Source organism: Cordyceps fumosorosea, assembly GCF_001636725.1.
Source record: "Cordyceps fumosorosea ARSEF 2679 chromosome Unknown scaffold_32, whole genome shotgun sequence".
Classification (NCBI taxonomy): Eukaryota; Fungi; Ascomycota; class Sordariomycetes; order Hypocreales; family Cordycipitaceae; genus Cordyceps; species Cordyceps fumosorosea.
The window spans coordinates 5,743-213,393 of record NW_017387332.1 but is presented as its reverse complement, the minus strand read 5'-3'; the positions used below and the strand labels follow the sequence as shown (position 1 = coordinate 213,393).

Below are 207,651 nucleotides of genomic sequence, written 5' to 3'. Positions count from 1 at the left end.
TTTATAGAATTAGCACTTCTTTACCTCCACTAGTAACTTATTATCTTATAGAGTTTTTAACACCTCATAGACATACTTCTTATATTCTTTAAGTGTGTTTAAGTAGATAAGGATATTATTAAGGTATATAACTATAAAGTTATTAAGCTATTTTTATAAAACGTGATCCATTATTATCTAGAACGTTACTAGTGTATTAGTGAGCCTAAAAGGCATCACTAGATACTTATAGTGTCCTCTAGTAGTTTAGACTGCTGTTATCTATTCGTAGCCCTCTTTAACTCGTATTAAGTTATAGGCTCCTTTTAGATTAAGGGTTATAAACTATTTAGCTTTACTAACTTTATCTTGGATTTTAGTAATTAATAGTAATGGATACTAGTTCTTAATCGTGATCTTATTTAGTTACTAATAGTTAACATATAGTTGTAGTTTTCTATTCTTCTTTAGTACCCACAGGATTAAGTATCCTGCTAGGGACTTAGATAGTCTTATGTATCCCTTTTATAACATTTCCTCTAGATATTCTTTAAGCGCTTTATCTTACTCTAGGTTCTAGGGATAAACTTTATAGAACTTAGGTTCCTTACTAGGCTAGAGTTTAATCTTATAGTCCTAGTGTGAATACTCTAGTAGTCCTGTTTCTAGCTTGTCACTGAATAGCTTACTGTACTATAAGTATTCCTTAGGAATCTCTATTGTCTTAGCTTTTAGCTCTCTAGCGATCATATATAGTCCTAGAGGCCTATCTTAATTTAATGAAGGTGCCTTCCGTCGGCCGCTCTTCTTCTTATAATCACATCCTAGGCCGCTCTTCTTCTTATAATCGCATCCTAGTGGATCCTACTAAAGTTAGTCTATTCTCTAGTTAACTCTAGGATTACTCGCCTATAACTAGGGTATCCTTAATATAACGTTGTGTTTTAAGATCTCTATAATATCTAAGGAGAGAGTGTGGTTTGTGCCTTAGATAGACATAGGAAGTTGTGTGGTTTCCTAATCCACCACTCTATGGCTATACTTAATGGCTTCTCCTTCTATGTTCGTGAGTCGGTAGGGCTCGTTTTTCTTTTTCTAAGGCAATTATAATTTATTAATAAGATTTAGCGAGATAAAATTTCCTTATACTCTACTATCGATCATTACCTAGATTAGTCTTCCTTTAATAAGGATGTTAACCGTAAGGTGACTTATACTACTAATGTCTATAGTATATAGAGACTAATTAGATCTCCGTTGAAGTATCGGTCCTAGTTATAACGACGGTTGTCGTTTCCTGAACTTCCTTCCTCTTATGCGTTAGTAGTCTCTTTATTAGACTTATTATTAGAGCTTTAGCGACGGTTGGTTTATCTGCCTACTGTGTTAATTAGATTTAGACTTAGTGAATCGTTCACTTATACACAGTTTCTATTATATTCTTATTACGTTAGACGTGCATAGATAGTGTAGGTATTTTCTATAACACGTTTGTTTTCTTTAGGTCTTCGTAGGAGGATGCTATTAGACTCCTTTTAATTTATTATAACCCACCCTTAAAGTTCCTCTTTATAGTAGGGTTCTTCTCCTATATTCGGGTCTAGGCACTACTTATACTTAATCTTTTCTAAGAGGTGTTTTTTATAGTAACTGTATACGTATAATACCTATAAGATTTAGTAGTGTGATAAGTGCGTTATAATAGTTTCTAGATATTCTAGGTCCTCTAGAATGTCATTAGGCTGGTCTTAATCCATTTAGATTGCTTCCTATAGTATTTCTAGATTAACGATTTTATAGTCTTTAATTAACACGATTTCTCATTATCCGTTCTTCTAGAGCGTGAAACGGTTCTTTAACTTAGTATATCCTATCTCCTTAGAGCGCGTCCTAATAAGGGATGCTGTAGGAGGTTCTATTGGATTTTCTCTATTATAGAGTTCTTCCTCTTTGTCTAGTAGTGGTTAGGTTCTAAAGTCCTAATCTTCGCCTAGGTACGTATCGTAGTCCGCCTAATGGTTAGTGTCTAAGAAATATTCTTCACTATTAACTATACTAACATTACGAGTTAGTAGGTCGCTATAGTTTATTGTATTTAATCCGTGATTCTCTTTAACTGGTTTCTATTGCTTCTTAGGTGCTCTGCACTTATTTATAAAGTGTCCTAGCTTTCTATAGTTATAGTATATTTTATTAGGTTTAGTTTAACTCTTATGTGCAGCGTTAAGTTCTATAGGGCCTAAGTGTGTTCTATAAGCCGTGGATCCTCTGTAACGTCTGCCGGTATTAGCCTATGGTGGCAACGGGTGGTTTCGTCGTCTAGTACCTTGTCCTCCACGTTCGAGTCGCCTAGTGTATAACCGATTATTAATCTTAATGATCTTTTTAACGAATGTGTTAAAGTCATTAGGTCAGTCTTCCTTAGCGATCTCATCCTTCATATCCTCCCTTAGTCCATTATAAAAGAGTTCTATTTAGCTGTCGTTATCCTAATTAATATAGTTAGCGATGCGCCTGAACTCTCGTGTGTAGTGCTGGGTAGATCCAGTCTGCCTTAGCGACTTAAGTTTGTGCGTTGTGGTTTGAATCTCGTCTAGGTCGCTAAATGCGGTTCGTAGCGCTTCTTTAAAATTCTTATATTTCGTAAAGATACGTGTAGTGTCGTTATTAGGTTTCTTATTATTGAGGTAGTCCCTAAGAGTCGGCTCCCACTATTCTATGGCTTTGCTAGTGAGAAGGTTTCCCATATAAAGGATCTTTATAGATTCCTTAGTGATAGAGTTATTAACTCTAAGATAGGCTTTAGCTTGTGTTAAGAAGGTGCGAACGTCTCCTCTGATTCTATTAAACGTGTTAGGTTTAGGAAACTTTAGTATTATTGCTTTTAGTTTAGGTAGTGTGGTAGCCTTAAGTTTTATTTCCTCTAGTTGTGTATAAAGGTACTTAACCTTAGTGTTAAGGTTAGTAATCTTAGCTACTAGGTTAGTAACTGTGGTTACTGGATCGGCATCTATAGCCGTTGGGTTGGTGGCCACTGCCGCCGTGTTAGTGTTCTTGCCGCTAGTAGTGGACATTGTGAAGGTTGACTGCTCGTGATCTTAAAGGTAACTCACTGAATAGGACTGATTAAAATGTAATAGTGGCTTAACCCTAATCCACAGTTAGTCTGTTTCTTAGGTAGAGAGTTGGTTTAAGTGCATAAGTGCACACGAGCAGTTATTATAGTGTAAGTCACATTAGGAGATGTCTCCTAATAGTAGAGCTATTACTTAGATTGATTAGTAGAGATCTAGCTGTCTATCTAGGAAATCCCCTTCCTTATATATCCCTCTATCCTCTACTGTACTCTTAGATCATACTGATCCCATCTGATCCTCACTTAGGCTGGATTAGACTAAGCCCGTCCGACGAGTCCACTTGGATCAGTTCGATCCCTCCTAATCCAATCACGTGATCTCGTGTCCTTGTACCTTCGTACCCAGGGAGCCTCACAGCTGCTCCCTCAGGTGTCACAGGCTTCCCTGCGGCTGCATAACGGGCCGCTCCTTCCGTCTTCCTATTCGTTTGTCACAGAAGGATGGTCTGACAAGATGACACTGGCATCCATGAATACGAATGGGCCACAACCCCTGGTAGAAATCTTGAGTGGGGAATGATGATTCTGAAATGTCTCTCTTGCTGAGCGTGGGATCAGACGCTAGTGATGACGCTGTTCAACCCCATTGGTTTATGCTATCCATCTCCAGAAGATGGCATGCTCCTCCATCATCGGCACCATATCTACCCCTCAAGGATACCACAGCCTCTCCGAGGTACGGGTGGAGATGGGCCAAGTTCCAGGTATTATTAACCAATCCCCGAGGATTTGACCTGCCTTGCTTGCTGAAAATGCTACGTCGCCCCGAACCCCACCAATCGTACTCCAGACGACCAAGGTAGTTGGGTTGGCAGCCAATGCTACGTATAAAATCCAAGCCTGGTGACTGCCCTGTGTCACAGTCATTCGATATGTTTCACGTTTGTCTTGTTTCCCAATCGTCATTATGCAATCTGCCCTACCTTCTGAGCACCGCGCCCTCGTGCTGGAAAGTCGCGAGTCTGGCTTTCAAGTCAAGGTGGTCACAACACCAAGGGCTACTCTTGGCAGTGCCATTGTCCGCGTCGCCGCCGCCGGCATTCTACCTTACCACCGAGAAGTCTACAGTGGCAATCGTCCCCTCGCGTTTCCCACACCCTTGGTAGCCGGTTTTGGCGCAATCGGCCATGTCGCCGCAGTCGGATCTGACGCAACAGCGTTGATGCCTGGACAACTTGTTTACGTCGACTGCGTTATACGAGCACGCGATGATCCGGATTGCCTCTTCCTAACAGCACATTACGAGGGATCTAGCGATGGCAGCAAGAAACTAATGCGCGACGTGTGGCGCAATGGGACGTTTGCAGAGTACGCCATGATGCCGCTAGAAAACTGCATCCCGCTGGATGAAGCAAGGCTATGCAGTGAGTTGGGATACTCACTCCAGGACCTGGTCTACATGGCGTACCTACTCGTGCCCTATGGTGGGCTAAGAGATATTAGCCTTCAGCCCGGCGAGACGATCATCGTGTGCCCAGCAACAGGGTTCTACAGCAGCTTAGGTGTCCAAGTCGCGATAGTGATGGGCGCGAGAGTGATTGCAATGGGCCGAAATGAGGAGAAGCTGGCAAAATTGAAAGAAGATGTCACAAGATATTCGCAAGCAGCGAACATCGAGACGGTAAAGATAACAGGGGATGAAACTAATGATACAGCTGCCTTGCTAGCATTTGGTGCCATTGATGCTGTTTTGGACATCACGCCTTCATCAGCATCCATGTCAACACATACAAAGAGTGCTATCAGGGCGCTACGTCAGGGTGGGAGGGTCAGCCTGATGGGATCTACCAAGAACATCGCGGTTCCGGAGATCATGACAAACAGCATAATGCTTCGAGGCAAATTAATGTATGATCGAGAGAGTGTCACAAAATTCGTCAAGATGCTAGAGAGGGGTTTGTTCCCAAAGGGCCATGGTTTCGCGGAGACGAAGACGTTCAAGTTGAATGACTGGAAGACAGCTTTCGATGCCGGCGCGGAACACAATGGTATCGGCAAATGTGTCGTCTTTACCCCATGATACTACGCATAGCTAGATTAAGCACAAATTATACCAGCCTAAAGCCCCTAGCCTACATGCCCTGTTGACTGCACACAGCCCTTAGAATCTATCCATACTTATCTCATTGTCCTCTTTGGTGGGCTGTTGCGATTATGTACGCATAAACAGAATGATTTTAATAAGCTTACTAGAAGATTTCACTATGCCTCATGACGCCATGGCGGGTTCTGTTTAGAACACGTTGCAGGCAAATAACTGGCTAGATAAAACTGCGCATATCCAGCTTCAAGAGACGCGGCAACAACCGAATTCTGGTTTCAAACTCAAATACATGAACTATGATCCCATTTGCGGATTAGGACAACTCCATCATATCTAACACTATGTCAGTGGATTGTCTTAGTGGGTGGGCGGTATCCATGACGTGATCTGCGCTGTCGGTGTATCGTGGGGTTGCTGGATAATCCCGAGATAGTCCACGCCGACAGAGGCGCCACTACACTCCAGCTGGATGGGGCGTTCCTGATGGGCCTGCCTCTTTTGTCGGCCCGTTCTGAAACTGTTGATACGATGAGACAAACAGTATCCATATGACCGGATTTGTAGCCAGGGCGATCTAGTAAATGAGACCGGCGTAAGACCCTGTATCCATTCTTTGTCCCCTTACTTTCGTCCCGTAGCATCTATTAAGAGAGGCAGACTTACCTAACGTCAGATGACAATATAGCTGTAGTACTTGCCACTTGCTACTCTGGTAGTAAGAGTGCTTTGGTAATTACTGCTGTAGATATGGTCAACCTTGATCACTAGTCTGGCACTTTTGACTAGATCCTACTGCGTTGTTGCTTGCACAGCTCTACGAATCAGTCTTTCAACGACGTAGGAATACTGTGGTAACTTAATGTATTGGACTTGGTGCTGTCAAAGTGGTTCGTATTGTGCGTCTTGACTTGGGCCCAATGCTAGAATGGGGTCCTCTCATACTTCCCCTCGGTTCCTCATCTCCAAGTATTCGGCGAATGATCTGAGCGATTGAGGTGCATCATCCACTCCCATCTTTACTTCGACCATATTGAGTCCATTGCCCTTTTTCAATCCTGCGTTGTTGATAATCTTTTGCAGCTCGCCCCAGTTTTGGGCAGCAAACGTCCTCACAGGATACGACGGCTCATCCTTTGGTGCTCCAAAATAACTGGGTGCCTCCAGGTTTCGCCATGGTTGGACATCGTTGTATGTTGCGTTAGGGCCATGGATGAGACGTTCGATTGTGTAGCCATTGTTGTTCAGAATAAAAATGGTGACATTGAGCCTATTCCGAATCATGTCGCTGACAGCTTGGGCTGACATTTGAAGGCTTCCGTCTCCCACAAATAAAATAGTCCTCCCCGGGCGTCGGGTGCCAGCCTCGCACATTTCCTTCTGAGCAAGTGAAGCTCCTTGACATGCGGCAAGCATGTAGCCAATAGAAAGCCAAATTGTAGAGTTTATGGCAACTGTCTCCCCTGGGAGAATGAGACTATGGCTGCCATATGAAGCAGTCCCAGTTTCGGTCAAGACGATATCGCCTGACTTGATGTAAGTGGAGATGAGAAGCCAGAATGAATACTGATCAACCGCGGACTCGTCTCTTGGCTTGGGGAGCTTGCGGAGAGCCTCCCTGGGAGTCTGGCACTCGTTTGGGTATGGGTCGGGCGCTGAGCGCCGCAAAGTCCTCAATCGAGCCAAAAGCTTGTTGAGGGTAGCCTTAATAGATATAGAACAGCCGCCAGTAAGTATTTCATCCGTGCCTCCTATTTGCACAGAATGCCTCTCAAAGGCGACGGTGACTTGAGGGTTGGGTATCGCAGTAAAGCCAAAGGTGTTGGTGTCCGAGTTCAGGGGGCCAAAATGGAGGACCAGGTCACGAGCTCCAGCCCATGCCTGGTGGGCTGAGGTTCCCGCTGATCCTAGGTGGACGCCATGGAAATTGGGCAAGTGTTCATCGACAACACCCTTGCCGCCCGGAGTTGCTAGTGTAGGGAAGTCAGTCTCCCTGACCAGGTCATTGATTTCCGCGTTGACGCAAAAGCCCGCGGCAAATGCATCAATCAATATCATAGGTCTCTTGCTGTCTTGGATCCGACCAACAAGTTTATGCACCAGTTGATCCTCAAAAGCTTCGTTGTAGCCGGGAATGGAGAGATCGAGTGGGGTGGAAGGTTCTGCCACTTTGGTCTTGACCATGTCAGAAGGCAGTTCAATATAAACAGGCCGGCTGTGTCGGACGCAATTTTGAAGAGTTGTGTCAATCAAAAGGGAAGCTGTTGACGGGTTTGAGAGATTTGCTTGGGAGACTGTAACAGATTTGAACATCTCTGCGAAAACCCTAAAGTTTCCGTCACCCAGGGAATGATGTAGGCATGCGCCAGCCTTTTGGGCTGCCACTGGAGGTGTTCCAACAATGTGCACTACCGGCACCTTCTCGGAATAGGCTCCTCCAATAGCATTGATGGCAGAGAGTTCGCCGACCCCAAATGAGGTGACGAGGGCTCCTATGCCTTTGATCCTGGCATACCCGTCAGCGGCATAGCCAGAATTCAGCTCGTTAGCATTCCCGACCCAGTGGATGCCTGCTGAATCGAGATAGTCCAGCACAGTCAGGTTATAATCTCCTGGAACACCATGAACTGACTGAATACCTATTTCAGCAAGTCGTCTCCATAGATACTCTGCCAGATCAATCTGAAGTGCCATTCTTTAAGTTGCGGGTAGTATGGCTACAAGCCACTCATAAGCTGGTGTCGCGAGAAGTTGGAGAATTGCTTGCGAGTCTTTGGACTAGACATGGATGGAACTTCACCCTGAAAGTGATTGCCGTGTTGGGCCCTTATAAGTGCGAAGTAAACAGGCCAGCCCAAGTTGTACTTGATATTCCACGGAGCAAAATTGCGAAGTATGTATTCGGGTGGAATCTTCTCCCCGTTCGCCGTATCCACATCACACCAGATTCACGGCATTGACGACCACAGTGAACTTGGCGTGTGGTGATAAACATTCATCCGGATGACCCCCGTCTACAGCGACTGGGTCTAGGAGAATGTCGGAATGGCCTCCGAACATTGTATAGACCTGCCGGTGCTATCTTGAGTCACAGTGCAAGTTTGGAAGTTGCCTATCGGCATAGTGTGGATCATAGAGAAAACGTGGAACGCCTTGCACTTGGGTGCCACGCGGAGTTACCGGGAACCGCGTCTCTTCGATCAGAACTTGTCAGACTCTGGAAATACCTGATACGGAGAAGTCAAGCCACATAGCCAACTTTTCTTAGCGTTTTGTTGCTACGCCAATAGAGGGTATCTCCGGGACCCAAACATTCTAGTGACCTGTGCCGACAGCACCTCTTAACCTTAAAAGCCCATGTCGCCCCATCTTGCCATTCCAATAATGGACCTATCAACCTACACACCTTTCACACACCTTTGGCCGAGACAAAGCCAGCCAGCATCCTTACAAATTTGCAATTTGATTTACGTACTGTATGACGTCGACATGTCGGGCCGGAAGGTTTCTTATGGTAATTACCTTCAGCATCGCCATCTCATTTCACGGGCAGCTATACTAACTATAGTGCTAGTAACACTTGACGTTTTCACGCCAGTCAGGTTAGTGCTGCCCCCGCAGACGGATCCTGAGAAAGAGTAATGTAGACTCTAACCACTTGACTCAGATACAAAGGAAACCAGCTTGCCGTCGTATTGGTCGATGAAGATGCGATCGCCCATGATCAGATGCAAATGATTGCAAGAGAATTCAACTTTTCCGAGACGGTCTTTTTGCATGCGAATAAGAGAAATGGTTCGATTCGAATCAAAATCTTCACCCCAGCCAATGAGATGGACTTTGCTGGACACCCAGTCATCGGAACTGGGCATGTCTTATTCCACAAGCTGCTCCCTGGACTGGTTCTTCAAGATCACACACCGGAAACTGCTAGTCTTCAAACAAATGCAGGGACCGTTGCGCTCCATTACGATCCTGTCCACAACTTGGTTTCCGCCGAGATACCCCATAACGTTCATATTCACAGTCGGGGCACACATGGAAACAGGCTCGCTGATACGCAACCTTGCCTAAATATGGAGGAGTCCTTCCAGTTGCAAAAGACCTACCCCACCATCTCCATCGTCAACGGAGTCACTTACATACTTGTCGATTTGACTGGGCAAAGCCATGTTTTTTCTGCAATACGACCAGGTGCGAGCCCGGTAGCGGAATTAGACGACAGTTGGTCACCTTCATTTACCGGTACCATGTACTATCAAGCACTCGGCAGAAGCACCAAGCAGGGGCGAAACGTCCAGGAGCTTAGGGTGCGTATGATTGCGATCAATCTCGAAGATCCTGCGTGTGGTAGTGGGTGTTGTGCACTTGGTGCGTACCTTGCGTTGCAGGATGGTGTTGCAGATGGGCAGTACACGTTTTACGTCGACCAAGGTCACGAGATTGGGAGAGACAGTGCTATCGTTGTAAACATTTCTCTGAATCACCGTGGAGACGGAATATCTTCTATATTTCTCTCTGGAGCCGCCGCCGTTGTAACCGAGGGTACTCTCTCATTACCAGAATAATTAGACAGTAGTTGGTGGAAGGTTTCATTAGCCTCTCGCGAGAATAGAAAATTCTTTAGCTCCTGAATTTGCTCCAGCTGTAGTAACACTATATGATCTTGGCTGTAGACAATAGTCCTCCTTGGAACCTCAACAGCTGACAAGGCCAGCATCAAGTAGTTGGTCATTGACGGTAGCTAGAGTATGAAGATAGAACAACACTCATCCTTCCTCCTAGGTACCAATGAGCCGTGGTAGTCTCATCAACGTCTCCTACTACCCTTCAGTGACGTTGAAGACCGCACATCACATCACCTTCTGCCCACCATGAGAAAAGGGGCATTTATCCAACCCGCGAGCTTTTAAAAACTCCACAGTTGATTTCATATCATTGATACGTTTGCCTTGTTGCGGGTTGGGACCTATTGTCCACAGATTATACCCCTCTGGATGAAATCGTTCACTGCCAACTGACCCTGGGGATTTACCGCCAAAAGCCCGTGCAAGGAAGGATCTGGGAAAAGCTAAAGAAATGTAGACTTACTTCAAGCTTATTCGCATCGTATAATCAAGTTCCGATCCAAGATATTTCCGGGAGGAGTAATGTAACGACCTGAGGCAATTTGGAGGCTGCCGAGTCTACATATACCCTAACATATTGGTCGTTTGTTGCCATTGGAATTGCGACAGATTTCTCATGCTATATCGTCCAGTCTACCAGCTCCATTGCGAAGTGCAAGGCGTCTCTCCAGTCACTGTTAAATGACGGCAGTTTCGTGTGAGGTATCCCCATATCTTCGCCTAGGTTTTTGTGAAATATGCCGACTGCACATTTCTCCACATGTGTCAGTTGTCGCCATTCATCCTGCTGTACGACTCGAAATATCTCAACGACACTGGAACCTAGAGTGTGCAGCAAATCGTCATCCGAGATCTTCCCAGCCTTTCGATACCTTGAATGAAGGTAATTCATGCGAGCAACGGCAAGCATATACCGTTCAGACTCGGGATGTTGCGACTGAACCTCTCACAGAAGAACTTCCGTCTCTAGCGACGGTTTGCCCGCATTCCTTCTGTTATTCTGTCCGGTTACAGAGAACAGCTTTGACATTGTAGGAATAGCACCCGCCTAGTACAGCGTCAGCGATCAGAAACTCACGCACGTTCGAAAAAAAAAAGGAAAGGAAAGGAAAAGAAAAGGGAGGCGGGGGCAAAGTGAGTGCAAACCTTGAGTAGAGCAATCTGCCTTGCTTTGTTGAATGAAAAGGGAAATTCTAGCTCTTGGAGATGAGAGATGATCTCGTGCGCTTCTTGGGTTGTCATGCTAGATATTTCCCGCCCTGTCGCACGGAATATCGAGCTAATTCTAGCTGCACGTCTGTAGCGAAAATACCGGACAATGATTAAATAGAAAAGTAGGAGACAAGATAGGATATATCCTGACATTTGGGGAAACATGGTGGCACAGTCTTCGAGGTTGATGAAGATTTCTATGATGCCGATTCTAACATGCGGATTGCGATGGACGAACAATTGAGTCTAATAAATACCATAAGACTCGGCATCATAGGAGTGGTATTTTTAACGCTATTGACCACATTGTTGACGAAACCCCAACCGTTGAATGAAGCTGCCACGGACAAATGTGGGCAGGTATCCCCAGCTGGATCTCATGGGACGAAGGCCTGCCGAGGTTAGATTTCTACCGCCCTGTTGTTGGGACGCCCTGTTGTTGGGACGGATAATTTCACGATACCTCGGGCATTTGGTCACGCTTTGAGACTCAGTGTTAATTAAGCTTCTTCGTAAAACCATTGTCCTTGTTCCGAGTGCTGCAGTCTCCATCTGCAGCTAGTGGATGCAAGTTTCCCGTTGTTGCCCTGCCCCTGACCAGCCTAGCCGTACCTCGAGTAGCGAAATAATTATGGTATCGGGTATTTTCTGCCTGTTTTCCGCAGAAAGGGGTTTTGAGGCCTGCTGAGCTTAGTTGCATTATCTCGTGCCGTGCATAGACGGATACCAAGGAATGGGAGTCATGAGTTATGGTTGCCGCCAATCGGACTAATGTAGATCTCGGAGCTTTCAGCTAGTCGGGGTCTTTCCCAATTCGTGACCAAAAAGCCCAATAAAGCTGGCAAGGACAACTGGTCAGATAAGAGTGCGTCCATTAGTTGAATGAGCAGATTTGGCGTAATTACTGTAACGGCTGGGGTTCCCAAGGGATAAAACAGCCAGGGTGTATCTCCTTCTAACTTAATAATAATGGTACCGATACCAACTGTATTGCTAATAATATCTTATATCCCGTAGTATACCCAACCTAGGCTATTTCATTAAGTAATGTTGGGTGTTCTGCCAGACTGGCCCAAAAGTTCATCTCAAACTCCCAATGCTGAGAGTTTATATATGCATCCCATTCGCCGGCCAGGTCAGTGCTCACGCTCTGATGGGTGGCAGGGGCGGCGGACGATTTCCACGCCGTTAGCGAGTCCAGCAAGCTTTGGATTGTGCCCGTGGCGCGCGTGAAGAGTGCAAAGTTAGGCTCTCCTGCCTGTATCCAAGCGCCAATCGTTATCTCCGCCACAAGAATGCTGAGACCTTGTACTACTTTCGACGGCGAAAAGTTTCTGCTACTCGCTGACATGGGATTAAGTAGTGCCAAAGAGATAATCCCCGCCGCAGGAAGGCCATACTGCGCAACCTAAACAAAGTCAGTTACTAAAGATGTGATTTGCGGATAGGCTGCTTACTTTCCAGATAAGACTCGTTCCAGAGTTCACTAAGCGGTCGCGAAGGATGATCACCTCTATAGTAATCGAGAGCATTTCACAAGCTACGGCCAACAGAGAGTCGTCGGGTTCGGACATTCTCCTTTGTGACACCAACCCGAGGAGAAAGTGGATGTGTAAATAATCGAGTCTCGTTCCGGCAAGGAAATCTCGTTCAAAAGGACTGCCATGACAATCCCTCACGTGAGTGGAAAGCTTAAAGTGATCCGGCAGGTCCTCCCACTGCCTTTCCACTCGCAAACGTAGATCACTACAACATTCATTAGCTTTCTACTTGAGGTAAACGACTAAATGAATTCGAGCTTGCGAACCTTAGACTGCCAGGCTCAATATGGCGACGTTTCCGAAGCAGTTGGAGCACTTCCTCTTTCAGACACCCAAACAAAGCTGAGCAACGCGTGTCTGCGGTGTAGTTGATTGGTTCCCTCGCATCCGGCTCCTTGCTGCCACCCTGCCGCCTTGGATCTGGGGTTGAAGGCTCAGCATTCTCCCCTACACCATCACCATCTTGTCTAACCACGTGGTTTGTCGGGAGTTGGAAAATGCAGTAGTCCTTGACGATACGAGGTGGCCGCCCAAGAAAAACGGCCAGGCTCTTGTCAGCCGCATAAATGCGGGCAAAGCAGGCCTTGCGTATTTCAGCCATGAAAGTTGGGACACTTATGCTGTCGTCGATCTTTTCATGATAGCCCAGGGCAAACAACGAACTTGCGACATCTCCCATTCTCCTCCAGGAGTGGTAGCCTGTGTGAGGCATCAGCTTATGATATGTCACAGGTTGTGCTCGCTGGATGTGATACAACTTACTTTGATCCCCATCGACTTGAGAATGTACTATAAAGTTTTCGTACTGCAAAACAAGCTGCAAGTCATTCAGGCAATCCAGCGCGAGACATATTTCTAAGCAAAAGTCACCAACATTTGTCAAGGCTTTAATCAGCCTACGGCGCGTTTCGTCACCCGTGAACAGCGGTGTAAACGATGTGGTGTCCAGCGCAGCCCTCGTCGCCGCAGCGAGAAAGATTCCCAGGGTCTCCCATCTCAGATTCGTGCCTGTGATCTGGGAAATGAAACCACTGATCGTCGAGTTTGGCTGTACGATAATGGGCTTGTGTGTATTTCGCAGAAGCGTTTCAATACGCTGCATTGTCTGCTCGCCAGACCTCGCATCAGACAGGCGGTAGTGCCCATGCCATTCCGCCACAGCCTCCGAGCAATGGACGACAAATGGCTCTGCCAAGGGAAGGTTCACCCCTTTCCCGAGCCAGGATTGCACCAGGGACACGAGGTTTGGCACGTTCAATTGGTCTAAGTGGTGCAGGGCATGGGCAGCTTTGGCCGAGATACTCCAGTCGCCTGGCTCATCCAGGAGAGGTAGGGGGGTTGATATCGTAGTACTGTGTTGTACCGAACAGTGCATAGGGTCATCATTTGATGCTGCCAGAGGAAGCATCTGGTTGAATATAGTGGAGTGGCTGGACATTCCGAGGAAGCCAGGGTTTGGGTAGCGGCGTGGGGGTCTTGGAGAGTTTGAGCCACCTCCTTGACTTTCTGGGACAACATTTTCTGAGTTCGAGGGAGATTTCCTAAATATATTGTGACTTGGTCTTGAAGGCCTAGACGGTACGAGTACTGTGTCAGCAGCTGCATATGAGGAGCCACTGGGAGGGTATCTCACTCGTGTTCGGAAGCGTCGCGAGGCCTTCTTCTAAAAGGGCGAGCTCTATATACACAAAGCACATTTCGCCCCTGTGCATGGCATCGGGAACAAGTCGGTTGCTCATGTCCACACGCTACCTTTGCCTGTCGGCAAGGCTCACAAGCGGCGAGTCTTACATTCATCTTGTGTATATGGTCGTTTCTCCGTCATGTCGGGGACAACTAATGGGATATGGAGAATGGTAAACGGCGGATGCGACCTGGGAGCACAGAGCCCTTATCGTACTCGCCGTAACTCTCCGACGACTCCGGTCCGACGACTCCGGTAACTCCGTGTCACGACCCATAAATAGTCACGTGCGAATAAGTAGCTATAAAAGGGCGAGAACGTAGCGAAGAACCACTGGAGAAAGACTACTCTTTCTCCAGTAATCAGCAAAGTCATTATTAGGAATTATCTACTATCCTCCAGCTACATTCTAGCGATCTCCTTGCGATCTCTCCTTCCACCTTCTTCGTGCTAGCCGCATTCTTTGACACTCCGGTGACTCCGGTCCGTGAGTCTAACGTCCCACTCTTGGCTTCGCTATGACCCACTTTAATTGGCGCAATGCCACCTTGTCAAGTACCGCTTCCCTGTTTCTAGGATGATGGAGGTTAGAATATGTTTTGTTGCAGGACCGAACAGTGTGATTGCGTGCGCCAGGAGATCTATTGGAAGACGCAGAGTCATTCTTCAGGGGCGCAGGTTTCTCAATCTTAGAGCTACCCTTGTCAACAAATCTACCGATAGACACAAGCCTAATCAGGCATACAATGATAAAATGCAGCAGGAATATGCTAACCCTGTTTCACCGGCGTACCGGCCAAGGCCCACAAGATGGCGAAGCGGCCCGAGATCCGAGGGGTCGTTCGCAGCATGAGAACCGTGATACACTACAGAGCCGCCTTTCCCAAAGCACATGGATGCTGATTGGATTTGTCAGCTGTAGTGGTTGGATTGGCGAACCGTTTAGGTTTCTGGTCGTGGAGTCACATCATCGGTACTTTGTGGGACGTGGAGAGTTGGACGGGAGCAGCCTATACTTGGGGCCGCCCACGATATTCATTTGGTACGCTGCTAATATGTCCACGTGCGCATTGTATGGGTTTTGCCTCGGATTGGAAGGAATCACTGCTCTATGGGCCCTTTGCAATGAGTTTGCATATATGCCAAGGCTGTTGAGAGTCAACACTCGATCCGATGGTTGTCCTAGGACAAGTCTTTTGCAATAACGTCGGCCACCCCATCCTCGGCCACACCCCGCCTTTGGCCACCTCGACGCGCCCACTCCGTCACTCTAATCTCCTCACAATAACCGCGTTTTTTTAAGCTATAATAATTATTTTACCGTAAAATTAATAGACACTATTAATAAAAATATAACTACAATAGACTACTTTAAAAATACTATTTCTAATATATTAAGTAGTATTAGCTACTAGAAAGCCTTAGAACACTAGGGAATTCTATAGTTAACCTTATAGGATTAAATTTAAAGAAAACTAATACTTTAGGAGGTAAAAGAACTATACTAACGCCTCTTTAAAGTATTAAAAGAGAGCTTTTATTATTAGATCCGTATATAAAACACTACTAGTAACCCTCCTACTTATAATTAAGTCTAATAACTAATAACTAGAAGTAGTACTTTAATTAATAACCTTTAACTAATTAAGAAGAACTAGATATAAGGCTTTTTCAAGTATAACCTATATATTGACTCACCTGTCAATTTCTCCTTAGAAATCGACAACTTGGCAATACCTCCCGGGCCAATAGCCTTGAACAGCATCGATTGTTGGCAGTCAGTCCGCCGTCAGTTCTCCGTCCGCTTTAACACATGCCGGTTTCACACCCTCTTCGTCGCGGACCAGAACTGAGTAACTGTCTGTCCCATCAGCAACAAGGCCTCACGTCTTGAAAGAAAGCGGCAAGCACTCACCGTAAGTGAACTTCAGCAAAGTCTCTGGCTGCTCGGCATATAGACTGTCGATGTTCTTCCTTGATGCATGGTCCACGTCGAACCCGAGAAGATCTGCTAGTTGGAGCACTTCCTCCGCCGAGAGCTGCAGAGCGGCGTAGGTGCCCCATTTCAGCGCTATGTGTGGCACGTCAGCTCGAGTTCGGCAGCCAACGGAACTAGAGCAAGTGTGTAAACGTAACTGCTCACGGACGGGAGGCCAGTAACGTACGCCCAAGGTTGATCCACACCCCGCCAGGCTTCAGCAGCCGATGTATGCTGCTCAGGAAGTCAATCACGTTCTCGGACATATCGATGAAGAACAGCGTCACGACGGCGTCGAACTCGGCGTCCTGGGGGAACATGTCTAAAAAGTCGCCCTCGACGAGCTTGACGGCTGTGTTTGGCCAGTGATCCGGCACTGTGAGGGCGGAGTAGCGCGAGGAGGGGTTGGCCTGATGCGTCCATTTGGTCACGAAGGGCTGAAGGGTGTGCTGGTGCAGCGAGATCGTGTGGTTTGTCAATACACGGTAGGTCAGTATAGAGCCGTAGTCTAGCTCGTTGGCCGTTACATCGTACCCTGCGTCGATGTGAGGCCATATCTTCCACTCAATGAATGAAGGGGAACGCACCGAGATCAGCGATATCGCTTGCCAACCTGCCCGTGCCGCTTCCAGGTACAAGCACCTTGTTCCCTCTCCCGTTTCCGCCAAAATGTCTGTCAAGCCCATCTATAATAGGCGGAAACACGGCCTGCCTCTCTTTTGCCCCTTGCGTGCTCCAGTCTCGCGAGAGATGTCCAAATGCCAGGTCTGCAACTCCAAACTCGGCGTCTTCTCTGGCCTCCAGCGGCCCCTGGTTGGTGTGGTAATCCTCCCTCGCAATCTGCGCGATTTTTGCCGCAAGTCGAGAGTTGACCTCGATTCCTTTCCTAGCCTTGTCAAAATGGGCAGGATAGCCAAGCTTGTCGCTCATCGCCTTCTGTACGGGCGCCTGCCTGGAATACCGCGCATGTTTTCTCTGGAGCACTTGCTCGGCGAGGAACGGATATTGCTCGAAGGAGTTAATGCAGTGCGCCAATCCATCTGGAAGTGAGCAGTCTTCTTCCTTCTTCCTTCTCCCGCCTCCGGGTACGTGCACGGATTTGGCGGGGTCGGCAGAAGCCGTGAAGGCTTCTGTCGAGATCGACGCCGGAGGGGCGTCAGGCGGGGAGGCGAGCTTGATGTGAAGGGCTGAGGCGCGCTCGGAGAGGGAGAAAAGGAGAATTGTTATGTCAGACAGCAATGCGGAGCCACGGATGGCGAGGTAGAGAGGGAATACGATGCAGAAGAGGAGAGCAAGGAAGCGGAAGCGGTAGATCGAGGTAAGCATCGTGGTACTTCAAGATGGACGTTGAGGAGGGAGCGTGAGAGAGGGAAGATTGGTTCCTGCTGTTAACAGTACAAGGGAAGCGCACAGATGAGAAAGAAAGGCACCGCCGCGAGCGGATGATACCTTAATCTACTTGTGCAAGGCGGTGGGGTCTGTTCTGCATCAATGGTAGTGGCGGATTGTAAGCATGCCAGCCAAGAGCCTTCTTTAATCATGCACAGTCGGCTGGCTACTTAACCTTTCATTTCATAGTGTGATCGTTGCAACCTATTCTCTGTTTCTGTCTTGTTCGAATGCTAGCCATGCGCTTCTCGATAATGTTTCTTTATGTAGCCGCCGTCTTTGTCCTCGCCGTCCTCGCCGTCACCCCCAGCACCCACCTCTCATATGCGCGCAAAGAACACGCGGCACAGCCACAAGCGTGCAGAAAGATACTTACGCGCAAGGAATGGCGGACTTTGTCGCATGGCGAGAAATCTGAGTGGGTGGGAGCTGTCAAGGTGTGTGCCGTCCTCTTTACTCTGTACCCAGCTCGTTCGTTGGCTGACAAGCAGGATGCCGTTAACTCAGTGCTTGGCAAGTATACGACACGAACGGCTGTCCTTGACCAGGGACCAAAGAGTGCTGGAGGGGAAAAGGAGCCTGTACGATGATTTCTCTTACTCACACGCATCGTTGGAGCACAGAGCGCATAGGAATGCCTACTTCTTGCCGCGGCGTGCGTTCCGTCTCTCCTCGCCTTCCCTCCTCCGAAGCACGTACTCACTGATAAATGAGCGCAGACCGCTGGTTCACCTACCTATTCGACACCTCCCTCCGGAACACCTGCGGGTACAGAGGGCCAACACCATACTGGGACTGGTCGCTCGACCACGCGGACCTGTTCGGCTCGCCAGTGCTGGAGGACTCACCCAAGTACGGGCTGGGCGGGACGGGGGACTGCGGTTCCTCCTCCGAGGCGGACTGTACCGTCATCGCTGGCGCTTTTGCTCCCTCTAACGGGAACTTCACGCTCGCCTGGCCGATCCCGCACCATCTGCGGAGGAACCTGACGCTCATCACCGGCTGGTTCCCAAACGAGAAGCCTCAAAACAGCACCCTCGGCCCGGACTTTGTGCGCAACGCGATAGAGCAGAACACAGGCGACTTCTTTAAGTTTCAGCACGCAATGGAGCTACTGCACAACCACATACACAACTTCGTTGGGGGCGACTTAGCGGGAGGCTGCCCTAAGGCCCTGCCGGAGGAGGACTGCAAGGGCATGGCCATCACCTTCACGCCCAATGACCCTCTCTTCTGGCTTCATCATGCACAGCTTGACCGCTTGTGGAATAAGGTGCATATGCCCCCCGGAACCCCCATGCTACCCTCCCGCTTCATGTGTCTGATGTGCAACGGAGTACGAAGTTGCTGACTGAGTTGAAACAGTGGCAGCACCGACACTCAGCCAACTTCGCCGCCTTTTCCGGCATGCCCCTAACCCCACACAATATGAGCGACTCACGCTATGACCCTGACGCACATGCAGATCATCGGATGCCATTTGACGTTCAGAGTGTGCCTGTGACGCCGAGGAGCGTTCTTGATACGGAGGCCTGGCCGTTGTGTTATCGGTATACAGACGAAGACTGATGTGGTACTGGGGGTGCTACATCTGTAGACGCTCGCTCACGTTGGAGTCACATTCTCTCGAGTTGGAGTTGTGCTGTACCTTGACTTCTCGAGGCCACTCCCCTAGCTTCTCGTTCTTACCAAAGGGAAAAACTAGACGCGAAGTGGATTGCTGGAGTGGTTCGGTTCTGTGCACATAGTTACGTACTCCGCTACACAAAGCCCAAAGAATAGTCATCTAGTTCCATACCAACGCGGCAATGTTTCTATGTTCATCTTCTGCTCCATACAGAGCACCCGCCGACTTACATTGTTAGCTACTCTCCTTGAACCTTTCATACATGTCCGGTGTCCAATCCTCCTTCTTGCTCTTCATCCAGTCATACACCTGCTTCCAGTCCCGGCAGGTATGCACGACTCCTGCGCCCGGAGCGACTCTGTCCCCGTTAGCCAGTTTCATGCTCGTGCCGCCCGACTCCAAGGTTGTGTCGGCGGCGCAAAGAATGCCCTGCCGCAGGTAATGGAAGCAGTGCGAGGTATGGTCCGACCCGTCATCCCCGTTGACGAGAACCGCGCGTATGTGGTTCAGGCAGTGCATCTGATGCCACATCGACACATCAAATGCGAGGCGCTCTTCCCCTAGAAAGACGAAACCCTTGCCTGGTGGGCGGATCGCGTTCCATTCAGCCGTGGAATTGATGCCTTCCATCCCGTAGTGAGAGGGGTCGTCGTGGAAGGCGGCCTGGATAGTGCGGACCTTGATAGGTAGCTCGCGAGGTCGGTCACCGGCGAGATATGCTGCTTGTGCGTCAGCCAACACCAGTCGGGTGAGGAGAAGCCTGGATGGGGGAGATGGGACGTACTGTATTGCCGCGTGCCGCCCGTTACAATACGGAGGGAGAAGACGAAGGCGCCCAGATTCAGGACCAGGCATACGCTGAGCGCTGCGAGCAGGGCGAGGGAGGAACCGCGCAGTGCGGCTGCTGGGGACTCGGGAGACATTTTGGTGTGATTTGGTAGCTAGGCGGGCACGATGACGGTAGTAGAGGGAGATGGGATTTTGTTCAGCATCAGGATCGTCTTGACAGTGCTAACCTGTTCGTAGACCGTATCTGCTCTCGCCTGCATGGCCACGCCACGATGCTCCTGTCACGAGGAGTGGCAATGCAGAAAACGCAACTGCCGAGATGCTCTATTTGTCAGCACCCGTATCCGAAGAATATCGGCAGATGCCAGCTAATATGGACACGATCCAGCGTTGTGTAAACTGCAACTTGCGTCAGAATCCGAGAATCGACAGGCATTTGACGATTCTGTACAGATTAACCGTGTCCCCACCACCGTGGCAACACTCAAAGGAAACTCCAGCAGTTCCAGCAAGCAGAGAAGCACATGTGCCGTGGCCCCATAAACAATACCATCCCGACCATACCGATCCGTGACAAAGTGGATAGACATCGAGATCACCCTGCGCCTTATCTTTACCCGGCTGCGGAGTTCGGGATAATCATCCAGCAGATCGCACTATGCTGTACAACGAATACAACATGCATTGTGCCGCTCTTTCAAGGACTTGCAGATAGAACATGCATTGCTCCTCTTTACAGGGTTTACAAACAACTTACATGAAGTACAACAAATCAGACATACATTACTCCTCTCTTACAGTACATGAAGTAATATGCGTTACTCCCTCTTTCTAGTATATGCAGATGAAACATGCGTTCCTCGTCACATTTTAGCATAGACAGTATAGCCAATAAAACATGAAGCACGACAGATATCCCATGCATTACTTCTCTCTTTGTCCATGCATTACAACAAACGAATCATGAATTACAACAAGTTGCAGCACTCCTCTTCCTCTAGTACCGATGGTCGACGCGGCGAACAGAGGATTGAGTCGGCATTCTAACTCGGCATGTAAACCCACTCCTAAAATAAGTAGCAGAACTTGTTCTGCTTCAGATCTCGTAATATATAAATGCTTGAGTGCCGGACAACCAGGAACAATGCTTCATCAACAAGCCACTTCTTTACTTTGCTCAACACAACTATCTACTTCTCACTAAATCCTAACAATGCATTTCACCACCACCCTGGTTGGCCTCGCCAGCCTCGGCCTGAACATCTTCCCTGTCCAGTCTGCAGCGGTTCCCGCCGTTGATTTGTCTCGCCGCGCTGATGAGCCAATTGCCAATGTCCATCGCTCCGACGCAGCCGAGAAGCGCCACTTTTATCGCCTTGATCAAGACGAGGCCACGGTCGAGAATCGCCACTTTTATCGCCTTGATCAAGACGAGGCCACGGTCGAGAATCGCCACTTTTATCGCCCTGATCAAGACGAGGCCACGGTCGAGAAGCGTGACTTGTCTGGTCAGGATCTCAACGCGGCCGCAGTCGAGAATCGCCACTTTTATCGCCTTGATCAAGACGAGGCCACGGTCGAGAATCGCCACTTTTATCGCCCTGATCAAGACGAGGCCACGGTCGAGAAGCGTGACTTGTCTGGTCAGGATCTCAACGCGGCCGCAGTCGAGAATCGCCACTTTTATCGCCTTGATCAAGACGAGGCCACGGTCGAGAATCGCCACTTTTATCGCCCTGATCAAGACGAGGCCACGGTCGAGAAGCGTGACTTGTCTGGTCAGGATCTCAACGCGGCCGCAGTCGAGAATCGCCACTTTTATCGCCTTGATCAAGACGAGGCCACGGTCGAGAATCGCCACTTTTATCGCCCTGATCAAGACGAGGCCACGGTCGAGAAGCGTGACTTGTCTGGTCAGGATCTCAACGCGGCCGCAGTCGAGAATCGCCACTTTTATCGCCTTGATCGAGATGAGGCCTAAAATCGAGATCCTGCATGTGTCTCGATGCCATTTGCCGCGAATGACTGAAGTCTAGTGTGGAAGGAGCTTTTCAAACGTCTACAACGTGTTCTATAGGCGAGCGCCGCAACTCAACCAACTTTGCGCCGTCTTTTAGCGTATTCCTCTATCGCGTTTACTAGATAGCAGTACAGATCTCTATATAAGTAGAGCAAACTACTTTGTATTTCGAGCGTCTTTCTACATGTGTGAATTATGCCCAGTCTCTTTATAACTTGTGAGGCGTGCCAGAACATGGCGACTAAGACCCCATTGCTGTCTTCCTTGGCGCTTTTCATAAAGTAACCTAATTTTTCCAACGCTACTTTCGCGTTAAAGCCATCTTATTGGCTTTAAGGCTGTCCATCTGAAAAAAACTATGCTGATCCAGGTTCAGTGTATATCTGATACATACCTTGCCATCTTGTTAGGTAAGCTTCATACGGATCCACCGGCAAGCCAAAGGGGATCATAGTCGAGCATGCGGCGTTTGTCAGCTGGGGTACACTGCTGAGACAATCACTCTGCTTGGATGCCCAGTCTCGTGTGCTCCAGTTTTCGAGCTTCGCCTTCCTTATAGCTCACCGGGACATTCTTCTCACACTCATGTTCGGAGGGTGTGTCTGTATGCCGTCTGAGCTGCAGCGGCTCAACCACCTCGAGACATTCATTGCCGAGTACCAAGTCAATTGGGCCAACCTTACCCCGTCTGTGGCAGCCCTCCTCGATCCAGGCATGACCCCCGAGCTCAAGACGCTGCTCCTGACTAGTGAGCCCATGTCGCTCAAAGGTCTTGCAACATGGGAGGGTAAAGTGAATCTCTTGTTCGCGTATGGTCAGGCTGAGAGTGTCAGCCTCTGCTGCGTGAGGAGGAGCCCGACGGTCGCGTCTGACCGAAAGAACGTTGGCCACAGAGTCGGGAGATCCATCTGGCTCGTCGACACCGGCGACCATAACAAGCTGGTGCCTGTGGGAGCTGTTGGTGAGTTAGTTATTCAAGGTCCCGTGCTGGCTCGCGGATACCTTGATGCTGAGAGAACCGCGCTTGCATTTCTTCACGATGTAGCCTGGCTGCGAAAACTACAGCCTGGATACGATGGGGAGCTCTACAAAACAGGAGACTTGGCACAATTTGCTGACGATGGATCCGTCCGATACCTTGGCCGAAAAGACAACTCAGTCAAGCTATACGGACAGCGGCTTGACCTGGACGACGTGCTCCAGCAGGTTCAGCGCTGTCTGATAGACATTTCAGACACGGAAGTCTGCGATGTGATTATGGACGTGTGCCGCACGTCAATATCTGAGGATGTCAAGTTGACAGCGTTTCTCGGAATGAACCCTACGTCACTTGATACGGGAGGTACTGTTCTCCTCGGCCCCTTGGACCGAGCCACTGTCTACCTGCAGATATTTCGGACTCGTTTGGCCAGCGTCGTTCCCCGGTACATGATTCCAACCGTCGTCGTCATAGTGTCCCATATACCACTCAATCTCTCCGGCAAAACTGATCGCAGAAAGCTGCGCGAAATTCTCTTCCAGATGACGGCTTCGGAGGAAGCTGCATGTCTGGGATCCGTTGCCAGCCACGAGGCCCCGTGCACACCCCAAGAACTGCAGCTCCGTTCGCTCTGGTCGCAGGTGCTAAACACTGCTGAATCGAGCATCGGAAGATTCGAGGACTTTTTCCGACGGGGAGGCGACTCGCTGGCGGCGATGAGGCTGGCCTCAGCCGCGCATGGCCTCGGTCTTAGTCTGACCTTTGGGGACATTTTTGCGAATCCAGTACTGTCAAGTCAGGCAAAGCTGATTGGCTCCACGGAGGGAAACACGCAACAGAGTTACACATGCTCGGCGTTTGAATTGATTACAGAGAGCCAAAAGCAAGCTGTTCTCGCAACAGCAGCTAAGGAGTACGCTTTACCGGCGACTCAGATTGAGGACATCTATCCAACTACACCAATGCAACAGGGCCTTGTCGCTCTCAACTCCCTACGGCCAGGCTCGTATGTGTCACGACGTGTCTACAAGCTTAGAGAGGGCGTTAGCTTTCGAAAGCTCGAAGCAGCTTGGAAAGCCACCTTGGACGCGAACCCCGCCTTGAGAACCCGTGTCATACGATCTGTTGGTGACGGCCCAACGTATCAAGTCGTGGTTCGCGACGAGGCGGTTGTTGACATGGCCTATGACTTGACCAAATATCTGGCGGACGACGAGGCAAAGCCGGTAAATCTGGGTACGCCGCTCGTACGAATGGCGATCATATCCAACGCCAGCGGAGAGCCAAACTTTTGCGTCGTTACCATGCATCACTGCATATACGATGCCTGGTCAGCGGCTATCCTGAAGACCCAAGTGAGCGACACGTATCATGGCCACGTTCCAGTCCTTCAAACATTTAGGGAGTTTGTCAAATATGTACTCCAATCTAATAAAAATTCATCCGATCATTGGAGAAGTGAGTTTGCTGGGATACGCGCCGAACAGTTTCCAGCTCTGCCAACGCCCACACATTCCCCAAATACCACGGAATCCGAAAGCCAGCATATATGCCTCCCTCCAAGTGTTGCAACGGCAGCAAATATAACACTCACCACGCGCATACAGCTAGCGTGGGCAATGACTCTAATGGCTTACACCAGCGTGAATGATGTAGTGTTTGGCTTGACGGTTTCTGGCAGGGCAGCGCCCGTGCCGGGGATTGACAAGATTGCTGGTCCCACGATTGCAACATTTCCCTTGAGGGTTCAGTTGAGGTCCTCTTCATCAATTCACGAGGAGCTGGAGACGCTGCAGAAACGTATCATAGAGATGATACAATTTGAACAGTTTGGGGTACAGAACATCAGTCGCCTTGGAGACGACGCGGCCAAGGCGTGCAAGTTCCAAAGCCTCCTCGTCATTCAACAGCGTCAATCATCAGCCGAAAAATCTGGCATCTTCGGTGATACTGGTGCTTTTACGCCCCAGCCAATGTGGAATACATACGCATTGACGATTCTGTCAACCCCCGGCGCCGATAGATGCGTCCGTTTCGAGGCTGTTTACGATGCCACGGTGGTGCCCAAGGCCCAAATGAGACGGATTCTACAAGTTTTTGGCAATGTCTTGAAGCAGACAGTACTGTCGCCGGATAAATTGGTGGGCGACATGGACAGTATCAGCACAGATGACTTGCAGCAAATCGAGTGCTGGAACTCTTCAGCGCCTCCAGCCGTTCCGAGGTGCATCCATGACATGATTCACGACCATTGCGTAGCGCAGCCAGAAGCTAGCGCGATTGACGCATGGGATGGTCAGTTTACCTACAAGCAGCTCGACGATCAGTCGTCACTGTTTTCAGCCGTTCTTAGAGAGAAACGACTGGGTCCAGACATGATGGTTCCTCTTTGCTTTGAAAAGTCGAAATGGGTCGCTGTTGCCATCTTGGCAGTCGCCAAAGCCGGTAGCGCGTTCATACTGTTGGACCCTTCACACCCAACCGAACGGCTGGCGTGGATTTGCAAGAATGCGCAAGCATCAGTGTTGCTATGTTCCAAGGATATGGCTGCGTTGGCGGCGAAGCTCGGCTGTCAACACGTCGTCCAGGTCGATGAGAACAGCAGTCGAGAAAACCAAGCCTCGCTAACTACTCAAGTGCATCATCCCATCCAAGCACTCCCTAGTAATGCCCTATGTGCGCTGTATACCTCGGGGTCAACGGGAACGCCGAAAGGCGTCGTTATCGAGCATTCAGCCTTCGCCACCCAAGTTACCGCGCTTGGACTGCACTTCCATCTGGGTCGCCAGTCACGTATTTTTCAGTTTGCATCCCATGCATTCGACGTCACCGCTGCCGATTATGTGTTTGGACTGGCCCTTGGCGGCTGCGTATGCGTCCCGAATGAAGCGGACAGCCGGGACAACCTAGCCAAAGCCATACGAGATCGTAGAGCAAACTGGACTTTTCTGACACCTTCGGTCGCCCGAACTCTAACACCCTCCGCTGTACCAGATCTCAACACCTTGGTGATTGGTGGCGAGTCTGCAAAGGGAATAGACTTTACGGTTTGGTCAGGCGCCGTGCGGCTCGTCTACGTATATGGTCCTGCTGAGGGGACGGTCTACTGCACTGTGCAGCCCAAGACTCAACCGGGTGCCAATCCGGTGAATATCGGATCGGCAGCTTCTTCCGCATGCTGGCTGGTAGAGCCTGCCAACCCAGAGAAGCTGGTTGCCATTGGGGCGGTTGGCGAGTTGGTGATTGAGGGCCCGATTGTCGGCCGCGGGTACATGGGAGAGGATCTGGGCGGCTCGCCTTTCATTCCGCCGCCAAAGTGGTTGCGTGCCATGCCACGAAGTGAGTCACCAGGCAGGCTATACAGAACTGGAGACTTGATGCGGTACAGTCCAGACGGCGACGGATCGCTAGAGTTTGTTGGTCGGAAGGACAGGCAGGTCAAACTTCGCGGGCAGAGAATGGAGCTTGCGGAGATTGAACATCAAGTTGCGCGGCATTTTCCTGCCACAACGGATGCCATTGTGGAAATCATTGCCCCCGAGAACTCAGACAGTCAGAGGTTACTTGCTGCTTTTATCTGGGATGCCAGCAATGTTGCAGGGAAACGCTCCAGTAACAACCAAGGCACGCTGTCCACGTCTGCCATGTTCGCCGTCCCAGATGAAGAGTTTCAATCTCGGGCATCGATCGCGGAAGTGGCGCTACGGAAGAGCCTACCTCCTTTCATGATCCCTTCGTTATTTGTTCCCCTCAAGCAATTCCCCCTCGGTCCTACCGGCAAAGTAGACCGGCGTCTTATCAAGGACAAGGCGTGCTCACTTTTGCGACGGGAGCTCAACATCTACCGTGGCTTCTGTTCATCTAGAATGAGGCCCCCTTCCAATACGTCAGAAAGTAAAATACACCAGCTGGTTGCAGATGTGCTTGGTCGGGATCGCGGCGACATTGGGATGAACGACGACTTTTTCCAGCTTGGTGGTGACTCGATTAGTGCCATGGTTCTGTCGGCACGGGCTATGGACATGGATCTGAAGTTGTCGGCCGCAGATATTCTAGGCCATCCTCGTCTTTGTGATATGGCCGACCTGGCTATTCAGAAGAGCACGGAGAGATGCTTGCCCACAGAGCAGCTATCGCTACCAGAGCCGTTCTCGTTGCTTCCCGCAAACTATCATCATAACACCTTGATGCAAGAAGTTGTGAAAGGCCGCTAGTAAGTTGATTCAACTATCTAGTTCCTATGCTGTTTTCTATCAAGATGAAGAGGAAAGAAAGTGAATCAACTTTATGAGAGCATAACAGCACTTCTATAGCTTCGATCAATGGAAGGTTCTAGAAGCTCGGCGGCACAGCCGCCGCTCAAGCGGCTTGCCCGTTACACGTTGGGCTTACAATATTTTAGTGTAAGCATACCGGTGCACCGGTGGCGGATGTTGCAGTTAGATACACTATAGATAGCGGTAGCACTGTGGTGATAATCCTGTATTTGATAGAAAGTGTCGTTATTTGCACCTTGAAATAGGGTCAAGCAAATTTCAGTGTCAACTTAGTATCATTGCCTGAGGTCACTACGTTGAGATAAGAAAGAGGCGTAAAGTTGCACATTTAGAAGCAAACGACACATGCAAATACCAGGAATGGCAGCTTTACAGCCTGAACCTACAGGAACTCATCCGGCATCGGGATAAGCGTCTCGTTGTTAGCCGCACACATAGCCGGATGCTCCTCCGGAAGAGCCTCTATATCAGCCATCTCGACATCGGAGCACTGTCTTTGCGTAAGCATCAGCTCTACTATTTGCGATCCGGGAGCAACTGACATAGTGTTCGACATTTTCCGTCTTCGGGTCCTTCGCCTCGAAGTACATGACCCCCATCTCGTTGGCCTTGGTCTGAAATGGTATTGTGACGTTGACACACAGCTGGCCCGAAGGCTGGATGGGCACATCCCGCAGAATCATGTAGGGGAAGTCATCTCTCTGCCTAGGCACTCTATTTGTGGTATAGAGGACCGTCACTAGGTCACCGGGATGGCCGGAGAAGGAGAGGAAACTGCGAGAGCGGCGGGGGTATACTTGGGGGTTGCGCACGATCTTCCCTTCTCTATGTCAGCCTGCGCCGCAGCTAGATGCCATAGATGCGAAGGGGAACATACTGCAGAAAGGATTGTACCCATCCAACTCAGGCCGGATCCTGGGGTTTGGACCGCGTGTCATCCATGGGAACTGGACGTGGAAGCCGGCGTGCGCGGCGGATGTGAGGTCGACGCTGATGCTGACGGGAAGTAGCAATGCGGTTGCCGCGAGGACGAAGAGGAAGGGCATGGTTGACAGTGGTAAAGTTTAGCAGAGCACAAAACGAGGGGAAGACGAAGTACTAGGTATGCTCAGCCAGTTGAACTACCTTGCCAGATGGAGTCGTCGGGATCACACACACACCCCAAAATGGCTGGTCTCAGAGTTGGCTGGTGTTAGCCGGTACACGTGTAGATAAAGTGATCTACGGTCCCCACGGTGATCGGCATAGCGTAGCATGCATTCATCAATCCCACTCTTTCGGGCGACCACCCGGCACGGGCCGCAATTGCCGCGCTGGGATACTTCCGTGGCCCCTGCACCATATATGCCACTGTGCCCAACAGCAGAAACCATGCCACGAAGTATATTGGCATGGGGGTCTTGCCATTCCGCTGCACAATCCCAGCTTAGCAACTTCAATAGCGTTACCTGCTTCCACTCACGGCGGCCTCTCCTCTCACTCCGCTCCCTCTTCTCTCTCTCCCTCTCTCTCTTTCTCTGCCCTTTTCGAGCGTTCTCACCATGTCCTCTTCCAAAGCAAAGCCCAGCTCTTCCCAATACGAGCCCCTTCCGCTATGCGACGATGGCGAGGGCTCTAGTGCAAATGCTGAAAAGCGCCTTTCCTCCGAGGACGACTACTCTGCGCCTTTGCTGGAAGCCTCAGGCGACCTGCCCGCCTTCGCGGCATCCAATCCTTCCCCGCTGCCCAAGCTCATTCTCTGTTTCTCCTTCGCTCTGGCGCTGCTGTCAGCTGCGAATATTGCTCTCCTTCCTGCCACACTATCAAAATACCAGGCTCACCCCCCCTCTGACTCGGAACTCGAGGCCCTCCCCTACGGCGACGCTAGGCTGGGATTGGACCGAGTTTCGGAGTTCATGCCCCCCCGACCAATCTATCACCACTCTTGGCCGGATAGAATTGCACGGGTGAGCCGGAAGTTGAAGAATGCCGTGTGGGGTCAGGGGGTACAGGTCTACATCACTGTCGAGGTTCGTATTCCATACCTTGTTCCGTCTCAGTCCTTTGCCCAATAAGCCATCTACGTGTCCTCTGCGTCCACCTCTGCGTGTCCAGCTGCTGACCCAGAATAAGGACTCGACAATCATGCGCTTCCCCGTCCCGTCCACCAGCGTCAACACCTGTGCGCTCTCCTGGCGGCCACCTCCCGAGCTCTCCGCGCGCACCAAGGACCTCACAACCAAGGGGGATATAACGGAAATTGAAGTCTGGCAGCTTATCGCACCCTCGGCCACCAGCTTTTCGAGCATGGACGAGCTCGACTACGACACTGTGTCGTATTCGACTCTCCCCGTGCGCGGAGAGCTGCTGGGCATGCTTGACCTCACACACAGGCCGAACAGCACAACACGGGAGTTTGCGTGTCCGAGCGGGGGGGAAAGTCTTGTGGTGGAGATGAGGTGCCAGCGCGTGGCTTGTCATGTAGATTTCATGCAGATTGATATGGCGCCAATGTTTGGCTTTGAGTTGGTGAGAATGAAGGCGTGAGTGGGGCAGGATTGGCGGTAGATCGGCGGTAGATCGGCGGTGGATCGGCGCCGTCTCTCTCTTTTCGAAGCCAAGTACACAAGTACCTAGGTACCCCTTTGACAGTGGGAGGAGAAACAAGCACGTGACCCGCAGGGATATTAGCTTAGCTAATTAAACGTCACTAGATTAGCAGGTACGTGGGTTTACTGGCGAATTAGGCATTAATTGAAGTACTTTTTTTTGGTGAGGGGGGGGAGCAGCTGTATGTACCAGTAGCTGGCGGCTGAATTCCACGGCAAGAGCTTTTCTTTGTGCTTCGTCTTTTGGAACCAAGCAGAGCATACAATGTACATTCAGGTTTCACACGTATTCATCGTACAGATGTACAGGTACACGCTAAGTCGACAGCGGTGCGCCCCCTCACCTGCTTGCTCCTCCTTCACCGTCAAGGAGATAAAAGGCCATCTCTACTCCATGGTTCCAACTGGTGGCATCCAACTTGTTAGCTAGCCCGATCCCTCTCAGTCGTCTCATACTCGCACACAGCCCTCCTCGATCCCATCATGTCTACTCAGCTCGACGCCGCCTCCATCGCCCGTCTCTCTCTACACGACGAAGCCCACTTCGACATTCAGTACTCCCAAACCCTTCACCGCCTGGTGCTCCTGCAGCACTGGAACATCCCCGCTGGCTCCAAGGTACTGGAGCTGGGATGCGGGCAGGGAGACTGCACGATTGTCCTCGCCAGTGCCGTGGGCGAGCAGGGAACGGTGGTGGCTGTAGATCCGGCCGACTTGGAATATGGTAAGTGAAGTGCTCTCTCGCTTTTTCTTGCCATACTGCCTCCCGGGGTGATACAAATACAAAGCAGCCATCTAATAGCTCCTGCAGGTGCACCGTATACTCTCTGCCAAGCACAGGGCCACATCTCGCAAGGCCCGTTGGGTAGGCAGATTACTTGGGTCCAACAGGCGCCTTTGGAGTACCTCTCCTCCCTCCACCCCTCTTCCGGCTCCTCAAAGCCGATCAATGAAAGCAAGACCTTTGATGCAGCAGTGCTTGCCCACAGCCTATGGTACTTTGCCTCCCCCTCGCTCATTCTTGCCACCTTGCGTGCTATTAAGCAGCATAGCAAGCGACTCCTCCTTGCTGAGTGGTCGTTGATGGCGACGCACCCTTCTGCCCAGCCTCACGTACTAGCTGCGCTTGCCCAGGCGGCGCTGGAGCGCCATGAGCCCAGGGAAAGCGTCTCCAACGTCCGCACGATGTTGGGGCCAAAGCGGCTTATCGAGCTGGCCGTGGCGGCCGGGTGGCAGCTGGAGAGTGACACACACAGGGTGAGGAATCAATCCACGAAATCCACTGGTTGACCAATATATTGACCTCAACACGCGTCAACGTCAACCCACGACTTGAATTGTTACATAATCAACCAATCCACGGTGCTGCGCATTTTGATGGACGATATGGATGGATTGACCAGTCGTCCAGCATCGCGAGAAACGGAAGCTCTGCTGCAGGGTAAGAGGCCAACCTAAGTCGCTCGCTGGGGCCGACGTAACACTAGTTGTCGGCACTATCCACCCACTACAGTACGGCGGGCGCGCCTTGTCGCGTCCTGCGACGCGTCGCCATTTTAGGCCACCTGCAACACGAGGCGACTGGCAGCTGAAACATGGCCGAGCCAGTAACTACCAACATCGAACCTAAAACACCAGCTAGCGATGATACCCCGCACGATGCTTTACTGCTCCCGAGGCTTGCCCTTCTAGACGCGGGAAAAATTCCTTTGACATCCTGGACGCCATCCTCAGATGAGGAGCAGCGCATATTCCGCGTCTGGAAGGGCTTCACACTAGCCGAACGAACCAAGGATACGGTGTCTTGGATATGGGACTACGGCGTTGAGATTCAATCAGAAGCGTCCAGGCGATGGATCTGCATGCCGTGCGTGCGCCAAAAAGCATCATCACCACAGTCATACGAATCAAGAGGCACACAGAATGCCGAGCACCACCTCTGGAAGTCTCACGGCTACTGGGATCCGTCAGGACGACGACGAACGCCACTGCAGACGAAAGAGGGAAGGAAAGCCTTCGCATCGATCACAGACCTCATGGGCCTCAAACGTTTGGAGCCTAACGACCAGGCCCTGGCGAACAACCTAATCCGACGATTCGATCAAGCCGAGTTCCAGAAGCTGGTGGTGAACTGGATAGTAGAGAGCCAGCAGTCATTCAGGCAGGTCGAACATCCACGTCTGCGACAAATATTCGAATACCTGAATCCTGCGGTGCGTATCAAGGATGCGCATGTTACTGCTAAGACTATCCAGAGCTTGGCTATTCAGCAGTTCGAGCGCCATCGCGATGCCGTTCAGCATGCATTGAGGAGGTCTCCGGGCCAGATACATATCGCTTTCGATGGCGCGAGGACCAGAAACCGTCACGCATTATACGGCGTGACGGCTGTCTTCCGAGATGAGGACAACCAACTCCGAAAGCTTGTCCTGGGCATTCCGGAGCTGGTGGAACGACACTCCGGCGAGAATATCGCTGCTGAGATCCTTGACATTATTCGCTCCTTCGGCATCGAGGACAAAGTGGGTTACTTCACCCTCGACAATGCAGCGAACAACGACACGGCGATGCGCGAGATCGCGCAAGAGTTGCACTTCGATCCGGTGCGACGGCGCGTTCGATGCGTTGGCCACATTCTCAATCTCGTCGTCAAGTCCCTTCTGTTTGGAAAAGATGTCGAGGCGTTTGAGGACACCGTCGCGAAGGGCGAAGCACTGGCAAGGGCAGCGCACGACACGTGGATGCGGAGAGGCCCCGTCGGCAAAGCTCACAACTTTGCCATTTGGGTCCATCGGTCGGATGTTCTGACGCAGTTGCTTCGCCAAATCCAACAAGACTCGTATGCGGCAGCTGACGACGCCGAAGTTGGGAAGCAACGGCCAGTCGACGTGGTTATTGACAACGATACCAGATGGCTATCCCAATACTACATGATCAAGCGGCTGTTGCGACTGCAGCCTTTCTATGAAGAGTTCATTGCTAAAGCAAAGAGAATCTTCCGAGATGGCCGGAGAGGAGAGGTAGGCCGGAGGTTTCCTCCTTGTCTTGAGGAGTCAAGCTTCCTCACCGAGAACGATTGGGCGGTGCTCAGGACTTTTGACGAGATCCTCTCGGACTTCCACGTGGTTGTACAAGCGCTCCAGGGCGATGGGCAGCCGCGTTGTCGCGCCTCCGGCATACGAGAGACCTTCGGTTCGATGACTGACGTGCTAGAGGCATTTGAGTTCCTTCTGAGCAAGCTGGAAGACGCAAAGTCGCAGATCGAGACGCATCCCGAGCCGGAGCATTTTGGCATTAACGTCAATCTTGGCTGGATGAAGCTGGACAAGTACTATAATACCTTGAGAGACACGCCGGTCTACTACGCTGCCGCTGCTTTGCATCCTGGGCTGCGATGGACTTATTTTGACGAGATTTGGGGCCGGCACCACCCGGAATGGGTTGAAGAAGCGAAGCAGATTGTGCAGCAGCTCTGGAGCAATGAATATAGTAACCTGCAAATCACAGTCGCATCCACTGCCGATGGGCCAGCGCTAAAAAAGCAGAAGACTGTGCTGTCCTCATTTGATAGGTACCGTAATAGACACCGGCAAAGCAATGCACCCACTGCCGGAGCAGATGAATACGCACGCTGGCAAGCTAGCATGTCGGAGCTGGACAGAGATGTGGCTGACCCGGTGGAGTATTGGCACCTGAAGAGATTCGAGTATCCTAAGCTGTCTCGAATGGCACTTGATGTGATGACAGTGCCGGCCATGAGCGCAGAGTGCGAGAGGCTGTTCTCGGCAGCAGGGCTAATGGTTACTCCGCTGCGGAACAGGATGGATGCAGGAACAATTGGACTTATCCAAACCTTACGCTCGTGGCTACGCGCGGGAATAATCAAGGATGTTGACAATATACTGCTGGACAGGGCTGTATCAATGGGGCTTGGGGAGGATTGCTCAACGGAGGAGTTTCGAGGATGAGGCGGGGTAAGGGGGTTTCACGATAGCTTCAAAATTACTCAATTAGGAAATCGATGTGGAGACGACATGGGTCCTCAATATTGTGGCCATCAACCCACGAGAAGGCTTCGTGGACTCAACCCACGACAGCGCTGCTGAGTAAGCTGTCAATTCCATCCACGACAAGCACTCGTGGACGTGGGTGGATTGATTCCTCACCCTGGACACACATGTTCAATGTGGAGAGGGGCTGCTGGATGGTCAGTGGGAAGTCTCTGCTTGTCTTTCTTCCTCGTTCGAAAAGACAGTAGAGGAGGAAGTGAGTGATCAGAGGGAACGGGCGGTTGTTCTTGCGTTACGGGATGCGTGTGAGGCGAACTTGGAGGGCATACCAGGAGGTCGGAAAGGAGTCAGGTCCATGGATGTTTGGGTCGCTAATTTTATTTAACTGGGTGACATGAGTGTGTCGTAGCCCTCTTCGAGTCCCAATCACTGACTCTACTTCTACAAGCCGAATCATTTCAAGTCCGCCAGAACGACCTTACTGTTTGATATAGTGAATCGACCCATAGCATTTTAGTGATGCTCAAATAAGGCCCTTTCAGATTAGCTGGATCACTTCATCGCGGGTGTTGTTTTAATAGAGAGGCCTTGGGTCCACTGTATTATTCGTATTAAACCGTTGAAATGCTGGCTCGACCAGCTAAAGGCAGGATGATCGGGAAAGCTATTCTAGTGCAGCTGAGTTCTTCTAAAACGGGGGAGGGCCCACAGTACATCGCGAAATTTACTTCACCCAGTGGCACAAAATATCTCTTAAAGCAGCGGTACAAAGCGTCCATGAGCCAGCAAGTACAGCTGCAGTGTGGCGCGGCTACGTATTGACAGCAAAATCGTAGCACAGAGACAATACCTACGAGCAATATCCTGTTGCTGCTTCTGTAGAGCTACTAGGCAAGGAGCACGCCAAGACAGCGTGTAAGCGACAGAAAGTATGAGACAGCAAGTATGAGACTGCATATACGAGACTGCATATACGAGACTGCAAATACGAGACAGCATATACCAGACTGCGAGTGCGAGACTGCGTGTGACATTTTGAGGTCTTATCAAATATCCAGAGGAGCGGGGTATACGAAACTTGGTTCTACCGTGGTTCCCCACGCAAGCAGTGGTGAGAAGTAGAGGAAGCCAATATATGGCAGACGGTTTGACAATCTGTCTATCGAATGTAGGATGGCCTGTTGCATCCGCGGTGGCTCTAGATAGTCCGGAACCACTAGGATACTATGCGTTACTATACTCCAAACGTCGCTGCCTATCTAGCAAGAAAAGTGTCACTATAGCTAAATAAGCTTATAGTAAACCCTATATATATGCTAAACTGAAAGTTTATTAGGCCTAGTGACTAGACAGCTAATAGGGCTCACTAGCTAAGCTACTTTACATATCTAAAAAAAAAACAATGACGTCTCTGCCTCCTGTAAGCCTATAAGCGTTCGACCTCCTATTTCTGCTCTTGTTCCTGTTTCCCCCGTAGCACGGATTCTCGTGCGGTGCTTTTATTAACTAGCTGGCTTAAAGACTATTCTTCAAGTGTTTATATTAACTTTATTAAAAAGTAGTATGTAGTATATAGTATATAGTATATAGTATATTTATAGTACTATTTCGTAACTAGTTAAAAGCAGTAAAGTGTACTAGGATGTATGTAGCATCTTTAGCTCTATTTACTAGTTAGTCTACAGTGGACAGACAGTACGCGCGTGAAGCCCTGTGCCACACTAACCTCCCTGGCTGACACCTGCTCGGCAAGGCGGCCTCACGACTATAACGGGCGCCTATTTTCTCCGCGAAATAACCTATATTTGCCATACAGATTCCTACATGGGTCAATTTTCCATATTCTCCGCTCGTGTGACGCCAGCGACGCTTTGATGATTCAATCCGCCGATGGCCGCACCGCATTCAGGACAGCGCGCTTGCTCCATGGGCATTCCGCATTCACCAATCGCAAACTGTGCTCTTGTCAGCTCTCATTATGCATGTGGCATTTGCTCTGTGAGACGTACTGGATGTCCATTGATGCAGTTGTACCAGTGACCAGAGTGGGTGGCCAAGCCGGACCGCCCCGCGACCATGGCTTCCTTGATGGCAGCGATTTCTTCGGGGCTGACGGTCTCGTACCATTCTCGCTGCAGTAACCGAATGGTATCCTCGACCGCCTCCTTTAATCTCTCGGCATGTTGAAACGGCTGCTCGCATAAGAGAGACGCCTTTTCCAGGTTATGCTTCGCATCTTCCACGAAACCAATCGCTTTGGCTTTGTCGGCGTCCTCCAGTGAAGAACAGGACTGATACATGCGCGCCATCCTGGCATGGTAGAGGGTGGCCTCTACGGCAATCTTGGGTAGGGCTTCGGCGCGGCAGCTGGAGATTAAGGACGCGCACAATTCTAGAAATGGCTTAACGCGCGGCAACGGAGGACCGCCGGGCCATTTAGGCGGCTGTACGAGCGTGAGCTGCTGGATCGCCCGCATGAGACCTAGCATATCCTCGAGTGTGAGGAACTCCAGCTTCAGCAGCGCCATCTCGCCTGCCACAGCCACACGGCGATCCCTTTCGACGGGGTGCGGTGAGCTGTCCAGAGTCAGGCCTGCGAGCCCGTCGCAGAGGTCGTCGGATGTTCGTCTCCGAAGCGCGTGGACCGTTGCCTCGTAGAGCTTGTGCGAGGGCTGATACCGGTCAGAGGATCTCTTGCAGAAACTGCTCATCTTTCTGCGCAGCTCTTGCCCACTCTCGTAACGGGTTTTAAATTGCGGGCCAAAACGACACGGACGGCCCTCGGGGATGTTCTGGATGGATTGCAAAACGTCCGCGTGCGATGCGGCAAGCTCTTGTTGCAACTTGTTCAGCTCCCCGTCCAAGGCCATGAGCTCACTTTTGCCCGCGACCAGAAACCTCCTGGCCGACTCGTCCGCGACAGCCCTGTTGATGATGCGATTATACCGCCGCGTCGCGTACTGCCTCACCGGGCGCTTGCAGTCTGGACACTGCGGCATCCTGGCAAAGGCACCGGAGACGTCGGCCAGCGCGGTGAAGCGGCCCTCGCGGGACGTCACGTACGCAGCGTTGATGCCCACGAGGCCGTCGAGTGTCTCGGCCGTGAAGAAGTGACCGCACGCGAGGACGACGATGGGGGTCAGGTCGACGTCGATCTCGGCATACGTCTTCATTTCGAGCAGGTCGACGCGCGCGTCGGGTGCGATCCCGCAGTCCTTGCACAGGCCGGCCGGGCAAGCCTCGCCGCAGAGACTCGGGCAGCGATGACCGCACGGGAGCAGCTCGGCGCATCGCTCGTCGCACGGCAGCCGACTGCACGGGGCCGCGCACGGCATCGCGCAGGCGCCCTGGTGCTCGCACGCCCATTCGCACTTCTCCACGCAGGGGACGCAGCCCTCGCTGCAGGTCGCGGCGCACTTGGAATGGGGGCATCGTACCTCGCACGGCGCTACGCAGAGGCCGCAGTCGGTGCCGTCGTGGCAGGGCCTGCGACAGTGGTGGTTGCACGTTCCAAACGGTCGCATGCAGATCTTGCGGCAGCTCTGATGCGACGACCTTGCCGCCGCGTCGCGATCCTGCTCGCGGCAGCCGCCGCACGTACCCGGGCAGGTGTGGCCGCACGGGAGCGGCGCTGTACAAGGCACCGGGCAAGCGTACCCGGCGGCTTCTGTCACGGGCTGGAAGCATGCCACCTCGACGGCGTGGTTGCATCCAGGGACCGTCTTCTCAACCACGACTGGGCAGCGGATTGTTGCGGGCTTCTGCGCAGCGTGGCAGGCCACGGCGTCCTTGAAGTGACCGCACGGAAGCTCGACGCCGTTGAGCGGCACAAGACACTTGCCGCAGTCCTCTCCGCAGGTCGGCTTCTGGCAACCGTGTCCGCACGGCTCGTGCAGCCGCTGGCAGGGCTGCGGACACGGGAAGATGCTGTGCATGCTCTCCGAGTGGCACCGCGCCAGGCACATGTGGCCGCAGTCCGGGAGGCGCCAGGCGCAGGCCTGCGAGCACCCCCCTTCGGGGCTGAGCCGGGTAAAGTCGTCGGGCTCGGACACCTTGATCGGCGTCTCCTCGTGTCGCGGGCAGCACAGCTCCAGAGCGCTGCCCACCGAGTCGGACCCGCGCAGCAGCCCGATGACGGTCTGCCACATCTCCACGTTCGCATACGTCTCCGAGTTGCCGATGAGGTACATGCCATGCTGGGCCCGGCTCAGAAGGACGTTGATCCTGTTGGTCGTCTTGAGGAAGCCCACCTTGCGCGCCCCGTTGCTCCTGACCAGTGAGACGATGACGACCTTGGCCTCCTCGCCCTGAAAGTTGTCCACCGTGGCCACGCGCAGCAGCTCGCTCATCCTCTTCTTGGTCAGCGCGCCGCCTTTCCTCTGCATCGGAGCGGCTTTTGGCGAATCGTCGTCGGGACCGAGCGACGCGGCGTCGAACCCGTCCTTGTCCAGCGCATCCTGGTCCCTGTCGCTCAGTACGATCTCAAAGTCGCTGCGCATCGCCGCCCGAAGCTTCTGCAGCTGTCCCGTGTAGGGCGTCAGCACCGCAATGTCGGTGCTGCCGTACACGCCCTGGCGGACAATGTGGCGGACGAGCGCGTGCACCATGCTCGCCTCCCACGCGTTGGAATGGGACTTGTGCTGCATTTCCAAGCACGCTCCGTCCTCCAAGTGGTCGTGGTCAAGCCAGAATACATTCTTGCGCATTCCCACCACGTCGGGAAGGCTGCGGGTGCTCGGATGGTCTTGGATGCTGGGATACAGCGTCTCGCGGATCAGCCTGGATATGTCGGGGCGCATGCGTCGCTGCACGTCCAGCTGCGCCACGGGAATCTTGGGCCGCCCCGGAATCCCGACTGAAAGTCGTTCAAACTGGCTACGGTCCAGCTGGTACAGCTTGCCTTGCTTGCTCTCCAGTGACAGGCCAAAGTTGTTGATCTGAGGTCGCAGCTGCTCATGATCGCCAATCTGGATAATGTGCTCCACGGCCGGGAGCAGTGCCGTGAGCATGTGCGGCTCCATCACCTCGCCGGCCTCTTCGCAAATAACAACTTTGCACCGCAGCCTCTGCAAGGTGGATATTCGCTTTGCCAGTCCCGTCGTCGTGATGCCAATGACATCTGCTTCCTGCAACACCCTCCGGTCGACTTCGTCGTGAATGTTTGACACCTGTCGCTGCTTTGAAGAGCTATACTCGATGTCCTCGTACAAATTATCCACTGCCTGCTTGTAGTTCTCCGTGGTCCAGAAACCCACAAGGCGTCCCCGTTCCAATGGGGAGAGAGAATGGACGTTCTGAGATGCTTTGCCGAGAAGAGCTTCGCGATCAACCTCTGTCTCGATGCCAACATCATCGACCAAGTCCTTCTTGAACGATGCCCAAATGTCAAAGGGGTGTCGACCGGCAGTTTTGTATCCATCCGCGTCTACCTCCCTGAATTGAATGAATATGCGTGGATAGTGTCGAAGGAGGTATCTTTGGATGTTGTCCCACTTCATCTGCCGCACTACCCCATGGGCCTTGCCGAGTGCCCTCTTGATGCTGTCTGCTTTACTCTCCAGCTCTTCGTACGACTTGGCAAGATTGTACCTCTCCCAGCCGCTCCTTGATTCCGACTGTGCCACTGTCCGGAGATTATATCCCTCCAGCAGACGTGACTGACTTTGTCCTCCAATACGAATAATTTTTTGGGTGCCTTCGTGCAGCAGATGCTCGAGGAACTGATCTAGCGCATGGTTTGTATAGCATCTGGTGTCACTACGGTCAGCGGGTATTACACTTTCCAGCGGATACTTATTTACTTACACAACAACTATAGGCCCGAGGGCCGCTTTCGCTTGGCAGTTTAGCAGAACTTTCATCAATTTGATGCCGAGATACGATTTCCCCGTCCCTGGAGGTCCTTGAATTAGTGCAAACTCACGACCAAGTGCCGCGATCAGGGCTCGGCACTGTCCGCGATCCAGATCCGTTTCTGCCTCCACTCGGCTGAGAAGGTCTTCGTCGACCGAGTTTGAGCACGGCTCGACGGAGAGGTTGGCAGCTTCGAGAGAACTGTTTCTCAGAATAGGCTTTAGAGAAAAGGCGAAGCCCGGTTTGCGTGCGTACCGAGGTGGCGGGATGTCTGCAGCCGTGTCCCCGTGCCCCTGTTCGATCCTGTCGGGGAGGATCCAGTCTTGGAACGGCAGTGAGCCAAGACGTTGCATGTTCTGTAAATTCTCAAGAATAGGTACAAAAGTGGCGGGTATTACCCCCGGGAACTCGAAAAGGACGCCCTGCGCTTTGGAACTGCTGAGGCCAACGAGAGTCTCAATGTTGGCTTGGTCATGGCTGCTGAGTCTCGACTTCACCGTCGCGCGGTTGTTGTTCTTCGCCAGGCTTTCGTCTTTACCGTCGTCGATGGTTCTGTTGCTGATGATGAGAAACAGGTGCTGTGCGCGGCCTTGATCGATCGCTATGAACGACACGAGCACACCCTCGGCAAGTCGTCGAGAGTCCTCCCACCATCGTCGTCTCTCGGAGACAGACTTGCCTCGGAGAACTGAGGGTTGAGAAAACGAAATATCCACCTCCAATCCACGGCGTCCGCTAAAGGAAAGGTAGCTAATGACGGCCTTGGGATATCGATTCGCCCTAAGGTTGCCGAAGCTGAGCTTGGGGCTGTCAAGGTGGGTTCGGTCCATCTCGGAAGCACGCAGGGTGCTTGCCAGGACGTCTTTGAGCTCCCCGAACGTATCCTGCCGGAGGAGGCGGAATAGCGTGTCGACGTGGCGCTGGGACTTGTCGGCGAAGAAATGGGGCTGCTCGGGGTCGGTGGACGGGAGGAACTCGACCACATCACTGAGGATCTCGGCCCGCGTGGGGAAGATTTTCATGGCCGCAATGTCCATCTTGTCATTGTCGTGGCGGTCGTTGGGCATGTGCAGACCGCGAGGGTAGGCTGGTAGTGGCGCGTCTGCAAACTCGGCGGCGTCGGCGTCGGCATCGGCTACGCTGAGGAGCCCTCTGGCTCGGCCCACGACAGCTCGAATCTCGCAGACATGGTGTGCCAGTAGGGCTGAGGTGTTGAGCAGGCCCCGTCGGGTAAGAGTTCTCGACAGACCTTCTACCGAGTCGATGAGGGGCGGCAGGTCGTCGTGCAGTCGGGCGCGCTGCTCCCGCTTGAGAAGCTCTCGCAGGGCGGTAGAAAGGGCAACGGCAGCGGACTCTGCATCTGCACAGCACCCGTCCGGCACATCACAAATTCCCTCGAGCACCCCTTCACAGAACGCCAGCAGCGCTGGGATGGCACGGTTCCCGTTTGGGCCGCTGAAGAAGTTGTACAGGCTACCAACACAGGTATCGATGGAAAGGCAGTCCAGGATTGACGCATGTGTCATTGTCTGGAGGAAGCAGCTCATGGCATGGAAGCTGGTCGTATTATACCCTGCCCGCGCTGCACAGCTTACCGTCGCTTGGATGTGTCTTCGCCCGTGGAGAGCTTCGTCGTCGAGATCTCTGGCCAGCCCGTGCTTCCATTCTCTCTCGCTGCCGTTGAGAATGTCAAGAGCACCGCGCCATAGACTCTCAGCGTTCTGCGCATTGTTTTTTGCAGGCCAGTCTTTTATGATCCTCTTCCACGAATTGTAATCTGCCCTGGCTTGCAACTGCTCGGTTGTTTCCTCCGCAATAGGACTGCGATTCCTACCTGGGCGTTTGCCAGCATCCACCGACGAAAGTTCATGGGAAAATCGACACGATGAACCATATCGACAGCTTTGTGTCCGTTGGAAGAATGTACATGGCTTTTTGGCTTCGCCGTGGTTGGTCTCCCCTCGGCGTCGCCATCCACGCCTACCGCTCCCATTGCCATTTGTGTTTCGGGACAAAGGCCGCATGTTGTGATAGGGTGAATACTGAAGCTAAGGCGTAAATATTGATAGAACGGAGACTGAGCTCTCAGCTTTCTCTGAAGTGCCGTTACTAAAGAGGTTCTGCTAATCTATAGCACGTTTGCGTCTTTGTTGGTAGGCGAATACCACTCCTCTGCCAACCACTTCTACTTGAGAGCACTCTACCGACCGCATTCGAAGTCAAAGGGGTGTGACTTAGACCCTGTTGTCGTGTTAGGCTCTGACTGGAGTTGGGCTGCATCCCGCATGTAAATGTACGTCGCCACAAAGAGAATAGTGGTAGGCCTTCCCCAACTGCCGTTGGTGGCTGAAGTCTTGATGCCCGCCTGCCCTTCTCCTCTCGATACCACAATCATGACACACGTGGCAAGGCACCGCCTTGGCCGTTCACAATGCTCCTTCTATAATGTGTAAACTGGTGTGGCAAATTTCGAAACTCCGATGAGTACCTTAGGTTTGCTGAATGCTGGGACATGTTCCCTTAATGCTCCCCGCCGTAGCCATGGAACAAATCGACCATACACAATATTTCCTGAAACATGCATATGCGTGTCTGGCAAGGGTTCTCGAAAGATAGCGCCTTGCTTGCTCGGAAGTCGGACTCTGAAGCGGGCCAGATACTATGAGTTATTTACGGATTATGAGGCGTGAGTGTCCAAATAGGGTATTGTCATCAGTTGGGCTCCGGTCCGGTCGAGTTGGGATTTACTACATGCCCGGGTCAAGCAGCCTCCAGGTTTGTCTGCAGTTGGCTTGCTACCTAATATGCGGCAACTCAGAAAGTCAGGCAGCTCAGATATCAGAAAAAAAATTTCGAATGGGTTAATGTACAATGGCCTTTTTCATCTAATGTACAACGGCCTTTTTCACCTACATGCTACTAAGAAATGTCAACAACCCAGCGCCAAAATGCCGAAACTCAAATTCTCCCCAACACGCCCTTGGTTGAGCGTTTTTCTCTGCAACGCTTCAAGCCTGCTGCTGCTGCTCACGCTGGCGCTTCACGATGTAATAGGTGATCAGGCTCTTGGGGTCGTCCTTGATCCCGCTCAGCGCGTCCCAGAACGTAGCCTCGCCGACACGCGCGTGCAGGGCCACGCAGAACTTGACCGCGTCCATGCGCACGCCCGAGTTGGCCGACTCCAGGCAGTGACCCGCCAGGCCCGTCAGCTGCTCCAGCTCGCCCGACGTGGGCTGGAATTCGGCCCGCCTGTTGAGCATCTCCTTGAGCACGTGGAGGCCCATGCTCAGGCTTCGGCAGCCCTCAGTCGTGGCGTCGGTGATGTCGTGCAGCTGCCGCGTCAGGACGACCACAATCTCGGACCCGTCACCGATGCCCACCAACTCGTCGGCGAGAAGCTCCAGACCGCTGACAACGTGGGCTCGCGAGTCGTATGCACTGCGCGTCTGCAGCAGAGCCTCGAGACCCTTGGACACGTGAGGTTGAAAGTTTTCCCTCTCCTTCCTTAGCAGAAGCTTGATGGTGGCAAGAATCTGAGCCTTGATGTCTTGGCCCTTGTCTGATGGCAGGTTGCTAAGCGGGTTTTCGAGATACTTGAACAGGCCAAGCAAGAGCGCCTCGAACTTGTCGTCGGTAAACATGGTCCTGCTGTCCCGGATAAGGGACTGCAGCTTGCGGAACCCGTGGACTTCCAGCGACATGGCCTTGATTTTCGCGATGCCACTGTCCAGAAGACGAGAGTTCTGGCGCATCTTTTCAGGCGACTCGGGTTCCACCGGTGCCGCGGTGATCTCAGCAGCCTTTTGGAGTTTGGCAGCATCCTCGTTGACGGGCCTATCCTCGAGAACGGGGCCCGACACTTCCGGTTTTGGCGTGGCTTGTATTTCGGCATCAGGGTCTTCATACACCTTCAACGGCTCAGCATCTTGCGGTGGTTCGGAATGCCGAGCAATATGCGCCATCACGGGTGTCGGCGTAGTAGGAACATCCATAGTCGCAAATTCCTCGTCATCGGCAACAATGGTTGAGGCAGACTCGAGGCTGGCCATGCTGGGCACAACAAGGCTGATATCCTCGTGCACCTTTGTGGGCGAGTAGCGCTCTACGCTCTGCTTACCAGGACCGTGGCGGGTTGGGCTCGATCCAAGCAGGTCTTCATGCGGCATCCTAGGCTTTGCAGGACTGACCCGAGGCGAAACGACTCTGAGCTTGGCTCCTGTCCTAGATGTAGGCGATGGAATACTAGACTCACTGCCGTGGGAGACATGGCCAGGCCGGGTTCGGGAAACCGACTTCTTAGGCGTCGTATCCTTCATGACTCTTGGTGTCTGGCTCCTGGACTTCAAAGATTCCGGGCTATGGATCTCCAAGCCAGGTTGGTCACGAACCGAGTACGGGCCTGCAGTGGCAGGTCGGGTAATCTCGGGACGTCTCCTGGACGGCCTCATAGGTGCAACCGACATGCCACCAGCATTCACAGAAATGGTCGATTCTGTTTTGGTACGCGAGGTGAGCTTCGGAGGGGCCGCGTGGCCAGACTGTGGAGCGTTAGTGGACGCATTTGATGTTGCGCGTACTGGCGATAGCTGTGCCATGGCTGAACCAGGGCGGGGTGGCAGCTTCTGAGCGGCCATGGCCCTCTTCTGTGCCATCATAGCTTCACGTATGTTGGGTCTGCTAGCCGTCTTCCCAGTTCTGGATAGGCTGCTGCCGGGTCTAGCGGGTTCAGTCTTCTTGGGAGAATTGGGGTTGCTCGGATCCTTGTTGAGGAGCTTCTGCGCGGTAGCATCCAGGTCCTCCATGATAGCATCTGCTCTAGAGGGCCAGACAGCCCAAAATGCCCAAAACGTGGGCCTCATCTTCTCTCGGACGCCGGGGTTGGCATCAGCAAGGCCCTTTTTCAGGCACTTTTCGATGAGATCAACTCCACCAGTATGTTCAATGTGATGCTTGTTCCCCGACGTCTTCTTAATGAGCGTCTTGAGCCAGATAGTCGTATAGAGACGGGGCTGGACATTCTTGTCCTGGCAAGCGCTCCAGATATGTTGCATGATGCGAGGTGTGTAGGAGATGCGGCTAATGATGGTGTCAATTGTCGTGCTAGTCATCTGTGAGGTAATTTTCTTTGTTGAAGCAGTCATCTTGAGCAGAGTTTGCATCAGCAGCTCAACCATGGGCTCCATAGCAGGGCCGAGGGTCAGAGCAACATCTTCAATCAGGGCGCAGGCCTCCTTGGAAAGACTCGTTCGCAGCGAGGTCAAAGACTTGATGATGCCGTCGAGCATGCCGCGGAGGCCATTGACAAATGTGTCGTGAAAGTCGGAAGGAGCATTGCCGGCATTGAGTCGACGGAGAGTAGTCATGCCCTGCTCTCGCTTTTGCCAATTCTGCTCGGTTTCGCGGCCCTCATACTGCCAGGCCATGCCCTTGATCACCTCGTCTAGTTCGCGGTTGGTGTTAACGTATTGTGGCTCAACTGGATCCGCCTGGGACTCTGGTACAGCTGGTGTAACGGGACGCTCGCTCGACATGGACGATACGCTGCCGGCAAAATGCGGACGGCTACTCGGTGCGGGTGCAGATGGTGTTTCGGAGCGTGCGCCAGCTGGTGCTAGTTCTTTGATGATGGCTTGTTCGATCGCCGGCCTGACCTTGTAATTCTTGAGCTGTCGCTTAAGATCCGACTTGGCAGTGTTGGGCGCATTTCTACAGACAGTAAGTTTAGCTTGGTCAAGCCCGGGTAGGGCACATTACGAACCGAAACAGCTCAATGACAGTGTGTTTGGCGGCATCTCGGACCATGCCGTCCGCGTCCTCGAGTAGCTCCATAAGCAACGGGACGTAGCTTCGGAATTGCAAGCCGTGATCTTGGTGCATCTGCTCGTGCGATTAGCGAGGGTCAACAAGCTATGGAGCGGCGTGTCGTACCAGGAGAAGCCAGTGTAAGGAGGCTTCTTTGGCGCGTGGGTTCTTGCCCGACATGGCTGTGGTGCGAACCATGCGCTCGACTTCACCGGGGTTTACAGCGTAGATGGTGACAAGGGCTTGCGAGGCGAGCGTGCGGTACTTGTCCTTCTGATCGCCAAGCTTTTCGATGACGACGGGGAGCGTGCGGACGGCCTCCTTTCCGATGTGCTTGGGCTCCTGGCGGGAAAGGCGGGTCAGGAGGTGTCCGAGGGCAGTGAAGCCGGCGTTTACGAGAACAGCATGCTGGGCGGTGGAAGCGGTGCGCAGCGCCTCGAAAAGCAGGGCAATGCTGCCCTCGGGGACGTTGTGCTGCTTGATGGCCGACTTGGCGTTGGTGACGGCGGTGACCTTGTGGTCGAGGGCGGCATTGCTGCGCAGGATGTCGAGCAAGTCGGTGACCTGCTTGTCCGTGAGGCGCTCTGCCATGGTGAAGGGGAGAAGGCGTATCGTTCGCGATAAGGGCTAGGTATGGTTCTATTGATCGAGCAATGGCGTGGCCTCGTAGTGCAGCCAGCTAGCTGCGGCGCAAACGGGTTAGCGAGACAGGCAGGCGAACGGTGTAACGGCGGCTAGGCAGTGATGCTATTTCTGACGGAACAAACCAGCCGCTGGTAGATAGGTAGTCACGGAAGCGGGACGGCCAAGCGGCCATCAGGGGGAGATTGCGGATAGGACAGGTGCTCACCGAAAAAGCAGGAGGGGTCGGTTCCTGGGCTATCAAGGGTACCTTGGTGGGAATTTGGGGTGCACGCGAGATGACTGCGCGGGCAGCGGGTTCGCTACGCGACGAGGGCTAAATGTCAGGGATTGAAGCAAGGAAAATGAGAGTTTGGATGGAATGACGCTGTCATTGGGAAGCGATCAGAATATTGAGAGTCGAGGTTGAGTTGGCGAAGCCAGGCGGAGGTTGTTGCTGGCAAAAGCGGACGGCCGATGAAGGTGGGCAGCCATTATTTACCTGCTGGACGTTATGGAGCTGCTGGGTTGTCCAGTCGTTGGACAGCTTGTACCTGGCGCGACTTGCGCGTCCAGCCAAGGGAGGGGCAGTTCTCAGCGCGGGGGTGTGCTAGGCAGGTACCGGGCAGGTACTAGGCGGCCGCCGACCCGACAACCCAACAGCGCGTTTCGCTTGCTACCCCTCGTCGCCGTGCCAATGCCCGCCTTTGTGTACTCGCATACCCTAAACAGTGTCGAAAAAAACACCGCTGTTGATGACGTGACACCGACTTGGTTTTGATAGTCTTTCACAGAAGAGTTTCCAACGGACTTTCACTTGGCTACCAAGTGCTTTATGACTCCTGTAGCAAAGAATTGCATTGTCGCCATGTTGATCCCAAACACTCACATTCATGCGACTACAAAGGAGCCGAGGTAGGTAGAGGATAGTGCAAGGAATAATATTCTTCCCATATTGGGTACATATTATAGATACACATATCACACCTAGATTTTCTCATTCAATGAAACGCAGGCTAGTTCTCTAGCCAGCAAACCCGAAGAATTCTATAGTTATGCTGATGCCGTCTTGAAACCGCGCCATAGTCATTCCATGCTACATATGCTACTTTCTTCCCGGAGACCTTATTCTCGTTAACTTAACGAAGCAGCGTACGTCTCCCACAGTTCCCCGATTGTAGACCCAAACAAGTCCGGCCAGAACTTGTCCTCCTCGTACTTTTCCGCGTGCAGCTTCGCGTTAATCCTCCTCACCGTGCCCTCGCCGCATTGCCTCTCCAGGTAATCAAGGAAATACCCCGTGGTTTCGTAGCCCGCGTCCCACGAGCAGCCCTCCGCGCGGGGGCGCCAATGCGGCGGCACCAGCCCGCACCGCAGCCTCACCCAGTCCGCCACGCCCTCCACCAGGCCCCCCGGGCACGTCCCGAGGCCGTTACACTGGAAGCAGTGGACGAGCTCGTGCGTGACCACGCCGCAGAGCTCGTCGCGGATGCGCTCCGGCGTCTGGTTGTCGACGTGCCGCGTGGAGAGGTGGATCTCCTTGTGGTCGTTGTCGAGCTCGCTGCCGGTGGTGTAGGCGACGCCGTCCATGTCGCGCAGGACGAGTGTGACGGAGCGCGTGGTCGGCAGCGGGCACGGCGCGTGTCGGTAGAGGTGTCGCAGGACCGCGAGGGCGCTGTCGCGCACGCACTCGCCGAGGTTGACGGCGGCGAGGGCGCGCAGGGAGCCGCGCGAGGAGAGGTCGCGGATCTCGAGGCGCAGCTTGGGGAGGGGGAAGGTCTCATGGTGGTGGTGGTGGTGGTCGGCGGGGGTGACGGGCGGCGGCCGCAGGTGCTCGGGGATAGCGGAGGATGTGGGCGGCGGCGCGCTCATGGTGAAGACGAGACGGCGGGCGTGGTTTAACGAGGCTCGACGGGTACAGATGGTGGTGATGAAGTTGCGCCGTTTGGATGGTGGCGGTGTTTGTCGAAGAGGTTGAATGCGCCAAGGTGGGGTGAGACGCTATCGAGAGGACGTGCGACGCGGGGTCTACTAGAGGAGGCCAGCTGGTGACTCTTTATTAATGCCGGGTGGATTTATTCGCGGGTTTTTCTTCTTGTACAGTCCCAAGGTAAACAAGGCTTAGAGAAGAGGCGATTGGGGAGTTGTCTTGTCGCTGCAGCACGAGTAGGTTGCGAGGACTGGTGATGGCTGTGTACCGATTCGCTGGCCAGAACTGAAATTAGCATCAAGTGGGATTCTCTTCAATAAAGGTGAGTATATGCGTAGTAGTTTGTTTTACTTGAAAGATTTGGTTTACATCTAGGACGCAAATTCACCATCAATCCTGTGCCAATTTTCCAAAAACCCCTTATAAAACAGCACCCCCAGCCCTGGGTCCAGCGCGCCGGTCGTCGCCCGCACCGAGTGCACGCCGAGCTGCACGATGCCCGCCTCCGCCGCGCGGCAGCCCATCACGCTCGACAGCACCGGGCCGACGCCGACGCGCGCCTGGTACGGCTGCACCCGAGCGCCGACCAGCTCCGCCACGCGCGTGAGCACCGCCGCGTCCGTGCCGCCGTCGGGATCGTGCTTGACGGCCACGCCCGTGTTGAGCCTCGGCGCGCAGCCCTCGGAGTCGACAAGGTCGGGGTGGCCAGCGTACGCGACCTCGCCGGCTACCAGAAACGACCGCGCGTATGTCCGGCCTAGCAGGCCCGGCGTCTGGCCGGCGTCTCCGGCGAGCGATTCCACCATGCGCTCGACGGCGGTTGGGAGGAACGCGCTGCCGTTGCCTCCAATCTCCACGTCGTCGAGGAGGCCGACCATTCGCACGTAGCCGCCGCCGTCGACGTCGTCGTCGTCGTGCTCCTCCGCCGCCAGCAGCCCCATCATGGCCGCCCACGAGCACAGTCTACCTTCGAGACCGCCCGCGGTGATGAGCTCCCTGCGCAGGCCGAGAGCCCTTGCCGGCTGGAAGTCGTACAGCTCGAGGTCCCAGCGGACGATCTGCGCGTACGACACGCCCAGCTCGCCCGCCACCAGCTGCACCAGCTCCGGCGGCTGGCCGTGCACGAACTCGCCTGGGCTGCCGAGCGGCCGCTGCTCGCCCGCCGAGTAGGCACTTGAGAGGCCAATGATGGGTGTCGTCGTCTCCGAGCGCCCCCCGGGAGACAGGTGCGTGGCGATCGGCCAACCGAGACGGACGAGCCGCGCGGTCGTGCCGCCCGTGTCCGGGTCGCGCACGACGACGCGCCCGGCGAGGCCTAGATCGCGGTCCCACCACGTCGGGTCAAGGCCGTTGGCGTGCGGTGCGACGCCGAGCTGCAGACAGGCAGTCGCGTTGGCCGGCTTGGCGCTCACGGGTTTGAGCTTGACCGTCTTGGCGTCGATGTGGCCGGCGATCATGGCCACGCCGTCGCCGGGCTTGTAGGCGCGGCCGATGGCGAAGGCGATGATGGCGCTGCCGTTGCGAGACGTCCAGTACTTGCCGCCGGGACGAATCTTACCAGTCCATAACTCCCCAGAGGGCAACTGCGGTCATCAGCCCCGAGGCCGAGGTTTATATAAGTAGGAAAGGTCCACTTACCTCCTGGAAGCCAGCATTGTGAAGCCTGGACTTGCAATAGTCGACAACGTGGAAAGACGTCGGATTCTCCGTCATGAAGTCGCAAAACGGCTGTGTGAATTGCTCCGGTGTGTATTCCTGGCGCTGCTGCCGCGCGGCCGTGGCTGCCGCTTCCGCTGTCGGCTGCCGGGAAGCAGCGGCGTGCATGTACAAGCCGACGGGAGAGGATGATGGCTCACGACGAGTCATTTTGCTCAAATTGAGTCTCGGTCCATGCTTTAAGGGATGCTTGGAGATGATTTCCGTCGACGAACTCACGGCCAGAGGACGAATTCCCAGTATTGCGGGGTTGTTGAGGGACGATAAGCATCCATCTTCCGTTCCGCTTCGTTGGGGGGAAAGTTATTTATCATGGAAGCGCCACGCCAGCCTGAGAGTTAGTCTGCCACCTGAACTTGCACCGGTGGAAACCGCACCTTCCTTTTCAGGAACAAATGGCTTACTTCTTTGTAAAGGATTGACAGGCTTGGAAAATCCTGTGGCTAGTGACAGTTGAGGCTTGATAATTACTTGCAGCCTTGGCGGCGTTTTTCATGACTTGGATTATCTACGGTTTAAGCTGTATACATGTATGGCTGGTGCTTACCCGGACTATCAGACTATCAAACTATCTACGAAATCATGACACAATGAACAACGTGATACCATAATATTTGGCCAACGCCTTGGCTTTTACCTAGTAACATTGTGATTAGTTCAAGTAGCCTTCTCTTGAGGTCGTTGGTCCTGGGCGTCTCATGGCACGAAATTCGTCGCCGGCCTTGTCTAGGGTAGGTATATGTTGAGGGCGGGAGAGTAAGACTTAGCGGGCTATCTTGGGTCATGTTTGGGAGGCCAAGACGCTATCTACAAGTCATTGGATAATACTAGGGGAAAAAGCGATTTCGGCAACTACCAAGACATGTCTGTTCCACAGGGTGCGTCGGCGTGGGTTGAACACTAATATTGAGTAGGTGATGTTTGTCAGTTGAGGGATCAGCGAGCTGGGCGGGGAAACGTGGGGGTGGAGACTGCTAATAATTTAGAAGTGATACTATTGATGTAAAATATGTGAAGGAAGCAATAACTGTTTATACTTCTAGAAGCACTCAGTGCTCACACCAAGTGGCAAGACTTGTCACTGGGTTTGTATTAGCGAGAATTCATCTAGGGCATAAAGAGAATGTCAAGCTGAGACGCGATCTATCTTTTAGGTTTACATGACACGCTCTAATGACACGCTCTAGGTGTTGTAGCCATATCGGTAAGCCTATTCGAACTTACAGTGGGTGTTCGTGTGACGGCACTCACCCACCAATTGCGGTGGTATAAGGACACGTTGACCAACAGGTTTGGCCCAGTCAAGGTATCAGAGGCGCTTCTAAAAACTTTTTTTTGAATCTAGATGTATTTTGAGGGCGTTACATGAACTGCTCTGAGGATGGCCAGCAGCTGCCTACCAAGTACCCGTCAACGTCAACTTGCCGTGTACAGGCATTTCGATGCGTCAAATAACGAGGAGGCATCGCCGTTGATTATTTAACAAGAAATGATAAAAAAAAAAAAAAAAAAAAAAAACTCGAAAGCAAATACACTATATTAAATCCCCATGTTAAACTCCAAGCTGTACCGTCCGGGTGGTGGCGGCCTCTCCTCCAGCCCTGCACCGCCCTAGGACTTTGGAGGTCTTCAGTGGCGAATGACGAGGCGCGGCGCCGCGACAAGGCATACGCAATCATTCAACTCCTCCGTCCCTCCTCTCTGGCCACCCTCAACACTTTTTTGTTCCTGCAAAGTCTGCCATGTGAAGCCGACGCAGGCTTCCTTGTCCTTTTCGGTCCCCTATTTCACCTCGACTTGATAGAATCATCCCCCGATTTTTCTGTTTCGTGTCCTCGTCCGTCTCAGTCTCATCCCTAGACACAAGACACGCTGCATCATCACTTGCTACTTACATAGCCCCGCCACCTTTCGTCACGCCACCACCCCTCCTCCCATCACCAAGCAAACGGCCGACGAGCCCATCAGAATCCCATCGTCGGATCCCTCCACGATGCCCGCCAACCACGTCCTCCTGGCCTCCGGCGCCGTCGTCGCCGTCTCCGCCGTCGTCGCCGCCGCCATCGCCATCTACGAGTCCCCCGAGTTGCGCCGCTACACCGACGACGTCCGCCGCCGCATCGCCGTCGCCCTGCAGGCCCTCGGCGACAACATCCAGCCCCCCGTCCGCGAGCCCCTCTTCAACCGGCCCGAGGACGCCGACGGCTTCCTCCAGTCCCGCCGCGGACCGGGCGCCGAGCCTGGCGTCGACGCCGACGACGCCACCCGCCGCAGCCAGCGAGAGGAGCTCATGTACTGGAACTCGGTCCGCTTGCAGCGCCAGCTCGAGCAGGAGCTCGCCAAGCACGCCGATACCGAGGCCGCCGCCCCCGCCCCTGCGGCTATCGAGGGTCGTCCGCCAGCAGGGCCTAGGGGCACCTCGTTTGATGATTTCTTGAAGCCGGCGACGCATGGCGGGGAGTCCGGCGCGTACGTCGTCAGCAGCGGCGCGCAGACGACAGCACACGAACACGGTACCGGCCAGCAGCAGCTCCGACACCGCGGCGAGGGTGCTGGCACCCGCGGCTTCTCCGCCGCCGCCGTCTACTCCAACCCCTTCAGCGACGAGCACCACATCGACCCGGAGGAGTTTGCCAACATGGGCCTCGGCACCGGCCGGCTGGTGCCTGAGAGTCCGAGCGACATCTACAGCGCCACCACCCGCGAAGAGGACCGCCAGACGACGACGACGACGACGACCGCCACCATGGAGGCGGAGACACCCTCGCTCATCGACTTTGGCACCACCGAGACTGTGCCTGACGCTGACGTCCCGGAGGAGGCGTACGCCTCGATCCAGGCCTGGGCGCGCGACTCGGGCCTGTACTCCCCGCTGCCCGTCACCCCCGGCGCGCCCGTCTCCGAGGCCGAGATCCTCAGCGACGGCGAGCTCACGCCCACCGACTCCGTGTCCGTCGTAGACGTCGCCGACGAGGCGCACTCTTCGCACGCGGGCGACGCTAGTAGGCCGTACGACGTGCTGAGCGAGACGGACGGCATGCTGACGCCGGCCAGCTGGTCCGAGGTGGGCAGCCAGGTCAGCGAGAGCGAGCATCCGCACGCCCAGCACGCATAGCGCCTCGGGTCTAGTGTACGTTATATAAAGGTCCGTGTTTTTTATCATCTCGTGTTTTGCTCCTTGGTCTTCTTTTCGAAAGCCTCTCTCGGCCGGCGTTGGTGGGAATACATCGCGGCGATTTCGCTGCCCAGTTTTATCAATCTCAATACAATGCATCATTGTTTCACCGCCTCCTTGCGCCACAAAATTCTATGCATCGCTCGTGTTGCTTCAATCTAATCGTACAGATCCCCCCCCCCCTCCACCCTACATCCTCCTGCTCTTGAGGTACTCGTAGTCGGGCATGTAGCTCTCCGTCAGCCTCTCCATAAACTCCCCCGTCTCCTCGCCGTACGTCTCGCGCCACCCCTTGTACTTGGCCCGTACGTCCAGCCTCCGTGCGCTCTTCGACTTGTCCACCCCCGTCGACTCCCATATGCCCTGCACGTAGCTCTTGTGGATCGGCAACAGCCCGTCCGTCGACTTCGCCTCCCAGCTCTGCAGCACCTGCTTCGGGTCCATCCCCACCGTGCTCGCCAGCCTGTGCACCGCGTCGCCCTCCAGCACGTCATCCGCGTCCACCACGATCGGCACCCCCGTACCCCCCGCCCCGCCGGGACAGTGCCGCGCGTCGTACCAGTCGTGGAGCTGCCGCGCGAGGCCGAGGCCGTGGGCCAGCACGCGCGTGCTCAGCGAAGTGTCGGGCGGCATGCCGGCGCGCGTCTCCGTGCGCCACCACGAGTCCACCATCAGCGCCGGGTGGCGGATCAGGAACACCGGCACGAAGGAGAGCAGGTACGCGTCGGGGAGCATGGTCGGGTTGGTCCGCAGCGGGCGCGCAAACGCCGGGTCCTCGTCGGACAGGGTGAACTCGGCGGCGTACTCGCCGCCCTTGGTCGCCTCGTACAGCGCCGACGGCTCCCAGATCTGCGCGCAGTGGCTCTTGAGGAACATTGCGTTTCCCTGGGTACGTTCTAGTGTTAGCGAGCAGAAAGGGAGGAAGGGGGAAGAAGATCAGGGGACGCACGTTTCGGTGGGCGGCGGCTCGGGCGGCCTCCATCTCGGCGAAGCTGGCGCGGAGCCGCCGCACGTACTCGCGGCGCTTGTCCGGCGGCGCTTCGGCGTCGACGCGCGTGCTGAAATTCTCGAGGGCGTAGAGGTAGGCGAGGTGCAGGTGGTAGCCCGAGTCCTCCCAGCCGCGCTGCTGCGAGAGCAGCTTGACGAGCAGGTTGGACAGCGTCCGGGGGCAGCTGAGGAAGAAGACGTCCGTGGGGCGGAGGCTTGGTCATTGTGTATGGTGTGTGTGTGTGTGTGTGTGTGTGTGTGAAGAGAGAAACGAGCAAGCTGAAAATCCTTTTGCCTGAGTGGTACTTGCTTTATGTAGTTCTGCCTCGTTCAAGGCTTGACCGACAATTTGCGTCGAGCTTCGTGTGGCACATGCCCTACCTCGCGGCGGGCCGCTTATATATCCAACCTTGCATCTCTCTCGGGATCCTCCACCCGGCGCGGGGGTTCACAGACCATTCTCCCTTCAACGACTTTCCTGTTCCATGATTAGTGTCGTAGCGATCCCGCTCAGCATGGACTGTTGGAGGGGCAAGGTGGACCGGATCGCACTCCGGCATATGGAGTTGTCCGGCGGACGACACGTACAAGGTGAACTTATAGCGCCGACTTGCGCCGACAGGCCGAAGCGCGACGTCCCGACTCTTCCGCGCTGTGTCGTCGTACCCCAGGTTCGAGGTTTTAGGGCTGTTTGTGGTAAATGCCGAGTACCAGGATGAATTTCACAGCATCCTCCGCCCCCACACACCATCTCCGTAGAATCAACCCGGTAGGGCCGCAAGCCTCGTGAGGCCCTGCCCCCCCGGGCACTTCGGTCCCGAATCAATGGCCGAAGGCTCTGGCAGCCATTGTATCCGTACACCAGCTGTCGTCAAGCCCTTCGTCAACCGTTGGTGTCTCAGTGATGCAGGCTGTTGAAATGCATAGGTACGTAATCCGCACATAAGCGCTAATAAGAGGAAGTGCGGTGCTTGCTGTACAACGCCGCTGACGTATCAGTTCGCTGGTATTTCTTTTTCCAAATAAGCCCTTCGCAACCGCAACACAGGTGGCCAGTTAAGCAGAGCCTCGCACGAAAGCTAACGGTTGCAGCCGCTGCTAGAAACTTTACAATTAGTCAATAGGAGAAAATGAGTAAAATTATATATATTAGGAGGGAAGGCCAATTGCCAAACCCTGCACTTATTTCAACTCATCTGGGGCCTTTCCATGGTCCCCACGTATCCAATAACCATCTTTGGTAATCCAATCCAAACAAGCCAAGTGGCGCCGAAAATCCGACACTATTCTATGCTAGAAACGAAAAGAAACGTAATGCCGTCTGGCGAGAGCTAGGTAGAACGAGGTACAAATGCTGAGACAGAGAAAGAGAGCAGGCTCGTGCCATGCGTCGCAGAAAAGTGAGTGATTCGAGCGATTGTGTAGGGTGTATGGTGCACCCCAAAGCAAAATGATATGCATCATTACGTCGTCATCAGTGAGTGTATTACAGGCCAAAGGTAGATGCCGGGCGCGATCCCGACGACCACCTCAAGTGCTTGCGGCGACCATCGCCTTGAGATCGCGCTGGTTCGTGTTCAAGGTGCGGAAGCAAGCCTCGCAGATGCGCAAGTGGCAAAAGGTGCAGGCCCAGCGGTCCTCTGCATCGGCGATGCTACACGTCTGGCACGTCAGCGGGTAGTGCCGGTTCGCGCGGCGGTTCATTGTAGCATGCTTCTGGAAGCATGAGTAGTGTGACTCCTTGAGGTCACCCGCGGCATAGACGCCATCAACTGACACCGTCGTCGAATCCTTGCCCTTCCACGCAGGAAAGCGGAACGCGCGGGCATCGGGTTCGTGGGTGTATTTCATTTCTGGGTACAAAGTGCCATCCCGGCCACGGTACATTGGCCCCTGCTCAGTCTGGACGATGCGCTGGTCGCTCGCCGGCCGGCGTTGCTGGCGCGGCGTCTGGTCCGGGTCGCGGCGCATCAGGCGCCTCGGGCTGAGGCTAGACCCACGAGACTGGTCTGACGGCGTGGATGCTACTAGCGGTGAGCGGGCGCGGATCGGGGACGCGGCTGGGGGCAGCCGCGGTCTCTTGGCGAAGACATCTCCCCTGGACGGCGAGTTTTCCGCGGCAGCTACGGGTGCCGTGACCGCCGGTGTGATCGCTGGTGCGGGGGGCGGTGTTGTCGCTGAGGCGGTAGCCGGTATTGTCGCTGGGGCGGTAGCCGGCGTTGTCGCTGGGGCGGTAGTCGGTGTTGTCGCTGGTTTGCGGCGCGGCATCTCAGTAAGAACAGAGGACGGCATGCCCCACGCAGGCTTCCGCATAGTACTCCCAGATGCGTTTCCGGCGAGGTTTTGAGGCGGAGGCGGAGGCAGGGTCTTGGCATGGACAGGAGAGAATCTGCTGGGAGACTCGGGCGATGCGGGGGAGATGAATGTGGCGGCGGCGGGAGCACGAGACTCTCCAGGCTGATACTCAGGCGTTGGCGGGCGATTGGTAGGCGGAGTGACAGCGGTTTTGCGGAGAGAAGGCAGTGACTTCTTGGATTGGACGGCGGCAATTACTGGCTTGCTAGGCGTGGTAGAAGGCGGAAGATCGTCTTTGGAGGCTGCGGGGGGCCGAACATTGCGACCCGGGAGGCCGCCAACAGACCGAGGTATCCTTGGCTTAGGGGGCGGGGAGTTCGAGGGCTCGTCTTGAACAGCCGTGGGTGGGCGCTGGGTTGAGGCGGTTGAGGTGGACACGATGGATATGGTGCTGGAAACGGTTGAACCGTGGCTGTGGTCGAGTTTGAGCCCAGAGATTTCGCGACTGTCGTTTTGAGGGCGGCGGCGCCAGAGTTCTGATTTTGAGGGATGCGTGGGTGGGACGTCGTTGTCGTCGGGAGATACTTTTCGGATTTGGGCGGGCGGGAGATTCTTTCGATTGGTAGGACGATCAGAGTTCTTTTCCGGGACATCCGGGGGAGGGGGCGAAGTCTCGCGACTCGAGGCGAGCGGTGTATCGGGATAGGTGCCCGTGTGAGGGGTCGTGGTGGGAGAATCATATGGACGGGTATAGGCGGAGATGAGACTCGAGATGGAGGCTGTAGGCGAGGGCTCAGGAAAGGGCGAGAGCATAGCATTGTTGCTAGCGGCGGCAACGGGGCGTCTTGGTATGTCCATTTTACGAGAGGGCTCAGTCGGCGTGGCTGAGTGATTCGAGAGAAAGGCGCTCAGTACAGGAAGGGAAGGAGACTTGTCGGGCAGGCGAGGCAACTGAGGCGGCGCGGAGCCGTGAGCTGGGCCGTCGTCGCGCGGCGGCGGCGGAGGCGGCGGCGGCAAGTCGGGAAGGTCCTTGGGCAGATCCGGTAATGAGTCGGGGAGGTTCTTGGGTAGAGATGGCAGTTGGTATGAGGCGGGGGGCGGCGAGGAAGAGGATGAGGGAGAGTTGGAAGAGGACGACTTGAGCAACTGAGGGACAGCAGGTAGGGCTTTTGAGAAGCGAGAGAAGCCGGATCTGGGTTTGGGGGCGGCGGTGGGCTGTGCCATGTTTAAAGGGAGGAGGAGGGAGTGAGGGCGCCGGGAGTTGGGAAGTGATATGAGAGGGGTGCGGCGCGCAATGCGAGCACAATGAAGCGTGGACGGCAGTCCGGGAGGACAAGCCTTTCCGGTTCTGGAAGAGTATTGACCCGGGGATAGAAGCTTATTGGGGTTATGTGACTGGGCAGAGAGGGAGAGGGGCGAGAAGTTGTTCAGATCAGACGTGTCGCGAGATGTTGCAAGCCAGGTGAGGGCCAAGAGGGCCTGTCGTTGTCGTTGGTGTGGCAGGGCAGGATCGTCTTTGCAGGGGTGTGGCGTGGACGGAGGGTTGATGGTGAGACGCGAGGAACATTCGTATGGGAGGGCTGCTCGAATGGTGCGATGCGGTGTGGACCCGTGTTCGCTCTGTAACTTTTTTCTTTTCTTTTTTTCGGTTGGTGCTTCTTTTTTTCCCTTTGCTGGCTGGGGTACTTCAAACAGCCGACGTCGAGGATCAGTTGAGGTGTGGCAGTAGGTGCGCGGTGAGCAGCTGCAGGAGAGTACTGGTAAAGGTGCAGGTAGGCCGGCGGTGAGAGAATGTATGTCGTGGAATTAGGGCGCGGGTTGCAGATGGTGGCGATGAGGGCGTCGCAGACGCATCAGGTTGGGCTGACAATGGCGGGGAGTGCGGTCGAGGGCGTGTGGCGATGCTCGAGGTGTGAGGGCGTGCGTGAACGAGGTTGGCAAGGGGAACACGGGAACGAGTATTGAGGTAGAAATGCGGGGGAGAATGAAGCGACAAGCGAGAAGAAAGGAGAGAATGGAAAACGAGAATGAAAGAACGGCAGATAGATGGTAGGAATGGAGATGGAGGATAAGCGAGTAGGAAGAGTTTAGTCCGTACTGGTAATGTAAGAGGGAGGTATGGAGGTGTGGGTTATGATGGATGCTGGATGACTGATCAGTGATGATGATGTATGAGGCTGGCAGGAAACAGGCTGGGCAGAGCGTTTGCAGAGAACCGGGAACGGCGGAGGTACTGGTACATGGCGTTCCAGTGCCTTGGTAAAAATAATAAAAAAATGAAAAAATAAAAGAGCGACCGGATAGCCGGAGTTTTCTTGAATTTTCTGTCAACCAAGTTGGCCCGTGTTTTATTTCCTATTTTATTCACTAGTCATCAAACTTGGCATAAATATTGCTCGTGCTACGGAGAACAAGGTAATGAAATTACGTCGGTTTGGTAAGTCGGTTCCTGGAAAAGAGGGCCCCTTGTCCACCGGCTCAGCCCTTTTTTTGTGCAGCCCAGCAGCAGCCACGGCCTGTCACTGGGTGAACCTTGCAGGGCTTGGGCGGGCTTGGGCGGACTGGGCGGGATTGAGTGGGCTGCTGGTGGGCCTGAAGCTGGAAGCGACGACAATGCTAATAATAATTTTGGTAAGGATACGGACAACTAATGAATACTTGAATAAATAATGATGCAAAAGTCAGCAAGTCGGACTCCAAGGTCTGATGCCTGCAAAGCGCAGCCCAAGCGTTGCAGTAGTTGAAAATACTAAAGGGGATGGCAGTTGCAGTCAGGCAACTAGGCCATCAGGCACCAAGGCACCCACCCGCCTCTTCACTTGAGCCTCTCCTCTCCGCTCCACTGTCCACTGCCACGACAATCCCTTTTTGCCCTCGGACTCACCAATTACCACAAAGCCGACCTGTAAATGCCGAGTCCGCGTATCCTTTTTCAAATCCCCGTTCCATTACAACAATGCGAGCTAGCCTCTACTCGTCCAGTCGCCAGGTGGCAGCCTACATACATGGACAAGTCAACCGCCCTGAGACATTAACTTCGCCTAATCCGGCCGGTTACACAATGTCTTCAACAAGCCCTGGATATGGGATGGCATACTAGCACCGATAAGATTTATTACATGGTCGCCAATATTCGAGAATACAACTCATCACAACTATGCAGAGGCAATCCGTCTCACTCAGTGTGCTGTACGGTTTCCCTTCCCTTCTTTCCCCAATCATCCCCTGCAGCCTGCCTGGCTCAACCCCACGAGCCCCCGCTACCACTGTGAGGCGCCGCTGCCTTGGCTTCTCCCCTGTCATGCTGAATCGCGGGTCTCAGCTGCTCATGCCCAGCAGGGCAGCAATCTCTCTCTCATCTTTCACCCCTCACTTCAAGTCTCCATCGACCAGTTTTCTCTCTTCTCAACCAAAACATTGTACGGAGTACTATTTTCTCGGTCTTCTTAATGCCCTCGTTCTTTCCCTACCTTTCTCATATTTAATATTGCGGCAATCCGTCTCGCTCATGTCTTACTTGCCTGCCCATCTTCATGCCGCTTCTCGGCCAACTGCATTCCTCTTACCCGTTGGCGCCACAACCAACCCTTTATTTTTCCGCATTAACACTGAATATTGCCCATTGATGGATGAACCCGTCTCGCCGTCCCGCCGTCCCGTTCTGCCATCCCAAAGCGGCGCCTGCTCCATGAGCAACTCCTCCAGATACATACACCCTCGGTTTGATCGCCCTAGGGTCTGTCTGCACATGTAGATTTGCTCTTGTTCATGCGCTTGATGCGCCCGATTTCATGCTCTCCTTTTCACAATTGCCCAAGACGAGCACTAATCACTAACCCTCATAGGATAAGTAACTCATATCAGGATGCGTGCAGAGCTTCGGCCACGGAAAGAGGGAAAGGAAACCAAGGAGAGGGATGATACTTTCCGTTTCGGGCAGGCAAGGCTCAGCGCCACTGCAGGCCGTTGTGTTGGTCAGACGCTTGCTTGTCTTGTCGCAAGTAAGCAAAAAAGCCTGCATCCGCCATTGAAGATTGGATGACAGTTAGACAGGGGGACTTTCTATCAGCCAGGGCGAGATGACAGAAGAGATAGCTCCTACGTTGCACATACGTGGTAAATCTCGACGATCCTGTCACCAAGCCACCCATGCCCAAGACTCCGACACCCACAATCAGCCACCGCAACGCCATGGTGAAACCAGCCCTGTTTGAGCCTGGCGGGAGTCCTATCCCCTTGCCATTTCCCCTGGTGGCCAGTGGTCTGATTGCATGCCCGCGATTTTCTCTTATTTCCGAATACAAAGTCGACCCTTGTCAATATGTCCTTCTTTTGCTGTCAGTTAACAAGTACCTAGGTAATAATAAGCAGTTTCAGAGAGACTCGGGTTGTCCGTCGCCTTGGCTGACTGACAGCTGACACATCGCCAGATGATCAATCAAGAAAAATGTTGTAAAAGAACAGAAGTAAAAGAAAAACAAAAGGGAATGCGACAATCCGTCGCAATGCTGTTTCATGCAAGCCCTGAGATGCGGTCTGAGTGTACCCAGGAGTTCGTCCCAATCTACTTCAGACGGACGACCTTTCTTTAGCCAGACAATGTGGCTTGACACATTCAAGTTCAGCCACACCTTGAGATGCGGCATCACAAACTCAATCTTGTTAGAAATATGCAAGCACGAGATGGTTGCTTTTTTTCTCGGGGCTTATTGACATGCATTCCTGCACGCGTACCCCCGTCGATACCCCAGCCCAAAGGATCGCCACAATGCAATGCCCTGCTTGCGACGTCGCGCCTGGCGCTGCAACCCTGCATTGTCCAGATTAAGTTCTCGCGACATGTCACCAACATGAAATTCTCTAATCAAGAGGGCATACGTGTGAAAGTAGCTTACCACTAGCTCACACATGGCTTTCCCTGGTCAACATTGCTGCGCATCCCTTCTAAAAAGAAATAAAGGCCCACGCATTGACACGTAGATCACATGAAAGAACCATCTATAAATTTACTTATACACATGTCTATCGAGATGGCAACATCAGGAACATCCAGGGCCGACGTCACTTGCCCTTGACCTTGCTCATCGACTCCAGTCCAAAGATGTTGTTTGTCGCCAGCGGATCACCACCCGCATCGCCGTCCCCGTCGCCGAAGAGAAACGCGTTGCGCTCGCGGCTCAGGTTGGAGCTGCGCTTCTTGGATCCCATCTGCGGCGACTTGCTGCCGGCAGCGGCGGCCGCCGCGGAAGGGGTAGACTCGTCGGGCTCGAGCATCCAGGAAAACGACGACTGCGCAATCGTGGACCGCGTGGGCACGGCGGGGAGGGGCGGCCGGGCTGGCGTGGCGGCTGATGGCTTGCCAGGGGTTTCTGTTTGTTCTGACGGGGCTGATCCTGTTGGTTCCGGGCAGTCCGTGGCCGGGGTCTCTTTGGGGGAAGCTGTCGTCTCAGGCTGTGATGACGTGGTCGGAGTCTTGCTTGCTTCGGTTGCTGCAGAGTCTGCAAGCTGCGTCGCTCTGGTAGGTTTCTTCGTCTCTGCCGGGCCAGACTTCTCTGGAACAGCTGGCCGCTCATCTGCTGCGGTCGTGCGCGAGACCTCTCCCGTTGTCTGCGGCGGTGTTCCGGGACTCTGCTCAACAGCTGACTCTTGTTTCTTTACATTCTGCTTCTTCACATGTTTCTCCTCTGCATCTTGCTGCTTTGCATCCTGCTTCTCTGTATCCTGTGTCTTTAAATCCTGGCCTTCAGACGTATTATTTGTGCGCTCCAACACCGTATCCTCCGATTCTCGAGACGCATCTCCTCGAAATGGTGGCACGTCCATGGTCGGGTCCTCGAGGTAAATCTGCACAAACTGCACCTTGGCGGCCGCCACCTCGAGCATCTGCAGGCTCTTGACCTTGTCATCCAGATTCGAAGCCGACAGCGCCTTGAGGTCCGCCACCGTCTCGTTCAGGAAGCCCGCCAGCTGCTTGCTGCGCCTGTCAAACGCTGCCAGCGCCACGGTGGCGTCATCCCCATGCGGTGGTCGCGGCGCGACTCTAGCGTCGTTCAGATTCTGCATGTTGCGGCGCAATTCGCCCATAGCCTCGCGCACCGCCTGGTTGATGCCCAACTTCTCGCCCTTTTCAAACGCGGCGCGCGCGCTCTTCGCCGCGCCTTGGATTAGCTGCTCCACACCGACACCGCCACCGGGCAGCTGCGCGCCGCTGGTACGCAGCGCACGCTGCCGGATGCTTTCGAGGCCGCGTCGCGCTGCAGCTGTGGTTGGGCTGGTGGCTGATGCGCCGGGCGTGGCAGGCGATCGATCCGTGTACTTTGCGATGATGTGGGAGCCGCCCGGGAAGTCGGGGTGGCTGCGCAGGTAGACGGCATCGTCGACAAAGGTGTGCGGGCCATGCTGGGGGTCTGGGGCGGGATATTTGAGGAGAAGCTGAAGGCAGACCGAGTAGTCGGCTTCCAAAACTACCAGATGTTAGTATAAGAAGGTGAATGTTGATGAAAACGACGTACGCTGCCAGCGGATGCGAAGAAGCATGGCGCAGCTGACGAAATCAATGAGGTCTAATGAAGGGTCGACGGCGAAGAGGGTATCCCAGAGGATGAGGAACTGGTTAAACGGGAATTCTCTGCTAAAAAGCAGACGTATCCAGCGGCTATTAACATTAGCGAGAGTCCTTTTCAGTCAGGCTGCGGAAGACGTACATGAGGAAAATTTGTGGCAAGATTTCAATGTTGGTGAGATGGGCAGCGAGATCGGGATCAATCTTGTTGAGCAAGACTTGGTGAATATGTTTGCTTCTGTCTACTATGGCTGAGCTGGTCTCTTGAAGCGACGGCATACCTGGCACCGCATCCTTGACTTCGTAGAAAAACTGGGCGCGCTCCATGAGCTTGGAGAAGACGGCGTAGGCATCATGTTCGATGTAGGCGGCGTCGAGCGTCTCCAGCATGGCGACATCGAGCAGGTCATTTTCAACGAGAGTCGCGCGATTGACGGCGTCTTGCTCCAAAACGTGAAAGATGGGTGCTAACAGCTCGTGCATGCCTTGGCGGTAGCCGCCGCGGCCGGGATTCAGTTTGCAGTAGATGAAGAGGACGTCGATGATGAGAAGCTGGACGCGAGGCTCGTGGTAGTTGGCCTCATCGGGGAGACGCTTCACGTCCTGCTCAATTTCGGCGCGGATCAATTCATCTTGCCTGAGCGTGTTCCAAGGTGACTAGATACGTTAGAGGGTACGGAGTACACGTCGAGGGTGATGCGGCGCTTACGTCGGGGTCGTCATTGAGGGGATCTGAGCTAATTTCAGCAAGAGCCTCGGGATGACGAATAAACTTCAAGAAGTGGTCTCGCCGTTCTGCATAGGTTTCTCGGACATGGCGCAATGTTTGTATCCAGCTATCGGTGCCAGTCTCCTGAAACAGGAGGAAGGTCTGCAAGCGTCAGCCTGAGCCTTGCCTAGGCATGACGGGATGAGATGAGACAGGGCTTACCTTCCAGCACACGGAGCGGCATCCGGATAGACATGGACTGGACGGGCCGTTATTCTTGACTGCCCGCTGGAGGTCGGAAACGGACGTGCAGTGCTTGATGGTGGCCTCCCATCGCACCCTGGCTTGTCGGTCAGTCACTGTGACGTCGGCGTTGGGGGCCGGTGCCGGACATACTGCGTTTCCTCCATCGACCGCATCGTGGCGGGAGCTTTGGGCGAGTATCTGATAATAACGTTCTAGATGCACCTCGGACAGTTCAATTGGGGATTCGGCTTGATGAAGGAAGAGGAGGAACCGGGTTGTTGGCGGCTTGGTCAAGATCTCACCTGACGCCAGCCCCCGCGATGCACCAGTGAGTGTTTGTTTGCAGTGGGGCTGACCGCTGGTTGATTCTGAATCTGTACCAGCCAGCAGCTTGAAGTGCTTTGGCCTTTGACTATTAACAGCATAAACCAAGGCGGTGTATATGTCATATTATCTACGCTGGACGGTATTTCTGGTGCAGGAAAAATATAGCAGTCAGTTGTTACTCTACAATTTGACTATCTGCGCTGGCAATAGCGTCGTTGAATAACATCCGTCGCCTATACCAACCTACGTAAAGTCTAAACCCAGTAAGCAAACTCTAAAGTCTAAAACATGTACAAACGCCAATGTCAATTGAGACATGGAATCAAGTACGAGACGGCCGAAGATCAAGCTCGGCCGGAGAGCAACTGACTGGTGGGCCGAGCAGCGGCCGGGATCCGACGGACAGCCCGGGGCAGGTTGGGTGATTAAGTTCGGAGAATAAGCAAAGAATTGTGCATAGTTGATCATTATCTATTCAATTCGCACAGATGCATAAAATATCGACATTTCGCAACAATTATCGTTATCGGGAAGAGACAGCAATCGGTTCTGGTACCCGCTTCCGGAACATGTAATTGGTGTCTTGGGTGACGCCACTGAGCGCAGACGCTACAGATTACTACTGCGTGAAATTGGCAGAATAAATATCATGTCCTCAACTTGCCATGTAGAGGCTTAGCATGTAAGGTTTAAAGATTTATTCATGGAAAACATAAGTTTAATTCCAGGATTCTTGACCTATTCGTGAGAATTTAAAACGAAGAAATGATAAAGCTTTGCCATGTCTGTAGCAGGCTTGGTAGAAATGTATGTACTGTATGTACTGTATGTACCTTTGCACCATCAACCCCACAAACGCCACTGGGCCCAAGCTTCAGGTGCTTATCCGGAGCTTCAGCTCGCATTTAATAAAACATTGAAAAGCTGCAACCCAGCCGCCCTCTTTCCGTCGTCTTCGTCTTCTCCCTCCGCAACAGCTCGCCAGAGCCCCAGAAGCAGTCGGTCCTTGACAATGGACGAGAAATCTGACCTCCCGCCCTATGCTGCGGCGGCCAGCAGCTTCACCCCGCTGCCCGCCCCGGGTACCACAAGCACAAGCACGCGACGTCTCGCCGGCGGCCGCCTCCGTCGCTCCCGCGCCATCAAGTTCGTCGCCCTTGCCTGCATGGTCCTTCTCGTGCTTTCGCAGTGGAAGCAGTCGTGGTACGCTGAGCGTGCCGCGACCAGACTCTCTGAAGCGCGCCTGCTCGCCGACCTAGCCTCCTGCAGGAAGCTGCAGGCGAAGCCGCAGGACCCCATCGGGCTCGGACGTGAGCGCAACGCCCGCTACGTCGACGGCGGCAGGCCCACGCTCATCAAGAATGCCACCATCTGGATTGGCGAGCCCGTACACGGCACCAGCGAGGCTGACGCGCGCGCCGGCAAGGGCTGGCAGTGGATCTCGGGCGACGTCTATCTCGAGCACGGCTTAGTTCGCCGCGTCGAGTCCGCCATCACCGTGGGCTCTGTCGCCACCAACACACTCGTCGTCGACGCCCGCGGCCGTCTGCTCACAGCCGGCATCATCGACATGCACAGCCACGCCGGTGTCGGGCCACTGCCCGGTCTCGACGGCGACGAGGACACCAACGAAATGTCCGACGACGTCACCCCCTGGGCGCGCTCCATCGACGGCCTCCACCCGGACGACGTCCAGATTCAAGTCATCAAGTCCGGCGGCGTCACCACCTCTCTCATCCTGCCCGGCTCTGGCAACAACATTGGCGGCGAGGCCTTCGTCGTCAAGCACGCCGTCGGCCCCAAGGACGGCCGCCCCGAAACCTCCGCCGCAGACATGCTCGCCGACCCGGACCGCACCTGGCGCTACATGAAGATGGCATGTGGCGAGAACGCCAAGCGCGTGCACGGGGGTATTGACAGGTCCCCTTACAGCCGCATGGGCGAGTCGTACCGCTTCCGCCGCGCCTTCGAGACGGCCGGCGCCCTCGTCACCAAGCAGGACGACTGGTGCCGCAAGGCCGAGGCAATTGGCGCCGAGAACATGGACGAATACCTCCCGCAAGATCTGAAATGGGAGTCGCTTTCAGCCGTCCTCCGCGGTCAGGTCCACGTCAACACGCACTGCTACAAGATTGCCGACCTCGAGGCCATGGTCGACCATAGTAACGAGTTCCAGTTTCCCATCCGTGCTTTTCACCACGCACACCAGACCTATCTTGTCCCCGAGGTACCCTCTCTCAACTCTCCGTCGCACCTCGCTTCATACTAATGCCTCCTAGATCCTCAAGCGCACGTGGGGTGGCCGCGCTCCCGCCTCCGCTCTCTTTGCCGACAACATGTACTACAAGGCCGAGGCCTACGTCGGCTCCGAGCACGCCGGCAAGTACCTCTACGACCAAGGCCTGACACCCGTCTACGTTTCGGACAACCCGGTGCTCAACGCGCAGCATGTGCTGTTCGAGGCCGCCAAGGCGTATCACTGGGGCCTGCCCTACCATGCGGCTCTCGCGAGCGTCACCTCAGCACCCGCCGAGCTGCTCGGCCTCGGCCGCCGCCTCGGAAAGGTCAAGCCCGGCTTCGACGCCGACATTGCCCTCTGGGACTCGGACCCGCTGAGCGTTGGCGCCGCCCCCGTACAGGTTTGGATCGACGGCGTCGCGCAGTTCTCCAAGCCCGTTGAGCTGGAAAAGGACAACCAGGGCCCCATGCAGCCGGACTCGCGTCTCGCCGACATCCCGCCCGAGGAGCCCGTTGTTGTGGAGACGGCACTCTTCACCGGCATCACCAAGGTGCTCCTTGACCTGCCCTCGCCGCACGATGCCGCGCTTGCCGCCGCCGAAGCTGCTGGTGTGCCGTTCAACGTCGCCGTCCGCGACGGCAAGATCTCCTGCGTCGGCGAGTGCGCAGCCGCCACCGAGGGCGCCAACGCCACCGTCGTCTCGCTGCGCAATGGTCACCTCCACAAGGCTTTCACCACGTTTGGCAACCTCGGACTCGTCGAGATCGCCGCTGAGGACTCGACCAACAACGGAGTCACCTCGGCCTTTACGCGCGCCGTCGACGGCCTGCAGCTCGGCGGCAAAGTGCTTGGCGTCGCGGGCCGGTACGGCGTCACGCGAGCCATCTCGCCGCCCCTGAGCACCAGCGGTCCCTTTGGCGTCAGCGCGGCCTTCATCACGACCGCCGAGACGAGCATCGAAAGCGGCGCCGTGTTTGCAAGCGACGCCGCGGTGCACTACAGCCTCGACCTCGGCGCCAAGTCGTCCGGTCACAGCTACGCAGAGGTCTTTGGCGAGCTGCGCCGCAAGCTCCTCGCCGCCGCCGCGCCCAAGGACAGCGACGGCAGCAGCGGCAACGCTACGGACCCCTATGCAGAGTCCGAATACTTGCGGCGCGTCGTCGCCGGCGACATAGTGCTCGCGGTGACCGTGTCCTCTGCCGACGGCATCGCCGCCCTGCTGCGCGTCAAGTCCGACATCGAGGCTGCCACCTCCACGCCGCTCCGCGTCGCCGTCATCGGCGGCGCCGAGTCTCACCTCCTCGCGAAGGAGCTCGCCGCCGCCTCGGTCGGGGTGGTGCTCGCGCCGCTGCAGCAGCTAGGCGCGTCGTGGGACACGCGACGCGCGCTGGTCGGCGCGCCGCTGGACGCCGGCACCGTGGTGGACGTGCTGGCCGCCGCGGGCGTGGTGGTCGCCGTCGGGCTCGCGGAGGAGTGGCGCGTGCGGGACGTCGCGTTCGAGGCCGGCGCGGCGTGGCGCAACGGCGGCGGCAAGATTTCGCGGCGCGAAGCGCTCGACATAGTCTCGACCAACGCGTACCGCGTGCTGGGGCTCGAGGAGCCGGAGGAGCATCGCGGCGCGCACTGGGTGGTGTCCGAAGGGGATCCGCTGGACATTGGCGCGCGGATCAAGGCGGTCGGCGCGGGACGCGGCACGGTCTCTATTTATTAGTCGACAGATGCTCTCTCATCGCATTAAACTTCATAGCCATTTTATGCACGGTATGCATTTCACAGTTGGACGCGTAAACAGTGGAAAGAATCCAAACTCCAATAAAAGAAAGCTACTACTATTCCGTCATCGTGAGCAAAACCAAAAGAAAATGTCCATAAGCCATCATGCGATAAGTCATATAATAAAAAGAAAAAAGCAGAAGCAAAAGCAGAAGCAGTCTTTTTTATCATTTAATCTGAAGCCTCGTCAAAAGAATCAGCCGTTGGAAAAACAAGGTTTTCACGCTGTGACACGCCTTCCACAGCAAGGCATCGTTCTAGTAGAAAAAACCAACCCGTCCGTGCCGACCGACCTCTTACTAAAAAAAAGTATAATAAGAAAATAAAAAAAATGGGGGGGGGGGACAAAAAGGTGTACAGGAAACGAACAGGAAAAGAAAGACGAGAAGAGAAACAGATGCAAGTCGTTGACAGAATACCAAACGTGATCGTCGTCAAGAAACGCCGAAAATCCACAAGTAGCTTCAAAACAATACACGGGCAAAAGCATTGCCAGGAAAACATGATGAGCAAGGTTCAAATGCGACAACATTCTACACTGCCGTTACTGCGGTCCTTCTGGGGTCGCGTTGCCGTTGGGAGGTCGAGGCAGCATGCTATCGCGGTTCGTCCGCGACTGGCTGCCCGTTCGGCTGTGTAGAGAGACGTGGCGGGACAGGCGTTCCATGGTGGGCGTGCCCGCACCTTCGCGCGTCGAGACGGTTCGCTCCAGGTACTTCCGTGTGGGCGCGGGGCTCGATCCTGCTGGTCCGGCCAGGCGGGACGTGTGCAGCTCCGGGATGAAGCGGCGGCGTGGGGCAGCCGAGGATACGACCGAAGATGTTTCGTACCTGTCGGGGGTGTCGGTTTCGATGGCGTGCTCGTTGGTAGGCTGGTAAGCCATGGTCACGGTGCGTCGCGTTGGTGACCGAGATAGCGGCTGGTCCATGTCCTCGGCTGTGCCACGGCGACTGCGGACCAGAAAAGTACTCCTGCGGCCGTCCTCGGGCTCTTCCGTCATGGCACGGCGGGTCCTCGATAAAACCGACTCTCTACCGTCTTCAGGGTCTTCTTGGCGAATCTGGCGCGTACGAGACACGAAGAGAGAAGAATGGCGGCCATCGTTAGACATGAGGTTATTTGGAGTCGAGTGCAGAGATACAGGAGGGCCTGATCCGTGGAGGAGAGAGTTGCGGCGCTCCTCAAATTTTGACAGAACTCTCGGGCTTGTGTGCGACATATTGCCGTCCACAATACTAGCGCGGCGAACAACAGGCAGGCCACTACTATGAGACTTGGGGATTGTCGGCGTCAAAGGCGTGCCCGGTGCGAATGCTTGAGCCTGGTACTGGCTGGTGCTAGCTCGATGGCCAGCGTCGTCGTTGAGGGTAATGCAAAGTTCGGTGAGGCTTCGGCACACACTCTCAGCCTTGCGTCGTAGCTGACGATCAGTGGCCGCGCTTCCGCTGCCGACGGTGCTGGCGCCGCTGGGGATTGGACCCTGGCCCATGGTTGCGGACAAGCCCAATGCATCCTGAGCGAGGCAGTCCAAAGCCTGATAAACTTGGGAGCTGAGATTCAGCTTGCAATTCGCAAGAGCAGTTTGCAGAAGCGGGTAGACGTTTGTCGGCGTCGAGACGGAAGCGGTGTCGTCAGTATGAACATTGACCTGGCGCTTTGGTGATATCGAAGCTGTCGTCACGGTTGTACCGGCTGTGACGGGGCGCTCGTCCAGTTTCGACACTGTAGCACCAGATGTTGCTGGTATTTTTCCTGTGATTTCAAGGCGGTTAATTCTCGACTTGAGCTCGTCGAGCTCATCCCACACCGTCGAGGGTGCCGTGGTCGACCCCGTGGATTCCGTGCCCTCGACGCCATTTTGAGGTTCATGGGGCTGCGGCGGGGTAAGGTCAAATGACCGAACTAATGGGGAGGAGTTGTACATTTTGGAAAAGTTGTGGACAGCCCCCGCTTTGTGTTGTCCTCTGCTCGAGAGGGGTGGTGTGCTCTCTGTGACTGAGGATCGGCGGCGAGTATGGCGATAGTTATCCGAGTTGTCATGATACACAGGAGAGCGGGAGGAGACAGGCGGCGGGCGATGAGTTCGGGGTGACGGAGTATACTGACTCGCCATCTCGCCAGGATGGGCAGAGGCGGCTTTATCTCTGCCCATGGACCGATATTGCAGCACGCGAGATGCCTGACTGGTCTGATCATCTTCCAGGTTGCCCAAAAAGGGCCGCTCCTGCTGATCAGAGAGCCGACGCCTCAGTTTTGGAGGGGACAGCTGCTGGTGCGACGTAAGATTTGTAGAGAGCGGTCGACGGTGCCACGAGCGATGTGTTGCAGAGACCGGGCTATAGGTGCCATCCGGGGTTCGAGCATTGGCGCCGCGGTTAACAGCATCTTCGCGGGCCAGTCGCAAAAAGACATCGCCCGACTCCTCACCGTTGGCAACCTGACGGCCCGAGACGGGCGGCGTCATGAGCCTGGACTGCCTGTCATAGGGGCTGGCTGTGGTAGCGTTGGCAGGGTCCTCATCGTAGAGGGGAGCGCCAGCACTCTCGCTGAGATCGTACGGACGGGGGGTGAAGTTCATGTCGGGGCTATGGAGGCTCTTGCGGGAGCCCGAGGAGCGAAATGAGCGGATAGGAGCAACGCGGGTGGGTGAGGTGTTTGCGGGCAGGGAGCCGGTCAGCGACAGCCGGTAGGAGCGTTGGAGGGAGCGGCGCCGGTGTTCATCGGGAGTCGAGGAGCGGGCGGCCGTCTTAAGAGGCAGAAGCTGTCGCGAGGCGGTGATCAGGCGTGGCTGATAGTGTTGGTAGTGCTGCTGGTGGTGCTGGTGAAGGGCAGCAAAGCTGGCGTCGTGGGCGGCACTGTCAAGCAAACGGACGTTGATGGAGGGAGGCGGGCCAGACGAGGTCGAGATGCCCTTGGCACTGAAGGAAGCGGGCTCGCGGGAGGATCTCGAAAGGAGGCTCGAGTGAGACGATGAGGTGGAGAGGCGGGAATCAGGACCGACCGGCAGTTCAGGATTCGAGGATCTCCGGAGGAAAAATGTCTGCGGCGGACGGGAGACGTCGGGGCGTGGTCCCTGGTCTGAGTAGGCTCGTGGGCGCGGCCTAACAGCCGACGGGAGATCAAATGACGATGCGCGGTGTCGATGGCGATGGTGGTGAGTACGGGGAGGGCTCGAGGAAAAGGCGGACTTGGGCTCGGCGAAAGGGGATGATGCCTGAAGGTCTCGCCCGACGCTGGATGGAGGAGAGGAGCCGGGCGGGGGCGAGCTGCTGTGGTCGTCGAGGGAGATGGCCGAGTCGTCGGACGGGCGGCGAGGGCGGCGGGCGGCGAGGGGGGTGGCAACAGCAGAAGCCTGGGAGGGGGGACGAGAGGAGGCACGTTCGAGGGCGGGCGCGGCGAGAGACGATGATGCCCGCGTCCGAAGGTAGGTCCTAGGCTGGCGATGGAGGAGCGGCGAGGACGGCGAGAGGCACTGGAGATCAGTCGAGGATGAGACGGCCGTAGATGAGACGGGGAGACGAGTTTTGGTGGCGAGGCGACCAGCTGCAGCCACCCCAGTGCCTGTGGTTGTGCTTGTGTTTGGGTTTGGGGCTTGCTTTTCAGTGACGTTTTGGGTGGCTTCAGCGGTTTCAGTGGAGTCGCGGATGGAATGATGACGCTGTGAAAGCGCCGGAGGGGAAGTCTCCAGCGCTGAGACCCGCGTCAAACTGCCCACTGATTGCCCTCGAACTCGCCCTGGACGCCCTGAGAAGGGCCCTGAAGACCCCTGCGACTTGCCCTGTCCGGCGGATCGCCGCCCTGGAGTAGCGTTGCCAATAGCATGACTGGTGCCTGTCATAATACTGCCACATTGACCCTCTCTAGGCCCCGCTGGCAGTCCAACCGTTGCCATCATGGCAAATGGATACCCGCTTTCCACAGCACGCACAGTACAGCGAAGGGCAACGTGCCAATAGTTCGACCAAGGCTATCAAGCTCTGCTGATTTTTGCTGGACCTTAGCGTGATCGGTGCAGCGCTTTCGGTCTTGGAGTTTTCGTTTCCTCAGAATCCAAAAAAGGGCGTCGGGTCGAAGCTGCTCGCGGGCAGCAGCCTTCTGTTTGCTTCTGCCTTTGGTGCGGAGCGGGGAAGAGAAGAATCAGCTACCAACAGCGAACCAGGGCGTACGCGACTCAGGCACTTTTCACAAGCCGATAGCTGAGAACGTCGACAACTGGCGATGCCAAAAAAAGAGGCTGGCAGAGCAAATCTAGCAGCGTATCGGTTCGCTTCCCAGCGGTCCGTCTTGGTCCCAGCCTCGGTGGCAGGTGCGATTCGTCGTGTGCGAGGTGGCCAGTACTTGAATCGGGCTCGGTTGGGCTCGCCGTCAGAGAAGGGCTCAGCAGACCGATGTTTGTGGTCGACGCGTGCAGCTTCCGGTATGCGAGTCGACGTAATGGTAATAGATGCCGATGGTTTTATGCATGCGCTGACTGTTGCCGTCTGTCGTACAGGTACCTGCCACGGGCCGTATCCTGCAATACGCGCCACCGAATTGCGGAAACGGGCTAATAATAATAAATGAGTGAACGGCGCACAAGTGCACAGGGTAATATGGAAGCGGCAAGAATGAAATGACAATTGAAAGATACGAGGAGAATTGAGAGGGAAACAAGGGGGGATTCGGCAACTTCAAGAGAGTTCTTTCGAGAACGTGTCCAGCCAGACAGAGCTCCTCGGCTCCGATCAACCAGCCAGGGAGGGGGCAGCAAATCACCAATTCTCGCGGAACCTTGCTCTCTCCCCTCTCGCTTTTGTTCTCCGCAGTGGCGCACAACGAGATGGGCCAGGTGGCCATAAAAGAGCCAGCATACAAGGGCCTCACACATTGTTCGCAAAAAAAGAGACAGGGCGCCACTACCAATGCCAGCCCGGCAAACAGCCTCGATGCCGGGGTTTTTTTTTTTTTTTTTTTTTTTTTTTCAAGAACCGAGACAATTCTCCAGCGCTAGAAGCTCACGGATGAAAGCCGACAAACCACCAGCATGTATCCGTATGCGAGCAAAGTCGACAGAAAACAGAGCCGCGTGAATGCACATCACAGCATGACCGGCGGCTTGCGCTGGTACTGCAGTGTGATTGTGACAGTCCTCGCAGCGTACAGGACAGACATACTATACGGGTGTCCAGTCTGAGCAATCCGTCAGACAGAAAGCACCTCGATAAGACGGCGAAGAAGAATAAAAAAGCAAGCAATCAGCACATCCTCAGTAGCGCCATGTAACGATGGGTCGCCTGTCATGCAAATCCAAACGCTACTCGCCCAGGTCAGGGTGCAATGACACTATACATGCCGGCATCGACTAGGTTCATGGGTTTGGTGTCCTGCATGTGGCTGTCCATGCCCCTCAATAACAGCAGAGCAGCAACCAAGCAGTCAGATTCAGATTCATGACATCGAAGCACCTTCCCTCTCTCCTCGGTGATACATCACGGGAAAGTAATGGCAATGGGGCATAAATACAGCTCCAGCCGGACGTCCGGGAACGGCCCGTCAAATCGCGCTGACACGGCTTCGACGTCGGCCCTCCGTCTTCCCCCTCGGCCGTCCAAGCGGGTTGCATGGAGCGATCGCCAACCGACGGAGCCAAGACCAAAGGCCAGTTTCCGTTGGAGTTAGGGCGAGCGCTTTATGGTCTGTGCGCAACTTCTGGTTTGCTCTGGGTAGATCAAACCAAGGGCCGGGCCATAATTCCCGTTGTCGCCGTGTTCTTGCAGTACGTTAGATGGCCGCAAGAATGAGAAAGGGGCTGCGTCCAAGCTCTTTGACGTCGTCCAAAACAGAGACTCGTTGAGAGTACCGAACAAATTATACGACGTGCGCCACCATGCAGGTGTCATCGCCGACAACTCATACATACATGGCTCGGAATCCAGTTGGGCAACGGTTTTCTTTCTTGTACGACCAATTGCGGCGCTTGCATCCACTCGCTCATTTCAAGCTGTCGCCACACAGAGCACCGCGCAGCAAAATCCACTCACGATATCTGCAATCCTCGACTTCGTATGCATGTCACTGACCTTGCCTGCACTGCCTGCTTATCCCATTTATCCTGCCCTCCTTTGCTATTGGCAAATGGGGGAGCCGTGCTCCGAAGAGGGAGCAGAGCCTGCGAGGCTCGCTGCAGCCACCATTGGCCGGAGTCTGAAACGTGAAACCCATGCTTGGTGCCTGGTAAACTGGAGCAAAAAAAAAGCTATCCATTGATGCACCAAGCCATCGTTATTAGCTCAGTGGGCAAGGTGGGCAAGTGGGCTAGATAGTTGCTATCCACCAGGATTCTCTTAGTTGATGATGCAGGTCATAGGGGGTTTTGTTGGGGCACTTTTGAAGGATACACAGCATCGGCGCCCAAAGGGGATGAGCTGGACTTGGATTGGAATGGCCGGCCTTGTTATGGTCCACGGTAAGTGAAAATAGCATCCGCGTCGACATGCCGGCGTTTCCTTCGAGGAGAGGATCTACCCTGGGGACGTAGTCGCAATTTGCAAAGAGACAACAAGAAGCTCTTTTTCTCCCCAGCCCACACAGCTCGTACTCGGTCGGCAGCTCTCGACTACTCATAGCAACTCACAGGAAGAGCAAAACAATAGCGATAGTGGCGTGAGCTAGCGGACATAATCACATCTACGACATTGGGAAGCACAGCCGCGCAGCCTGTCTGGACTTGTCGATCATCACCAGGTAGTCTTGCAGCATGTAGCAGGGTGATAAAGCAACCATGGCCAATTCTTATTATCCAAGTCGTATCAGGCCATGCTTTGCTTGTCCGCACTTTGTCGCGTCTAACTACTCAAACGTTTACAGTCCAGCAACTAATCGTTGTTGGTTGTGAGAGTTGCGACATCGATACACCGAAACTGTAGCCAACAACACGTAGCCCGCTACCGTCATGTTCAATCAACAACTCATAAACACTTGATTACGATTTATTCCAGGTTGTTCGAATGCTGTCCACACCTCGTCTATCCGGGTGAGGCGGAGCGCTGTGCTCGTCACCAGCCTACCCTGTAGTACGTTGACGCGACCGCGGCCAACAGTCGAGGGACATTTGGGTTGCAAGAAAGACTACAGACCAGCTGAATCGCTCAAATGTAGTGATTTCTAACTCGAGTTTGGCCGTGTTTAAATACGACATACTGTTCACATCGTGCAAATACCCGCAAGTTCCCTGCGTCGGCTAACGTGCGTCTTCCCATTTATCTTGAGTTTTCCCGGTGACTCGCAACCACTACAGGAACAAGATCCCCGCGTACAATTTCAGGGAATCAAGCAATACCACAGAGCCGGAAAACACACGTAAATAAAAATTCCCAATCGTTGTCGGCATAAGGATCAGCGATGGTTGGCGTCTCCACGGCTCACGTTGCACACCAGGTGATCAACTCGGATTGAACTCTGCCATGACGGGCTATTATTGCCCAGCTATACGACATATTGGATCTGCCAAACCATGGGATCGCAAGGATAAAGCTAAGATGGTCATCGGATATGAACTACAAGGCTGGGCTTGTTTCGTCTCGTCGCTGGCGGTCGTATAAGTGAGACATGAAAGGATCAGGTGGTCGACGGGCTGGAGTGGCGTCGAGGGTTGCCGCAACAATATCTTTATACGAATACTAGATGAAGAGAATAGATGAAGTACGGGTAATAGAGACGGATATACTATATTCAACCGTGTTAACAAAAGCTATAATTGTTTTGACTCTTGACATGTTTCAAGTTGAAGTGACGTCAAGGCTGTGGCTTGGTCGGCTGGCCAAAAGCCTCAACTATAACGAGACGAGTGCTATATAGTTCCATTTTACAAAGCACAGGACGATGAAACGCGCACGCCGGTATTCGATCTCATATTGCCCACGCTGAAAAAAGCTTGTTGCTGGTGCTTGTCGCGTGTCACAATTTGGCCGATGAGCAGGTTCAGGCAAACTAGCGCGACAGCGGCAACAGACCAAACAAAGTTCAAGTTTTGACGGCCAAAAACCCAAGGTTTGAGCAACAAGGAAAAAGAAAAATGCCAGTAGTAATTTACAAGTAATTTGCTCAAAAACCAAGTGGCCAGGGGAGGGGGAAGAGTCACCTGGTTCGGGACATGTCATTCTGCTACTCAGCCGCTTGGTTGTTGAGGGCGAGGTTGGCGTCTGGGAGTTGTCGTCGGCGTTGCAGGTTTCAGAATCCGCGGCTCGAGTTTCGGGTTCTGGTGAGAGGGAAGGACAAGGCGGGCGGGAAGCGACCGAGGTCAACGAGGCTACGAGTTGCACGAAGTTACATAGTACAGACGAGCGATGGTCCCTCCGCAACAGCATAGGGACTTTTGATTGGAAAGCCTCCTTGTTTTTGATTGTACCTTCCGTGGTTTTTCGCCTATCCTCATTCCCGGGCAGGCAGGGTCCATGATCGACAATGAGCAAAATTACAGTACTGGGCCTCCGGGGTGGACTCGTTTCCCCATGGCCCGGAGCTGCTGACGGACTATTTTACCAAGATTTTACCAATTTGCCTTGCCGTGTCTGCCTACCAGTACGCTGGCAGCAAGTCTCGGGCTGGAACTGCACGTCAGCCTGCGACGGCGGTTTGACCGGACCCGGGGGCTCGCCCTCAAACATCCCAGGTGCCAAAGTCCCATATCGGTACCGCATTATTACTGCGCATCCATGTCCGCCCCCCGCCCCTTTTTTATTTTAACAAAATATTGGCTTTTTTCTGTTCAAACCTCTATTCGGATTATGCCATGGAGATTACGGAGGTTGGGTGGGGGGATTATTCTCTTTTGCATATACTACGCATACAGGAGGGAGTGACAGGGCGGTAAAGGCAGGGCAGCGATTGGCATGGCTCGTGGGCAATCGACTATAACAGGTGCCAAGGGGGGATATAATAGTTACTGGGCGCGTGTGACTGGTTGGACGTGCAAAGTCCTCGAGGCCGAGTCTCTCAAAGAGCCAATGAAGTCGGCCTTGCTGGGCTCGACGTGTGAAGTGTGTGCATGTATGAGGTCTTGTGCAGATTGCCGCTGATGATTGGCTTACTGTCGGAGCAAGAGTGCGTTGGGCTGAATCTGTGCCTTGTCTAGCCGTGTGGTTGCACAGTCAGTGCATACAACTACTGGAGAAAAGATGCACGTTCAACGTGGACACATGAGCGCAGTCTGTGGATGGTTTCTGTGCGAGACAGCTCTGGTTGCGACAGCACTAATGTCGTGAATAGTCATCTGGCAGGCAACGGCGACGTGATGTCGTGCAGTGTGCATACGAGTTCGGCATCTTGCCGCGCCGCAAGATCCAAGATGGATCTATCCATGACCAGTCAAATAAATGGCTGGCACAAAAAGCAGCGCTTCGCGCCCGTCGCGGGACGTTTTCTGATGGTGGAGTTTTCGCGCCGTTATTATGGTTAAACCTTAACAGATGGATGAGATGCGCACAGAGGCGGGAATGGCAAACGGGCCCCCTCCGACGATGAATCTGGGGAGGGGGGAGGCTGGAAAATAGGGCGGGTATCATGTGAATCTTTGATACACGTTTCATCTCGGGTCTGTGGACGACGTGATCGTGGCCCGTTGCCGTGGATTTCGGGCGCAGCGCGAGCGCGTGTGAGAGGCTGGAAGGGGGAGGCAGCATTGGCGTGTGACGGGAACAACCTTCTTCGGACGTGATACCCCGGACGAAGGGGGGAAGGACAGAGAAGGGATGCAACATACGGCGGTGGAGATGCTGATTTCGGCGATGGGCGGGGGGGGGGAGGAGAATGGACGGCTGAGGCTGAGGCTGCGCGAAGACGGACGCGAGATGAAGGGGGCCCGGCGCTTGCTGAAGAGGGCATGGTGACGGGGGGTTGGAGTGGAAGAGGGAAAGAGCTTGAATGGACAAGAGAAGTTGCGAGGCCAGAGAGTTACGAGTCCAGTCTGTCGAAACGAGAACTGTCCATTCGGACCCCTGCCGACTGGGTTTGGGCACGCGCTCAGGTGATACGAGGACAAGCCGGTGGCGAAGAGGAGAGAAGAGGCAGTGTGAACGTTTCAATGGAACTCGCTGGTTGCTACGGAGTATGGACTGTTATATATGCTGGGTACGGATCTCAAGGGCGGAGGTTGAGATTGGAACAGATTTCAACGTCGGCATATTCGGCGTGTTGGAACAGGGAGATGTGAGCATGCATAACTGCAATAGGCAAAGCTTGGGACAGGATCAATATGAAGAAGTCATGAACGAAGAAAAAAAGTATAACTGCCCATCCTTAATCATGTTTAACCCTGGGCTGCTGGCTGGAAAAAGGTACATTAAAGAGGTACCGGTCCGGGGGGAAGGGGGGAGTAACGAGAGTGTATGATTGGCCAGCGCGTTGGCGCCGTGGTGGGGCGAAAGGCCTGTGGCTTGCAGGAGGAGGGGCGTCATGGGGCGTCATGCAGGTTCTAAATTTAGCACAAGGTGTTCTAGGTAATTCGGCCAAGGTATTTTTTTTTCAAAGGGCAATCAATTGATTGTCTGATCGGAATGGTTGAAATGGGGAGGGGGTTCAGTTTCGTATGCACGGGAGAGCGAGAGGCGCGCTTGACGACGGCGAGTAATTTTTCTTGCTTCCCTTGGCCGAACTCGAGTCGATATCGTACAAGCCCAGGTCACTCCGTTTGTTATATACATAGGTACATAGGTCCTGCCTGACCTGCCTTGTCAGCGCGTCAGGGGAACGAGGAGCACGTCTTTTTTTCTTTTCTTAGCACACTTGCACACTTGCAGCAGGCAAGCCCCCCCCCGCTAAGACAGGTTCCGAGGCGACCAAAGTAGCTTTTATTAGGCGGCTGCACAGTAATGCACTATAATTTGACCGAACGGTACCTGACCTGCAGTTGCCCCACCAGTCTGGGCTATTTTTGGTCTCAGGCGGTACCAGGGGGCTACCTGTCCGTGATACCATCTCGACGGTAATGGACACGACAGACAGAACAGGCCAACTTTCCGTATGCTGTGAGAGATGGCATTGTAGGTAGACACGATGCCAAACGAGATTGACTAGAGAAACCCGATATGCAAAAAAAGAGCCCCCCATTTCGTTTCACATGCCGCTGTGCTCCCTGTACGGAAACTCATCCCGGTTCCGTGCATCAGCGCCTGCTCTGTGCCTTGCCCTGTCTGTCTTCGATGACTGACTTAAGCTGAGTTCTGACCGACGGCCCCCAGCGCCACCCACCGCCGCACCCCCCAGCAACAATCCGCAGCGGCGAGACAAATGCACGAATGATGATGATGGACGGTGATCAGGATCCTGGCCGGCCCATCTTCAGGGAGCTTATTCTTTTCTTAGCAAGAAATCCTTGTACCTCGATGTACCAACCTCTCGCACCACATCTGCAGCAGGTACCTTTCTTGTACCAACAATTGGCAGTGGCTGGCTGCCTTGCCGCCCTCCCCCGGTTTTGCAGAGCCTGTCGGCCCAGTTTCTGGGCACCGTTACAGCGAGTGGTTCACTGAACCGTCCATCTACGGGCGACAGGCCAGCCCAGCCCAGCCAGCCTTTCCCTGGCAGCCCACACAACTTCCACTTCCACTCTTCCACTCTTCCACTTCCACCCCCCCTCCTCCTCACCCTCATCCTCACCCACTCAACTCCATCTTTCCACTTCTCTTCATCTCCTCCCAGATTCCCAGTTCTTTGCCATCCCTCCATCTACCTACCACCAGCAAAGGCGTCTAGCACAGTCAACCATCCGGACCCGACAATCTCCTCTCCTCCCTCCTATCCGCAACTCCCCTCCTCAATCCATCCGTCCCTCTCCGGATAATGCGTTGACTCTAGCAAACCCTTTTTTTCCTCACCCTTGTTCTTTTCTTCTTCTCTTCTCTTTTTTTCTCCCTTCCCGCCTCTTGTTTTTCCAGCGCCGTTTCACCTTGCTTTGTGTCTCTCTGGTGTCGCTGCCCACGATCGAGCCTGTCCTCTAGCCGCCCGACTTGTTTCTTGTCTCACCTGGCCGGTGCCGTCCTCATTCCATTGCGATTCCAATCGACCACACCCGATCCTCCCTTGCCTGTCCACGCGCCCACGCCCACGCCGTTCTGTCTGCTTCGCTCTCCGCGGCGCTTCTTCAAACACGCCTCGTTGGTAGGCCACGGCCGTTGTCACCCGCCAGCCAGCCCCCGAACGAGACCGTCTGTTTCTGCGACGAGACACGCGCTGCATCGAGACTCGATTCCTCAAACTAGTCTCAAGCCTGTCCTCCAACTCGCATCTCTCTTGTTGCATCGATAGTTTGTCCGACCTGTGACACCTGGAGAATTGCCTTTATTTGCGCCACTCAGCCCAAGTCTCGACGACATCGCGACGCCTATACCGTTGCCCCTGCTCTCCTTCGCCTTACCTTTCCGCCCTCTCGGCCGCTGTCCTCGGACTCAGCAGGTCTGTTTTCTTCCGATCGACGTCTCTGCGACTAGGGCAACACACGTTCCTTGAAACAAACCTTCGCATCACGCTCTGCGGCAAACGACCACATCGACCTTCTACCGTCACACCTCGATTGCCTTTCTTTGACATACCCGCCGGCATCTGGTTACGAAACCATGCCGTCCGCTGCGGCCCGTCGACTATACGAGGATCAAATACCGACCTTCATGTCCGTGTTTGATCTTGACGCCGATACCATGGGTGACTGTGACACCGTCACGGTTCTCGAACCCAAGCTTGTCGGCATGGACTCCAAGACGGTCCTCGCCGCGCCTGCGCAGGATGGCGCCATTCACCAAGACCCCAATCATAAACACAGCGACAGCAGTTTGACGCAAATGTCAGAGTCGGCCGATTCTTCACCCACAACCACCTTGTCGACCACCGACTCTTCGCCTCTGACCGATCGATCACCCTCCTCCTCACCAGACTCTCCCGTTAACTCTAATCTCATCCCCCTCAGCAACTACCCGAGTACCACATTTGGCGCCCTTCCCGTCACAAACACCACGGCTGTGTTCCCGGCCGGCGATGCTACCGCGCTTAGCCGCCCCATGACATCTCCCGCACCCCGTCGTCCACGTAACATGAAAGGTCTCTCTATTCTTCCCCCTCTAGCTGTCACAACAATGGCTGCCAAGGCGCCCGCTCCCGAGCCCGTCTCGCCCTGCTTCATAAAACCTCAAATACCGGCCATGAAGCGCAAGCCTAGCCAGCTCAGCCTTCGCACAAATACCAACGATCTCATGCGACCAGTTCTCGAGGTGCCACCTTCGCCCGCTATGCCCCCGATTCTTCAGCGCCGTGCGCTTAAACATTCGACATCGACACCCCATATGCTGAGCATGATCAAGACATCACAAGCGCCTAGCCTCCTACCGCCGCTGCCTTCATCACGTATGCTTGAGCGCAACGAATCTGGTCTCTCCGAGTTCCTGCGTCCCATGAAGACTGGAATGCGAGCGTCGTTTGACGCCGCTATCGCCGAAGAAGACTCGCCCATCAAGCCACAAATGGCTAACCGCCAGGACTTTGAGCCGTATGACGAGAGCATCAACAATGAGGACCAAAAGTCGCCCACGTATCCTGATGGTCCCATCGCCATCTACCAAGACAACGTCTACTTGTACCTGGAACCCACCGCGGAAGAAGCTGCCAAGTTTGACGTCGTCTTTAATGTTGCTCGCGAGGTAGAAAATCCCTTCGAGGCGCTAAAACGCAAGTCAGCCGACGAACTTGCTCGGCAAATACAGCCTGACGACAGCCCGATTCCTGACACTGCTGTGACCACTGCCAGCTTTGCCACCGCTTTCGAATTTCAGCCCAATGACGGCAACATTGAGACACCAACCACGCCCAAGGCCAACCCTCTCAAGACCCCCGAATACATCCACATCCCTTGGGACCACAACACCGATATTGCACCAGACCTGATGGATCTGTGCGAATCCATTCAAGGCCACACCAAGCAGGGTAAAAAGGTTCTCATTCATTGCCAGCAAGGCGCCAGTCGCTCTGCCAGCTTAATCATTGCCTATGGCTTGTATCTCAACCCCGATCTTAGCGTCAATGACGCCTACTATGCTGCTCAAGCCAAGAGCCGCTGGATCAGCCCCAACATGAAACTCATGTACTCGCTGCAGGACTTTCAAAAAGAGCTCTCAAAAAAGCGCCCCGCCCCGACCTCTTCCGCTTTCCGCCCCCGTACAGGACGCAGCCCCAACAAGCACCGGCTGACCCTGTCTGCTGATGCCATCGATGTCTCCCCCAAAGAGCCCTTGTCTGCGCCGCTTCCTAGCGAGGAGGAAAGGTCGAGGGAAGAAATGCTCAAAGATGGCAGTAAGCGTGCACGAGGCAATTCTTCCCCCGGCTTGCAAGACGTCTCGCCAGGGCCTGCATCGGCGCCATTGACCTTTTCTTGGAAGAACATGGAGCCCTTTGCTTCGGTAGAGAAGGAAGACGCTAAGGACGTGGATATGCCATTGCCCCCGATACCGACCATCACTGCTCCGTTGCCTTGCATCCCGCCCATGCCAACCGAGGCACCACCGCCGATTCCGGCGCGAGCGCCGCTGCGGCTTAGCCAAGTGCCCCCGCGGCCCAAGTCGGGCATGAGCCGGCCGGAACCCAGCTCCAACAAGGATGCCGTGTCATGGTTGGACAGCTTACAACCGCCTGTTCCTCGACCTCGATCCAGCGTGGGCATGAGGGCGCTTCCGCTGCGAAGCTACCAGGACCAGATGCCTTCCACCCTCGACGCCCGCGCCAGCTCAACCACGCAAAGCATCAATCTCCCGACGACGCCGTACGAGGAGCCCCCGCTGCTATCTCCACGCGCTGAGACTATGACGAATCACCGCCAAGAGTACAACAGATTCCCCGGGTTCACTGGTATGCAGCCGATGGACGCGGTAGTGGCCGCAGCCGCACCACCTGTTGAAGACGGCCTGTTTTCGCCACGAGCAACGACGTTCCCTCCTGAGGCGACGATCTTCTTTGGTCGGCGAGATCTGATGGTTGACCCACGCAGCCCACCGACGCGAGGCGAGGCGCCCATTATCCGATCCATTGATGACTTTTTATGAGAAAGATTTCCTTGACGACTTTTTCCCGGGCTTTCACCGCCCATTTTTATATCTGGCACACACCACATCACACGCCACCCGGCAGAGCAGGACTGCTGGCAGAAGAGCCAGCCATGTTACCGGACATGCTGCCGATCTATACTCGTACATACATATTTTCCAATTCTCTCTTTAATCCAAGCCTTTTCACCACCTTCCAAAACGAATCAATCATGTGCATACGTCGGCGTTGCGAGAACAGAGCCGCGTCCCTCTTTATCTTGCCCGTGGGAAGTTGCATACACTCGGCGATACCCACTCCCAAATTCATTAATCTTGCGGGCTCTCTGTGGAAGATAGTCACCGAGATACATTCACTGTTTTTTTTTTTTTTGCATATACTGGGCCTTTTTCACACACTATCGCTTCCTATTCCTCTCTTGCCGGTGCAAAGAGGGGAACGCAATCGTTTAATTCGTTTTTCTTCTTGCTGTTCATTTACAAAAGGACGGGTGGTAATACATGGATTCTTGTTTGTTTCTGGGAGGGAGGGGTCCATTCTTTTTGTGTGTGTGTGTCTTGTTTCTTTGTTGCCCTCAGGGCGTGGCATCGGTGTTGGCCTTTCGTTTAGCAACTGGGCCTTTTTCTTATTTTCTTGGTCTGTTTTAGTCTATGATGATGGCAAGGGGCGTGGACAGGTTAGGTACATCGGGTGATGTCTGGAGAATACAAAACGGCAATGACCATATATCCTGACAATATTTGCGCGCCTTGTGACTTGATTATTACGAAAATGGGAGCGTGAAAAATGTGAAGATGAGGTGAACTATGCATGCCCTTTGACGCCTCTCAACTTATAAATGAGCCACCTAAAAAAATCGTACACAGTCTACAACCTCCAACACCCATCCCGTCCCTCTCAGGTATTTCATACCCCTGTTCACCCAGACTTTTCCTTCTTGGCCGCCTCCTTGGCCAGCTTGTCCCGCCTCGCAATCGCCGCCTCCACGCCGATCCCGCCAAACACCAGCCCCACGCCCAGCCACTGCATCCCCGTCAACCGGTGTCCGAACGCGAGCACTGACAAGATCATGGTGAACATCTTGCGCGTCACCGTCACCGTCACCAGCAACACCGACGAAAACGTAGCCAACGTATAAACTAAATAACCAATTAGTCTTCTTCTCTTTCTCCTTTTTCTTTTTTCTTTTTCCTCGCTTCGCTCGATGTCGGCCGGCAAAAACATATCCGTAGCCTTTTAACTTCCTCGGGATAGTTTGCTCCGCCACGGACAATGGCGTGAATTCACAAAAAAAAAAAAAAAAAAAGGGGGGGGGGGGAACGTGAATTTGCCAGCCCACGTCGAGCGAAGCGAGGAGAAAAAAAAAACTTACAGATGAAGACTTGGCCGACGGCGCCACAGGCCGCGAAGCCAAGGACGTCCTTCCAGACCGCCGGGTAGCGACGCATAAACGCCAGCGCCGCGCCCAGCTCACCCGCCTCGCCGGCACCCACGCCGAGCCATTCGCCCGCTCCCGTGGCCGCCAGTACCGCCGGGCCGACCAGCAGGTACGCGCCCGTGACCAGCGAGCTCATGGCGTTGTTCGCGACCATCATCTGCGGGCCCGAGTATGGTTTAAACGCTGTGAATACGTGGTCTTGCGTGCTGTTGGTCAGCCCGTCAAACAGCAGGTTGATCCCCAGCAGCAGCATCCCCCACGCCGCGCTCCCCTCCCCCATCCTCCCCGACGTCTTCTTCTTGCCGGCCGAGTGCAGCGTGAACACGGCCACGCCGGCGGTCACGGCGGCCACCACGGCGTACTTGTGCAGCGGGTAGCGCCGGCGGAACAGCGTCACGTGCAGCAGCATCACCGGCACCAGCTTGCAGCTCTTGGCGAGGAGGAAGGTCACGTAGTCGATGTGCGCGAGGCTCGCGTAGCCAAAGGGCGAGGCGAGGCTCGAGGTCACGGCGACGAGCGCGAGCGGCGCGAGGATGCCGGCGGAGGGGAGGACGGGGGGCACGGGGGCGCCGCGCGGCGTGGAGAGGACGAGGTAGGCGACGCCGACGAGGCCGGCGAAGACGGACTGGATGGTGTTGAGGAAGACGGGGAAGTGCCAGACCTCCTGCGCGGGGCCGTGGCGCGTGGTCGTGAGCTTCTCCTGCAGGTACGCCCACGTCAGGCTGGCGCGGGAGGACAATTGGTTAGCGATTGAAGGGGGGGTTGTGGCAACGCAGAGACGAGAAGAAGATAGAGAGAGGAAAAGTAACGAGGTCACGTACAAGGAGGCGTAGATGCCAGAGACGGCAATGACCAGCTGCACGACCCCGGCCTCTGCCTTGACCGGCGCGCTCTTGGCGATTGCAGAGCCATTCGTCTTCGTCTTGCCGTTGGACGACTCCCACTCGGCCTTTTCCTTGTTGAAGAACTCGGAAGACGCCTGGCGCTTGCTGGGCACCTGTTTCGTGCGCGCCATGGTTCCGTTCGTGTTCTTGTGGTGTGAGGGGAGAGAGGCGCAGTGACGTTCGCTGTCGTGATTCGTATCAATTGGAAAACGAAGCAGGCAAGTCGAGTACGAGTAAAAGAAAAGAAGGTGAAAGAGCGGAAGGGACTGCGCAGTAAGAATATAAGGACAGGCGGCGCAGTCGGATGTGCTGTGTCGAGGTGGCAGATCTGACTTTCGCAAACTGGACAAGTTGGCTTCATGGCTTTCTAGTACGGCCAGATTAGATGGACCCTGGATGGTGGGGCTAATGGGTTGGAGAATACTGTGGCGTCACAGGTACAAGGCCGTAAATCTGGGTACCAGTTAAAGCACGTGCGTCTCACTTATTAGGTCACTTATTATTAGGTCACTTAGTTATTAGGTACTCTGCACTTCAGGATATAATTTACGTGGCTCAAAGTGTGCAGCTTTTGGGTCTCCGACGCCGTGATTTTGGGGCAATAAATTAACCGAGTCTCATCAAAGAGTTCTGACTCATTCAAAAGACAAACACAGAACAAGTACAAAATGCCTTCACTCAATCAAAGCGTGCAGAAGAGACAAGTAGCAATATATTTCATCTCGGCCAGAGGCTAAATACAAGTAATTACCCCGTGGCCCGATGCCCAATCAAAAAGACAATGCCATGCAAACGGCAAAGGGGTATAAGCAGGAGATGAAGAGTGAATCGCCAGCCCAACTGGGCTCAAACTAGGTCTTTTGTTTTGTAAAGCAAAGCAAGTCGTGCGTCAGGACAGAAGAGAGAGGGGAGGAAATGATGATTCCAGAGGGCACGCGCGCGTGCCTCGTCGGGGTCGGGTCGGGGCGGAGTTGTAGAGTGTCCCAGGTTGACAACGTCGTGGTATCAGCATAAGTCATGGAGTCGGCGCACCTGCTCCGAAAAAGAAAACAAAAAAGGACATGCGAGCCTGCATAGCTAAAGTTTATACAGTGGAAGTCGTCGATCAAAGGCGGATCGTGTTCAATGTGTCTGTGTCATGGAGGCGGGAAGGAGAGTATTTGAATCGACATGATGAGTTGAAGCAGAGTGTGGAATTCGAATCCCAATGGCAAGCATAAAAGATGAAGCAAAGAATGATAACGCGGCTCGGCTCACTGCTGTAATCAAGGTGCTGTCGCCGTAGTTGAAGCTGGTCCGCTTGCCAAGAGCCGGGGGATCCTGAGCAGAAGCTGCCAAAACGCCAGTCAAATAAAGCCCATGCAGAAGTGGTATCAAAACGCAGACAACAGAGTAGCAGCGCAGCCGTCATGCAAATGTGCCTAGTCGGTGTCCTGGAGCTGGCTCCGGCGCATCTTTTCGGCTTCGAGGTTTTCGTACAGGAGAAACAGGGCAGATTCGTTGGCCTTGGCAGTGCCCATGATGGTAAACATGCGTTCACCAGTTTCATCATGAGGAGCCTAAATTAATGATTAGCCGCGATTCCTTCATTCGTCAACTTCTTCACGTACCTTGGCAATGGAGATGCGGGCGCCAGACGTCTTGCGGATCTCGGATATCTTGCTGCCGGCGCGGCCGATGATGCATCCGACCATGTCTGCAGGGATGGAAATGTTTTGTGTCTGGATCTCTTCGCCATTCTCGTCGTGGGTCGGGGGACCACGGGAGGCGGCATCAGAGTCGGAGCGACGGGAGAAGGGGCGAGCACCACCGCCGTTGCTAAAGTCAGAGCCGTTGCCGGTGCGCATGACACGGGGGCTACTGTACTCGGAGCGGCCATTGCCACTGGCGCTAAAGCTGCCGGTGCTGCCAACGTTGCTAGTGGTACCGGGTTGGGTGCGGACGACGGGGTTGTACAAGACAGTGCCGGTGCCGCGCTGCCAGTCATCGACAAGGCACTTGCAAATCTCCCAGAGAGCACGCTGGATGCCCTCGGGGGTGCCCTGGACTTCGACGATTCGCTCGGTGGACTGAGGGAGCATTTCCTTTTGCGCCACCATGCGGACACCGGAAACGTCCTGGATATGTTTGATCTTCAGACCTTGACGACCAATGACGGTGCCCATCTGGTTGTGCGAAATGAGCAGCTTGATGGCTACGATGTGTCAGTGGGGTGCATTCTGTATTTCAAGGGCTCGGTACGTACGGTGAGTGCCGTTGCCTTGAACGATACCGCCCATGCCCATGGCAGGAGCACCCTCGAGGAGCGCACGTGCGACAATGGCATAAGCGCGGGAAATGGCATCGCAGCCTCCCGTGATGGTGAGGACACGATCATGGACGCCTTGGACGACCTTGGAGACGCCGGCCTTGACGCCAGTCTCGTCGCGCAAATCAGCGACATTCTTGCCGCCCTTGCCAATAATGACGCCTGCTTCCTTGGAGGAAACAATGGCGCGGAGGGTGAGCTGGGCCTGGGCGTACTCCTCGTCCGTCTTAGGGGCGGGTTCGCCGTCGGGTCCGAGACGGTCCTCCATCTTGAGGTGATCCATGTTGTCCATGATATCGTTGGAGCCGTTGGAAGAGAGAATTTCCTGGGTGGACATGGTGGATGGGATGGGACGCGAGATGACGTAGGCAAACGAAAGCTCGGGGGTGGAGGGAGTCGAGGGGATCAGGATGCTGCAAGTAGAGTTAGCGTCGAGGGCAATGGGCATGATAACAAACAAAGTGCAAGCGACGCGAGCTGCATTGCCTGCAGCCGTCGAAGCTGAGCACGTGTGGCCTGGGGGCCGCAGGGCTACCGGCCGCGCAGACGTGGGCATGCGCCAGCGAGCAAACATCATCGACGTACCTATATCCTGTATCAAAGGGACGATGGAAAGGTCGATGAAGATTGGGAGAAGAGGTCAACAAAGGTCAATGGCCGTTGAAGAAGTGGATTTTTGCGAGGGTCGGCGTGGGATGAGGGCGACGATGTTGGCGGGGTCGAGGTGGGAGACGGGGAGGCGGGGAGAGGAAAAGGACGTGGAGTTTTTTTTTGAGGTGGAAGACAGATATGGGACGAGCTGAAGGTTTCGAGAAGGATGGAAATGGAGACGGGAGAGGACCAGTCGGAAAAGGAGATGGAAGAGGAGGAGGAGGAGGAGAGAGTAAAGGTAAGGTAGGGGAGGGGTTGTAGAGGCGGGAAGAGGAGAGAAGGTGAAGTCGGCGTAGCAGGAGTGGTGGAGGGCGAAAAAAAGCTGGTGGAGGTGACAAGGTAAGTGTAGAGGAGAGAAGAGGTGAAGGAGAAGAAAAAAAAAACGGCAGGGACTGTCGTGGGAGGGAGGGCAAGGCCAGCGATTGGGAGGAGCGTCGGCCCATTGGTAGCGGGTGATTGGCAGGGCAATTTGTGACGCGAGAAGCCCTGCAAAAAGGCTGCAAGGCCGCTGAAAACTGCCCGCCCGCTCGCTGGGAGCCCACCAAAACCCGCTAGCCAGTAGCAATTCAGCGGCCCAGACAGGCAGGACCCCTCCTCCTCAACAGACTGGCCCAGCACGAGGCGGGGTTGGGTTTGGGAGGCGTTGTCGTGTCAATACATGGTCTGTACCCGGTTCAAGCGCTTGCGGCAGCGGTGTCAAGAAGTTCCTGTCCGGTACTGCCGTGACACAACAACAATCCTCCGCACTTGGAGCCACTGACGTACATGGTAATACCAGCCAAGGGTGGGAGAAGGGAATTGATCTGAGTCTTGGGTGTTTTTCGGTGAAAACCCCGACCAAGTCACCCTTTTTACTGTTTATTACACGTGCATTTGTCCGTGGTGCGAGTCTCTTCCTCTTGCTCTTGATTGACAAACTGCTCGACCAGCTCGCGTTCAGGTACCGCGTCAAGGTGAGGTGACTCGCTCGGCCAGGCTAAAAACGCAGCGGGGACCCCGTCCCTCCCGCCATGTGTGCGGGGTGCCTTGCCGACGTGAGCTCGTCGACTTCGGGCAGGCAAGACAACGTGACGACCCGAGATCACCAACGCGCAACCCTTGCATGCATGGTGTCAAGGTTCAACTCGACCAATTCGACACCCAAGCCCATGACGTTGATGCCCCGGCGGAACACCGTCACAGTTTACTCCACCGCATTGGATCTGACAGCTGCTTCCCCCGCCCCAGACGTTGCTGAAACGTCTGCGCCACTGAGCAGGCAACGCTGTAATTCCGATTCAGTTCTGCAAGACAATCCTGTCAATTGTCTAATAACCTGGATACCGTTCTATATAACTCATGCAGGACTGAATCATACCCAAAGCACACCCATTTGCACCAACATACCACCGGACCTATACCAAAACACATCACCGCTGCCGCAGACTCCTCTCATGCTCTGTCCAAAAATTCTTACACGCCCGATGTCCCCAGTGCTCTACCCACCACTCGCCAAAGCTGTCTTCCACCTCAAAGTCCACCTTGGCTATCCGCTCATCGCGCTTCAGCCCGCAAATCACGCACGCCTTTGGCGCCGTGCCCACCATCTTGGCCGTGTGCGCCGACAGCGTCTCGCTCAGCTCCGGTACCTTAAGGTTGGTGTGGGCCGCAGTGTTGGCCGCCGTTACCGCCGACCGCAGCCGCCCGACCTGCTCCCGCCACACGGCCACCACGTCGGCCGCCTCGCGGTCCTCGCGCGCTGCCTGTGTCTTGTCCACGCCTGCTAGCTTCATGCCTTTGCTTCCGGCTGCTGAGATGGACATGCTCTTGGCCAGGATCTTGTCGCGGTGCCAACGGTGTTTGCGGCCAGCCACGATCCGCGCTGCTGTTGTCGCTAATAATATATATCCTTGTAGAAACTGTACCGCTTTGGGATCGGACAGTATCTGCTCCTTGATGCTGCCGCCTTGCCCAGAAGTAGATTTGAAGAGAGCGCTAGCGGAGCTTAATAGCTCGGGGAAGAGCGATAGGAGTACTGATGGAGGTGGCACGTTGACGGGCGGGGGACTGCTATCCGAAGCTGTAGTCGTGTTTTCTGTCACGGTAGCTGTCGAGTCCCAATCCCAAGAAGACGGCGCTGGGGTCGGGTTTATCACGTTGGCAGAAGCGCTGGCACTTGCACTTGGCCCATCGTCCCAAGCCGCCCATTCATCGTCGTTGTTTTCCGTCGCCCATGCATTTGGCGCTGTTGGCTCTTTCACTTTGGCTTTTGGCTGCGTTTTCGGTTGCGTTTTCGGTTGTATTTTTGCCTTTGACTGTGTCTTTGCAGGTGCGACTTGTTTTTCGAATTGCGCCGAGTCCAGATCTTGCATCCAAGAATTCTTGGGTACTAAATTGGCAGATACTGTAGCTCCAAAGCGCAATGCCTCGCCGGGTTTTGATGTCTCCAGATTTGTAGGCCGCCTTTCCCGCTCCGGCGGAGTCGTATCCTCTAATGACAGCAGGTCTATCGACGGCATGGAAGGCTGCGGTGGTGCCGGTGCAGCTGCAGGCCTGATCGCCGGAGCTGCCTGTCTGCCCGTTTCGAGCTCGCGAAACTCATTGTCGCTTTCGCCCTCGAACTCCCCATCCTCTAGCTCAAAATCCGCAGCATCAAACAGCACTCCAGGGTCGTTGACATGCGTTTGTACCGGGTTCTTCCTCCTGGGCTTTGGCAGCGCCTCAGCATTCCCTGCATCCCAAACGGTGCCCGCAGTTGAGTTCTCAGAAAACGCGTGTGTTTGACTTTGCAGAGTAGATTGCGAGCGAGTTTCTGTATTGCCGCTGTATCCATCCCACGTCGCCTGCAAGTGAGAGTGCTGAGCCCCCGCTGAGCCTGGCCATGCTATAGTCCGAGAAGGCGGCGGTTGCTGATATGTCTGCCCGGTTTGGCTCGACTGAAGAGCGCTGGGCTCTGCCACCTCGAAATCGCCCCATCCGTCATCCTCATCTGCGACGTTTTGCGTCTGCGGCGCTGCTGCTACTGGCTGCGCCGACCAGGCCGGCTGTGACGGAGCAGACGGCCACTGCTGCGGCGAGCGGGAAGCGTCTTGCCCAAAGTTGCTGCTGTCGGCCGTGCCAGAAGTCCCTTGGCTGAACTCGGCGAATAGATCCGCCGACATGACAAGTTGACGGGCGCTGCAATTGATGGAGAGAACAGACTCGGGTGGTGGAAGAGGCGTGGACGCTTAGAATGGGGCTGGATAGAAACAAGCCACACAATGTGGCTAGTGTGGCGAGGAAAGTGGTAGACTTTATTATCTCGTCACTCTCCTTTTAATACTCCTTTACATAATTTTCTTTTCCTTATTATACCCTTCTCGCCATTTTCTTATGTTTACCATGAATTTTATCATCCCCATCGTATGATTATGATGGTGGCTACGTTAGGACCAGAGTAGCGATGAGACAGGATGAAAACCGCCAATTCGTCCTGACAGATTCATCGTTGCTATTCGTTCACCGTCACCTCCACCTCAATCGTATCCTCGAGCTCCGGATAGTGTCGCCAGATGCCGTCGCCGTACTTGGCGCGTCGCTCGCTGGCCAGGTAGGCCTTGATATTCGGCCGCTCCTTGACGGCCTCGTAATGCTTGAAGACGCCGTCATACTTGCCCGACGCCTTGAGCTGCGCCATGGTCTTTGGAAACGCGTACGACGTGCCATCGATGCACTTTTATTCCTCTACGTCAGCACGAAACTCTACTCGCGAGCTTTGGTACACTTACCTGGAAGAGAACGAGGTCGACGTATGTCAGGCTGTCACCGTGCAGCCAAGGGCCATCGCCGGAGTCGACAAGGCGCTGCACGTAGGCTAGGAACTTGGGCGCACGCTCCTCTATGAACGCCTTTGCACGCTTCTTCGCCTCGGGCTTCTGTTCCTCGTAGTGCAGAGACGTGGCGACCGGGTGGTGCGTCTCATGGACCTCGGTGCAGAAGCCGTCCAGGATGGTCAGGCACGCCTGGTTCAGGTGGTAAAACGCCGTCTCCGTCGCCGCCGGCGCCAGCCCGAGCCGCGTCGCCAGGTACAGCAGGATGCTGGGCGTCTGGCTGAGCGTGACGGCGCCGTGCTTGAGGACCGGCACCGCGAGCACGGGCGGGTTGGCGCCGGCATCGGTGGCGGCGAGGACCTGGGCCACGGCCTTGTCGGGCGAGGTGCGCGCGGGGTCGGCGTAGGCGACGCCGGCCTCCTCGAACAGCAGCCGCACGAACTCGCCGCGGCCGGGGATGCCGGGCCAGTAGACCAGCTCGTACTCGGGCTCGTCGCCGGTAGTCTTGAGACGCTTGGAATCGGGTTCAGACATGGTTCACGGAATGATGATGGGCGTGGTGCAGGTGGTGAGTGTGGGCTGTTTTGTGAAGGAGAGCTGCGAGCTTGTTTGACATCGGCGAGTTGCCGGAACAGGATACGGCGCCACTTCACCAAGTGCGGGGGAGGGGTTCCGGATCCGTGAGCTGAAGCCAGCTAACTCGCCAGCTACTGATTTATTGACGTTAGGGCGAAGAGCTACTCGACATTCAGGCTTTCTCTGAGCTTTTTTCCATCTGCTTTTTTTTTTAAAAAAAAAAAGTGAGTGGATCAAGAAGCAACGACTGGTCTACCTACTACATCCCAATGGACGTCGCTTGAGCACTCTGCCCATGGAACCCGCCATCCTATCGCGTGCTATCCATTGCCAGCCTTCACAGGGCGCACTCCTCCCCATCACACGTCACCGCACCGCTCCGAATCGCCTTCCCGCCCCGGACGGTGCGCAGCCAGGGCTGCCAGATGGCCCCAGCCCGGCCCGGACGCCACCTCCGGATCGACGCGGCAGCTTACCGTCTGCCGTAGCACCAGCATGTCATCGTACACCGGACACCGGACAAAGTCAACGCTGACCTCGACACCCTCGCGCACCGCGTCGAAGCCGTGCCGCCTCGACGCGCAGCGGCCGGCCGCGCTCGTGTAGTCGTCCCCGACAGCCGAGTCGCGCCGCGCACGCCGCCTGCCATCGCGCGTGCGAGCCGGACGCGGCGCCGGCGGGCACCCACTCCACGCAGTCGCAGACGTTCGGGTCAAACGCCCGCATCGGATCCACCCAGGGGAAGCACCGGCCGCCGGCCATCCACTGGCGCCCGACGCCGCGGCCCATCCCACGCGCGGCCGCGAGCTCCCCACGTATGCTGGCCGGGCACATCCTCCCCGACGGCAGGCGCTTGAATTTGATGTGCACCGAGGACCCGACCTCCAGCTGCATGGTGCCGCCCGAGCCTTCTCTCTTGTAGCATTGGATGCCCGTCTTGCCGTCGCGGCACCGCGCTGCCGTGCACCTGCGACCTTCCACGCTGCGCGGCGGGCGGCAGGCGTGATCCATCGCGCCGCCGCGCGTGCCCATGTGCCGCACCTGCTGGTAGTGCAGCGCCGTGTGCTCGCACACCCGCAGGGCCAGCTGGTGCCCGAGGCAGATGCGGTCCGCATCAGTAAAACTCTCGTGCCTCGCAAACTCGGAGAAGCACGCACCCTCCAAGGAGGTCTTGCACAGCGAGCAGTACAGCGAAGGCGTCTCCGGGTGCCTCTCCAAGCACGCGGAGCACCACGAACCGGGACGGTGGGCGGCTTGGCGCGGGAAGGCGTCGCTCGGTGGTGCCCAGACGAGAGCGGTATAGGTCCACCGCCCCTGCTCGGGGAAGGCGTCTAGGTGGTGCTTCGCGAAGACGGGTTCGGTGGAGAAGAGACGCATAAAGTCCCGGGAGGTGTGGCGGAGGGTCAGGAGGGTGTCGAGGTCGAGGGCGGACATGAGGCGGACGAGGAGGGCATCGGGTAGCCGCACGAGAGGGCTGCGAAGGTGGTTGTGGTGTGTATTTCGAACGATGGGGTCTAGTTTTCGATCGTCCGAAGCAATCTTGAGCGCGAAGAGTCAGGATAGTTCACGACGGAGCGATAAACAAGGCTGCGTCTTGCTGGCTTCACGTACCTCGTCGTACGATGGCGGCTCTGCCAGGCCATTCTTCTCAGTCGCCGCCTTCTCACCTTGGATGGTCTCATTCGATGCGTCTCGTCGTACTCTTCCACCTAGTAAGTCTCTGACGCGCGAACGGAGCGAGTCCTGGGGTTTCCTTGCTGCCATTGTAGATGACACAGTCGTAGTTGCGAAAAGTAGTAACCTATTGCCGGGAAGGTGGCTATCTCTTAATACGAGAGACGCGACGAGAAACTGGCAAGGGAAAACTTTCTAGATTATCCCAGATCGGCGACCAAAGGGGACTTTAAATACATCAGCATTTCGTGGCTTAGACACGCCCTACGTCTTTAGTGTCATCTCCGCGTTCCGCCGGCGAAGCTTGTAGTTTTGATAGCCTCACCATAGCCCCTACTAGGACGTCATATGACATCTCTATACATGTTTGGGGCAATGAGTTGCTGCGATACCGGGGGTGTTTGTTGGCGGGCGTTTGTTGGCGGCAAGGTTAGGCGAGATGGTATTAATGAGAACTACCCTCCAGATATTGAACAGGTGATCATGCTTTGGGCCTTACAAACGAGTTGATGACTCATGAGTAACTATTATTACCATTTCATATTGAAATATGCATATATTGTCTATGGCGAGTCCAAGCTATGGCGCAACTAGTTGGTAATGCTGTCACTTCTCACCCCAAAAGCCGTCTGGTGCCTGGCTTATTACATTAGCATCTGCACTTGCCCCAAAGCAACACCCCTCTTTCCCCGAAAACAAGACCACCTTCCCTTGCCATCAAACTACTGCTTGCCGCCCAGTCCCTTGTAGATGGCCACGTGCGCCTGGCGGTGCCCCTCGCGAAGCTGGCTGTTCTGCGCCGCCGGGATCGGGTCCTCCGCGCTCGGCGGGTTCATCGTGTACTTGAAGTGGTCCGGCAGCACCTGCATGTCCGCCACCATGCCGCCCGAGCCGCCCGAGTTGGGCGGGTAGCTGGAGGGGTCGGTGTGGCCGCCGATGTTGCCGAGCAGGCTGGTGAGGCCGGAGAGCAGGCTGCCGCCCTGCTGCTGGCCTGCTCAAGGAGTTAGTTCATATATTTCAAGGACGTGGGAGCGATGGTATCGGTGCTACTCACGCTTTTCGACGGGTGCGGCGGCACCGACGGCGGCGAGGAGAGAAATGGCGGTGATGGAGAAGCGCATTGTTGAAGTTTCGGTTGGTTAATGAAGTATATAAGTTGATGAAGCGAATGTATCGAAAGAGAGTGTTGATTAAAGGTATTGTTCTAATGAATGTCTGCCGAGTTGCAACAGATCCAGAACGAGAGCGCATCGCCCAATCTTTATACCGCGATGCCCTCACACCAGCGAGCCTGCGCTTCAGCCGCCATCGTCCCTCGTCGTACCGTGCACAGTCGCGCGACAGCAGGGGCCCCAGCGTTCATCACCAACTTACTACTGGTACTATAAGACGGCCGCTAATAAAGTTCTTTAGCAGTTGCCTCATTACGGATGGGCCGTTTCAGGGCGCGTGTCGTCTACGGTGCAAAAAATGGAGATCAAGTCCAAGCCCGCGTCTGTGCGGCTGGAGATTGATTGCATGGACGGCATCTCCTCTGTAATAAAAAATCCGCGAGGCTCTGTGCCCTGTTTCGATTGCCCATTCACTGAATTGCAAGAAACGTAAAAGGCGAGAGTTGCACTATAATACAGAGGACATGCCGAGGTATCGCGCCGACGGGGACGATGCAGTAATCGACGAGCATCACGAACTGCAATCCGCCTGTCCGCAAGCTGCGACAAGGAAGCATCTGTTCATCGTTTGAAATGTCTTCAGGTGTTTATATTGAGCGGCGATAAGCGGATCAAATCTTGGCTCACAAGCCTTCTTAACTTTTCACTGTAGCAGTTTCGTGTCTGGTGTCGTGATAGTAGGCTGCGTATTAGTGACTGTGGAAGATACCATGTTCTTTAGCGGCAAGAAAACGTTTCCCGTCGATATTCAGTACTAAGTATTCACACGCGATGAGAAGCGCTAAAGATCCCTTTCGTCCAGTGTGCACATTCGAAGCCGTCCAGGCCAAGACGACCTGCCTCAGTCGCATTCCTCCGCACCACGGCGGCGCCCGACCGTTACGGGATCCGGGTCATCTGATAGGAGAGGTCCTACTACGGAATTAGGAGCAGCGGATCGGAGCAAGGAGATCTTGGCGTGGCGGGGGTGTCGTGAAACGGACCGTACGATTCTCGCGCCAGCTGGGACCGGTCGCCGAGAGATGCCGCAGCGGATCGGAGCAAGAAGGTCTTGGCGTGGCGGGGGTGTCGTGAAACGGATCGTACGATTCTCGCGCCAGCTGGGACCGGTCGCCGAGAGATGCCGCACTCTCATGTTGTTGAGTATTTGTTTCTTCAATATTTGTACTTGGAATCGCGACTCATGGCAAGGAAGACCAAGCTCCAGAGCTGCCTCACATCGCTCTCCGTGCCACCTGCCACACCTGGTGGCGGGGGCAGCACGCCGAGCGGCGAGAATGTGAACCCGTCCCGATCGGTGGAATTGTGACCATTGCCTGTCGAGTTGCCGCTGCCGGTCGAGTTGCTTGAACTAGTTGAATTGCCGGCAGTCGTGTTGCTGGCGTAGGTCCAGCTCCAGACCTCGGACTGCAGCGTGCCCTGGTTCTCCTCAATCACGTCCCATATGCGATTGTAGGCCGCCTTCAGAGCACCATACACAGATCCATCACGACAGAACGCAGGCACCTTGGCGACCGACCGCCTCGCCTGACCGGTGGCGTTGGTGGTGTTGCTGCATCGTCCCAGCTGCAGCTCGAAGCCCTTGGCGACGAGCGCGAGCTGCCATCCCCAGACGACTGTGCCATGATACGCCGAGTTGGTAAAGTTGGCGACGAGCGTGGCGTTGCCCGACAGCGCCGGGTTCGCCACGACGGCGCCGAACGGGGTCGTGAGGCCGGCTGGAAAGGGTCGCAGGATCGCGTTGGCGGTGGAGTTGACGTACTCGGTCAGCTGGGAGTCGTCGTCGCCTGTCGTGTTGAAGAGGAGCACGTTGCGGAACGCCGTGTCGGTGTGCGTGATGCGGATGGGGGTCGAGTCGTTGGCGCTGGGCAGGGCGAGCCCATAGTCGACGATGGATCCGTTGGACGAGTATTGCGCCAGGGAATCAGCGTGCGTGGGACCGTGGTAGAAGGTATTGTCCTTCGTGTAGTTGTCCAGCAGGGCGGTGCTGTTGGTCACGGAGTCGCTGTATCGGAACAAGGCCAGTGTGCTGTTTTGCCACATGTCTGCTCGCTTGCCCGCCGCTGCCTGCCACGTCCGCGCATCGCTATCGGGGAAGACACCGGACATGGCCGACAGGCTGGCAATGGCGCGCAGGGCGGCTGGCACCAACGCACAGTTGACGTCGAATGGAATGCGGCCGTTTGCAAGACCATGCTCTGAGTCTCGCCACTGTCCTACAGGAACACCATCCAGCAGGTGAATCAGATTTGATGCTGTCTGCTCCTTTTCAAATGCCGCGGTGATGTTCATGATTTTCGAGGCAAGCCTGTGTCCCAAGTCTCCCCAGGTCATGTTCTTGTTCGCGACATTGACCGCGCCGGCCGCAGTCTGCAGTAGTGGCTTCACACGGTCGGGAGACGCTCGGAAATACCTGTCCATGAGAATGGGCAGGTAGTAGTCGGTGTCGATCATCTGGTAGGTAAATCCGGCGGCGGTTGAGTTGAAGATTCCGTTTTGCCTATTGGTGTATGTAGCATAGTCGCCAATTGTCTCCTCGTGGGCGACGGTCCCATCTGTCTGGTTGATGCGCTCGAGCGCTGCTCCGAGAGCAGCCTCCATCGCCGAGCCGGCGCCAGTCTTCAAGATTGGCTGCGTCAAGAGTGCGAAAATCATGCTGTCTCTTCCAAAGTAGGTAAGGAAGCGCCACCCACCAGCAAGAAGCTTGTCAGAGTACGAGAAGAAAGATAGCGCTTCGACCTGCTCGGACTGCGTCTTGACAAGCGATAGCGATTCGTTACGAAGGATTTCATTTGGAGTGAGTTGCTTGAGCTGTGGATAGTTGTAGGTTGCGGAGAAGCGATAGAAGCCGGCGCCGAAGGAGACGGTCTTGTTGTCGACGTGAATCTGGCCGTCGGTGTTCTGCCAGGGCGACAGTGTGAGAGTCGTGGTGGTGACGTTGTCCAGCCACAGGCGAGAAATCTGGGCACCGGTGCCGTTGAAGCGCTGGACCTTGACGGCATCCTGGATCAGGGGGACGAGGAGACTGGGGCCCTCAACGAAATCGCGGATGGTGCGGACGCTGCCGAGGATGGCGAGCGAAAGAGAAGCAGAGTCATTGAAGGACAAGACGCCCTCCACGCCGGTAGTAGGGATGGTTGACGAGGCATTCTGCGCGGCAAGCGCCGACGACAGGGGAGATCCGAGGGTGGAGTTGACGAGCTCGATGGCCAGACTACCGTTCTGGCCGCTCTGTGGTGCAAAGAAGGCGCAGGCGCCGCTATTACCGCCGGGCCAGGCAATTATCAGGCGCGGCCCGATAATAGTGAGATTGCTGTCCGGCAGAGGGCTGGTGATGACAACCTGAGCATCAACATGGCAGTCTGAGAAAAAGTAGTTATCGTAGGGTGGGTCCGGCAGATGCAAGGCGGTAGCCTGGCAAGAGGAATTGGCTGCCACCGCTATCCCGACAAGGGAAAATAATAAAGTAGCCAGACGGGTCATTGTTACAATTTCCATGTTGCCAAGTGAGTTGGTGTATTTTCAGAATTTGTATAATTTAAACCCTTGCCAGCCATGCAAGCGGCTGCTCTGCTACTTTTGTAAGTCGTCACCACTCCGAACTCCGCACTCTACACCCCGCATCCCATCAGTGGCTGGCGATCAACTTCCCACTTTACCCTGTACACCAGCCTTCGGGCCGAATTCCTTGTTGCTTGCCTTGGTCTTTAACTTGCCGCTGGGAACTCTAATCAACAGACTGACTGCCTTGTTAGTTGCCGGCACTGCCCCCCCGGGTACAACTCCACGCCGCTAGAGCACGCCACTTACGAAGTACATGATCAGTGGGGGGTCTGGTTGATGTCTCGCCGAAGCACTCATAGCCGGGCCTTGACAGCTGGAAACCAATGCAAGGCGACGGGTAGACCGAGTGCCAGCACCATCATGACGACCCAGACGAGGTAGCCCCCCAGGATCTGGCCGCCGACCCCCACGGCAAACAGCGACGTGGACGGCGGTGGCGCCAGGGTTCTGCTCACGCTCGCGCAAATCTCCGCCATCGAGTTGACCTTGCCCAGAACCCTCCGACTCGGGCTCGCCTCGTTGACCGCCAGCTGCACGCCCGAGAAGGCCATCCAGATGCCCGAGCCGAGCGCCAGGTTCGCCGTCCAGGCGACCCAGGACAAGGCCTCGTCCCCCGCGCGCAGGGCGGCGCTCATCAGCACGTACCCGGCTAGGAAGATGGGCCAGGCGTAGGCGCAGAGCCGCAGGACCCCCCTCGTCTGGAACCGCCGCTGGAGGGGCGGGAATGCGAGCAGCATCCAGGCGGCCGTGCTGGCGCCCATGGTGGTCATGTACGCGGTGATGGAGGCGGGCGCGAAGCCGGCGCCGCCGAGGGCCACGGGCGTGTACAGGTAGACCGGGAGCACGGAGTTGAACGCGTACGAGAGCGCCATGACGTAGGTGAAGACGCCGAGCACGGGTAGCACCCTACGGTCCTTCAAGAGCTGCGCCGTGGTCATCGCCTCGCGTTCCTGGTCGGAGGAGGAGGAGGAGGAAGAGGAGGCGGACGACAGGCAGGAGGAAGGGTCGTCCCACGTCTCCTCGAGGAACAGAAAGGAGCTGATGAGCGCCGTCATGCCCAGGCCGCCGACGACGAAGCCCGGCAGCGCGTACGGGTGCGTCTCGAAGAAAGGGACGCGTCCGAGGAGCTCGGAGGGGGGGTCGACCAGCGCGCCGCCGATGACCGGCCCGCAGACAACTCCCAAGTTCCCCGCAATCGCGTACCACGAAAATGCCCTCGCCTGCGCCCCGCTGCCGCCGCCGACACCCTCGGACAGCTCCGCGATCATCGTGCGGATGATCAGGTTCGCCCCGGAGAACGCGCCGGTCAGCGCGCGGAACGCCAGCATCTGCCACAGGTTTGCGGAGAGGCCGAACAGGGCGGGGCCGAGGGCCATGCCGGTGAGGCAGGCGAGGAGGGCGGGCCGGCGGCCGAGGCGGTCGGCGAGGGCGCCCCAGGGCAGCAGCGCGAGGGACTGGGCGACGGAGAAGACGGCCTCGACGAGACCGGCGTAGAAGCCGACGGAGGCGGCGGAGGGGAGGCGCGCGCGGGAGCGCACCATGGCGGCGATGTACGGGAAGATGGAGAAGAAGGCGACGGGCTCCATGAGGCGCGCGTAGCAGAGGAGCAGGATCTGCGTCGTGGGGAAGGGCCGAGGGGGACCCTTGGCGGGATCGTGAGGAGGACCGGGCGTGGGAGGATCGGGGAGTAGCAGAAGGCTAGTCTCCGTCGGAGGAGGCGCGTGGCCTTTGACTGAGGACATGCTGTCCGATGGAAATGACCGAGATCAGTAGTTTATGACAACTGTGGCCCTATCCGTGGGAAGAAAGCGTAATTGATTAGTTGGATGGTGATGGGGCCCCTGTGAAGAGGAAGAGGAGGAGTCATGATCCCCAGACGCGGCAATTTCCAAGCCCGGGGCATGATTGGCAGGCTGTTGGGCAGCCGTCTACCATGGCTCGACTGTCTCAGGTCGGGTTGCCGCAGCAGTGTATAAGCGATGATTATATTGCATGTGGTGGGTGCAGTGCAACGAGGAGCCGTCTTGCCCATCCTCTGCGGCTAGATAAGAGAGCCTGCCACCACCACCCCGTATCCATGCGGCGCATGGAGATGGATTCCTTCACACCTTGTGAGTTATCTTGGAGGGAAGTGACAAAGTAGGAAGGACAATGCGGTAAATCTGGGTTTGCTTCTCTTGCGCACCCCGCCAGCGAACGGCAGTGCTGCAGCACTGTGTAAGTCGCTGCAGGGAGGGCCTCATCTCGCTAGGCACTGATGGATGCCGCGCACATTCCAGTTCTGCAGGCAATGAGCTCGGCAATAACCGGACTTCGCTTGGACGTATCCCTTGCGTTGCGTATCCAGCTTAGATAATACGCAAAGCATCACCATGTGGAAAATGCAACTTGGTGCACAGAGGAGACTTGTCTGTACCCTGAAAGCCGGGCATTAATATCATGGTTCAAGGTGATTCGTATTGAAAATGAAAGAAGGAAAATCGCTCGAGTTTGTACAAATAGACGCTATTTCATATTCTAGTTTGTCGCTATTAGTGTTCCGTCAAGTGTAGATGCTCGAAATTGCATCATCACACCCCATGAAGAATCCATACATCTTTGTCCTTGTACTCGAGGAGCTTCTTGTCCTGGTTCCATTTGAGCGGCTCCGGGAGACCTGGTGCTGGTGATATGCCATCCAGCTTGCTTCCATCCACGTCGCCATCAGCCTGCCAGGGGTAAGCCGCATCGTTGGGCTGGGAGTATTTGTAGGCCTTTTTCATGAAGGGCATCCACTTATCCACCGGCAGCGACGTCTGCATGCTGTGGGAAGCAACCTTGACCAGATTTCCGCCTCGCTCAAGGTGCGTTCTCAGCCATGGGTCAAACGGCATCACAGGCTTTCCATTCCTGTCCATCCGCTGGTGAGGGGTATCATCGACCAGCCACGACAGATTGGACCGGTACGGGTTGTCCTTGGACCAGTGGAAGTATTCCCGAAACGATGTGTCGAACAAGCTTCGATTCGTGAGGGAAACAGGGAAGACAACCGTGGCAAGGTCTCGCTCCCGAGCGATCGACTTGAAGCTGTCCAGAAGAACCTCAGCGATGCCTTGGTGATGGAAGCCGGGCTTGACCGCCACGTGGATGCCGCAGAGGGCGTTGGGCGTCTGGGACAAGGTAGCGATCCCTGTTGCAAGCTCTTGCGTCTGGTCCTCGGTCCAAGGTGCGTGTTTGGCCATGGCTGCCTTTCCTGAGCGCGCAAAGGCCTGCCGGACTCCGCGGAATAGCATGGTGCCCAAGCCGCCGTCGGGAAGCCCGAACACGGCCCATCTCCGGACCAGATCGACCGGCCGAAGAGGAGCATCGGTCGCGGCACAGTCCAAGACCATGGCCAGCCCGGGACAAAAGAAGGGCACGCAGTAGGCATAGCCAACAATCTCGTCCCACCTCTCATCGATCACCAGGCGCTGGTACTGCACCAAGTCCAGGTTCTCCTGTAGCTCCTGCCACAGCGGCATGCCCACCAGACTTACGACGTTGGGGGGATTGAAGGCAAAGAGGTCGTTGGTCGGGTCGCTTGAAGCTTGCCGCCAGGCAGACAGCTTTTCCGTGGCGTGGACGAGCGCGAAGCCCTCCGGAAGCGCAACATCAGGAACACCTAAACCTTCGGGGGCTTCTGTCGTCTTTCGTCCGAATATTTTGCGCAGTATTCTAGGTATCATCTCTCTAGATGCTCTGTACCAAGGAATGTCTTGATCTTGTCACGGGCAGCGGCCTCTTACCCAGAGTGTGCACCTCGAGGCTGGTGTAATCGCCAATTGGACGAGTTTTCAACGAGGAAAAGTGATAAAAATGAGCTGAAGTTATTTTGATTCTGAAGAGATGGAGGATGCGTGTTTCATTTGTTTATCGCAGAATGCTGAGGCACCCGCAGCGAGGCGCTCCTGCCATTCTTCCTCCTCCACTGCAGCGGACACGCTTTCCGACTCTGCGTCTTTACACCAAGTACATCTCAAAACACTGTCAAGGCAGACACACGGAACTACAAGGCTAAATAGCTAAAATGAAAGTCTCTGCAAACGTATAGAAGTGTGCAATTGCAGACTCTGGTGTCGGTTGTCCCTGGAAAGCATGTCGAGCACCGCTCGGTGGTTAACACGGCCATGCGCTGATCGAAGCCGCAGCAGGGACGATCCAAAAAGTCGCCCGGCCGAGTGACTGCCACGGCTCTCTGCTGAATCGCGATTGCAGACGCGCTCATTTAAAAATCTGAAATTTGGGAAAAAAAAATAGAGCCTGGAGAACCAACCAACCAACACAGGACACGCCGCCAATCATCCGTTCGGCTCCGTACTGCTCGTATTCAATTAATTGAGAGAAGATCCAGAATCGTCTTGGCGTTTCTCTGCTGATTAAAAAGCTCAGGGGTAATGCTGTTGTCTTGCACGGAGTAAGTCGAGGTGCCTTCATATATTGCGCCCGTTCTCAAAATAGGCACTCCGGGTTGCCGACCCGGGCAACCAAGAAGGTGAAGGGCGATATTGACAAGCCAGCCACGATTCTGCCGCGGGCGCATGCCAGACTACCCCGGTCCGCGGTCTCCAACTCGGAGATGCCATCGGCCGTGCCGTACACCGCGAGACTGATTCTCTACGCCGTGCCGCTGGCCAGCACTCGTGGAAATGGAACGTCTGTTCTCGTCCTAGAAGCCGGCGATGCATCAGCCATGACGCCGGGTCGGCATGTTACAGAACGTCAACCCCGTTCTCTTACTAGGTAGTCGGACCCAACACATGCGCCGTCTCGCGTACGGACGAACCATGAGCAAGCGCCGCGACGCACTGGGCGTTCTCTGTTCAAGCCGCGGTGCTCACTGTTTTTAGAATACTCCGTAACAACATCCCCTTCTGGAAACCCGGAAAACCCGGGGCGCATGGGTTTTCTCTGCGGGCAAAGTTTGTCTCTTGTCGAGCCACGGGCGGGCCCGGCCCGTTCACGTAACAAGGCAGCATTTTGAGATCTCATCGTGGTGAGCGATGGCGGGTTGAGTTGTCAGACAGATCCCCAAGGTTGAGAAAAAGACGGGCGCAGATTTCCTATTTCATCTTGTTTTATTTGTTCTTAAAATAGGGAGATTATTTTCATGTACTCACGGTTGAGAAAGACATGCAACGTTTGCGAGTTTCACAAGGCAATCTCGAACCCCAGGATTCCAACGTTGGCTGGCCCCAGCTTATTATTGCTGATGAACCACTAACAGATTACTCTGAATTTGTTGCATAATTACCCCGTGGGACAAGAAGCTTTTGAAAACGTTACATGGGCCGCTAGATGGCCCGTAACCATGCCGTAACCATGCTCAGCCCGCCCGCAAGGCGGCAGCCCGCGCCAGCCTGGGAAAGCCTAGTGAAAGAGCGGCCAGCGAGCGCCCTCTCAACCATTTTTCCCATTTCCCCCCAAGGCGCAGTTGAATGTGAACAAATGGGAATAGGAGGGCGGGGGGGGGGTGCGATACGTGTGACGTGAAGGAGTCATACAGGCGGTGGCAACGCTGGATGGCTGGATGGCTGGCTGGCTGGCTGGGCTCGGTGCCTGCTGCTGGGCGGCGCGACACCTTGGGATGCGATAGGATGGGCGAATGCGACGTCCGTCTTTGCTGGCCAACCAGACTCGTCGTCACCGACACATGCATGTGGTTGGCCGATGACCGGGACGAGTGACAAAGCAGCGCAGCCATTATCTAGGTAGGTAGCTATCACTTGGTCGTCACCGCTGTCGTCACGAGTTCGGCGCGTAGCAGTTGGATGGCGAATTATCGACAGACACGACATGACGTGACGTTGGGCGCGCTTGAAATAAACCAAGACGGAAGAGGGATCTTTGATTCGGCATCTCCAGGCCAAGGCAGCACAAGACCAGATGCCAACGACTATCCGTACTGGCAAATGGTTATCGCAGGGAAGAAGCAAGATACGATGGACGTGACATGCAAGTACCCCCGTACCCCCGTACCCCCGTACCTCTCTGTTGTGTATCGCGGCCGCATCTCGCCACCTGAGACAGGATGCAGTATCCCGACGCTGCCACGGGAGCAAACGTTGGCCTTGATGGACGGACGGCAAGATTGCTTCTGGAGCTATTTTTTGTCGCTTTGCTTGCTTGCTTGCTTGCTAGTTTCCCGTCTCGCATCCAATTTTTGCCTGTCCCCCTTTTTGTTCAATAAATGATGATGTTGACTCGACCGAGCTAAGGCTTGTCCTATTCGATCTATCAGATGGGACAGATCATGTACGAAATAACGAGTAAACAAAGGGAGGAGAAAAAAAAAAGAAAAAAAAAAAGAGGGAACCAAGGATGGAAATCCCGGTAGACTGGCACGACTGGATATTAGACAATCACCACTGTGGAAAAATCGTCTCGAACTCGGCGGGATCCATGCCAGTCATTCCGGAAGACCGGGAACCTCAGCAGCCGAGGGATTTTGTCTGACTTTATTTTTTTTTTCCCTTTTTTTCTTTTTGGTTTGAACAAGTAGTTGTCCCGCTCGTTGACCTCTCTTGTTCAACTCCCGCTCCTCTTATCCTTACCGCCAAAAGCCACGGCGGCGCGCTCTGATGATGCAGGGCGAAAAGCGAAACAGCGGCCCGTCTTTGCGCGCGCGCCATCTAGACTAATAACTGCCAGCCCAGCCCACCCATCGATCGGAGCGACAACATCAAAGCAGCCTGCGGGCGGTACCAACGGAACGGGTTGGGCGCTGAAGCAGGACAACGGGCGTCGAGTCATGCTTTATCTACCTACTTTGTTATGTAGGTACGGAAGTAGGTCACGGCAGTGGCTGCAGAGAGCGCGCGCTCTGCCAGGGCGTGTGTGCTAGGGGGGGGGGGGGGGTGGTGGTTGAGTGCACAGCCAGCCAACTCGGACAGACAGGACAGAGCGGTGAATCTTTGACCGTCAGAGAGCGAGTGCCAGAAATGCCGCCATCCAGCCCAAAATTCGTTAGCAGAAGCTCCATCCCCCATCCATATCCATCCTTTTTCCCTTCTCCGGCGGCCCGTGGCCCTCCGGCCCGTCATGGAGCCGTATGCAACGGTGAAGAGAAGAGAAGCATCAGCCGGGCGATGATGTTTATTTCCTTTCCGCTTCTTCCTCCGCGGGTGCCGGAGACATTTCGAGGTGAAGGATGGTGGTGGCCTCGTTCGTTCCCGTCCACGGGCAAGAATGCTACCTTCTCGTCTATTGCTTGCTGGCTGGGCTCGCCAATAACCTGCCCAGGCTTCACAGCCTACATATTGGCGCCACCAACATCACACACAGGCAGCCAGCCTTTTTGCCATTTCAGCCTGGGAGAGGACAAGCAGGTAGGTGTGTGTGTGTATGCGTGCGTGTGTGGCTCGTCATCAGCGGCAGGCTCGGCGGGATATAATTACACGGGCATTCCCATAGGATCGTCGGTGAAGGGCATATTGTGTCCTCTTGCGGTCGCAGCCCGCCGTGTCGGGAGCCCAGCTGGTGGTGTTGGCACATAACTATCAGGAGCAACGCGAGCCGAACCACCGGATGCTCTTGGCCTCTGCTAAAAACTAGCTATGTAGGGAGAGAGAGAAGATCGTGATAAGCTAGCTGCACCGGGGAGCAAGGAGTCCTTGTCTGCCGTTTCCATGTTTCTGCAGGGGAACCAAGCCGCCCGCGTACCAAGGTCGAAGCACCCGAAACATTTCTTTTTTGCTTGTGCCCAACCGTGCACACCCTGTTAAAGATGAAGCAAGGGAAACCCTTGGGGATGGCGCTGGTAGTTGGTATTGAGTAATGAGAGAAAATTTTACAAGAAACAAAGTCGCAATCGAGATGCGCTTGGTAAGAGAAAAGAGGACAGAGCGGTCAGGGAAGATGCATTCCGCTGCAGCGACTCATGTATGGCGCTGCGACAGGCGGCTTGCAGGTGTACCTACAGTTCCTGCCTCATGTAGGTAAGTAAGTAGGTACCTACCTACCTATGTAGGGAGGTAGTATGTATGTACTGTACGTAAAAGCGGTCGGCAGGTCGGTCAGGTTGTTGCGCAGCGGCACTGCACAGGTACAGGCGCAGGGTATTCTGGCTTTTCGCTTTGCCTTGCCTTGCCTTGCTTTGCTTTGCTCTGCAACAAAGGCGGTAACAAGTTTCGTTGACTTTTCCAGCATTCTTCACGAAGCAAGCGAATGCGGGATTCTACTCTACACCCACACCCCTCGAGAAGGAGAAGGTGCCCAAAGAGGCAGCTTCAACAGCGCTTCACACCAACAATACGGTTCCGGTTGCTACACTCACACCCTCCCTCCCATTCAAAGTCATATTGTCTCTCTGCTCAATCAACCGCCGAAAAATGCAGATTCACTTTTGCGCCCGGTCGGTGCCACGCCCATTGCGCCGTTTTCGTGAGGGCCTGCTTGTTTCCCCTTTGCTCCCCCGTCCGTCCGTCGTCTTGTACTTGTCTTGTATTAAGCGGTGATACCTTTTCGTACCACGTATTAATAGAAATGAAATCAGGACTTGTCCTTTTTACGACAATATGTAACTTTTGTCCGACGTTGCCGTTTCTGTGTATCAGCTCCTTCGTTCATCCTCCCTCCATTTCGCACACGCCGATATTGCTTATCCCCCATCCTGCCGAGGACTGATTGCTGATTACGACATTCTCTACCTTTATTATCACTGGTACCACAAGCGCTGAGTGTGTACACCGACACCACCAGCTTGGGTGCCAGCCTGCCAGCCTGCCAGCCTGCCAGCCTGCCAGCCTACTGCCAGCCTACTGCGGCCTTATTGCCAACACCGCCGATAACATCAGCCTGACTCATCGGCACCGTGCAGAGCAGAATACCCGCGGTCGGGAACGAAACCTGGCAAAGACATGACAAAGTAGACATTCAGGTTGCCCGCAGCTTTGACATTCGAGAACCCGAATTCCCTTGGAATAATTTCGCTCGAGCAAGACAAATTTACCGGATCCATACTTCCGACACCCGGGCAAAGTCGCGACCGAGGCCAGCCAGCTTGTGAGAGAAGAAAAAGAAGCAAGCAGGCAAGCAAGCGAGCAAGCCAGCAAGCAAGCCAGCAAGCTTTCTTACCCCGGCCCTTGCAACGGAAGCCAAACCCCCCCCCCCCTCGGCCCAGGCTTGGTAACTTAATTGCCACAGCCCAAGTCAATAAGCCCCGGCTGTGCTTACTCGTACAACAGTACGAATACCCGTACAACCGTGGCCCAGTCACCACCACCACCACCCACAACCGAACTATCCACACCCCCCTTCCCCAGGCTCACAAGCCAGAAGCACAAGCCAAAGAGGCGGTCTCCTGGCTGTGTCTTATTATAAGCCCTACCACGCTCCCGCTCATCTTCCTCACGAACGGTAATCCGCCGACCCCCAAACAAGACATAATACCCAAGCGACAGCCGCAACAGTCTTCTTATATCTCGTCCTCCCATCCCGACTCTTGACTTGAACCCCAGATCATACACAACACCAACGCCACTGATCATACTCGACACCCGACCGTTGGCTTCTGCCAGCACCATATATACACATACATCAACTACACGACATACAACACACACATCACATACCACCTGCAACCATGTACGGTTCATTTGGTTCATACAGCTCCATGAGCCTCGGCGGCTCGGGCCCCATCAACATCTACACCAGCGTCACCTCCCGCGACGAATCCTGCGCCTTCCCCTCGTGGCCGCGCCGCTCATCCCTCAGCGGCCGCAGCGCCGACGCCTCCTACGAACCCCCCGCCAGCTCCTACCTCTCCGACGACGACCTCTTCCTGGACGACGACCGCAGCAGCGGCAGCGAGGCCGAGGACAGCCGCAGCGTGTCGAGCAGCGCGGGCAGCGCCTCGCCGCCCACGCTCGGCCTGGTGCTCGCCTCGCCGGCGCGCCAGCTGGCGCCCAGCGAGGCCGAGATCCTCGAGACGCAGCGCCGACGCCTCAACATGCGCAAGGACCTGCTCCGCATGGTGCAGCAGGAGAAGGAGCGCCGCAGACAACAACAGAAGAGCCGTCGCCCGGCGGTGCCCTCGAAGAAGAGCACCAGCGGCAAGGCGCGGAGCAGCTTGATGGCTCCCATCACCGAGGCCGACGAGTGAAGCTTGCACGCGTGCCGAGAGCCTAAGCTTGGGTGTGCAAAACACAATCACGCCCCAAAAGAGGCCTGAACCAAACAACAAGGTGTGAGCACATGTCAAAAGGACACGCCACACAGACGCCCCCCCAGGGAAAGCTTATTTCACGACTGCCCCCCCGCCACGGCCAACCACGATGCATCTATCTCGGCTCTTTCTTTTGCACGACTACTTGATCCGAAATGAAAAGCCGCATGCGAAATGCCGGATAGCAGTCATGGCAGCCGCCTTGCATGCAAGCGCAGGGCGCAAGCGACCAACAGGGAAGTATTCGGAGCGCCTGCGCCCGTTGGTTCGGAAGCAAACGGGAGAGTACCAGGTACCTCATCCATAGTGGGGGCCACTACCAAATCAAGGTCTCAAACACTTTGGCATGTGGAACCGGGACCTGTCGGAACCCAAAAGGGCAGCGGAGATTCCGACCGAGGATTCGGCCTTTTACCCCCCCCTGCTCCCCCCCCCCAAACAACAACGGCGATTTACTCCAAAAACTCCGTCCCTGGATCGATCATCTTCACATTCAGGATCTCGCTGCCACATGTCAATCGCCACCCGGGCCTGCGCAGAGCCGCACTTTGACCTTCCCCAACCTTTCTCTTCCTACCCCAGCTGAAGCTTGTCCTCATCACAGGCCAATCTGCCTCGGCTGGTGGCGCCCATCTTCTCTTCTTGTTCATCTCTTATCTCCCTTGGACGGAAATAACCATTTACTCACATGCTTTTTCTATTTCTTACTCTATGACATTACCTAGCCTGTCAGCCAGCGTCTGAGCGAGCATTGCATTTTCTTATTTTGAACTCATCATCATCATCATAATACAACAGTACAGCACACTGTGGATTGTCAACGACAATCAGGAATATTTGGGTCTGCTTTATTGTCATGTTCACACACACACATATACACGCATTGGATGCGTCGTTTTCGGATACCCCCTCTATTTCACAGTCTCCAGCTATGGATAGACTTTTTAGCTTAGTACTTTCCAATACCCATATGTTACTCTCCGAACAACAGTACCAATAAGCGTGACTTGTAGCGTGAATATTCAGATGCCATCTCTGATACAACCGTGGATTTACGCGTGGGCTCGTGTGGGCACTTGCCCGACCCATCATCTCAGCAAATACACGTCGCCACCGACATCGTCGCGGAGTGGAGGCTACATCATTCGGTGCGTTGCAATCTCGTCCCGCCAATACACGATACTATTGCTCGCTAGATACTTGATGCACCGCTTGACACAAGCTCGTGATTGGTGAGGGAGCTGTTCGAGCTCCAAGTCGGCGCCTGCGTAGCCAACAGCCTCGCGACCGGGCCCAGTCTTGCTTTGCAGCACCGGCCGCGTGAAAGCAACGCTCATCGACCCCAGCAGAGGAGGGTGCAGTTGCCTCTTCAAGGCGGGTCCGAAACTCGCCGAGCCCGGATGAAGCAAGGTTCGTTGCGCGTTTCCGTCGTCGGCTAGCTGCTCGCCGACCAGTCCCTGGGAACAACTGGCAACAACAGAGACAAACAAGCACATCCCACATGAGTCTATTCCTGTCGGCGTTTTACTTTTACCGTTTCGCGGAAGAGGGGACGCAAAGTCCCGACGAATGTCGACCGGCGCACGGCGAGCCCCCAGGGCAGGCCGGCAACCGGCGTGTGCTTGATCCTGAACCGCGGGACCGATCACCAAGGGCACTTTGTGCGTGTGTCCCGAATCCTTTTGGCTGGAGCGTTTCTCGCATAGTCCTTGTTCAGACTTACACAGCAGTCCTGCTTCAGGCAGTTACTTTAATCGAGGCAGCTTGGGGCCGTCGAAGGGGGGTCGGTGAGGGTCGGGTACACGGAGATGAGCAGTCCACAGGCCAAACCGTTGAGAGCCTATTCCTCCTCAAGGACTCACGAAATGTGTCTGGTATTTTTCTTTTCGCGCTCACTTTCTGCTTTCTTCTTCAAAGCGCTCAGTGGCAGGCATTTTTTGACGGGACAAGCCCAGCAGAGAGAGGGGTTGCTCACCTCGCCGGCTACCTCTGCCAACTCGCGTCTGCGTATGTAGCAGAAAATCGTCAAAAAAGTTGCCGGCCGCTTCGAGTAAGGCAGTTGGACTTTTCCGATTTGAAATGTTTCAGCAAGGGCCTCTGCTTGTAGTTGCTGCGGGACTGAATGGGTGAGGGCATAGTGACGTTGCCATATTGTGAATCGATGGGGCAGACCTTGGGCCAAACATCCATGGACTTCCGTGATGACAGTCCAAGCTTACGCCGACTGGGTCTGCGGCAGATCAGCGGAAACTGATGTAAATCCGCGCTCATGGTCCAGGAGCATGCGCGAAACTCCGAGGCAGTCCGTCATTGCTTCTTCTCGTAGCCGTCAACTGTCAGCGTGAGACCATGACCACCAGGCGAGTCCGCATTCCGCCTCGTGTGCGCCGACATGGACCTCCGGGAGATGACTCGGGAGAATTGGGACCCTTCGTGTTTTGGTCGCAACCTTCGCCATGGTCTTGGTAAAGGAGTCGCCCGGCTGGTCATGCTTTGCTTGCTCGCCTGGGGACCGGGGGGGGTGTATCTTGCGATACAATCGCGCGCAAATGAGGTGCCAGAGTCGCCGCAGACAAAGATCCTCCCTAGTACCATGAGCTACAAACTGAGCAGTTTTGTATCACCTTCGGGTTTGGTAAGCGCTTTCTAGTCAGGAAAAGCCCAGTGTGTCAGAGTCATTAAGGCCATGACAACGACCTTTACGGCATGGCACGCGCCGGGTCGTCACGATTTACCAAAAGCCAAATCTCACGGACTTTGATCAGGTTTTGAGATCCATCCTTGGAGGCCATTATCGTGAATCGAGTTTTAGAGCTCTGGGGCGTGACTTTTGGCGAATGTGTCGCGTCATTGTTCGGACAGCAACGGCATTGCCCTCTCATGAGAAGCCACCAACGTCGTATGTGACGGAGAGGAGAGGTCGCGCATGCCTAACCTCTTATGCAATTTGCACCTTTCTTCTTTCCATCCGATCTCAAGGCTTTTGGCGTTGCTTCGAAGTAGCAGCTCCTTGATGGGCTTTTCATTCTCTGGGAAGCTGTCGTATGAGTGTGAAATTCTTGTCCTCATACTGGGAGGAGTGCAAAGAAGATGTAATAGTAAGCCAGAAGTTTACTGAATACCTTTCAAGGATATTCAACTATCAATTGACTAGAGTAAGTGTTTTTTATCTAATCTTTCTCAAAATTCTAGACTCTCGTCATCAACCGCCGGGTTGTTATGGCTTCATAGCTGCAAAATGGCGTTAACACTTACATATCATGAGTAATATGGAGAGTGTAAATCGAAAAAAATGAAAACAAGGATGGATTCATGGCTAATTTCGGAGGAGATTCTGAAAGTATCGCGACATATGACTGACTGTTGGCAAACGTCGCCCAGTGCAAGTCGTTGTCCTATCCTGTAGCTACTCCGGGTCTTTGGGGTTCTGCCATGCTGGCCGAAATGTCCCCCATCATGGGTTACAAAAGTGCCCTCATCAACGAACCCGCAAACCACTCCGTAATTCGTACGAATTAGCCTTGTCTGCATTACTTACACCGGATTTCTATCATTTCCACCAGTGGCGTCATTGTAAAGCAGGAAAAAGCAAACAAAACGAGGAAGGCTGGCAACCCACACGCGGAAGGCGCCCGCCGGACAGGCGTTGAGCTAGCCCGGTGTCACTTAGGTAAGACGTTGCTGTGTTGTTGACGACGTACGGTTGGGTGAGAGGTGCATGTTCAACATACGAGGGTAAAAATGTTGGCAGTTCAAGATCTTCCCGTCTGTAGGCGGTGTATACGAACTAGTCTGACCTGGCGAAGGGAAGGAACCCAGAGCATCCCGTGCCAGCACGGCACTATTTCCGCCATATACTTGTCATGGTGGTAAAAAGTACTGTTTTGACCGCTCAGCAATATCTTAGACCGCTTTGCATGATTGTGGCTTTTTACGGTCGAATTCCCCCCTGCCGGACGGCTGGATGTGATTGCAACGACGGAGCTGCCGATGTTCGGGTGTGATTGGGCTGCAGGTAGGAAGTGTGGCCCCCAACGAGAAAAACGTGGAACATGCTTTTCTTGGCTTACTGGCGCTCTATGCAGGTTTGGCAATCTAGGGTTCAGAGAATCTGCAAGAGAGGTCAGCAGTGCTCCGTACTAGTCAGTAACTTGGAGAGGGCAATCGAAGCGCTAATTGTCCCTTGACCGCAGTTTCGGCGATGGATCAAATGCAAACAGAATACTGAGTACCGATAACCACCATCAGTTAGTCAATCTGGAGGAGAGCGAGATATTACATGCCATGGCTAGCGTGGGCGGTTGCAGCATGTGGCTGACTTACTGCTTCACTATTCGCACTATTCGAGCTGGTGGAGGGGAAGCATCCGAGATGGCTGCGCGACAAACCCTGACCCTGCCATCCACAAACTATCCAACAATAAACTGCAAGTGGACTAGCCTTACTCCGTAGTTATCACTTCAAGAGAAGAAAAACGAGCATGGAAAGACTGTATTTATAGAACTTGGCCATGCGACTGATATGTGACAGCCTGGCGCTGGTAATAAAGGCCATTCATTGTATGTACTCTGTATCACGACTGCGTGATTTGTACTTCATGCTGGAGAGACGCTTATTACCTGGGGACAGTGCGCAGGTGCGGAGAACCTGAGAGAGCCTTTCCGGAGGCCGACCCCGGCGATCTCGTTCTTCTATGCAGCAACTTGGGAAGATGCGGCGGTCACTGATCTTCATTGGGTGGTTGGCGAATGCAAGGCTACCTGACGGCCACCTGCTGCATCTTACACTGAGGAGGTTGAGAGAAAAAATCTGCCGTGATGGACAAGGAGAAGATGTCGTATTGTCCACCCGGTCGCGAAAACAGGCCGCGCTAGGGCAGGAGGCTGTCGAGGGGAACCGGCCGAACTAATGCGAGGCGTTAATGTCGGGCATTCAGCGTGGCTATCCGGCGGAGCCAATACCTTGACAAGAAGTACCTGTGTGATGTGTAGTATTTTGACTTTTTGGGCGCCGGTCCGGCGTTAGGCCCTTTGGGTAAGAAAAAAAAAAAAAGAGTTCGTTGATCATAATTTCTTTTTGCGGCCAAGCCTCGCGGCCGTTGTTCAGAGAATGGGGTTACAATCGCTTCCGCCATGGCATGGGGGGTTGGTGGAAAACTCCTCCTCATCAAGGCCCGCGCGGGGCTTTGTGGTCTCATCCCGGCTTCCGGACAGCCTGAACAAACCCTTGCCGGCTCGGGATGTAAGCTGTGGTTGTCCATCCTGAAAGGGAAGAACAAAAGAGAGAGGCTGGCCAGTAATGTATGGGGGGAGGCTGCCTCCGACACTGGATCACACATTGACGTGCCGTGTCTCTCATATCAAAGCCTTTGTGCAACCTCATCGAGCAAGATGAAGAAGGCCCGGGTTTGAGTGCGAACATGAGGATTGAACGTTACAAGTATGGGCACCCATTGGGCAAAGGTTGTACACTGGCGGGCGGTCTTGTAATCTACGCGGATCTGAAGCGGCACAGAGTCAAGGCCGAAGCGATCCAGCAGTTTAATGACGGACGGCAGGATCGACGTAGTACTCCGTAGTTAGAGAAACTAACCCGTCTCTTTGTAGAGATGAGGGGTCGATGGCCGGATGGACGTCTGTGGCTTTTCGGCGACAGGGACACCATGTTGTGTAACACGAACTTGCAGATACCACTTCAGGATGATTCGGAGGTGGTGGGTGGTGGGTGGTAATGTCTGGTGCGCTTGTTTCGATATGGTTTTCTTACATGATGATGCAGACTCTTTGAGACTGAGAACCTGACAACGAAAAGCCTTGCATCCAAGAATGGAAGTGAAATACATCACCTGTGTAAGACAAAGTCTCGGTGAGCGTCTGTCACGAGGGAGCCTCGTCGACAAGCTGCCAACTGCGTAGCGACAATGCGACAGCCGAGTTCGTCAATACTTATGTATCCCTGGTTGGTGTCCATATGCCCCCCCCGAAACTGCATATCATTAATCGTCAAGTATAAGCAATGACTGCTATGGGCAATAAAATGAATATAGGTAGGTCATCTGTGCCATAGGTGCTACCTGAGCTATTCTACTCCACGTACGGTAACGCTGCCCACGAGCCGTCAAGTGAGACAGCGCGGCAACAGCCGGCCGCGTAGAGGATTGAGTTTCCGTGGGAGAGAGGGGCAGCCAGCCCTGGAAAGCCCCAGCTCCCGTAGATGCAGGCAACAAGACATTTTCTGCAATACAGGATGCGACGTCCATGCAAATAGAAGCCGATAGGATCGGCGGTCAAAGCAAAAGAAGCTGGATAGTTTTGTTGCACCGAGGTGGCTAGGGCCGAGAGGGTGTTTTGCCAATTACGAAAGAGTGAATACCGAACCAATCGAGATTCTTGGATTGTGCCAAGGTTGTCTTGAATGTGTTGGATAACGAGGTGGAACGGGCCGAAGATGAGCAAGTTGAAGATCAGGGAGACCAGGAGGAATTGTTGGCATACGGGAAACGGATTGGATACACGAGGGGGCTAGTGATGGGAGGCAAATAAAGAATGCAAAGAAAGCCGGAGCTGTTGGGTGGTGGCGAGAGACAGAAAAGCACGATTGGAGGAGAGTAGTTTGTCGATGTCTGGACGCAGGGCGGTGGGGCATGGGATTGCGGCGTTAATTAATTTCAATGGCTGGACAGGATAGAAGTACTGGTAGGGAGGGGATCATAATGAGGAGAATGGCGTGTAAAGCGAGCGAAGGAGCGTGATTCCCGGTGCAGGAGCATGTATATGAATTGGCATAGTAAGATGATGATGTTGGGATGTCTAGGCAAAGAGGAGGATGCCAGCGTGTTAGCGGGCTCAGGGCTCGTGTTAGGCTCGCCGTTAGTGGACGAGCCGCTAAAACGGCCCCATGGCAGCGCTAACTGGCAACTTCAATCATGCAAGTGCAGGACAAATTTTAGCGGCGGGCGGGATAATGGGCGATCGGACCCCTGTCCCCGCCTATATTGGTAATGATTTCAAGGTCCCTCAAGTCCCGGTCCCGCTGACGAGTGTGATGGGCGCTACAATTGGCTGGGAGCCGAGACACACCTGCAGCGAGATTCACCAATCAGAGGCTAGTCTCAAGTTGGGCGCTTCCTCGACGGCTTCCATTGCACGTCCAGCCTGGGAGGCCCACTCTGGACCGCCAGCCATCAAGCCTCGCTGCACGCTAAGTCGACCAGTCAAACCAGTCAGTGCCCTAGCTTCACCTTTTTTTCTCCTTCTCCTCTCCTCCTCCTCCTTCACAGTTGCACCTCGTGTGCTTGCTTGACGATGCCAGCAATCACATCCCATCCCCGCCGGACTCTATTGCAGTCCTGCCCAGCCAAGATCAGAGAGCGAATTATCTGCTAGCGCATTGCCTGCACTCCTCCCACCACCCTTGCTGGTTGCTGTCGAGGCCAGCACGGTTGTTGTTATTTTTGGACGCGCAAACGCACGCAATTGAACTCGCCCGCCCGGCCGCCTATCAACACAGGTACCCCCCCTCCCCGCCTGTGTTGCACGTAAGCACGATGGCGATGGCGATGAAGAAGCCATAAAAAGGGGGTTGCCAGGGGAAAAAAGACCAACCGGATTCCATGCTTTGGTGTAGCGGCGCAGGTAGGCTCGTACAGCACCTCACGGCAGCCCGCCATCTCATCTGCAGCGGCGCCGGCAGCTGGATATAGAAGGGTGGCGCTCATGCAACACAACACACCAAGGAAGCAGCCCTCCAATTGTCGGATCTACTGGTGTGCTGTCCAGCTCCCAGACCCCGCAAAAATCCAAAAGCCTACCAAAGCCCGAGCACGACGTTGCAATCTATCTGAGGCAGGGTACGCAGGCACCGGAGAAACGACGAGCCTGATGAGAGAAGCGACAAAAAAGGATTTGAGCGAAATGAAGTCAAGAGAAGCCGGCCCAGGCCAAATCGCAAAAAACCAAGGGCAGTGTAACATCGACTTAGCCTCAAAGACCCTGCCATGCCTCTTGATAGGCTCCGATATAGTCGGGCTGATGTCCACGCGGGACGACCAAGCCCGGAGCTAGTCATGGGAGCCCTGCACTGTGCTGGCCAACTCCTGTCCAGACCAGGTACTCGTATGACGGCATTCAACAGCATCAGCTGGCCAAAAGTAACGAATTGCGCCGCGCAATTCGCCTGCCAACGCATCTAATCCGCCGGTGCTTCAACCGACTTTGTGGCTTTGTCTCGCCGCCCTCCCAGCCTACCTCACTCTCTCTTTTTCCTGCCTCATGCGGCAAACCAAGCATGCATACAATATACAAGGACACGGCCGACTGTGGATAGGGGCCTCGGACTTGATCTTTTCTCTTTTCTTGAGGCTGTATGGAGTACTTACTGATGCTCTCGAAACCGCCCCAACAGCTCTAATTTTATACAGCCCTCAGCCGTCAACCACTTACAGTCCATCGCGCCACTTCCCCCCCCCCCCCAAGAGCCCAAAGAGGGCCCCGACACGGCCCCAGTCTCTCTCGACCCCGGCAACCTCTCACCACGGGCTCCTTCTCCATCGCCAGACCCCTGCTAGCAGACCGTCTCTCAACTAGAAGTCGACCAAGCACACGTCTACACAGGTGTTGCCTTGCTTGTGCTGGCTGACTGATACCGGGCGCTGGTGCGTGTCTTGCTTGTGCTGCGTGCTGCGTTGTGCTTGTGTTCGTCTGTCCGTCCACCTTTGTTTTTGCTGTTCCTCTTCCCAGTCCCTCTCCATGCTGGCCGGCACTCCGCTGTGCTGCACATTTACGTCCCCAGCCCACCGCACTCGCATTCTGCATCCTCACCCTCACCTGGACACACATTTTCTCTTCGACCATCTAGTATCCCCTTTTCTTACCTTTCTACAACAACCAGATCTAGGTTTGACCGCATCCTGCTGTGCGACTGTCGCAACCTCTTTGTTCGCAGAACACGCCACCGCCCCCCTGGGTCCGAGTAAGTCGCACTCCCTCCTCCTCCAACCGCCAGCCCTTTGCGTATCCCCTCATCTACAAGCGCCCGACCCACTCCGCACCACCTGTCTCTCTTTCTCTGTCTGCGGCTACTTACATCAGGCCGCATCCAGTCTGCCTTGTTTTGCTCCATTTGTTCGAGCCTTTTGCCCCTTTCCTTTGACGAGTCTTTTTATTTTTATTTTTGCCAATTGTCAAGTTTCCTTTTCTCTTCTTCGTCATCGCTCCCCCATCGGCCCAGCGAGCCTCGAGTCACATCCGTCTTGTAGCGGCATCGTCACTCTATGTATTCACTACCCAACATCTCCTGTCGCACAAAGCCTCTTCGCGTCCGAATTGTCACATGTCGGCAATTCGAGCGTCCCATAACTCACGCTGCAACCGCCTTTTGCGACGGTACTAATGCTTCTTCGACCAGCGCCTCCATGTAATCTGCGACCCAGCCCGACACCGGAACCGAAATTCACATCGATATAAGCCTCGTTCGTGGGTCGTCGCCTCCTGCGCTCTCGCTACGAGGCACAGAGGCTCTGATCCACGGATACCAGCGTGGAACGGTGTGCTTGCCGTCCCGCGCAATTGTCTACCGCACCGAGCCTGTGACGGCGATTCACTGCAGGACGCCTGCTGCGAACCGTCCCTCCTGCAGGGCATCGGACTCGGTCGCAGAAATCACGCCTCCAAACGCCGACGCCAATCCCCACGCTACACAATATCACGCGAGCCTGACTTTCTAAGACTATTTGATCCGACCGGTCACCATGTCTGCCCCGGCTTCTTCACAAGGCCATGCCATTTCACGAGCCTCGGAGCGATCGTCTACCGCGCGAGGGCGAAATGCACACGATTCAGCCATGCCTTCCTTACAAGACCTCAAGTATTTCGATCCCTGCGGCGCCACGGCATCGATGTTCCTCTATGTCCAAGGCTCCTCCGTCGTCTGCTGCCACCACGATTCCCTGACCATCGAGCGCCGATTTACCGGCCATCAACATGAAGTTTTGCTGCTCGCCATCGACAACCACAGCCAATACGGTGGAGGACGCATAGCCGCCAGTTATGACAGCAGCAGAAGGATGATCATCTGGGACTTGATGACGGGCGAAATGCTCAAGAACTTCACCGCAGTCGCAGATTGTCAAATCACCGCCATCACCTGGATGCGCAATGGCAACTTGGCATTCGGTACGCACCAGCGATTCTCACGCAGACCATTTTTGAGCTAACAAATTCTACAGGCGACAGCCACGGCTCGGTTACCGTATTCGAGATTGCTACTTCCGAGCACATGAGGTCAAAGACATTGGAGCAAACGGCAATAACGGCCCTGGCGCCATCGCAAGACTGTCTGACTTTTGCGATTGGGTATGCGACCCTGTTTTGTGCCTCGAAATTGGCCTCACGCTGACATGACGTAGCTTTCAAACTGGCACGCTTCTTATTGCTCGAATCCAGCCCCGATTTACCATCATGCATAACTTGACGACATCTAGAGCACCGTCGCCTGTTATCGGTCTTTCCTGGCATGCGTCATCGTCTCGGCAAAAATCGGAGATGCTTGCTGTGCAGAAACACGACGGCGACTTACGGGTTTGGAGTGTCACAAAGGCGTACAGCATTGAAGAACCCGCCAAAGTTGTCCGAATTCTGCGCAAGGCAGAAGCCATCGACAAAGGATCCAACTGGATGGGATGGTCCAAGAACGGGCGCGTCATTCAGTTCTCCGACAGGTATGCTTTGAAAACTCCCCTTGTGTAGCGTCGCTCGAACCATACTGACCGAACACAGCGAAACCCTTTCTTGGGATGTCCGCACAAAGCACGTCACCTTTGACTCCATTCCGACACTTGAGCACGTCAGGGGTATGGCACTCTATGGACCTGGCGCGAGCCTCTTCACGGTCGGCCCCAACGGTACCGTGCAACAGTTCGATCTCAACTCGCCAGCGATCATGGTGGCCAACGTCCAGCATCCTACAAGCCACCTGCCGCCTTCGCCACCAAATTCAATCGAAGAGATTGCTAACCAATCCGTTCATTCCGCAACCACTATCCATACTTCAGAATCCGAGAGCTCCATGAGTTCCATCCCCTTGGAAATGAATGTTTCGGAGAGCGATGAAGACCACCTGTCACCGTTTGCACGCATTGCCCGCGGTCAAGCACATCCCGACTCCGGCAACGAGACGTACGAATCAGCTAGCCCAGTTTCCAGCAGAAGTGGCTTGTCGTCGTCGCAATCGCGTTCTTCTCTCGCTTCCCCTGGATCCCGTACACCTGGCCGCCATCCCACCTCGTCGGTTCGATCGCAGAACACGTACATCTCAACTGGAACCTCGCTCAAGTCTTCCACTATAGGTCGCCAACCGGATATCGATAGCTATTCTATGGGTTACTCTCTTGGGAGCACAAGCGTAACGTCTTCACGCTCTCGGCAGCGTCCTTCTCGGTTGCGCCACGAAGTCCCACGAAGCCCAGATGAGAACAAGGTTCACGATTTGTTCAAATTTACAAGGTCGCGACTTAGCGATATTCCGTATAAGCATCCCATGAGTGCCGATAATTCGCGTCTGACCAATGACGATTTGAGAAGACAGATGCTTAGCACCATCTTTGGCTGGCACTCTGATGTCGACGATCTCATCCGCGATGAAATGCAACGGCACCCGAGTGGATCTTCAAGCCGAATCCTTCTGTCAAAATGGCTTGGCGAGATGGACACCGATATTATGGCTGACAGCGCCAGAGACATGACTTCTTCCGATTGGATGTTGTTTGCTCTCAGCGGCATTGGTAGCGCCGCTGGCCAACAAAAGATTGGCCAGGTATACGTGCGGCGACTACTTGAGAGCGGCGAGATCCACGTCGCTGTTACCATCATGCTTGGCATGGGCGAGCGCAACGACGCCATTGAAGTCTATATATCGCATAAGCGATACATGGAAGCGTTGCTTCTGACTTGCCTAACATTTCCTGGTGTATGGGAGCGTCAAGCAGCCATCATCAGGAAGTGGGGTGAATGGGCTGTTCAACACCACCAGCAGCAGCTAGCGATCCGATGTTTTGCTTGCACGGATCAGGAATCCAGCGAGCCATGGAGATCGCCATCTGCAGTTCAGCTCAACTTTCAGAGTATCACGCCCAGCATCCCTGAAGTTCTCAGCCCACCGTTGTCGCCCCCAGGAATCCAGCGTGGTCCTCAGCGAAGCGTTGCCAAGTCATCGGCACTCAAGCTCATCACTTCCTTTGGAGATCCAAATCACAAAGCCAAGTTCTATGCCAACATGGATGACGGCCAGACGCCTATTGCTGCGGGCGTGACACCAATTGCAGACTCTGCCATTTCCCCAGGTGGATCGTACGAAGCCGCGACGGCATTCCTACGCCCATCTAGCAACAGTCGCTTCAACACGCCTACCTCTGCAAGACCCGCTGGTTCTTTGACGAGTCGCGGTCGTCTTCCATCTATCGGCGAGGCTCCCAGCGACATCAACCGCGACTCTTTAGCGCGCGAGACCAAGAAACCTGGGCACAGCGGACACTCACGGATGGCATCTGCTGACTATGATAACTTTACCGCTGGCACTTCGCTTGCGCGTGCCTCCACAGCTAGCCCTATGATGATGCGCGACCAATTTTCGCGCCTTGTAGACCGGCCAGTCGGCGAGCGACCCCCTTCGCCGGATTCAAATGTCATGGCACGGATGCAAGAAAGCAAGAGCAACGTGCGTAATGGCTCAAGAAACAGAATCCCCAACGGTAAGCTCATGGAGCTGCATAGCCTCGGTTCGCAGCCAATGAACGATCCTATATCCCCACAACAGTCGGGCACTTCGTCAGCTCGGTTTCACTGGCCAACGCGGCGCCGCGGTCCAGGATCTGTTGCTAGCTCTATTACTTCAAACTCTAGTGCAGGTCGAAGCTACAGACATGGCCGACAGAGAGACGACTATATTCACAGCCTTGAAGCCGCCAAAAACTACCCCGGCCGAAGTCGAAGCGGGGGCCATAGCAAGGAACGACCGCGCGAGAGCTCGAGGAACCGCCAGGGCAGCGTCGAGAGACGGGATAGATCTAGAGAGCAATCGGAGGATCGCGGGCGTGCGCCAGTTAGGAGCTGGGTCAAACCGAAGCGATCTCCAACATCTCCGATCCCCATGTCTCCCGAGGACTTGGCCAATCTGACTGCACAGAAATTTATCGATGCAGGAGAATCTACCACTTCTAGAAGATCAGCCAAGACTAGAGCCAAGGGCTCAAGCCGCACATCCAGTCGGGGTAGCAAAGGTCGTAGCCCCGACAGAAAGCGACAACCCTCGGCTCTGGAGGCGCGCGGACGAAGCCAAGGAAGAGAGAGTTTCAAGGCACTATCGCCCGCATCGCCCATTCCATTGTCAGCAACCGCCTTGCATCTGCAAGGTTCCGAAGACGAGGAAGACCTGAAGCGCGCCATCGAGGAGCAGGAGGCCTTCCGGGCAAAACACGGCCGAAGTGTCAGCCAGGGTGTGAACTCGCCAACCACGGCCAGAAGAGAGGCGTCGGAATCAAGACGGAAGAATTTCATCATCCCTGATGTGCTGGAGGATAATCCACCAGTCAACCAACGATCGCGAGCTGCGTCAACTGACCATGTCGGCGATCTACGCCAATTCAAGGACGAAAGACTGAAGCGAAAGGAGCAGGCGGCCCGCGAACTGGAAGAGCGGCGGAAGTCACTGGCAAAGCGAGCCCATACCCCGGGAATTGTACATCCCGACGAGTACGCGGCCCTGCCGAATCCCGAACGCGTTGCAGTTGAGACATCCGAACCAAAGCCACTGGCCGAGGGCCTGCCCCCTAGAAGTGCAACAGACCCCCCGAAGAACATGTATGCTCGTGGGACAAGCCCGATGATTGGTCTTCCAGCGACACCAAAAGCCATGCGACTGATCCTTGCCAACGGGATGTCCAACAGCAACGTCCCGCCTGTCCCGTCCCTACCGACCAAGGAGGCGAAGGAAGTGAAGCCAGCTGCCCAGGACCAGGCACCAAGCCTGACACTGCTGCCATCGACCGTGTATCAGCCACCAGTACGGCCGATGATTCCACGAAGCATGTCGGCGCCAATCCCGGAAGACCTACCACAGTCTCGCAGAAAGATGAGCTTCGGCGGTATCGCTAACATTGATGCCGTCGTGCAAAGTGGTGAGCGTCGCCGATCCAACGAGGAGCCTGTTCCACCGCCGCCGCCGCCAGCTCCCGTAATGCTGCCGCCGATGCTGAAGGAGCTTCAACACTTGGCAAAGCCGCCACCACCTCCTCCCGCGCCTCTGCCGCATACAAAGCCGACGTATGGCGCTGGCGGAGCAGTTGGCTCTGGCATGATTGAGATTGTAATGGATGATGACGAGCAGCCGCAAGTCGCCGCACCGAACGACCACATGGTGCCGGTGCTGTCGCCGCCCGTACCGCCACCATCGCGCGGCCACAACCGTGGACGAAGCGTTGGCGGCGAGGGGAGTATCTCGGGCCGCAGCGCACGGGGTTCGGAGCGCCGTAGCCGCAGCCGCAAGAATACATACCCCCCGCCGTCTGCCGCGATGGAGATGATGAGCGGCTGCTCGTCATCGCATCACCAGAGCAAGCCCATCCTGGCGCCGCCTCCTGTCCTGTACGACCGGGACGTCATTCGGTCGCCAATTGACAAGAAAGGCAAGCACATGTCGACAGGCCTCGACCGTAGCGAGATGATTTAGGAGAGCTGTGCTGTGATGACTTACGGAACACGGTTTCGGTGGGAGGTTCTTTTTCTTTTTTTTATCAGTTCTGTATGGTTATTTCCTTGGTCTTCTTGACTCTCTTTGGCACCTCGATGGCCACACGATACCTTTTTTTCGCATTTTATATTATTTCTGTTGTGCTTATTCTCACCCCTTTCAACAACAATTTTGCATCCCTGGCGCGCGCTACCCAAGCTCTCGTCCTGTCCGCGGGTCACAAGTTGGCACGCACTGCTACGATGATGAAGGGTGGCGCCGACGGGGCTGGTGAAGGTGACTGACGGGCGAAGCAAATGATCAGCCTGGTGTCATGGATTTTCTTTTTCGTATACTCTTCTCTTATTTACAATGCTGCCTCGCGGCACCTTGTACCGGATAGTCGGGGTGAATTATTACAATTTCAGACGATGAAGCTATCAAACCTATCTTTTGCCGCGTGTGAGGTTGAATGTCTCTTTACCAAGTTGTGTCTTTGCGTCTGAGGCATGCCATGATGATCACTGTTGTCGGGCTGCAGCATCCATGTCCATTTCCGGTAGAGGTGAGTCAGGGTTGGTGCCACTGACACGACCCAGCGAATGAAAGCGAGGCACAGGGAAAACTAAATCGGGATCAAAGAACGGCAGTCAGCTTACAGACGGAGCATTGCTGTCGGACGCAATCACATGTGTGCACTGGTGGTGGAGGTGTAGAGCGGCCTCAGCTTCCTCCATCCAAAAGGGCTGAGCGTGGTTTACTGGAGCTCAGTCGAGTATTTGAGAAGAGCGCGACGAAGGCATCACCCCTACCCTAAGTGAACTCTTGCCCTGCCTGCGTGTCTTGCCACTTTCATGCCAGGTGTGGTGGGTGAGGTTGAGGTTCGTCCCTCGACGAACCAAGCGAACGTGCTTCTCCGGGCTATGTGGGCGAAGTGAGTGACCAAGCTTGGGCAACGTCCAAGTTGGCAAGATACGGTGACGGTATGAAGAATGATGGACGATTCCCATAGTATTCAAAATTGTTGAGAAGTGAGCTTTGCGCCGAGGGCCGCTGCATCCGAACGTGAAGGTATGTGTGTATGACACGCAAGCTTACACGTGTGATTATTTACATGTGCCTCCTTTCATCATGAATATTCCTTTATACGGTAGCAAATGCTTGCTCATTGTATCAATCAGAGCCCCCACCTTTCCAAGTACTCAGGAACACGGACAGGATATGACGTTGGAGTTGTTTGGTGTAGGAGCGGAGTCGGGGGCTCCTACGGTCCGGGGAGAGGAGCTCGTGGGTATCATGCAGCCATCGCTGACGCACAAATGCTTCAGAGTATCAGGTATTGAATAAACTACGCAAGCCGTGCATCCTCCAATCATTTCTAGGGGCTGTTGGATGCATTCGTGGAGATGAAGACATCAGGTGATGTTGGCTCTGACGGGTAGCCTCAGCCCGACGAGTCCGGGAGGCTCCGTGGATTGATTACCTGAACATGGAGTGGACATAGAGAGGGGTGGAGTTGGCGTACCCTGTTCCACAATCACATGGAAATAACGCCCTTTGTCTTTTTTGTAGAGTTTGCATATTGTGTTTGTTGTTAAAATACAGTGATGCTGGGGAACGTGTTAGTCGCGCGGTAACTACTGTCTGGAGGGCGCCGACTGTCCCTGTGAACTGTCAGACAATAGTAGGCAACGATAAATGCATTGCAACATCTTTGGGATTCTTACAGTTTAAAGGATAAACTTTATGTACATGCTTTTCTTTCGTGCCTGAGTCAGATGCTGGACAGCAACGAGGGGACGAGCCCCCACGTGTCGGTGCGCGCGGAAACGTCCACGACTACGGCCGTTATGATTAGGCAGTGCCTTTTGTTGGGTCGACTCTAACTCGTGGCAGTGGTTTGTTAGTAATTATTGGTTACGGTTAGTTGAGTACAAAAGGCGGGGAAACTGCCGAGTCCACATCACATGTGAGCGATCACCGCAACTAACTGCCCCTAACCAGCCCTTCAGGCTGCAACTGTTTGGGAGAGTGGACTTTGGTCTAATGCAAGCTATGTAGACTGAGCAAGGGGTTGTCTGTGGAGAAGAGAGGAGAGGAAGCCCTAGCGCAAGCTGATGTACTGCAAATTGGTTATAAATAAGGTCGTCTGTCCGCCACAGCTGGGTAGGGTGTCTTGGTGGTATAAGTCTCCTTGGCCCCCCGAGCCCATCAACTCGCCACTTGTCCTCCAACTTGTCATCCAATTCTTCTTCTTCCACATCTGCACGCACCATGGCCACCACCACGACGACAACGACAACAACAACAAGGCGCAACCCCAAAGACTCCATCAAGTCGACCTGGCGCCTGGACCCCAAAAAGGACGGCTGGACCCTCGCGCACCACCTCTTCGGCTTCCTCGACATCCACCAGTCGGACCTCTCCCTGCCTCCCGCGCCGGTGCACCCCAAAAACACACCCGTGCCGCACCTCCCCAACTGGCAGCTCAACGCGTTCGTGATCTTCTGGGGCGCCGTGCCGCTCCTCGCCCACCAGGCCTGGTTCAACCTCACGGGCCTCAACCTCCCGCTGCCCGTCGCCTACGCGTACTACGCGCTGGCGGTGACGGCGTTTGGCGTGCACGAGCTGCGGATGCTGCGGCGTGTGGGCCGGCGCCACGGGTACCTGGACGGCGACGCGCACGCGCGCGATGACGTGCCGGACGCGACCGTCGGCAAGGTCGCCTCCTCGCTGCTGCTCGCCATCACGTTCCGCCCGGCCGTGCTCATCCTGCTCGCCTACCGGGCGGACCGCGGCCCGCCGGCGGACTCCCCGGACTGGTGGTGGCTGCCGGTGCAGGCGGCGGCGTACCCGATCGTGACGGACTTTTGGTTCTACTGGTACCACCGGCTGATGCACGAGGTTCCCGCGCTGTGGAAGTTTCACCGGACGCACCACCTGACCAAGCACCCGAACGCGCTGCTGACCATCTTCGCGGACGCGGAGCAGGAGGCGTTTGACATTGCGGTGATCCCCGCGCTGGCGTTTTACTCGATGAAGTTGATCGGGTTGGAGATGGGCTTCTACGCGTTCTGGATGTGTCACATGTACGTGTGGTTCACGGAGCTGCTGGGCCACTCGGGGCTGCGGGTGCACCTGTACGCGGCGTCGCCGATTTCGGGGTTGTTGGGGTATTTGGGGGTGGAACTGGCGCTGGAGGATCATGACTTGCATCACAGGACGGGGTGGAAGAACAGTCATAATTACGGGAAGCAGTCGCGGGTGTGGGATAGGGTGTTTGGGACGTGTGCGGCGAGGATCGAGTGCCAGGAGACGAATGTGAATTATGAGGACATTGCCTCGTTTCCGTTGTTTTAAGGGGTGCGGCTGGGCTGGGACATGATCAGATGTTGAGGAACAAGATGATTTAGGTGGGAACAGGATGATTTAGGTGGGAACAAGATGATTCTGACAGGGAGTGAGTCGAATGAGTGGCCATGACATTAGCGAGAAAAAAAAAAAAAAAAAAGAATTGTGGAAAAAAAATACAAATGTCAAGATATCAGAGTATACAATCTCTCCTCGTCTCTGTTACGAGTAGGCATGCTCAAGCGTACTCAAGCGTCAGGCTCGTCGCTTCCCTCTGCTACTCAATACGGATGCCCCCAGCTAATACGCCGGGGGCGAGACCAGGTTCTTGATAAAGGCACGGAATCGACCGGTCGGGACGTCCATGCTGCTATGGCTGGTACGACGGGAAATCGAGTTGGTAATCTCGCAGCCGCCCGTGGACGGGTGCCGGGTCGTGACGACGCGGTTGGTGCGGTCTATGTGCAGTTGTCGAGTTAGTCTTCACCTCCAAGGACAACGCAAACTACCCGATGGGCATTTACGATGCGCGTTGTTGATCTTGGCCTGCTCGAGCATGGCCTGATATTTGGCCTTGGCGACCTCGGAGGAGGAGGGCATTTTGGACTGGTTGGGGTGTGAGTTGATTGATTTGGTGATGATTGGTTTGGTGATGGTGGTGATGGTGTCTTGTTCACATTCAGCCGGTTGGAAATCCCCAGGTGCACAGGCCACTATCTATGTATATTGTAGGGAGTGACTACAGTACATACAGTACATACATACATAGGTAGGTAGTTACAGTGGATTCAGTGGGTTGAAATGGGGTTGCCGGCTGCCGATCACTGTACGAGTCTCGTGATCGGGGCTACCCCGCGCCGGCTGCTGTCAAGTCACCGTGCCGAAAGCTTATATTTGAATGCTATTCATTCAAAGGAATTGTACGTAGATTATCGTGGAGGGAATTAGATCAAGTCTGGAAGTTGGCTCGCTGTACGTTGATGGCAGTGCAAAGGATGTCTTGTACATTGTACATAGCTCTTCCCCATTACTGAGCAGGTACTGTAAATACAGGCACGTTAGCAGGCTAGGTACTGTAAATAGCCACGACAGACCCTGTAATTGTCCATGTACAATGTACTAATTCACCCACCACCAGACATTACAACTTTGATTGCTTCTCCTTCTTCTCCTTCTTCTCCTTCTTCTCTACAGCCCAGTTAGCACTCGTCATGTACGAATTACGCACCGTCAATCTGCACATACCCTGAAGCCCCTGAATCTTCTTCACAAACCTCGCCGTCGGCGCGCCCTCCACCATCCTCTCGTACAGCGCATCCATCGCCTCGTACGCCGCCAGCAGCCTCTCGCTCCTCAGCGGCGCCGTCCCCAGCTTCTTTGCAATCATCATGCTCTCCCCGTCATTCTCCTCCAGCTGCCTCTCCAAGAAGCCCCTCACCTCCGCGTGGAAATCCCCCGCAGGGAACACCTCGCTGACCGTGCCCCAGGCGCGCAGTTCCCCCGCCGTCACCCTCTTCCCGTAGATGAGCAGGTCGTTGGCGCGGTGCACGCCGAGGGAGTGGGCGAGCGTGCGGATGGACCCGTTCTCGGGGACCAGCGCGAGCGCGGAGAAGGGCATGTGCAGGTGGGCGGTGGAGGCGGCGAGGACGGTGTCGGCGAGGCCGAGGAACCACGCGGCGCCGCCGCCGGTGGCGGGGCCGTTGAGGGCGAGGACGAAGACCTTGCGATGGTCGATGATGGTGCGGATCAGCTCGATGCCTGCGGTTGGGGGGGGGGAGGGAGCTCTGCCGGACAGGGATAGAGGTTATTCGCATGCGCAATCTTGGCGTCAGCGTCAGTCTCGAACGGTCCGGAGGGGAAGTAGTTGTCTGCCAGAAGCGAAGAGCGTCAGCCATGCATGTCCCATGTTGGTCAGCGAAGGCGGCGACCTGTACTTCGTATGTCCCAGCCGGAGGAGAAGAAGCGTCCGGCACCGGTCAACACGGTCAAGACGGTGTCGGGATGCTCGTTGAGCTCGCGAAATGCATTGATGGTTTCTGGCAGCAGCCGGCCGCCGAAAGCGTTGAGGTAGTCTGGGCGGTTGAACTGGGATAATGTGTAAGTAGCCGACCGGCTGAGCTGTGCGCCGGTGCATGCAGCCAGGAGAATGCTACCTTGATGATGCCAATCTGGCCGGAGACCTCGACAACAATGTCGGTGTAGTCTGTCTTAATCATGGCTCGCTAGATGAAGTTGTCAAGCAAAATTTTTAGCAAAGGCTGAAATGACTGCGCATCTCCTTTGGTTACTAGCTTTTAATACATAACCCCAGTGACGGAACCCCGGAGTCCACCTGGGGCCGACCGGGAGCTAATAATAAGAATGGTGCTCCGCCCCCGGATTACTATGGGTTTACAAGGTAACTGACATGTTGGCCAGGATCTCTGGAGCTATGGAAACTAAAAAGACCACGATTCGCGATTCTCACCCATCACCACCCACAACCTGGGCCAACATGTCAGTTCTTCCCCGGAAATGCGGCCGCCTCGACCCGTGCCCGTACCCGATCGGCACCCAACCTCGCCGACAACCACTTATCCCCCTCCCTAAGCTTGTCGCGCAGAGAAGATGGTGGGAGTGCTAGTCGGTGGCTTGGCCCGGTCTAGATTCGGCCTTGAGCAAGACACGGCCGCGAAGCACAAACCCAACCATCAGTACAATGGTGCACCTGACCTACACCTGCGTGATCGGAGAGCTCGAGGCACAGCAATGGATGACAAGTGCGGGGTGAAGACGGGAATACACCCTACCCTCCCGACTTGATTAAGACGACTCGACTCCCACCTGTTGGACTCGACCCCCGCTGCTTGCATCAGCTCCCTCGGGCTTCTTTCCACCGAGTCATCGCTTCGTTGCCTTCTCTTCTCTCCAACCCATATTGAACCTTGTCCTACACCAACACCGCCCTCATGGCCACCGAGTACGACGTGGCCGTCGTCGGGCTCGGCGCCCTCGGCAGCGCCGCCGCCTACCACGCCGCGCTCAAGGGCGCCCGCGTCATCGCCTTTGAGCAGTTCGAGCTCGGCCACGTCCGCGGCGCCTCCCACGACACCTCGCGCATCATCCGCACCTCCTACGAGGCGCCGCAGTACGTCGCCCTCGCCAAATCCGCCTACGAGGACTGGGCGCAGCTCGAGGCCGCGGCCGGCCAGAAGCTGACCACCATCACCGGCGGCCTGGTCTTCCTGCCCGACGGCGGGCCGCTCTCGCCCGAGGCCTTTGCGACGAGCCTAGGCCAGAACGACATACCCTACGAGCTGCTGGGCGCGGCGGAGGTGAGGGAGCGGTGGCCGCAGTTTGGCATCGGGGAGGAGGTGAGGGTGGTGTACACGCCGGACTCGGGGGTGGCGCACGCGGCCAAGGCGGTGGCGGCGATGCAGCACCTGGCGCGCGCGAAAGGCGCGCTGCTGAGGGAGTTGACGCCCGTGACGGCGATCACGCCGCCCAAGGACGGAGGAGGAGTGGTGGTGATTGAGACGCCTGGCGGCACCTACGCCGCCAAAAAGGTCATCCTGGCGACGGACGCGTGGACCAACGAGCTGCTGGGCCCCCTCGGCGTGCACATCCCCCTGACCGTCTCCCAGGAGCAGGTCACCTACTTCAAGCCCTCCGACGCCTCCGCCTTTGACGCCTCGCTGTTCCCCGTGTGGATCTGGCACGCGGACCCGTGCTTCTACGGGTTCCCGGCCTACGGCGAGCCCACCATCAAGGCCGGCCAGGACTGCGCCATGAACCCGATGACGCCCAAGGAGCGCACGTTTGTGCACTCGCCGAAGCTGCTGGACGACCTGCGCGGGTTCATGGACGGGCTCATCCCGGATGGGAAGCGGGAGACGCTGCGCACGGTGACGTGTCAGTACACGCTGACGCCGGGGAGGCAGTTCGTGGTCGCGCCGCTGCGGAGGCACCCGGAGGTGCTGGTGGCGCTGGGCGCGGCGCACGCGTTCAAGTTTGCGCCGGCGATAGGGAGGAACTTGGCGGAGATGGCGGTGGATGGGAAGAGCTCGGATGACTTGTCCAAGTTTGGCATGCCGGCGGGTACGGAGGACGACTAGGGTGGGATGACAAGTTGGAGGGTAGTACTTTCATGATGGACGGCCGCAAACAAGGATTTGATAAAGATGCCTCTGCTGTGAATGCATGTTGTTGTAAGTTGGCGGAAGCGCATGTTACCAAGAGCTGAACGCCTTTGGTCAGGCAATCAATGACCTTGACACAGGTCACAGATCCGGAGCTGCTGAATTAATAAATGGTCTATTTCACAACAGTCTATTTATGCAGTATTTTATACATGTTTTACGTGTGCAGATGCCTCCGCTGGGGGGTTGCGTAATTCCGCCTCGGGTACGTTAGCACAATTATGTATGTTGCCTACCCCGCGTTATAGGCCGATACGCCTTCCGGTGGCCGGCACCGGCACGGAAACATCCGTCCTACATTCCAGTTGCCCTTTCATTCATCAATTTCTGTCTCTCTACTTCATCTTGTGTTTCTTGTATTTTATTTTATTTTTGACTTCCCACCCGGACTCACAATGGTCCAGCCCTCCCTCGGAGCCATCATCAGCTCCGTGCTGCTCGGATCCATCGGCGGCTTCGACTCCAGCCCAGCACCAGTGGCAAACCTGACGGGTATCGGGCAGCATCGCGGAACCCGCCTGTCCAAGAGCATCAGCGGTTTCAACTTGGCAAATCCCGTCGATGCTTGGCTCGGCATCGACTACGCTCTCCAGCCGGTCGGCGACCGTCGGTTCGCGCCCGTTGAGCAGCCGCCCGAGCGCTTCGACGGCGTCCGTGACGCGACGCGCTTCGGCCCCATCTGCACGCAGGACAAGAGCTACGAGTACGCGGGCGAGCAGTCCGAGGCGTGCCTCAACTTTAACGTGTACCGCCCGGCCGGCGTGCCGCTGACCCAGAAGCTGCCGACGCTGGTCTGGATCCACGGCGGTGCCTTCTCGCTGTACTCGGGCCGGACCATGGACGGCGGCTCGTTCGTCGCATCTTCAGATCAACCTGTCATGGTCGTCACTTTCAACTACCGCCTCAACTCGCTAGGGTTCCTCCCGAGCGGTCTGTTTGAGAGGCTCGGCCTGCTGAACCTCGGGCTGCGCGACCAGCACTTCTTCCTGCAGTTCCTACAAACTCACCTGCCCGCGTTCGGCGGCGACCCGGCACAGATCACCCTTGGTGGGCTGTCCGCGGGCGCGCACTCGGCCGCCTTTCAGTACTTCCACAACTACGGCGCCGACGAGGGCGCGCCGCTGTTTGCGCGGGCGATCCTGCAGTCCGGCGCCGTCACGGCGCGCGCGTTCCCGGACGTCAGCCATCCGCGGTACGAGGCGGACTTCCGCACCCTAATGCAGCACGTCAGCTGCGACGCCGACGCGGACGACGAGCAGCAGCTGGCCTGCCTGCGCGCCGCGCCCATCGAGGAGATTGAGCGCGTCAGCTCCCGGATCTACGCCGAGGCGGAGAGCAGCCTGAGCTGGCCGTGGCAGCCCGTCCCCGGCGCCCCGCGCATGGAGCGGCGCGGCTCGCGCGTCCTCCGCCAGCGCAGCTTCCACCGCCTCCCCCTCATCACCACGCACACCACCGACGAGGGCAAGTACTACACGCCCGGCCACCTGCAGACCAACGACGAGTTTCTGCGGTTCTGGCAGGCCCTCAGCCCCGGGCTCAACGTGACGGACCTGGCGATCCTCAACGAGCTGTACCCAGACCCGGCGGCGCACCCGGACTCGCGGTGGGCGCGGGGCTCGCCCAACGGCACGCAGTACGACCGGCTGTCGGCCGCGTGGTCCGACATGGCCTACATCTGTCCGAGCCGGGCCACCGCGGAGGCAACGGGGGGGGAGACGTGGCGGCTGCGGTTCGACACGCCCGGACACCCGCTGGAGGCGAGCGGGTGGCGCGGGGTGCCGCACGCGTCGGACGCGGCGTACCTGTGGAACGAGCCGGGGGTGCCGTTCCCGGAGGTGGCGAGGGAGTATCACGCGTACATGGCGAGCTTCGTGGCGGCGGGCGAGCCGAACAAGTTCCGAGGGGAGGGGGCGCCGGAATGGCCGCGGTACGGGGGTTCCGAGGGCGCCCGAGGGGGTTGTGCGCAGCAGCTTGTGGTGAGTCCCGGAAGGACGGGGACGGAATGCGATGATGTGAGGGTGAGGCACTGTGCGTTTTGGAATGATGAGGAGAGGGCGGGCAGGCTTCAGAAGTAGCGGATGGGCATATCATCAAATAATCGTTAAAGAATCATTACACAAGTTTGACCTTGTTTACATACATGGTAGCAGATGCGGATCGTAAGCATAATCACAGGAATTTACACTTGTTCCGGTGTGTGGCGGAAGATGCAAATTACAAAGCGGAATTATAGGAATTGACCATTCTCAATCACATAGACTTGTTATGATTCCCAGCCTCATGAGTAAAGAAGCCGAATCGAAATGCCGACATCGCGATGGGTGGCCGATTTGCGGGGGGACTTCTCCGCAGTGCGGGTGCGGGGAGCAGCCCGGTCCACTCACGGAAGCCGTTTACAAATCACGGCTTTCCGCAGCAATAAATACACGAGGAGGCAGGCAGATGTTATAAGGCTGGAAGCTATTGCATCAGCTGTCACAAGTGTGTCACAACTCTCACAGGTCCGCCACTCAGCATGGCCAGAAAAGTGTCCGTGTCCGAGGTGCGCAAGCACACCACCAACGACGACTGCTGGATCGTCGTCGACAACCATGTCTACGACATGACCGACTTCGCGCCGACTCATCCCGGCGGCGCCCAAAGTACGTGCAGTTTTATTTTTCTCATTTCTCAAAAATGAACTCACCTTACCAGACCTCGTCCGACTGCCCTAGTCATCTACAGCTACGCAGGACAGGATGCTTCCGATCAGTACAACGCAGTACACGCGCCATCCCTCATCTCCAAGACCCTGAGCCCTGAGCGTCAGCTCGGCCAGTTGGACAAGACATCGATTTCCGCAGACTGGAAGACCAGCAACGCCACCGCCTCGTCGACTGCCACAGCCGGCAAGCAACCCCCGCTGTCCAGCATCCTCAACCTGCACGACTTCGAGGCCGCGGCCAAGGCCTCCTTCAGCGCGCAGTCCTGGGCGTACATCGACAGCGCCTCCAACGATTGCATTACCCGCGACGCCAACATCGACGTCCTTCGCCGCATCTGGTTCCGCCCCTTGGTCATGCGCGACGTCGCCCGCGTCCGCACCCTCACCTCGCTCTTCGGCAGCGCCATGGCCATGCCCGTGTACGTCTCCCCCCGCCGCCGCCAACATCCCGCAGTGCGTGTCCACCGCCGCCTCCTACCCGCTCGACGAGGTGCTGGCCGCGACGCCGGAGGGCCGCCGCGCGTGGTTCCAGCTGTACGTGGACAAGGACCGGCGGAAGACGGAGGCGCTGCTGCGGGCGGTGACGCGCTCCGGCAAGGTCGGCGCCGTGTTCGTCACGGTGGACCTGCCGGTCATCTCCAAGCGCGAGGCGGACGAGCGCGCGCAGGAGGGGGGGCGGGCGGGGCTGGCGCGGCAGACGGCGACGTTTATCGATCCGCGGCTGTCGTGGGAGGACGTCCCGTGGATCCGGCGGCACACGGACCTGCCGATCGTGATCAAGGGGGTGCAGCGGTGGGAGGACGCGGCGCGGGCGATGCGGTGCGGGTGCGACGGCATCGCGGTGAGCAACCACGGGGGCAGGGCGGCGGACGGGGCGCAGCCGGCGGTGGTGACGCTGCTGGAGCTGCACAGGTACGCGCCGGAGGTGTTTGCCCGGATGGCGGTGCTGGTGGACGGCGGGTTTCGGCGCGGGGCGGACGTGGTCAAGGCGGTGTGTCTCGGGGCGGCGGCGGTGGGCGTGGGCAGGCCGTTTCTGTATGCGCTGGGGTACGGGGAGGAGGGCGTGGTGCACGCGGCCAACGGTAAGAAAGAGGAAGAAAAAAAAAATTACCCGAGGTTGGGAGTGAAAGCTAACTTGTGGCAGTGCTACGGGAGGAGATCGAGGTGGCGATGAGGCTCTGCGGGATGACGGACTTGATGGCGGATGCGAGTCCGCGGTATCTCAACACCAAGTTGGTGGATGGGTATGTGGTAGATGGTCGGGATTCGTACTTGGGCGAGCCAAGGAGGATCACGGCCAAGATTTGACATGGCATGAAGCCGCTTACGAGGTACATGGATGCTTCTTGTCCAAGTGTCCATCATGTGTATTGGTTTGTTGGATGTTCAGGGTAAGCCCAGATGCCTTGATGTCCAAGAGAAGATGAACGTAAATTTGACTTTATTGTGAAAGAAAAAATGAGCGTCATATTTCTTTACAAAACTACCTCGTCAATCGCGCAAAATGTCACTTCGGCCCTGCCTGGTGCATGTTTGCTAGTATTCCGTCACTTGCTTGGCGTACATGAACAGCAACAGCAACTCCTGTCAGCTTCTGGTGGCTTGTCAACCTGTCATTATTCAACTTGTAGTTTTGCTTTTTCCTTGCTAGCAAATGCGACGTGAATCAATGTGGAAGGGCTACGTCCTACTTCGTATAGTCGGACACTAGCGAGCCCGCCTGGTTTGCATGTGCCAAGAGAAGGGGACAACGTTCCGCGGGTGAAGATGTGTCAGTCGACAGCTGCTCTCACTTGGCAGTCACTCTTTGCTGTTTCTTGAACCATAAATTCTAATCCTCGAGGTACATGGTGTACATGATATGCGCAAACTGGCAGCACAACTGTCGACATGGAGATGGAGAGCTGTCCTCGCTGATAATGTCCAGCTGGGGTGGGGCGCCTGATAGACGGGCTCGGCATTTCAAGCTCGGCAGTTGACAAGCTTGGGTAGCATTGTGCATGTACTGTATGCATGGATGGGCTGGAACTGGAGCTGGAACCATGTGGATGAACCAGCCAGCCGGTGTACCAATGGGATGAGAAGCCCGGTCTGCAGAGACACGACGTCGGGATTCTGGTTGCTGTACTGGCTGGTACTCGGTACCTTGCAACACTGGCAACTTGATAGTTCTTACCGGGATATATCAGCATGTGGCGTGGTTCCTCTTGTTCCACAGTTAATTGATACATTAATTCTACGTAAAACCAAGACCCCACGAGTTGCAGAAACAGCGACGCCACAGCGTCCACAGGTCCCGCCAGGCCGGTGCTCTCGGACATATTCGACCGGGTCCATAGCATTGTCTGCGTAACGGCCAAAATCGACACCAACTACCACCGAGAAGCATTTCCCGTCATGGATTAGCATCAGCGGCCAACTACTGTGCAGCCCGCCGCCTCCCCGTCAGCCTCGCACTCGACCGGCCTGGCAGGATGGGTCAGTCCTCCCGCAAAAGTGGTTACGAGGTGGCGTGATGATTGGAACAGAAGATCAAAAGGGAGTAGCAATACTCGCAACCAAGAGTATCCATATGTAAACTCGGCCTAGCCACGTTGCCGCGCATCTTTAGTGCCTATTGGAAGCGTGTAGCTGATCCATACCTGCCACTACTATCCGTACTACCGGTAGCCTTCCACTTCGCTCAAGCGGGACCACCGGGGAAGGAACGAGCACGATGGCGACAACTTCTTCTTCTTCTCGTCTCTCAACGACAATGAGTTGGCTCAAGATTCCCTTGGCATCGTCGTTGTTTCGCGGCCGAGCTGCGCGCGAAGCCGAAGCAGTCAACACCGCCGCCGCCGCCGCCGCAATGCCGAGCGCGGCCGAACCCGTTGTTTTAATCGTCGGAGCGGGACTTACGGGGCTCCTTGCAGCACAGGGCTTGAAGCAGGTGAGACAAATTCTACGGCAAACTTTGGCATGCAGCCGTTCCGTCTGGGGACCCTATTTTGACAGCATCAGAACGGCTTCAGGGCCATCGTGGTCGAGAAGGAGGAGGGCATCGATGCGCGGCCGCGGGAGTGGACGATGCTGGTGCACTGGGCCATGCCCATCCTGCGGCGCTTGGTCCCCGAGGAGGTGCTCCGGGACCTGGACGGTGCGTTGTGCAATTCGCATCTGGAGTTTGACGCCGAGGTCGAGACGCTCCCGTGCTATAACGGGGTCACGGGGGATCTCCTCTTCAGCAGCCCGACACCCGGGGCGCGACGGGTGAGCCGGAGACGCCTGCGCGCGCTTCTCGCCCGGGGAATCGATGTCCGATGGGGAATGTGCTTGAAGAACATTGCCCAGACAGACAAGGGCGTCAAGGCAGAGTTCGAGGACGGGACGGCAGTTGACGCTGACTATCTCCTCGGGACCGACGGGACGTCGTCAAAGGTCAGGGAAGTTCTGCTGGGAGCGGACAAAGCGCGGGCCCAAGGGTCTGGATTCCTATTTGCGACGGGCATCAACCGGTATGACGAGGCGTACAAGACGGATGCCATTGTGCGAAAGCATCCGGTAGCGGCTCTGATGATGGGCACCGGCTCCGTGGGGGGCATCGGCGGTTCGTGAATACCCATCTTGGGAAGCATGAGGGTGACACTGACGTTTTTCGGCGAATTAGTTGTCTCTGCCGAGGACGCCTCGGACAAGTCGACATGGACAACGTTTTGGGTCAAGATATGGCGCGGCGAGGCGGTTGAACTGGGAGGACAGGAAGCGCTCGACTACATCAGCAAGCACACGGCGCCTCTGCGAGATGAGTTCCAGATGGCGATAGACTGGACCGAGGACGATGCGTATGTCGGCGTAAACGAGATGAAGTACTGGGTTCCGGTCGGGTGGGACAACCATGATGGGCGGGTGACGCTGGCGGGAGACGCGGCGCATCCGATGCTGATTTGTGAGTGATGTCTTTCCGATGGATGCATGCGACATGCTGTGTTGTGGATGTTGACAGGATTGAACAGACCGCGGACAAGGCTTCCAACACTCCATCACGGATGTGGAGAATTACATCAATGCGCTGGTGCAGCTGCATGTTGCTCCCGGGGATGGGGGGAAGGGCAAGGGGAAGGTGACGGGGGAGGCAGGGCGGGCAGAGGTGATGGGGGCATACGATGATGAGGTGGTGAAGCGAGGGGCCGAAGCGGTGCAGCAGTCACTGTGCGAGGCGGAAAAGTCACTGGATATCGGTACGGTGAAGCAGATGTTGATGGCGACCAAGGGGCATGGGAGGTAGAGGGTAGGAGATGAGAAGGCAGGGGTTTAATTGTGTGGTCGAGATACCCGTGTGTAGACCAGATCTTACGAGGTTTATCATTATAGATAATTATAGAGATGAAGTATGAATTAGAGAGCGGACAGTTGCATAGAGGCAAACCCATCAATGACTACAGTGGTAATACATGTGCGTACAGAGTAAAGATGAGATGGATGATGGATGTACTTACTAGTTAATGTAACTATAGGGTAGCATGTTCTCGCTTGTGACAGCAAATGAAATGCAGGGTCGACGCCACCAAGGAAAGCGGATACGGTGACCACTGACCACTTATTATCAGGTACCTATGGATACTGACCACTGAGAAAAGACCACTGACAAAAGACCCCCGGACCACTAACCATAGAACCCCCGCTGCGGTGACCATTTCCCCGCCAAGCCGCTGAAAGACAGGATGACTTGTCATTTTTGTTAGCTAAGGAGGGAGGGTAGGAGGGTTGGAGGGGAACGACACGAAAGGAAAGTTCCGTCATAAAATAAGAAAACTCGGCTTGCATTCGTGTAGTCTGGCGCCATGTTCATGCCAGGCCATGACCACGCATTCGCATTTCAGCAGCCATCGAGTCTCGGCTTTGCCCTAGCCGCATTAGTTGTTAGCTACCTACATGTACATATGTATGTACATATGTATGTATGTACCTCCTACTATGTAGGTACTACAGGGCTAACTAACTATCAAGACTGGCCAATTTGAGACTCAACAAGTCAGTTGCGCGCGACACGGCCCATCTCTATTGTCCATCCATCAAGTCCCGACCTCTTCAATCCTCTACTCAACCTATTCTCCGACCCTCCCATCGCATTCTTTGGTGCGCTGCTAGCCGATCAATTCTCCGACTCCTCCCATCCCCAGCGGACCCTTCTAATTCGCCTTCCAGTCAGGACAGTGCGCGCCCCGGACCAGGGTCGCTGAAGCATCTGCCGAAGCAAACAATCTTGCTTTCTTTGTCTTCGGCAGAGCAAGAGACACGCACAAAAAAAAAAAAGTTCACACAGTAAGCAGGGACACCCGGAAGCATGGGTTCTCCGGATGAGCGGTCCTCGGAGCGGGAGCCGACACCGCAATCCAGGGAAACCCCAGAAGCCGACGAGGCAGCTACAGCTACCACGGCGGACGACGACCACCACCACCGCCATCACAGTGAAGACCCTGACCCTGCCGGCGATGCACCTCCCTCCGATCCGCCGTCTCCGTCTCCGCCTCCGCCGCCGCCGCCGCCTCCGTGGCTGCCCGGCACCGGCGGCGAGCAGTCCCCCATCGAGGCCGCCACCAGCGGCGACATCAGCGACGATGAGTTCGTCGCCAACAGCCTCGACTCGGATCTGGTCAGCGTCACCTCGAGCGTCTGCGCGCACACCTACGAGCGCGGCCGCCGCTACCAGTCCTTCAAGAACAGCCGCTACCCGATCCCCAACGACGACCAGGAGCAGTCGCGCGAGGACTTGAAGCACGTCATGCTCATGGAGCTGACCGACGGCAAGCTCTTCTTTGCCCCGACGGGGGATCATCCACAGAAGATAGTTGACATTGGGACGGGGACAGGTATGCTGAGGACAGGGTGTGTATGTGTATGTGTATGGAAGTGCTGACTGACTGTGACCAGGAATATGGGCGATTGAAAGTCAGTGCAAACCCCCCTCCCCCCGATGACCGTGGAAAGTAACCAACACCCCAGCGCAGCCGGCGACGCCTATCCCAGCGCCTCCGTCCTCGGCATCGACCTCACCCCGATCCAGCCGCTCTGGGTCCCGCCCAACGTCGAGTTCATCGTCGACGACTGCGAGCGCGACTGGCTGCTCGACAACTACGACCTCGCCCACTTTCGCTTCATGGCCATGATCCTCAAGGACGTCCCGCTCGTCATGCAGCACGCCTACGCGTATGTCCTCTAATCCTCCTTCCACCCACCCCTCCCCCCTCCTGCTGACAAGCATCCAGAGCCCTCCGCCCAGGCGGCTGGATCGAGTTCCAGGAGCTCCTCGGCCGCCCCCTCTGCGACGACGGCACCATGCCCGCCGACGACGCCTTCAAGGTGCTCTACGAGCTCGCCGGCGACGCCTACGCCCGCCTCGGCCTCAGCACCTCGCTCCCCGCCGAGCTCGGCCCGCTGCTGCGCGAGGCCGGCTTCGAGAACGTCCGCTGCCGCGTCCTCAAGGTGCCCATCGGGCCCTGGGCGAAAGACAAGACGATGCGGCTGGTCGGGCTGTACCAGAAGACGGCCGTGACGGATTTTATTTCGACGCTGGCGGGGCGTCCGTTTGTGGCGCTGGGGCTGTCGGAGGCGGAGGCGCAGGTGAGGCTGGCGCTGGCGAGGCAGGCGCTGGACAACGCGAGGATTCACAGGTATTTTAATTATTATTACTGGTACGCGCAGAAGCCGGAGCAGGCGGAGGAGGAGGAGCCGGATGATGATGGTGGTGTCTGAGCCGGGAGGGGGGCGGCGGAGGGCAAGCACTGAGGAGGAAGGACACGCTTCAACCCCCATTGCACGAGGACATTTGAAAAGAATTTATGCGTTACGAGTATAAAAGCCAACAGTATATATATACATGCCACTTATTCCTTCAACATGTGTTGGGCGTGCTTCGAGATGCTTCTACAAGTGCACTCGGCGCCATGATGTGGCGTCTCCACTTTGACAAGCGACCATCTGCAAGGGCGCGCCTGGCAGTTGACCATCGAGACAAGATCAACTGTTATAATACAAACATGTCCCGGCAGGATGTAAAAGTATTCCAATATACTGCAAATAAATACACATCACCAAGTCCTATTTACACTCTCCCCCGCCACCACCATGACCGACGACGACACCGTCTTCCGCACCCACCGCCCCGGCGACATCGGCTACATCGTCCATCGCCACGGCGTCCTCTACGCCGCCCAGTGCGGCTGGGGCCTGCCCTTTGAGGGCTGGGTCGCCCGCATCATGGCCTCCTTCGCCGCCTCGTACGACCCCGCGCGGGAACGCTGCTGGATCGCCGAGGACCCCCAGGGCAGCTTCCGCGGCTGCGTCCTGCTCTGCCGGGACGAGGGCGAGGGGGCCCGGATCCGCGTGCTCCTGGTCGAGCCGGAGGCAAGGGGCCGCGGGCTCGGCAGGCGCTTGTCGCGGATGTGCGTCGACTTTGCGAGGGAGTGCGGCTACGCCAAGGTGACGCTGACGACGCAGAGCAACCTGGCGCCGGCGAGGCACATGTACGAGGACATGGGGTTCCGGTGCTTGCGGACGGGCAAGGCGGAGCACTTTGAGGCCGGAGGGGACTCGCAGGAGGAGACGTGGGAGTTGGAGCTGTAGATGACTCCGGGGGAGGGGTGCAATGCGTGGAGGAGGTTGCTGCGGATATTGGAGGAGCAGTGCCGTGCATTGAAGGAGCCGCCTTGGCGGGAGGCTACTTCTATCAGCAACCACGGCCGGGGAGGCGGAAGAGCGTGGAACTTGCTCCGTGTAACGTAGACTATGAGACCCGTTGAGGGGCATGCACATGGTTCGATTTAGAAGTCTGTCTGCCGCAAATGCCTAGAAAAGTACTCCATTATTTACCTAAATCTGTGCTCTTTGACTGAATTGGCAAACGCTCTATATTTGGCTAAATCCGCAATGCCGCCTTTGGTGACTTACACATCGCCAACTGGAGAAACTTCAGCCCCATGCCGGCCGCCTATCGGGACGTGAGACTCACCGCCGCCGAAGGCCCAGCCCGGCCCATCTCCGACCTTGACGAATAAAAATCAGGCCCCTTGCCCCTGTCGTGACCTGATTGGGACGCGAGAGTTCCGGCCGGTCGTTTCTCCTGATTGATCCGCGGGCGGTTCGGCGGAATGCCGAGGGGCTCTCATGGGTCGAAGGCCTCGTGATGACTTCAAGTCCAAAGAGCGAGGCGGGGTCCGAGGTTGGGAGGGGCTCTGGCCCGCTGTCCGTCGTCACGCAGCTGTCTGTAGCAGAGAGGGCGGGACTGCGACCAGGAGTAAAGTAAGGCGTAGTTCCTCCGTCTCTTTGGCTCTTGGCTTGGTGAGCGTGCTTGAGAGGTGCGGGAAGCGTTCTTCGCTGAAGGGACGGTCGCCTTGGGATTCAAGTAGAGGACGAGGCCGGAAGTCATAGCGTCCCTGCTGAGCAGCCGCGGAAGTTGGTTCGGGGGTTGGCTCTGCGACGGGGGAAGTTGATCTGGGATGAGGTCCGGTCCGGGAGTTTGGCTCTTTGACCTGAGAGGAGATTGCGACAGAGTCGGGGAAGTCAGTCGTGTCCAGGTCTTTATTCTGTATTGTATTGTGTTGCGAACAGGGGTATACTTGGTTGTCTCTGACTGCTATCGCGTGCCTTTATAACACGGGTCCGGTAGAACGTTCACGCGTTCCGGGTGTGCCTGGGAAGCCTCCGGTCAACAAGAACTCTCCCAATTGCAACAGGTCAGTCCATCGTTGTTGTCCTCGTTTTCGCGAAAAAGCTGGCGAGGCTCATAAACCAGGGTACCTCTACGCAGCGTCGGACATACACCGTAGCATAGCCACACTTGCACAGTGGCGTTGAAGTAGATGCATTCGTCATTTCGCCATCAAAGAATAAACAATCGTGGTATATCCAACTCATACAACGTCTCTTAACAAAAAGAAATGACATAAAAGTCTTACAGTGCGCTCCTGGCAGAAGCAGCAAACGCAGTGCAACAGCCCATCCCATCCCATTTAAAGATGCAACATATACAGCGACCTCCATCTTCTAGTCGTCCCGAATCCGCTCCAGCTTTGTGCTAGGTTTGGTGGACGGATTCTCCTGCTCCTCCGTCAGAGGCGTAAACTGCGACGGCCTGTACTCGTCCAGACTCGCCCGAACCGCCGGCGGCCTCCGCGGCGTGTCCGACAACGAGAATCGCCCGGGCACGGCAGCACCGCGCTCAAGCTCCTGGCTGACTTTTGCCGCGCCGAGGCCTGCCCTCCCGCCGCGGTGGTCATCCGGAATGACTTGCTCGTCGTCGCTGGCATGCGTGTGGTGGGCCTCCGGGTCCCGGTCAAAGCGTGCCTGGATCTCCAGCACATCGGCGTCCTTTTCCATCCGCTGCATGAGGTCCGTGTCTGTCGGCCAGTACACCCTGCGCACGCCCTGCACAACGAGCTCCAGCATGATGGGCCCGGTGAGAGCGACGAGGAGCGTCGTCCACCACCCAAGGTGCGTACCAAAGTTGCGCGTGAATGCATCATGAACCAGGTAGACATTCATGCTTGCGGACATGAGCTTGTTGAGGATCAGAAGCCAGATGAACCAGCCACCAATAGTAATAATGTACCCGGCAAACGTAATGACCGTCTTGCTGTGCAGTTCCAGGATGAATAACTTCGTGTTGATGAAGATGACGCCGACTGTAAAGCATATCGTGCCCATGGCGTAAAGGGAAGTGTCCTCAGTGAAGAGGGCCGAGTTGTACACGGCCCAGGTGATGTAGTAGACGATGAAGCTGCTCGCAATTCCCATGAGCATCCACCCGATGTACAACCGGTAATTGAATGCCTTGTTCCGCTGGCCAAAGGTGTACAGCTCTGGTACGGCCAAGAGCGTCTCTGCCCGCAGGTCCCGCTCGAAAATTCCAGGTAGGATGACAGCCAATGATGTAAATAGGGTATTGAACATTGCAATGCTAGTCGATTGGAACAGCGACGTGCCCGTGTAGCCTGTGAAGCGCTGGAAATGCGCTTGAAGGAGATAGAAGAAAATTTCCTTCCAGAACGTGGCCAGCACATACTTGCCTGTGCGGAGATAGTTCCAACGCCCGTGAACAAAGAGGAGCTTCTGCAGGAAGCGAAACTGCGCGATGGAGTAGTCTGAGATGCGTGCAGCCTGCAGGCCTTCGCGGCCAGATATACCGATGCCAACGTGCGAGGCTTGGATCATGCCAATGTCGTTGGCACCATCGCCGATGGCCAGCGTCATGCTGCCTGGGACGTAGCGCCGGATGGCCTTGACGAGCTCGGCCTTTTGCGAGGGGGACGCACGGCAGCAAATGATGGAGTCAACACGAATGACAAGGTCGTAGAAGAGGATGGACAGTTCGTCATCCGCATCAATCTTGGTGAGAGTCTGGCCATCCACGACCAACACGGTATGGGGTGCCATGCCGCGACTGACGTCGGTGAGGGTCATGGTAAGCTGGTCCGTCAGCGCTCCGGCAGCGTTGGCATCCAGGATATACAGCTCTGAATATGGCTTGCAGACGTGCGCCGAGTGCGCAATATTGATTGCCGTCTCACGCTTGTCACCGGTGAGCATCCATACTTTAATGTTGGCGCGTGTCAGCTTGTCAATGGTTTCTGGCACACCATCCTGCAACTTGTCTTCAATGGCTGTCGCGCCAGCCAGATCAAACTTGTGCTCAATCAAATCACCGGCTACCTCTATCCGCTGTTGACGATCAACGAGACTTGTCTCTGCTTCGCGATACTGCGCTTTCCATTTCGCGTACGTGTCTTCGTCAATATAGCGGTAGCCGTAGAGTAGCGTGCGTAAGCCTTCAGTCGCAAAGTCGTCAACATGCTGGAAACACCTTTCGAATATGGCAGCGTCGCTCGATGCGATGCTCTCATCAACGCGGCGGTCAATGGCATCGAACGAGGCAACGCGGCTGAGGCTGCGTCTGTTGGACTTTAGCAAGTCAACCGAGTGGCGTGGAGTGGCCATTTCCTCGGTCCGACGTCGCTGAAGCCATGAGGACTGGCCCTCGCCCAATCGATTGCCATCTACAGAGCGACGGCCGATACTTTGTCGCAGACCCTCGCGGAAGTCCGTCGAGTCGCGGTTCCGAATGGTCAGGCTGTTTCTGGGAGTCGAACGGGCACTCATTTGCATGCTCATCCTTTGCAGCGCCTTGTTCTTCTCAAACGTCTTTCGCATGCTGGCTCTATGGCCAATGTCACGCGCCTTTTGTTCGGCGAGGTGACTCAATTTCAGACGCGAAGTGATGACATTGTCAGCACCTTTGCAGATGACGCAAATCGTCTTGTCGGGCATGCGAACGATAATGGACATGCGTTTTCGCAGACTGCTGAATTCAATCACGTCCAGAACTTGGTAAGATTCCACGGCCTTGTTTCCCTCCGCGTCCTTGATTTGCAACTTGATGGTCTGAGCCGGTCGATCAATGACTAGGTATTCCAAGTCTTGTGCCGCTTCCACTAGTGCCAGCTCGTCGGGAGACGCAGCCTGGAAATGAATGGAGCCATCATCCTTGGATTCGGGTAAGCACGTGTGGCAGAGAGCAATGCAGAGAAGAAAGTGTTTGGCTTTGCGGGAGAAGGCGGTATTCGGTTTCAAGTGAATGTATTCGAGTAATTCCTCAGTCTTCATGTCAGGTTCGTCGTTGGGCCGGACGGATGACTTCCAGTGAGTAAGAGAGCCAGTAGATGTGCGCCCAACTGGTTCTGCCGACGTCACGGCATTTGCCTGCTGCCTTCCGCGCTTCTTTGAGGTCTTGTATGTATTCAGCTTGTCTTGCTTGGCCCGTTCGTCTCGCAAGACGTCCATGTCGTGCAATACGGATACACCAGCAACAGAAAGCTTGCGAAACCGCATGAGATTTTCCGTCAACGTGCCGGTTTTGTCCGAGAAGACATAGCTGATCTGTCCCAAATTTTCCAGAATTGTCGTTGTGTTGGCCACCATGGGGGTGTCCGATACAGGGTCATACATGTCAGCATCATGCAGCAGCAGCAACTGGCCCAGCTTCACAATTTCCAAGCTGATATATAGTGACAGCGGGATGAGGGTATTGAACATGATGAGAAAACCGAAAAAGATTTCTCGAAACGGTACGGCGGCGTCGTAGACACCCTTTCGGTAGAGGTAGAAGGACTTGTTCTCGACGTCTTCTTCCCACAGGTAATAACCAATGGTGAAGCCAACAGCGAGCATGACGACGATGAAGATTTGAAAGAAGATGATTTTATTGACGGCAGATTGCATGGCAGGCTTCTTGGTGCGCACATTTTTGTGGGCGTTCATGCGTATCTTGCATTCTTCGCCCGAGTTGACGACGAGACCAATGGCCTCAGAAGTGTTACGCAGAGTCGAGCCGCGGTAGACGACATTGTTGAGAGTCAGAGGTAGTGTCTCGCTACCGATGACTACCCTGCCGTCGTAGCTATACAGATCAATGTTGGGATCTTCGGATACGATAGTCGCCTGCGTCTTGCGCAAGCCGTCAACGGTGGCACAGCGCTCGGCAAGTGGCGGGCAGGCTTGCTTGGCTTTGAGATTCGTCTCGCCATCCAGGGCCATGGTCTCGATATAGGCAACACTATTGGGACCTGTGGCGTGTAGGAGAACCATATCGGCGGGTACATCCTCGTCACGCTGCAGGCGGACAATGTCACCGACGCGAACTTGCTGCCAGTCAAGCTCAACCCAGTCGGAGTTAGCAGGGCTCTGTTCAACATCACCGAGAGCAATCTCTTCCACAGCCACCTCATCCTTGTCGTTGAAGTACTTTATACGCTTCATCGCCGTCTTCATATGAGCCGGCTTTCGTTTTCGGCCGTCATTACGTGATAGCACCAGCGTGTTGCTTCGATTCTCGGATTTGTCAAGCTGATATCTTCGGTAGTCGTCCAGTCCTTCCTTGGCCATGCTAAATGCCACAAATGCAAGCAGAGGTCCAATGGTCGTCCACTGCCCGACGGTGCTCAACCCTGGAATAGTCTGCAGGATGCCCATGACGAGAAAGTAAAAGTTGCCCAGTTTGCTGAACTGGAAGAGCAGCTGCTTTGGGACGAAGTCATACACGGTGTAGCGCGAGGACCGGATGAAGTTGCTGCAGTAGTGGCGGCTGCTGCGCTCATCGACCAGGCTGTCCGGGTGGTTCATGGGAATGTGGCGACCATCGCGCGACGGCGGCAGCGGTTTCCGACGCAGGAGGCCTTCGATGATGACAGATTGGTAGGCGGCGGCGACACGGGCTTTGGCCTTTTCTTTCCAGAGCATGCCGTGCATTTGTCGACGTCGTTTATTACTGGCAAGGAGCTCGGGTCGGAGGTGGCCCAGGCGGTCGCGCAAGGAAGGCTTGGCGAGCCGGACGGAGGTGCTCGCAGCGGCGCTGGTGGCGGCATCGTCAACGCTGTCGGTCTTGGTCGCGGCGGCGAGGGGTGCCTTGGAGTGTATGGTCTCGAGCTCGTGTTGCCCTACATGTGCTCGAGCTGCTGCACCGGTACCCCGACTGAGGGCCACGGTCGGGTCAGTGTTGGAGCGTGACGCCGTCATGCGCGGAGTGGCAGAGCGCTGCGTGTCGACGGTGGCATCAACGGCGGCGACGGCAGGGACATGGTGCCCCGAGCCAGCCGACGCGCTATTGCGATTGGGAAGCATGCCACCCGTCGTGCGTCAGCATTTGGGGTCCTAGTACGCGAATGTCTGGTTGAGGATGGGGTACGTCGGGCTTCGTGCTGGCCGTTTGTCGTGGGTTAGGGCTGGTATCGAGCTGTCGTCGGCCCGTATGCGTGGCTCGTATGCGTAGCGTGGACAGTAAGCTATTCGCGGGGAGAAGCGTCACCAGTGTCAAAATAAAAAGGATATGGACATGTTGAAACGTCGCATCAATCAAAGACTTTGCAGGAGGACAAGGCTTATTAGCCTTGGATCGTCGTCAGCCGGTCCAGCCAGAGTCCAGACGGACGGACATAGGCGAGGGAGGGTGGGGTGGGGAGTCGCCGACGCCACATGAGGCTTGGCCGTGTTCGTCACCACCAAGACCTTGCTGGTTGCGTTCCTTGGCTGCTTGGCTGGTAGCGACTTGCCAATTATAGTACGCTCTCTCACCACACGCACTGCCAGCACAGCCCTCTCACCTCATTTACATACTGTAGTTTGCAAGGTAGTGCCTGTGCCCAACTTTTGAGGCTGCGGCGCCCCGTCGCGCCCGACTACCCCTTTTGCTGACCCCTCGGTACCTCTCCGTCCCGGTCCAAGCAGAGACTTGTATGCAGAAGCGAGAGCAAGGCTTCAATTACTCTTGTTCGGTCTTCCTCTTCTTGGTTACTGTTCCTTCCCTTCATTCTTCGCAATCTTGAGGCTAAGTAGGAGTCTAGTACTGACTTCCCCAGACTCCGTTCCCAAACCGGCCTTCCCCGCCCTCAATCGTCCGACACGCCACGGCAAAAGCCGCGCCTTGTTATTGGGTCGTACATACAACGGCAGCAGTCACCCGGCTTTCGGTAATCAAGTTCACGAGATAGTATCACGCAGTATGCAAGTCACAAACCGATCAAGTCCTTAACAAAGAATGCATGCTTTAATGTGCAATTTTCCACGTGCTCCCCGCACAGTCCCAGCACGGCTGCCTGCATTATCCAAAACCCCCTAAATACAAAATCTATCTTCCATTACATGCCTGCCAAGACAAGAAAAGGTGGAAATGAACGATTGGCAGTCAAGGGCCTCCTGGGCTTCCCAAATAAAAATCAATATCAACAATCGTGCCAGAGAAAAAAGCGCAAAGCAGAATGCACAAAGCCACCGCATGTGCACAAAGCCACCTCAACAGGCCCGAGATGCATCCCGGACGAACCGTGGCCACCGTGGCCATGTACACCGTGGCCATGTACAGGCAAAATACAAGCAAGAGGCCAACTCGTACCACCACGAGCATCAACCGAAAGCCCACAAGCAGCCTGGCCAATGCTGGCCGTATCCATACAGCCATGAGGCACCCTCGAGAGATCAGCAAGGCCCTTTCGGACCATGCGCCCGCAGCCGCACGAACAGTCCTCCAAAACTGGAAGGATATTTTCGTTCATGCAAAACTCGTTATAAATCCGCCCCGGCGAAAGCAAGCGGAATAAAGTAGTATTACCACCGGTGAAACAAAGAGGAAAAAAAGAAAGTCCGTCAATTAGCTAGCAAAGCCAAATGTGAGGAGTGCAACGCAAAGTATGCAGCAAAATGGAAAAGAGAAGGACGCGGAGAAAAGAGGACACGAGCAACAAGCGCAAATGGTATTAGATAAACAGCAGCCAACAAGCAACGCCAAACGAGAGCAATCACAAAATGAACGCTCAATGCAAGAACAGAGACGAGACGAAAAACGGTCGATCCATCGACACCCTATTGAGGACCCGACGCAACAGCTTCGGGGGGAGAAAGGCTCGACGGATCAACCGCGTCGAAATGAACCAGCTGGTCCATGTCAAGCTCTGCTTGTTGTGGTTGCACAAAGTTTGGCGAGATGAGGCTGTGCTTCGAATACATGTCGTTGAGGGTCGTGCCATCCTCCGACACTGCGCAGGAGCCGTCTTGCCCCGGGTACATGCCAGCTGAGTCTGGCCGGCCCATCATGCCCATGGGAGGGGACTGGTCGACGATGGTGGGCTCGTTGCCAGCGAAGCCGAGAGACGAGGACGTTGGACCATTGGCCTCGGAGCCTACCATGGGCGACATGTATGCGCCGCCATACGCAGGAGTATAGCCAGGAGTGGCCAGCGGCGTGCCGTCGTGGCCCTGCGAGAAGAAGCTTGGGCTGTGGGGGAAGTCGGCGGGCGAGGCGGTCGTGGCGGACATGGGATACTGGCGCATGTCGAGTCCAAACCCGGCCTGGGTATCGATGCGCAGGTTATTGGCCATGTTTGGCTGCTGAGGGATGGGAGCGTAAACGCCCGGTGTTTGCGGCGGGCCCATGTCGGTAGGGGCCGAGATGTAGAACGAGGGCATAGGCTGGTTTTGGAACATGGCAAAGTCAATAGGACCCGGGACGGATCGACTTCTCTGGCGCTTGTGGCCCTGGGGCGGACGCATGGCCGAGTGCATCTGACCAATGCCCCATTGGTTCTGATCAGGCATCATACCCATGTGGCTGGGGCCAAAGTTGGGCTGCGAGGAGGGACGAGGGATGGGCGAGACGGGGGCCGAGGCGGCGATGGCGTGGGCTTCCATAGCGACGTTTGGGCTCGGAGTGGCAAAGGCCATCGTGTTGTGACGGTTCATGAAGGACTCGAGGGAGATGAGCTTAGCGAGCTGCCCGCTGAGGACCTTGGGGGTGCCGCCAAGATGGTGAATAAGGCAGGTCGAGGCCTGAGAGTCTTCGGTGAAGTCGCCGACCTGATAGAAGCCGCCGGCTGAGGGTGGTGAGTCCATGAAGAAGTTTGGCGGGCGGTTAAGCTCAATGACGATGCCGCCAAGCTTCATAGGGTCCCCTTCGCTATTTTCCAGGTAAATGCTCTTGATGTAGGCAAATGGGTACTCAATCTTATAGCCAGACTGGTCGCTGTTGATGTAGTACGTCATGGTACATTTCTCTGGGGAGTAAAAGATGATGAGATCCATCGTAGCCTGGCAGACTCTGTTCCACTTGCCGATGCTCAAGGAGCGACAACTGAGGTGTTGAATGAGGACCTTGCCCGTGCCGGCCTGCTCACCGAGAAGCATGTTTCCATGGCCAAAGGGAACAAGGCCATTGCGGCCGAGATAGCTGCCACCGAGGCTCTTGCCAGACTCCATGGCCTGCATGGCGAGGTAATTGCGCATGGATTCCGGGATAGCGTCGATGTCTTCGCCCGTCTCGAGGCTCTTCTTGGCCAGCAGCTTAATCTTGGCACGTCTAGGCAAAGTCAGCAATCGTTACGTGCGCGATTCACGAGGGGGGTGGGGACGGAGCGAGTAGAGAGCAGGGCCACTTGACGGTCCAAGGCATTGGCGGATCCTGACGTACCTGTTTTGGAACCAAATCTGAACGGATCGCTCCGTCATGTTGATTTCGTTTGCGATACGGTCGCGTACATTTGCTGTGGGAGTCGGATTCTTGTTGAATTCGACTTCGAGTGTGGCGAGCTGATCCTGGGTGGCACGTTGACGCTTATGGTTCTTTTGTTGCTGGGTCAAGGTGCTTTTGCGAGGCGGGCGCTTCGAGATGCCGCCGGAGGCGTGGCCAGTAGTCGAGGCAGTGGGAGAAGGCGTCCGCTTGGAGGACGTGGCGGTGGCGGAACCGGGAGCCGTGGATGAGTTGGGGCTCGAGGACTCGGGCGCCTGGTGCATCGGCACCATCGAGACAGGCATCTCAACTTCCGTGGCCATGGCTAAAGTGTGACGGAGGCCGTCTGGGTCGAGTACTGCGAGTCTGGTTTTTGTCGTCGAGGTAGAGTGTAGTGTGTATAAGACAAACACGGGGCGTCGCGATCCGCGGCGGTTGTCAAGCGCGCCCGTCGACTGTCGTGGAGCGAACAAGGAAAGGTGGAAAAGACTGGATTATAAGGAGTAAAGACTGTTATGCATCGCCTATGGGGCGAGAGAAGGAGAGCCGATGTCGAGAATCGAGACTGGGTTCGAGCAGGTGAGGTAGAGAATGGGTCGAAGGCTTCGGGGGGTCTGGATGAAATGGGTGAGGATGAAGCCTAAAGAATACAATGGTGAATCCGAAAGGAGTGAGGAATCACGAATGAGTGTTTAAAGAGTGTAGGTGGTATGTAGAGAGCGACTGGAAGGAAAGGAATGAATGAATAGATAGAAAAGGACGAGGGGAAGAAAAAGAGTGTTAGAACAAAAAAAAACCCAGTTGGTGATGGCAGATGGGAAGCGAGAAGAAAACGGGGATGGATGGGGGGGAACCGGGGGAAAAAGGGAGTGAGCGAGCGGCGCGGTGGAATGGGGATGGGAGCGGTGGCAGCCTCGCTCTGCAGCGGAAAGCACTAACACAGCTACGTGCAGTCAGGGTGGGTTTGTGTTAGGGTGCACGCAGCACAGCAGGCGGTTTTTTGTGCGTGACTTGTGCAGCCCACCCACTCGGTCGCTCACTACGCAGCACAGGATGGCGGCGTGCAGCGTGCCAGGAGCTAGCGGGATGCTGCGGGCGGTACCTGCAGTGCCTTGGGATGGATGCACTGAGGGAGGGGCAAGGCAAGGTACCAAGTGCGGTACCCAACCTAGTACTCCTTGCCTCGCTTTCAAATGCGAGGCGACTACGGATACAGATACCCCAAGTACCTGATACATTATGGGACTGTTGACAACATCTCCTTGCGGATGCGATTGGAGTCAGTGAGGAAAGACTTACGACAAGTGCTGCTATTCATCAGTCATGAGTCTTCCCACTCACTGGTCAGGAGACTCTGTGTCGGCGACCTTTACCAGGACGGCGGTTAGCAAGAGCGCTATCTGGCGGCGAGGACAGGAAACGGGGGGGACGCCAGAGCCCACTCCCCTGCACCCACTCCCAGGCCAGGCCAGCCAGTCGCAGCGCTCGGGGAGGGTTTCCTGATGTAGCACCAGTCCCAACACGGTGCAACAGCGCCAACGGACTACCTCCCTTTTCCCTCTCTTTTCTTTTTTTTATTCTCGCTTTCTATTTTTTGGGCATCTTGTGAATCTGTTGTTTGGAAATGGTGGGTAAAATATATCACAGCCTTATTCGCAGTATGGGCACGCTGCGGCAGAAGCGGGTGGGCGCGCGCCCCAGGCAGGTGCCTTTTTTCTGCCGTGGTTCCGTGTTCTGCCAGATGCCCACGAAGAAAGAGGTACCGACTGGTACACAAGTCCCGACGGACACCCTTTCTTGGTACGCACAAATCCATCGCAAAAATGCTTTCCACCGGCCCTCTTCAGCCAAGTCTTCTATTTACCTCTACCGGCTCTGCTCTGTACCAAGGCACTCTTTACTTGCTTCCTTTGGTGCTTCGGTGCCTCGGCGCGCCTTGCCTTGCTTCGTGGTTGGTCCAGTTGGTCCAGTTGGCGACGGGCTTCCCAAGCACAGACCCCAGCTCATCCTGTAACACCAGCTGCTGAGTTGTGCCTCGAAACGGGTGCCTGTATTCGTAATGCAACAGACGAGTACCTGTTCCGCCCAATATACCAAGCATCATCCATTATTGGAGAAACGCGCAGCTGCATTATCACCTTGCCCTACATTTGCACGACTCGTCTATATTTATCCTCACCTGTTTTATCCAACTAGCCATTCTCATGCCAGCCAGAAGAGAAGGTGAAGGCACAAGTCGATGCGCGCCACGCCCCCCGAAGCCCCTCCCCTCCTCCTCCCTACCCGGACTAGCTCCAGGTACCATTCCCCCAGCTCCTCGGCCTAACCTCGATCAGGTCACACTAGCCCAGGCACCAAACTCTGAGCCGCCCAGCCCAGTGCTCACCACCTCTGTCTCCTCTCTCTGTCTCTGCGAGTCGGCCTCTCTCCGCCTGTGCGCGGAGTGCCCGCCCTCTTTTTCATCAACGGCTTTCTTTTCCTTCTTCCCTTCTTCTCACTTCTTGGTACTAGTTATCAGACTCGGGCTCATATACTCGCATCTCCAGCCTTGATCGTGCGACTGTGCTTCGCCAAGGCCAGGAACTCGTCCTCGCCACCACCATGTCGTGTCGTGTCGCATTTGCATCACCACCCCAAACGAGCACCTTCAGCCGCCATCAATGCAGCCCGTCGCGCCCCAAAGTCTGGCTCCCCTTCCACCTATTCCACTCTTCCATGCCGCCCTTTTCACTCAGGGCTCCAACGACATGCCGACCCTCTGCCCCGACGGACGTGGTCGAGCCGCGTTTGCGTACTAACTAGTCTCAGCGACGCCAGCCCCAGCCCAGAAAAAAAACCGATCGTCGAGGCCAGACGCCAGGCTAGTCGAGACAGTTTGCTGGCGGCGCGCCACGCGGCCAGGAACAGGAGAGAAGAAAACGCAGAGCCCCTGCAGCTTCAAACTGTACACATGCCTCCGTCAACCACACGCCACTTGGTCTTGGCCCGTTAAAAGCACCGCCGCCACTGTTCCGCGTAGTCGCTGGCTGTCTCATCCTCCGCCCACAGCTTGCCTTGTTCCAAGACAGGGGTCTCCTCCAACGATGCCACATCGTCCAGCCACGAAACCATAATCCACCACTCCCCTGACGCCTTCTCTGGCCAACGAGTGGAGAGAGGGGCCAGCCCAAGTCAGGCCAGGCATCTTTCGGTGTCAATCGACGCGGTATGGCATGCCTCAGACGAAGATTCAGTCCCATCCGCTGCTTCCAACTCTTCTGCTGACTTGCTCAGCCGTCCACCACCGAGTCACTGGCCCTATTCGCAGGCCTCAACACGCCAGACTGCAACTTTCCCTGAAAGTCCCCATGAACCCTCAGACACCACGCATCCACCCATCGTTCTGAGCTTCTTTGCCCCGACCAGTATCTGTACCTTGCTTGCCCTACAGGCTGACGGATCCTCCTCAAATGGTCACCCATTGGTTGCCCTTCCCCCCTAGTCAGTCAACGCACCCATCGCGCCCCCCAATGTACGTCACACCTGCAAGGTTGCAGCTTGGCATCACTTTTCGGCATGTCAGCTGCGCGGTAGCCAGGCAGGGCAGGCATCAGACAGGTGTCACTTCGCAGTATCTATGTACTTGACTAGTTTTGTAGGGATCTTCTCTCTCAGACGTCACTCATCATCTTGCCCAGTTGGACAATGGTGCACAGCATCGAGTGATACAGTGAATATCTCATCCTCTATCTGCCTAATACGAGTTTGTTGTTCACAATGGGCAATTACGACCGACGCTCAGACGATGAAGCCCGTCAGAATTACGAAGGCTACACTCATTCATCACGTCCGCTTGCAGATGCACAACCACCTTTTCGAATCATTGGCTCGCTTAGCTTGTTGTGGCTGATGAAACTGTGCTCGCATCTTTTTACCCGCTCTGGCCTGGGTTTCTATTCCTATTCGCCGAAGCCGCATGAAGCCTCGCCTTGTTACACCTTGGCCAAAATGGCAGAGTTGGTGAGGCGGATTCGCTCCGGGTCGATCACCGCTTCTTGGCGCAGTCTGTTTTGAGTCGGAACTCAAAAAGATGGCATCTGTCACAGCCACACAGAGAGGAGTAATGCATTGATAGCCATGACCACGGCTTGGAGTTGCCTGACACGCTAGTACCGATACTATCGTCAGTACGAAGAAGCTGAGGATGATGAGTACAGCTGATGAAACTATAAGCCTCTGACATGACGGGGAAATATTGCGACACACTTGATATGCAAGCAGCGTGAATATGCGTCACCGCCATACATGCATCGGGGCGCCGGCCGGTTCCTGCAGTAGCTGCAGGCCCGCTGCAGGTACCAGCACCATCTATGAGCAAGTGGATTCGGCACAATAGTAGAGGCATCTACGGATACATACTTATAAATAGGTTACCAACAACCAGAGCGCACATAGCAGCCCTGTACGGGTGCTCCTGAGTTGTGAACTTGTGAGTAACACTCAATGCCAAGCAGTCGAGGTATGAACCGGCTCCCGCGCACGAAGTAGTCTCCTAGTTGGCGCAGGTTGGCGCCGCTCTCAAGATTCGCTGACTGAATAACTATTTCGTTAGCCTGCCAAAGCCGCCTCGTTGTTGGCCGAGGACATCTTCCTCGGGTAAGCCACCCAGGCTGATGCTGCGGAGCTCGGCACTGGTTAATAACTTGTCTGCAATTGCAAGCGCAAGTCTTACTTTGCTCTTACTAGGTATCTACTCCGTACCGACCGAGCATCTCCTGAGCGTATCCCGCCCACGTCGTGTTCATCTGCAGCGATGTTGCACGAACCCGTTCGTTGTCCCAGAAGCTGTGTACTAGTGAGCAGATACGACGCATCTTGGCACCCAAGTTCAATACGAGCGTCGCCAGATTCGAGGGTTTCTGGCACGTCTGTCAATATTGGCTTCTTCGCTCCTTGCGGCTCCGATGGCCTCCCCCCATTGCCTGGCACATGATTCCTTATTTATACTTTGCTGCATAACTAAATACCGTTGTCTAACCTAATCAAGGCGCCAAGGCACGGATACCGAAGGCACGGTTTTCCTCTTTCCGCTTGGCCTCGGAGTTGTCTGGCTTAGACTGCCAGGACTCTGTTTTTACCCCTGACTAGTGATGCTCTGGGCGGCACCTTGCGTCACTGCCAGCCAACCGCGGCCCGTCGTGCCTGGGTCCTGCCACCCTCCTCTGCTGCAACTCTGCTGGATGCTCAATCACTCGCCGTCGTCGAATCTTGTACCCGTAATCCGTACGAAGTGCAGGCAAAACTATTGACTTGCACGGTTGCACCACCCACTGCAAGCAGCTTCGCTAGCCAAGGTCGTTCGAAACAGTTGTTCCACAGGACTCTGGACGAGTCCCGTATGCGCCCATCTGCGTCTTGAAGACTACAAGATCAGGCTTGCCACCAGTGTTGGCCTTGATCGCAGCGAGACTTGGTACGCGCGCCTCAAGACATCTGATGGAGAGCCTGCCGCTGGTACCATCCCGCCCCCGGTCAGGATGCCTGTCCACCCACCCATCGGACCGTTTGTGTACCAATTCGTACTGACCAGCCAATATCCGGAGAGAGTGTGTGGCAAATGGCGCAAGGCCATCGGGTGCTGGCCTGACCTCTCTCCCAAGGTTTCACCGACAGGCGCAGATACTTGACCTTTTTGTTTTCGACTGCGTCTGTGACACGAACTGAGTCTCTCTATTTCTTGTGTTGCGTGTTGCATCATCCTATCTCTGGGAATTGCCATCCACGCAGCCCGGTCTTCTCTTCTCCCTTTGCAAGTCATTTCTCGAGCATACGGTCACACAGTGAGCCTTGCTCTCGCTAGATTGTTCGTGTGAGTTGCCGTTCCTCGCCACCACTGCCCTGTCATCAGGTTGTCACTAGTAAGGGGGCCCTGGGCGCCTGCGATGGGCTTGCGTTGGCCGCCCCAGATTCCGACTAACTACTCCACGGCGCCAGTTGCGGAGGCGTTCCTGAGCCCTGTCACGGCGCCCTGCTAGGGGCTCTGTATTGGGACTGGTATACCCAAGACAGAACAATGGCTCTATCAGTAATTCAAGTTCGAACCGTTGGTACTGGTAACTCTAGTACTTGACGGGTTGCAGGTATGCACCATGACGCCGGCATTCGGCGACCGTATATATACCTATGGAAAGGGGATCAAACAGGATCGTCATAGACTTCCCGTCCTGCAGCTGAGCATATTTGTCATTTTTCTTGCGCGACGCCCTCTGTCATGCCAACAACCCTGCAGTTCGTCGAGGATCTACGAAACATCAAGGCGACGGGCATCGGAATGCATGCTCATGGACAAGCTTGACCCACGTCCATGGTTCGGCAAAAAAGTTGATGGGGTCCGTCTCAACAGCGAGCGTTGCTTGCCACCCGCCGCAGAGCCTTCCTTGTTCGTGGAGAATACTGACTGGTACGACCAAAACCACCAAGCATGCACAACACGCCTGTCTCTCAGGGGCCAACAAGGCAGGGAACGCACTGATCCCCAAACCCTGGCCCCCAATCAGCCGACTGGGGCCGGGCAAACTGGTTCCCTCTGCGGACAAGGGTGATATCCCTTGCTAGCTCTGTCTCTCTCCTACGGGCAGACTCATTGGGTGGCCTGGCACGGATAGACTGCAAGACCCTGGGCGGCTAGGTATTCCGGCAAGACATGGGGTGGCAAATAGCAATGATGACAAGCGTCGGCCGTATTCTCGCAAGGGCAGAGGAAAACTTTCCGGAGAAATGGCGGCGCCAGAACAAAACAAGTCCTGGTTCCTCCCCTCGTCCCTTTTGGCCTCGTGCCGATCCGCGCCCCAAGCGTTTCCGTGCATGCACAGGAAAAGCAAAGCAAGAGCTCTGGCCTTGTTTGCCTTACTGGGCGTCTGCAAAAGAAATTAGAAAGAAGGAAAGAGCATCACTGTCGCTTGCTTTGGGCTTGTGCCCGATGATCCTTGTTCGATTTGTTTTTTTTTTTTGTGTTTCTTTTCTTTCCTGTCTGGTTAAATGATCGAGTCCCTCAGCTCCAATGTTGGCCACCGCGCGTTTTTATATTAGTAGAGTTCCCGCATCACCTCCTCGACGGCCTTGGCGGCCATTTTCCTCCGCTGCGTCTCGCCCATGGTCTCGCCGGCCTCGCGCGCCGCTTGGAGCCTGCGCATCATGGCTTCCACCTTGGCCACGTCCTGGTCGTTGACGTCCTGCTCGCTTTTATCCGGGCCATCCTGTTCCGAATCTTGATGTGTGAAGAGGGCTCTCTTCAAGACGTCGAGGTCGGTCTGGCCAAGGCCAAAGTCCATGTTTTCGAGGTCCTCCAACGCCGCCGCCCCGTCTGCAGCCTGCTTGCCGTCCGCTGTGGCGTGCTCCTCGTCAGGGTGCGGCTCGTCGGCCGAGCCCAGGTCCCATTCATTGGCCTCGAGGGCTTCCTTTACGCGAGGGATGCCAGCCTTTTCTGCAAACCAGTTGTCAGATGATGGTTTCGCTCGGCGCCGTCCAATCCAGAAAATGCTTACCCCCAAACTGTTGCAGCTTGTCGCTGTCGTCGCCGCCACCCACCTGCACAAACTCGAGCCCGGCCTCGGCGCACAGTTCATCCCAGTCGTCCACATCCAGCGCGCTGCCGACGCCGACGGCCAGCTTCACGCCGTCCCACTCCCACCCTCCGAGGCCGTCGTGGACGACCTTGCCCACGTTCTGAATGAGCTGCCGCGTGCTCTCCGTTTGCGTGGTGCCATCGGGGATGGAGAAGACGAGGAGGAGCCCGCCGAGGACGCCGAGGACCTCGGAGGCTTCCGGGGAGAGGAACGAAGATGCCCACTCTGACGGCGAGTCGATGAGGTCCAGCCAGACCGGGACGGTGGTGGTGTAGTATTTGGTCTTGAGGGGCAGCTGGTGGGTAGTGCCTGCGAGAGAGCCCTCTGTAGGAGTAGGAACAGATCCCGTAATGTCTGGAAAAGTCAGCATTGGCGTGTTCTCTGAGTGCATGAAAAGGGTGCCGAGGGACCATGAGACACAGGACCAAGTGTAGGGTAAGCAATGCTGCTGTCGGTTCGCAGCTAGGCGGCGGGCATCTTACCGTGGATAATGCGACTGAGGTGGTCCTTGTCGGACTGTAGACTGACGGCGAGCGCCCTTTTTGGATCTTTTATATCCATGATGGATACGGGAGATGGGAAATAGGGCTTTCAGATGATGAACTGAAGTTTGGCGACGTTCTGTCTGCATGACCGCATGGTGGGGTTGATGAAATGGTGGGGTACCAAGACAGAGCTTGAGACTTTGCTGGGTTCAACTCAAGTTGCTACATGCGATCAGTTGTGATGTTATTGTAATTTTGCTTTGAAAATTACCGCTTCCTCAATACGTGTCAATTTGATATTCCATTTCAGGTTCCGTGAAGCCCCAACTCGAACCCCCCAGAATCGCGCTAGAATGTATCAATGACCAATTGCGATCCTCCATGAGGCAGCTGCCTACGTACCCCCCCGCCTGAGGAGATGAATCCTTCCTCGTCATCCTCTCACCACACGTCCGTCAGCAACCTTGCCTTCTCAACGACAAAAACAAAACACCACCCGTTCTCTTGATCGGGCATCTTCACCATGGGCAACCCGTCAGATCTCGCCCCTCCTTACAAGGACAGCGACAGCAGCCAGCCCACGACGCCGCTGGGCGAGGCCGCCAGCTCCATCTCCATGCACCGCCCCAACAACCCAACTTCATCACCGCCGCGCCAGCCGTACTTTGACCACGACTTCGACGACGAGCCTCCCCACGCCGACGACGACCTGCCGCCACTGTACAGCGATCACGACCATGACGCCGTCGCCGTCACGCCGGCCGACCTCCTCATCCCCCCTGGCACGCCTCCCCTCGCCATCTCGCCCTTCCGCAGCCCCGACAGCGGCACGACGTACTTCCTCGACCGCCGACTCGACACAGACCCGGCATTCCTACAGCAGCAGCTCGAGATTCTCGCTGCGCCCCCGCCGCGCCCGCTGTGCCGCCTGCGCGGCACCCATAGCGAGACCCGCCGCCGCGACGACAAGGACGAGCAGGAGACGGTCGTCGACTTTGACGTCGAGGTAGACCTCACCGCGGTGCTGTACACCGACGCGCGCGCCGGCGCTTCTTGGCGGCGCCTGATCACCGTCGACAACCGGGAGAAGGTGCGCCGCGGCACCGTGCTGGCTCGGCGCGCCCCCGGCTCCGGCCTCGCAGAGGCGAGCACGCCGACGGTGCAGGAGTGGTGCCACCGGTACTGCGCGAGCGTCGCCGGGCTCAAGGTATTTGCGCTGGAGCGCCGTGTGATCGGCTGGGACTTTGATCATCTCCAACGCAAGCTGGTCCGGCTTGTTCGCGATACCAACTACCAGGGCCGGCTGCACGTCGACTTCCCCGTGCGCGACGCCCGCGTCGAGATCCACAACGAGTGCCGGACGAGCCGGTGGCGGTTGACTCGGTGGATTGTGGTGGTGTTCTGCGTGACGCTCACGTTCCTGCTGGCCTGGCCGTGGCTCTTCTTCAGAACGAAGCGCTGGGAGACGGTGCGCGCAGAGTGGCCGCTGCGCGACGCGCGGACGGGCAGGTACGCGAGCCTCAGCGAGGATGAGTGGTTCAACATGTGGGCGCGGACGATCCGCGAGGCGTGCCTTGCGCGCAAGCAGGGCGTGCTCGACCAGGGCGCCCTTCGGCGGCAGCAGGAGGTAGGGGCCGGCCTGGGGGGTTTGCCCGGCGTGATGCAGGCCGGCGTGGACGCGATGGGCGTGGTGGATTGCAGCTTCGGTTGGGGCGGTGATGATGATCGCCGAGGAGGCCACTCGCGAGGGGCCCGTGTCTCTACGTTCGGAGGAGGAAACAGATGCTGAAGATCTTGACGATTGATTGGCCTTGTGGATGAATTCATGGCATTACATAGCAAACTACATCAGCGACTGCTTCATATCTCTTTACTCTTGAAAGCTTATTTTGAACGGACCCTAGCACAATTACGCAATCTGCATTGTCTTGAATCCATCGGGAGCCCTGGTAGTGGAAGGCATGCATCAAGCACGCACGTGGGAGCTGACCAGTCTCCTCAGCATGAATTAACCACTTTCACAGCACCCCCATATCAGGGCTGAGTTCAGATCTGGCATCTCAGAGCGAATTGCAACTCAAGATTCTCCCAGTAGCCCGCAAGTCTGGTTTACTATGCCCCCGCCCGGTTCGCCGTTGACTACCCAAACCGGCACCGCCAATGTAGCCTCGCCGACGCGGAGCTGCACGTCTTCCCGCACGACACGCTCAGGTTCTGCCGCAAGGGCTTCTGCAGCTGCATGACGACGCACTACACGTACAGCGCGCCGGTCAACGATTATAATGGTGTGCACTCTACCTTTGACGACGACCATGCCTGGTCCTGCTAGGGGGGAATCGAAGCGGGGGGTTGTTGATGGGAAGAGCAACAAAGTTGAGCCATGTATTTGTTATATATATTCGTCTATAGCTTTTATTCAACGCCAAATATAAAGAAGGTCAAGCAGAAAACCACCAACCCGGGCTGTCAAGTGTCAGAATCTAAATGTCAGTCCGCCGCTATACCCAAGATTAACAACAAAGGAAAAGAAAATGCCCCGGTCAAGGAATGAACCCAGAAGCAATGCACTATATACAAATACTCATACACACTGAAAGAAAAGAGCATCATTGCGCCTCCGTGCTCACCAGGCGGTCCGCATCCCACTTCTTCTTGGCTGCCTTCTTCAAGATCTCCAGATCGCCGCTCGACTCGCACATGCTGTGGAATTGCGAGTCTTGGTTGCTGATCAGCTCCCACGGGTGCGCATACTCAATCATCTCGCCCTTGTCCAGCACCAGCACCTTGTCGTAGTCGACAATGGTCTGCAGCCGATGGGCAATCGTGATGACGGTACCCCGCATCTCGCGTATCGTTTCCTGGATCTTCGAGTCGGTCGTGTAGTCGATGGAAGCCGTGGCCTCGTCCATAACCAGCACCTTGGGCTTCTTGAGCATCGCGCGCGCCAGGCAGAGAAGCTGGCGCTGACCCTGGGAAAGATTCGACCCGGATTCCGCGACTGGCGAGGAAAGATCTCGGAAAATATTCTTGTTGCTGGCAACGGCAGAAATTGGCGTCGCAGGTGCGCTGGTATCCTCCTCACCAATCAAGTGCACTCGTCGCAGAGCCTCAAAGATTTGTCCGTCCGTGTATTGGTCGAACGGGTCCAGGTTGGACCGCAGCGTGCCGGTGAAGAGAGTCGGGTCCTGCGGCACAATGGTAATCTTCTCACGTAGATCTTGCAGACCAATGGCCCCAATGTTGACACCATCGACAAGAATCTCGCCTCTGTCAGCCTCGAGAGCGCGGAACAAGGCAAGCGTGAGCGAACTCTTGCCCGCGCCAGTGCGGCCAACAATGCCCACCTTCTCCTTGGCGTTGATCTTGAGCGAGATGCTACGGAGAACGGGCTCCAGGTCGGCTCGGTACCGCGTGCTGTAGTTGATGAACTCAACGCCGCCCTTCTCCGGCCAGGTTTCGGCCGGGCGGTTGTCCTCCACAATGGCGTCGGCTTCCTGCTCAACATCGAGGTACTCCTTGATTCGCTCCATCGAGTTCATGTTTTGTTCGTTTGTGCCGTACTGCCGGACCAGCCATAAGACATTGTCAGTGAAGCTCATGGCGTAGCTAAGCGAGATACCCGCCGCACCAGCGTCGATCTTGCCAATGCTGAGAATGATAAAGACGCCCGCAAAGAACGAGACACTGTTACCGATAAAGTCGGCACGGAAAGCCAACCACCTGTTGAGGGCCCAGAGATAGATGAAGGGCCGGTTTGACGTGTTGACCTTGTCGAGGTTCTCCAAGATGAAGCGGCGCTCAACGCCATAGGCTCGGATTGTCGTCATGCCGCTGAGGGTCTCGCCAAACTGCTGGAAGAGGGGACTGCGCTGCACAGATTCGAGGCGTTTCAGATCACGCGAGGCACGGAGGTAAAGGACGGAGACGCCGTAGAAGAGAATGCCGATGAAGACGGCGGCAAACAAGAAAGCGGGGGTGATCACAGCAATGAGAACTATAGTCACGATCAGAGACAGGGCGCAGGCGAGCACACCGATGGCCGTCGGGGCAATGTCCTGATCAACGGCTTCAAGATCCTTGCTGAAGCGGTTCACAATCTGACCGAGAGGGGTGACATCGAAAAACTTGAAGCGAGCCCGCATGACAGAGCTCAGCAGTGCGCTGTGCAGACGACGAGACGCAGTCAGAGAGCCAAAGAAGATCCAGATATCACGAACGAAGGCGGTAAAAGCACCAAGAGCACCAATGAAGGCAAGGCCAAAGACGTAATAGACTGCATCAACTTCATGCGCCGGCTTAGCAATACTAATTGGCACCTGGCCTGCGACTGTGTAGGCGTCTGCATATGCAGGGGACTGGTCGACTTGCAAGTTGCTCAACTTGGCGATGGTGGCCCAGGCGGCCTTGGGGTGGAACTGGTTATTGTAAGAGGCACTCGCAGAGCTAAAAGCGACGCTGCGGACGTCTTCCTCGACGTACTGGTTAGCCCAAGCTCGGACCCAGACATTGGTGGCGACAGGTGCCAGTTGCTGCAGCTGGAAGACGACCAGGGCGATGATCCAGAACCAGTACGAGCCCATGGAAAAGAGATAGAGCTTCACGACGGGCCACTTGATGGCACCGGTAGCCTTGCCTTCATCCATGGGATCCACCTGAGGGGCGACCTTCTTCTTGGCCTTGGGCTTGTATGGACTGTCGGGAGTGCCCTCCACGACGGTGGTCTCGCCGAAACTAGAGGCGCGAGAGGGCGCGCGAGACGTCAGGACAGAGCCAGGTCGGGACTTTTGAAGGTCCTCGCCGAGCTCGCCGGTGGCAATCAGTTCGGCGGATGCGCCCTGGGCCTTGACACGGCCGTTGTCGAGCACGACGACGAAATCGGACTGGGGAGCGCAGAGCTGCACATTGTGGGTTACGAGGATGCAGGTGCGGTCCTCCATGAGCGGGCCCTTGAGACAGCGGTGGAAGATCCAGTGAGCCGTGTGCGAGTCAACGGCAGAGAGACAATCATCCATGAGGATGTGGGCCGAGTCGGAATAGACGGCGCGGGCGAGAGAGATGCGCTGCTTTTGGCCACCGGAGAGCGTGATGCCCTTTTCACCAACAAGAGTCTCGTCACCGTGGTCGAGAATGTCGAGGTCGCGCTCGAGGGCGCACGCAACAATGACGTCGTTGTAGCGCTTCTCATTGTAAGGCGCGCCGAACAAAATATTGGTCTTGATGCTGCCGTTGAGGAGCCAAGCGGCCTGGGCAACGTAGGCAATCGTGTCGGCGAGGCCGGTTTCCGGGTCGGGCCGGACATCGTCGCGGCTGCGGCCACCAGGGCAAAATACCTTGCCGTTATACAAAGACATTTCACCAAGCAGCCCCATCAGAAGAGAGGTCTTGCCGGAGCCAGTCGGACCAGCAATGATGTTGAGTTTGCCAATTTGGAAGTCGATGTTGAGGTCCCAGAGGCGGAAAGCACTGGGGCCGTCCTCGGTCTTGCTGTCCTTGCTGCTCCAAGAGAGAGTGGTGTCGCGGAAGCCGATGCGCTTGACACCTTCCTCATCAACGTTGTCAGTACCGAGCTGCTCGTACTTTTCAGTCTCGCCCTCTTGTAAGAATTCCTCGACTCGCTCGACCGAAACCTTGGCTTCCTGGACGTGGGCAAACATGTCACCAAGCATATCCAAGGGGATACGCAGAAGCATGAAGAGCGAAATGGCGGTGAAGGCGATGGAGGGGTAGAGAGGCCTTTTCTCGACCAGCGTAAAGACGACAAAAGAGAAGAAGGTAATGAGAACAGGAACCGAGTTCCAGATGGCGACAGCGACAGACCAGAGGACGTAGCGGGAGCGCATGGCCTTGAGTTCGTTTTCGCGCTTCTCGTCAATGATGGTGCCGAAGCGCTTCTCCCAGGCGAAGTACTTGATGATACGAATATTTTGGAGGACTTCGTTGGTGACGTGGATTCGCTTGTCGGTGGCAGCCATGATTTTCTTGGAGGTGACGCTGAAGCCATTGGCAAGGAGGTAATTGACGGGAACGAGGAAAATCATGACGATGATGCCAGGAATGGCGCTGAGTCCCATGACCTGCCAGAGCAGGAAGACGGACACGGCGAGCTGAACGGGTGCAGCCCCGACAAGGAAGTGCAGATAGGCCGTAGTTTCGGAGATTTTGTAGCTATCAACCGACATGAGGTTAATGATAGTACCAAGATTCGTTTGCTCGTCGGTGGTGGCAGCGGTCTTGTCTTGGGCCTTGTCCTGGGCCTTCTTCTTGCTCTTGAACCCGAGTGCTCGCCTGATGGTAGAAACAGGGCCCTTGGCGGTGTCGTCGTCGGGGGAATCTCCGAGGGTCTTTTCGGCGCCAGCGGCGGCTTTGCGGCGAAGGGCCTTGGCGTAGACGTCACCGATGATGATGGCGCGCATGCGAATGCAAATTTTGCGGCCGGTCCAGAGACTGATGTTGTCGCTAATGGAGCGAATGGTGTCGAGAACGGGAAGGAGAATGACAAAGAGCCAAATAACATTGCGCGGAGCGGCATCGGGGTTTTCGACGTATTCGAGAATGTATTTGAGTAGCATGGTGGGTGCAAATGTAAAAACGCCGGCGAGCGCGGCAAGAAGACACTGGCCGGTGAGAGGACCCTGGAAGTACTTGAGTAAGTGGACGACGAGAGATCCGGTTTGCTTGAGGGACCGGTAGCCGGCAATGACGTTGGCGGCCTTGTCCCTGGGTAAGAGGTTCCAGACGGCGTTCATCTCAAGCGGCGTCTTCCAGCCGGCCCAGACGATGTCGTCGACCCAAGAAAAGGTAACAATCGAGAAGAGACTGGCAAGCGGTTCACGGGAAGGTTCCAAGCCGTTCTCCCATTCCATCAGGACGGTCTTGTTGCCCTTGCGGGTGGTGATGGCCATGCCCCAGAGAAGGGTAATTGAGGCAAACTCAGCAATGGCGATGGCCTGGGCCAGGTTCGAGCTCGGGTTTATCAGGGCGGAGCGGAAAACGACGAGGGAGCAGACCCAGGTGACGGTGTAGATGGTGGCGGTATGGTTCCAGAGGTGAGGGACCCTCCATTTCGAGTTACCAAGGAAGAGGCGAAGAGAAACGAGAGCGAAAGTGTAGAGCCAGACAATCAAGCTGGCCGTGGCCGCCAGACGAGCGCGTTGACCGTAGGAGCCGGTGCCGGTGATGAGGGCGGTGATGTTGAGAGCGACGATGGCGACGACGGCCAAAGTTTCGACGACGTTGGAGAGCAATTGGCCGTGAGGCTGATCAGCGTGGACCACGGAACCGCGAGAAATTGTCTTGGAGAGGCGACCGCCATGGATCTCTAAGTCTTGCTCGGAGTCGGAGTCGGGGTCCGGCGGGAGGGCGGTATGATCGACGACGTGGGGGTCGGCATCTTGGACTGCGTCATAGCCTTGAGTCCTGCGGTTCTCAATAATGCGAGCAACATTGAAAAAGATGATGCGGGTGGCAGACAGGGCGACGAGGAGCAGAGGAAGTATAACACGGAGGTAGCTGAAGAAGTAAGAGGCAATGATTAGCGGAGGCAGCGCGGATATTGGTGGCAATTGTGCGGGTGGTGGTTTTCGGCAGGCTCCGGTACAGCATAGTCGTAGCGCCGAGCGGCTGAGGCTGGAGCGGAAGACATGCAGCACAGACGAAGCGGCATAAGAAAGGAGTTACATACTCGACTTGAAAGCAGAGGGTGAAGTCATCTACCCGCCATATGGGCCAAGAGCATTGAGCGAAGCCGCCCATGGCTTTGGCTACAAACTGGACTCGACTGCCGCTGGCAGGGCAGAGAGAGGTGCCAGGCGGGCGGGAGATGTCGCAGCAGCAGTTGTTGCAGCAGCAACAGAAGCTACAAGCAGGAACGGCAACAGCCCGGCAGCCAAAGAGCGGTGTGCGGGGAAGGAGAAAGGCGTGGTCGTGATGGTGTTGAGCGTGGTCGTAAGTATCGTGGGATTTTGCTGAAGAAAAGAAGTAGAGGATGATGCGACCGACAAGCCCGGGATGAAAAAAGGCGGATTGTTGATGGTGGAGGGAGGAGAAAGCGGATTGGTCGGCTGGAATGTCGAATTTTGTCTGGTATTTTTTAGGTTAATTGGAACAAAGTGAAGTTCTCCTCCGCTCAAAGGTGGTGATGGGTGGGAAAGCGGGGCGGGGAGTCACCTCCGGGCGGGGGCTGCTCCATGCCCTCGGAAGCCGACCAGCGCTTACATGTTATTTACACTGGACTTTCCTTGGCAAGTACAAGGATGCATGTCTATTTCCTCATGTATAAAATACGGAGCAAATCAAATCAATATTGATATATATTCAAATCGACCTTTAATAACAAAAGTGCCCCCTTTCAGTGGGCTTTGGCTTCCGGAACACTGGTAGGGATCCATCTCGACATTTTCCATCAAGCTACTAACTAACTAATAAAGGGAGCCAAGCCTGCATGGATACATGCATGGCTCAGACAGTTGACCGCAATCCCGGCTCAATGGCAGCTTCTAGTCGCTGCAACCGAGGGAAAGAATTTTTCAAACAATTACGCTAAAGACTTTATTAATCAACAGGAAACTCGGTAGATACAATAACGTCTGCGACTGTGCAGGCATAGCGGCACTGTGGTGTGGGCCCACCCAGTTGGCGGCTTGTCTTCCTGCAGACGCAGACACGGGATCAGGATGCTATTAGGCTCTTATCTGATCAACGGCAAGTCATTGGTCCTCCTTGATGCTCAATAAGCCACCGGCGACCGCTCGCGAATACTACCTAGGAAAACAATGAATGCGGATAGCGTCATGAATGGCCGCGACCGCTTCCTGGAACCTGGAAAGGTGCTGCTGTCAAGGAATGTGCTGCCAGGCATTATTTGCTTAGCGAGGTAACGAGGGTGAATGGCCCAGTAAGGCGCAGCCTGTTTGTTATGCGATTCAACATCCTCGTCGTCTTTGCTAGCGCTTCCTTGACACCTCGTGGCCGCTGTCGTGTCTTTGCGCCGCTAGGAATATCTGTACCTGTCATTTGCTTCCTGCCCAACCGCGTTCTGTGACCAGAGTCTTCTCTGCGACTGCCCAAGGATCTACGTGTAGGACATGGCTGTGGATATCCGTGTACACACCCCGCCACAATAACTATGAGCCCACTATTGCAGGAGACCAACAGACCAACTGCAGGGGTGCCGAGTCGCGTTCAATACTTGCATTCATTCATTGATGACAAGATCAACCAGCTTTTCAGTAATGATATCATGCACGAGTATTGTATATCAAGCGCTAAATACTTTCAAAATGTGTATTACTTTTCACCTTGTTGTAATTGGTTTGCTGTCTTTGTTGATCGCCCTCCACCCATTCTCGACAACACGCACTTGCACTGGCGCGCATCGCTGGCAAGTATCCGTACCTTGTACCTACCTACCTGACTGGGATACATCAATTTGAACAGCAACATGGTACGAGGAAACCGCGCTAAATCTTAACGAAAAACGTCGGTTCATGCATGTCACGCTCAACAGGGGCCTGAATACTTCCCAGTAGCCTCAAGAAACATATCGTATTGTTTGCTGGCATGTACTCGTGCCACTCGCGATGAGACAAGTCTGGGCGCGTGGGTCGCACGCACAAACAGTGTCTGGTAACTAGTGGCTCTCGCTAGTTACAGGTGGGTTGTGATTGTCGATGTATTGATATTGAGGGATAATTACGTGTGTTGACAATGACTTTTTTACCCTCCAAGTGTCCTACTGATGCCTGGCTTGTATGTCAACACCGTTTTGATCATTTACTTGACATGTGCACCCTTGGTTAGAAAGGAGCTGGTTGGCGCTGTCATAGTCCTGCGTTTGTCCCTGCAAACACTTGTTCCCTCCTTGACCTTTCTACGCACTGCTCGACCACTCCGTTCATCGTTTTCCACCATGCTTCTGCCGGCTGACCAAGTCTCAAGCTGGAGCCGCATTTCTTGTCGCCTTCTTTCCACTCTCCGCCTGTTTACAGTCTTCTTCTGCAGCCCGTTGTGGCCGCAAACTAATTCGTCCAACTCGAAATCGCCTCTTCCACGCGTCGCCCTTGCCTTGACTCCTGACCATGGCCAACCCCCCTTGATATGACTGTATACCCATCTCTAACTGTCTCCAAAGGCACGTCTACAATCGACTTCAGTGGCATGACGCTCACCCTCATCGGCCCGTCAAAGGTGATGCCCGGTTCTGCGACTTCACGAGACACAAACCAATTCCTCCAACGACACAATGCCAGACTTGGAGCGATGCTCTGCCTCAGTCGTCTGGTCGACTCATGAGCACTTCATGCCCAAGAAATTCCGGATTGGATGCTGCGCAGGGCCCTCCCAAGACTCTCGACAGTTTCTGTCGCTTCGCACATCCGCGCAACATTCCGTCTCGCTCGAACAACTTCCGACGTGGAAGCAAGTGCCGATATGTCCAAGTATATGTGTCTGCCGACACTTCATTTATCGTGCGGGCAGCCCATCTATCATGAATCTCGTTAGCAACAGCAACCAGGGTGCCGGAGATTCCTGCGTTCAACAGGTACCGATGCCGGACTCACCGTGGCCTCGGCTAGTAAGCTATTAGAAGGTAAACACCTAGCAGGAGCCTCTTACGTTTTGATACGCATCTTTATCGTAACAAAAATGAAATGGGCGCTGTTTTAGCTCGACCGGTTCTGCCTTGGGTTCCCTGCCTTCTCAATTCGCCGAGCCCTCGCGCGGCTAGTCGGATGGCTGAAAGAAGATTATCCTTGTACTTTCTTCTTTTGGGCAATTCCGATTGCCGGTTCTGATTACCTGCCGTAACCTCGATTCAACTTTACCTAACATACGACCAGCCTTTGCTACCAAGTATAAGCAGAAAGCAAGATAATCGAGTGGTGGAAGAAAAGCATAAGTAGTCGCTTGCGTCGCGCACATAGCCGTGCTCTCAACAGGAGCTCTGAACCAAGTCACTCTAGCAATTTTTCCATCCAACATAAGCTCAAAGCCATCATGATTTTTGCTGCCGTCCTTTCCTCTTTGGCTGTCGCCACGGCTTCCTCAGTGGCAGAAGCTGCGACGCGTTCCGTGGAGAGACGGACCAAGTATAAGCCCGGCTGGTGTGGCCAGGCTACCCCAGGATCTGGGTTCAATTATGTCGAAGCCACCTGGAAGATGCCCGAGTCCTTCCCGACAGACGCCCAGAAGCAAAATCAGCCAATCTACAACTACCAATGGGTTGGCATTGACGGTGCTCTTTCGCAATGCCAGGCTCTCCTCCAGGCCGGGACTTACTACAGAGTTGGTGCCTCTGCTTCCTGCTGCCCGACATCACTGACGCCTTCTCGCTCTAGCTGAAAGATAATGTTGGTACCTACGGATTCTGGTACGAGTTTTACCCCAACGGTTCCTGGCTCCTGGACAGCCCTGCAGGTAAGTTCATGTCGGTAGGACGGTAGAACACGCGCGCTGATAGGTAGACAAGTGTCCCCAGGAGATGACATCTATGTCAACGTAAAGGCCACGTCCAAGACTACAGGCACTGTGTGAGTTTTGTACACCCTCTCCTGTACAAGCATCACTTCCTAATGGTGGAACGCTAAGGTATATGGAAAATCGAACCACCAAACAGAATTTCACTCAAGACCTGACTGCACCTGATGGCTACGAGCTTTGCCAGTCCAATGTTGAATGGATCCAGGAGAATGCTATTGGCAAGGTCACGACGCTGGCACCTTTCTCGACCTTCAGCTTCGAAAATGCTTATGCGACCGACGAAAGTGGCCACAGCTACAACATGAATGGTTCGGAGAGCTGGATTGTCCAGTTCGACAACCCGAACGGAAACGGTTACACACGCCTGTGCCACCCATCCGACATGACTGACACTTCCGTTACTATTAATTATGACGGTCCCAAGTAGGAGCAGTAGTACCATTAAGAGAGAGAAACGAGAGCGAGAAAGGGCACATGACTGATCGCTCGGTTCAATCATGTAGCATCTCTTTTCTACAATACAACAACATGCGCCGGAGTTCAGTCCCGCATATAGAAATTGAAGATGGAAATAATTCATTGTATTAAGCGTATAAGAGTGAATCCGGGCAATCAAATTAGGCAACAATAATACTTGACCATCAGGTGCGGAGAGTAAAACCGCTAGCATCTAGGCCCTGCCGCCTGTGGCGCCGGTGATGGCGCCAGCCAAGTTGTACAATGCGGAGGTGATGCCGGCCACAGCCCCCATGAGCGCGTTTGGGGCGGCGGGGGCAGCGGGGGCCGGAGCCGCGTTGACAGCCACGGGCACGACATAGCTTCCGTTTCCATTTCCGTTGCTCGAAACGGCCTCGGTCACGGTGGTGGTGTGCGCCACCGGGGCAGGGGCCTGGGCTTGGGCCTGGGCCGGAGCTTGGGCCGGGGCTGCGGCTGGGGCCGGGGCTTGGGCCGGGGCTGCAGCTTGGGCCGGAGCCCGGTTGGGGGACAGGTTGCCGTTGAAGACCGAGATGTCGTGTGTCTGGGCGCCGAGCACGTTGACCGGGAAGTTGAGCGTGTTGCCGTTGACGTTGTTGCCCTTGGCGTCCTGGGAGTCCGTAGCCGGGGCCGGGGCCGGGGACGCCGCCGCTGGCGCGTTGGCCTGGTTCGGGGAGTTGGCCTGGTTCGGGGAGTTGGCCTGGTTCGGGGAGTTGGCCTGGTTCGGGGAGTTGGCCTGGCTCGGGGAGAGATTGCCGTTGGCGGCAGAGACGTCGTGGGTCTGCAGGCCGAGGACGTTGATGGGGAAGTCCAGCTTGTTGTTGCTGGCGTTGATGTCAATCAACGGGCGGGCAGCCTATTTTGAAAGTCAGCGCAGTGCGGGTGGTAACCATGATCGGTGGTGTGTGTGTACCTGAGGGCTCGGCAGGGGTGCGGCGACGGCAAGGGCGCAGAGGGCAAGGACAGTAGCAGGAAGCATTTTTGCGGTGATGGAGAATTGAGGAGTAGAGTAAGGAGTGTAAGCGAAGAAGAATAGAAATTTGGAGGTTATTAAAATTGAAAAATTAAAATGAGAAATAAAGAGCGTGGTTGAAGCTGGAGCAAGCGTAAAGAGTGAAGGTGTTGGTTCTGCAAGCTTGCTACCTCATGCTTCCAACGGCGTTTCCTTCCTTTATATAGGCACAGGCACCGAAGTGCAGGTGCAATATCCAGCCCTATAATATTGCTGCACCACACAATTATCTCCTTATCTGCGCCTTTTCGCCGTTTTCAGGTGGCAATTCACCTGCTCAACGTCCGTGGCGATCCCCGCCGCACCGCATGGGCAACAACAGCGACCTCACCACAGGCGGTAGCCACAATGGGTGCCCTGAAAAAGTGGTCAGGGTTTCATTCCACGGTCGGCGCTTCACGATAAGCATCGACGCCAAAAGTGCGTGCCATGTGGCAATTTAGATGCGGCTCTGTGCCCTCCTCCCCTGCCAAGGGGTGCTGAGCACGGTCGCTCGACTGCTGACTCTCCGTCTGTGTGTCAACGGTCTTGGTTTTCGGGCTGGCCCACCAACCCATCAACACCGTGACGGCGACGGTGATTAGATCGAAGAGGTTAAAATTATCATGTCATGCTCTTGAGGTTGGCCATCAAGTTATGCGAACTTGCCCTTCTCTGTCCGTCCACATCGGGACGTCCCCTGTCAGCATCTACCGACGCGCCTCGTGGAAATGCATGCCGTACCTCATGCCCTGTCCATTCACACGTGGTTATCCTTCCCCGGGCGAACATGAGGAGAGGCACGTATATGACGTGGGTAGGCACCACTTGCACGCGGAGCTACGTCTCAGGACTTGCATGCTGTTGGTGGATCATCTGTCATCGCAGGGCAGGCCATTCATCGTAGAAGCGCTGCGGCCCGTTGGCGAAATATTACGCCGGCAGCGGATTATTCCGTCAGAAACGTGCCCATGTTGCTGAACTTAAATGGATACAAATCGCTTGCAATCGGCTTGCGCTGGTGTTGGCACAATGTCGCGAATTGCACCATGACGTGACGTGCTTCCACTATTCAGCAACGATGCACATTCTATGAAAAAAGGCAAGTCGGCATTTATCCCAGAAGCTATATCGGGTCTATTAGCAGGCTGCTATATACAAGCGTGAATGTCGTCGAGTTCCATCTAGCCCCAAGCCACCCCAAGCTTTAGAACAGCGGCTTCGTGCTGCTCAAGTCGTCGATGCGCCCGAGAAGCTGCTGCAGCATCCTGTAGCCACCAGACAGCGAATAGCTCGGGACCTCGTGGCCCGCTAGCTGGACGTCGTAAAACGTCAACCCGCGCTCCTTGACGTACACGCCAATGTCGCCCTTTGGCCCCAGCGCGCCCGGGTTCTTGTCCTCGTGGTCGGGGACGAAGAAGGGCGTCTTGGGGAAGGAGTGGAAGCCGCGGTGGCCGTGCCAGGTGACGTTCTGCAGGGCAAAGAGGGTGCCGTTGGTCTGGAGGAGGGCGTCGAGGGCGCCGGAGCCGACGATGGTGTTGTTGGTGCGCTCGATGATGTTCTGCAGGGTGCCGTCGAGGGCGGCGCCGGGGGAGGCGTCGCCGTGGGGGAACACGGACCCGTTGGTGTTGCCGCCGCACTGCTGCCACCGGTCGCCGATGAGGGGCGCGTGGATGGCCCTCTGCACGTCCTTGCGCTGGAAGTAGACTTCGGAGCCGGGGGGCACGTAGTCGCCGTCGTTGACGCCGCCGAGGTGGCTGTAGACGGTCGGGCACTGGTCGGAGATGTGGTAGACGTTGTAGCAAGGGTTGTTCGACTGCAGCGACTTGCGGATGATCTTGGACACCTCCTTATCCTCGTCGGGAACCGCGGGGAAGGGTTCCTGGGGAGGCGGGAAGGTGAACCACTTTCTCGTGTAGTTGGCCTGTCCACTCGATTCATAGAGCTCATTGATTTTGGCGACGGTCTTGTCGGTGTGGTGAAGGAGGTTGGCCCAGTACGTGTTGAAGGGAACATCGGTGATGGAGAACTGGATATTTTCATCTCCAAGGACGGGATCGTTGATGGAGATGCCCTTGAGGTTGAAGTACTTGGTGTCGTTTTGGAGGAGGAAGCTGTTGGCAATGTACGGGACGTAGGCGCCGGCGTAGGACTCGCCGGTCAGGTACGTCTTGGCGCCCTTGAGCTGGTCAAAGGTGTCGATGAAGTTTTTCCAGAAGCCGCGGAACTGCGTGGCCACGTCGATCTCGTCCCGGGCGCTGGGTGTGCCCAGGGAGAAGCCGGTGCCGACGGGCTGCTCAATCCAGATCATGTTGGTGAGCTTGTGCCACGAGTACGGGTTCTGGACCGGGGCGAGCGTGCCGTCCTGCCACAGCACGGGACCGTTCTCGGTCAGGAAGCCGGACAGGGACGAGCAGCCGGGGCCGCCGTTCAGCCAGACGGTGATTTCATCGGTGATGGAGGCGTCTGATGAAGGGAAGAACCAGAAGAACAGCTGGTCCTTTTCGCCTTTTTTGTTGGTAATGGGCAGGCTCCCCGCATAGGACTCGCCGACGTCAAAGCGGATCTCAGGCAGGTCCGCACCGTCGACAGCAAATTTCTTGGTCTTGCTGTTCAGATAACGAGGCTTCGTGGCGTTGCGCGCATGGAGATGCCTCTTGGCCAAGGCAGCCTCAGCGTCATGTTGCGGCAGATATTTGGCCGAATGCTTCTTGAAGGCCGCAGCCCTGTCGGCTTCGACGCTTGCGGACAAGGCCGCCACTGCGGCAGCAACGACTGTGGCGAAACGCATCTTTGTCGCGCTGTGGCTGGCTGTGATGGAGAACTGGATTGAAGAGGTTGATCGATTTGATCAACCTTCGGCACGGCTGCCTCGTATATATACATTTTTTGCATTCTTCCTGAGCCCGGCATTCGCCACGCCACGCTGCCCAACAGGCATGCATCTTCCGAGGAGGCCTCGAGCCGAAGCGGTTGCCCGATGGACAATTCCCAGCGAGACGTGACATCAACAGCCATTCCTGCGCCGTCTCTAACTCGAACAGGCAGGTGTCCATGCCGCTAGGACATCTCCTTGGCGATCGTGGACTGTTCGGTTAGTCATGCCGCGGGCCTGTCCTTGGTGCTGCGGATCCGTCATTGACCCAGAGCCTTGTTGTGTTGTTCGTATTCCGAAGGCTGTCCCGTAAGTTGAGTTGACAATCAATCACCTTGCATTGATTGTTCGCTTGCACTCTACCGTCGGCTCTTGGAGGACTGTAATGCGGCCCACCCAGAGTTGCGTAATGGTGGACATGGAATTGCGCGTCTCAAACACGGCCCACTGAGCGCTCCAGGGTACGTAGTGGGAAGAGAAGAATAAACAAGCACAGAAGGGTGCTTGTTCTCGAAAGGAATTACTACAAAAAATGTGAATAATCAAGATTTCCCTATTTTTCAATTCTCAATTAATTTCTGAGCAGTTGCCCATCCAAGTACAACAAGCGTCGACCGCCTCTACACTATCGGTAGTTCTGCCATGTTCCCTATCTACCTATTTTCAGTAGCCACAGTGCTATTCCGTCTTGAGAAGCTCCCTGGTGTACTAAATGTGATGTAACCTGGTCAGGTACCCGACTGCTAATGCAACTCTAGTACGGATATGTTGAACCGGAATAGTAAACATCCCAACTTACCAAAAGAACTTTTGAAAAGATTAGTAGAGCCCTGTGACTGCGCAAGATGGCGCAATCCAAGTATCCTGATTGTGCAAAAATATTAATCAATAGTAATTATACTAGAAACTTATACCGAGAAAGCCCGCTCGTGAAATCGCTTTATTTCAGCGCGTGGTTGATGCGGCCAACTTTGTACTCGGAGACATTCAATATACATGAAATCACCCGAGGCCTCCCTTGCAGGGGGCCAAAGATCTAACCACAATCTGCTTCCCACGTCAAATCATCCTTGGCGCATGCTCAAGAGCTTGTGATGAGGGCCCATTCCGCCACCGTCGCGCCCGCTGGGCCCTTGCCCTGGTTACCTCGTATCGACAGCGTCGCGAACCTGGACGCCGCGATCGGCGTCTCGAACGTGACCTCTGTCGTGTTGCTCTCCGGGATGTGCACATCGGTCCTCGGACCCTTCCACGGCGCGGATATATTCACCGTGAAGCGCTGGCCGCCTCCCGTCGCGCCAGGCTCGTCGTGGAACGCGAGCGTGAAGCTGTCCGGCGGCGACTGCGCCCAGTCCAGCGCGCAGCCGGCGATCTTCCGCCCGCGGTCGGAGTCGTCGAGCGCCACGGTGACGGAGCTCAGCTCCGCGGCAGAGGCGGGCTGCCATCGGGTGGATCGGGCGCCGTCGACGGCGCTCTCGGGGAACTGGCCTGGGACGACGGCCTGGGTCGACGTAACCGGGCGGCACTGCGCGACGTTGCCCTTCGTTGCTCGCACGTCCGCGGTCTTCCGGTTGGGGATGGTGACGGGGCTGCCGTCCGTTGGGAGCTCGTAGCGCTTGCCGCTCGCGGTGCCGGCGTCAACGGGGATGGGCGCGTCTGCGTACCGCTGGTCGGCGGTGTCGAGTGGCATGATATGCGTGGCGCGGGCCATTGTCGTGCTGTCGTAGGTGGACGATGCGGTGATGGGCCAGCCACGCCAGTAGAAGACTCGGTATTTGATGCGCGGGATCTGCGGCGGCAGGCTGGGGTCGACGTGCAGCTTGTCGTCGGGAAGGTATCGCAGTCCCAGGTAGCCGAACAGCGTAACTTGGTTGGCTCCGCCATGGCCCGTTAAGAACGGAAACGCCGGGTGCGTGCCGCCGTTGACGTTTGGATTGTCGATGATCTGCTCGGAGAGCTGGTAGAAAGGACCGCGAAGGTAGGGAGAAAATGAGTAGCGTGCGTAGGTGTGCGCGGAACACCCCGAGGGGGAAACCTGGTTCGCCACAATGGAGAAGATGGCCCAGGTCATGGCAGGGCCATCCGGCGACTGCTTGGCGGCATACTGCGGCTCAATGTTAGCGCCTTGCCTCGTCCGTTTGTCTTGCGAAATAGAAGACTCACATAGTCCAAGTCGTTCAAGGAATCCTCGGGTCCATAGTTGTGAGTGTACTGCAGCGGGAACGTGTCCAAGACGACATCGGCTTGCTTCACCACGACATTGTCATTCATGGTGGTATACTCGAGCGTGATGTTGTTTTCCCTCAAGAATACAATATTGTCCGCCATCTCCGTCCATTTCGAATTAGGCTGGAGGCCAAATTGCTTCCTGAACTGGTTGGCGTAGCGAAGAGTCTGAGAAATGAGCGGCATGGTGTACCCGCCAGCATCAACGTGGTTTGCATACTCGTCAGGATCAGTCATGTCGGTGAGCGTCCACTTGCTTCCGTTTGGCTGAAGAATGCTCGCGTATGCCGTTGCGATGGAGTCGAAAACAGGAAGGTAGGCGTCCTTGAACGCTGCATCGTCGCCAGAAGCGACCCATTGGTTGATGAGTGCCAGACAAATGTCGCCGTTGAGGTGGTATTCATAGTCCCAGCAAGCCCCCGTGCCGGTGCAGTTCCCGAAACGGGCGCTGGTCCAAGAATAAAGTGCGGCATCCTTGGGCATGGAGATTCCGCTCTTTGAGGTGCCCGCCCCCATCTGCGCATTCCGTTTTGCTTGTTCGTGGTGTGCGACTCGATAGCTGACAATGGTCTTGGCGGCCTCAGGGAACGCAGCGACAAGACCAGGTTGCATCCACGTTTCGGCGTCCCAGAATATCATGCCGGCGTACGTCTCGGTTCCAATTCCACCGACAGCAATGCTGTTCTCGTTGAGAGGACGGCCGGACGACTTGGCTAGAGCGTTCTCGCCGATAGTATTCTGGAGCAGGTAGAAGGGATTGACAATGGCCATGATGGAGTCGTCGACGATGGATGGATCGTCGGGCAGAGCGCCATTGTCGAGACGAAAGTCGTCAACAAATTCCTCCGGCATGACCTGTGCCCATTCTGCGGCGTGGGATTTAGCAAGACGACGAAATCCTTGTTTGGAAGCTTGCTCAGCGGCAGATTTCGCCTGGTTCTTGGGGTCCTTGAAGGCGTCAGTCGATGCAATTCCCACATATTTTGTAATCTCCAAGCGCTTATAGGCCTGGAGCTTCACATTGTATTTGCTTCCAATGCTCGAATCGACGCCCTGCAGATATGGCTCCTTGCGGGTTTGTTGCGCCGAGCCAACGCTGCCACCGGAGCTGAAGTCGAGCGTGGCAAAGACGTACGCCGAAGTGTTGGGCAGTCCCTCAGGATGAACAGCCGAGTAAATGAAGTCACCGTCAGACCCGGACTCGAGGAATGTCGATCGAACAGCACACGCGCCTTCCAGGATGTTGACGATGCTGGCGCTCACGTCGACGGACGGCTCAACCACCATGCGCACCACGCCGACGTTGATATCCAACTTGTGTGTCAAGATGTGAAACTCGATCTTGAATGTACCTGGAAGCCCTTTGGGGCGCCATGTATACTTCCACGACAAAACGCCGGCCTTGTAGTTAAACGTGGTGGAATAATCGGAAATGGTGTCGCTTGCGACGCCTGCATCCAGATACGTGCCGTTCCCAAGATCGAGAACAATGCCGCCCCAATGCGGGATGCCTGAGATGAAGCTTTCCCCATTTTGCACGTCCCAGAAGCCGGACACGCCGGCGAAAGCTTGTCGGCGTGAAAACAGTGGCCATCCGTTGGTGTTGTCACCGTTCACCGGCACGTCGACCTCGAAGAAGGGACCGGCACCGGCCGAGTTGATTCCGATAAAACCATTCGCGACGGAGCCGCGTGACTGGAAGTGTGCTTGGTCTAGCACAGAGCTGATCAGGCGCCAGTTTTCGAGATCCCACGAGACGCCAGGGAAAGCGGTGTTGTACACTGAATTTGCGCCGGAAGTGCCATCTCGAGCCTGGTTAGAGCCCAAGTAATCGAGATGGTACTGGTTCGGGTATAGAGCCTTGTTGGCGACTCTTACGTCCAAGGCAAACGCGGTTCCTAGAAGTAGGGAGGCCGCTGCTAGCCTGGTAGTCTGCTATTGTGTAAGTGTTTCGATGGCACAATGCCTTCTTTCTCGCGGTCTCAACATACTAAAAAAATCATGCTCATTACAATAGGCACCAGGCATGGGAGAACCGAAACAACCAAGTTCCTCTACTCTAACTACCTAAGTCATGACGGCCATATATAAGCATCTCTAACTATGCACTGGTGTCTGTTGCACGCGTTTTACGACTTCGTTAGTGGCAGATTTAGGGGTGACGCTCGTTCTTTCCTAGCGGGGCTAGTGCGCGATGTTACTCGCTGAGATGCAGGAAGAACGAGCAACCAGGTTTTGAAGCTTTTGTCAAGTTAAGCTCGTGGCACATGCTGGCGAAATGTCCCGTGAGGCTTTGCTGGCGGTTTAATTGGACTGACAGAGTCATCAGATGATGTCGCGTCGAGCCGTTTCATCTCCTTCCCGTTGTGGCAATCACTTCTTTCTGGTTTCTGGCACTTGCTCCATCATGCCTACTTGGATCATAGGAGAATAGACCATGTTCGCGCCGTCAACTGACCAGTGCATTTCACCGACCGTGTCTCCGAGACAAACTGCGTCGCGACGAGAATGCGGGGAGGCGCTAAAAATACAGCGAATCCAGCCATCCGTGTCGCGTCGCCGATCCCCGAGCTACTAGTTAGTTACCTGGTAAGTTAGTTAGTTATAAGAGCCCCCGAGGACATGGCGGCCTTTGTCCTGCAGCCATGGGAGATTACCTGCTGCCTTTAATTTGCAGGAAAAGAAAGCAACCAAAGAAAAAGCACACTCTCCCAACAAGACACAAACTTTCGATGCCACAGCGCGTCGTCCAGCTCGATGTCAGCGCCGCGTGCACGTCATGGTCGCGGGCCTGACCTGACCGTCGGCGTCGGGCAGCTCGTCTACTCACTTGGCGGCCGTGCTCGTTGCGAAACTGCGTGCAGGTCAGATCAGGTCCGCGAGCAGCGCAGGCCGGCGAGCGACGGTGACCGCCTTGCTGCTGCGTCCACTACTGGCAGGCGCCCACGAGTGGTGTCGGCGAAGCCAAGAAGGTCATGTGTCTTGATAGGGTATCCCTCGGGATGCAACCTCGCCAACCTGTATCCCTCGGGATGCAACCTCGCCAACCTGTTTTTTTTTTTTTTTTTTAAAAAAATCTTCTTCTCTTTTTTTATTAGCTAGGATGTTTTTGAGCATCACATGAGTATATTTCACCCCCTCTGCCAACTTGCCACTGCATGATTTCATCGTCTACTCTTGGCAACAGTGCCATGTCGTGTTCGTCGTGTATGGGTCATGTGGAAGCCTCGAGACTCAGTGCACCGGCAGTTCATGGTCATAGTTTCACGGAGCAATCCCGCCTTGCTTGTAAGAGGAGGGCTCTTTTATTTTATTGAATCAAAAAGACATCGATATGCCATTATTTGGGTGTCATCGCGACCTTGGATTCAACATCTCTCATAGCCTCGCTAACCGCCTTTGGCTCTTGGTTGTAATTGGGCGGGCGCTCGGCCTCACCCCCGGCTGTTTCCCACATGGCTTCAGCAAACGATGGTGGCGCCGGCCCGGCTTCGAGCTGGATAGCCTGCTTGGGCCTGTTCTGGGGAATCCGATTCATGATAGGCGGCGACATTATTCGCGTGTCCAACTTGAAGGTGTCGGAGTGCCCCTTGCCGCAGACGGTGACGCTGACGGTAACCTTCAAAGCGTGACTGACCGTCATGTTGTATGTAACAAAGCTGGGTGTTATGGGCGGTGCAAACCACTGGCTTGACAGCCTCTCATTGCCACTGAATAGACCTGATTCGCAAAGATGCAAGTCAAACAGAGCGCCGAGATTGATGGCTTCACCGTCGGGGTCAATGTCGACGACCATGGGCGTCGGCAGCGCTTTAAGAGCCTTCTCCAAGTGTAAGTCTTGGGCGTCAGACGTACTGGTCTCGCGTGAACCCCCAAGAAAATGCTCACCCGCGCGAATGACGGTGTTAGTTTTGAGCTGCAGCGTAATGTAGTCAATGGTGGCCTTTTGCGTTGTTTTTTGCACATCGTCGCTGGTTCCCCTTGCCATTGGCGACAGGCGCAGGGTGAGCGGGATCGTATCCCGGGACTGGAGCTGCATGACGACCGGGATGCCGACGTGTATCGAGTAGGAGAGGGAGGGGACGCTGGAGGTGTGGAAAAATTGCTTGCTCTTTTGCTTGAATGAAAGTTCAACCTCATCCATGCCGGGAATAAGTCTATAAGACGTAATTGAATGCGCTGGTGATGGAGACGTCTTGACCATCTTGGCCACGGGCTCCAGTGTTGGCGGCGCCCCTAGAATGATAGGCTGCGTGGATAGGGCCGGGCTGACAGACTTGTTATGCGTCCCAGGCCCGGGATTGAGCTGGGCCTCGAGCCAGTATTCTACGTAAGCTTCTCTGTGGTGATGATAGGATGCGTACGAGGGCGGCAATGGTTGTGCAGCAATAGAGGCTGGGTCGGTGGGTAGGAAGCTGTTCCGCCCGGCCTCGCGCGAGAGGTTCTCGGAGGGATGTGCCGGAATGGTTATGACAAAGGGGAACTCGGCCGGAGCCGCTTCTTCGGTAGCAACATGCAGCGGTCCTGCAAATATTATCTGTCCGGTTTCCGGGCCGAAGAAGTGGTAGCGGCTTCGGTAGGTGTCGTGTCTGGTGCCACCGTTGCCGTTGCTGCGAGTGACGACGATTTTTGTTTTGGCACGGCCGAGCAGTCGCAGCGTAACTTGGCATTCGGGGGCGACAATGTGCTGACGACGCACGACCTTGCCAATGATGGTGTCGCCGGTTTGAAAAATGCGCTTGCTCGACCCGGCAAGGGCGATGCTGAGAGCCGGTGAGCCTTGGGATACGGCGCAGGGCATGCTGGTGATTGGTGTTTTGGTGTGGTGTGTCTTTGCGAGTCGGTATTCAGGGTGGTTCAACGATGCGAATGCCTTGGGTCCTTGAAGGTAAAAGAGGGCGCCTCTTGCCGTTTACCTCTTGTCTCATGCTTCTTGCCACTTTTATAGACCAGCAATCAATCACTCTTCTGGCGAGTCCAGGAACCCAAGGCTTACTGGTGACGTAGATAGCGTGCAGCCTTGTGGATTCAGCGGGCTCGGGCTGAGCCTGACGCGGTTAGCCCCCTGTTCCTTACAGCCAAGGCACATTCGCTGCAATTGGCCTTGTTATCGCAGAGAGCTGTTAGAGACTGGACTGGAGATGGATGATTCTGATCCGCCGTGGACTTCGTCGACTTCCACCCAGCGGACAATGGTTCCAGTTTAGGCCATGTCTACTGCTGCCGGTTCTCGGTCGCGGTTAGGGGGTCAATAAGGGCATAGATAAGGGGGGGGGGGATATGACAGGAATGTGCAAAAGGCTGCAACTCCAAGCAGGGGAATTGTTAAATGTCGTCAGCGCCCAAATGATTCTGAATGCTTCTGCATATTGTCAACGGAAACAGGCGAATTTCCAAGTTCTACATGGCGTGTCTGACTACACTGGTGGACCAGCGAGAGCCACTGTAGTCCAGGGCGTCAGGTAAATCCCGGTCGCCTCGCCGCCGCAGCCCGAAACCTAACAGCTCGCTTCTGGATCTGGCCGGCTTGCAGAAGGTCTCTGGGAGCTTCGCGGGGCGGTAATTGAGAGAAAGTACAATAATGACAAGGTTCGAATTTATTGCGAACCAGGCACTACAAACGGTCACGATTAGTTAATCATAAAACCCCCGGTCTGTAGCCGGCTACGTTGGGGAGGGAGGCCAACGGAGCGGGGAAAAGGCGAAATCGCCGTCCCTGCTCGGCTGTAAGCTCCTGATATTAGACTGAGTGCTTTGCCGCTACAATCAAGATATTTCCGTCTACATCAATCAGAAAAATCGGAGCCAGATTCATCTCATCTCAACTATTTATAATCTGCCCAACTTCCATCAACACCATGGTGCCTAACAAAGTCCAACCCTTCAAGATCGCAATTCCCCAAAAAAGGATCGACATATTGCAGAAAAAGCTGCAACTCGCAACCCTTCCAGAGGAAGTGAGCTTCTCAGATGTCGAGAAATACGGCGCGTCGCGGTCCGACATTAAGCGACTCGTCGAGTACTGGAAGGATGGCTTCGATTGGCGCGCGCAAGAAGCAGAGCTGAACAAGCTGCCTCAGTTCACCACGACCGTCAACGTCGATGGCTTCGGGGACCTCGAAATTCACTTTATCCACCAGCGCAGTGGCCAACAAGACAGCATCCCCCTGCTCTTCTGCCATGGCTGTCTGTCTCACCACCAAGAATAGGCCGGGCTGGGCTGTACTAATCTCTACGCGCAGGGCCAGGAAGCTTCCTCGAAGTCAGCAAAATAATGCCCCTTCTGACAGAGCCGAAAGAGGGACCGTCTTTTCACCTCGTCGCGCCGTCGCTGCCAAATTTCGGCTTTTCCGACAAGGTCAACCGGGCAGGATTCAGCATCTCTCAATATGCTGAAGCTATCCACAAGGTCATGTTGAATTTGGGGTATACAAAATATGGTACGTCGTCACCTTTACACAAGTCTATGCGCTTTCAATTAATAGAGAGAAAAAAAATACAGCCACCCAAGGTGGTGACTGGGGATTCTTCATTACTCGTTCTGTTGCCGCCCAGTTTCCTGAACACTGTTTGGCCTCACACGTCAACATGCAAATGATCCAGCCGTCAGCTACAACGACAGGTTGGTTTGGGCTATACAAGCTTCTGGGCTGGTTCACCAAGCAGGAAAGTGAGGGCTTGGAGCGGCTTGGCTGGTATTTGAAGGAAGGATCTGGCTATCTGGCCGAGCAGAGCACCAAGCCCTTGACAATTGGCTACTCCCTGGCCGACTCACCCGTAGGCTTGCTGGCCTGGGTCTACGAGAAACTCCAGGAATGGACTGACGACTACCCATGGACGGACGACGAGATATTGACCTGGGTATCCATCTACCAATTTTCAAAGGCGGGCCCGGCCGCAAGCACTCAAATTTATTACGAAGCGCGGCACGCCGAGAATGCGGACCTTAGAAAGGCTATGGGGTATGTACCGGTGCCGCTTGGAGTCTCGTCCTTTCCGAAGGACATCTCTCCCATACCATTGTCCTTTTGCAAGGCACTCGGCCCCGTTGTCTTTCAGAAGCGCCACGAGCAAGGCGGTCACTTCGCGGCATACGAAAAGCCGCAACTTCTTGTGCGGGATGTGCAGGACATGTTTGGAAGCAGAGGGGGCGCATATGACGTCGCTGTGCGGCTTCGATCGAAAACACATGTGTAGATTAGAGATTATATTCTGGCTGCGCTATTCTAACTCGACAAGAAAAGGTTCCCCTCACTCGAAGTAGCGTCGTATCGCGCCACGAATCGTGTCTTTCCGTCCAAGCGATCGACTATACCGCCGGTCGACACGACTCGCCCTTTGATTATCGCGTCAAATCTCGATTGCCATTCAGCCAGCTGCAGCGCAACTCCAATATTTTTTGAAAATCTTCTTGCATCTTTTTGTATTGACTGTTACCCCCCGGCTGAGTCGCACGGACTCTTTGTCAGCCCGTCTCGACGTTTAGGCATCGACGCATAGTACTCGCTTTCCAACCAGGCAAGATGACCCTACATGTCGGCAGGCCCAAAGGGTGTTATCCATCTCATTAAAGCAAAGCTAGTTTTGGAGTTAATGGTCTCTCCGCAAAGCCTGACAGCATTTGTGAGTTTGGTTATCCGGTCGCGGCACAAGCCCAAGCCCCATCCATGAGCCTGCCCGAAGCTATAAGATCGAAGCAACATATGAGCCCTAAGCCTTGCAGATAGTATGCGGAAATAATCAACACTCCCCAGTATGAATAAAGTATAAATATGCGAGAGAGTTTGGGCTTCGAGTATGGTAATGGTGTGGTGGGGAACTAAAGCAATGAGTTGTCGGCCTGAGCCACCAAGGGCTCGATGACTTCGATGGTTGCATTCGTGGCATCGACTCGGGCAAGTATATGCGTGACATTAACCGCGGAAATTGCAATCGTGACGTCGTTCAGGCTCTGAAATTCCTGATTCAATACGATGGCCATGTTTTTCTGATCTGGCGAAACCCCCTCCAAATATATCTTGTCGAGACGATCGAAGAAGGTTGTGGTTTCTCTTCCCCCAAGCGCCAGCGACAGATGAAAGAGAGCACGGCGCAAGTAAAATCCCCATTTTGGGAGACCCGGGCTGATATTTTTAGCAGGAAAAGGGATGTTTTTGTTTGCAAGATTATTTTGTGTGGAAGAGGGGTTGTTATAAGTATTCTCCGTCGAGAGTGATGGTGATGCAATGAGGACCCTGAGCGCCACTGCACTTGTCTACCTACTTTTCCATCATAACAATGTACATTATGTTGACAAGCGGCAAGCAATCGCGCTCTTCCTTCACTTGAAGCGATCGTTACAGTCGCTCCGATAGACAGAAGCCAACAACCAACAAGAGTACAATGTGGAGCATAGCTGCGCACTGGGAGAGATCTAGATGCGGCCCGGAAATAGATGCGACAACCAACCACCGCGAAATCGAATCAGCAGTGCTCCGAGGGCGAGGAAATCATGGCCAATAAGGAAGGCTTCACTGGAATATTGCCATTGACCACATGAAGAAAGTGCGCGCTGCGCTTTCGCGTTGCGGGGTGAACTTGGTCTAGACAAATGAAGGCACATGTAGTAACATTTATGACAGGGAGGAAGCTGCAGACCTCATACACAATTTTAAGCATGCCTAGTACTTTATTGTACAGTTGAACAAGACGATACACAGCATCCAGATGGGCATTTGTAGATCGAGATGATCACGACACATGCAATACTGCCGGGCAGGCGTTACCTTTATAGTTTAAGCTTGGCCTTGGCCATCATGAGTTCCTGCCGCAAGGCCAAGTCGGCCATAATTTCTTCGCTGCCTCCGCCAACAACCTAGACAAGAGTGTAAGCAACCATCCCGGCTTGAGAGTCTTCTCGACACCAACCACCAACTTACCAGCATCCGCAAGTCGCGGCTAATCTGTTCCACGGTGGCTCCAGGCCCGCTCCTCTGATATCCAGCACCGCCGAAGATTTGCTGGGCTTCGCGAGCGGCCAGTTCCACCATCTGGCCGCCTTGGACCTTGAGGAGGGCCAGGCGACCTGCGACGTCCGGACTCTGCCACCCCTGCGGCGAGGTCCCGATGTGGTACGCTAACTGCTCCATCCACGCCCAATGGGCCTCGACCCGGTGTGCCACCTCGGTAAGCTTCCTCCTGATCACCTGGTATTGCATCAGAGGCTTGCCAAAGGTTTCTCTCTGCAGGGCGTATTGGAATGCTGCGGTGAGGCACGTTCGACTCTTGCGATTACACTGGACGGCGAGGAGAAAGCGCTCGCGGTTGAAGTTGCGCATGATGATGGCGAAGCCCTTGTTTTCTTCACCGATCAAGTTCTCGATGGGGACCTTGACATTGTCGAGATCCACAAACGAAGCACCTCCGGCATTCTGTCCGCTGTTTTGGATCTTGTCGACGGTGATTCCCGGCGAGTTCATCGGTATAACGAGGACTGAAATTCCTTGCGCGCCTTCGCCGCCGGTCCGCACCGCCGTCGTCATGTGGCTGGCCCAAGGCGACCCGGTAATCCACTTCTTGACGCCGTTGACAATATAGAACTTGCCATCAGAAGTCTTTTCAGCAGTGGTTCTCAACTGGGCAACGTCAGATCCGCCGCTTGGCTCGGTGATTCCAAGACAGAAGCTCGTTTCCTTGGTGAAGAGCCCGGGCAGCCACTTGGACTTTTGCTCCTCCGTGCCAAAGTGGATGATGGGCGGCGCGCCGATGGAGGACGCCCCCCCTAGCGCGATTCCAACACCGCCTTCGATTCTTGAAGTCTCGTCCGCAATGATGAGCATGTGAAATGCGTCAAGTTGACCTGGAGGCAATCCCGACAAGTTGGGCACGTTGGCCGGCCGATATTGAAGGGGGATGTCATCCAGACCGATTCCCGACCGCAGCCAAGCCTTGGAAGCCTCCACTGGCGCTTCTCCCTTTTCTTCCCATTCGAAAGAGTAGGGGAGGACGTTCTTGTCTATATATTGTCGTATGTTATCCCGTAGTCGCCGATGACTGTCGTTGTAGTAGGGCGACCGGAGCGAAGAATACCAAGCCGGTTCGCTCCAGGGGATGTGCTGGCTAAGCTCAAGCTTCGGATCTGGCGCCATGATTCAGTTGAGGTATGTGACGTGGCTCTCTTTAGAGTATGAGATGAATTATCCACGGGGGTATATGGGGGGTTCTGAGCTGAAATAATGTGTCGACGATGGGTTGACGTCCTAGTTGCCGAGGGTGTAGCTCGGTACAGTTAGTATAAACACCCCGCAAACGGTATAGCCGCCTGCGCACTCAATCAATATTGGCTATATGCTCACAAGCCGCACGGCCGCTCATGTCGAGTACCATCCCACGTCAGTACAACTCCGTTGAATAGTAATGTACATACTAGCTACTATAGCATCGAATCTTCGAGATAAATTTGCCCGCGACATCATTGTTGATGTTTTTCGTGGATGTTTTCTCTGGTTACCGCACTAGCGACCTCGGTATGGGGTGGATATAGGCGAGTTGATGGTGGCCGAGCTCATAACCCAGCCTGTAACACACATGCACCAATGAGCAATAACATTACGGCATGCAGCATGGCAATTGCAATGTATGTATATCGAAAGCTAATATATACTTGGGCTAAATATATACTTTGAAATCCTGGTTATGAAAACGACTCGGATAGATTGACCTGCAGCAGGTCAGCCCATCGCCAGACAGCTCTGAGGCTGTGGGGTCCTACCTGACCATGGTGGCCTGGATGCTCGCTTCAGCAGGCATCTTGATAAAGTAAGAACGGTGCAGGTTGCGGTTGTCCTTAACAGGCCAAGGAATATTTAAAACACTCGGAGCAGCCTCACTGGCGGCCGGGCGACGCCATAGCGATGGGCATCTTCTTGGAGTTGTAGTGAAGGTTGCGGTTGTCCTTGACTGGCCTCGAAGCCTCTCGGCGGTCGTTGTTGGCAGAAGCCTCAGTGACGGGTAGATTCTGCTGGTAGTGCAGACTTGTCAGGTCCTTGAAGGGCTCTCTCTTGTCGGCTAGGTGGAATTTCGGTGCCGCAAAAGCGATACCGGGTAGAGCAGCAATTAAAATGATGGCAGCTTTCATCTCGTGATACAATGTCGGAGAGTGGGCAAAATTAACCAAGAATGCATCGCGACTTGCATAGGGTGATTCCAGTTCAATAAATACAGCAGCACATTGGTAGAAGGGGGCAGATCAGATGGCCGGCCTGACACCTTGAACCTACTGTATGTACCTGCCACTAACCTAGTGGGCTTATTATTTGTACCTGGTGCAAGGAAAGGCCCGAGTCTACAGGCCTGGTGGCGGGCGCAGGGGTAATTGGCCGAGGAGCTCCCCTCCATCTGGACCAGTCATTTGAGGACAAGGATCGAAGGAACCTGTCGCATGTATTTTAGCGCTAATCCTGGATTACTGGCGCTGAATCGTACAGCACTCTATTCGCCTGCTTCGGGGCATTTCCCCGCGCGGACTCGGCCTTGTCAGTGAGCGAGCCGGAGAACCTTTCGTCACGGGCTGGCTTGGCTTCCGCTCCTCCTTTGTTCCCCAAGACACACCCGTCAGATGACATGAGCATGGCATGCCGCCCACCCATAGCCGCTGCTTCTCACCATTCACCTTCCTTTCTGGGGTTGGGTTACAACCCGATGTTAACGGCTAGCATGTTTTTCGACAAGAAGCCGGTAACGAAAAGCCAGGCTCGTCGCTGACCGTTGTTTTTGGCGGGGTCCAGGGGGACGAGGGCAGCAGCGCTTGCGGTTCTAATATAATCCGCATTGTCATGGAGTAGGAGCCTGGCCTCCCACAAACTTTCGGCATCCCCCGCTGTGCGTAAGGAGCGATCTTGGAGATGCCATACCATGACTCCGTCTGGTGCATCGATAAGCCTGCTGTGCTGAGCAAGATTGATGCCCCTCGAAAGCCCTGCAAGGACGAAGCCACTGGCATCAAAGGTGTCGTTGGCGTATGGGTCTACCAGGTAGAACGGGTTATCCAACGTAGAGTCTGCTTGGAACGTCTCCTTGATGCGGATGGTGACTTGACCTGCGGCTCGCTCGAGCGCGCCAAAGTAGACCTCGCCGCTCGCAGCGCTGACGAGCACAACTTCTTCGGGCGTCCTCCCCCGGCCTAGGCCGTTGTTGTTGTGCAGACCCGTAAGAGCCACGTTGGCCTGCACCCCAGCCGTCTCATGTTGCTTGGCCGCGCCGTTTTCGAATTCGACGTAGATGGTGTTTGACCAAACGGCACCGGAGTATACATCTTCGATGATCCGCATAGCACCCTCTCGATAGAAGTGGTCGTTCGTGACGAGGAAAGAAGTGGGAGACAAGGCCAAGATGTCATTGGGCATTTGTACCAAGTCGTGCTTGATCGTGCGGATATGCCGAGCAGTACTCGTTCCGATGACATGGCGAAACAGCTCAATCACTGAATCAGCTTTTGGTGCCAGCGGATCTTGGGCCGCATTTGGCCGATGGTTGACGGCGAAGACAAAAACGGCTGCGCCGGGCGCTGCGGCCGGATCGTCAATAACGTCGATGCCGTGTGTAACGAACGGGCCAGAGAATCCCTGGAATTGGAGGCGTTTTGCTTTCATACTCTGAGGGTTCACGTCAATATGACTGCATGAGTCGCGCGCATGTGGATTTGCACGCACCTGGGGATCAATGACTGTAATGGCGCCTGGAGCTTCCACGACCTTGCTAGCATCGTCAAAGATTGTTAGGGGCGGAAACCAGGAGTGTCTAGCTTCCACAGAGCCCTCGCAGGCGGTGAAAAGTAACCCGCTGGCTACATGATGATGGAGGTCTTCGCAGTGCGGCGTGCCCTGAATGTGGATGGCTTCTAGCTTCTCGGTCGCGATGGTGCACTCATCCTTGCGCAAGACCCCGGTGATGTGCAAAGTGCGATAGATGCTTCCGAAATTAATATAGCCAGCAAAAACGGCGACCACAACTGCAACAAGCGGCGCCAAGAATAATCTGCTTCCTGCCATGATGCTGACTGGTGGTTGCGTTTGTATTTGTCAGGAACTTGCTCGGCAGTTTATTTTAGGGAGCGTCCAAGAACACCAGGGGGAGGGGAGAAACCGGCCCCCCCCCAGATTCTCGGGCTCCAGTTGTGCGGATGTCGCCGAGGTTACCTTGCACCTTACCTTGCCCGCGGCACACGGCCACGAACGGGATTCTGCGAACAGGTACGGAATGTGCTGGGTGGAACAGAAGTTATTCGCGCAGTCGCCGGTGCATCAACATGGAGTGTCAAATATTCCCCTGTTATTGCTGGCACCTGCCCTCTGTCGCTATAGATAAATGCCGACTCGACTTGTCTAGAATCGGACAATGAACGGCAATCATGCATTATCACGATGCGCGAAACGGAGGAGGCACATACATGACATGACTCGGTCATCATCTATTGGAAAAGTTGCTAGGATACATTGGGGTTGTCGTCCTCATCGGCAAGTTCACCCTGTAACACAGCAGGTCGAGGAACGGAAGCTATCCTACTGGTTCGGAAAGGAGTAGTTCGGAAGAACCGAACGGAAAAGAACCACAGTGGTTGTCGGCGGGTACGTACCGGACGCTTATTCGTGCCTTGAAGAGGGTTCGGCGCCCAAAATCGTGCAGTGGCGTTGAACTTTTGCCTCGCACCCAACTAGCACTATGGGCAGGGCGCCGCCAAGAAACGGTGATCTCTTCCCCAGCATCAGCAAACGCGGGGTTGCAATATCCCACGCTGCATGCCGACAATTCTACCTATATAAAAAGCAGACTTGACTCTTGACTTTGAATGCTGATCTAGATTCTAATCCATCGGTTAAAATCCCTCAGACAGTTATCACAAGCTGCCGCAACTCGTATCACTGGGCACCTCGTGTAACCGACCGCTCTATTTTGTCCCTCAACACACCCACCGTCTTACCGTCTTTCTATCAGCCACTCGCTGTACAAATGTCAGCCGAGGATAATCATAAACATGGAGTCCGCGACTCTTACGACGTGGATAATGTCTCCCAAAGGCAAGTTTTTACGCTTTTCTATACATGCCCCAGGATGACATCCAGTGCTAACTAGCCTTGCCGGTCAGGCCAACCTCCGTTGATCCCACCGTCGCTGACGAGAACAGAATGCGACTGAAGATGGACATTAACCTCATCCCTCTTGTCAGCCTTATATACTGTATGCATTCAATCCGAATTGCATCCGACGTCGACTGCTAAGTATCATCATTTTCTAGTGCTAGCGTTTATTGATCGATCGAATATTGGTAAGTCTCACAGTGAACCAACAGAGTGCCTAAGGCTCATGATGAACAAGGCAATGCTGCCATCGCCGGAATGCTAGAGGATCTGGACATGCATGGCTTTGACCTAAACATCTCATTATCCATCTTCTTTATATCCTACATCTTATTCGAAATCCCGGCCAACCTCTTATGCAAGTATATTGGACCCGGGTGGTTTCTTCCCAGTGCCATTCTCGGTTTCGGGGTGCTTACGCTCTCCACGGGATTCGTGCAGTCCTACTCTGCCCTCTGTGGCGTTCGCTTTGTTCTTGGAATTTTCGAGGCGGGAATCATGCCCGCCCTTGTCTATTTCCTCTCGCGCTGGTATACGCACAGCGAATTGACGTTCCGCGTCTCATTGTTCATCATCTCGGCGTCGCTTGCTGGGGCCTTTGGAGGCCTTCTAGCTTCCGCTATCCTGTTGATCCCACACCTCGGAAGCTTGCATTCGTGGAGAATGATATTTGTGATTGAAGGTATGCAGTTTTGCCTGGAATATTCTACAGTGATACTAAGTACCGAGAAGGCTTAGCATCGTGTGTTCTGGCCGTCATTTGCTTTGTTGCGCTGCCCGACCGACCCGACACGGCGAGATGGCTCTCCGCGGAAGAAAAGCACCTAGCCAAGGCCAGGTTGGAGGCCGAAAGATACACTTCTGCCACATCCGACTCAAAATTTAGCTGGAAGAAAGTGCGTTTGGGAATCTTTAACCCTGTTGTTCTGGCGACCTCTGCCATTTTCTTACTCAACAGCATCACTGTTTACGGTGTCTCGTTCTTCCTCCCGACAATCGTCAGAACCATATTTCCAGACCGAACGGTCCGGGTACAGCAGCTCTTGACCGTCCCCCCTTATTTTGTCGGTGCAATTGCTTGCGCAGTTACAAGCTTCTGGAGCTGGAAATCGCAGAAGCGCGGCGTCTTCATGATTTTCTGCGCGCCGCTGACTGTTGTCGGATACATCATGTTCCTCTCAACCTCAAATCAGCATCTCCGCTATGGCGCGACGTTTTTGCCATTCCTCGGTATTTTCACGTACGGCGCGCTTACCAACTCTCATGTTGCAGCAAATGTTGCCACCGACACAGCTCGGTCGGCTGCGATTGCTGTTAATGTCATGTTCTGCAATATTGGCGGCCTGGTGTCAGCCTGGGCGTATGTTCCCTCCGACTCTCCGAATTACCGGATTGGAAACGGATTAAATTTGGCTGCGCAAGCTTCCATGATTGTCATTGCCACTGGTCTCTACTTTTGGATTGAACAGGATAACAAAAAACGGGATCATAGGCAGTTAACGGAGGCGGAGGATCCCGACGCTCCAGATATGGATGCATTGGACTGGAAGCATCCTGATTTCAGATGGCGCAGATAGCAAATATGCACTTCAAGAGTATAAATAAATTGAGGAGTACAAATTCAGATAAGTTAAGTAATTCGTTCAAAAGATAACGTGACGTGTCCTTCATACACCCTTGCATGGAATGCAGGGGAAGGGGTAATGAATCGCCTTGGCCAGCAAGCCAATTACTGTACGTTGTTCTGCTTGCGGCCCTTGATGTCGTAACGATCGAGTTCCATGACCTTGGCCCAAGCCTTGGCGAAATCGCTGGCAAACTTTTTCTTTGCGTCGCTAGAAGCATAAACCTCGGCAACAGCACGAAGTTCAGGTTGGGAGCTGAAGATGAGGTCCGCACGGGTTGCTGTGTACTTGACCTTTCCACTCTCACGGTCGCTAGACTCATAAAGCTCCTGGTTGCTGCTTTCTACTGGTTTCCAGACACTGGCAATGTCAAGGAGGTTGACAAAGAAGTCATTCGTGAGCTTGCCGGGGCTATCGGTGAGGATGCCATGCTTCGACCCATCAAAGTTGGCGTCGAGGGCGCGAAGACCGCCAATGAGCACGGTAAGCTCGGGCGGGCTCAAGGTCAGGAGACTAGCCTTGTCAACAAGCAGCTCCTCGGTAAGAGCGCGGCTGTTGCCTTGACCAAAGTTGCGGAAGCCATCGGCCTGGGGTTCGACTGGAAAGCTGTCAGCACTGTGCAGCTCGACCGGGGATATTGATACTTACGGAAAGCAAATACAGTCTCGTCAGTCTGATCTTGAGTCGCGTCAACACGACCAGGAGTAAAGGGCACCGGGATGTCGAGACCGCCGTCGGCGGCGGCTTTTTCGACGGCAGCATTGCCGCCGAGAACAATGAGGTCGGCGAGGGAAACCTGCTTGTCGCCGTTGGCCGAGTTAAACTTCTTCATGACTCCTTGTAGCTATATGAGAAAATAAAAGGTTAGTTGCCTGCATCGCTGCCTGGTAATTATTGGAATGCACATACAGAGCTAATGACAGCCTTCAGTCGCTCGGGGTTGTTTGCCGCGAAGCTGTTCTGTGGCTTAAGGGCGATGCGTGCGCCGTTGGCGCCGCCGCGCTTATCAGAGATGCGGAAGCTAGAGGCTGAACCCCATGCGGTAGTGACCAGGTTGGAAATATTTAATCCGGGGGCAGCAAGGATATCTTTCTTCAGCTGTGCTACATCCTCATCGCCGATGACCTGCTCACTGGCAGCAGGCAGAGGATCCTGCCAGATCAGGGGGGCGTCCTTGGGAAGCTCTGGGCCAAGGTAGCGTACCAGTGGCCCCATGTCACGATGGAGCAGCTTGTACCAGGTAACAGAGAACTTCTTTGTGAAGTAGTCGAAGTCGCCAAGGAACTTTTCGGAAATGTTCTTGTATACCGGGTCGTATCGAAGGGCAAGATCGCTCGTGAGCATCGTGGGCTTGTGGAGTTTGTCCTTGTTGAATGGATCGGGCTGCGTCGCGTTGGAGTCGGTAGCCTCCCACTGCTTGCCTCCGCCGGGACTAGTAACGAGAGTCCAATTGTGCTTCATGAGGGAAGTCAGGAAATCTGTCAATGGTTAGTGTCCGACCAGCTATCTGGGGAAGGAGAAGCATACTATTCGCCCACTTTGTGGGGGTACGCGACCAGATGACTTCCAAGCCGCTCGTGAAGCTGTTGTTTCCGACTCCAGTGTTGAAGCTGTTCTTCCAGCCGAGGCCTTGCTGCTCGAGAGGGGCGTTGTTCGGGTCCGGCCCAATGTTGTCGCCAGGAACGGCACCGTGAGTTTTGCCAAAAGCATGGCCGCCAGCAATGAGCGCAACCGTCTCCTCGTCATCCATTCCCATGCGTCCAAATGTCATGCGGATGTCTTTGGCGGAAGCAAGAGGGTCGGGCTCGCCGTCAGGGCCCTCGGGATTGACATAGATCAGACCTAGACTGTTAGTACCCTGTAGCCAACATGTAACTTGGGGTTCTGCTCACCAAGATTAGCGGCACCCAGAGGGCTCTCCAGCTTTTCGGCGCGCGCGTTGATATCAGTGCTGTCGTTGTAGCGAGCTGCGCTGCTCTTCTTGCTAGGGAAGAATTCTTGCTCGCTGCCCCAGTAGATGCCTTCGTCAGACTGCCAGGTATCGACACGACCGAATGCAAAACCGTAGGTCGGGAAGCCCATGTTTTCCAGGGCGACGTTGCCAGCGTAAACAAAGAGATCAGCCCAGGAAAGAGAGCTTCCGTACTTTTGCTTGATCGGCCACAAAAGTCGGCGGGCCTTGTCAAGACTGGCATTGTCGGGCCAGCTGTTGAGGGGTGCAAAGCGCTGCTGGCCCATGCCGGCACCTCCACGGCCATCAACCATGCGGTACGTGCCGGCATTGTGCCAGGATAAGCGAATCCAGAAGGGCCCGTAGTTTCCATAGTCAGCAGGCCAGAACTTTTGAGAGTCAGTCTGCAGCTGGGTGAGATCCTTCTTCAGTTGCGCGACTAAGAAGTCTGAGTCAGTACAGCATCACGTCAGTGACAATTGAGCAGATCCTCACCATCGACCTTGGCGAAGGCAGCAGCATAGTCGAAATCTTGATCGAGCGGATTGACCTTGTCGGCGTTTTGGCGAAGAACGGCCAAATTGAGTTGGCAGGGCCAGAAGTCAGCGCTTCGCGTGCCGCCACCGGCAACCTTGGTCTTCCGCGAACATTGTCCGAAGTCGGGAGCACCGACGGTTGCCCGTGGCTGGATGAGTTCTTCCGGGTGAAGGATGGGAGCAGCGGCGCGGGCCTGGTTTCCTTGTATGTATGGACAGGAGACTGCAGCTGCAAAAGGCAGCGTACTCAGCGCGAGTGCCAGAAGGTTTAAAGACGGCATTACTAACAGTCAGTTGACCTTGGGAGGAAATAGCAATTGCACGATTGACAGCCAGACTCGCCAGAAAGCACGCATTGTAGAGGGAAGGGTCCTCCTATATAACAAGCGAAAGCAAAGACCAGGAGAGACCCGTTTTCTTGCATATACCCATGGGGCACTCCATGTCGATTACTGCTGAGTACGTACTTGTTGCCGATGAGTGCGCGGATGAGTGAGAGGGTATTCGAAAGCAGTGCAGGACGGAATCCCACACACCTCACAGCACCCTGCTGCAAACCACGCCAGGCTCCACTGGTGCATGAGATAGATGTTGGTGCACGGGGAGGGGAGAAATTTAGGATACAGGGATGCAGCCCGATATCACATCACACTTTCCAGGCGCTAAAGTCAGAAATAGTATCAGGTCCGCAGTCCAGCGTTGCTGCGTACGTACTGGGTACATACAAACATACATGCACTACGGTAGGTCGGTATCCGTAATTCTACAGTAGACTGTTTGTCAGCAATACGGACAGGACACGGGAGGATGGAGGACAAAATCGAAAGCTGCTCCCCAACGCCACCACCAGCCCCCAATACCCAACCCCCCCAACCGGGGTTGTGCTGGGTATCCGTGCTGTACAATGCCGCTCCACTGTAGAAGGCTCTTCTACCACCGCCCCAACAGCCCCTCTGCGGGTGTGGCGGCTTCGATCTTGTCTGCTGGATCTGAAACCAAAGCAAGAGAATAAAGCCGTTGTGAAGCTTTATCCCATTATTGCTCCTGGCGAGGAGAAGATAACGCGACTTTTGCACGTCCAAGCCATGCACCACCAGCCCCTCTAAGTTTGCCAGAGTCCACCCAGGTGTCGAGATCAGCCCAGCCCAGCCCAGTAGTCACAGGAATATCACCTCTTCTGTAGGACTACTGTGGATCTGTCTATCTTGGACGCCCGCGGTTGGTGCTCCGGTCAGCCTGTTTCCTGTCCTGGCGCCACAGCTTTGCTTGGCCAACAAATCATAGAAATTAACCTAGCTGGGCACGAGGAGCCAATGTTCCACCAGCTCCGCCAACAACCCGCAAGTTTTGTTCAAGGTAAGGCCATTTGTTGGCCGCATGATTGGCTGCAGCGAGAATCAGGCGTCGCAGTATGCAGATTATGCGATTAGACCCCTGATTTTTCAAGATTGAGGGGGAGGTCCGCCAAACAAGCAAGACTCATTAGATTGATTCCTCATCAAATCAGTGCTATGCTATTGTAAGCGACAGCGAACTACTGACCAGTTAGGTAGCACGACATGTACAATGTAGTTGTAGCGAATACCGCGGAATTCGTCTCAATTCAGAAACATAATTTTCCGTCCCCCGTGCATAGCTAACAACGCTCCCATGCGTCACAGACCCGACCGTTCTTGCGTCACTCGAATAATGCGGCCTCGCCCTACCGAGTTGGGGGGTTGGATTATTTGTCACCTTAGAATAAGAAATTTGTTTAACTATATGTCATTCGTATGACGTGCACTGTTGCTACCTACAGTCCCAATACCTCAGCAGAGCGACGCAAATTCCCATTTGCTAAAACAAAAAGTAAAACCATCCGATCTTCCCAACGCCCAGTCCCATACACACAGCACAGACGGCCTATTTTTAGATGACAAATTTCAACGACAATACAGCAGCGAGTACTCGAACCTTGCGCCCTCTCAGCCTTCTAGGTGCCACACACCCAAGAAGTTGAGGTGCTTCGTACGGTGAAAGAAGGGTGACACTGCTTCGTCTAGATATCTGTGTGCCAGAGCAACACGGGTGCGCGCCGTCGTATCCCATCGGTTGTGCATCCTGATATTAAACATTATTAAAGTAACGATGAGGCGCAAATGCAATCCTTCTTTCCACTAATACAGGCAGTTCCGAGTGGCTGCAAGTCGTGAGGCAAAAGACTAATTAAGGCACCGCAACCACCATCACACCACTTCCGCGGCTGAGGCTCGGCATGCGTGCAGTGCTGTGCCTCGTACATGCAACCCAGCATGCCATTGGCAGCTTTTCTACACATTCAAGTTTACTAGGACACCCTCATAAAATAATTAGCCCATCAATATCAGAAGAACAGAAATAGACAACAGAGACTGACTCGGTTTAAGAGAAATAGATACCTTGGCTAGACGCGGAGCCAGAAAGCGGAAAACAGTTAGGAAGAGCTGGTAGAGAACCGCTGTAAGGTAACTAACTAGTTACCATGTCTTTGACGCGGAGGATTTACCCTTGGCTTCACGCAATCTCTTGGCGGGGTTATGAATCGGTATTCCCTTTTTTTGTACTGCCAGTACACTGGCACGCACCAATATGAGTAGAATCAGAAAACTGTGGCAACAGTTGCTTTGAAAATTTTGCAAATTTTCCAAGAAAAGAGAAAACGTGCGTTCGGTCGAGCTAAGAATGAGGTAAGTGCGTGGCATGAGGCTTTATTCGCCGCAGCACAGCCGAATGTAAGATGCAAATGCGCAAATCACCTAGTCGCAGTCATCTCCAAGACATACTCGCCTAATTTAAATCCTTTCCTTGCTGTGAGCTTCGAAAGCACCCTGCCGAGCCATTGTAAAACATTGGGGTGGTTTTGCAAGCGGTGAGAAGCTACCTGGAGAGGAAACATCAGAACTAGCGAGCCCAGGCTGTCAGTCTCGCCATGTACCAGATACTGCACTGTGCGGCAAATCTCCATAGCAAAGTCTTCGACACCTCCTTGTCCAGGGGGGAGCATCGCATTCGAAAAGGGCCCCGACGTCGCATATGTGCCGGACGTCTGCAGAAGTGCGTTACGCGACAGCCCAACCTCCTCTGCTAGCTCGCACATGAGGAGCCGTATCACGTTGAAGTAAATCGTATCAACGGCACGATCAAAGCTGGTGAAGTGCGGCATTGACGTAAACGGCAACCGGGTGAGGTCGCCTGCCGCATCCAAGATCAGCTTTGACCGGAACCTCCCAGCAGACATTCGGGTATTCCTCCTCCCAGCTCCAGCGAAGAAAATCCGTTTCCATATACGCGCCGAGAATGTTAGCCCGCAATTGCTCCAACTCATCAGCTCTTTCACGCAGTCATTTGATTGAGATGCCAGTCGTATTGCATCCTCCATAAAGGTATGTCACAAAAGATATCCTGCAGTAATATCGTGACCGGCTTCGGTCAAGGTTCCAATTCTGCCCATGGCACTGTCTTCCATTCATGTTCTTCCAAGAATGTTCGTCTCTTTGTCGCAATGCCGGCCGTCGCCTAGAGAATGTCAATCCCAAGTTACTTGCCGAGAACAGGAACCACGCACAATAAAATGTCGGTTTGGGTAGAAAAGTCGCCGGGCTGATGCAGGTTGAAAGGCGTAAGGGCCAAGTGATTGTATCTTTTGCTCGTTTTAGCATCCAAATGCGGCGTCCGAGGTTTCTAGCAATGCTTACCAAGGCGGGAGGCCTCGCGAGTGCCCCAACCAGCTCATCGGGTTGATGCTGTCATCATTTCGTACATACCAAGAAACGTGCAACTCCAGAGATTCATATATGAGCGACCCCGTACCACGTCTTGTCCCATATTCTGGAGGTCATTCAGCAGTCGCTTGAGTCCGCGACCGTACAACACAGTGGAATGCCGAATCATAGCTTCGTCACAGTGCGCACGTCCAAAGCGCGCTTCCGCTACACTGAGGCCGGAATATATGCTGTAGACTTCTAGTCTCCTGCTATAAATACGCCCGCAAAAGTTGGTGCATCCGTAGATCCCGGCGTGTTGCCTTCCACGATAGCTTGGAACTTGAGTAGTAGATGCGAAATGACGATACCATCGCGGAAGCCGTCCAACTTCATAGTCGGTGAAATGCGCAAATTTTCGAACGAATTTCTTCGAGGGGAAACATTCTGCGCAACGTATGAGTTTTTGGATGTGACTGTCAAAGCTCTTTGGTGGTATAACGAGTCGAGGGGTTCTGACAAAGAGCTTGTAGAATGCGACTTCAACTCCAGGGTGAGTGGACGAGGATCGAGAGCGAGCAGAAGGCGGACTCTTGGGGCAATCCAGGCCCGGACCAGAATTGACGAAAATGTGAGGTTCGTCGTATCCTAGGCAGTTATGAAAACCATTGCGGCATCGCTCACAAACTGGCCGAGCCTCATTTATTCCAACTCTGTCAGCAGTGCCACTGTGCATAAGGAAGGAAAATTTCAACGTCACAACGAATGAAGTTGATCGTTTTGCTGCAAAAAAAATATCCACTGCAACGCGTGATTCTTTACAGACCATACATTTCACCTTACGCTTTCGACATGTCAAGCATCCTTTGCTGCGTCGGCTTCTGCGCGTGGCACAGCTGACGGAGCTCTACTTTGCGCCAAATTCGTGCACGCCTTCCATGGCCAGGAAACAGGCCGCATAATACCACGAGAAACAATCAAGGAGGAAAAAAAGACCCTTGTCGCCTGTGAGCTTTCGACTCCGCGTCAGTACCGGGAATGATAAATCGGAGATTATTGATCGGCGGAGGGGACATGTGTCCTGCTACTGGAGTCGTCACTGAACACAAGCCACTCTGGTCGCAGCCTTATCTGTACTACTGCGCCTACCTCGCTACTGGACTTCCGAAAACGGGAAAGTCGGGGGTCTGGTCATCCCCGAGCTATTTGCCATGGTCCTATGTATGTAGGACTGGCCCAAGCGATGAATTTGTGCCTGTAGTGATCACCACGAAATGGAGCTATTCTGCATCAAGCTTGCTAGAGCGAGGTGTTGGCAGTGTGTCGCCATGTGTTGCATCTTAACAGAGAAGACAAATCTTCAAGATTTATACGCGCTTCAAGGTTTATTTATAAAGGATGTAAAGCCCCCCTTTCGAAAAGTCCTGTGAATCTGTGCGTCCAACCTTCTTGTAATTTTTCACTACTTTCAAGTCTCCCATGGAGCCGTGACGACGCACTATCTTCAACCTGCTCAAGACAGCAGTTGCGACAGAACATGGCTGGCAGCGCCGACCATGCCGGTGCCGTTTGACACCCGCACCAATGACAGTTACAAGCTCCTCGCCATACCCGCTACCTCTGCAAAGCTTGGCAACCCTTTTCTAAGAGCTTACCCCCCTGAGCTTGAAGGCCATGGCATATCCGTGAATCATTCGTTCAATTCATTGATCGTTTGAACGCGCCACCGTTGCCAGCCCTCCAATCCAGGTGTTGGGCCTGGCTGGCAATATTGTCAGCTTTGTGCCTTTGCCCACAGCGCAGATTGTTGGCAGCGCTGCAAAATATGCGGGTACAGTGTCCACAGTCGCCGTGTCCAAGGGCCGCTCCGAAATGCTCCTCAACGGGGCCAACAGCACTTTTTTCAAAGCGGCTGGCTTGAAGGCTCAAGTTGCTCAATTAGATGTTGTCGCGAGGCTGGCTAACATTCCAATTCTGGATTCGGAGGGCAAGGTGGACAGGGGGTCAAGCATTATGCTGCCATTTGAAGAACAGCAAGAGCTTCACACCATGAACGCCCAACACCGTCGCGTGCAGGCGCTTTCTCCTTGGCTATCGCCGCTTGACATGGGACCACTTCCCGAACTCGACGAGTCCACCAATGACCTTGGTAAGATGCACGCCAAGGTGAGCGAGCGGCAGCGTCAAGAAGAGAAGACCAAGATGGTCAAGGACCAAAAGAAGATGTACAAGGGCTATACCAAGGACATGGCCAAGGAAAATACCGAGTACGAGGAAAAGATCGAACAATACGCGATGAAGGAGAGTAGAATTCAGGAGAAAGGAGGCAGACGCATGGAGAAGGAGCTACGAGAGCTGGAGAAGAAGCGAGAGAAGCTGACCAGAGAGCACAACCAGGAGGTTTCTAAAATTGAAAAGGATAGACGCAAGGATGACAAGGAGGAGGAAAATGTAAGAAAGGTCCTATTTCTTGTCATTCAAAGGATATAACAATCTCACACTTTGCTGGCTATATAGGGTAGCTATGCCTGTTAATTTCATAGTCGGTGCTACAAGAAGATGCGCCTTTCTGCAATGCGCCTACACACAAATAAAGACTAAAGTAACTCAAGAAAGTGAAATAGTGATTCATCAAGAGACAAGTTTATTTTTCGCGCTCACGATCAACTACACAAAGGCCGGTACTTATTCGCATACGAAAGTGTTCCGTCCGATCAATGCTCTCAGCGATCGAGACTCGCAGACGACCCCTGCTGTAGTAGTCGCGAAAATAATGATGCAACAACCAAACAAGCGTAGACCAAAAGGGCAATCGAGTGCGAGTCTAGGATAACGCCGAATCAACGACAAGGACGCCGACGGTATGGATGTTCAAGTCGGAACGCCGCCGCAAAAAGTCACCCTCCTCGTCGACACCGGAAGCAGCACGTATCCTGTCGAGTCTCCCCGTTAGTAACAGCATTTCCCCCATGATCGAACCTACAACGCCTACCGCGCGCTGACGAACATAGATGACATCTACTGTCAGGAGGGCATGTGCGAAGAGACTGGCACATTCGACAATCAGACATCGCGCACGGCCAACTTCGTAGACAATAACTTCAGCAATGTCGTCTCGAATCAAGGCCATCGCAGTGTGCTACGAGATATTTTGTCTATCGGTGGTTACAGCTTCGAAAACATGAAGTTTGGTTACATTCTTGGGCATTACTGCAATACGTCGCACCCCCTGGCAGCGCTTACTGGTTTGAGTCTCTTTTGCGTAGACAAGTACTGCAATGCGGCGCGGTCATTCACGCAAGCATTGTACGAGAGGGGCTACATCGAAAAGTGCACGTACAGTGTGTTTCTTGGTCCGGGCGATGGCAGCGTTCCGCCACACTTGGTGATGGGCGGGATCGACTGGGCCAAGCGCCAAGGCCGGGTGTACCATCTCAAACTGGTCAATCCTCTCAAGGAGAAAGGCGGTGGTGTCCTTGGAAAAGTCGTGACTTGGGGCCTCTCTCTAAGCAAAGCTGGAGAGCCGAATGTAGACTTTACGTACCAGGGCGACGACAAAGAAGTGCTTTGGGACACAGGCAGTGCACGCTGGTATGCGCCGGAGCCGATTTTCTGGAAGGTGACAGAGTACTTCGGCCTGCCCTCGACGATTGACGGCTTTGCAGGCCGGTATGCAGTGGACTGTAAATACCGCACACCCAACGAGGACGTCCTTGTGGTGATCTTGGATGGCGGCCACGAGCTCCCGATCCCAATGTGGCAGCTGCTCCACGTACGGGATGATGGGAAATGCTATCTAGATATGGCTGGGGTTCAAGGTGCATATGGCGACAGCACTTGTATCTTACATACAACTACAATGAGATGACGATCGAGGTTGCACTAGCCAAGTATACTACCATCCCGGATATTATAGTGATTGAATAACGCGCACTCAGATTCCGATCGACGATATTCTGATCCGCACCCCGACCCGCACTGCTGCCAACGGCAATTGAGTGCATTCCATTATGCGGCTCCAGGTTTCTAGATTTGTCGTTCATAGTGCATCTATTACCATACTATAAAGCGCGGATAATCGCAGAATCGACTACATCGTCCGTACTAGTGACGGAGTGGAAAGAGCACAAGTAAGCGTCTCCCCATATCAAGAATACCTAAATCCTTGCTAATAACCTAAAATTACAACCCGGAAGCCTAATGGCCGCATCTTGCAAAATGACCAGACAACATTTGGATGTTCCTTCGTCCTCGTACACTATCTCTCTAAGTCGCGCAATGATACTTTTTTGCCCTCCGCTCTGCATTTTTGTGGAGAATTTTTGGCCCAGCCCTTTAGGAGCAGAGATACTAACGTCCATAGTTAGTGCCTCTACAAGGGCAAGGAAGGCGAATAGTACCTAGGCATTAACACTCGCTGGAGGCGGAGATCTGCCTATCGTACGCCAAGAAACAATCACTTATATATCTAATATGAAGTTTCACAGTCGTGAGCGAGTTCATCCATAGAAAACATCTAATAACCAGCCCGCTTTACCAGTCTACGGGCACAGAAGCACATTTCCCAGGCTTTGTATGTGCTAAGCTTTTATTAGGCGAAACAGTTACACACTAGTTAGAATCGTGCGCTATTAATAACATGCTTCTGTGTCCTTTAGCAATACTCTTTACAAATCTCGCGGCATCGGGTTGTGATTGTGGTATCTAACACGACCTGCCTCCGTGCACTCTGAAGATGTGCTGGAACCAAGCACAAGCCACTGGCCAAAAAAGCCGTTGACTAGGACTCCTCTTTTCTCGATGAGGAAGGTTGCCTGTTCTCCGACGCCGACCTCGGTCCCATCGAACAAGGGACCAGCATTCTAATCCATGTTCCCTAGATACTTGTCGGCTCTTCGGCAGCGCTCGAGACACGATCCGGTCTAGTGACTCGCCGTAGCGTCAATTTATTCCTGTCCCAACCACATCAATTGCCGGCCGCGCTCTTCCTGCTTAGAATGGTTAAGCTTCTAATAACGCTTCGAACGTTGTGACAAACAGTAAATAGTAAGCCGGACCTGGAAGGTCTTTTTAATTTTGTAGTCATCGTAAGATCTTCAGAAAGATAAAAGCCGCCAATCCCCCTCTATGGATGGATTAGACAGCCAAAGCAAAAACTCAGACTCTGAATATTCAATAGCATCTTTCCTCTCTTCAGCTTGTGTCTTCCCCATTCATTCACGTATAAATCACCATGTACAAACCAATTGTCCTCACTCTTGCCTCGTTGAGCAGCATCCTCGCTGCTCCCTTGGACAATGTCACTCCTGCCAAACACAAGCGCAGCTACACCTCCTCCAACTGGTCTGGTGCGGTCCAAGAGTCCAAGGCCGGAAGCTACAACTATGTCCAGGGAAGCTTCGTCGTTCCCACATTGAACGACCAAAACAACCCTAGTGGTACTGCTGATATCTGGGTGGGCATCGACGGCAACAACTGCAAATCTGCCATCCTCCAGACCGGAATCGTCACTTACGGCGACGGCAGCTTCTGGGTGTGGACTGAATGGTGGAAGCACACTATGCAGGACTACTCTGTTAGCCTTGATGTTAATGGCGGAGACACTATCCGTCTCACCGTCCACGCTACATCTTCTACAAGCGGAACTACGTCGGTCGAGAACTTGACTACTGGCAAGTCGGTTTCGCAGACCTTCACCAGCGAGACTTCCTATCCTCTCTGTGAGAGTGATGCTGAATGGATTGTCGAGGACTTCTCAACCGACAGCCAAGGCGATCTTGCTCCCCTTGTTGACTGGGGCACTATCAAATTCTTCGACACCACGGCTAAAGGCCCCAATGGTCAGGTCTCTGCTGTCGGTGCTGAGGTCTTCAACCTGAAGCAGAATGGTGTCATCCTTACTGATACCGAGATTGGTAGCGACGGAAGCGTTTCGGTTACTTACACTGGTGGCCAGTAACAGGAATGGAACATAGCACTTGGCGCTCAAGTAACTGCGAGCCTCTGCAGCCAGAGTATAGCCCTCAAGCATTTGATGGAACTTGAAGTCAATATAAAAGAAGTTACTTACACTGCTTGCCTATGATTTTAACTCTTGTAATTCTAACTCAGGTAAGGCCAAACCTGTATGAAGCGATGTAAAGCTAGCGCCGAGGAATTCCAGGAGTCAGGCCGCGGAAACAGATGGGGGGAAGCAGATACAAAGAAGCAGCCCGGCCAGAGGTATGCATGAAAATCTACTTAGTAGGAAGGAGGAGCCATCCCTATAGAAAGGTCCATGTATACTGTCAAACATCTAAAAAACTCAAATATCTTTCGCACTGCTAAATTATTTCCTTCAACTATGCCGCTTTGTTCCTGATCAGCCAGCCGTGAGTCCAGCCAGCCAGCCATCAGGCCACCCACCACCAAAGCTAAGAATCCATGCATTGTCAGAATCGCGGTGGATGAATACTTTAGAGGCTTTTACATCGCCCCATACAACTCCCATTTCATGCAATAAGTGAGCTATCTCTTAGACTTATAATGCCCACTTCTTACGACTCGTCTTAGTAATACTTGATAAGGCGTATTTATGTTTTGAGGTGTCGAGACTTTTTATGAACTAGGAACTAGAATATACTTTTAGAGAAACCCAGTAATTGTGTTCGTGTCAGGTGTCTGGACCCGGCCAAGAAGCTTTAATACGCGGAGCGTCGATGCACAAACGGACGCCGTAATCATCCAGAGGTAGTCGAGTTCCCTTCGTGCGATATTCTCGCCTTTGGTGTAACCTGTCTCTGAGCACATCTCCTGTCCGTCAACTTCTACCCGAATTATTTAGCCATTGTTGGCGAGGGTTCCGAGTAAACGCGGATCTTGGATGGAGTATCAGGGAAGGCCATGGCACTGGCTAGCCTGGAGTTGAAACGGACTAAAAGGGCTAGGGAAAATATTCTCCGCAGGATGCGTGTCTTCGCGAATCAATTTTACATTACCACGCAAAGTTTTAAAACAAGATTTTAACTCCCGTGGGAAGAGGAGCATGTGAACATCCTGCGGGAGTGCCGGTTGGATCGGCGATTTCGTTAAACGTTTAGCGTCCGATCTCTACAACTACACGCAGAATTTTCTTTGAGAGAGCCTCTGGTTCGTCAAAATCGTCATTATAGTATGCTAAATTGTATGTATCAATGAAGGAATTCCCGAGCGGACGAGCCCCGGGGCTCAATAAAGCGCGGTTAAGTCGAATAAGGAGGCGGGCGTCATTCCAGCATATGTGCAGGAGGAGGCTGTCGCTACAGCCTCTGCATAGCCCTTCCAAGTGGTGGATGCTCATGACTTAGAAGAACGATCTTGTTTTATTAAGATTCTAGCTCTTATTATTCTCCTCGTTAGTCAGCCAGCATGTTCATTCGGGCTTAGAATCCGTATAAAAGTCAGCAAATTAATCGCCGCTCTTATCTAATCGACTTACTTATTAACTACGTAAGTGGGTGCGGGCAATAACACAGGTTCGACCACTATATCTTAACCTAACCTTACTATTACACTACTTAACGAAGGTTGGATTTATATGTTAACGTCGCCCACTCCTTTCTAGGCCACCCCTATTTTTAGGCCACTGAACCTCCCCCACTTTAATAATAATAGTATATTATAAAATCTATTTTTTATATAAATAAACTTTAATTAATATTTTATTTTTACTATTATATTTTTATAAGTTAATATATTAAATAAAACCTTTAAAATAGTATATAAATAGATATTAATAGTATAAGTATAGAGAAAGTAATAATATATTAGTTTATTCTTTAAAGAACTATTTAATATTAAATTAATAGTATATTATTATAAAAAGAGGATTTTAAATTATAATAATAGTTTTAAAATATTTAAGAGTTAAACTTTATTTTTTAAATTTTAATATAAGATTATTTTAATAACCTTTTAACTTATAAATAAGTCTAGAAGATTACTTTAAGTCTCTACTAGTTAAATAGTAATATTAATAATATTAAAAAAACTTAATTATAAGGCTTTTTAAAGTATAATTTAAAGGTTATTATAGAAAAGAATTACTTTAAAGAGATAGTCTAATTAGTAATTTTAGAGTATAATTTTTAAATATATTTTAATTATTAAGAGGAAACTAAATCTATTAGTACTTTTTAATAAAAAGAATATTTAATAATAGTAGTTT

The 207,651-nt window shown here is 54.8% G+C and overlaps 57 protein-coding genes across 57 annotated transcripts; 22 read left to right on the top strand and 35 right to left on the bottom strand.

Moving 5' to 3' along the window:
• Positions 1-6,095: 6,095 nt before the first annotated feature.
• Positions 6,096-7,340, bottom strand: ISF_08601 (Thiamine pyrophosphate enzyme, central domain protein; the record flags this gene model as incomplete). The annotated part of the gene is made up of 1 exon (XM_018852204.1): positions 6,096-7,340. The coding sequence occupies one exon, from the start codon at positions 7,338-7,340 to the stop codon at positions 6,096-6,098; it is 1,245 nt and encodes a 414-aa protein (XP_018700668.1).
• An 8,703-nt stretch (positions 7,341-16,043) lies between these two features.
• ISF_08600 (N2227-like protein) lies at positions 16,044-17,525 on the bottom strand (the record flags this gene model as incomplete). Its single annotated transcript, XM_018852203.1, has 4 exons — positions 16,044-16,078; positions 16,137-16,292; positions 16,387-16,734; positions 16,787-17,525. 4 exons carry the CDS (start codon positions 17,523-17,525, stop codon positions 16,044-16,046), a joined length of 1,278 nt encoding a protein of 425 aa, XP_018700667.1.
• A 772-nt stretch (positions 17,526-18,297) lies between these two features.
• On the top strand, positions 18,298-18,939 carry ISF_08599 (tyrosinase; the record flags this gene model as incomplete). The annotated part of the gene is made up of 1 exon (XM_018852202.1): positions 18,298-18,939. One exon carries the CDS (start codon positions 18,298-18,300, stop codon positions 18,937-18,939), a length of 642 nt encoding a protein of 213 aa, XP_018700666.1.
• A 510-nt stretch (positions 18,940-19,449) lies between these two features.
• Positions 19,450-20,138, bottom strand: ISF_08598 (hypothetical protein; the record flags this gene model as incomplete). The annotated part of the gene is made up of 2 exons (XM_018852201.1): positions 19,450-19,934; positions 20,000-20,138. The coding sequence occupies 2 exons, from the start codon at positions 20,136-20,138 to the stop codon at positions 19,450-19,452; spliced, it is 624 nt and encodes a 207-aa protein (XP_018700665.1).
• Positions 20,139-21,217: 1,079 nt separating this feature from the next.
• ISF_08597 (hypothetical protein) lies at positions 21,218-21,985 on the top strand (the record flags this gene model as incomplete). The annotated part of the gene is made up of 1 exon (XM_018852200.1): positions 21,218-21,985. The coding sequence occupies one exon, from the start codon at positions 21,218-21,220 to the stop codon at positions 21,983-21,985; it is 768 nt and encodes a 255-aa protein (XP_018700664.1).
• Positions 21,986-22,630: 645 nt separating this feature from the next.
• Positions 22,631-27,217, top strand: ISF_08596 (AMP-dependent synthetase/ligase; the record flags this gene model as incomplete). Its single annotated transcript, XM_018852199.1, has 4 exons — positions 22,631-24,239; positions 24,339-24,461; positions 24,660-26,342; positions 26,397-27,217. 4 exons carry the CDS (start codon positions 22,631-22,633, stop codon positions 27,215-27,217), a joined length of 4,236 nt encoding a protein of 1,411 aa, XP_018700663.1.
• Positions 27,218-27,662: 445 nt separating this feature from the next.
• On the bottom strand, positions 27,663-28,326 carry ISF_08595 (hypothetical protein; the record flags this gene model as incomplete). The annotated part of the gene is made up of 3 exons (XM_018852198.1): positions 27,663-27,770; positions 27,823-28,100; positions 28,158-28,326. The coding sequence occupies 3 exons, from the start codon at positions 28,324-28,326 to the stop codon at positions 27,663-27,665; spliced, it is 555 nt and encodes a 184-aa protein (XP_018700662.1).
• Positions 28,327-28,821: 495 nt separating this feature from the next.
• On the top strand, positions 28,822-31,158 carry ISF_08594 (hypothetical protein; the record flags this gene model as incomplete). The annotated part of the gene is made up of 5 exons (XM_018852197.1): positions 28,822-29,289; positions 29,375-29,802; positions 29,974-29,981; positions 30,299-30,592; positions 30,680-31,158. The coding sequence occupies 5 exons, from the start codon at positions 28,822-28,824 to the stop codon at positions 31,156-31,158; spliced, it is 1,677 nt and encodes a 558-aa protein (XP_018700661.1).
• A 305-nt stretch (positions 31,159-31,463) lies between these two features.
• ISF_08593 (Ribonuclease H-like protein) lies at positions 31,464-33,978 on the top strand (the record flags this gene model as incomplete). Its single annotated transcript, XM_018852196.1, has 2 exons — positions 31,464-33,668; positions 33,883-33,978. 2 exons carry the CDS (start codon positions 31,464-31,466, stop codon positions 33,976-33,978), a joined length of 2,301 nt encoding a protein of 766 aa, XP_018700660.1.
• Positions 33,979-35,707: 1,729 nt separating this feature from the next.
• On the bottom strand, positions 35,708-41,625 carry ISF_08592 (NF-X1 finger and helicase domain protein; the record flags this gene model as incomplete). Its single annotated transcript, XM_018852195.1, has 5 exons — positions 35,708-35,833; positions 35,888-39,603; positions 39,802-41,260; positions 41,327-41,452; positions 41,566-41,625. The coding sequence occupies 5 exons, from the start codon at positions 41,623-41,625 to the stop codon at positions 35,708-35,710; spliced, it is 5,487 nt and encodes a 1,828-aa protein (XP_018700659.1).
• Positions 41,626-42,739: 1,114 nt separating this feature from the next.
• ISF_08591 (HEAT repeat containing protein) lies at positions 42,740-46,124 on the bottom strand (the record flags this gene model as incomplete). The annotated part of the gene is made up of 3 exons (XM_018852194.1): positions 42,740-45,437; positions 45,490-45,608; positions 45,660-46,124. 3 exons carry the CDS (start codon positions 46,122-46,124, stop codon positions 42,740-42,742), a joined length of 3,282 nt encoding a protein of 1,093 aa, XP_018700658.1.
• Positions 46,125-47,288: 1,164 nt separating this feature from the next.
• On the bottom strand, positions 47,289-48,026 carry ISF_08590 (PBSP domain protein; the record flags this gene model as incomplete). Its single annotated transcript, XM_018852193.1, has 1 exon — positions 47,289-48,026. The coding sequence occupies one exon, from the start codon at positions 48,024-48,026 to the stop codon at positions 47,289-47,291; it is 738 nt and encodes a 245-aa protein (XP_018700657.1).
• Positions 48,027-48,455: 429 nt separating this feature from the next.
• ISF_08589 (Peptidase M18) lies at positions 48,456-49,950 on the bottom strand (the record flags this gene model as incomplete). Its single annotated transcript, XM_018852192.1, has 2 exons — positions 48,456-49,667; positions 49,723-49,950. The coding sequence occupies 2 exons, from the start codon at positions 49,948-49,950 to the stop codon at positions 48,456-48,458; spliced, it is 1,440 nt and encodes a 479-aa protein (XP_018700656.1).
• Positions 49,951-51,793: 1,843 nt separating this feature from the next.
• ISF_08588 (hypothetical protein) lies at positions 51,794-52,915 on the top strand (the record flags this gene model as incomplete). The annotated part of the gene is made up of 1 exon (XM_018852191.1): positions 51,794-52,915. One exon carries the CDS (start codon positions 51,794-51,796, stop codon positions 52,913-52,915), a length of 1,122 nt encoding a protein of 373 aa, XP_018700655.1.
• Positions 52,916-53,164: 249 nt separating this feature from the next.
• ISF_08587 (hypothetical protein) lies at positions 53,165-54,522 on the bottom strand (the record flags this gene model as incomplete). The annotated part of the gene is made up of 3 exons (XM_018852190.1): positions 53,165-53,860; positions 53,925-54,177; positions 54,419-54,522. The coding sequence occupies 3 exons, from the start codon at positions 54,520-54,522 to the stop codon at positions 53,165-53,167; spliced, it is 1,053 nt and encodes a 350-aa protein (XP_018700654.1).
• A 970-nt stretch (positions 54,523-55,492) lies between these two features.
• Positions 55,493-57,481, bottom strand: ISF_08586 (hypothetical protein; the record flags this gene model as incomplete). Its single annotated transcript, XM_018852189.1, has 1 exon — positions 55,493-57,481. One exon carries the CDS (start codon positions 57,479-57,481, stop codon positions 55,493-55,495), a length of 1,989 nt encoding a protein of 662 aa, XP_018700653.1.
• Positions 57,482-61,318: 3,837 nt separating this feature from the next.
• Positions 61,319-63,947, bottom strand: ISF_08585 (TBC domain-containing protein; the record flags this gene model as incomplete). The annotated part of the gene is made up of 6 exons (XM_018852188.1): positions 61,319-62,721; positions 62,770-62,912; positions 62,962-63,476; positions 63,529-63,690; positions 63,751-63,868; positions 63,925-63,947. 6 exons carry the CDS (start codon positions 63,945-63,947, stop codon positions 61,319-61,321), a joined length of 2,364 nt encoding a protein of 787 aa, XP_018700652.1.
• Positions 63,948-65,113: 1,166 nt separating this feature from the next.
• Positions 65,114-68,051, top strand: ISF_08584 (carbohydrate esterase family 9 protein; the record flags this gene model as incomplete). Its single annotated transcript, XM_018852187.1, has 2 exons — positions 65,114-66,328; positions 66,381-68,051. The coding sequence occupies 2 exons, from the start codon at positions 65,114-65,116 to the stop codon at positions 68,049-68,051; spliced, it is 2,886 nt and encodes a 961-aa protein (XP_018700651.1).
• A 606-nt stretch (positions 68,052-68,657) lies between these two features.
• On the bottom strand, positions 68,658-71,951 carry ISF_08583 (cell wall anchor protein; the record flags this gene model as incomplete). The annotated part of the gene is made up of 1 exon (XM_018852186.1): positions 68,658-71,951. The coding sequence occupies one exon, from the start codon at positions 71,949-71,951 to the stop codon at positions 68,658-68,660; it is 3,294 nt and encodes a 1,097-aa protein (XP_018700650.1).
• An 8,752-nt stretch (positions 71,952-80,703) lies between these two features.
• On the top strand, positions 80,704-83,172 carry ISF_08582 (Dual specificity phosphatase, catalytic domain protein; the record flags this gene model as incomplete). The annotated part of the gene is made up of 1 exon (XM_018852185.1): positions 80,704-83,172. One exon carries the CDS (start codon positions 80,704-80,706, stop codon positions 83,170-83,172), a length of 2,469 nt encoding a protein of 822 aa, XP_018700649.1.
• Positions 83,173-84,091: 919 nt separating this feature from the next.
• Positions 84,092-85,626, bottom strand: ISF_08581 (solute carrier family 35 member B1 protein; the record flags this gene model as incomplete). The annotated part of the gene is made up of 3 exons (XM_018852184.1): positions 84,092-84,312; positions 84,546-85,333; positions 85,433-85,626. The coding sequence occupies 3 exons, from the start codon at positions 85,624-85,626 to the stop codon at positions 84,092-84,094; spliced, it is 1,203 nt and encodes a 400-aa protein (XP_018700648.1).
• A 1,290-nt stretch (positions 85,627-86,916) lies between these two features.
• ISF_08580 (KH domain RNA-binding protein) lies at positions 86,917-88,251 on the bottom strand (the record flags this gene model as incomplete). The annotated part of the gene is made up of 3 exons (XM_018852183.1): positions 86,917-87,054; positions 87,106-87,689; positions 87,741-88,251. The coding sequence occupies 3 exons, from the start codon at positions 88,249-88,251 to the stop codon at positions 86,917-86,919; spliced, it is 1,233 nt and encodes a 410-aa protein (XP_018700647.1).
• Positions 88,252-89,863: 1,612 nt separating this feature from the next.
• Positions 89,864-91,594, bottom strand: ISF_08579 (serine/threonine-protein kinase ppk6; the record flags this gene model as incomplete). Its single annotated transcript, XM_018852182.1, has 1 exon — positions 89,864-91,594. The coding sequence occupies one exon, from the start codon at positions 91,592-91,594 to the stop codon at positions 89,864-89,866; it is 1,731 nt and encodes a 576-aa protein (XP_018700646.1).
• Positions 91,595-91,923: 329 nt separating this feature from the next.
• Positions 91,924-92,776, bottom strand: ISF_08578 (Glutathione S-transferase, protein; the record flags this gene model as incomplete). The annotated part of the gene is made up of 2 exons (XM_018852181.1): positions 91,924-92,145; positions 92,201-92,776. The coding sequence occupies 2 exons, from the start codon at positions 92,774-92,776 to the stop codon at positions 91,924-91,926; spliced, it is 798 nt and encodes a 265-aa protein (XP_018700645.1).
• Positions 92,777-93,343: 567 nt separating this feature from the next.
• On the bottom strand, positions 93,344-94,582 carry ISF_08577 (Cyclin-like F-box; the record flags this gene model as incomplete). The annotated part of the gene is made up of 2 exons (XM_018852180.1): positions 93,344-94,357; positions 94,430-94,582. 2 exons carry the CDS (start codon positions 94,580-94,582, stop codon positions 93,344-93,346), a joined length of 1,167 nt encoding a protein of 388 aa, XP_018700644.1.
• A 632-nt stretch (positions 94,583-95,214) lies between these two features.
• ISF_08576 (hypothetical protein) lies at positions 95,215-95,613 on the bottom strand (the record flags this gene model as incomplete). The annotated part of the gene is made up of 2 exons (XM_018852179.1): positions 95,215-95,483; positions 95,547-95,613. The coding sequence occupies 2 exons, from the start codon at positions 95,611-95,613 to the stop codon at positions 95,215-95,217; spliced, it is 336 nt and encodes a 111-aa protein (XP_018700643.1).
• Positions 95,614-96,819: 1,206 nt separating this feature from the next.
• ISF_08575 (hypothetical protein) lies at positions 96,820-99,147 on the bottom strand (the record flags this gene model as incomplete). The annotated part of the gene is made up of 1 exon (XM_018852178.1): positions 96,820-99,147. One exon carries the CDS (start codon positions 99,145-99,147, stop codon positions 96,820-96,822), a length of 2,328 nt encoding a protein of 775 aa, XP_018700642.1.
• Positions 99,148-99,521: 374 nt separating this feature from the next.
• ISF_08574 (Major facilitator superfamily transporter) lies at positions 99,522-100,970 on the bottom strand (the record flags this gene model as incomplete). Its single annotated transcript, XM_018852177.1, has 1 exon — positions 99,522-100,970. The coding sequence occupies one exon, from the start codon at positions 100,968-100,970 to the stop codon at positions 99,522-99,524; it is 1,449 nt and encodes a 482-aa protein (XP_018700641.1).
• An 828-nt stretch (positions 100,971-101,798) lies between these two features.
• On the bottom strand, positions 101,799-102,932 carry ISF_08573 (Acyl-CoA N-acyltransferase; the record flags this gene model as incomplete). Its single annotated transcript, XM_018852176.1, has 1 exon — positions 101,799-102,932. The coding sequence occupies one exon, from the start codon at positions 102,930-102,932 to the stop codon at positions 101,799-101,801; it is 1,134 nt and encodes a 377-aa protein (XP_018700640.1).
• Positions 102,933-108,826: 5,894 nt separating this feature from the next.
• ISF_08572 (hypothetical protein) lies at positions 108,827-109,345 on the top strand (the record flags this gene model as incomplete). Its single annotated transcript, XM_018852175.1, has 1 exon — positions 108,827-109,345. The coding sequence occupies one exon, from the start codon at positions 108,827-108,829 to the stop codon at positions 109,343-109,345; it is 519 nt and encodes a 172-aa protein (XP_018700639.1).
• A 9,811-nt stretch (positions 109,346-119,156) lies between these two features.
• Positions 119,157-124,129, top strand: ISF_08571 (WD domain, G-beta repeat protein; the record flags this gene model as incomplete). Its single annotated transcript, XM_018852174.1, has 4 exons — positions 119,157-119,580; positions 119,634-119,760; positions 119,814-120,125; positions 120,184-124,129. The coding sequence occupies 4 exons, from the start codon at positions 119,157-119,159 to the stop codon at positions 124,127-124,129; spliced, it is 4,809 nt and encodes a 1,602-aa protein (XP_018700638.1).
• Positions 124,130-126,403: 2,274 nt separating this feature from the next.
• On the top strand, positions 126,404-127,489 carry ISF_08570 (Fatty acid hydroxylase; the record flags this gene model as incomplete). The annotated part of the gene is made up of 1 exon (XM_018852173.1): positions 126,404-127,489. One exon carries the CDS (start codon positions 126,404-126,406, stop codon positions 127,487-127,489), a length of 1,086 nt encoding a protein of 361 aa, XP_018700637.1.
• Positions 127,490-127,780: 291 nt separating this feature from the next.
• On the bottom strand, positions 127,781-128,080 carry ISF_08569 (hypothetical protein; the record flags this gene model as incomplete). The annotated part of the gene is made up of 2 exons (XM_018852172.1): positions 127,781-127,938; positions 128,005-128,080. 2 exons carry the CDS (start codon positions 128,078-128,080, stop codon positions 127,781-127,783), a joined length of 234 nt encoding a protein of 77 aa, XP_018700636.1.
• Positions 128,081-128,621: 541 nt separating this feature from the next.
• ISF_08568 (peroxisomal D3,D2-enoyl-CoA isomerase) lies at positions 128,622-129,696 on the bottom strand (the record flags this gene model as incomplete). Its single annotated transcript, XM_018852171.1, has 4 exons — positions 128,622-128,668; positions 128,726-129,238; positions 129,415-129,565; positions 129,634-129,696. 4 exons carry the CDS (start codon positions 129,694-129,696, stop codon positions 128,622-128,624), a joined length of 774 nt encoding a protein of 257 aa, XP_018700635.1.
• Positions 129,697-130,428: 732 nt separating this feature from the next.
• ISF_08567 (FAD dependent oxidoreductase) lies at positions 130,429-131,574 on the top strand (the record flags this gene model as incomplete). Its single annotated transcript, XM_018852170.1, has 1 exon — positions 130,429-131,574. One exon carries the CDS (start codon positions 130,429-130,431, stop codon positions 131,572-131,574), a length of 1,146 nt encoding a protein of 381 aa, XP_018700634.1.
• Positions 131,575-132,053: 479 nt separating this feature from the next.
• On the top strand, positions 132,054-133,733 carry ISF_08566 (para-nitrobenzyl esterase; the record flags this gene model as incomplete). Its single annotated transcript, XM_018852169.1, has 1 exon — positions 132,054-133,733. The coding sequence occupies one exon, from the start codon at positions 132,054-132,056 to the stop codon at positions 133,731-133,733; it is 1,680 nt and encodes a 559-aa protein (XP_018700633.1).
• A 440-nt stretch (positions 133,734-134,173) lies between these two features.
• On the top strand, positions 134,174-135,670 carry ISF_08565 (cytochrome b2; the record flags this gene model as incomplete). Its single annotated transcript, XM_018852168.1, has 4 exons — positions 134,174-134,300; positions 134,373-134,779; positions 134,817-135,444; positions 135,507-135,670. 4 exons carry the CDS (start codon positions 134,174-134,176, stop codon positions 135,668-135,670), a joined length of 1,326 nt encoding a protein of 441 aa, XP_018700632.1.
• A 1,447-nt stretch (positions 135,671-137,117) lies between these two features.
• ISF_08564 (Monooxygenase, FAD-binding protein) lies at positions 137,118-138,629 on the top strand (the record flags this gene model as incomplete). The annotated part of the gene is made up of 4 exons (XM_018852167.1): positions 137,118-137,294; positions 137,366-137,951; positions 138,012-138,290; positions 138,358-138,629. The coding sequence occupies 4 exons, from the start codon at positions 137,118-137,120 to the stop codon at positions 138,627-138,629; spliced, it is 1,314 nt and encodes a 437-aa protein (XP_018700631.1).
• A 1,059-nt stretch (positions 138,630-139,688) lies between these two features.
• On the top strand, positions 139,689-141,097 carry ISF_08563 (Methyltransferase type 11; the record flags this gene model as incomplete). The annotated part of the gene is made up of 4 exons (XM_018852166.1): positions 139,689-140,214; positions 140,276-140,293; positions 140,353-140,551; positions 140,611-141,097. The coding sequence occupies 4 exons, from the start codon at positions 139,689-139,691 to the stop codon at positions 141,095-141,097; spliced, it is 1,230 nt and encodes a 409-aa protein (XP_018700630.1).
• A 372-nt stretch (positions 141,098-141,469) lies between these two features.
• On the top strand, positions 141,470-141,967 carry ISF_08562 (MarR family transcriptional regulator; the record flags this gene model as incomplete). Its single annotated transcript, XM_018852165.1, has 1 exon — positions 141,470-141,967. One exon carries the CDS (start codon positions 141,470-141,472, stop codon positions 141,965-141,967), a length of 498 nt encoding a protein of 165 aa, XP_018700629.1.
• A 1,419-nt stretch (positions 141,968-143,386) lies between these two features.
• Positions 143,387-148,015, bottom strand: ISF_08561 (ATPase, P-type, phospholipid-translocating, flippase; the record flags this gene model as incomplete). Its single annotated transcript, XM_018852164.1, has 1 exon — positions 143,387-148,015. One exon carries the CDS (start codon positions 148,013-148,015, stop codon positions 143,387-143,389), a length of 4,629 nt encoding a protein of 1,542 aa, XP_018700628.1.
• A 1,734-nt stretch (positions 148,016-149,749) lies between these two features.
• ISF_08560 (homeoprotein) lies at positions 149,750-151,711 on the bottom strand (the record flags this gene model as incomplete). Its single annotated transcript, XM_018852163.1, has 2 exons — positions 149,750-151,238; positions 151,350-151,711. The coding sequence occupies 2 exons, from the start codon at positions 151,709-151,711 to the stop codon at positions 149,750-149,752; spliced, it is 1,851 nt and encodes a 616-aa protein (XP_018700627.1).
• A 6,741-nt stretch (positions 151,712-158,452) lies between these two features.
• Positions 158,453-159,553, bottom strand: ISF_08559 (alpha-/gamma-adaptin-binding protein p34; the record flags this gene model as incomplete). The annotated part of the gene is made up of 3 exons (XM_018852162.1): positions 158,453-158,850; positions 158,912-159,346; positions 159,475-159,553. 3 exons carry the CDS (start codon positions 159,551-159,553, stop codon positions 158,453-158,455), a joined length of 912 nt encoding a protein of 303 aa, XP_018700626.1.
• A 447-nt stretch (positions 159,554-160,000) lies between these two features.
• On the top strand, positions 160,001-161,266 carry ISF_08558 (hypothetical protein; the record flags this gene model as incomplete). The annotated part of the gene is made up of 1 exon (XM_018852161.1): positions 160,001-161,266. The coding sequence occupies one exon, from the start codon at positions 160,001-160,003 to the stop codon at positions 161,264-161,266; it is 1,266 nt and encodes a 421-aa protein (XP_018700625.1).
• An 817-nt stretch (positions 161,267-162,083) lies between these two features.
• On the bottom strand, positions 162,084-167,229 carry ISF_08557 (ATP-dependent bile acid permease; the record flags this gene model as incomplete). The annotated part of the gene is made up of 2 exons (XM_018852160.1): positions 162,084-167,103; positions 167,159-167,229. 2 exons carry the CDS (start codon positions 167,227-167,229, stop codon positions 162,084-162,086), a joined length of 5,091 nt encoding a protein of 1,696 aa, XP_018700624.1.
• A 3,243-nt stretch (positions 167,230-170,472) lies between these two features.
• Positions 170,473-171,382, top strand: ISF_08556 (Concanavalin A-like lectin/glucanase; the record flags this gene model as incomplete). Its single annotated transcript, XM_018852159.1, has 4 exons — positions 170,473-170,760; positions 170,814-170,892; positions 170,945-171,005; positions 171,064-171,382. 4 exons carry the CDS (start codon positions 170,473-170,475, stop codon positions 171,380-171,382), a joined length of 747 nt encoding a protein of 248 aa, XP_018700623.1.
• Positions 171,383-171,625: 243 nt separating this feature from the next.
• Positions 171,626-172,408, bottom strand: ISF_08555 (hypothetical protein; the record flags this gene model as incomplete). Its single annotated transcript, XM_018852158.1, has 2 exons — positions 171,626-172,285; positions 172,343-172,408. The coding sequence occupies 2 exons, from the start codon at positions 172,406-172,408 to the stop codon at positions 171,626-171,628; spliced, it is 726 nt and encodes a 241-aa protein (XP_018700622.1).
• A 1,219-nt stretch (positions 172,409-173,627) lies between these two features.
• On the bottom strand, positions 173,628-175,211 carry ISF_08554 (carboxypeptidase cpdS; the record flags this gene model as incomplete). Its single annotated transcript, XM_018852157.1, has 1 exon — positions 173,628-175,211. One exon carries the CDS (start codon positions 175,209-175,211, stop codon positions 173,628-173,630), a length of 1,584 nt encoding a protein of 527 aa, XP_018700621.1.
• A 1,165-nt stretch (positions 175,212-176,376) lies between these two features.
• ISF_08553 (alpha,alpha-trehalose glucohydrolase TreA/Ath1) lies at positions 176,377-179,524 on the bottom strand (the record flags this gene model as incomplete). Its single annotated transcript, XM_018852156.1, has 3 exons — positions 176,377-177,399; positions 177,459-179,453; positions 179,513-179,524. 3 exons carry the CDS (start codon positions 179,522-179,524, stop codon positions 176,377-176,379), a joined length of 3,030 nt encoding a protein of 1,009 aa, XP_018700620.1.
• A 1,337-nt stretch (positions 179,525-180,861) lies between these two features.
• ISF_08552 (hypothetical protein) lies at positions 180,862-182,322 on the bottom strand (the record flags this gene model as incomplete). Its single annotated transcript, XM_018852155.1, has 1 exon — positions 180,862-182,322. The coding sequence occupies one exon, from the start codon at positions 182,320-182,322 to the stop codon at positions 180,862-180,864; it is 1,461 nt and encodes a 486-aa protein (XP_018700619.1).
• Positions 182,323-183,379: 1,057 nt separating this feature from the next.
• On the top strand, positions 183,380-184,718 carry ISF_08551 (Epoxide hydrolase; the record flags this gene model as incomplete). Its single annotated transcript, XM_018852154.1, has 3 exons — positions 183,380-183,707; positions 183,764-183,961; positions 184,024-184,718. 3 exons carry the CDS (start codon positions 183,380-183,382, stop codon positions 184,716-184,718), a joined length of 1,221 nt encoding a protein of 406 aa, XP_018700618.1.
• Positions 184,719-186,288: 1,570 nt separating this feature from the next.
• ISF_08550 (acyl-CoA dehydrogenase) lies at positions 186,289-187,648 on the bottom strand (the record flags this gene model as incomplete). The annotated part of the gene is made up of 2 exons (XM_018852153.1): positions 186,289-186,375; positions 186,440-187,648. 2 exons carry the CDS (start codon positions 187,646-187,648, stop codon positions 186,289-186,291), a joined length of 1,296 nt encoding a protein of 431 aa, XP_018700617.1.
• A 737-nt stretch (positions 187,649-188,385) lies between these two features.
• ISF_08549 (hypothetical protein) lies at positions 188,386-188,637 on the bottom strand (the record flags this gene model as incomplete). The annotated part of the gene is made up of 1 exon (XM_018852152.1): positions 188,386-188,637. One exon carries the CDS (start codon positions 188,635-188,637, stop codon positions 188,386-188,388), a length of 252 nt encoding a protein of 83 aa, XP_018700616.1.
• Positions 188,638-189,190: 553 nt separating this feature from the next.
• On the bottom strand, positions 189,191-190,549 carry ISF_08548 (serum paraoxonase/arylesterase family protein; the record flags this gene model as incomplete). Its single annotated transcript, XM_018852151.1, has 2 exons — positions 189,191-190,153; positions 190,211-190,549. The coding sequence occupies 2 exons, from the start codon at positions 190,547-190,549 to the stop codon at positions 189,191-189,193; spliced, it is 1,302 nt and encodes a 433-aa protein (XP_018700615.1).
• A 2,815-nt stretch (positions 190,550-193,364) lies between these two features.
• Positions 193,365-196,028, bottom strand: ISF_08547 (catalase/peroxidase HPI; the record flags this gene model as incomplete). Its single annotated transcript, XM_018852150.1, has 6 exons — positions 193,365-193,858; positions 193,909-194,104; positions 194,170-194,738; positions 194,788-195,102; positions 195,153-195,650; positions 195,707-196,028. The coding sequence occupies 6 exons, from the start codon at positions 196,026-196,028 to the stop codon at positions 193,365-193,367; spliced, it is 2,394 nt and encodes a 797-aa protein (XP_018700614.1).
• A 4,994-nt stretch (positions 196,029-201,022) lies between these two features.
• ISF_08546 (Peptidase aspartic) lies at positions 201,023-203,464 on the top strand (the record flags this gene model as incomplete). The annotated part of the gene is made up of 5 exons (XM_018852149.1): positions 201,023-201,151; positions 201,216-201,917; positions 202,318-202,414; positions 202,478-203,238; positions 203,405-203,464. 5 exons carry the CDS (start codon positions 201,023-201,025, stop codon positions 203,462-203,464), a joined length of 1,749 nt encoding a protein of 582 aa, XP_018700613.1.
• Positions 203,465-204,699: 1,235 nt separating this feature from the next.
• ISF_08545 (Concanavalin A-like lectin/glucanase) lies at positions 204,700-205,425 on the top strand (the record flags this gene model as incomplete). The annotated part of the gene is made up of 1 exon (XM_018852148.1): positions 204,700-205,425. The coding sequence occupies one exon, from the start codon at positions 204,700-204,702 to the stop codon at positions 205,423-205,425; it is 726 nt and encodes a 241-aa protein (XP_018700612.1).
• Between the last annotated feature and the right edge of the window lie 2,226 nt (positions 205,426-207,651).